The following is a 247,946-nucleotide window of genomic DNA, read 5'->3' as shown; positions in this document are numbered from 1 at the left end:
TGCATTATGTTCATTTCTGTGATTAAACCATAAATGTGTATCAAAAGTCTTTGATAAAGTAAATATCCCATTGTGTTTCAAAATCAGTGAAAATCATGTTATCCTTCTTTTTGTTTTTCCTATTCTACTTTCTGGATGTGCTAAAAGCAATCAAATGCTAGGAAGATAGTTAAACTTAAAGAGGGAAGATTCATCAAGCACCTGTTGTGTTGTGGCCATAGTTCTCTAACCATAGTGCCTCTTGGTCACAAACATTGCCTCCTTCCTGACACTGGAGGCCAATAGAGTTATTTTTCCTTCTAGCCCTGATGATGGGATGAATTGACAATCACCTTCTTACATCTTTCCACTGCCCACTCCACCATGACTACTCCAAAGGGATACAACAGTTTCTTCTCAAGAGGTACATAGAAGAAGCTCCATTCACCCAGGAATGGATAGACAGAAAAACAACCATGGGCAACTAAATGATTTCTCTAAAGAGAGCAGTTCAGTTCAGTTCAGTCGCTCGTCATGTCCAACTCTTTGCAACCCCATGGACTGCAGCATGCCAGGCCTCCCTGCCCATCACCAACTCCGGGAGTTTACTCAAACTCATGTCCATTGAGTCGGTGATGCCATCCAACCATCTCATCCTCTGTTGTCCCCTTCTCCTTCTGCCTTCAATCTTTCCCAGCATCAGGGTCTTTTCCAATGAGTCAGTTCTTTGCATCAGGTGGCCAAAGTATTGGAGTTTCAGCTTCAACATCAGTCCTTCCAATGAATATTCAGGACTGATTTCCTTTAGAATGGACTGGTTGGATCTCCTAGCTGAGATCGAACCAGCCAACTAAAGAGGCTCTTTAGTTCTTCTTTGCTTTCTGCCATAAGGGTGGTGTCATCTGCATATCTGAGGTTATTGATATTTCTCCCAGTAATCTTGATTCCAGCTTGTGCTTCATCCAGTCCAGAGTTTCTCGTGATGTTCTCTGCATATAAGTTAAATAAGCAGGGTGACAATATACAGCCTTGACGTACTCCTTCCCTGATGTGGAAGCAGTCTGTTGTTCCATGTCCAATTCTAACTGTTGCTTCTTGACCTGCATACAGATTTCTCAAGAGGCAGATCAGATGGTCTGGTATTCCTATCTCTTGAAGAATTTTCCAGTTTGTTGTGGTCCACACAGTCAAAGGCTTTGGCATAGTCAATAAAGCAGAAATAGATGTTTTTCTGGAACTCTCTTGCTTTTTCGATAATCCAACAGATGTTGGCAATTTGATCTCTGGTTCCTCTGCCTTTTCTAAATCCAGCTTGGACATCTGAAGTTCACGATTCACGGTTTCATGAACTGAAAGAGACATCAGAGCTCGGAGTAAAAAAAGGGTCACGTGGTGGGGCCTGTTCTATCAGAAGGGAAAGACTACATTCATGGCCATGGAGGAAACTTTCTTTGAGATGAAATTAGGCTGCTCACTTTAAGAAAAAAATTAATCTTCATCTGTTTTCCTTAGCTGCAACTCCCTTAGGTGGAAAGCTGGTCTAGGATTGGAGTGCCCCATTGCATTGATATTTTGGACTCATCGCTGTTTTCCTTCAGAGCTTGCAAAACCCAAGAAGAGGAAGCACCAACAAAGACTGTTGAGATGCCAAGGCATTGACTCAAGCTGCAAGTCAGAGGAAGGTGTTGAAATCCTACTCCTCTTTCAGAGGAGAGGTATAGATTTCTCGGGGAAGAGGATAGGCTGCTTGTGTGTAGTGGCGGGGAGGTGGGGGAGGGTTGTGGGGGGGTGATGTCAGGGTTGGAGGAGGTGTTAGGACCAAAGAGCAGAGAGGAGTGAGGGACTCTACCTCGAGAAAAAAGAGTCATGAGGGTCTTTGTTTAGGTGGTTCTTCTCATTTGTGCCACAAGAGGACAGCTAAGTGAGTTGACACTGTTGGTTATGTCTCCTTCACCAAAGCATCTCTACCTCCCAGTTATTACCACCCCAACCTATTTTTGGATGGAGACAGTGAAACATATACCAGCATCCTAGAGGCCCCTGGGATAAAATGTCCAGAAAGTAGAGACATGATGATGCAACTTCTTTATTGTTTCTGCAGATTAGTGAAGATTCTTGTAACAGTGACTTATGTGACCAAAAATGTATTCACCTTAACCAGCAAATAACATGGCAACCCAAGATGTTATGAAATTCTTCTTCTTAAATTTCTTTGAAATAAAAATCTTATAAAACCATCCAAACTGAAAGGTGTGAAGGCATGTGGAAAACTTGAATCAAGAGCTCACAGTAGAGGACTTCCCTGGTAGTCCAGTAGTTAAGAATCTGCCTGCCAAAGCAGGACATATGGGTTCAATCCCTGGTCTGGGAAGATCCCTGATATTGAGGGGCAACTGCCTGTGCACCCCAACTACTGAGCCCACATACTGCACTACTAAAGCCCTCAAGCTGTAGAGCCCAGGCTCTGCAATAAGAGAAGCCACTGCAATGAGAAGCCCATACACTGCAACTAGAGAAAGCCTGCATGCAGCAGTGAAGACCCAGAACAGCCAAGACTAAATAAATAATGTTTTTTTAAAAAGAGCTCACAGCAGAGAAAATTCAAAGATGTAAGAGTGTGATGAGAACACACAAGCCCAGCACGGTAAGGAGGCCAGGATGCTCAATCCTTTTATACTAGAATCATCATAAAGGTGTAAACAATGATGATGAGAATTCACTGAGTGCTTACAAAGTACCAGGCACTATCCTAAGTCCTTTCCATGTAATAACTCATTTAATGAGCAAATGTTTGCCAATCAAGTCCAAACAGAAGAAGAAAATTCCTAATGTTTCCCTCAAAAAACATACTAAAGTTTAAATGATCTTCTTCCTTGATACAGTTCATTATTCACTAAGTATTGATAGCATCCTTAGATGACAAGCAAGCAGACACCAATATGACAAGACCAACTTTACTAGATTTTCCTAATGATGAGTTTCCCACCAGAGGTACCTGGTATTTCAGACTGTTACAGAAGTGGGTACCAGTCTTTTTGTTGTCAAGATTCTGGTTAAAATAAGACCCAGTCTTCTGAGCAACATAAATTGAAGCAGCATTAGCTAAGTAAGTAAACTGTCTTTTAATCAAAACTAATTTAACTACCATTTTCTGTTTATAATTCATTAATTTTTAAAATGTGTTATTATACAAAACATACAAGTCATTAATTAAAATCCCTATAATCAAATTAGACCCTGTGAGTCTGGAAACTTTAACATAACATATAGGGGTTGGCATGGTAATGCAGGAAGTTGTAATTTTGTACCTTCCAGGGCAAAGACCTAGAAAGGAGAAGACAAACAATTTGTGGGAGATACTAGCACCAAAAATCAAGTTAATCTGTGACTTAAACCCTCTGTAATTGTGTTTGCCAGCAATTCACCATGTGGGGGGAAAATGGATAGTAAGAAGGCATAAAAGATCATATTTCAAAGCTCCCTATAATTGCCAATTTCACTCTATTCCCTTCTCTAAAATTGCCATTTCCTATTCTGGGCAGAGTAGGAAGGGGGAAGAGAACGCAGGGAGATAATGGTGTCATAAAATGATGAGCTTGAAGGAGAAAGTGGAATCACTGCTTCTGAAAGGCAGGAAGCAGGTGCTTCCCTCAGGGGAAGGATTCTATCTAATCCGGGCATTAGAACCCACCCTCCACTCAGTGTTAAGGGCCAATTACCAATCTAGAACAACACAGAAGTCACAGGCACCAAACCCACAATCTGCATGTATACCTCCCTTCCCGATCATGGAGGACTGGAATTTATCAGGCACTAAGTTCTTAAAATCCTCCAGGGTAGCTGATCATATATTGTAGGTCATAGGGCTGACCATCGACTCTCATCCCCCTGCCTTTTGTGAAGCAGGGCATAATCAATGAAAACTTTGTAGTCTTTTTGTATAATTCTTCACTTTCTCTCTTGCCTTATTCAAACTCCACTGAAACAGCTTCTCTGAGACAGTATCTCCCCAGCCCCACCACCACATCAGTCCCAATTTCTCTATTTAAAATGAAAACTGATGGATTTAAAAATCTAGTTACTGGGCAAATAACTTGCCTGATGTGGACAGGAAATGTAAACAATAACCACAATAACCTCGAGGACATTACCAATGGCAGGGTATGTAAAGTACTTTGCTTTTAAAACTCCAAAAGGTTAGCAACAGTGGAATCAATTGCATGACTGTAGTCAATAGTGCTGGTCCTGTGTTATGTTATTTGCAGTAGAGGCAACTCTTCCCCTCTCTGGGGACACTGGGGAAGGGGCTGTTTCCCGAAGTCAGTGACTTTAGAACTGGGACAAGAGTAGGGGCCAAAGAAGCATTCTCTTCTTAGATGATGCTAAGTGTGATGTGTGTGTTTAGAACGCAGTTACACATAATATATTGGTGAATAAAGTAAGTGGTTTCTTAGTTACCAAGACACTTCCAGTTTTCATTGGAGTTACACTGGAGACAATTTCACTTATTAGGAGCTGAATCACAAGAAGAATTCATTCACATCTTAACTTTGTACTGGGACATTGTTTATGAAACAACTAATGGGGCCTGGGGAGGGACCTCACTGCTAAGTTAGCCAGCCTCACTTGAGTCCAGGGGTTTGGGACAGTCTGCTTATCAACACAAACCAGCCGCCATGTGCTAATGAACCACAGTGGCAAAAGCTGTGCTGTTGTATAAATGGCATTTGTCAGCTGCTATAATGTTGCATGAAGAGGACACCCAGGCTTCTTTGCTTGTAAGGGACGCCTTTGCATCCTGGTTTCCACAGAGCTACCTCTAGTCCCTTCTCGACTGCATTTACCAGAGGAAAACACTTGACTGAAATTAGCCTGATAATGTGTGATGGCTACACAACTTTGTGAATGTGCTTAATGCCACTAAATTTCACACTTAAAAATGGCTTTATGTAGTAGTAAAGAGCTAGCCTGCCAATGCAGGAGACATAAGAGACTCGGGTTCCATCCCTGGGTTGGAAAGATCCTCTGGAGGAGGGCATGGTAACCCGCTCCAGTACTCCTGTCTGGAGAATCCTATGGACAGAGGAGCCTGGTGGGCTACAGTCCATAGGGTTGCAAAGAGTCGGACACAACTGAAGTGACTTAGCACACACACATATATATATATGTGTGTGTGTATGTGTGTGTGTATATATATATATATGCGTGTGTGTGTGTGTGTGTATATATACTGCATATGTGAACCGTGAACTTCCTGATGTTCAAGCTGGTTTTAGAAAAGGCAGAGGAACCAGAGATCAAATTGCCAACATCTGCTGGATCATGGAAAAAGCAAGACAGTTCCAGAAAAACATCTATTTCTGCTTTATTGACTATGCCAAAGCCTTTGACTATGTGGATCACAATAAACTGTGGAAAATTCTGAAAGAGATGGGAATACCAGACCACCTGATCTGCCTCTTGAGAAATTTGTATACAGGTCAGGAAGCAACAGTTAGAACTGGACATGGAACAACAGACTGGTTCCAAATAGGAAAAGGAGTACGTCAAGGCTGTATATTGTCAGCCTGTTTATTTAACTTATATGCAGAGTACATCATGAGAAACGCTGGACTGGAAGAAACACAAGCTGGAATCAAGATTGCCGGGAGAAATATCAATAACCTCAGATATGCAGATGACACCACCCTTATGGCAGAAAGTGAAGAGGAACTCAAAAGCCTCTTGATGAAAGTGAAAGTGGAGAGTGAAAAAGTTGGCTTAAAGCTCAACATTTGGAAAACGAAGATCATGGCATCTGGTCCCATCACTTCATGGGAAATAGATGGGGTAACAGTGGAAACAGTGTCAGACTTTATTTTTTTGGGCTCCAAAATCACTACAGATGGTGACTGCAGCCATGAAATTAAAAGACACTTACTCCTTGGAAGGAAAGTTATGACCAACCTAGATAGCCTATTCAAAAGCAGAGACATTACTTTGCCAACAAAGGTTCGTCTAGTCAAGGCTATGGTTTTTCCTGTGGTCATGTATGGATGTGAGAGCTGGACTGTGAAGAAGGCTGAGCACTGAAGAATTGATGCTTTTGAACTGTGGTGTTGGAGAAGACTCTTGAGAGTCCCCTGGACTGCAAGGAGATCCAGCCAGTCCATTCTGAAGGAGATCAGCCCTGGGATTTCTTTGGAAGGAATGATGCTAAAGCTGAAACTCCAGTACTTTGGCCACCTCATGGGAAGAGTTGACTCATTGGAAAAGACTCTGATGCTGGGAGGGATTGGGGGCAGGAGGAGAAGGGGACGACAGAGGATGAGATGGCTGGATGGCATCGCTAACTCGATGGACATGAGTGTCAGTGAACTCCGGGAGTTGGTGATGGAGAGGGAGGCCTGGCGTGCTGCGATTCATGGGGTGGCAAAGAGTCGGACACGACTGAGCGACTGATCTGATCTGATCTGATGTGTGTATATGAGAGAGAGAATGAGTTATGTAATATGGTGGAAGAATTTCCTAAGCAGACATGAATGTGGGTAGCATTTGCGATGTTTGGCTTCAGCATCTGAAATCTCCTCTGCTCTGGAGGGATCTCAAGATGGAAGATGAAGGCTAGCAAGGGTTCTCCCCACCTGCTCTCTAGTGGTCAAGGAATAGGACAAGTGGAAACTATCCAGTAGAATGTTCACACCCAGAACTTTAAGTCTTGAGGGAGGGACCTAATGATGGTCCCTACATATATATATGTAAATATTTATGTGTATGCTAAGTTGCTTCAGTTATGTCTGACTCTTTGCAACCCTACAGACCACCGCCTGCCAGGTTCCTCTGTCCATAGGATTCTCCAGATCTGGTTCTGCCAGATCTGCCATGGAGTTGAGTGGAGGGCTGGTGAGTGACAGGGTGGCACTGCCACTGCTGCGTCCTAAACCAACTGAGAACTGCTCGATTGTGTCTTGTCTCCTTTAGTTCCTGCCCCCTTTCCTGGTTTCTCCAGCCCTCCTGTTAATTCTGCACTAAAATCCTTCTAGTAAATTCCTTTTCTGCTTTAGTTACCCTGTGTTAATTTCTGTAGTTTGCCATTTTTAGTGATAAGATAAAAAGAAAAAATTCCACTTCTTTCATATTCTAAAGTAATAGTTGAAGTTAAAGTCAAATGAGAATTCAATTTTTTTAACTGAGAATCTTTTTTAAATTTAATTTTATTTCAGCGATTGAAGTATAATTGATATAAAAATTGTGAGATATTTAAAGTGTATATCCATCAGAGTCATTTGATACACATATTCTATTGTTGAAAGGATTCCCTTCATAAGGTTAATTAACACATCCATACTTCAAATATTTATCTTTGTATTTTTATATTTTTTGGTGAGAAAGTTCTTATCTCTTAACAAGTTTCAGTGGCACAATAGTATTATCAACTATATTTTACATTAGATCCTCAGACCTTATTCATCTTATAGCTGAAAGTCTGTACCCTTGTACCTCTCCCTATTCCCCCAATCCCAGCCTCTGACAACCACCTCTTGTACTCTGTTTTTATAAATTGGACTTTTATTTTTCAGATTGCACACATAAGCAATACCATGTAGTATGTGTCCTTCTCTTATTTCACTTAGCACCATGCTATGAAAGTTCATAGATGTTGTCACAAGTGGCAGGATTCATTTTTGTCGGGGCTGAGTAATATTCAATTATATATATGTGTGTTGGGGGGGTGTTAGGGATTTGTTGTTGTTCAGTCCCTAAGTTGTATCCTTGTGTCTGACTCTTTGTGATCTGATGGACTGCAGCACACCAGGCTTCCCAGTCCTTCACTATCTCCCAGAGTTTGCTCAAATTCATGTCCATTAAGTCCCTGATACTATCTAACCATCTCATCATCTGGCACCTCCTTCTCCTCCTTCCCTCAATCTTTCTCAGCATCAGGGTCTTTTCTAATGAGTCATCTCTTTGCATCAGGTGGCCAAAGTATTGGAACTTCAGCTTCAGCATCAATCCTTCCAATGAATATTCAGAGTTGATTTCCTTTAGGATTGATTGGTTTAATCTCCTTGCAGTCCAGTGGACTCTCTAGAGTCTTCTCCAGCACCATAATTCAAAAATGTCAATTCTTTGGTGCTCAGCCTTCATCATCCAGCTCTTACATCTGTACATGACTACTAGAAAAACCACAGCTTTGACTATATATGGACCTTTCTTAGCAAAGTGATGTCTCTGCTTTTAATATGCTGTCTAGGCTTGTCATAGCTTTTCTTCCAAGGAGCAAGTGTCTTTTGAGTTCATGGCTGCAGTCACTGTCCACAGTGATTCTGGATCCCAAGAAAATAAAATCTGTCACTGCTTCCACTTTTTCCCCTTCTATTTGCCATGAAGTGATGGGACTGGAAGCCATGATCTTTGTTTTTCGAATGTTGAGTTTCAAGAAGCTTTTTCACTCTCCTCTTTTACCCTCATCAAGAGACTCTCTAGTTCCTTTTCACTTTCTGCTATTAGAGTGGTATCATGTGCACATCTGAGGTTGTTGATATTTCTCCTAGAAATCTTGATTCCAGCTTGTGATTCATCCAGCCCAGCATTTTGCATGACATATTCTACATAGAAGTTAAGCAGGGTGACAATGATGAGCCTTGTTGTAGTCTTTTCGCAATTTTGAACCAGTCAGTTGCATGTCTGGTTCTAATTGTTGCTTCTTGACTTGCACACAGGTTTCTCAGGAGATAGGTAAGGTGGTCTGGTATTCCCATCTCTGGAAGAATTTTTTACAGTTTGTTGTGATCCATACAACCAAAGACTTTAGTGTAGTCAATGAAGCAGAAGTAGATGTTTTTCTGGAATTTTCTTGCTTTCTCTATGATCCAATGAATATCAGCAATTAGATCTGTGGCTCCTCTATTTTTTCTAAACCCAGTTTGTACATCTGGAAGTTATTGGTTCACTTAGTGCTGAAGGCTAGTTTGAAGGATTTTGAGCATAACCTTACTAGAATGTGAAATGAGCATAAATGTACAGTAGTTTGAGCATTCTTTGGCATTGTTCTTCTTTGGGATTAGAATGAAAACTGACCTTTTCCAGTGTGGATAGATAGATATAGGTATACCTACACATAAATATGGGCTTCCCAGGTGGCACTAGTACTAAAGAACCAGTCTGCCAATGCAGGAGACATAAGAGATGCGTGTTCAATCACTGGGTAGGGAAGATCATCTAGAGGAGGGCATGGCAACCCATTCCAGTATTTTTGCCTGGAGAATCCCATGGACAGAAGAGTCTGGGGGGCTATAGTTCACAGGGTCACAAAGAGTCAGACACAACTAAAGCAACTTAGCATGCATGTACGCATACATAAATATAATGCATATATATATACAGAGAGAGAGACATAGATATATCACATCTTTATCCATCTATCTGTTGATAGACACTTCTGTTACTTCCATGTCTTAACTACTGTGAATAATGCTGCAGTGAATATGGAAATGCAGACATCTCTTCTAGATCCTGACTTCAGTTGTTTCAGATATATGCCAAGAAATGAAATTGCTGGGTTTTAAATTTTAAATTTAAATTGTGTTTTAAATTTTTAAGGAATTTTCATACTGTTTTCCACAGTGGCTACATCTTTTTACATTCTCAACAATAGTGCATAAGGATTTCCTTTTCTCCACATTCTCATTAACACTTGGTATTTATTGTCTTTTTGATAACAGCCATTTTTAACAGGTGTAAGGTAATAGCTCATTGTGGTTTTGATTTGCATTTCTCTATGATTAATGATGTTGAGCATCTTCTTATGTGTTTATTGGCTATCTGTAAGTCTTCTTGGGAAAAAGTCTATTCAGGTCCTCAGCCCATTTTCAAATTAGATTGTTTGGGTTTTGACTTTGGAGTTGTATGCATTCTCTCTATATTTTGGATATTAACTCCTTATCAAATATATGATTTTCAAATACATTTTCCGATTCTGTACGTTGCCTTTTCATTTTGTTGATGGTTTCAGGTGAGAATTTTAGCTAAATCTATGGCCACAAGTCTTCTTCTGTTGTCACAAAACCATTCCACCCTGCCAATTTTCAGTCAAGCAGGGGTTCAGATGATTAAGAAACAGTTTTTCTATTCTGTCACAAAGCACAAATTTCCTGGAAGACTGGTAGATTGATTTCATGTGCTCGGGGTTTTGTTAGCTGCCTCCAAGGTTGCAGTTGTGCACATGTGTTCAGTTGTGTCCAGGTCTTTGTGATCCTATGGGCTGCAGCCTGCCAGGCTCCTCTGTCCATGGGATTTCCTAGGCAAGAATACTGGAGTGGGTTGCCACTTCCTTCTCCAGAGGATCTTCCTGACCCAGGGATCAAACCCAGGTCTCCTGCATTGCAGATGATCTCCTGCATTACAGGGGGATTCTTAACTAACTGAGCCACCAGGGAATAGAAAAGAGAAAACAAATGGAAATTAGGAATGTGAAGGACTTAGAGGTGAGCCTGTTACTCTCTGAGAAGTTTAAAAACAGGTACCAAGGTAGAAATAATCATGTTTGTGTATAACAGGGGTGGTGGTTTTACTTCCTTTTGGAAAGATTCTGAGCATCAGGGTGTTATAACTGGTTTCCTTGATTTATTTTCTCTCTACATGATTATTCTACTGAAGAAATTATGTGGGCTATCAGAGAGAAAGAGGAAAAATGTAATACCACTGTGGAATAGGTTGTTGATGAGCCAAAGGAAAGGACTAGCATTTAGGAAGATACAGTGATGCCTGACCAAAGTAAAACAAATTTTACTGACAAGCCAGTTAGATTCTGGTTAGAGTTGAAACTGTCTTTTGTCACAATATCACATCTTAGTTTTCAATGACAATTTTATGGGCTTTTCAGAAATTAAAATAACAGTAAAAATATCAATAATTATATGAATGTTGGGGTTGTTTGATATTCTTGTAATAGTTTAAGTCCTTTGGGTAATCAGATTAAATCACATGAAAAGTAACTCCAGAGCTAAAAGCTAGTGTCATTCCAGGAAAGAGACCAGCATAAGCACACAAATTAATTCCTGGGTAAACCAGAGAGAAAGGAGTTAAGGCTTTGATCCAAGACGTAGGATTTTCAAATCATCTCCCGGTTCAATTAAAGAGCCATCTCCTGAAGGGAATCACTGGAAACCGGGGTAGACCTTGTGCTCCTTTTGTTACCACTAAGTGTCCCAGAGAAGAAAACATGCTCTTGAAGTTGCTGACCTGCCAAGTGAGAAAAAGTGCCCTGTGTGGAGGGTGCGGATGAACTGACACTCACTGTGAAGGAGTTTGCTGTTTTCTCCCCTTTGTGACCTTGGCAAATGACTTCAGCACCTTTGAGCAGGGCGCTGCCTTTCCGGACGCTGTGAAAATGGCTGTTATGTCTATGGATCATGCAGAGGTGCCACGAGGCTTAATTTATTAGTTAATGTTTGTGTTACACTCTGCAGCTCTTAGATGAAAGGTGTTATAGAAATGCAAAGCAGCAATATATTATCTAAACATCTGCCTCCTCAAATAGCTCTCTAGAAAGTCTTCATTGCTTCAGGAAAAATGATTCCTCCCAAAATGGATAATTCTGTCCAGGGCTTTCTTGGTCTATGAATTGTTTCCTCCTCCTTTCAGTACACAGCATCTCTGTGCAGGATACACTCTGGTGGCTGCGTTTTCCATCCTGTCCTTGGAATGTTCACTGCTGATGCTGTTTCCTTGTGTGTGTGCCCTGCAGTTTCTCACAGGTCCAGCTTTTCCTCACCATGGCTGCCCTCTTCATTCTTTATTCCAAAGAGCCATTATAATTAGGCTTTTCTTTTGATGCTTAATTTTACACATGGGCATGTGACCTCTAACCCAAGGGCTGGTGTTTGAAAATTTGTCAGTAAAATCAAGAAAAACTACTTAAAAGCTCTTGAAAATAAAAGAAAATACAAAAAAAGATTGGTGCAAGTTTGAACATGTTTTGGTGAGATTAACTGTTGAATTGTGAAAGATTACATTGGAGATTATTTCTGCTAAAATTAATTCTGTCCACAATTTTAAAACTCTGCCAAGTATCCTACAGCAAATGGATATTTATTTTCATAGAATTCCATAGTTCTTATACATATATATATATATACTTAGATTTTGTTGTTGTTGTTTAGTCACTAAGTCATGTCTGACTCTTTTGCAACCCCATAGACTGTAGCCCACCAGGCTCCTCTGCCCATGGGATTTCTGAGGCAAAAATACTGGAATGGGTTGCCATTCCCAGGGGATCTTACCAGACCCAGGGATTGAACCCACGTCTCCTGCTTGGAAGTCAGATTCTTTACCACTGAGCCACCTGGGAAGCCCATACTTAGATTTAGGTAACTTCTTTTCAAATGCAACTAGAGAGATAAAATGAGTAATAAAGTATATCAACCTACTGTATTCAAAGGTTTTCCTCTTCCCACATTTTTACTTCGATTTTGAGAGTATTTTTTCCTTCTTCACATGCTATTCCTCAGTCCTATTGTTTGTGGTTATGGGAATGTCCTAAAATGTCCCTGGGATTTACTTTAATCAGGTATAAAAAGATGACAGACACAGAGACAACTGACTTGAAAGAAGAGTTTATTACAGTTCCCAAGAGGAAAGGGAATGCTGTGACCACCAGGGGAAGCACCCAAGTCATTCGGGAAGCAGGAGTAATGGAAAAGCACAGCCCGGGCCTCTATTGTGGTCTCTGCAGCAAGGGATGGCAGAGGCAGGATTGGCAAGGTTGAGCGAGCTTAGGATTGGATGGGCTCTGGGCTATGAGGATGCTCTTTAGGTGTCCATTCCCAGGCCCCAGGGTGATATGAGGCAGGGAAAATATTGGCTTGCTGTGTGAGCATTTGATAAAGGAGGTGGTTGGGGATGTGCACTTTGGATTGGTTGATTTGTATATGAAAGTTGTGCTCACAGACAAGGTGTTTTTTATCTCAAAGAATTAGCTAGCTCTGGAAGGGTGGTCTCTCTCCAGGTTCTCAAGGCCCCCAAGATGTCACAACGTCATAAAATATAGACAATGAAAAACATGGCAACACAGGGGGATCTTCTCTGAAATCCTCCAAGAAAATCTTCAAAATAAATAAGTCTGGCCACACAGATCTCTCACTTTTTACTTAGTGATAAAATACATGCATTATAAAGAAGAAAATTTGTGAAAATAATCATGAAAATAGCTATCACTGATGAAAGCTTACTATGTCTAGCAATTAGTGAAATACTACATACACTGTCGTTTGAAGTATTCAACTAAGAATGCTAAAATGAGGAAGAAAAGGTTAAGTTACCTTCCTGCTCTTATTTATTTGTTGTAGTGAAGTATCTCAGTGCCAGGTTTGTGAGCGGCTGCTCCAGAGGGCGCTTAGAAAGAGGTAAATCAGCATTTTCTTCCTTCTTAACACAGATGAGTCAGCCTCTCAACACTCATCTGTGGTGTTGTAAAGCTTCTCACTTAAGTGCCTAACCTGCCATGCTGGTCATTTGAATTAATTCTAGCATTGTTTGGGAGCTCAGTTCTGACACATGGCTCTAATTGAAAATCTCTCCATCTATAATGTCCTCGGTTTGTGGATAAGTGTTCTTAGAGTGGCATCATAGAGGCAGTTATCACCTGGCGTATGGGCCACTATTCTCTAGACCATACCCACGAGTGGTATTGTTTTGTCTGCTGCTGCTGCTAAGTCGCGTCAGTCGTGTCCGACTCTGTGAGACCCCATAGACCCCAGCCCACCAGGCTCCCCCGTCCCTGGGATTCTCCAGGCAAGAACACTGAAGTGGGTTGCCATTTCCTTCTCCAAAGCATGCAAGTGAAAAGTGAAAGTGAAGTTGCTCAGTCGTGTCCAGGCTCCTCCATCCATGTGATTTTCCAGGCAAGAGTACTGGAGTGGGTCGCCAGTGCCTTCTCCGTGTTTTGTCTGAGCAAGGATACAGACTTGGAATCTCTCAAGATAGCATTCTAGGAATTCATAACCTATTTTCCTAGGTTACATTAGATATAAGGCATATCTAATCTATTTGCCATCTCTATATGAAAGAATGAAGATTTTGTCTCTACAGTTACAATTAAATCTTAGAATTGTTGATTGAAAGATAATCAATAAATTATTGTTTATGGATTTAAAAGTTAAAGATGTAATTTGATCTTTATGTATTTATAATGGACCTTTATTTTAGGAAATGTGCAATGTTAACTTAGCCCATTTCCCAGGTGGCTTTAGGTGGGCATCTATTACTTGGCTTTGATATCAGGACAACTCTCTTCCACAGGGAATCGATTCCCTGGGTGTGGTAAGGTTTGGCTGGCACTGTAGCGGCCAGTTTTACCCTCTGTTGTTCTTCAACCTCAACCTCCCTATGCTTCTCCCATAGCTTTTTAGGGGAAGGCACTTGATTCTGGCTGGATACCACCATCCCAGCATCTATAGTGACTGGTCGTAGGCTGAACCAATCACAGTCCTTCCTGAGACTGATGCTTTAGCATCAGGGGAGACTGTCTGCTGGAGTTGATAGGCCAGGAGGGTATAAGTAAGGGGCTGGTGGTGGTCAACTTTCTGTCATGTGGAAGACACCTTGTAAGCTCAGCCTAGAGGTGGAGAGAGACAGAAACCTTGAATCTAGCTGTTTCTGAGGTTGCTGTTGGGATGCCAGGTATACTGTTTAAACTTCCAAAGTAAGAGCCAATAAACTAATTTTTTTGTCCCCTTAGGCTAGTTTAAGTTGAACTTGCAACCAACAGAACTCTAATTAATACAAAAAATGTCTTTAAAATGTCAAAAAGATATTTTTACTTGATAGTGCTATTTTCTAGTGTTCCAACTGTTGAACAATTGCTTAATAGTGAAGAGATATATGATTTGTATAACTTTTACTGAGCTTACTATGTGTGAGATGTGCACTTTCCACGTAGTGAATCATTTAATTCTCTTAAAATCATTTGAGGTGGGTATTGCTAGCATTATTACATAGAGACAGAAACTGGGGCACTGAATAGTCCAGAAACTTGTTGAAAATTACTGAGCCTAGAAGTGGAAGAGCTGGGATTTGAACCAGGCAGACTGGCTCTAGTCTGTGTTTTTTAGCCACCGTACTGATACTTAGAGCCTGGATCTGTCCCCTCACTGGGAAAGCTTTTTCGTAACAGAAGAGAACAAGGCACAGTTCTTACCTCCTTTGTATGCCTCATATGCTTCCCTGGTCCCTGAGTGCTGTTCTAACCTTCAAAGGTGAACAAGAAACCGTAGTTACTCTTTATATGAGAATCTGAGAATCACTGCCCTTTAGACTTGAAAAGAACATTTCAGAAGAAATGCTACTCATGAGCTTCAGTCTAAATTGACACAATACTTCTCCTTAAAAAATGCCCATCTTATCATAAGTATATAAATCTATTGAAAGATGGTATTAAACCAATGATGGATTAAACTCAATATACACAGGTGAACCACAGTATACAATATAGGATAAATATAAGAAAGCCAAATATTATGAGATGAGAAAAGATAATCCTACTGCTCAGGGATTGGAATCAAAAGCAGGAAAGTCTGCTGTGCTTCAGTGGGTAAAGTCACGAAGTTTTCATTTTCGTTGATAAGTAGGGAAGATTCTCCTTGAAGCTCAAATTCTTGCTGCCCTCTGTCCCAGTCCCCGGTAGAATTGTCAAATCCCTCTTTTGGCTCTTAGTTAGTTGATTACCTGCTGAAATCCTGCAATTGCCACAGCTGTTGCTATTTTAGCTCCTTGAATTTATGAGCACCCGTGCGTCTCCCTTTCATCTGCTTTGGCTGTTGCTTTTGAAATGAGCAGCAGCATGGAGGGTGGTGGGGGATGCAGCCCGAACAGCTCTGTGGGGCTCAAGGCAGCTAAGAAAAGGAGCAAATCTTTACTTGATGATTGGAACAGTAGCAACATTAAATGTGTCTATCTTTTTCTGTGGAATGCCAAGTATTTAATATTTTAAAAAAGAGAGTCCTGACTCATCACCCAAAAGCACAAGGACACACACTAAAAATAGTGGCATGACTCTGCAGAGGGGTGACAGTAGAATTTGCTTTTCAAATGGAGGGGTAATCTTAGAGAGAGGACAATTACCTTCTCTCTAAAGGACCCTGTCAGCTCAGGAAGCTCTTCCTTTCAGGTGATTGCTGGGTGAATAGAGGAGCTGGAGGGCAGGGAGGGAGGGGGATATGGATTTGGAGGGAGGTGGTACCATTTCTGTAAGCATTTCTCCTCACTTTTCTTAATGGAAATCAGCATCCACTCTGGTGTCCTTAAGGTCTAGATCCAATTGACTTTAGTCAAGGAGCAAGCCCATCGACATCTTTACAAGTCCTCAATTCAATCTGGGCTTTGACTTGGGGAAAGCTAGCCTCCATGGACAGAGGAGCCTGGCGGGCTATAACCTGGCGGGCCATGGATCACAAAGAGTCAGACGTTACTGAGCAACTGAGCACCCCCCACACATTCTCCGTGTCTGCTTGGTTTTGTCTAACCTTGTGCTGCCACAGGCTTAGAGGAGGCCAATTGCTGAAAAGGTTCACTAAGTACAATAAGATGGCTTCTGCAGAGACAGATGTTTGGATCTTGGCATGGCCCACAGCTGGGCTCACTGGCCCTTTATTCCAAAGAAACCAGCTGAAGCACCTACAGTGAAACTGCATCTCCCCTGCTCTGAGCATCAGAGACAGACCATCTCTCTGTTTCTATGCATAATGGCTCCTTCAGAAGACAGGGAGAGGATGGTTCTCTCCGCCAAATGAATTCTGGTCAACTTCAAGTGAGACGACACACTCCATTAAAATAAAGCTGATTTAACAAATCATTGCTGAATGGCATATTTAAAGTAGAATCATTTAAAGTTATGTGCTAACATTTTTGGAAGAAATGGTAAAAGGAGAAAAAAATGGTTTACTTGGGTTGTGTTGGTCAAATCTTGGGGAGCACTAACTTTCTGAGCAGAGAACTTTCAGAGCCCTGAAACAGAAACTGGATACACAAAAGCTACATGGTTGACCTCGGCTCCTGCCCTGCAGTTAACTTCACATCCAGGTGTGGAACTTCCCCTGTGTAAGCTGCTGTGCTCTAACTGAGGATGACTAGAAATGCCACATAAAATATAATTGATTTAAAATTTGTCTTAAAATACCTACTAGGGCTGCTGATGCCCATGCATCACAACTAGACGGGTCTGTATTTTGGTGGGGCTTCCCTTGGAAAAGGGAATGGCAACCCACTCCAGTATTCTTGCCTGGAGAATCCCATGGACGGAGGAGCCTGGCAGGCTACAGTCCATAGAGTCGCAAATAGTCAGACACAACTGAGCAACTAACTCTCTCTCTCTCTCTCCCTGGTGGCTCAGTGTTATGAGAATCCACCTGCCAATGCAGGAGATCAGAGCCCTGGGTTGGGAAGATCCCCTAGAGAAGGGAATGCCTACCCACTCCGGTATTCCTGCCTGGAAAATCCCATGGACAGAGGCTCCTGGCAGGCTACGGTTCATGGAGAACAAAACAGTCAGACATGACCTAGCAACTAAGCAACAATAACACTTTGAGGAGGGTAGAATCACAGATAGGAGAGCTGTTGATTGGCAGCTTCCGTTAATCTGGGACCTCTCAGATTTTGGATATAGAGTAAAAGCCTGAGAATCTGATCTTTGGACAGAGAACTGCTACTGGAGGTGAAGAAAACAGCTGAGCTCTTAACAGTCTTGCAGGGTCAGAAAGAATGTTAACAGAGGGTAGGAAGTAGCTGCGAGCATAAGCATGCTATGGGCACCTTTCACTGTGTTTCATAGAAGGAATGGAGAATAGTGGTCAATCCTGTAAGAAGGTTAGATAAGACCTTTTAAGAAAGAGTTGTTCAGGATAAGGAACAGCTTTTAGCTAAAGGGGGAGTATTCCAGAGAATTAAAATAAGTGATACTTCAACAATTAGACAAGTTAAACTTGTGAAAATGTGGCTGATCATTAGTCAAATCCATTTCACCTGACTTCCCTAATCAAGGTTTTAAGACTAGGATGTCTTCTAAGCTGCTTGTAGCCTACACAATAAGATAGTTGCACGAGTTTTCCAGGAACTTGGACTCAGCTGTATCTAGTTTGGATTCAGCTGGTTAAGACTGGATAGGACCACAAACCCTCCCACTGGACACGCGTGAGCGTCCACTTGATGACCTTTTGACTTCAGAGGGCCGAAAAACTCCACCCCCAGATCACGCCAAGTGCCTCCACGTTTGAAGCTACATAGGCGTGTAGTTAGTTACGCCTGCGCAGAAGCACAATTACAAACCTTCCAACCACCTTTCCCCACACCACTCACGCCCCCGACAGCCCCTCTCACAACTCATGCTCACAGGGCTCAGAACATTCTGTTGCTCTTTCCCCCAAATTCTCAGAACCCTGGCCTTCAGGAAGGTGGGCCGGAAGCTTGTTCTGTCTTCATGCTTGGTTGCCTTGCACATTAAAACCTTCTTTTTGCTGCAAACCTCAGCTTCTCAGCATTTTGACTTCAGGCATCGGGCAGAACGAATCCGGTCCAGTCACACTACCCTCAGGTATTGATTAAACTTTTTTCCCAAAGAATGAAAATGAAATATATATAGGTATCACCAGTACATGTACTATAATATATACATGTAATATATCCATAGTAACATAGGATAGTTATATAGGATGCATGTAATATATTCATAGTCATAATTTCTTTTAATTAATATGTTTAACATAAATGATGTTTCTGTTGTGCTCAAAACAGGCTTTCTGAAGTTTAAAGTTTTCCTCTACTGTCCTCATTCATGAGTTTAGGAAGAAAAGAAACGGCTTGATAGGAAAAAATCTGATCCTGATTGGATTATTGGAAGCTCCAAATTAATGCATTGCAAGTTGTACTGTACTATGTGGCACGTTAGACCACTTTCAGACTCAGGTTTATGAAGAATGGAGTTAATGTGCGTATGATATGCACAGAATGCCATCAATATTCGCATGAATATGGGAGTGGAATTCTTTTAAATTCAGACCTGTGACAAGAATGCAGCTCAGGCCTATCCACTTGGTGTCTGCCTACACTTGGATATTGTGCAAGGCTGTTTCGTTGTTAAGTCGTGGCTGACTCTGTGACCTCATGGACTGTAGCCCACCAGGTTCTTCTGTTCATGGGATTTTCCAGGCAAGAATACTGAAGTGGGTTGCCATTTCCTTCTCCAGGTGATCTTCCCAACTCACATTCCTGCATTGGTAGGAGGATTCTTTACCACTGAGCCACCTGGGAAGCCCCATCATGCAAGGTACCATACTATAAATGTTTTTGTATTACTCTAAAAGGTGATTTTTGTCTGACATGAATATTTATAAGAATAGATATTGTTGTTAGTGATTTAACTTTGAAAAGATTTTGTATTTCTGTTTCAAGCTCCTGCTTGGTATTGACTAGTATTAAGATTGAAGGTGTGTTGTGACTCTTTTTTTCCCCACCCCAACACAGAGTAACTGATAAGGCTGATATAAGATTATAACTATTTTTGATAATCCTAGATTTCATATTTTTTCTTATTTGAGTAATTTTGCCAATTTAAGCTAACAAAATGTATACCTAAAATATTGCTTTTTTCTGGAGACTCTTCAGCAAGTAGTGTTGGGAGAAGTTGGACAGCCTCGTGTAACTCAGTGAAGTTAGAACACACTCTCACTCCTTGCACACACTCACCCTGAAAATGACTTAAAGTCTTAAATATAAGACAGGACACTGTAAAACTTCTAGAAGAGAACATAGGCAAAGCATAAATCTCCAACATAAATCATGCCAATGTTTTCTTAGGTCAGTCTCCCAAGGGAATAGAAATAAAAGCAAAAATAAGCAAATGGGATCTCATCAAGCTTACAAGTGTTTGCACAGCAAAGGAAGCCATACAGAAAATGAAAAGACAGCGTACAGGCTGGGAGGAAGGATCTGCAAATGATGCGACTGACAAAGGCTTAATTTCCAAAATATGCAAACAACTCATACAACTCAATAACACCATGAACAAAAAATGTAGTGAAAAAATGGGCAGAAGACCTAAATAGACATGTCTCCAAAGAAGACACACAGATGGCCAACAGGCATATTAAAAACGCTCAACATCTGTAATTATTGTTATTTAGTTGATGAGTCATGATTGACTTTTTTGCAACCTCATGGACATGCCCACCAGGCTTCTCTCTCCATGGGATTTCCCAGGCAAGAATACTGGAGTGAGTTGCCATTTCCTTCTCCAGGTGATCTTCCCAACTCACATTCCTGCATTGCCAGGTGGATTCTTTAATTAGAGAAATGCAAATCAATGAGCTATCACCCCACACTGGTCAGAATGGCCAACATTAAAAAGTCTCCGATACCAAATGCTGAAAAGGGTGTGGAGAAAAAGGAACCCTCCTGCATGGTTGGTGGGAATATAAATTGGTGCAGCCACTATGGAAAACATTATGGAGGTTTCCTAAACTAAAAGAGTTATCATATGATCCCCCAATCCCATTCCTGGGCATATATTTGAAAAAAGAAACTCCATTTTGAAAAGATACATGCACCCTGATGTTCATAGCAGCAGTATGTACAATAGCCAAGGCACAGAAGTAAACTAAATGCCCATCGACAGATGAATGGATAAAAATGATGTGGTATATATACACAATGAAGTATTACTTAGTCATAAAAATTTGGTAGGGTAAATAGTAGAATTTCCTTCTGTTTCAAATTTCAGAATTTCCTTCTATTTTAAGGCTGAATAATATTTCATTGTACGTATATACCACATTTTCTTTATGCAATCATCTGTCAACAGACATTTGGGTTGTTTCCTCACTTGGCTATTGTGAATAGTGCTGCAATGAAGATGGAAGGGCTAATATCTCTTCAAGATCCTGATTTCAATTCTTTGGATATATATTGAGAAGTGGGATTGCTGAATAATAAAGAAGTTCTATTTTTAACTTTTTTTGAGCAACTTTCCTGCTGCTTCCCATGGAGCCTATACCATTTTGCATCCCCACTAACAGTGTGCAGGAATCCTACTTCTACACATCCGTGCCAACACTTGTCTTTATGTTTTTTTTTTTTTTTTAAAGCCATTCTAACAAGTATGAGGTGATACCTCATTGTGGCTTTTATTTGAATTTCCCCGATGATGAGTGATGAAGAGCATTTTTTTCATATACTTGTTGGTCATTTGTGTACCTTCTTTGAAGATGTATCTATTTAAGGCTTCCTTCCCTTTTAAAAGATTGGGTTATTAGGTTTGTTTGTTGAGTTGTATGAGTTATTTATATACTTTGGAGATTAACACCTCATCAGATATATCGTTTACAAATATTTTCTCTCATTCCACACGTTGCGTTTTCCCGCTGTTAATAGTTTCTTTTGCTATGCAGAAGCTTTTTAGTTTGATGTAGTCTCACTTGTTTGTTTTGTTTTTGTTCCATGGGCTTTTGGTGTCTGTCATATCCATGAAATCATTACCAATACCAATGGCATAAAGGTTTTCCCCTTGTGTTCTTCTAGGACTATTACATTTTCAGATTTCTTATCTTTAACTCCTTTAGAGTTGATTTTTATAGATGGTGTAAAATACAGATCCAATTTCATTCTGTAATATGTGGATATCCCCTTTTCCCAATACCAAATAGTTGGAGAGACTCTTCTTTCCCTATTGTGTATTCTTGGCACTCTTGTTGAAATTGGTTGATCATACAAGCACAGATTTATTTGTGGGCTCTCTATTCTATTCTATTTGGTTTGTATGTCTGTTATGCCAGTACCACACTTTTTAAAAATCGCAGTATTGTTGATTGTGCCGTATTGTTTTGATTACTGTATCTTTATAAAATGTCTTGAAATCAAAGTGTGATACCTTCTAGTTTTGTTCTTTTTAGAATTGATTTGGATATTTGTGATTCTTTGTGGTTTCCAATGAATTGTAGAATTGTTAAAAAAATCTTTAGAATTTTGATAGAGATTGTGTTGAATCTGTCTATTGCTTTGGATGGAATGAATATTTTAACAATATTAAGTCTTCCAATTGATGAAAATGGGAAGTTTTTCCATTTGTTTATTTCTAAATTTCTGTCATCGGTATTTTAATTTTCAGTATATAAATATTTCACCTCAGTTTATCCCTAAGTATTTTCTTTGTTTTAGTGCTACTGTGAATGGCATCGTTTTCCCAATTTCCTTTTCAGATAATTCACTGTTAGTGTACAGAAATGCAACTGATTTTTGTATGTTGACTTTTGTATCCTGCAAATTTACTGATTTCATTGATTATAATTATTTTCAATGGAATCTTGGTGTTTTCTATATACAAGACCACATTGTCTATAAACAGGGATGATTTTACTTCTTTGTTTCCAATTTGGATGCTTTTTCTTTCTTGTCTAATTACTCTGGGTGGAACTTCCAGTACCACGTTAAATAGAAATGGTGAGTGGACACCCTTGACTTGTTCTGACTGTTAGAGGAAACTTGCAGTTACACACCATGGAATGTTAGCTGTGTGCTTTTCATTTACAGCCTTTATAATGTTGAGATATTTACCTTTCGTTCCTGATTTATTGAGAGTTTTTATTGTGAATGAATGTTAAATTTGATCACATCAGGTTTTTTTGCATCTATTGAGACGATCATGCCATTTAAAATTTTTTAATTGAAGTATAATTTACAATGTTGTCTTTCAAATAAGGTTATAGCAAAGTGATTCTGTTATATATGACATATATACATATATATATATATATATATACTTTTCCAGATTCTTTTCCATTTTAAGTTATTACAAGATATTGAATTCCCTCTGCTATACAGTAGGCCCTTCTGGTTTACCTGCTTTATTATAGTAGAATATGTATGTTAATCTTAAACTCCTAATTTATCTACCCCTCATCCACTTGGGTAGCCATAAGCTTGTTTTCTATGTTTATGAGTCCATTTCTATTTTGTAAGTTGATTTGTACTATTTTTTAGATTTCACAATAAGTGATATCATATATTTGTCTTTCTCTCTTACTTAATATGGTAATCTGTAGGTTTATTCATGTTGCTGTAAATAGCATTATTTCATACTTTTTTTATGGTTGGTTGTATTGTGTGTGTGTATATATATATATATCACATCTTTATTCACTCATCTGTCAATGGACATTTAGGTTGCTTCTAGTCGGACACGACTGAGCGACTTAACTTTCACTTTTCACTTTCATGCATTGGAGAAGGAAATGGCAACCCACTCCAGTGTTCTTGCCTGGAGAATCCCAGGGACAGGGAAGCATGGTGGGCTACCGTCTATGGGGTCGCACAGAGTCAGACACGACTGAAGTGACTTAGCAGTAGCAGTATGTCTTTATTATTGCAAATAGTCCTGCTATGAACATTGGGCTGCATGTATCTTTTTAAACTATAGTTTTGTATATATGCCCAAGAGTGGGATTGTTGCACTATATGAAAAACTCTTTTAGTTTTTTAAGGTGCCTCCATACTGTTTACCATAGTGGCTGCATCACTTTACATTCCTACCAACAGTATAGGAGGTTTCCTTTTTCTTCACACCCTGTCCAGCATTTGTTGTTTGTAGACTTTTAAATGATTGCTGTTCGGAGGTGAAACCTCATTGTAGTATTGATTTCATTTCTCTAGTCATGTTTGTTTGTTTTGATATTAAAGCTGTGTGAGTAGTTTGTATATTTTGAACATTAATCACTTGGTGTGTTTTGTTTGCAATTGTTTGCATTGTTTGCAATTATTTTCACCCACTCTGTGCATTGTCTTTTCATTTTATTTATGATTTCTTTTGCTGTGCCAAAGCTTTTGAGCTTAGTGAAGCCCCATTTGTTTATTTTTTTAATATCCATTATTCTAGGAACAGATCCCAAAGAAGTACTGCTACAATTTATGTCAAAAGGTTTTCTGCCTGTTTTCTTCTAGGAGTTTTATAGTATCCCATCTTATTTTTAGGTCTTTAATCCATTTTGAGGTTGTTTGTGTGTATGTGTGTGGTGTTAGAGAATGTTTTTATTTCCTTCTTTACATTTAGCTGTTCAGTTTTCTCCACACCACTTATTAAAGAAACTGTCTTTTCTCCACTGTATATTCTTAACTCCTTGTCATAGATTAATTGACCATGAGTGGGTGAGTTTATTTCTGGGTTTTCCATCCTATTCCATTGATCTATTTGTGTGCTTTGGTGCCAGTACCATACTGTTTTGATTACTCTATTTGTAACGTGATCCAAAGTCAGGGAGCATGATTGCTGCAGCTTCAATCATCTTTCTCAAGATTGTTTTACTTGTTCATGGTTTTTTTGTGTGTTTCAATGCAGATATTAAAAATGTTGTGCTACTTCTGTGAAAAATGCCATTGGTAATCTGATAGGGATTGCACTGAATCTGTAGATTGTTTTGGGTAGTGTGGTCATTTTAACAATATTGATTCTTCCACTCCAAGTATGTGGTACATCATTCCATCTATTTGTGTCATCTTCCATTTCTTTCACCAGTGTCTTGCAATTTTTGGAGTATAGGTCTTTTGCCATCTTGGGTATATTCATTGCTAGGTATTTTATTCCTTTTGATGATGGTAAATGGGATTGTTCCTTAAATTTATCTTTCTGATCTTTCATTGTTAGTGTATAGAAATACAACAGATTTCTGTATTCTCATTTTATATCCAACAACTTGGCCAAATTAATCAATGAGCTCTAGTAGTTTTCTGGTAACATCTTTAGGATTTTCTATGTAGAGAATCATGTCATCAACAATGATGGTTTTACTTCTTTCCAATTTGAATTTCTTCTTTTTCTTCTCTGATTGCCATGACTAGGACTGCCAAAACTATGTTGAATAGAAGTGGCCAAAGTAGACATCCCTGTCCTCTTCCTGATCTTAGAGGAAATGCTTTCAGCTTTCCACTGTTGAGTGTGATGTTAGCTTTTATTTACTGTATATCATCTTTATTATGTTGAGGTATGTTCCTTCTATGTTCACTCTCTGAAGAATTTTTAGCAAAAATGGATGTTGAATTTTATCAAAAGATTTTTCTATATCTTCTGTGATGATCATAAGGCTTTTTTGCTCTTCAGTTTGTTGATGTGATACATCACACTGACTGACTTGAAAATATTGAAAAATTCTTGCATCTCTGGGATAAATTCCACTTGATCATAGTCAGTGATCCTTTTAATTTATTGTTGGAGTAGATTTACTACTGTTTTGTTCTGAATTTTTGCATCTATATTCATGAATGATATTGGACTGTAATTTTCTTTGTGTGTGTGTGTGTGTGATATCTTTGGTTTTGTATCAGGGTGATGCTGGCCTCAGAGAATGAGTTCAGAAGTGTTTTTTCCTCTGCAATTTTTGGAATAGTTTTAGTAGGATAGGTATTAGCTCTTAATTGTTTGGTAGAATTCACCAGTGAAGACATCTGTTCCTGGATTTTTGCTTGTTGGAAGTTTTTAAATTACTGGCTCGTTTTCTGCACTGGAAATTGGTCTGTTCATTTTCTCTATTTCTTCCTTGTTCAGTCTTGGGAGAGTGTACATTTCTAAGAATATGTCCATTTCTTCTAAGTTGTCCATTTTGTTGGCATATAGCTACTTGTAGTCTCTTATGATCCTTTTTATTTCTGTGGTGTCAGTTGTAGCTTCTCTTTTTTCATTTCTAATTGTATTGACTTGGGCCCTCTTCCTTTTTTATTTTTGATGAGTCCGGCTAAAGGTGTATCAATTTTGTTTATCTTTTCAAAGGACCAGTTTTTAGTTTTATTGATATTTTCTATTATTTTCTTTGTCTCTATTTATTTTATTTCTGCTCTGATCTTTATAATTGTAGTGGTTTTGTCGCTAAGTCATGTCTGGCACTTGTGACCCCATGGACTGTAGCCTGATGTGGGGCTTAGAACGTTCACTTCTGTTGTATAAATATTTTCAGTTTGTGATTTGCCCATCTGGCAGGTATGGGATTTGATTTTATTGCTATTGCAACCCTCCTACCATATCATTGTGGCTTCTTTGTCTTTGTCTTTGCATGGTAGGATATCTTTTTTGGTAGGTTCTGAAATTGTTTACCTCAGATTGGGACTCAAACCCAGCCAAAATCCTGTTTGGGACTCAAACCCACATAACCAGGACTTGAACCTGGCCAAAACCCTACTTAGGACTTGAACCCACGTGGCTTGGACTCAAAACCCAGTTTGGAACTCAAACTCACATGGCCAGGACTCAAACCCAACCAAAACCCACTTTATGATTCTAAACCCACATGGTTGGGACTCAAACCCAGCCAAAACCCAGTTTGGGCCTCTAACCCACGTGGCTGGGACATGAACCAAGCTAAAACCTACAGTACCTGGTTTCAGGATGGAATTAAGCTCAGGCTCTTGATGTCTCATCGTAGAAAGAATTCAGTGAGAGACAAAGTGATAGGTAAGAAGTAGATGTATTCAGATTCAGAGAGAAACACACTCCATAGACAGAGTGTGTGCCATCCCGGTGGGTGAGTTCAGGGACCTTGAAAATGCAGTGTGGTTAGCTTTCCCTCGTGGCTCAGACGGTAAAGCATCTGTCTACAATGCGGGAGACCCAGGTTCAGTCCCTGGGTTGGGAAGATCCCCTGGAGAAGGAAATGGCAATCCACTCCAGTACTATTGCCTGGAAAATCCCATGGACAGAGGGGCCTGGTAGGCTACAGTCCATGGGGTTGCAAAGAGTTGGACACGACTGAGCGACTTCACTCTCACTCTAGCTTTTATGGGTTGGGTAATTCATAGGCTAATGAATGGGAAGATTATTTCAACTATTTTGGGGAAAGGGTAGAGATTTCCAGGAGTTGGGTCACCAAACACTTTTTGGTCTTTTGATGGTACCTAGAATCCCAGGGATGGGGGAGCCTGGTGGGCTGCCATCTGTGGGGTCGCACAGAGTCAGACACGACTGAAGTGACTTAGCAGCAGTAGCAGCAGGGACTGTCATGGCGCCTCTGGGTGTGTCTTTTAGCTTACTGACTGAGGATCAAGGTCTAGTCGAAGTTGACTTGTTTGCCATCTTGGACCCATTTGATTCGAAGCGGTTTATGTTGTATCCTTAGACTATGTCATTCTTTAAAGAGTTGTGCCCTTCCCCCTTCTCTCCTGTTTCAGTTCTAGTATTTTTTTGGGTCCATGGTTGTTCAGCAGTTAGTTGTGATTTTGTTGTTTTCATGAGAAGAGGTGGCTGTCCTTATACTCCTCCGTCTTGTCTCCACTCTCTCCATTTTGAATTTGTTTTTATAGATCTCTCTTTCCCTTTTCTTCCTTTATCCTCTTCTCTTGAGATTTGGTGACTCTCTTTAGTGTTATATCTGGATTCTTTTTTCTTTTTAGTTTATTATAGATCTTTGTTTTATGGTTACTCTGACACTTTTGTATAGGAGTCACCATTTATTTGTGCTTGGTTTCAGTTGCTTATCTCTCTCTTTTTCGGCTGTGCTGGGTCTTTGTTGCTTTGAGCAGGCTTTCTCTAGTTGTGGTGAGCAGGGGCTGCTCTACATTGCAGTGCACAGGCTCCTTATTGCGGTGGCTTCTCGTTGCAGAACACGGCTCTAGGGCACGTGGGCTTCAGTCATTGCAGCACACAGGCTTAGTGGTTGCAGCTCATGGGCCCTCGAGCATGAGAGTTTTAGCAGTTATAGCACATGGACTCTGTAGTTGCTGCTCACAGGCTCTAGAGCTTAGGCTCAGTAGTTATGGGCACACAAGCTTAGTTGCTCCGTAGCATGTGGAATCTTCCCAGATCAAAGATCAAACCAGTGTCTCCTGTACTGGAAGGAGGATTCTTATCCACTGTGCCACCAGGGAAGCCCTTCAGTTGCTTATCTCTTAATTTCAAATATATTTTAGATAACGCTGCATTTATATTTCCCCCCACCATTACTGTTTTTGATACTATGTTTTACATCTAATTGTTTTATATGTCTCTTAACTGCTTATTGTGACTACAAATGATTTTACTACTTTTTGTCTTTTAACTCCCTACTCACTGTGCCTGGATGATTTCCCACCTTTACTGTATGTTTGCCTTTACCGATGAGCTTTTCCATTTTGTTATTTTCTTGTTTCCAGTTGTGGTTTTTCCTTTTCCACCTAAAGAAGTTATCTTAGCCTTTGTTGTAAAGCTGGTTTGGTGGTCCTGAAATCTTTTAGCTTTTACTTGTCTGTAAAGCTTTTGATTTCTCCATAAAATCTAAATGAGCGCCTTCTGGGTAGAGTATTCTTGGTTGTAGGTTTTTCTCTTTCATCATTTTAAGTATATCATGCCATTCCCTTCTGATCTGCAGAGTTTCTGCTGAAAACTCAGCTGATGGACTTATGGGAATTCCTTTGTAGGGTATTTGTTGCCTTCCCCTTGTTGCATTTAATATTCTCTTTATTAAAAAAAATTTATTGGCGTATACTTGACTTACAATGTTGGCTTTCAGGTTTACAGCAAAGTGAATCAGATTATATGTATATGTAATATATGTAGCCTCTAATTCTTTTTCAGATTCTCTTCCCATATCAGTTCTTACAGAATATCGAGGAAAGTTCCCTATTCTGTAGTGTGTATATGTTAATCCCAAACTCCTAATTTATCACTTCACCTCATGTTTCTCCTTTGGGAACTGTAAGTTTGATTTTGAGATCTTTGAGTCAGTTTCTGGTTTGTAAATAAGTTCATCTGTATCATTTGTATTAGTTTCTACATACAAGTGATATCATATGATATTTGTCTTTCTCAGACTTACTTCATTTACTGTGATAAACTCCATGTCCATCCATGTTGCTGCAAATGGCTTTATTTTGTTCTTTTTAATGACTGAGTGGTATTCCATATCTTCTCTATTCATTCATCTGTTGATGGACATTTAGGTTGCTTCCACGTCTTGGCTATTGTAAATGGTGCTCCAATGAACACTGGATCTTGTGTGTCTTTTCTAATTAGAGTTTTCATCTTTTCTGGACATATGGCCAGGAGTGGGATTGTTGGATCACATGGTAACTCTATTTTTAGTTTTTTGAGTAACCTCCATACTGTTCTCCATAGTACAATAGTTGTATTAATTTATTATTCCCACCAGCAATGTAGGAGGGTTTCTTTTGCTCCACAACTTTTAACTTTTGTCATTTTGATTACAATGTGTTGTAGTGTATTCCTGTATAGGACTGTCTGTGCTTCCTGGACTTGGATGACTATTTTCCTTCCCCAGGTTAGGGAAGTTTTCAGCTATTATCTCTTCAGATATTTTCTCAGGCCCATTCTCTCTCTCTCTTCTCCTTTTGGGATCCCTCTAATGCAATACTCAATTGTATTAGCATACACAATGTCTCAGTAGTTTCTTAAATTCACCTCATTTATTTTCATTCTTTCATCCTGTTTTTTTTTTTTTTCCTGTTTGGCAGTGTGATGTCTACTGCTGTATCTTCCAGCTCATGATCCTTTCTTCTGCCTCATTTATTCCACTATTCTTTCTAGTGTATTTTTCTTTTCAGTTATTGTATTCTTTGTATGGTTTTTCTTTATATTTTCTATTTCTTTGATAAAAAGTTCTCATTTCTAACTCTGTCACCTATTTTCCTCCTTTATTCTTTGATCATCTTTACAATTATTACCCTAAATTCTTTCTTGGGTAGATTGCCTATCTCCACATCACTTAGTTGTTTCTCTGGGGTTTTATCTTGTTTCTTCATCTGAGACATAGTCCTCTGTCACCTCATTTTGTTTAAATTGCTATTTGTCTTTTTATGTATGTGGTAGATTGGTTATGTTTCTCAACTGAGGAGCAGTGGCCCTCAGTAGGAGCTATCCCATGCATCCCAGCAGTGTACTCCCCACTTGTGACCCGAGGGTTAGGGGCCAGCTGGTCCCAGGGTGGTGTCTGGCCTGTATTTGCAGACTTGATCTGTAGGCTGAGGCACTGCTCTTCTTTTTCAATTGTTCAGTCATGTACAACTCTTTGCAATGCATGGACAGCAGCACACAAGTATTCCCTGTCCTTCACTATCTCAGTGGACATGAGTTTGCTCAAACTCATGTCCACTGAATCAGTAATACCATCCAAACATCTCATTCTCTGTCTCCCCCTTCTCCTCTTGCCCTTAATCTTTCCCAGCATCAGGGTCTTTACCAATGAGTTGGCTCTTTGCATCAGGTGGCCAAAATATTGGAACTTCAGAATCAGTCCTTCCAGTGAATATTCAGGGTTGATTTCCTTTGGGACTGACTAGTTTGATCTTCTTGCAGTCCAGGGGATTTTCAAGAGTCTCTCCAGCAACACAGTTCAAAAGCATCAATTCTTCAGTCCTCAGCTTTCTTTATGGTCAGACTGTCAATAGGTACATGACTACTGCAAAAACTGTAGCTTTCACTATACGGACCTTTGTCAGCACAGTGATGTCTGCTTTTTAATATGTTGTCTAAGTTGGTCATAGCTTTTCTTGAAACCAGCAAGTGTCTGTTAATTTCATGGCTACGGTCACCATCTGCAGTGATTTTGGAGCCCCCCAAAATAAAGTCTGTCATTGTTTCCATTGTTCCCCCATCTATTTTCCATGAAGTCATGGGACTAGATGCCATGATCTTAGCTTTCGGAACGCTGAGTTTTAAGCCAAGCTTTTCACTATCCTCTTAGAAGCGAAAAGCAAAGGAGAAAAGGAAAGATATAAGCATCTGAATGCAGAGTTCCAAAGAATAGCAAGAAGAGATAAGAAAGCCTTCCTCAGCGACCAATGCAAAGAAATAGAGGAAAACAACAGAATGGGAAAGACTAGAGATGTCTTCAAGAAAATTAGAGATACCAAGGGAACATTTCATGCAAAGATGGGCTTGATAAAGGACAGAAATGGTATGACCTAACAGAAGCAGAAGATATTAAGAAGAGGTGGCAAGAATACACAGAACTGTACAAAAAAAGATCTTCATGACCCAGATAATCACGATGGTGTGATCACTCACCTAGAGCCAGGTATCCTGGAATGTGAAGTCAAGTGGGCCTTAGAAAGCATCACTAAGAACAAAGCTAGTGGAGGCGATGGAATTCCAGTTAAGCTATTTCAAATCCTGAAAGATGATGCTGTGAAAGTGCTACACTCAATATGCCAGCAAATTTGGAAAACTCAGCAGTGGCCAGAGGACTGGAAAAGGTCAGTTTTCATTCCAATCCCAAAGAAAGGCAATGCCAAAGAATGCTCAAACTACCGCACGATTGCACTCATCTCACACGCTAGTAAAGTAATGCTCAAAATTCTCCAAGCCAGGCTTCAGCAATACGTGAACCATAAACTTCCAGATGTTCAAGATGGTTTTAGAAAAGGCAGAGGAACAAGAGATCACATTGCCAACATCTGCTGGATCATGGAAAAAGCAAGAGAGTTCCAGAAAAACATCCATTTCTGCTTTATTGACTATGCCAAAGCCTTTGACTGTGTGCATCACAATAAACTGTGGAAAATTCTGAAAGAGATAGGAATACCAGAGCACCTGACCTGCCTCTAGAGAAACCTGTATGCAGGTCAGGAAGCAACAGTTAGAACTAGACATGGAACAACAGACTGGTTCCAAATAGGAAAAGGAGTATGTCAAGGCTGTATGTTGTCACCCTGCTTATTTAACTTATATGCAAAGTACATCATGAGAAAAGCTGGGCTGGAAGAAGCACAAGCTGGAATCAAGATTGCTGGGAGAAATATCAATAACCTCAGATATGCAGATGACACCACCCTTATGGCAGAAAGTGAAGAGGAGCTAAAAGCCTCTTGAGGAAAGTGAAAGAGGAGAGTGAAAAAGTTGGCTTAAAGGTCAACATTCAGAAAACGAAGATCATGGCATCTGGTCCCATCACTTCATGACAAATAGATGGGGTAACAGTGGAAACAGTGTCAGACTTTATTTTGGGGGGCTCCAAAATCACTGCAGATGGTGATTGCAGCCATGAAATTAAAAGACGCTTACTCCTTGGAAGGAAAGTTATGACCAACCTAGATAGCATATTCAAAAGCAGAGACATTACTTTGCCAACAAAGGTCTGTCTAGTCAAGGCTATGGTTTTTCCTGTGGTCATGTATGGATGTGAGAGTTGGACTGTGCTGAGCCCCGAAGAATTGATGCCTTTGAACTGTGGTGTTGGAGAAGACTCTTGAGAGTCCCTTGGACTGCAAGGAGATCCAACCAGTCCATTCTGAAGGAGATCAGCCCTGGGATTTCTTTGGAAGGAATGATGCTAAAGCTGAAACTCCAGTACTTTGGCCACCTCATGCGAAAAGTTGACTCATTGGAAAAGACTCTGATGCTGGGAGGGATTGGGGTAAGGAGGAGAAGGGGACGACAGAGGATGAGATGCTGGATGGCATCACTGACTCGATGGACGTGAGTCTGAGTGAACTCCGGGAGTTGGTGATGGACAGGGAGGCCTGGCGTGCTGCAACTCATGGGGTCGCAAAGAGTCAGACACGACTGAGTGACTGAACTGAACTTTCAACTTCACCAAGAGGCTCTTACTTTCTCTTTGCTTTCTGCAATTAGGATGGTGTCATCTGCATATCTGAGGTTATTGATATTTCTCCCAGTAATCTTGATTCCAGCTTGTGCTTCATCTAGCCTGGCATTTTGCATGATATACTCTGCATATAAGTTAAATAAGCAAGGTGACCATATACACCCTTGACGTACTCCTTTTCCTATTTGGAACCAGTCTGTTCTTCCATCTTCAGTTCTAACTGTTGCTTCTTGACCTGCATACAGGTTTTGTTGGAAGCAGGTCAGGTGGTCTGGTATTCCCATCTCTTGAAGAATTTTCCACAGTTTGTTGTGATCCACACAGTCAAAGGGTTTAGTATAGTCAATCAAAGTAGAAGTAGATGTTGTTCTGGAATTCTCTTGCTTTTTTGATGATCCAATGGATGTTGGCAATTCGATCTCTGGTTCCTCTGTCTTTTCTAAAACAAGCTTGTACATCTGGGAGTTCTCAGTTCACAAACTGTTTTAGCCTAGCTTGGAGGATTTTGAGCATGACTTTGCTAGCATGTGAAATGCGTGGAATTGTGCGGTAGTTTGAACATTCTTTGACATTTCCCTTCTTTGGCACTGAAATGAAAACTAACCTTTTCCAGTCCTGTGGCTACTGCTGAATTTTCCAAATTTGCTGGCATATTGAGTGTAGCACTTTAACAGCATCATCTTTTAGGATTTGAAATAGCTCAACTGGAATTCCATCATCATCTCCTAGCTTTGTTCATAGTGACGCTTCCTAAGGCCCACTTGACGTCACATTCCAGGATGTCTGGCTCTAGGTGAGTGATCATACCATTATGATTATCCACGTTATTAAGATCTTTTTTGTATAGTTCTTCTGTGTATTCTTGCCACTTCTTCTTAATATCTTCTGCTTCTGTTAGGTCCATACAGTTTCTGTCTTTATTGTGCCCATCTTTGCATGAAATGTTCCCTTGATAGCACTAATTTTCTTGAAGAGATCTCTAGTCTTTTCCATTCTATTGTTTTCCTCTATTTCTTTGCACTGATCACTGAGGAAGGCTTTCTTATCTCTCCTTGCAACTCTCTCCTTATCTCTCTTTGGAACTCTGCATTCAAATGGGTTTATCTTTCCTTTTGTCATTTGCCTTTTGCTTCTCTTCTTTTTTTTTTTTATTTTATTTTGTTTTTAAACGTTACATAATTGTATTAGTTTTGCCAAATATCAAAATGAATCCGCCACAGGTATACATGTGTTCTCAGCTTTTGTAAGCCCTCCTTGGACAACCATTTTGCCTTTTTGCATTTGACTGTCTGGTGATGTCCATGTGTAGAGTTGTCTCTTGTGTTGTTGGAAGAGGGTGTTTGCTATGACCAACTCATTGTCTTGGCAAAACTGTTAGCCTTTGCCCCGCTTCATTTTGTACTTCAGGGCTAAACTTGCCTGTCATTCCATGTATCTCTTGACTTCTACTTTTGCATTTCAGTTCCCTATGATGAAAAGGGTATCTTTTGGAGTGTTAGTTCTAGAGGTCTTGCAGGTCTTCACAGATATTCAACTTCAGCTTCTTCAGCATTAGTGGTTGGGGCATAGACTTGGATTACTGTCATGTTGAATGGTTTGCCTTGGAAATGAAGAGAGACCATTCTGTCGTTTTTGATATTGCACCTATGTACTCTATTTCGGACTCTTTTGTTGCCTATGAGGGCTACTTCATTTCTTCAAAGGGATTCTTGCCCACAGTAGTAAATATAATGGTCTTCTGAATTAAATTTGCCCATTTGGGTCCATTTTAGTTCACTGATTTCTAAAATGTCAATGTTCACTCTTGCCATCTCCTGTTTGACCACATCCAATTTAGCCTGGTTCATGGACCTAACATTCCAGGTTCCCATGTAATATTGTTCTTTACAGCACTGGATTTTAATTTCACCACCAGACATATCCACAACTGGGCATCGTTTCTGCTTTGGCTTAGCCTCTTCATTCTTTCTGGAGCTGTTTCTCCACTCTTCACCAATAGCATATTGGACCCTACTGACCTGGGGAGCTCATCTTTTGTGTCGAATTTTTTTGCCTTTTCATACTCTTTGTGGGGTTCTCAAGGCAATAATGCTGAAGTGGTTTGCCATTCCCTACTCCAGTAGACCACATTTTGTCAGAACTCTCCACTGTGACCTGTCCATCTTGGGTGGCACTGCGCAGCATGGCTCATAGTTTGAGTCACACAGGGCTGTGATCCATGTTATCATTTTGGTTAGTTTTCTGTAGTTGTCTTATTGTTGGTACCTGCCCCCTGTTGGGTGAGGCTGGTCTAGAGGTTTGTGCTGGCTTCTTGGTGGGAGGTGTCAGTGCCTGCCTGTTGGAGGTTAGAGCTGGCTGTTGGGCCTTTGGTTAGCAGGGCCATGTCTAGAGGTGGCTGTGGGCTCAGGAAATCATTAGACAACCTGTCTGATGATGGATGGGCCTCTGTCCATCCCTAGTTTGCTTTTTGGCCCAAGGCATCCCAGTAGTGCAGTCCAAAAGCCATTAGGTGCGGCAAGGTCTTAATGCCAAATTGTCACCACCATGAGAGCTCATATAGATGAATGCCTAATGATATATCTGCCACCAGTGTCTATATCCCCATTGTGACACCTGCTCCTCACCTCCCCAGGAGACCCTCCAAGACCAGCAGATATGTCTAACCCAGCTCCCTATCAAATTTTTGCTTTTGTTTTTCGTCAGGGTGCATGAGATTTTGTGTGCACCATTTAAGAGTGAAGCCTCTATTTCCCCCACTCCTGTGGCCTCTTTTAATGAAGCCCACTGGCTTTTGAAGCCAAATGCTCTGGGGTCTCCTTTTCCAGGTGCCAGGACTGTAGGCTAGGGAGCCTAACGTGGGGTTCAGTACTCTCACCACTGTGGGAGAATCTCTGTAATACAACTATCCTCTAGTTGGTGGTTTGCACACCCTGAGGGTATGGGATTTGATGATATCACAAGTCTGCCTCTCCTACCAGTCTTGTGGTTCTTTCTTAATTTGTTTAGTTGTAGATGATCTTTTCTGGTAGGTTTCAGTGTTTTTCAATGATTGTTGTTCTGCAGATTGTTATTTTGATGTGTTCATTAGAGGAGGTAAGCTTAGGGTTCTACTCTGCCATCTTGGCCATTTCCAACCATGCAATTTTTATTCTTTATTCTCATAATGTGATATATCACATTAATCTATTTTCATATTTTGAGTCATCCTTGCAACTCAGGGATAAATCCCACTTGGTTATGGCGTAAGATCCTCTATATTCATTAGAGTTATTGGCTTACAGTTTTTGTTTCTTGTAAAGTCTTCATCTAGCTTGTTATTAAAGTAATGCTGACTTCATAAAATGAATTTGAAAGGGTTCCTTCTCTCCTTTCCAACCTTGAGCAGAGTTTGAGATGATTGGCACTATTTTTTCTTCACATGTTTGGTAGAATTTACCAGGGAAGCTGTTTGATTCTGAGTTTTCTTTGGGAGATTTTCTATTACTGAGTAAATCTCCATAGTGGTTATGGGTCTGTTGGTTTCTGTTTCTTCATGATTTGGTTTTGCTAGGTCCCGTATTGCTGCTGCTGTTCAGTTGCTGAGTCGTGTCCGACTCTTTGCAACCCCATCGACTGCAGCACACTAGCTCCTCTGTCCTCCAGTATCTCCTGGAGTTTTTTTCAAATTCATGTTCATTGAGTTGGGAATGCTGTCTAACCATCTCATCCTCTGCCTCCCCTTCTTCTTTTGCCTTCAGTCTTTCCCAGCATCAGAGTTTTTCCCAATAAGTAGGTTCTCTGCATCAGGTGGCCAAAGTATTGGAGCTTCAGCTTAAGCATCAGTGCTTCCAATGAATATTCAGGGTTGGTTTCCTTTAGGATTGACTGGTTTAAGCTCCTTGCAGTCCAAGGCACTCTCAAGAGTCTTATCCAGCACTACATTCAAAAGCATCACTTCTTTGGTGCTCAGCCTTCTTTTGGTCCAGCTCTTATATCTGTACATAACTACTGGAAAAACCACAGCTTTGACTAAATGAACATTTGTGGGCAAAGTGATGTCTCTGCTTTTTAATATGCTGTCTAGGCTTGTCATAGCTTTCATCTTTTAATTTCATGGCTTCTATCATCATCTACAATGATTTTGGAACCCAAGAAAATAAAATCTGTCATTGTTTCCATTTTTCCTTTCTATTTACCATGAAGTGATTAATGGGACTGGATACCATGATCTTAGTTTTTTGAATGTTGAGTTTCAAGCCAGCTTTTTCACTCTCCTCTTTCACCTTCATCAAGAGGCTCTTGAGTTCTTCACTTCCTGCCATTAGAGCAGTATTATCTGCATATCTGAGGTTTGTTGATATTTCTCCTGGCAGTCTTGATTCCAGCTTGTGATTGATTCATCCAGACTGGCATTTCACATGATGTACTCTGCATATGTTAAATAAACAGGGCAACAATATACAGCCTTGTCATACCCCTTTCCCAATTTTGAACCAGTCAGTGGTTCCATGTCCAGTTCTAACCGTTGCTCCCTGACCCACATACAGGTTTCTCAGGAGACAGGTAAGGTCCTGTATACTATGAATTTATTCATTTCTTCTAATTTATCCAGTTTGTTAGTGGATAATTGTTCATAGTAGTCTCTTGTCCTTTTTATTTCTGTTATATCTCTTCTTTCATTTCTGATTTTATTTTTTACTTTAGTCCAGCATAAGAGTTTGTAAATTGATTTGTCTTTTCAAAAAGCTAACTGGTTTCATATTTAAAATTTTTTTAAATTTTATTTCTGCTCTTTACTTCCTAATTTTGAGCTCAATTTGTTCTCTGATTCTTTGAGGTATAACATTAGGTTGTTTATTTGAAATCTTTCTTTTAATGTATGCACTTACTGTTATGAATTTCATAATATGTAAATTTTGATATGTTGACATTTCATTTTCATTTGCCCCAAGGTATTGTCTAATTTCTTTTTTAATTTTCCCTTTGACTCACTGGTTGCTCAAATGTGTGCTATTGCATTCCCACTTTTTTTTTTTTGGTGAAGTTTACTGTTTCCCATATGTTGTTATTTCCTAGTTTTATTCCATTACAGTAGAAAAAGATACTTAGTTTAATTATCAGTCTCTTAAATTTGTTGAAACTTGTTTTGTGATCTGACATGTGATCGGTTTTTATTTTAATTTCATCATCTCTCATATGAAAAACAGGCAGACATTAAGTCACTTGCCTGAGATTACACAATTAATTAGAGGTCACACAATTACCAGGAAGTAATACCTAACTCAGTGCTCTTCCCACTGACCACATTGGCTTTTTTTTTTTCAGTTGTGTTGATTAGACTCAATCAATCACTGAAACCTTCATTTTCTAAAGCAAACTTCATCCTACAAATTTAGAAATATAAGCAGACTGTGAAATACATTTTAAGAATCTAACTGCTATCAGTTGGTTCAGAGAAATGAGTTCTCATTCAGTGGAAATGTTGGTGGGCTGGAGGGACTTGAAATTTTGCTAGTTTATTGGATTTAATAGTATAGTTAGTCGTGTTTTAAATGTTCTTACTCTACAAGAAACTAACAGGAGAACAAATCAAAGATCCTAATGCAACACAGAGTGGTGATCCATCTTGCTGTCCATTCAATCCATGAGGTACACTATTCCAAGTGAATAAACTAATTCTAATAAACAGACTGAGACTCTGAGACTATCAAATATAAAGGTATTTAAAGTTAGGAAACATCTACCAAAGAGTGCTACATAATTGTCAATAGTCACAAGTATATATATAGTAAATACACACAAGTAAATATATAGTCACAAGTATATTTGCTAAATAGTTCTTTTCATAAAGTAATATCATTGTGTGGTCACCAGCATAAAAACTATTAAAATATTTAAGTCAGAGCAGTGCATAAGCAACAATGTATTTATTTAAAGATTAGGGTTTAGAACCACATGAATAATAACGGCCAGTATTGGGCTCATGCTCACTTGTTTCATTTAAAATGTTATCTTGAGAATGTGTGATAATGGGTCCATAATGGCTAAAGCCTAACAATTAAAGCTTTCCTCAAGAATTTAAAATACATTATATGAGAAAAAAAAACGGAGGTCTGTTAAATATGGAATGTACTAGACTGTTTGTCAAGGTTATAAAGACTTCTTTGGAGAGCAATTTCTAAGACTTTTAAGTTCTAAAGATGACACACTGAGAAATATAAACAAATGAGGTTTAGCTGCTTACTGCTTGAAATCCAGTGCTTGAGAAACCAGTGTTGGTTGGAAAGGAAAGGTTGCTTTATGTAGGAGGTTGGCAGCTTGTGAAGAAAGTGGACTTGTGTCCAAAAACCAGTTCCAAAGATTCTGCTTGACCATGACAGTCTTCAGTTCAGTCGCTCAGTCGTGTCTGACTCTTTGAGACCCCATGAATCGCAGCACGCCAGGCCTCCCTGTCCATCACCAACTCCCGGAGTTCACTCAGACTCACATCCATCGAGTCAGTGATGCCATCCAGCCATCTCATCCTCTGTCATCCCCTTCTCCTCCTGCCCCCAATCCCTCTCAGCATCAGAGTCCTTTCCAATGGACTCTTCGCATGAGGTGGCCAAAGTACTGGAGTTTCAGCTTTAGCATCATTCCTTCCAAAGAAATCCCAGGGCTGATCTCCTTCAGAATGGACTGGTTGGATGTCCTTGCAGTCCAAGTTGATGACAGTCTTAGAAGAAAGGGAAAGTTAATTTTTGTTAACCATTTGGGGGAAGGCATCAGTCTTTATCACCTCCCACCGTGTGCAGATTTTCTTCTTAACCAACTGGTGGTGATATAACAGAGCAGTGTTCAAAGAATCTTGTGCTCAGCATGAAGTTATCAACCTCCACCTGGTTGCGGGGGGTGGGGTGGGGTGGGAAGCTTAGTTCCTACAGGAGAACTTGAAGATATTATTATGTATAGACCCTGATGCTGAGAAAGATTGAAGGCAGGAGGAGAAGGGGATGACAGAGGATGAGATGGTTGGATGGCATCACTGACTCAATGGACTTCGGGAGTTGGTGATGGACGGGGAGGCCTCGTGTACTGCAGTCCATGGAGTCTCAAAGAGTCGGACACGACTGAGTGAGTGAACTGAACTGAACTGTACAATACAGTAGTATCTTGTTGTTTTTCCATGTTCTTAGAAATGTTCTTAGAAACCGTAGAAATCTTAGAAATGTTCTTAGAAATGGAGAAGGCAATGGCACCCCACTCCAGTACTCTTGCCTGGAAAATCCCATGGATGGAGGAGCCTGGTAGGCTGCAGTCCATGAGATCGCTGAGAGTTGGACACGACTGAGCGACTTCACTTTCACTTTTCACTTTCATGCATTGGAGAAGGAAATGGCAACCCACTCCAGTATTCTTGCCTGGAGAATCCCAGGGACGGCGGAGCCTGGTGGGCTGCCGTCTGTGGGGTCGCACAGAGTCAGACACGACTGAAGCGACTTAGCAGTAGCAGCAGAAATGCAGTAGCTTGCATCTTCATTTGCTAATCGCAAATTCCCAGTCTTCCCACCCCCACCCCCTTGGCAACCACAAGTCTGTTTTCTATGTCTGTGAGTCAGTATCCGTTTCACAAATAAGTTCATTTGTATCATATTTTAGATTCAACATATAAGTGATATTTATGGATAATCTTCAGGTCCATCCCTGCATTACTGTTTCTTGATTTTTACTCCTTTGTTTCTGCATTCTCTTGCTTCCCTGATTAGCAACAGTGTGAACCTGCCCTTTGGAACCCAGGGAAAGTCAATGAAAGGAATGAAGGCTGTTTCCTACAAAAAATAAACTGGGGACATGAAAAGTATTCATATCTGGGAGGGTACCATAGGGTCCTGTCAGGTTTCACTCGCAGGGGAGCAATATATTGTAAACCACTATTGTTAATTGAGCAGTTAGTACCATGGGGCCTATACTATGTTACCTTTACATCTCCACGGAGTTGAGCAATTACGTACCATGGTGCCTATACTATGTTACCTTTACATCTCCACGGAGTTGAAGCCTATTACCACTTCTGTTTTATAGATAAGGAAATACCTGTCTGTTTAATGCAATGGATCTAAACAGCAGAACATTTACAGAATATATGCAGAAGTCAAACTCTGGGATTAAAAAAGGTTCCCTTCCAAGTTTTATTAGAAATATATTACTAAGTGATAGGAACCATAAATCTGTGAAATGTGCTGTGATGACATCCAGTTTACTGATCCAGGCAAGTTTCATCATGTTAAATAACAATTTTGAAAACTCAGCAAGTTCTCAAAATTATTTTTAACTCTTAACTCCCTCAAACTAATTTGAGAATTTTTGGAAATTGTTTTCCTTGTAACATAGAAATGGTTAAAGTATGTATTAAATCAGTCCTAAAGGAGAAGGAACAAAAGTTTAGAAAAGCAGCAGTGAAGTTGAGTAAGGTCCAGTCATGTGATAGAAAATGGAAGTTAGAATCACAGGGTAGGAAGAAAACTTGACTGGTCAGGCCATTCATTCCCATCTCTATGTGGGTCCATACACCTCAAGTTCCTAGGAAACCTTGTTGGGAGAACCAAAACCACAGAGTGGAATTAGTTATTTCGACCACAGAGGCATACAATCAACACAATCATTTAGCTGAAGAATTTCTCCAAGCATGGAACATGGATTACCTGCAGAGTATTCTTAGTCACCTAGGTTGTCAAATGTAAATTCCTGGAGAGACTGAGAACTAGAATATCAGCCTCTGTTGATGGGACTAAGGAATCTGCATTATAAGCAACATTTCTTGGCACTCTGATGTAAGCTTAAGTGTAAACATGGAATTAGGCAAAAAAGAAAGTCCATTATACCTTTTTAATAAGAATAGCCTCGATATTCAACTAGAACCTGTTTAAAAGAGAAAAGAAGTAAGCAATGCTTAAGAATAGTCTGTTTGGGCATTCCCGTGCAAGTCCCACAATTGGCAATGGGTGTTCAGGGGGCCACAACAGTTTGAACATAGCTTTCTCAGGCTTACAGCTTTGGCAGCCATAACCATTGTGGTCTTATTTTGCCAGTCTTGGGCACATTTTGTGTTTCTGGGAAGGAGAACTTTCTTCTGGAGCTGTTTACTGAGAAACCCACTACAGAACATATAAGTCATCATGTTTCCCTCTGTTCCCAAAACCACATTTCCTAATTTACATTAAAGAATTCTTGTTATCAAATAACTAAGAGTAAGACCAGATGTCTGCATTTCCATATTCACTGCAGCATTATTCACAGTAGTCAAGACATGGAAGTGGACCTCTGTTGGCTTTTATTTTGGTTATAAAAGTTTTTGCTTTCAAAGAAAGTCGATTTTGAGGTCTTAGAATAGCATTGTATTCATTCAGAAATAGTGTTTTATTTTTCCATCCTGATAGCAAAAATAGACAGTCTTTAAGAATATGATGCTGTCTTGTAATCTTTTAAGTAGGCTTATGTGTATATTCTTTTTAGCTAATGACCAGTGGAAGCAAGATAGAAAGAAATGATCTATGTTGTAAGACTTTGGAAAACATCTCAAGATAGGCAAAAATTTGAGGATCTTGAATATTTTTATCTCAATGACTAAGAAAGTATGTGGTACTATATTTTAATTTTATTGACGTATAGTTGACTTATAGTGTGTTAATTACTGCTGTACAGCAAAATGGTTGTTATACACACACACACACACACACACACACACACACACAGTAGGACCGTGTGTTTATCCATTCTATATATAATAGTGTGCATCTGCTAATCACAAACTCCCAATCCATCCCTCCCCCTTGGCAACCATGAGTCTGTTCTCTATGTCTGTGAGTCTGTTTTTGTTTCATAGATAAGTTCATCTGTGTCATAGTTTAGATTCCACATATGAGTAATATCATGATATTTGTCTTTCTGACTTACCTCACTTAGTATGATAATATCTAGGTCCATCCTTGTTGCTACAAATGGCATTATTTCTTTTTTTTTTTTTATGGCCAAATGGCATTCCATTGTGTGTATATATATGCATATATATAGCATATCTTCTTTATCCATTCATCTGTTGATGAACATTTAGTTTGCTTTCATGTCTTGGCTGTTGTGGTTATTGTGCTTCTAGGGACATAGGGGTGCATGTATCTTTTTGAATTAGAGTTTGGTCTGGATATATGTCCAGGAGTGGGATTATTGGATTATATGGCAACGCTATAGTTTTTTGAGAAACCTCTATAATGTTTTCCATAGTGGCTGCACCAATGTACACTCCTACCAGTAGTGCAGGAGGGTTCCCTTTCCTCCAAAGCCTCCCCAGCATTTATTTGTACATTTTAAAATTATGGTTATTTTGACTGATGTGAGGTGGTATCTCAATGACTTCCATTTCTCTAATAATTAGTAATTCTGAACATGTGCCTTTTGCACATCTGCATGTCTTTGGAGAATTGTCTATTTAGGTCTTCTGCCCATTTTTTGATTGGGTTTTTGTTGTTGAGTTGTAGAAGCTATTTGTATATTTTGGAAATCAACCCCTTGTCATTGCGTTCTTTGCAAATGTTTTCTCCCAGTCTGCAGGTTGTTTTTATTTTTTATTTATGGTTTCCTTTGCTATATGCTACTATAGTCAATTCTAGGAATCACATTTTTCTAACATCTCTGAATTCAGTATATATCTTTTAAAAATTAGTTTTGATATATAATTCACATATCATAAGTCACCCCTTAAAAGTATAAAACTCAGTTGCTTTTTGTATATTCAGAGTTGTGCAACTGTGGTCACTACTGTTAGCCCACACAAGTTCGTGTGCATGATGCACAGTGAGCCAGACAAACCAAACCATCAGAATCTGGAGCAGAGACAGTTCTGCTGCACGACCATGCAAGGAGGACAGGGTGGCTCATGATAAAAGAAAATAAAACTCCTGAGTTCTCTGGTGGCTTCTGGGGACAAGATTTTATAGGCATAATTTCAGGTGAGTGCTGCGGGGTGTGATTTGTTGGTAGTGAGGTAATAAGGTGGTGTTCCAGGAATCTTGGCTCAGCTGTAAGTTACCATCCTCCATCTGGGTGGGGGATAGAGGATAGATACCTTAGTCCCCAACTGAGTAGTGGGGGCCTTAGTTCCTGAGAAGAACTCAAAGATATGTTGTTGTGTCTATTCCTTGAGGAGGAACCAGGACCCTGCCATGTTACTGCACTACTGATTCTTGACTGCTCCTTTGTTTCTGCAGCCCCTCCCTTTTCTGATTAGCAACAGTCTGAATCCACCCTTTGGAACTCAGGGCAGGCTGAACAAAGCCTCTTTCCTACAAACTATAAACTGGGGACATGAAAAGAAAGATCTATACCCCGGAGAGCCCACAGGGTCCTGGCTTAGTTTCACAATTCTCTTTGGTACACACTAAGAATGAAAATAGGGCTTCCCTGATAGCTCAGTTGAGAAAGAACCCTCCTGCAATGCAGGAGACCCCAGTTTGATTTCTGGGTTGGGAAGATCCACTGGAGAAGGGACAGGCTACCCACTCCAGTATTCTTGGGCTTCCCTTGTGTTTCAGCTGGTAAAGAATCCACCTGCAATGCAGGAAACCTGGGTGTGATCCCTGGGTTGGGAAGATCCCCAGGAGAAGGGAAAGGCTACCCACTCCAGTATTCTGGCCTGGAGTATTCCATGGACAGTCCATGGAGTCACAAAGAGCTGGACACGACTGAGTCACTTTCACTTTTCAGGAGTGAAAATGCTGGGTCACAGGGTAACTATTTTACATTTTGAGGAGCTGTAAACTGTTAGCTCCAAAATGGCTGCTGTGTGAGTGCTTAAGTCGCTCAGTCATGTTCAGCTCTTTGCAAAACCATGGACGATAGCCTGCCAGACTCCTTTGTTCATGGGATTCTCTAGGCCAGAACACTGGAGTGGGTGGCCATTCCCTTCCCTAGGAGATCTTTCCAACCCAGGGATGGAACCCTAGTCTCCCGCATTGCAGGCAGATTCTTTACCATCTGAGCCACCAGGTACCATTTTTATAATTCTACCAACAGTGCATGAAAATTCCAATTTTTCAACACACTCTGAACACTTGTTACTGTCTTTCTGATTTTAGCTATTGTTACCAAATCCAAGCTTGGTCTCTTTGCCGCATGACAGGCAAATAATCAGGAGGTGAGGTATTGAGACAAGGAATAGAACAGAACAGTGACTTTATTTGAAAAGCCGGGCATCTGAGAAGATGGCAGACAAGTGTTTCTAGTCTTATCAGGGTCTGGATGCTAGTATCTTTTGTAGAACAGAGAGAGGGACAAGGTGAGGAAGTAAAAAATGCCATAAGCCTTGCAGAATATCTCCTGGATTAGCCAGCAGTGGGGAGGGGCCGGGATAACTTTTTTTTCCTGCAACCTTTCACAAGTGGGCAGGGTCAGAATGTCTCCCTGTGAGCTGAACAAAGGCACCTTAGTTAAACTTTGAGGCAGAGGGGCAGGTTTCCCATTTCAGGCAGAGAGGCAGGCCATTATGTATGCTTACAGCTTACAGACAGCATCCTTTCAGTGATTATAGTAACAAAACCAATGGAGAGCAAAGGCTAAAGTAAAACAAATCCAACAAGGAGTCAGATTCTGTTCTTCCCTTGCTACTCTCACAGTGGGTATGAAGTGGTATTTTTCTGGTTTTTCACTTGGATTTCTCTGATACCTAATATTCCTGGTTATCTATACATGCTTATTGGTCATTTGTGTATCTTTTTTGGAAAAATACCTATTCAAATCTTTTGACCATTTTTAAACTGGGCCATCTGTCCTTTTCTTGATGAGTTATGAGATCTCCAGGTGTTCTGGATACTATTTCCTTATTAGATATGATTTCCAAATATTTTCTCCCATTGTATGGGTTGTCTTTTTACTTTTGACAAAGTGTAAAGGACAGTGTCCTTTGAAACACAAAATATTTTAGTTTTGAAGTCCAATTTATTTTCTTTTGATGCTTGTGTTTTTGATGTTTAAGAACTCAATGACTAAGGTCACAAAGGTTTATTCTTCTACAGTTTTTGCTCTGTCCATTTTGAGTTAATTTTTGTATACTGTGTGAGGAAGGGGTCCAACTTCATTCTTTTGCATGTGAATATCTAGTTATCCCAGCTTCATCTGTTAAATACTCTTCTTTCCCCACTGAATTGTTCTCATAAATCTAGATTTAAATAGGTATTGTGCAGAATATAAAACAATGATCAGCTCAACTGTTTGGGATCAACCTGAAAGTTTGAAAAATGCAGAAGTCAAGTCTACTTTTATATCTACTTCCTACTGAATGGTCTGATAAAGACAATGACTCACAAAGATACAGAGATCCATTTAATAGTTTTTGAAGATTTTTTCCTGTAAAATGGCTTGTATTTCCACAGATACAATAGTGAAGAAATAAACTTTTGAATTTGACATGAAATATAAAAGAACAGTTTTACAAATATATCCATAAAATTTAACTGCTCATAACACTATACATGGTAAATATGACCACCCTCTTAGCTTCTAGACTATTTAATACAGAGAAACAATCTGTCATCTCAGCTAAAAAGAAACAACTTCCCTTTCATCGAGTTTTTGTTTGTTTAGAAATAGTTAAGTAGAACTGGAAAAATATTTGCTTTTCCCTATCTTCCTCTAGGGATTCTGCATAAGGGTGAAAACTTGAGAGGATATTAGTTTTACTAAAAAGAAATACTGAACCTTCTGTTTTACTGCTTCAATAATGCTTACATTCTTTTAAAAAGGTTCTGGAGTTGTCTTACTGGTCTTTGACTGGGTCATAAAGAAATGATAACAGAGCCATGCTCTCCTAGCACTCAAGGAGGAACTTCATACCCTCTGCCCATGAAGGCTAAACTGTGGGGATGTAAGAGCTACAGCCAAAAGAACAGAGCTGGATCCGGCTTAAAATCAAGATTCTGTCGTTTGTCTATCAGAAATTCCACTGTTAAAAAGCAGGATTGCATGAAGCTGACAAGTGTTTTTTAGCCAGCATTAACAACATTGTGATCATATATCCTTTCAATCCAAAGAACAGAATGGATTTAAAAAGGAACATTGATCAAAATCATAGAACCGCAGGTAACAACTCTATAACCTATGTTACACTTAAATTAAGGAGAAAACATGCTCCTTTTTAAACTCTCAAAAAGTGCCCAAATAACAATACTGAGCTCCCAAACAGCAGGGGTTGAAAAAAAATTTTTTTTAATGTAAGCAAAAATAAAGCACTGAAGCTTTATGAAGAAAAGAGTTCTCCTCAACTTTGATAATATAGTAGATGTAATAACTTAAAAATAATTTCCCTACTGATCCTGGAAATAAATTCTACTACAATCACATGTATGCCAGTTCTTGGCATATTTCTGCATCCAGATTCATTAGTCTCCTTAATGGAGCCCATCATTTTTCCAATGGCTTTCTCCTTTCTTTAAACCCTAACCCTGAAATTCTATAACCAGTTATGTCACGTGGCTTCCCTGAGGCACAAAGGTACCAAACTCTATAATTAACTATCAAGGAATGATAAATATGCTATTTATATTAAAAGACTTTAATTCTTTTGGGCTACAGTTAGGAAAAAAAAACCCCAGAAAGCATAATACTTACTCTGCCATGTGAACTGTAGCCCTTCTTGCAAAAAGTGAAACCAAATAAGGAAAATGTAGAGTTGCAGCATGCGTGACCTGGCAGCACCGATTAGTGATAATAAAAAAAAAATTCCAGGCTAGAAAAATATTCAGAGTTGTATCCCATTAACTCTGAACTTTGTTTTTTCTTTTTCTTCTTCTTTTTTGGTAATAAACTGGCATAAACAACTGGGGGGGGGCGTGGTGGGTGGAAAACTATGGGAATACATCACTGGGGTTTTTCTGGAAATGTAGTCACAAAAGGCATTTTGGTCAGGCTGAGATCAGGATAATTGGTCTGCAATTTCCTATGTGTACACCTGGGAAGTGGGATTTGTCCTTGAATGTGATGTCAAGCAAGACATAACAACAGGCATGACCTCTGAGAAGTTACCTTTTCTGAACTATATGACTCTATTCTGAGCTAGAGTTCTTTATTCTCACAAATGAAATTGCTCTCAAATATGGGGGGGTAGGGGGAGTCTCATTAATCAATGTTAGCAGATCGTACTGGAAGTGGCCAGGATGAGCCTGGCTTCATTCTACAGAGGTGTGACCTGGCTGTGGTTCCCCAGGCAGGGGAAAGGGAACCTCACTTGGAAGTCAGAAGAAAAGATGTGGGTGGCACTAGCAGAGGGTGGGTCACTGTTACCCCTTCCAAGAGCTTGGAATCTTTTACCCAAGTTTACTAAAAGTCAAAGCTTTCAAGTTGGAACATAACTATTTTGGGGCATCAGCATAGGCTGATGCAGAAGTACTACACTTTAACTACTATAGTCCTTGAAATATAAAATTATATCAGATGGTGACTTTTTGGAAAAAAAAAAAAGTTTTTGATAGTCTTGCATCTAGAAAGGCTAGATATTACCTATTTATCTTACAAGATGCTTTTTAAGGTATCAAGACTCCTCAAATCACTTTCTTCATATGGCAAGAAAAGGGACTGTGTGCTTCCTGCATCATTTTGTGGAGCCTAAAGCGGCACAGATTACATTAGTAAAAGCTAACCATGGGAGACTCTGGGTATGTCAAAAGGCATTCGATATTCTGGGCAATTTCATTTTTTTGTTTCATTCTCTATCTGCAGGTTGAGCAAGCTATACAGAATACAGTAAGCTATCAATAAGAGGACTGTTGTTGGATTTTCACAGCACTTAAAAATTACCAAAACAAAACTACCTCATCATAAACAATAATCTCCACTAAGAAGTAAAGCTATTTGAAAACTTAGAGGCTGAACTTTTTATATATTAAATCAACTTAAGCAGCAGCAATCAAGATGAATAGATCTTATCATGTTAAGGAAAAGGGCTTTCAAAATGGGTTAGAACAAGTGAAAATAGGCAAAATATTTGCTAGCAGGCAAACCATGGAAAAATCCAATTAGAACAGGAATACAGTATATTAGAATCATATAAATTATATATCTTTACAAAGGTTAAAAAAATGCGGCACGAATCTGCAATGGTCAATTTAAGAGGATGTTAATTTAAACACAGTTGCTCCATGTGGCAGGAAGCTTTCATCCCAGCCAGCTCTGGCAGGGGCATATCCTGAAGGATCTTTGCATCTTGGGAATGGTGATACACTGGTACCGAGCACAGAGAACGAACATCCAAGAATTATTATTCAAAAATGAAATGAAACTAACAGAGAGGGCTGGTGGAGCTCATATGAAATTCTGATTTAATTATCCCTCAATAAACACTCATTTGCTCTCTCGAAATCAGGAATTTCAAATGCTCTCTGCAGATGTACCACTTGGTGTTGTGTATCTAATGATTACATTTAAATTTAGTTTGATTTGCAAACATTTTCAAAACTTACAGGGCTCTGTAAGCTGCAGTGGAAGGCGACAGATGGCAGAAGGGGAGCAGACAAAACTGACTGCATCGTTGTAATATGTTGCTTTTAAGTTCACAGAATTTTGGCTTTCTTAAGAAAAACTTAGGAAACCCCAACAAGTGGTTTTAAAGAGTAAAACCTTATTTCTAATCACTCTTCAATTATTCGGTAAGCAAATGAACTTGATATTACATAACCTGGGCCATGTTTCCTGCTGCAATAATCACCCTCATTTAATGAATGTTTAATAAGAGTTGTTACATTTTAATCAACCAAATAGTTCTACCCATGCAAGATGAGTGTCAGGGACACAGACCATGGCAGATCAAAAATAACAAAAGGCAGACCAAAAAGTTATAGAAAATTCTTTGTTTGAAATGCCAAGGGGTTTGATGAATGTGTGTATAAAGTAATTAAATTCCACTGAAGTTAAAAAAAATAATAATAATGACAACATATTCCCTCCCCTCAAAAGAAAAATTTAAAAAGCCCCAGATTTCAAAACAACCACCTGTACTTAAGGTCTCCTGTCCCCAACATCATCTTACAGAGCCACTCTTTTGGCATCTAGTCAGATTCTAATCTGTTAAGTATTTCCAGACATGGCATGACTAAAACCTATACCACACAGCACCGAAGGCTGCAATTAAGAGCCAACAACTTTTTTGAATACATTTCTTCTGGAGTTTTAAAATAGGATTTCAACTCCTGTCCCAGTTTACCAAAGAAACCCCAAGGTTGAAATGAAAGCATGGCATTTTAAATCCAATTGTTACAAAGGTATTACGGTTTAATCAAGCACACTTCAATGATGATGCCGCTGTTTTGAGCATGCAACACACCACTTTTATGGTCAACGCCTGGCATGTTTCATCACTGTGCCCCTCTTTCTTCCTAGCTTCACGACCCCCCCTCCCCCGAATAAACGGCATTATAAAAAGGTAAAATCTAGAGTTAGTGGCAAAATCTTCACAGTAACTTGTTAATAAAGTCGTTGATGGCTCCTGAGGGCATCAATCAACTGGACCTTGGAAAATCAATTTGATGCAGTTCTGTTCCCCAAGCAGCTGTGTGGCACAGAAAGGGCAGGCGGCATGAAAGGCGTGAGTTCCGTGAGGCAGCGGGATCTGAGACCAATATTTCGCAGACTTCTCTGAGCACACGTGTCCACAAGGGGTGAAAGCATGAGTGGGCGGTCCCGCGTCTACGTAAAAGCCCGCCTCGCAGCCGAGCCAGAGCGGCACGTAGGGGCCCACAGTCCTGCACATGGGACACTCCCTCTCGTTGGCCTCCGTGTCGCTGCGATGGCCCCAGTTGTGGTAGCCGTGCACGTGGCCGCAGCTGAGGTACGCCCAGGGCTGCTTCTCCTCCACCACCTCTTTTCTGTTGATGCTGGGGAAGGCTAAGGTGTTGAGCCCCACGGGACACTGTGGCCGCGCCGCATTGATCTCCTGCCGCAGGGCTTCGATGTGCTTCTGGGTTGGGGTGTGAAAGAGGCCATCTGCCGTCCTCCAGAGCAGGGTGGCCCCGCACAGGTCGATAAGGGAGCCATCCTGCAGGACGTTGGTCTCAGTTTCCACCTACAAGTTTGACAGACATGTCTTTTTAAAGCAAAAATTGGCAAATCTCACTGTGTTCTTTCCTCTTAAAGATCAGCTATGAAATAAAAACGGGGCAGTTTATCTCACAGCCTCCTTGAAAACTAGGAGGGTAACTAGCCCCTCTGAACCTCCCTTTCCTCATCTGAACATTGGATATAAATCATATATGTGATACATAATAAAGGCACGAGCTTGAATACACTTACTTTTACATGTTCAATTAATGGAGTGGTTTACTTTTCTTTTAAAAAAATTATTTTAATTGGAGGGTAATTACTGTGGTTGTAATTGTAGTGGTTATTTTAACAAACTTCACAAGTCTTCTTTGATTTTTATTTTTCTTCAATAGCACAACACCTCCTTGGTCTCATAAGGCATAGGAGATGTCCAACTGGTTCATCTGGTGAAGACTTATGCTGATTTCGACCACAGTCAATTCAGAAGACCCTTGGTGGGCCTTGCAATAAACACGTCACTGCTGCCAGTGACTCCTGGTGACCTTTAGCTTCACACGATCTATCATTTATCCTGCATTGCTAAGGTTTGAAGCAGAAACATTTACTGTGAGCTTCAGAACATTATTTAAAAGACTGGCAGTGCTACACACCAAGTGCTCACAGGACTGAGTAACAGCTGACACCGCAGCAGTTAGACACGGTCCACAGAAGCCTCATCCCTGCCTCCGTGTGCCACCTGCGCTCTATGGATGCACTCAGGTGAACTGCCCTCTGGCACGTGCATGAGTCCCCTCTGCCTAGAATTCTCTGTCCGGGCTCACCCCATCCTAGTCTACCCCAGGGCCTGGCAAACTCCCACTCATCATTCAAGGCTTACTTGGATGGCACTTTGCCCAGAAGTTGTCCTTTAATAATGAAAGCAGTCCTTCCCTAATGAAGTATCAAATACTGTTAGAAAAAGGTAAAATCCCAACAAAATGATAGATCTTAATATTTTACAGGAAAAACACAGAGACAGGTTTTCAATAGCCTTTAAGTTGCTGAATCTCTCTCCTCACTCCACTGCCCCCCTGAACACCTCCTGATCTCCTCCCTTCTTGCTAGATGTCAGGAGTCTCCCTTGTCTCTTGACAACAGATAATTCTCAGGGGAGGTTTCATCTCTGCATGAAACTGGGTAAGAAGAACACTGCTGGGGTAATAAATTGGAGTTTGGGTCACATTTTTTTCACCCCTTATGATTACTTTTTATTCACTGCTTTTTGTTTATATCAGTGATACATACATATATATCTATTCTTTTAAAAATTATTTTTAATTAAAGGATAATTGATTTACAATTTGTATTGGTTTCCACCAAACATCAACATTAATCAGCCATAGGTATATTTATGTCCCCTCCCTCTTGAACATCCCTCCCAAAATTCTTTTCCCATTTAGGTTATTACAGAATATTGAGCAGAGTTCCCTGTGGTATACAGTAGGTCCTTGTTGGTTAATCTATTTTAAATATAGTAGTGTGTTTATGTCAATCCCAAATTCCCAATTTGTCCCTCCCCCTACCTTTCCCATTTGGTAACCACAGGTGTGTTTTCTACTTCTGTGAGTTTGTTCGTCTCGTAAGTAAGGGCATTTGTATCACTTTTTAAAAGATTCCTCATGTAATAGAATATCATGATATTTCTCTTTCTCTTCTTACTTACTTCAGTTAGTATGATAATCTCCAAGTCTAGACATCTTGCAATGAAATGAGGTTATTTCATTCTTTTTAAGAACTAAGTAATATTCCACTGTATATATGTACATCTCTCTTTTTTATAAAATGTTTAATTTATTGGTCTTTTGGGGAAATCTGATGCATCACCAGTGTATTACAGCTGAGCCATTAATCTTGTAGCTTCATCAACATTAACTGCTGTTTTCATGACATTGCTGACAAATCAGCTGTTTCTGCAGAGGTTCAAGGGAAAGGCCTTTGGAGAAGTTTGCAAGTTTCTTTATCTACAAAAGCTTTATTCACTCTGGTAACTTTTTCATCATTCGCAATGTTTATCTTCTTATGATTAGGGGCAACTGGTTTTGCTTTATTTTTAACCGTAAAGCTTTTTTGGCTGGCTATGTGGAATACATTCCTAGACTTCGGCCCTATTAGTTTGTTCTTGGCCATGGTCTCTCACCAGACCGCCAGTACCCTTGTGCAGTTGGCTCAAGTTCCAGGTGACACCATCTCAAACCACAGCTTCTTTATCCATTCATCTGTTGACATTTAGATTGTTTCCATGTCTTGGCTATTGTAAACAGTGCTGCAGTGAACACTGGGGTATATGTATCCTTCCAAATCATGAATTTCTCTAGATGTATGCTCAGAAGTAGAATTGTTGAATCACATAACTCTCTTAGATTTTTACCTGGAGAATCCCATGGATGGAGGAGCCTGGCGGGCTACAGTTCATCGTCGCAGAGAGTCAGACATGACTAAGGGACTAACACTTTGATTTTCACATCATCAACACTGTAGGAGAGTTCCTTCCCTTTCCTCTACATCCTCTCCAGCATGTACTGTTTGTGGATTTTTTGATGGCCATTCAGACTGGTCTCAGGTGATATGTCATTTTTGTTTTGATCTTCATTTCTCTAATAATTAGTGATGGTAAACATCTTTTCATGTACCTGTTTGCCATTGGTCTGTCTTCTTTGGAGAAATGTCTTCTGCTCAGTTTTTGATTTTTTTTTTTTTTAATATTGAGTTTCATGAGCTGTTTGTAAATTTTGGAGATTAATTCCTTGTGGGGTGCATTATTTACAAATATTTTCTTCCATTCTATGGATTGTGTCATTTTGTTTATGATTTTCTTGGCTGTGCAAAAGCTTTTGAGTTTAGTTAGGTACCATTTGTTTATTTTTGTTTTTATTTTTGTTATTCTAGGAGACAGTGCTGAAAAAAATATTGCTATGATTTTTGTCAGTGTTCTGCCTATGTTTTCCTGCAAGAGTTTTGTACTTTTAGGTCTTTAACCCATTTTGAGTTTATTTTGTGTATGGTATTAAAGAATGTTCTAATTTCATTATTTTACATGTAGCTGTTCAGTTCTCCCAAAACAATTTATAAAAGAGAATATTTTTCCTCCATCATCTAGTTTTGTCTCCTTTGATATAGATTAATTGACCATAGGTGCCTAAGATTATTTCTGGACCTTCTGTCTTGTTTCATTGATGTATATTTCTGTTTTTGCACCAGTACCATACTGTTCTTATGACTGTACTTTTGTAGTATAAAGATGGGGAAACTGATTCCTCTGGCTCTGTACTTCTTTCTCAAGATTGCTTTGACTATTTACAGTCTTTTGTGTTTCCATAAAGATTTCTAGTTCTATGAAAAATGCCATAGGTAATTTGATAGAGATTGCATTAAATCTGGAGATTGCCTTGGCTAGTATGGCCATTTTCATAATATTGATTCTTTTAATCCAAGAACATGATATACTTTTCCATCTGTCTGTATCATCTTTGTTTTCTTTCATCAGTGTCTTATGGTTTTTAGAATATAGGTTTTTGCTTCCTTAGGTAGATTTATTCTTTTGATGTGATGATAAATGGAATTGTTTCTTTAATTTCTGTTTCTAATCTTTTGTTGTTAGTGTATAGAAATGCAACAGATTTCTATGCATTAATTTTGTATCCTGCAACTTTACAAATTCACTGATGAGCTGTAGTAGTTTTCTAGTAGCCATCTTAGGATGCTAAGGATTTGCTATGTACAGAATCATGTCCTCTTCAAACAGTGACAGTTTTACTTTTTTTACAGTTTTGATTCCATTATTTATTTATTCTGATTGCTGTGGCTAGGACTTCCAAAATTATGCTGAATAGAAGTGGTGAGAGTGGACCTCCTTGTCTTATTCCTGATCTTAGAGGAAATACTTTCAGCTTTTCATTGTTGAGTGTGATGTTAGCTGTGGGTTTGTCATATATCACCTTTATTACGTTGAGATATGTTCCTTCTGTGGTCACTCTCTGAAGCGTTTTTATCCAAAATGGATGTTGACTATTATCAAAAGCTTTTTCTGCATCTTTTGAGATGATCATATGATTTATATTCTTCAGTTTGTTAATGTGGTATATCACACTGACCGATTTGCTGATATTGAAAAATTCTTGCATCCCTGATATAAATCCCACTTGATCATAGTGTATGATCCTTTTACTGTATTGTTGGAGTAGGTTTGCTAGTGTTTTGTTCAGGATTTTTGCCTCTGTATTGATTATATTTGCCTGTGGTTTTCTTTTTGCATGTATGATATCTATCTGGTTTTGGAATCAGGGTAATGGTGGCCTCAGAGGATGAATTCAGAAGTGTTCCTTCCTCTGCAATTTTTTGGAATGTTTCAAAAGGATAAGTATTAACTCATCTCTAAATGGTAGAATTCACCTGTGAAGCCATCTGGTCCTGGTCTTTTGCTTCTTGGAAGTTTTAAAATTACTGACTCAATTTCTGCACTGGTAATTGGTCTGTTCATTTTTTTTCTATTTTTCCCTGGTTTAGTTTTGGGAGAGTGTACCTTTTAAAGAATGTGTCCAATTCTTCTAGATTATCCATTTTGCTGGCATATAGTTGCATATAGTAGTCTCTTTTGATCCTTTGTATTTCTGTGGTGTGGTGGTAATTTCTCCGTTTTCATTTGTGATTTTAATAATTTAATAATCTCCCCCTTTTCTCCTTTTTTTAATTGTCTACAATTGCTCTACAATATTGTGTTAGTTTCTGTTGTACAAGGACGTGAATCATGTGATATATATATATCCCCTCCCTCTTGGACCTTCCTCCCACTCCCTTATCTCACCCATCTATGTCATTACAGAGCAACAAGCTGAGCTCCCTGTGATATACAGCAGGTTCCCACTAGCTATCTGTTCTACACATGGTAGTGTATATATGTCATTACTAATCTCCGAATTCATCAAACCCTCCCCTTCACCCCCCTGCATCCACATGTGTGTTCTCTATGTCTGTGCCTCCATTCCTGCCCTGCTCATAGGTTCACCTGGACCATTTTTCTAAATTCCACACATATGTATTACTATACAATATTTGTTTTTCTGACTTCACTCTGTATGACAGACTCTAGGTCCATCCACATCTCTACAAATGACCCAACTTCATTCCTTTTTATGGCTGAGTAATAATCCATTGCATATATGTACCATGTCTTCTTTATCCATTCATCTGTTGATGGACATTTAGGTTGCTTCTATGTCCTTTCTATTGTAAGCAGTGCTGCAATGAACGCTAGGGTACTTGATTCTTTTTGAATTATGGTTTTCTCAGGGTGAATGCCCAGTAGTGGGATTGCTGGATCATATGACAAACTAATTTTAGTTTTTTAAGGAACCTCCATATTGTTCTCCATAATGGCTGTTCAATTTACATTCCTACCAACACTGCAAGAACGTTCTCTTTTCTCCACACCCTCTCTAGCATTTATTGTTTGTAGATTTTTTTTTGATGATGGCTATTCTGACCAGTGTGAGGTGATACTTCATTGTAGTTTTGATTTGCATTTCTCTAATAATTAGTGATGTTGAGCATCTTTCCATGAGCCTCTTTCCCATTTGTATGTCATTTTTGAGGAAATGTCTATCTAGGTCTTCCTGTGTTTTGATTGGGTTGTTTTTTGTTTTGATATTAAGCTGCATGAGCTGCTTATTTTGGAGACTAATCCTCCAAAGCAACTGTCTTTGTCAGTTGCTTCATTTGCAAATATTTTCTCCCATTCTGAGGGTTATCTTTTCATCTTATTTATCATTTCCTTTGCTGTCCACAAGCTTTTAAGTTTAATTAGGTCCTATTTGTTTACTTTTGTTTTAATTTTTATTATAGGAGGTAGGTCAAAAAAGATCTTTCTGTGATTTATATCAAAGAGTGTTTTTCCTATATTTTCCTCTGTGTGTTTTATAGTGTCTAATCTAACATTTAGGTCTTTAATTCACTTTGAGTTTATTTTTGAATATGGTGTTAAAAGAATGTTCTCATTTCATTCTTTTACATGTAGCCGCCTGGTTTTCCCCAGGACTAGTTTATTGAAGAAATTATTCTCCATTGTATATTCTTACCTCCTTTGTCACAGATTGGGTAACACAAGTTTGTGAGTTTATCTTTGGGTTTCTATCTTGTACCATTGATCTATATTTCTGTTTTTGTGCCAGTATCATATTGTCTTGATTACTGTAGCTTTACAGTATAGTCTGAAGTCAGGGAGCTTGATTTTTCCAGTTCCACTTTTCTTTCTCAAGATTGCTTTGGCTATTCAGGGTCTTTTGAGTTTCTATACAAATTGTAAATTTTGGGGGTTCTAATTCTGTTAAAAATGCCATTGGTAACTTAATAGGGATTGCATTGAATCTGTAGATTGCTTTGGGTGGTATAGTCATTTTCACAATATTGATTCTTTTATCCAAGAACATGGTGTATCCCTCCATCTGTGTCATCTTTGGTTTCTTTCATCAGTGCTTTATTGTTTGAGTACAGTCTTTTGCCTTCTTAGGTAGGTTTATTTCTAGGTATTTTATTCTTTTTGTTGCAGTGGTTATGGCATTGTCTCCTTAAATTCTTGTTCTCTTTCATTGTTAATGTATAGGAATGCAATAAGTTTCTATGTATTAATTTTGTGCCCTGCAGCTGTACCAAATTCATTGATGAGCACAGTTTTCAGATGCATCATTAAGATTATCTGTGTACAGTTATCATGTCATTTGCAAACAGTGACAGTTTTACTTCTTTCCCAATTTGTATTCCTTTTATTTCTATTTCTTCTGATTACTGTGGCTAGGACTTCCAAAACTATGTGGAATAACAGTGGTGAGAGTGGACGCCTTGTCTTGTTCCAGAACTTAGAGGAAATGGTTTCATTTTTCACCATTGAGAATGATGTTTGCTGCGGGTTTGTTGCATATGGGGTTTATTATGTTGAGGTTTGTTGTTGTTCAGCCACTAAGTCATGTCCAACTCTTTATGACCCCATGGACTGTAGTATGCTCATGTCCATTGAATCAGTGATGCTATCTACATCTCATGCTCTGCTGCACTCTTTTTCTTTTGTCTTCAATCTTTCCCAGCATCAGTCTTTTCCAGTGAGCCGGCTTCTCATGTCAGGTGGCCAAAATATTGGCGTTTTAGCATCAGTCCTTGCAATGAATATTCAGGGTTGATTTCCTTTAGGACTGATTGGTTTGATCTCCTTGCTCTCCAAGAGACTCTCAAGAGTCTTCTCCGGAACCACAATTCAAAAGTATCAGTTCTTCAGTGCTCAGCCTTCCTTATGTTCTAACTCTCACATCTGTACATGACTACTGGAAAAACCATAGCTTTGACTATATGAACCTTTGCTGCCAAAGTGATGTCTCTGCTTTTTAATACACTGTCTAGGTTTTGTCATAGCTTTCCTTCTAAGAAGCAAGCATCTTTTAATTTCATGGCTGCAGTATGTTGAGATAGGTTCTCCTTATGCCCACTTTCTGGAGAGTTTTCTTTTTTTTTTTTTTATCATAAATGGGTGTTGAATTTTGTCAAAAGCTTTTTATACATTTATTGAGATAAGCGTATGGTTTTTATTCTTTAATTGTTAATATGGTGTATCACATTGGTTGATTTGCATATATTGAAGAATCCTTGCATCCTTGGGATAAATCCCACTTGATCATGATGTGATCCTTTTAATTTGTTGTTATATTTTGTTAGCTAGTATTTTGTTGCAAATTTCTGTGTCTATGTCAGTGATATTGGTCTGTAATTTTCTTTTTTGTGATATCTTTGGTTTTAGTATCAGGGTGATGGTCACCTTGTAGAATGAGTTTGGGATGTTGTTTCCTCGGCAGTTTATTGGAAGAGTTTGAGCAGGATGTGTTAGCTCTTTTTTAAATGCTTGATAGAATTTCCCTGTGAAGCCTTCTGGTCCTGGACTTTTGTTTGTTGGAAGATTTTAAATTACACTTTCAATTTCATTACTTGTGATTGGTCTGTTTATATTTTCTATTTCTTTCTAGTTCTGTCTTGGAAAGTTGTTTTGTACAGTTCTTCCAGGTTATCCAATATAGTCGCTTAAGATCTTTGCATTTCTGCAGCGTCAGTTGTAATTTCTTCTTTTTCATTTCTAATTTCACTGATTTGAATCCTCTCCTTTTTTCTTGATGATTCTGGCTAAAGGTTTATAAATTTTATCTCCTCAAAGAACCAAATTTTAGTTTTATTTATCTTTGATATTATTTTCTTTTTCTCTATTTCATTTATTTCTGCTCTGATCTTTATGATTTTTTTCCTTCTAGTAACTTTGGGGTTTGCTTTTGTTCTTCTTTCTTCAGTTGCTTTAGGTGTAAGGTTAGATTGTTTATTTGAGATTTTTCCTGTTTCTTGAGGTGAGATTAAATTGTTGTTAACTTCCTTCTTAGGACTGCTTTTTGCTGTTGGCCCAGATAGTAAAGAATCTTCCAGCAGTGCAGGAGACCTAGGTTTGATCCCTCAGTTAGGAAGATGCCCTGGAGAAGGGAATGGCTACCCACTCCAGTATTCTTTCTTGGATGATTCCATGGACAGAGATGCCTGGTGGGCTACAGTCCATGGGGTTGCAAACAGTTGAACATGACTGAGCAACTAACACAGTAATATACAGAGTTAGGATTGTTGTGCTTCCATTGTGATTTGTTTCTATGTATTTTTTAATTTCCTCTTTTATTTCTTCAGTGATTTCTTGGTTATTTAGTAGTGTTTAACCTCCATGTGTTTGTGTTTTTTACAGTTTTCTTTTTCTTGTGATTGATTTCTAATCTCATAGCATTGTGACTGGAAAAGATGCTTGATATGATTTCAATTTTCTTACATTTACTGAGGCTTGATTTGTGATTAAAGGTGGGATCTCTCTTGGAGAATGTTCCATGTTAATTCTATTGCTTGAGAAGAAAGTCTATTCTGCTTTTAGGTGGAATTTCCTATAAATATCAATCTAGTGTGGACTACTGTGTCATTTGAAGTTTTATTTCCTTATTTTCTGTCTAGATCTGTCCATTGTATAAATATGGTGTTGATGTCCCCTACTATTATTGGGTTACTGTTGATTTACCCTTTTATGGTTGTTAGCATTTGCTTTATGTATTGTGGTGCTTCTATATTGGGTATATAAATATTTATAATTGTTATATCTTCTTAGATCGATCTCTTGATCATTATGTAGTGATCTTCCTTGTCTCTTATAAAGTCATTATTTTAAAGTCTATTTTATCTGTTGAGTATTGCTCCAGCTTTCTTTTTCTATCTCTTCACTTTAAGTCTGTATGTGTCCTAGGTCTGAAGTGGGTTTCTTGTAGACAACATAACATATATACAGGTCTTGTTTTTGTACCCATTCAGCCAATCTGTTTTTTGGTTAGATACATTTAAATCCATTTATATTCAAGGTAATATTTTGTCTTTAATTTGATTACTATGTATCTTGGCATGTCTCTCTGGGTTTATTCTACCTGGGACTCCAGTGCTTCCTGGACTTAGGCGACTGTTTCCTTTCCCATGATAGGGAAGTTTTCAGCTACTATCTCTTCAAATATTTTCTCAAGTCCTTTCTCTTCTCCATCTGGGACCCCTATAATGTGAATGTTGGTGCATTTAATTTTGTCCTGGAGGTCTCTTAGATTGTCCTCATTTCTTTTTATTCTGTCCCACAGCACTGATTTCTACCATTCTTCCTGCTTATTGATTCATTTTTCTGACTCAGTTATTCTACTGATTCCTTCTATTGTACTGTTCATTTCAATTATTGTATTGTTCTTCTGTTTTAGGTCTTTGTCAAACATTTCTTTTATCTTCTTAGTGTGTGCTTCCATTCTTTTTCTGAGATCCCTGGGTCATCTTTACTATCATTACTCTGAATTGTTTTGGGTAGATCTCCACTTCGCTTAGTTGTTCTTCTGGGGTTTTATCTGTTCCTCTGGGGTATATTCCTCCCTCTGACAGCTCATTTTGTGTAGCTTTCTGTGATTGTAGTGTGTATTCTGAAAGATGCAAGGTTGTAGTTCTTGTTTCTGCTATCTACCCCCTGGTGAATAAGGCTGGTCTTAGAGGCTTGTGCAGGCTTCCTAGTGGGAGGGACTGCTTCCTGGCCACTGCTGGGTGGAGCTGGGTTTTATCCCTCTGGTGCACAGGGTCATGTCAAGGGATATGTTGAGCAGGCAGCTATGTGTTCAGGAGACTTTAAGCAGCCTGTCTCCGGCTGAGGAGGGCTGTGATCCCACCTTGTTGGTTGTTTGGCATCCCAGCAATGGAGCCTACAGGCTGTTGGGTGGGGCTAGGTTTTCATGAAAAAAATGGCGGCCTTCAGGAGGGCTCATGCCAATGAGTACTCCTCAGAATTACCACTGCCAGTGTCTCTGTCCCCACAGTGAGCCACAGCTGCTCCCTACACAGGAACTCTTTTGATACCAGCAGGTAGGTCTAGTCAGGCCCCTAAGTGGTCATTGTTTCCCATTCCCCCCTCCCCCAAATGCCTCCCGGGTCCTGACATGCACAAGACCTTGTGTATGCCCTCCAAGAATGGAGATTCTGTTTGCCCCAGTCCTGTGATCAAAGCCCACTGGCCTTCAAAGCCAGATGCTGTGGGGACTCCTCCTCATGTTGCCAGAACCCCAGGCTGGGGAGCCTACTGTGTGGCTCAGAAGTCTCACTCTTGTGGGAGAACCTGTGCAATATAGTTTGTGGGACAGCCACCCAGTGGGTATTGGATTTGATTTTATTACTCCTGTGCCCCTTCTACCACTCCACTGGGGCTTCCCTTTTCACTGGATGTAGGATATCTTTTGTGGTAGGTTCTGGGGGGTTGTTTTATTTTGTTGTTGTTGATGACTGTTTAACAGTTCATTGTGATTTTCACTTTTCATACAAAGAGGTGAGCTCATATTCTTCTACTCTATCATCTTGTCTCTGCCCCCTTAGCCAGGTGAAACAATCTTTTTTCTTCCTGCAAGGAAGTTCTTGGTAAATAACGTAACTTTTGAGTCTATGGTCTCTTATTTTCCACATATTTTTGACTCCTATGTCTAGGATAGTTGTCCCTCTGAGAGACTCCTGTGCCTTCCAGTACTTTCTTATGACTGTGCTGATCACAAATATGCTAATGATTTGTGGCCTCACCTTGAGGGCAGAGCCCTGGCATCCTGGTCATTATCAGATTCCCAGCCCTTAGCTCCTGCTTAGTCATGGCAACCAATTAGGGACTGGGTATAGCACTGCTACATTCTTACTCAGTTCTCACAGTAATTCTAAAGGGTATGTACTAGTATTATTCCAGTTACATGGATATGAGGCCAAGTATAGAGAGGTCAAGTCACCACTTCACAACTGTAGAGCTAAGTGGTAGATCAGGACCTGGAACTATGGCTTGACTTCAGAACTATTAATATGTAGTAACTGCTCAAACAGCAGCATGTTTTCCCTCTTAGTTGTTATTTTTACATGTTCTTTCTATCTTTGAACAAAATACATGAATGAGAGTTGGCAAGAAACTTATCCTGTTATGTGCCAACCAAGTGTGATTCCCTATAAGATGGTACTGAGTAGAAGCCAGGAGTTCAAATTTAAACTCAGGTCTTCCTGATTTAAAATCCCATTTGCTGCCACCTTCTAACTCTGTGACTGGGCAATATTCAACCTCTCTATGCTATACCTTCCTCATCCATAAAATGGGGATAATTCCACTTCCCTGATAAGGCTGGTGTGCAGATTAACATTTCTAAGACATTAGCTCATTTAATGCAGTGTCTGCACCCAGCCAACATACACTGATTGCTTACTGTTGCTGTTAATAATGATCAATAACTCATTTGACCATCCTAACCCAGTTTTGTGTAGAATTATCCTATGATCAAAACTTTTTTTGAAAAACAGATTTTACATCGTCTTTCCTATTTACAATCTCTTGAAGCATATTTCAGCAAAGTTTATTGAATTTGTTTGGCTTTCATAGAAAGTGCTTTTCATTTTTAGTCATAATGCTCCAAGATTGGGATTTTATCACAAAAGGCAGAAGCTATACCTGCAGCTGAATAATGGTGTAAGCAAGTAATAAAAATAATTATCCCCTAAAAACAAACATCCAGTAGAGAATAGCAAACCAGCTTTGTAAAATCCCCCATCTTCTTTTTTCTATCTTAGAAATATCATCTTTCTCTGTGAACTAGATCACATCCTCTATTATTTATATTATTATTTCCCTGGTAGTTTGAAAGAAAACACTTGTTCTCTCTTGTTCTAGTTTCTACCCAACAATTAATTAAAAGTACTGGAGTGGAAAATTTACTGAGAACCTTTTAGTGCTGTGCCACACAGCCATGGCAGTATGAGAAACCCAAAACTTATTATTTAAGATGTTAAAATGATTCTCCATAGAAGAAAGGGTTAAAAACCCAACAGCTTTAGGGCATTTTGGATAAGCAGTAATATTTATAGGAAAAATATTAACATGCCAAGTCAATGTAGTATATGAACTATTTCAAGTAAAACTGTAACTCTGAATTATATAGGGAACTATAATTTCTTATTATGAACAAGAAAAAAAAAGCTAACTTAATTATCTTTTTTGTCCCCAGAAAGTCTAGTAAATAATTCTGTAATTCATAATTTTCACTAATTAGTTTTAGACTGCTCAGGATTTTTCCAAATTAGTAAAGTTTTACACTAAAATAAGTTCATTTTTCTTAAAGTGAATTTAAACAGAATTTTATGGTGAAGTATAGCGATAGAATTATGCTTTTAATGTAGTTAGGAACAAAAGGTAATTTTCTTCCACTATTGGAAAAGCTTAATCATGACAGTGAATAAGGCCATTTCCTTCTTATTTTCGGAGAAAATTCCTATTCTCCTGGGTCAGTGGAACACAACCCTAAGACCTAGACAAAGGTTTTGAATTTCAGGGGAGAAAAATGACAGTGTTCAAGTTACGTGTTTGTAGTTTCAAGCATTTTTTGTATGTGAAGTCCACTTACCAGCTTTCCCCTTTGCTGCGCAGACCTGGTCTCTCTCAAGGTATACACATCTCCACAGACGGAGATCTCACGCCAGACCCCAGGCTGGGACTCCTCAGTGAAGCCGCCTCTCGGATGCATCACCAGGACGCCATTGGTCGTGAGCCCATCCATGTGGCCGTCGGGGTTTTTCCACTTCGCTGCCTTTTCCTGGAAAGCATACCACAGAAAAGATGATGTTCAACACAAAAAGGTTCTAGAATCTCTCCAAAATACTGGGTAAGGGCAGAGGGGAGGAAAGTGAGCAATTTTCATTCTCTATTTAAAGCTAATAATCAGAAGGATAAAATATGCAATTAGTCTGAGAAAATGAAGGAAGTGTAAGAATAGATGAATGATTTATAACTGGAGACAGATTATATTTATTTTGGGCTTTTACAAAAGAAAACCTGATGTCTGGGCCTCTACCTCAGAGATTCTTTTTCAAACCACATTCCCCCCACCCCCACAACCCCAGGTGATTTCAGGAATCCAGTACGTATTCTTCAATTCTATTTGTGCGGTGCTTTCATCCTATTATCTAAAAATGTTTTGTATGAACTCATTATCAGGTAAGTACTAGAAGGAAGTGAAAATTTTTCAAACAAAATTTCAAAATACATTAGGCCAACAGGTTGTGGCCACTGTGTTTTGTTTCCATACGGATCAGTGTTTAAATCATCAAAGGTGGAAGGCACAAGCGACTGGATATAACGGCAGACTGGACACCTGGCCATTCTTTCTTGGGGACAGAGCCAGATACTGTTCATAGGACTTGGGTAAATCTGATTAAGGTAAGCCACTTATGACTGGTTTAGGGGTGGGCATGTGACAGTTCTGACCAGTGAGACCTAAGTGAGTCTTCTGGGAAGCTTCCTGTAAAGATTTCGTTGCTCTTTAAAAAGAGACCAGGAAGAAATACGGCCCTTGCTGCCCTTCTTCAGCAAGTTGTCAAGCTGCGGGGAGTGGGGAGGGTGTGGAAGTACAGGAGCCATCTCACCCACACCAGGACCTCGTCTGAGGAAACTGGTGTGCCCAGAGGGCAAGATGGAATAAATCTGGCTCCCCTGACATTACAGAATCACTGGATCAACCAATCTTACAGCTGGCCTTCCTGGGCATTTCTTGTAATATGGGATGACCCTTTTTTATTACCATTCAAGCCATCTTAAGAGAGCTTTTTTTCCCCTGCAAAAATACCTTGATTCAAAAAGGGACTATATTACAACAGGATATTCACTACAACTGTGGGTTTTTTATTTACATGGACAGTCTATGAAGAGAGATATTTTTAGTCTTTGTTTTAGTTTTGTTCTTTGTGATATCATGTCTGTAACTGCCAATATGGAACAAAGTAAACACTAACAAATTTTTGAATGAATAAATAAACAACATTTTCTTTTGAACCCCAATTACCTAGATCTGATCATTTGTTTTTCCTTCTGAAATAAATCCCCTTAAATCTACCATAAATATATTATATGTGGTAATATACATACTTTTAAGAAGTCACTCTACATTTTATAGTTAATGGTCATTACTTGTTGTATTTGCCATATTATTTTCAGATTTTCAATAAGTTTTACATGAAAACGAAAATTTCAAAAATCTAAAACCAGAAGCATTTTGCAAAGCAAATAGTCTGGCCACAATTAAGGATTACATATATGATGATAATGGGTGTTTTTCTAGAAACAGTGTACTGATTAATAGTACTTACTCCAAGAAATATGTTTTTGGAAGAGTCGAATCCGGCTGCGAATATTCGTGCTGTGTAAGGTTCGTTCCTGTCACAGACTATCCTGCAGGCAAACCTGGATATGGTGCTCTGTGTAATCTGCGCTTCATCACTGTTCTGACTGCCGGAAATCGTGTCTGTAACGACGAAGTCGATAGGGCTTTCTGTTGATCTGCCCACCTAAATAAATCAAATTATACTCATGATCCACTCTATATCACCATATTCATCACATGAAATAAGTGTTCAGGATCCTTTACTATTCATTATCTCTACTAGGAAGGTTAGAATAAAAAATCTTAAGTCTGCTCCTTCTCTTGTTTAAGGGAGATGTTATGGTAACCAACCATCCGATTTTAAATGTTAAGAAAAAAGCTCCATTTTCTATTCTGGAAGAAAATACATCTCACCCCAAACAGAAAATTTATTACTGTCATAGAAAATCATTCCTTTTTCCCCTCTTGTATTTCCAAGTGAAAAAAAAAAAATTAAAAAAAAAAAAAGATTCTAAAGGCAGCCAGCAAACTAAAGCGCTATTTCCCCTACTCTTGCCAGGCTCCAGACTCCAGGGCCTGGTGTTTTACACTAAGTGAATCCACCTGTGACTCATGCACAGCACACAGCCCTACCCCAGACTTGAGAGACCCACTGCGTATTTCCCTTCCTCAATGTAAGTGAGAACGGTGTAAAATGCTATACAAGTCAGCCCAAAGCTTGAAATACAGTCATATGAAAGGTTTAAAAATTTTTGAATTTTTAAAGAATTATCCTGGCAAAGTGTAAAAAGCTGACAATAATATTTTATTGGCTTACTTCCTTGGTAAGTTTAAATGCTGCCAGAAAGAATATACTTCATTAGCATGATCTTAAGAGTTCCAACAAAGCTTTTTCATATTCACTAAATCCAAATAAGACAGGTACTGCTGTGTCCTGGGAAATATTTTTTACAGGTAAGGAAGTCCTCATGACAAAATGCTAAATTGTCTATGTAATGATGTTCTATGACTCTCTAACTAGGAAACAGTAATAAATGTTATATATGCCAAAGATATGTCTTAAAATAATTTATATGTAAACAATATCTTGTTAAACATGATATTAATGTTCTCTCCTAACAGCAGTGACTGATTCTGAAGCTGTCAGTGGAAGGAACACACAGAGCTCCAAGGTGCATATATATATATAAGGCCCCCAAATTCAATTTCCTAGGTATCTTTATCCTGATCTCAAAATTCTACCTAAAGCATAAGCATTGTGAAGAACAGACAACAGACATCTATTTTCTCTTTTTTTTTAACAATGCTTAATTTCTTAACCTATTAAAATGTTCTTGGAATAAACTAAAACACCAGGTTCACTGAAACTTAAACAGATGCATTTATCCTAAACATATGGATTTCAGGTTTAGAAAACATATACCTTTTTACAAAGGGCAACATAAAATTTAGATTATATCTTTCTAAAGCTGCAGAATCTTCCCTCTGCTAGGTTCACTGAAAAGCTGGATGTGTAACTCAGAAACTACTGATTCAGACTGCTCTGATTTTTTCAGGCTTTTTTTTTTTTAAAACTACCCTCCTTAGCTACTTTCAAGTATATAATACAGTATTATTAACTATGATTACCATGCTGTATTATTACATACCCAGAACTTACTCATCTCACAGCTGGAAACCTGCAGTGTCTGACCAGCATCTCCCAATCCTGCACCCCCTGTAACTACCATTCTAATTTCTGCTTTTATGATTCTGAATTATTTTCATATTTTACATATAAGTGATATTATACAACATTTGTCTTGCTGTTTGATTTCACTTTAGTTTTTTTAATTAGAAAAGTAACAGATACACGGCAAAATATTTTACAAATATAGGAAAGTACACAGGAGACTATGCCAAACTCAGGAACAAATCTGTCCTGAACCTCTATTCCATTGACGCTCAGGAGTAAAATGTGAAAAGTTCTAAAATTGGCAGGTCATCACACAAACCCCCGAGCTCTCACAAAGACACAGGCCATGACCTAATTTCTGTCACCTCCGTGGAAGAGGGCAAAGATTTCTCACGCTCTGTTAAAAGCTCAAAGCTAAAACCACACTCCAGCAGAATGTCACACAACTGTTCCTTGTCTACAGAGATTACTCTCTTCAAGAAAGGCCATCCCCCAAGTATTAAATTAATGTCTTGATGAAGGCCATCCCCCAAGTATTAAATTAATGTCTTGATGAATTAACTGAAATTGCCTGTAAAACATGACATTTTATTCCAACTGGAACATACTGCTAGGATCAATTATTTCAAGTTGGGATACTTACCCAAGTGGTCATTTAATATTTGTTTATCAGTTCCCTTCCACTTAAATCTAACTTGTAGAGTGTTAGTATATTTCTATACTTTAGGACACAAACCTCATGTTGCCAGAGGCGGGGGGACGAGGCCACTTTCCTAATGAAAACTCACCCAATGAGGAAGACTTGAAGCCTGTCCTTTCTCTGACTGTTGGATCAATTCTACATTAAGGTTAGTCATGTGGACCAGCCATGATGTATTTGAATTCCATCTGATATTCATATAGTAGGCACAGGGAGAATTTTTCTCCCTGCTGCTGACTGATAGAGACACACAGCATCATATGGCACTTCAATTGTGTACGCATATGAGAAAAGTTTGGGTTTGCCTGGTTGTCAATCAAAGTCAGTACAGGTAAAATGGTATAGAAACACCTGAAAGGGCCTCCTTCATCTTCTCTAGACAAATCAATCCTACCTGTGCCCCTGCATCTGTAACCTTATTTTCTCACTTCCCTCCTATTACTAGGATGAGCTATTGCTCCTATCCAGTCAGCATCAAACATTCTGGAGCTTCTCAAATTATGGGACTGAGAGGCAAAGGACTAGCTTTTTAGTTTGCTTTTAAAATTTCAACCTGTTACTTAATATCTTTTCAAAATATAACAAAAATCAGTATTAGAAAAATGATCATCTGCTTCGATGTTTCAGGAATGTCAAACCGCTATTACAAGTTTCCAAATGCATTCCTTCTCAACTTCCTCACTCACCTCATCCTGGACGTTTTGCTGCTTGGCTAAGCAGCCTGAACAGCACTGTTCTAGACTAGTCTCTCATCTTTAAAAATGCTTTCCTTTGTTGGAAAGCAGTTCTCAAACTAGAGCTCCATTTCTCTGATTCATTCTACTGGTAATACTTCCTGAAAAACTTGTCACTAGTTACTACCTCCGTTTCCTTCCTCATCCTGTAATCCACTCCTGAGCCTCTCCATCATCGTGCTCTCAGCAGGCCTGGCTCCACTGAAACCCTGCTTGCTGATGTTTCCAGGACTTACACTCAGCATGTCCTGGTACATCTGTACCTAGTATTAGGTTGATGAAACCCTTCCAGGCTAGCTGGTAAACAGCCCCTTTCTCTTTCTGTTCTCTCCCCAAGTTATCTCATCAAATCCCATTTATTAGCCCCAAAGTCCTGGTATCTCTCTTTGCTTCAGACTAGCACATACAATCTCCATGTGGATGTCTAATAAGCATCTCAAATATGACATGTTTCCAGCAGAACCTGGGTCCTCTTCAAGCCCTAGGTTCCCCATGTCAGTGACTGGCACCCAGTTTGCTCAAGGTAAAAATCAATACCCAAGAGTCACCCTTGATTCTTCAATTTCTCCACACTCATGTTTAACCTCGTGTAAATTCTATCAGCTCTTCCTCCAAACACAGCATTAGTCCTTCCACATTTCCCCACCCTAGCTCTAGTTGCCATCAGCTCGTTCTTGGTTTGCATCACCTCAGCCTCCAATCTTTCTCCCTGTTTTAACACTTGCCTCCTACATTCTTCTCTGGACAGTCCTTGGAGATATCTTAATCAAATAGAAGTAGAATTTTATCTCTTCCTTGTTAAAAAATCCTCCAACAGTTTCCCCAAAACTCCTAGAATAAAACCCAAACTCTTGACTTGGCCTAAAAGCCCCTGACCCTCTTGGCCTCCGCCTACCTCTCTGAGTTCATCTCACACCACTTTCTTCGTCCTCCACTCTGCCGTGGGGCCTTGGCACTGCTGTAGTGCTTGCTCCTCGGTGCCTCTCTGTCTACTCCACAATGTAGGTTCCATGAGAGGGGAGCCTTAGCTGTCTACCTCCAGTGACTAGATGAGGATCTGACACAGTAGGTGCTCAAGAAACAAAAGTCATCAATGGAAGGTTATGACCGTGAACCTGGTGAGCCACATACACAAACATGCACACACATGTCCAATGTTTTAGGAGATAATTTTAAAACAGTCCAACATTTTTTTCAACTACACAGATGCTAATGAAATGTTACCATCTAGAACTACTATAAACCAACTAAAAAACCCCCTCAAAACACAAGGCGTTGCAGCACTTTGGTGTGAAGCATATAAGACTTAGGAACCAGAGCGGGAAATGACCACTAACACTGGTTTCAGGACCTGGCCAGTTTCCTTATCCCCACGATCAGAACGAATATGGAATCACTGCTTTCCCTTTTAGGGGCTCTGTAAGACACTTCATCACTGCCTTTGATTCCTTTTCTAAATTGTATTCTTCTTTATATTCTACTTTCTCAATACCTATGCTCATTTCTTGTTCCCTTTATTTACCCTTATTCTAGAAAATAATGACTAAGATCTTATTCTGACTATATTAACATATTTTATCAGTCTTAACTAATTTCTTAAATTTAGAGCAAGGTTTGACTTTTTCAGACAATAATATTTCTGACTTCTGAGCCTATTATCTGATTCCACTATTGGAAATGCAGCAAAAAGCCCTTTCTTGATTCATTCTGATGTTCTGCTTTTAAATGCTTAGTTAACCTACAAATCATTTCAATGGGTAGTGGCTAAAATCAACAGCCCCCAGCAACAAGGTCCATACTTGAGAAATATGAAGGCAATGGCACCCGACTCCAGCACTCTTGCCTGGAAAATCTCATGGGTGGAGGAGCCTGGTAGGCTGCAGTCCATGGGGTCGCTAAGAGTCGGACACAACTGAGCGACTTCACTTTCACTTTTCACTTTCATGCATTGGAGAAGGCAATGGCAACCCACTCCAGTGTTCTTGCCTGGAAAATCCCAGGGATGGGGGAGCCTGGTGGGCTGCCGTCTATGGGGTTGCACAGAGTCGGACACGACTGAAGTGACTTAGCAGCAGCAGTGTTTTTGCTCAGTGATTCTTTCAATGGTAGAATTTAGACACATAAACTTGTTAAGAGGAGGAAAACATTAAAACAAGCTTGATTTTTTTAGGGCCTTCTAAGAGCTGCTTAATTCTACTCAGATTAATCTCCAGTATGTCCAGTTAGTCTGCAAAAGGAATGAAATTATTTCAGTAAAAATAAATGAGTTATGTTTTCTTAATAAATCTATAAATTTTTGCTGAATTACCATGCCTTATTTACAGTAGTTGAGTAGGTATTGCATAGAGATTGGAGAACTGAGGAGACTTAAATCTGGGTTCTGCCACCAAGGCTGTTTTTGCCCAATTAAGGTTATGTTCTTTCTTTTCAAAGACACAAATTTCTCAGTTATAAAATTAAGAGGTTACCATAGTAAAATTTGGTATTTCTCAGTTGGTCCATGAACCTCTGAGGGTCTTCAAGACCTTTTCAATGGGCCCAGGTCCTTGAAGCCAAAACTGGTTTTATAATAATATGAAGATGCTGACATTTGCTCTTTTGGTGACAAAGCAATGATGTGCTTTAGTAGGAATCAACAAACAATCCACTCAAAAAGCAGGCAGAGGACCTAAATAGACATGTCTCCAAAGAAGTCATACAGATGGCCAAGAGGCACATGAAAAGATGTTCAACATTGCTAATTATTAGGTAAATGTAAATCATTTATCTACAACTGAGCTATCTCACGCCAGTCAAAATAGCTATCATCAAAAAATCCATAAATGCTGGCGAAGGCATGGAGAAAAGCAAAACCTCCAATATTGTTGGTGGGAATACAAATTGTACAGCCACTATGGAGAAGAGTATGGGGGTTCCTTAAAAAACTAAAAATAGAGCTACTATATGACCCTGCAGTCCCACTCCTGGGTATATATCCAGAGGAAAACATGGTCTGAAAGGATACATGCACCCCAGTGTTCACTGCAGCACTGGTTACAACAGATATGGAAGGAGCTTAAATGTCTAGCAGCAAAGAAATGGATAAAGAAGATGTAGTACATATATACAATGGAATATTGCTCAGCCATTAAGAAGAATGAAATAATGCCATTTGAGCAACATAGATGGACCTAGAGATTGTCATACTGAGTGAAGTAAGTCAGGCAGAGACATAAAAATATAGTATGATATCAGTTATATGTGGAATCTAAAAAAATGATACAAATGAACTTGTTTACAAATAAGACTTAAAGAACAAACTTATGGTTACTAAGAGGGAAGGACAGGAGGGGAATGGATAGTTAACAGAGTTTGGGATCAACATGTACACACTGCTATATTTAAAATGGATAACCAACAAGGACCCACTGTATAGCACAGGGAACTGTCTTCAATGTTATGAGGCAGCCTGGATGGGAGGGGAATTTGGGGGAGAAAAGATGTATATATATACACGAATGGGCTTAGTTGCTCAACTGTGTCTGACTCTTTGCAACCCCGTGGACTGTAGCCCGCCAGGCTCCTCTGTCCATGGGGATTCTCCAGGCACAAATACTGGTGTGGGTTGCCATGCCCTCCTCCAGGGGATCTTTCCAACCCAGGAATCAAACCTAAGTTTCCTGCATTGCAGGTGGATTCTTTACCATCTGAGCCACCAGGGAGCCCATGTATATGTATATGTACGAACGAGTCCCTTTGCTGTCCACATGAAACTATCACAACATTGTTAATTGGCTATAATTCAATACAGCTGGTTCTAAAAGTCTCTGTTCTTGTTTTTAGAGTCTCTCTTTATTGCACTGAGATCTGAGAATGTAGTCTTTACAATTTCTTTTTGCAATTTTAGAACTGTTTTCTTGGTCTTTTGAAAACCAACAAGGAATAATTTTAATATTATCTTCACCTTTTCCCCTTGGACATCACCAAACACTACTGTGCCAGGAGTTCTGACTATGTTTCAAAATAAAGAATCGAAGGAAAAATGTGGTAAAGATTTCCATGTAAAAAGAAAGATGTTACCTGAAACATATCCGTATCTTTATCATGTGTGTACTCAACCACCACAGTCTGATTCCTTGACAGAGTGTACGATATACTGTGTTGACCTTTGCAGCTGATAGCCTGATAGCGAAAGAAAAATATATAAAAATTCATTAACATTTCAACAACTTATCACAACTCTGCTTAGAGTTAAGAGACATCACTCTATCAGCAAAACCCAGCACAAGCTAGTGGTTTCCTAAAGACCAGAGTCTGATCCTGCTATGCCCTGAATTACAGAAGAGTCCACATTGACAAGACTGGATTTACCAAATATTCATCCCTAATAGGAACAATATTTTACTTAAGTCAAATCAAAGTTAATTTACTACTTTCCAAGCCCTGATTTAATCATAGCCCTAAAAAATATATACTTTCTCCATGTTACCTTAACTCAGTAATAGAATTTTTCAGACTAACATGATTTAAATTTTCTTAATTTCACAATAAAACAGGTAACTCAATAACATTTTGTAATGGTATTTTTCCTACATGATAGGGATTATAATGAGAGTAAAACAATCATTGGAAAAAAGTAAATATTCTATTAAAACTTCCATATAATAATGTACTATTTTAGCCAATGATAATTATACTCTGATCTACATCTTATTTAAATCTTGTATAAACAGTTGCTTAATCCAGATAGTTTTTGAGTTAATAAAAAATGTAGCTAAGTTAGTTTCATCTAAGTTTCATCACCTCTTTTTAGACTAGACTAAACATAATACAGTCTTTGGTTCACTGAATCTAGAAACCAATAATACAATATTGTTCTTTTTTCCTCCATAATGATACATTTTACTATATCCTAAGTTGTGGTCACATAGTTTTAAATTTCCAAATTAACAAAAGAAGTTTATTTAAATTCTACTCCAGATTATTTCAATTATACTGTCCATTCCACTTTACCCTAATTTATCTTCATTTCTAATGTTTTACATTAAATAAATAAAACTTTAATAAGCCTATCTATTAAACATTTATTGAATGACACACGGTATGAAGGCCAAGAAAGACTAAACATTTGGAAGTAGCTAGACATATATATAGCACATTAATGAAAATATACTCTGAACATTTACATTTAACTAATACAATTGCTTATAGTAATAAATAGTATAAGATTACAAATCAGCTTTGAAGTCAGCCTGGTTAACCTCATGGTTATTTAATCAGCTGCCCTCAAGAACGTCATCATTGAATTGATGTTTTGTTGTACATGCATCATGAAGATAATGCAAGTATTAGAAATAATAATTTATACATTTAATATTAGGCATCTAAAAAAATACTATTTAGATTACTCAACTCCAGTAATAAGTCACATGAAATCAGTAGTTATTGATATGTGACATTTTTTCAAAGTCAAATTAATAAAGAACTATTTCCAATTAAGATAAATGGATGTTTATAGTTAATTGAAAAAACCCACTTAAAATATTTTACTATGCTCAGTTACAAAATTGATAACCAGGGAGTAATTATTTATACACCAACTTATTTTAGGATTCCTTAAAAAGTATCTATTGCATTTAAGTTTTCCATTTATAAGTACACCAACTCAACTTTTTTGGCACATATGCTAGACAAAATAACTGTAGTTTGCAAATTATCTGCAAAAGAAGGAGTTTACAAATGCCGGAACAGAACGCCTTTTAAAAAGTTGGACATTTTTGTACGAGTAGCCTGGAAGTGAAGCTTCGCATGCTTGAAACATCTTACCTTGAAATCGGTCTGAAGTTTGTATTCTATTCCTTAACATGCTGTAGATTTAACATTTAAACATTTCTTACAAGTTTGCTGGGAAATCAATGCCCAGGAAGACCTGCTGTGCTCACCCCATGACCTAGTGCAGCTTCTGGGCCACTCTGGGAAGTCCTGGAAATAGGCATTTTACAGGCCCTAAGTTGCTTCTGGGCCCAGTTCTTCTAGAGTGTTTTATTCTAAAACTACTCCTGTGACCCAGACTATCACAAGAGAGAATAACGCTATTTATAGGGAGCGTGAGCCCAGTGCCACTCCTGGAAACAGACCAAAACCAGGGGAATCAAAGATCTAGACCAGCCCCTGCCCGAGGGGACCCCAAGGCATTAAATGCTGATTCAGGACACCTTGAATGATGAGTCCATTTAAAGACAAACTACAATTTCAGACTTCCTCCAGTTTCCCAAATGTGGCTATCAATGTGGATCACCAGTCTTAGGAAAAGTGAATGCTTTGAGCATAGGAAAACACATTTTCTGAGACTATTTAATTAAGAAAGTTTTAAACAAGAGCTCCGTTTTGTAAGTCTCTGGATTTAGGGAAGATGGAGAAATGGAAAAAGTGATCCTCCGAGGAGGAACAAGTCCCAGAAGGTGATGAACTCTCCACTGTGGTGGAGATGGCTGAGGAACTTCAGATCCCTGTGACCTACCTAAATCACTTCCTGTCTGGCAGGGGTCTCCTTCTGTGAGTGTTAAGTGGGGAGGGAAGGCATTCCTGCAAAGAGCCCCACCCAATAGGCTGTACCTATAGTGGGGAGAAGCATGGAGATAAGTTGGCCAGGACTTAAGTCCTGGAGAAATAAGTTGGAGATTTAAGCCAGGACTGAGGTTTGGAGCAAAAGGGGGCAAAAACCAGGCCACCTCTGGCCACCAGTGGGCCCCCCAGAAATAATGGAGAGCGTCCACTTGCCTTTGATGCCATGAATCAGGGCTCACTTGATTTTGTCTGTGCATTCGATTCTAGAGTTGGGCCAGACTTGGGGGTTTAAGAGAAGGTAAGAGAGGAGTTTAATAAACCTGGCATTAGTTTTTGCTTTCTCTCTGCATATGAAGCTTTAAACTTTTCTGGGGTTAGAAAAGTACCATTTTCTCAGCAGTAATTTTAATATTTAAGATATGGCTCTCAGAAAGACCGTTTCTAGAAAGTTACAGATTCACTGACTTGAATCAATCATTTCAGGTAATTTGGAAATAAACATTTTCCCCAAGACACCGAGTTGCTTTGAGATCTATTTTAGAAATATCAGAAACAGTAGGTAAGGCTGGCCTTCTCTTGGCACTCAACAGAATTCAGTACAAACACAGTTACTGTAATATAAAGTGATTTCACTACACTCATTCAAACACAGAGACCAAGATCTTTAACATGGTAAGGGGAACCAGCCTAACCAACCTGCCTGGCAGACAATACTGATCTGCCATATTCACTTTTCTATTGTGACGGGGAAGCAAGGTGGCTGACACCGTGTCAGCTTACTATCAGTGCCTCAAAGACAGGTCTGGTCTTCTGTGGTCTCCACCCCCAGCACCGAGAGCATGGCAGGCATTCAGGGAAGGTCGGATGAGTGAATGAACTGCTACAGATTCAAGATGACACTTGGCAGTGTCTTTCCTTGTGTCTTCTCCACCTCTCCTTTACCTTTCACTAGCAAAGGTACTAACACTGACACTCTCAGCTCAAATTTATTACGTGAGAATTTTTTTCAGGTCAAAAAATATCACAATTTGACAATTAAATATTAGACAATTACAGATCCAGAGAATAAAGGATTCCAACTTTATCCAGCTTAGGAAGTTAAGCAGTGCTCAGATGCCCAAACCATGGCCCTTTCCGAGTCAGAACTCTTTCTTCCCAGCTGAAGACCTTTACTTCTTGGCTTTACTCTACTTGTGTCACAGGCTTGGCTCAGCTGAGTTATCCGCTGACATCCAGGCAACAGCTACAGTTGGTTTTCCTGGTTCAACTCCAACTAAATGACAGAGTCCTCCAAGCCTCCAGACTTTACAAAAAAGTTTTTTTTTTTAAAAAAAAAAAAACAACAACAAGGTTCACAATGTCTACAGAATTGTCTTCCTCTTATAAGCCCCTATATACATATATGGTGGTTTAGTCACTAAGTCATGTCCGACTCTTGCGACCCCATGGACTGTAGCCTGCCAGGCTCCTCTGTCCATGGGGTTCTCAGGGCAAGAATACTGGAGTAGGTTGCCATTTCCTTCTCCAGGGGATCTTCCTGACCGATGGATTGAACCCAGGTCTCCTGCACTGCAGGCAGTTTCTTTACTGACTGAGCTACCAGAGAAGCCCTATATACAAGCCTTTAGAAGTCACTTATAAAGATATGTGATGTTGAAGACGACTCTTGAGAGTCCCTTGGACTACAAGGAGATCCAACCAGTCCATCCTAAAGGAGATCGGTCCTGAGTGTTCACTGGAAGGACTGATGTTGAAACTGAAACTCCAATACTTTGGCTACCTGATGCGAAGAGCTGACTCATTGGAAAAGACTCTGATGCTGGGAAAGATTGAGAGCAGGAGGAGAAGGGGATGACAGAGGATGAGATGCTTGCATGGTATCATGGACTCAATGGAGATGAATTTGAGTAGACTCCGCGAGTTGGTGATGGACAGGGAGGCCTGGAGTGCTGCAGTCCATGGGGTCGCGAAGAATTGGACACGACTGAGTGACTGAACTAAACTGAATAAAGATATGTAATATGTAATGATATCAGAAAGAATTCTGCAAGATGCCTAACAAGATGGATTCATGTATTCATGAAAGCTAAAAAGCTTTCAATCAATTTTTTAAAGTATAAGGGAAATAATCTAAGAAGCAGTGGGATTGGTGTTCAATCACAAAGTAAAAGGGAGAAAGCCCAAAGAGAAACTAACTGGTTTCTAGAAAATACTAATTTATTAGAGTTACAATTTAGCCCATTTAATTCAAGCTTTATAAGGCTTCTAAGTGAGACTTGATCAACTGTGTAGGGAGAGAAAAGGATATTCATCACGGAGGCAAACATTGTTGGTTACCTACCTAATGCCTTTCACCCTGCTAGCTGAGCTGGCTGCTTACATAAAAGCCTGAAAATGAAAAGACTACCTCCTCCAGTCTCCTCTAAAGCTAGCACATGGAAAGGTGACCCAATGCTGACCAATGGGACTTGTGAGAAATCTGCTGTGGAGTTCCTGGGTTGGGAGATGTCAAGAGAGAATTCTTTCCTTTTTCTGATAATATAAGAAATGAACAATGATTAAGGGATGGCTGGAGCTGAGATGGCCATCACTTAACATGAAAGGAAGTCCAAAAGACTCAGAGAAGCAAGCTGAGCCCTGACATCTTTGAGCTGAGCCAAATCTGAAACGTATCTGCACCAGACTAGCTGTGAGAAAAATGAAGGGCTTTAGGGTGCTTTCGGTTGGGTATTTTGTTACTTGCAGTGTAAAGCATCATTATATTGTTTAGCCCAAACTTTGTCTCCTCCTGGGTTTCCTAATTCAGTCAAGAGAGTAACCATATTCCAACCAATCATACTTAAAACCTTCATGTTGGGCCTTCCCTAGTGGTTCAGTGGTTAAGAATCTGCCTTGCAATGCAGGGAATGCAGTTTCGATCTCTGGCTGGGGAACTAAGATCCCCTGTGCTGTGGAACAACTAAGCCCATGTGCCACAAGAGTCCCTGTACCGCAATGAAAGATCCTGGGTGTTGCACCTAAGACTCAACGCAACCAAATGTTAAAAAAAAAAAAAGTTTTTTATGTCATCTCTCAGCCCTCTCTTGCCTCTGTTGTCCATATACAATTAATTATTAGTGTCGCTGGAGGAGGAAATGGCAACCCACTCCAGTGCTCTTGCCTGGGAAATCCCATGGACAGAGGAGCCTGGCAGGCTACAGTCCACAGGGTCACAAAGAGTCGGACACGACTTAGTGACTAAACAATAACAAATTACCCTCATACTTAAAATTTAACCGTGAGTCAAAGGCAAGCTCACTGATTTTACTGCATGAAGGTACAGAAAAAATACAAAACAGAACAAACAATGCGCGACATTTCACTTTTTCTCCTCAAATACAAAGTAGCTGTTGGGCAACCAGTAATTGCAAAACTGATTTATTCCCCAAAGGAGTTTTACAACCAGCTCCTTTATAGCCCATAACTTTCTGCTTTGGAGATTGGTGGTATAATCTAATCCATTTTCCCTTGAAGCTGGGCTGCCTGTAGTCACTTACTTGACCAATGTAATGCAGCAGAAATGACACATGACACTTGGAGGCTTGTAGCTTCCCCCTGTTGCCCTCAAACACTTGCTCTTGGCATTCTAAGCCACCACAGAAGACACCTAACTCCCTGGAGGCCACCACACTAGAGGAAGTGTAAGCTACGAGGAGAGTCCTGGAGACTGAAATGCCATATGATGGGAGAGAGGCCATGGAGAAGCAAGACCCAGACATGTGAGTGAAGCAACCACCATGGAAATGGACCCTCTAGTACCAGTTGTCCCAGCACTTGCCTCAGTCAGACACTGCTCACATGAGCCCTTCCTAAATTCCTGACCCACAAAATTATGAACAAAATCAAATGGTTTTCACTAAGCCACCAAGTGTTGCAGTAGTTAGCTATACAACTAATGGCAGCTGAGCCAATCTGTTTTCATGGCCTGCTGGGGCAAGAGCATCTTCTCTGTCTCATGTGACTGATCACATAAGGCATCAAGGTGATGTGTGTGTCCCAGGGCATGGGACAGGTATAGATAAGCACAGTGCATTTACAGAGAACAGGGGTTGTGTTTCTGATGGCACCGTCAAAGGCTCCTGAGTGCATATTAAGAGGTTGGTTGTGGCTATAACAAATATGTATTTTTACTGTGATAATCGTCAGTTATCAGGTTAAAAGAAAGTGAGAGTCACACTGCACACAACACCATCACCCAGACGTCTGCGGGTGTCACTGGGGAAGCTACGATGTCCAACTCTGGCAAATCACACGTATTATGTACACAATTGGGCATGCCTTACTCAACTAGAGTCAGCCTTATTGAAGGGGATGTGATGTGATGTGTGTGTGTGTGAATCTGGGTTTCCAGTGAAAAGAAATTCTCTTTCTTCAAATCCACAGCATACTTCTATTGCTGTATCTCAGAACCAAACGACCCAAGGGTTCGACAATCCCCCTTGTTGAGACGTCCAGGATGCCGATTACTACAGAACTGATTACTGCTCTTTTGCCACACAGCATCAGACTAAATCCAGTGAGTGTGTTTTCGAAAGCAGCAGCAGCCTCTATAGTTTCTCTTCTTGTGAATAGATAGATAATAATGTTTTTGCCTGCCAAAGCAGAGGGCCAGACACCAGGTGTGGCTTAGGCATTGCTGCTGCTGCTGCTAAGTCACTTCAGTCGTGTCTGATTCTGTGTGACCCCATAGACAGCAGCCCACCAAGGCTCCCCCGTCGCTGGGATTCTCCAGGCAAGAACACTGGAGTGGGTTGCCGTTTCCTTCTCCAATGCTTGAAAGCGAAAAGTGAAAGTGAGGTCGCTCAGTCGTGTCCGACCCTCAGCGGCCCCATGGACTGCAGCCTTCCAGGCTCCTCTGTCCATGGGATTTTTCAGGCAAGAGTACTGGAGTGGGATGCCATTGCCTTCTCCGGGCTTAGGCATTAAAGGAGCCTTTTCCAGATAAATCTCAAGTTTTCATCGAGCTGCTCTGAAGAGCTCTGCACCATGTGTCCGAACTTGGTGCCATTCTGTGATGCTGTTCACCACACCCCATCTTTCAGTTTCTAAGGAAACATCTTGCAAAGAAGTTAGAGATGCTCTAACAACCCATCAGATGGGGACGAGCCTAAACATATCCTGAACAGTCTACTCATGGTGCCAGAGACCCGTTCGTCTTTTGGGTCCCACCAAGAAACGTAACATGAGCTTGTGTTCTCTATAGCCTTCTAGACGATGTCCACAACTCGGCACTCTTTAATAAGGCACAGTAGATTAAGTACAGGCTCCCCAGCCATGTTTTAGGCAAGTTTATTTTAAGCTACTTTAACTGTTCATTCTAATTTGTAAGTTAATATTTCAGCCCATTGTACAATTCAAATACATAACTATGCAAAACTATTATTGCCGAAAGGAACTGATAAAATGGAAAAAAACTACATTGACCTTTCCCAGCCATTCTGGTTATAAATACAAACCTTCTGTGATAGGGTGGACTGCTATAGAAACAACATTTTAATTGACATGGAAAAACTTAATAATGGAATCTGTTATGGGGTAGGACTGAACTGGGCCAATGAATGTAACCTTCTTTGTTCAAAAACACCTTCTGATATTTAGAGCAGAAAAGTGCACATTTATGAGCAGATGAATGAGTCTGCTGTGAACTCTGTAGCATATTGGAAATAACTGATGAATGGCTTTACTACCCAGAGCACCGTGTCCACTGTGCCATGCTGGGGCCGTATAGGCGGGGGGTGGGTACTAGAGGGTACCAGCGCATATGGGCACAGTGTAGCTGCCCTATAGGTCTCTGGCATTGCTTTGCCTCATTGCAACATCCACTGATAATCCAGCACATGCCTGAACATGGGGCAAAAGGGAATATTTACGCCAGATGGCTGTCTCAATATGACTACTTGCTTTATCCTGCTGAGCTTCCAAGTTTACATGTACTTTGAAAAGTGAAAGCGTTAATCGCTCAGTCATGTCCGACTCTTTGCAACCCAACCCCATGGACTGTAGCCCATCAGGCTCCTCTGTCCATGGGATTTTCTAGGTGAGAACAGTGGAGCGGGTGGCCATTCCTTTCTCTAGGGAATCTTGAGGAAAAGAGAATAAGACCATATGTGGACACCGCAGAGATCAGTGGCCAGTGGATTCTGATGTTGAGGAAAAAGCCGCACTCTGGGCCCCAGACCTAGATCCTCGTTTTGTCGCTCACCCACTGTAACCATTTCACAGAAGTCGTTTCTTATTACCTTTATAATTTATCAACAGAATGGGTCAATGTCAGTAGCATTCACAACACTGTATTCAAAGCAGAGGGAATGGTGTACAACATGACACTGTCTCTCCTCAAATACAAACCTGTGCTTGGAGCCAGCACTTTCCTGTAGTCCATAACACAAGCTTTAGAGATTACTGTTCCGTTTAGCTTTCAATATATGTTGGACATTGATTGTATTAATTAGAGATAATCCTGGTTTGAAAAACATGTTTTTCCAGAACTAATGACTTTTATGTCAAGCTGACAAGTATAATTAGGCAATAAATCGTCAATCAGTCTGGTTCAGATTGCTACAGGGAAGATGAGATCTCTGCCATCCTTGTCAATTTATGTATAAAATATGCATGAGTGCTATTTCTAAAGAGAGGAGGTGGCTAAAGGGAATTCATAATTTATTTTTGCATTAATATACTCCTTAAAATATTCTATCTTTTCAAGGAGCCATATTTCAAATGAGTGCCCAAACCACGGCTACAATTAGAAAGTCACAAAATGCCTACTTGGATTTCATCAGAATCAACAGTGTTTCATAAAATAAATAAATCAAAATGATAAGCCTAAATCAAAATGATAAGCCTATTTGTTAGAGGCAATGGCGTTGAACTTGGCAGTGGGCCACACCCACGCCCGTCTGGGATTGGCTCACTGAGCTATTCCACAAACCTTGGCAGAGAACCCAGTGCGTGCACAGGGCTGGAGCAGACGCGGTCAATCAATCCAGCAAACACAGATGCCAGAGAGGATGTCTGAGCAGAAGCGTGTTTCTAACTTGGAGTCACTCCTAATTACACTGAAGCTGGATTTGGTCACGGCACCAATCACAGGAGATGACTTGATACAGTTCAGAAAGTATGGCACACTGAGGGCTGTGGGTGGAGAGCTGCGCAGGAACACGCTGATGTGCCTTGTAGCGATCTCTTCCCAGGAACTCATACACCACTTACACTGATGGAAAGAAAACCTCCTTGAGGCAGGAACTCCTGTCTTTTTGAATCAGTCTTCGATTCAGGCAGAATACTGCATGGCTAAAAGTACAGATCAGGCGGGTTTACTACTTGACTGATGACCAGCTGTGGGACTCTACGCAGGTTACTTAAATGCTCCGTGCCTCAGTTTTGTCATCTTACAAGTGCTGGTCCTGGGTCCAGGAAGGTTAGAGCTATCTCAGGGCAAAGATGCTTTAGCGACTTTTATATCCTCCCAGTTCACCACCAAGTGCTGAACGAGGGACAGGTTCAGATCCAAGTCTGTATAAACCTATTAGGCTATCCTAATGTGCAATCCCCGGTTTCCATTACTTTTGTCTCCTGTCTTTTGGAAAATAAGGATGATGTGCAATTTTCCCACAGAGGACACACATCTAGACACATGAACAGGTTACATTACCAACCACATGTGTGCGCTAGTCACCATTAGTGACAGTATATTTCTAATGGTGACTTTGAAAAGGCAGACTTTTCAAAGACATCACCCCACACTGGCTGCATGGCAGCGCCCATGAAGCAGGAGAGGACAAGGGAGGGGTACAGTCCTGATAGCGCAAGGCAGAACTCTGGAGCTTCCCCCCTCTCAAGGCCCACACAGCAGATGTCAGAGCCGCTGACTACCTACATAGTAACGACCACTGTGGTCCCTGGAGAAGGATGGAGGGGGTGGGGGTCACACTTATCTGGTAGGAGACAGAGAAACGGACTTCTAACAAATACATTCAGAACAGCCGTTTGTTTTCTCTGGAACGTTAGATGTGAGAAAGAAGGGATATAGGAAGAAAAGATGAAGATGCAATGTATTTTAAATGCCATGTATTTCAGTGAAAATGAAAACAATGATGAGATACCTCTTTGTTGTACACCTTAAGACTAGAAGAGAGAAACCTAACCGTGGTCTCTCATAACAGGAGGTGGTAAACTTTATGGAGACATATTTAGTCAGTCAATGGACAATGCGTTAAAAGATGGGTGTGAATTTGTCTATTGCAACATCTAATTTACTTATCTGAACATTAAAGTATCTGCATACATAAGAGCTACTTGTCACAGGAGACAAAGCTAATTGAAAGAATGAACCCTAATAAATATGAATTATAAATAACAGTATCTTGCAAAATGACTAGGCTGAATAAGTGAAATTCATTGTTCAATAATTCCATTTACATACTTTTCATAAATAATGCATTTACTGGGTAAAACAAAGTACATCTTGTTTCCAAAGATACACAGGTATCTACCATAAACTATGTGTTACAGGGAGTCACCAGTAAATGCAAGGTCTAATTTGTTGCCATAAGCAGGCAAACTTCCCAGTGCAATAAATTGAATATGACATAAATTGATTTTATACTAAGATATTCAAAGACCCACCATAAAAAAAAAAAAAATTATGTAGGCCAGTTTATCAGTTGTCAAAACAATCCTTTGAGTACTGAAGAATAAAAAGACTAAAATTTACCCTTGCCTCAAAATAAAATATAAAACTCTATTGATTACCTATAGTGAAAAAAGCAAAAGCTCTCATTTAAAAGACATTAAAAAAAAAAATGAAAAGTTGCAGGGGGGGGAGTTCAATTTTTTCCTTCATTTTACTTGGGATTTTATTTTTAAGGCTTGGCCTTGAAAATTTGGCCTTAAAATTTGTCCATCTGCTGAAGAATCTCATTTTCTTCACAGAATAAAACCAGTTGAATAAGGCCACATCACAGTTATGTAGAAATATGAAAATATTTACTCTCAAAAGACAACATTTATCTTGGCAGCTGGTATTTTCAAGATGTTCAGCCTGCTGGAATGATGCAGGTTGCAATCCTATTACACAAAACTTTGAGTAAGACAATGACTGAAGTACATGGAAACATACATGTACCTAACATGTATACCTGCCCCCACGCAAGCCATTCATACATGCTTTGGATGTTCCTCCTCAAGCCTCAATCAACTGAACTTCTTAGAAGGGCCTCTGGTATCTATGTGTCCTTGGGCCATATTCTGAATCTGTTTCTTAACCTGTAAAGTACAATACCTGCATTGAAGAGTTGTTGGAAAACCTTGAATGATGTTTTTAAAGGGCACAGAATCTAGTTCCCAATAAATAATAATTATTATTCTAGTCAGCTATTTTTATGAATAAAACACTCATAATCTCTATCAGATCATTTAATACTTAATTATATAGGGTGCTCCAGATTCTTGATTGTTTTGGAAGGCAAAGAATATTGTTACATGTTGTTGCCTAGTGTGTGTGTGAGTTAAGTTGCTTCAGTCATGTTCGACTCTTTGTGACCCCATGGACTGTAGCCTACCAGGCTTCTCTGTCCATGGGATTCTCCAGGCAAGCATACTGGAGTGAGTTGCCATGCTCTCCTCTAGGGGATCTTCCCAACCCAGAGATCAAACCCACATCTCTTACGGCTCCTGCATTGGCAGGTGGGTTCTTTACCACTAGCGCTACCTGGGAAGTCCCAAAGCTAATATGCATGCAGAGTACCAAATGTTACCAGTGAACAATACGCTCCTTCCGATGCAGCCCTCCAGAGAGAGCACCTCTAGTACTAGTTCCATGTGTATCCTTTTAGGGAAAATCTATGTCTAAGCTAACGCAGCATAGATATCATAAATGAGAGCACACTGTCCACAGCGCTCTGTACCCTGCTTCTCTCACTTGGCAATACACCCTGTACAGTGATCTGTATCACCTGGCTAGTAGTGCTACATCGTTCTTTTTGATGTCCAGATGTAGCTCGATTTATCAATTTTTAAAGTTCATTTAAACATGGCACCCCACTCCAGTACTCTTGCCTGGAAAATCCCATGGATGGAGTAGCCTGGAAGGCTGCAGTCCATGGGGTCGCTGAGGGTCGGACATGACTGAGCGGCTTCACTTTTATTTTTCACTTTCATGCATTGGAGAAGGAAGTGGCAACCCACTCCAGTGTTCTTGCCTGCAGAATCCCAGGGATGGGGGAGCCTGGTGGGCTGCCGTCTATGGGGTCACACAGAGTTGGACATGACTGAAGTGACTTAGCATAGCCTAAACATTTTTCTATTTTACAAGCAATGTTGCAATGAATATCCATGCATTCAATTTGCATACAGGGAAATATATCTAAAAGAGAAATTCCTAGAGAAAATTGCTGGATCAAATGTGCTCTTTTAATATTGATAGTTACTGTCAAACTACTTTGCCTAGAAGTTATACCAATTTAAATTCTCATCCGATGTATTTGAGAGTGTATTTTCCCCACCCTCACCAACACAGAGTTCAAGTGTCATGGTCTGTATTGTAGGATATGTGAAAAGTGGCCTTTAAGCATTTCTATTATCATTACTGAAGCTGAACATGTTTTAAAGTGCTTAAAAGTCATCTCTTTTTCTTTACTATCAACTGTTTATATCTTCTGTCCATTATTCTTTTGGGTTACTGGTCTTTTTCTTTTTGATTTATAGGTACTCTTTACATTATTACCCCCATTGTCTGTGAAAAGAGTTGCCAGTTACCCCACTCAATTGGATTCTGACTTTAATGAACTTCCCTGGGGGCTCAGACTATAAAGAATCTGCTTGCAATGCAGGAGACCCGGGTTCAATCTCTGGGTTGGGAAGATCTCTGGAGAAGGAAATGGCAACCTATTTCAGTATTCTTGCCTGGATAATTCCATGGACAGAGGAGCCTAGCAGGTCACACCCCATGGGGTCACAAAGAGTCAGACACATCTAAGTGACTAACCGAAAAACATGCTTTTTAGAAGTTTATCAAGTGATACATCAATATTTTTTTAATGGTTTCCAAATTTTTACCTCATAATTAGTAAGGCTTTCCTCAATCCCAAATAAAGTGAACAATTTTCCATTTTTTAGTACATTTATGATTTTACTTATGATTAAAAATATTACTTGAACACTTATTTGAACAGTAGTAAGTGGTTGTAAAGATAAGTTTTCTATTTTTAGCATATAAAAGTCATAAAAAGTGCATACCATGCAAAATGTTTTTTTCCTTGTATTTTCTGCACATTTTGTTTAAAGAAAGTGATTCTGTTATTTTCTACATAATGATCACAACTCTTAGGCCTTCATTGGGTTACATCCCTTTTCATTATACAGAAACTGTCTTTGAGTTAATACATTTTTTTTACTCTAAATTCAATCCTTTTTAATATTAAGATGATAACTTCAATTCTTTTTGTTTGCATTTCTTTGATATGCTCCATAATCCTAACACTAATCTAAATAATTTTGTTTTAGATGTGTTTTATATACAGCCTATAACTGGATCACATTTTTCTATGTGATCCAATTCTGTGAATATGTAAGTTTAGAATATTTACATTTATCGATAGATACAAGACATATCTATACTCTGCTTGTATTACTGTTGTTGCCTTTTATTACAGAAACAGCTTTACTAAGGTCTAATTAAGACAGTAAATCGCATCTATTTAAAATGTACAGGGACTTCCCTGGTGGTCCAGTGGTGGAGAATCTGCCTTCCAATGCAGGGGATACAAGTCTGATCCCTGGTCAGGAAACTAAGATTCCCTATGCTGTGGGGCAACTAAGCCCATTTGCCACAGCTAGAGAGCCTGTGTGCCACAACCAGAGAACTTGGCACACTGCAACGACTGAGCCCACTCATTCTAGAGCCTGTGCTCCACAACTAGAGAAGCCCATGTGCTGCAACTAGAGAAAGCCCATGTACCTCAGTGAGGAGCCCAGGTGCCACAACGGAGATCCAGTTCAGCCGTAATAAATAAATGCACAAATCGCTAAGTTTTGACACATTTTGTTGTTCAGTTGCTCAATCGTGTCCAACTCTTGGCGACTCCATGGACTGCAGCACACCCTTCTTCCCTGTCCTTCACCATCTCCCAGAGCTTGCTCCAACTTACATCCATTGAGTCAGTGATGCCATCCAACCACCTTGTCATCTGTTGTCCCCCTTATCCTACTGCCTTCAGTCTTTCCCAGCCTCAGGGTCTTTTCCAATGAGTCATTTCTCCACATCATAAAACCATCATCATCATCAAAATCATGCACCTATCAGTAACCTACCAAAACTTCCTTAACATGCACCTCTGCAATTCTCTTTCCCTTCCAACCACTTCCTCATGCCCAGACAGCCAAGGATTTGTTTTCTATCACTACAGACATTAGATTGCATTTTCTATCATTCTATAGAACTGAAATCTTACATTATGTACTATTTTTAAAATCTGGCTTCTTTTATTTAGCATCATTCTTTTTAGATTGATCCGTGTTGTTGCATGTATCAATAGTTCATTACTTCTTTGCTGAGCAGTATTCTCTTACAGGAATATACTATAATTTTGTTCATCCATTCATCCATTGATGGATACCAGGTTACTAGTTTCTGGCTACTGCAAATAAAGCTATTATGAATATTTATGTCCAAGTGTTTGTATAAACATATCCTTTCATTTCTCTTGGTCAAATATCTAGAAGTGGAATAGCTGGACATATGGTAGGTGTTGTTAAACTTTTAAATAAACTGCCAAATTGGTTGTACATTTTGTATTCCCATTAGCAAGGAATTGTTCCACATTCTGCCAACCCTTGGTATTGTCATCTTTTCATTTCAGTCATCCCTATGAGTGCAAAGTGGTACCTCATTATGGTTTTAATTTGCATTTCTCTAATGAGTAATGACACTGAGAATCTTTTCATGTGCTAATTTGCCATCTATATTTTATCTTTTTTTTGGTAAAATGTTCAATCTTTTGCCTATTAAAACATTAGGTTATTTTCTTAATATTGAATTCGGTAACTCTATATATTCTGAATACAAATCCTTTATCATAAGTATGATTTGCAAATTTTTCTGTCTGGTGTATCCTTTTCATTTTATGAACAATTTCTTTCAAAGAGCAGAAGTTTTCAATCTTGATCAGTTTGTTCTTTTACAAATCTAGTTTGGTCTAAGAAATCTTTGCCTAATCCAAAATTACAAACAGCTTTTTCTCTATGTGTCCTTTTCAGTTCAGTTGCTCAGTCGTGTCTAACTCTCTGCGAGCCCATGAACCACAGCGCGCCAGGCCTCCCTGTCCATCACCAACTCCCTGAGTTCACTCAAACTCATGTCCATCGAGTCAGTGATGCCATCCAACCATCGCATCCTCTGTCATCCCCTTCTCCTCCTGCCCTCAATCTTTCCCAGCATCAGGGTCTTTTCAAATGAGTCAGCTCTTTGCATCAGGTGGACTAAGTTACTGGAGTTTCAGCTTCAACATTAGTCCTTCCAGTGAACACCCAGGACTAATCTCCTTTAGGATGGACTGGTTGGATCTCCTTGCAGTCCAAGGGACTCTCAGTCTTCTCCAACACCACAGTTCAAAAGCACCAATTCTTCGGTGCTCAGCTTTCTTTATAGTCCAACTCTCACATCCATACATGACTATTGGAAAAACCATAGCTTTGACTAGATGGACCTTTGCTGACAAAGTAATGTGTCTGCTTTTTAATATGCTGTCTAGGTTGGCCATAACTTTTCTTCCAAGGAGTGTCTTTTAATTTCATGGCTGCAATCACCATCTACAGTGATTTTTGAGCCCCATAAAATAAAGTCAGCCACTGTTTCCACTGTTTCCCCATCTATTTCCCATAAGTGATGGGACCGGATGCCATGATCTTAGTTTTCTGAATGTTGAGTTTTAAGCCAGTTTTTTCACTCTCCTCTTTCACTTTCATCAAGAGGCTCTTTAGTTCTTCTTCACTTTCTGCCATAAGGGTGGTATCATCTGCATATCTGAGGTTACTGATATTTCTCCCGGCAATCTTGATTCCAGCTTGTGCTTCTTCCAGCCCAGCATTTCTCATGATGTACTCTGCATATAAGTTAAATAAGCAGGGTGACAATATACAGCCTTGACATACTCCTTTCCCAATTTGGAACCAGTCTGTTGTTCCATGTTCAGTTCTAACTGTTGCTTCCTGACCTGCATAGAGGTTTCTCAAGAGGCAGGTCAGGTGGTCTGGTATTCCCATCTCTTTCGGAATTTTCCACAGTTTATTGTGATCCACACAGTCAAAGGCTTTGGCATAACAAAAAAGCAGAAATAGATGTTTTTCTGAACTCTCTTGCTTTTTCGATGATCCAGCGGATGTTGGCAATTTGATCTCTGGTTCCTCTGCCTTTTCTAAAACCAGCTTAAACATCTGGAAGTTCACGGTTCACCTTTTAGAAGTTTTATATTTAGGTCTATGATTCATCCTAAGCTAATTTTTTTACATGATAAAAGGAATGGATAGAAGTTTGTATTTCTGCATATGGTCCAGAATCACCTGTATAAAAGGGTATCTTTTTCAATTAAGTTGCCTTTGCACCTGTACTGAGAATCAGTTGTCCATATACGTGCAGGCCTATTTTTGGACCCTATTCTGTTGATCTATTTATATATCTTTATATTAATACCACATTATCTTAATTATTATAGCTTAAAAAAAGTCTTGAAAGGGACTCCCCTGCAGTCCAGTGGTTAACAGTGGATATGATCCCTGGTTGGGGAACTAAGATCCCACATGCCGTGTGGCATGGCCAAAAAGTCTTGAAGTCACTTAGTGTGAGTATTCCAATTCTGTTCTTCTTATTCAAAACTTTTGGTGTTTTCAGGTTTTTGCATTTTCAAGTAAATATTAGTTTCTTTTTTAAAAAAGTCTGTTGGAATTTTGATAAGGAGTGTGTTGAATTTACAAATCAAGTTGGGAAGAACTGAAATCAACACTGAATTTTCTGATCTATGAACACAGACTTTCCCTTCATATATTTGGAGATGTGGTTCATGGCAATGTTTTGTAGTCTTTAGTGTGCACATCTTGCACATCTTTTGTTAGCTTCATCCTTAAGTACAGTTCATTCCTGTTATTCACCAGAGTTATATTCTATAAAGTTGTGACAAACACGGAATTTGTGAATACCTAGGAGAAATGCAGGATAAGGCTGCTGTGAGTCTTGGGTCACAACATTTTTGTCCGTTGATCAACATATAACCTTGTTTTATATGGGTTTCTGTTTAAAGATGCCTGGTTTAATATATACTTCTCACAAATAGTTCATTGTCCAACACGCAGAGTGTCACCTTGTTCAACCTCAAGTGGCAACTCAAATTTTTCATCATATGCTGCACATGCCTACAAATGGCTGTGAATGTGCCATAAGTATTGGTTTGGGATTACCAATAAATTCTAGTAAGTGAATGTGCAAATATGGCACCTGCAAATAATGAAGGTCAACTGTATTTTCCATTTTTGATGCTATTGTAAGTGGTATTTTTTAAAAAAATTCAACTTCTGAGCTTCTGTAGTGTCTTAAAAAAATCTTGCACATTATGGCCTGTGCTTTCTTTGCCTTATGTTCTGTATTTTATATGATTGCTTAGAAGGGTTATATTTCTTTCCTTGTGTTACTTTTATGTATATAACTATGTAAATATGGTTGCACTCATTAACTCTCTAATAAGGGCAATGATAAATGAGAGTATTTTCATTTCCTCTCTACCATCCTCCCACACACACTTTTAGTTGATTTTACAATGTTTACTGCTGTTTGCTTTTGAAAAAACCATTGAATATACTTATATCTTTCTGTTTTAAATGATAGTTTTTATCTCCCAGCTATAAAATCTGAGGATATTAGCATGCATACACTTTCCACCTTTTCTCCTCTGCCTCTCTCATCTTTTATTATTTGTTATTTCTACATTGTAGAATTTATAACATTTACATTCTGTTCTGTGACAAGTCACTTTTACTTTATTCTAGATGGACATGAGTTTGAGTGAACTCTGCGAGGAGGTGATGGAGAGGGAGGCCTGGCATGTTGCAATTCATGGGGTCACAAAGAGTCGGACACAACTGAGCGACTGAACTGAACTGAGTCCTACAGAGAGTGTTTAATTCAACATTTAGGTGTTAGTCTCTTTGCCAACAATTCTCCACTCACCTCCTATTTGGCTGAAATTTGTCTTCTAGTAATTTCTTCAGTGAGGGGTTATAAAAATTCTACATCTTGAGTTCAAGCAGGTTTAACAATATTTGTATAAAATAAATTTGGAGGAAGTAAAGAAATCTTGGGTCACTAGATGATGAAGCCCTTGGGCAAAAGAATCTAAGCATCTAGCATAGTGCAATAACCTTTCAGACAACCCCCAGATGAAATGTGTCACGGATAAAAATGGATGAAAGATCTTGTACACAAAAATGTTTTCCTCTGTGCGTATTCTATCTTAAGACTTTTACAATCTGGCTATATTTGGTAAGAATATCATCCAAAGAAATCAGGGATATTATATAATAGAAGAATCAAATGGGGATGACAGCACTGGGGCATAATGTGACAGTGGAAAGAATGTCAGGTCAGGAACAAGTCAGTTTGACGGTCAGCCCCAACACCAACTAATGGAGTCCTTCTGCATATTACAAAAACCTTACAAATCTGGTAAAACAGGAAAGCAGCAGCACAGCATGCCGCTTTCCATTCTAAGGACACATTCCATGTAGTCATGTACAGACATGAGAGTTGGACCATAAAGAAGGCTGAGTGCTGAAAAATTGATGCTTTTGAATTGTAGTTCTGGAGAAGACTCTTCAGAGTCCCTTGGACAGCAAGGAGATCAAACCAGTCAGTCCTAAAGGAAATCAACCCTGAATATTCATCGGAAGGACTGATGCTGAACCTCCAATACTTTGGCCATCCGATGCAAAGAGCTGACGTACTGGAAAAGACCCTGATGCTGGGAAAGATTTGAGGGCAAGAGGAGAAGAGGACAATAGAGGATGAGATAGTTGGATGGCATCATCGAGTCAATGAATATGAATTTCAGCAAACTCCAGGAGATAGTGGAGGGGGAGCCTGGTGTGCTGGCAAAGAGTCAGATGACTCAGTGACTGAAAAACAATAATAACAGGGAGAAATATCATTACCATCCTCTACCCAACCTCAGCTATTATTAAAATTGTTTACATTCCTTCAGAAATTAAGGGCTAAAGGACAAGGATAGGGGGTAAGGGACATCACGGAGGAAACAGTTTGATGTGAAAAATCTGTAGATACTCCATTTATACATAAGAAATCAATGGGAAAGTAAAATGGCTTGATATTGAATGCATTGGGGAATCAGATCTGATTTGATTATTAAGTCAATAAGATTACTACCACTGATGAAAAGATCTATCCATGCAGTAGATAACACAATGTGTATTCCTTGGGTGATGCTGTGGAAGGAAACTCTGAGAACTGCAGCTAAAAATGAGCAGGGTCAATGCTGTGTTATTACACTTGCTGTCCAGCTAAAGGAAGACAGATGAAGGGACAGATCTGCCTAAGGAAATTTGCCTGCAGACCGCTGCTTAAAATAAACCAGCTTTTATTCAATGATCTGTGGTGACATAAATGGGAAAGAAATCTAAAAAAGAGCAGATATATGTGTATGTATAACTGATTCACCTTGCTGTACAGCAGAAATTAACACAACATTGAAAACAACTACACTCTAATTAAAAAAAAACAAAACACAGCTCTGTCTCTAATACTTCTGGGGAAGAGAGAGAATATAAATATATTCAACAAACAAATGCATTGCTATCTAGTGGATGAAGCCTTTGCTGAGGGGGAAACCCTACAGACTGTCGTTTAGTCACTAAGCTGTACCTGGCTCTTTGTGACTCCATGGACTGAAGCCTGCCAGACTCTGTCCATGGGATTTCCCAGACAAGAATATGGGAGTGGGTTGCCATTTCCTTCTCCAGAGGATCCTCCCTACAGAGGTCAAACCCAAGTCTCCTGCTAGGCAGACAGATTCTGAGCCAAGAGAGTCTACCACTGAGCCACCTGGGAAACCCAACCCTACAGATGCTAACTATCAAAAGCAACTTTTCAAGAATAACCTATGTGACCAGAGCAAGTCTCATTTATGGTACTAGGAAAGTCAACACCCTTCAGCCATATATTTATATGTTAAATTCAATTAGGTTAGCAATCAACATGCATAAAATTCTCTGCTTGAGTACAACTCTAAAAAAAGAAATTCAAAATAGATTTGTAAAATAAGAAACATCTGCACCTTAGTAACCAACATAGTAATGATTTCTGCATATACACTGCTTTTTCAAGGTAGAGCATTCTCATACATATTATTTTACTTGATCATCTGGCACACACAACCACTACAATGTAAACATAACTGTCCCCATTTTGTGAAATAGGAAAACTGACTTGGGGAGAGTAAGTTATTTCCTTAGTGAATGAGTGAGCCTACACTGTATTGCAAACTCCCTTCATTATACTTCATTGCTTTATAGAAAAACAATTTCCAACTTTGGGGGAGGGCATTTATATCAACTTTCATAATCATATATGATTTATGAGATCATAGTCTGGCAAATCACTTCAAAAGCAATGCAGTTCAGTGACCTATCAAATCTTTCCATTATTAGGAACAAAGAACCATAAGTGACAATGAGATGAGAACCAGAAAAGTATGGCATCATGCAAATAAAATGTTAAGAATGAGTTACAAAAACAAGAGATGATCAAAACTGGGGCAGAGAGATTAAGAAGCAGAAATCAGGGAGGACAATGCATATAAATCATTTGTGCAATCACAGTGTTATAGGTTAAAATTATTAACACAAGTTTAAAGAAAGGCATATTGTTCAGAAGTTTCTAGAATCTCCTTGACAGCATACCACTCTTATCAATACCATCTAGTCCAAATAAGTGTTGAACTTGAATAGCCTGGAATGCTTTGTGGTGTCTAGAAATCTATTTCCCTGTAGTCAGAACATTCAGGTAAAAAACAAACAAAAATCTCCAATCCCCATAGAAGAGACCCTCAAATATGTAGAGACAGGCAGTTTGTACCTCACCTTCAGTATTCCTTCACTTGGTGAAACATCTTTCATTACTTCTGTTTTCCCTTCAAAACACATGACTTCAAATCCCTTTCCTCTCCTGGCTATCCTAATTTGAACACAGACCTGTCTCTTTACATTCATTTTGAAATATCCGTAACAGAACATAACAATCTACATATGGGCTGATGAGAGCAAGCAGGCAACCCTGCTTGTACAGCTTCAGCATAAGACTGTTGGCTTCTTGAGGTACTCATCATACTATTTACTCACACTAGGAGTATCATCAAGCCCTCAAATTGTGTTTATGAAAATCTGTTTCACATACTTTTAAAAATCAGCTGAGTATAATTTACATTTTAAAAAGTTTACCAATTTTAAGTGCACAATTTGATGTGTTTTGACAAATAAATACAGTCATGTAACCATCTCTTCAATCAAGATACAGAACAGTTCTAGCAAGCCAAATAGTTCCCTCATTCGTCTTTGTAGCCAATTCTCTTTTCCCCTGCCCCAAGAAGCGCTGATCTGCTTTCTGTCATGATAGTTACGTCTTTTCTAAAGTATAATATAAATGAAAACAATGTGTTTTCACTTAATCTGTAGTCCTTTGTATCTGGCTTAATTCCAGTGAATTATTTCCATAATTTAATTAATTAAATCTTAATTTCCATAGAAACCACGTCCCTTGCACCTCCTGTACTGGCAGGCCGGCTCCTTGCCACTAGTGGTACCTGGGAAGCCCAAACCTCTGGGCTCAGCTGGGATCTGAACCCGGAACCTGTCGCACCCAAAGTGAGAATCACACCCCTAGACCAACAACCTACTTCTTTAAATTACCAAAGGCTTTTTGATATCTATCTACATTGTGTGTACAAGTAGCCTGTTCGTTTTTATTAGTGATATTCCACAGTATGGGTAGACAGTGATTTGCTTATCCATTCGTCAATTAGTGGGTAGTCACATTATTTACAGGTTTTGGCTATCACAAACAAAGCTGTGGATATTGTTTTCATTTCTCCTGGGTAAATACCTAGGAAAGGACTGCTGGATCAGAAGACGAGCAGGGGAAAAAAACTCCTTTCTGCTATTTTTCTAATTCATTCTCACAACATGCCCGATACCAAAAGTGTGAATTTTCTACACCATGCAATTTTGACACTAACTGTCTGGAGTTAGCATGGACCCCAGAGGTTAAGGGCTCAGTTCCATAAGAGTGCTCCCCACTTTAGATATTACAAATAGTAAGCCTCCAGGCTCCTCACACGTTCTGTCCAATTTGGCTATAAATTGAGGTTTGCATGACCTCTATCTTGGATTTGATACTTTGCTGGAGTGGCTCATGGAACCCAAGAATTTACTCACTACTGCTGATTTATTACAAAGGGTGTTTTAAAGGATACAAATGAACAGCCAGATGAAAACACACAGGGAGAGGTCTGGACGGGTTACACACACAGGAGGGCTATCCCATGGAGCCAGGGTGTGCCATCCTCCCAATACATAGATGTGTTCACCAACCCAGAAACTCTCCAAACCTCACACTTTTTATGACGGCTTCATCGTGTAGACGTGACTGATTATTAACCCAGTTTCCAGCTCCTCTCACTTCTCTGGAGAATGGGGATTTGGGGTTGAAAGTTCCAAATTTCTCATCATGGCTTGGTCACTCTGGTAACCACCCTCCATCCAGGAGCCCACCAAGAGTTGCCTTTGCTTTGCCAGAACAAATGATACTCTTATCACACAGGACATTCCAAGGGATTTACAATACAAACTCTGTAGCAAACACTATTGCTCAGGAGCACTATATCAGAAAATGAGGTCAAGATAAAAAGCAGGAACTGGGGGGCAGAGAATGACATGTATTTCTTATTTTACATATGGTAAGTTTGTATTTTAATTTTTTTCCACAAAAAAAGCAATCTGAAATTTTGACTGAAATTGTGTTGAATCTTTAGATGAATTTTTTGGGGAAAACTGACATGTCAATAATACCTTCCAATTCATGAATATGGCAGGAGACATAAAGAAATACATTAATTTTTGAATAACAAACCAACCCTGAAATCCTGGGATAAACAATTCAGAAATCTTACAATTCCTCCCTCCTGCCCTTGATGTCACTGTCAAATATCTGACTTCTCCATATATTATAAGCCCTGTTATTGTTGTTTTTCAGTTACTAAGTTGTGTCTGACTCTTTTGCAACCTCATGGACTGTAGTACGCCAGGCTCCTCTGTTCATGGGACTTCCCAGGCAAGAATAAAAGTGTTTGGGGAGGAAAGGGAAAGTTGCGCAGTCGTGTCTGACTCTTTGCAACCCCATGGACTATACAGTCCATGGAACTCTCCAAGTCAGAATACTGGAGTGCATAACCTTTCCCTTCTCCAGGGGATCTTCCCAACCCAGGGATCGAACCCAGGTCTCCCACATTGCTGGTGGATTCTTTACCAGCTGAGCCAGAAGGAGTAGACTGCCATTTCCTTCTCCAGGGGATCTTCCTGACCCAGGGAATAAACCCATATCTTCTGCACTGGCAGATGAATTCTTTATCACTGAGCCAGCAGAGAAGCCTTATAAACCCTGTGTATTATTATTAATTCTGCTTTAACCTGTTAATTATTTTCTGAAGAGATTATAAAAATGTCTTTTATATTTACCCTTATTTTTACTGTGTTCAGAGTACTCGGTGTAAATCCAAATTTCCCTCTGGTAACTTTTTTGTGGCCTAAAAATCTAACATTTATTGTTGTGCTATTGATAACTATTTTAGTTCTGTTTGTTTGAAATAGGACTTTCTTTTCATTTTTGAAAGATATTTGTGCTAGGTATAGAATTCTAGGTTGAGAGTCTCCTCTTTTCTTTCCCTCCTCCTTCTTCCTTTCCAGTACTTTGAAGATGTCAACCCACTGTCTTTTGGTTTTGCAACATTTTTGGTAAATTTTTTTGTTTTGTTTTTCCATTCTTATTTTTGTTCCCCTGAACATATTGCCTCTTCTTTCTCTGGGTGCCTTCAAGATTTTATTATATCAGTCTTCAGCAATTTGACTGTGATAAGTCTTACTGTAGTATTCCTTGTGTTTCTTCTCTTTGGGATTCACTGAACATTTTGGATCTTGAGTTTTTCATTTTCATTAAATTTGGGGGGAAAATGACCATTTAAAAACCTATTGCAGTATAGTTGATTTACAATATTATGTTAGTTTCAAATATACAGCACAGTGAATATATATACATATATCCACTCTTTTTCACATTCTTTTCCCATATATGCTATTACAGAGTATGGAGTAGAGTTCCCTATGCTATACAGTAAGCTCCTTAATCTATTTTTATGTATAGTAGTGCGTCTGATCATTCTTTTTTTTTTTCTCTCCTCTTATATTTCTAAAATACCAATTAAGCATATTTAAGTCCACTTGATATTTTTCTGTGGCTCTCTTCATTGTTTTTTCAGCTGTTTTCCTTATATTGAATATTTTATATTGCTATGTTTTCCAGCTCAGTGACCTTTTCTTCAGTTTCTAAAATGCTGTTAACCTCAACCAGTGTGTATTTCACTTTAAACACTTCATTTTTCACTTTATAAGTTTCAGTGGGTCCTTTTTTGTACTTCCATTCCTCTACACTCTTGATCACAGGGAACAGAACTATTGCAGTTGTTTTACCATTCTTATCTGTTAATTGTCTATAATTTCTGGATTTGTTTCTATTGGTTGATTCTCACCACTCTTGTCTCAGTAAAGGTCATAATTTTGCTACTTTTATGCCTTTCTGATCATTTTGGATTGGATGCCAGACACTGTTATTTTCATGTTCTGGGGTACTGAATTTTGTTAAAAGGTGCTGAACTTGTTCTGGCAAGCAGTTATGCTAACTTTGGATCAGTTTTCTCTCTCAGGGCTTGCTTGTAAGCTTTGTTAGGGCAAGTTCAGGGCAGACTTTGACCTAAGGATCATTTAGCCTCATTGTCTCCTACTCTGTTATAGACTCTATCCTATTTCCCCTGTATTATGAAATCTTTCTACTCTGCAAGTGGGAACATGAACCAATCTCCAGACCTTTGTGAGCTACAGAAGTGGTTTAACCCACTGATTTCCATGGCTCTTTTCCCACCCTGTGGACTTTTACCCCACAGGTGAGCAAAGCAGTGCTTCCCCGGGGGCTCATGGGCTTCATCCTCTGCAGCTATCAGGAGCTCTTCCTCCCTATGAAGCCCCCATCTCTGGATTCTCCTTCCCCAAATCTAGCTGCCTCACCTGTAATACCTGGTTCTTCAACTCAGTGAGCTCACAGAGCTGTGCGGTTCTTCATCTCTGTGATTGGGCCTGGAAACTGCCTTCAGGCCATCAGGATGGGAGTGGGGGTTATCTCATTCATTTCCCTTCTTATAGAGATCACAGCGCTGAGCTCCTATGGTCCAGTGTTTGCAAACAGTTATTTAATATATTCTGCCCAATGTTTCATTGTCTACAACAAGGGGAGAGAGAAAGTTTCTATAGAAGATAATTCTTGACGGGTTGAAACAAAACTCTTTTTTGTATACAGCTAGAAATCTGGGGGCCAGGGGTAGAATCTGGTACACTTGATGTGATAACAATTTTAAACTTAAGCAATTCATTTTCTTGAATTATAATACTCCTAGTAACATTAAATATGAATTGTACTCCAATTCAGTTCCTGAAAACCTTATTTATTCTTCTTGAACACTCAATAGTTGACATTTATTTTATTTGTATACTGTCTTCCTCCTAGCTCATATCACAAAGTAATTTCTAAAAGGTAAGAACTTTTTCTATGTTGTTCATTGATTTATCTCTGGTACCTAGAGTACACAAATAACTTATAAGTACACATCATCTTATAAAGTAGCTGTGAATTGTGTGTATTTCTGGGACACAAAGAACACAGCTACTTTATAAGACAATGTACGCATCTATTCATTAATATGGTAGGTATCTCTCCTATAAAGAAGAAAACACGCACATTTATTATATAGTTGATTTTGGTTAAATCATATCCTATTTGCCCTTGATGTTCACCAGATAATATTAAAATAGGGCTCTATGTATATCCCAGAGAAGGCACTGGAACTCCACTCTAGTACTCTTGCCTGGAAAATCCCATGGACAGAGGAGCCTGTAGGCTACAGTCCATGGGGTTGCTAGGAGTCAGACACGACTGAGCGACATCACTTTCATGCATTGGAGAAGGAAATGGCAACCCACTCCGGTGTTCTTGCCTGGAGAATCCCAGGGATTGGGGAGCCTGGTGGGCTGCTGTCTCTGGGGTCACACAGAGTCGGACATGACTGAAGCGACTTAGCAGCAGCAGCAGCTATGTATATCCAAGCAATTATTTAAAAAAGAAATGCTCAAATTCATATTCTGAAAGAAAAAACAACACTATATATTCTAATGCTTGCCAAAGTAAACAGTATTTAAGAACACAGAGCATCCTATAGCAATATTCAGGCACCTGGCACCTTTTAGCAGTATGCACTATTATGAACATAAGGATGAAAGCTACATACACTTGAAACCTGTACTGTAAAAGGTATGACCTATTTTAATCAGAGCATATGAGATTAAGGAGGTGAGACCTATCTAAAATAAAATCTTTTTGTTATTTGAGAATTTACAGACTAGGTTAAAAAGTGATTTCATTTAGTCTATATATTAGTTACTGCCCAAGAAGTTTTAAAGTTTTTGCTTTCTAACTACACTTTGTGTTAAATTAAAACAAAAAAAGGAGTCAGCCTCAAAATAAAGTCTTTGCTAAAAGATACAGGGACAACTTGAAGTTTACATGTATTTTCAATTGGATCTCAATCAATGTTTTCTGGATACCCCCTTTCTCCAGAATCAACCTGCTTTTGAATTTCTGATTAGTTTTATTCTGAAGTGAATGATACATTTTGTCTTGTGTAACCCCAGGTGACTTCATCATGACCACCAATACACATAATATGTTACAAGCTAGATGAATAACATGAATAACATTACTATCCTGTTTTCTAAGACCTCTTTCAAAGCCTGTTGACTTGGCAAACGAAGGGACTGCATTATAGAAATTTAGGTCCAACAGATGTTCCAGTAAAGACTTGGCTGTATTAATGAACATGGTGTAGGAACATTTTTGCTCTGGGAAATCTTACTTTAAAACAGTGGTATGTAACTCATTCACTATGAAACTAATTTTAAAGGCCAAACCATCATTTTTTCAAGTCTGGCTACTTGACTCCCCCTGTGCTAGGGTGATGATTGACTTGTCTATAAAGTGTCAGCTCCTTACTGTTTAGTTACATGATGTCTGGCACAGACAGTGCTCGGTCTTTGCCAAATGAGTCAATTCTTGAACCAGAATACCCAATCCTCTCAAGCATTCTAGACGCCTGAGACATTATTTCCCTGTGTTATTCTTAAATTTAATTAAAAAATCTGGAAGTTCTACCTCCTCACCCATGTATGCCTCACTATGAACAAACCCAAGAGAATTACGGTACACAATGTGTGGAAGCTCAGGCCATCAGGTCCAAGTAGGCAGGAGCACAAGATGAATATAAATCAAACAGCTGAAGTCATGTCTGCAGGTCCTCTAGCTGTGGCAACTCCAGAGCTTTGTCAGCCTATCCTGATACTCCATGCTAGCTTTAAACAATTAACACTTAGAACGTCACATCCAATAGTTCCATCATTTATGCTTAGAGACCTCTTTTCAGGAACTGTAGGTATCAAAAACTTAGGTCTTGGACTTGGTTTTGCTTAAATAGCAGAGGCTGCAGGGTATGATGAGACTGAAGCAGGGTGTGCAGTCAAAACAGGTGGTCTACACAGGAGAGATCACAACAAAATGTGGAAAATTCTGAAAGAGATGGGACTACCAGACCACCTGCCTGCCTCCTGAGAAATCTGTATGCAGGTCAAGAAGCAACAGTTAGAACTGGACATGGAAAAACAGACTGGTTCTAACTTGGGAAAGGAGTACATCAAGACTGTATATTGTCACCCTGCTTATTTAACTTATATGCAGAGAACATCATGAGAAACGCTGGGCTAGAGGAAGCACAAACTGGAATCAAGGTTGCCAGGAGAAATATCAATAACCTCAGATATGCAGATGACACCACCGTTATGGCAGAAAGCGAAGAAGAACTAAAGAGCCTCTTGATGAAAGTGAAAGAGGAGAGTGAAAAAGTTGGCTTAAAACTCAGCATTCAGAAAACTAAGATCATAGCATCTGTTTGCATCACTTCATGGCAAATAGATGGAGAAACAATGGAAACAGTGATAGACTTTATTTTGGGGGGCTCCAAAATCACTGCAGATGGTGACTGCAGCCATGAAATTAAAAGACTCTTGCTCCTTGGAAGAAAAGCTATGACCAACCCAGACAGCATATTAAAAAGCAGAGACATTGTTTTGCCTACAAAGGTCTGTCTAGTCAAAGCTATGGTTTTTCCAATAGTCATGTATGGATGTGAGAGTTGGACTATAAAGAAAGCCGAATGCCGAAGAACTGATGCTTTTGAATTGTGGTGTTGGAGAAGACTCTTAAGAGTTCCTTGGACAGCAAGGTGATCCAACCAGACCATCCTGAAGGAAATCAGTCCTAACTATTCACTGGAAGGACTGATGTTGAAGCTGAAACTCCAATACGGTGGCCACCTGATACGAAGAACTGACTTGTTGGAAAAGACCCTGATGCTGGGAAAGATTGAAGGCAGAAGAAGGGGACAACAGAGATGAGATGGTTGGATGGCATCACCGACTCAATGGACATGAGTTTGAGTGAACTCTGGGAATTGGTGATGGACAGGGAGGCCTGATGAGCGACTGAACTCAACTCACTCACACAGGACAGTCCACTGCACAGCAGCCAAGAATACGTCACACAACCTCCCTGTGTCGCAACTCCTGGGGACAACAACAGCCACTTTAGAGAATTCCTGCAAAGCTGAAACAGTACCCTGTGAAAATACTGCTACTCGCCCTTAGAAAGTGAAGTCGCTCAGTCGTGTCCGACTCTTTGTGACCCCATGGACAGTAGCCTGCACCAGGCTCCTCTGTCCATGGGATTTTCTAGGCAAGAGTACTGGAGTGGGTTGCCATTTCTTTCTCCAGGGAATCTTCCCGATCCAGGGATGGAACACAGGTCTCCCGTTTCGTAGACAGATGCTTTACCATCTGAGCCAGGACTTGACCTTAAGTCACTACCAAATTACACTGCTCTCAACTGTAAAGCATCAATAATATCCTACTTACCAGGATAACGCAAAGTAAGAAAATAAACTTGATTTTTTAATTTCAAAGTTCTGTACAAAGATTATGCCACTATCTTGCTAGGAGGGTAATTCCAAGTGTGATGCAAAGAGGCACAGAAAGGTTAAGAAGTACACACGTCAACTTCTGCCTATGAAGCGGGCCTGTCAGTGACTTCACAGGGCCAGCACACTACCTCCCTCTCTGCCCCGTGGGGACTGTGGACAGCTGAGTGTGGGCCACTGATGGTCCCAACTGAACCCTTTTCTGGGGAAGGTCCCCTTTTGACCACCTAGTTCAGAAATGCCTGGAGGAGGATGCTCTTTCGCCAAGAGTAGCCTGCAGCCCATGACTAACAGAAAAGTTGGTGACTGTGGACCCATCCTTCAGGGCTCTGCAGGGACCAGGCTGAGGCTAGACCTTGGATAACAGCACCTTTTCTCAGGTTCTTCTCTGGCTCTCCTGCTCCCCTGGCTTCCTTATCTTTTCTTCTGACAGCAATTTCTCGAAAAACCATTATCCAGGCTTTGCATTTAAAGAACCTAATCTAGAGACCACTCATAACTTCCAGGATTGACTTGTCTGGCAGTGGGTTAGCAATGCTTCCAGGATGGCCCAGGCTTTCCTTAAGGCCCACAGCACAACAGACAGCACTCCCCAAGTCCAGCCAAGGCTGGTGGCTACTGGAAACAAGTCAGAAGCCGAGGTCTGGGCAGAGCACGTAGTACTACAGCTGGGGTGGGATAAACTCTACTTAGAGCATCCTCGGAAAGGAAGACAGGCTGCTCCAAGTCCTGCAAGTGAAGGGGCCTTCTGTCCCCTGGAGAACATGAGACCTACACTACTCCCCTGTGTAAAACATCCCTCTAATCTAGTCTGTTCACAGGAGTCAAACAAATCTCCCAGAAATGCTTCACCCACTCCAAAAGCATGACATCAAGGTTCACATATCTGCATGGCCCAGAACAGCTGGTGACCACAGCGGGCACTCAGCAACCTGTGACTGAATGAGTCACTGCACACACGCTAATGGACAGAGCAGTGGGGACGCGCTCTCCACCCTCTTTCCAGTCTCAACCCTCTGAATTCCCACAGAACTGAACACAGGCCATGCACATGCCACAAATCCCCCTGTGTGGTTTTGGGCATGTGTCTACATATTGCCTCCTCAAGGGAACAGGGGCCCCTTACTTCCTTGCAAGACAAACCTGGAGCCCTGATTATATGTCTAGCACCAAAATTAGTGCCGAGGTTATAAAAACTGAGTTAGACACAGTTCTTGTTCCCGTGTTAATCACATAGGACCATGCACCTAATAGATTGCTCCGAAAGAACGTGTTGAATTAAATTCACTGTGGGCTGGAAAGAGCTGGATGAGGATTCTGGGAGGAAGTGGTCCCTGAGTGGGATGCTGACACGGCAGGATGTAGACAGAACGAGGGAAAAAGGTATGTTGGGGGAGGGGAAGGCGCACATAGAGACAAGACTTGCAAACAAGAAAAACCAAGCACTGCCATAGACAAATGTGTAATAACCTAAGTAAATGATATCAACAAATGGAGACAATGAACTTGCCAGGGTTGTGAACTTTTCTTTCTTCCCACACCCCCGGGGGCCTGGGACAGAGTAAATGCTCCCTATTGTTTGGATTCTAGTAGATGTTGATTTCTTTTTTTTTTTAAGATGTTGATTTCTTAAGCTTAGAGTTCTCATATAGGAATTTCTGGAAAGTCAAAGATGCCCTTATCAATCTTCTGAAACCAGGAAACACTTTTGAGCATCAAATAATCCATCTCTCATGGCCACGTCACAGAATAACCAGAGGGATGAACTGATAAAAGTACTCAAGCCTTCCCATGAATGGCCCCATAAAGCACGGACACTGAACTCAAGGAAACAGCTGGGAGAGAAAAATGAGCATTTCATTTCTGAATTGGCAATCAGCCACGCTTAGGAGGTATTTGCTTAGAGGAAGACTCTCTTACAAAGTGGTCCTGTGATCACAGACCACTAGCAGTGACCAGCTCTCCTGTGGGCACCTAACCAACTGTTGTGAGTTTCAAACAACTAAGCCTCAGAATAATAGGTAGCAGCAACAGCTCTCTCGGATCTCCACTCTGTTCCTAGTCCTCTCATCCTTTCAGCCAGCTTCCACTGTGATGGACACAGGTCCCAATTCCTGAGCCAGGCATTCAGGATGGTCCAGGGTTTGACCTTGCATCACCCTTTCGGGCCAACCTCCTGGTATGTGCCAGTCACCGGCCTTCCCTCTATTTTCCAGACCCTCCTGGGGTCTGGGCTTCTTCCACACCTCCTCACCTTGGCTGCTCGGCCTGGACACCCCTTTGCACAAATCACCCCTTAACAGAATAAGCCCTGGTTAAAAGCCATCTCTTGTGTGAAGCTTTCCAAGTCTCTCTTGATGATCAGAATGAACTGCTCCTTCTGCTGGGCAGTTATTTTATTTCTCTGTGCTTCACTTCCTTCGACTAGAGAAAATGGGAAGAATGATCTGTATTCTGTCACTTCAGAGCTTTTGAAAGGTTCAAATGAGGTTCTGTATGTGGTTCTAACCTCTCAAGTCTTAAAGAGCTGAAGGATGAATAAAAATGTGCACAGCACTTCATGTTCTCATTGTTTACTATGTTCAATGCAGCCTCATTTTTAGTTGGCTCATATGCCATGTTTGCTGCATACTAATAGCATAGAAGAGACTCAAAATTATTTTTGTACTCTATTTCACATTCATGCAACTGCTTTTAATGGTCTAAATCAACCCAATATTCTGAAAATACATCTTAACCGATTATATTAAATTTAATTTTGCAAAGTTTCCAAATGGAGCATCAACACTGATGTCAGTTCTGTGGCAGCTAGCCTAAGTGAATCAAAATAGCATTCATACTTGCTGTGTGTGTGCAATGAAACTGTGGGCATTTTTAGATGTTTTTCAGACATTTCCCCAATTATAGACATCTGTTGTTTATATTTCAAGTTTCCCCAAATAGAGAGTAAAGTAGCATCCTTCCAGACTGGGTAGCAAAGACAACTCACTAAATGACTACTTTCTTAACAAGATTTCATAAAGATAAGGTCTGTAATGACATTTTTATGCATACAGTGGAGAAATAAGTTAGAAAATATAACTGGGTGAGTGACTATGCTTAGAAGATCAGTTTCAACCTAATAGAAGCCCTCTGGTGGCAACTATAGAATTCTGTCCTAATCTCTGCTGAATTCAATCTTTTTTTTTTTAATCCAAAATTTTCAAGATGTAATGGAGAGGTGGTTGACCACAAAAACGAAAATGAAGCAAAACAAAAGTCAGCGAAGCCACTGAAAGCGTCAAAATCTATCCAATAACAAGACATTATAAAAACAGGTCAAATCTAACAAGATAAAATATTCTGAAAAAGACAAATGTAAATTTCTATGTGTAGGCTCAGACAATCAAGTCTCATGAATAAGGATATGTATACCACTGCCCTCCACACTGTTATTTGTAATAGCAAGAAGACAACATATTCATCAACAAGGGAATGGTTAAACATATTAACTGAATATAGTATACTGTGCAGCTCTAAGATGGAGAAGGCAATGGCACCCCACTCCAGTACTCTTGCCTGGAAAATCCCATGGACGGAGGAGCCTGGTAGGCGGCAGTCCATGGGGTCGCACAGAGTCGGACACGATTGAGCGACTTCACTTTCACTTTTCACTTTCATGCGTTGGAGAAGGAAATGGCACCCCACTCCAGTGTTCTTGCCTGGAGAATCCCAGGGACCGGGAAGCCTGGTGGGCTGCTGTCTATGGGGTCGCACAGAGTCAGACATGACTGAGGTGACTTAGCAGCAGCAGCTCTAAGAAGAAAAAAAACTACTAGGAAGCCTAAATATGATGATATGGAAGAATGTCTGGATAAATCTGGGTGTGAAAAAAACAGGTTAAGGATATTATACACAGATTGTTGGTGCATATTTCTTTTTTTATAGTTGAGTATTTCCTTGCATATTCACACACACACACACACCATACTTTCTTTACCCATTCTATCAGTGGACGCCGAGGCTGTTTCCATGTTCTGGTTACTGGAAATTATGCTGAGTGAACATGGGGGTGTAGATTTCTCTTCAGAAAAGTGATTTCTTTACCTTTCGATACATACCCAGAAGCTAGGATTGTTAAGTCATATGTTACTTAAACGTTTAATTTTTGAGCATCTTCAATACTGTTTCCCATAGGGGCTGCACCAGTTCACATCTCCACCAACAGTACCAAGGGGTCCTTTCTCTTCAACCTTGCCCACACTGGTTACCTCTTGTTTTTTTGACGACAGTCATTCAAACAGGTGTGAAGTGATAACTCATTGTGGTTTTGACTTGCATTTCCCTGATGATTAGTGATGTTGAGCATCTTTTCATCTACCCATTGGCCAAGTGTCCGTCTTTGGAAAAATGTCTATTCAGGTCCTCTGCCTATCTATTCATTGGGGTATTAGTCTCCTGCTTTTGAATTGTATGAATTCCTTATATATTGTGGAGATTAACCCCTTCTCTGATACATGGTTTGCAAATATTCTCCCCCATTTTGTAGACTGCCTCTTCATTCTGTTGACTGTTTCTCTTGCCTTGCACAAACTTTTTAGTTTGATATAGTCCCATGCGTTTGCTCTTGTTGCTTGTGCTTTTGGTATCATTTTCAAAAATTGTTGCCAAGACAAGGTAAGGAGGTTTTCCCTTATGTCTTCTCCTAGGAGTTTTATGGTTTCAGGTCTTATGTTTAAGTCTTTAATCTATTTGAGATAAGTTTTATGGGTTATGATTGAGTCTAGTTTTTCTCTTTTATTCCTGCATGTGGCTATCCATTTTTTTTAATCTTCTCTCAGTTAAGTACTCTTGCTTTCTTGTCAAACATTAGTTGACTGTACATACATTATATATGTTTATTTTCATATATAAGAATTTGCTTGTATTTGTGTCTCTGTCTACATAAGAGCAACTAACACTTGAGCTCTTACTGTATTCCAGACACTATTCTATATGTCCTTTATATATATTGTCTTGTTCAATCCTTATACTGGAACAGGTACATAGTCATATTTAGGTACTAAAGTTAAGCAGTAGATCAACAATGTAAAAAGGCAATCACATTTCACACTACCAGCAGAATTCCTGGGGTGGGGAAAGATTCAAACATTTATATATAGCTTAAATGTTTTCAGAAAGGAAGTAGTACTTCTTTAATTCACAAAGCGGCATATGGCTGAGGCAGTAAGTATAAGAGAGGCTGTTAATGTAAGTTAATGGTGCAATGAAATAATAAAAAGAAACAGGACATGCATCTCTGCTACTTCCTGGGGGAGTTACCTTGAGTAACTTACTTAACATCTGGTCTGTTTCTTATCAGTCTGCTGTTGATAATCAAGCCTACTTGCAAAGTTCTATGGGTTAAATAACAGGACCATGCCAAGCCCACATTTCCTGGCATGCAGTTGACCTCCCTCAGTAAACACTGCTTCTTACATAACACAGAAACTATTCTAAACAATGCAGGTGGACCACAACTGTCCTGAAGAACATTCAGATGCAAAGACACAGAAGGTAATGGGAAGCAGACAGAAAGAATTCCAAGGACTGGAGCAACCAGCCCTAGAAGTGATGTCTTAGTGGAAGAGTAGTCAGTCAGTTCAGTTCAGTCGCTCAGTCGTGTCCGACTCTTTGCAACCCCATGAATCACAGCACACCAGGCCTCCTTGTCCATCACCAACTCCCAGAGTTCACTCAGACTCACGTCCATCAAGTCAGTGATGCCATCCAGCCATCTCATCCTCTGTCGTCCCCTTCTCCTCCTACCCCCAATCCCTCCCAGCATCAGAGTCTTTTCCAATGAGTCAACTCTTCGCAAAGTACTGGAGTTTCAGCTTTAGCATCATTCCTTCCAAAGAAACCCCAGGGCAAACTCAGATGACCATTATATCTACTACTGCGGGCAGGAATCCCTCAGAAGAAATGGAATAGTCATCGTGGTCAACAAAAGAGTCTGAAATGCAGTACTTGGATGCAATCTCAAAAATGACAGAATGATCTCTGTTCGTTTCCAAGGCAAACCATTCAATATCATGATGATCCAAGTCTATGCCCCAACCAGTAATGCTGAAGAAGCTGAAGTTGAACTGTTCTATGAAGACCTACAAAACCTTTTAGAACTAACACCCCAAAAAGATGTCCTTTTCATTATAGAGGACTGGAATGCAAAAGTAGGAAGTCAAGAAACACCGGGAGTAACAGGCAAATTTGGCCTTGGAATACGGAATGAAGCAGGGCAAAGACTAACAGAGTTTTGCCAAGAAAATGCACTGGTCATAGCAAACACCCTCTTCCAACAACACAAGAGAAGATTCTACACATGGACATCACCAGATGGTCAACACCAAAATCAGAATTATATTCTTTGCAGCCAAAGATGGAGAAGCTCTATACAGTCATCAAAAATAAGACCAGGAGCTGACTGTGGCTCAGACCATGAACTCCTTATTACCAAATTCAGACTTAAATTGAAGAAAGTAGGGAAAACCACTAGACCATTCAGGTATGACCTAAATCAAATCCTTTATGATTATACAGTGGAAGTGAGAAATAGATTTAAGGGACTAGATCTGATAGATAGAGTGCCTGATGAACTATGGAATGAGGTTCATGACATTGTACAGGAGACAGGGATCAAGACCATCCTCAAGAAAAAGAAATGCCAAAAAGCAAAATGGCTGTCTGGGGAGGCCTTACAAATAGCTGTGAAAAGAAGAGACGCGAAAAGCAAAGGAGAAAAGGAAAGGTATAAGCATCTGAATGCAGAGTTCCAAAGAATAGCAAGAAGAGATAAGAAAGTCTTCTTCAGGGATCAATGCAAAGAAATAGAGGAAAACAACAGGATGGGAAAGACTAGAGATCTCTTCAAGAAAATCAGAGATACCAAAGGAACATTTCATGCAAAGATGGGCTTGATAGAGGACAGAAACGGTATGGACCTAACAGAAGCAGAAGATGTTAAGAAGAGGTGGCAAGAATACACAGAAGAACTGTACAAAAAAGATCTTCACGACCCAGATAATCACGATGGTGTGATCACTCATCTAGAGCCAGACATCCTGGAATGTGAAGTCAAGTGGGCCTTAGAAAGCATCACTATGAACAAAGCTAGTGGAGGCGATGGAATTCCAGCTGAGCTATTCCAAATCCTGAAAGATGATGCTGTGAAAGTGCTGCACTCAATATGCCAGCAAATTTGGAAAACTCAGCAGTGGCCACAGGACTGGAAAAGGTCAGTTTTCATTCCAATCCCAAAGAAAGGCAATGCCAAAGAATGCTCAAACTACCGCACAATTGCACTCATCTCACACGCTAGTAAACTAATGCTCAAAATTCTCCAAGCCAGGCTTCAGCAATATGTGAACTGTGAACTTCCTGATGTTCAGGCTGGTTTTAGAAAAGGCAGAGGAACCAGAGATCAAATTGCCAACATCCGCTGGATCATGGAAAAAGCAAGAGAGTTCCAGAAAAACATCTATTTCTGCTTTATTGACTATGCCAAAGCCTTTGACTGTGTGGATCACAATAAACTATGGAAAATTCTGAAAGAGATGGGAATACCAGGCCACCTGACCTGCCTTTTGAGAAATCTGTATGCAGGTCAGGAAGCAACAGATAGAACTGGACATGGAACAACAGACTGGTTCCAAATAGGAAAAGGAGTACATCAAGGCTGTATATTGGAAGAGTAGTAGTTGACTTTAAATAATTAATGGGCTACACATATCAACAATCTCAGATATGCAGATGACACCACCCTAATGGCAGAAAGTGAAGAGGAACTAAAGAGCCTATTCGTGAGCGTGAAAGAGGAGAGTGAAAAAAGCTGGCTTAAAACTCAACATTCAAAAAACTAAATCATGGCACCCAGTCCTATCACTTCATGGCAAATAGAAGGGGAAAAAGTGGAAACAGTGACCGATTTTATTTTCTTGGGCTCCAAAACCATTGCAGATGGTGACTGCAGCTATGAAATTAAAAGATGCTTGCTCTTTGAAAGGAAAAGATCTATATAGTCAAAGCTATGGTTTTTCTAGTATTCATGTACAGATATGAAAGTTAGACCATAAAGTAGGCTGACCACCGAAGAATTGATGCTTCTCAAATTGAGAGTCTCTTGGACCCTAAGGAGATCAAACCATTCAATCCTAAAGGAAATCAACCCTGAATATTCACTGGAAGGACTGATGATGAAGCTCCAATACTTTGGCCACCTGAGTGAAGAGTCAACTCACTGGAAAAGACCTTGATGCTGGGAAAGACTGAGCTGGAAAGACTGAGCAGAGAAGGGGACAGCAGAGGATGAGAGGTTAGATAACATCACTGACTCAAAGGACATGAATTTGAGCAAATTCCGAGAGATAATGGAGGACATGGAAGGACTCCAGGGAAGACTGGAGTACTGCAGTCCAAGACGGTCACAAAGAGTCGGACATGACTTAGTGACTGAACCACAAGTTTTCCTGGCTTTTTTGATGAAAATCAGCGTATGCTAGTAAAGAGTCAAATTCCTGCTGATCAAATTGTCAAGGCCATCATCCAGTTTCTAAAATCGTCAGTATCTTATTTCTGTCATTGATCAGGAAGAGAGAGACTAAATTAGAAAAGAAAAAATACTTGTATGATATGCCACCTCATCCAAATGAAGTCATAGAAATGGTGTTTGCTCACAATAGGATTATGAACAAAGACTTTATTTCATATCTTATCTCATAAAAGATAAGCTAGCAACAGCTAGCAAAATTCAACATAAAAAAGCTGAGATATTGCTGAATGTTTCTTTGTAGAGCCCAGTAGGAAAGACACATTCAATGACAAAGCTTTCATCACTCTTTTGGTGGAAAAGGGAAATGAGGGCCAGCATCCACATAGCCACATCTTCCCAGCTGCTTACTCAGCTGGTGCTCTGCCATTAGGAATGTTAAGGGACCCCCTGACTGACATCAGAGCTCACAAAATAAGCATCTAAAAAACTCTCTGAAAACTCCTGAACCCTTCTCCCTGATATATGTTATCAGATATATGCTAAAGACTGACTTGTACCCTGCATATCAGTGATTTCAACAAGCTATAAAGTAAAATATTCACCCCCACACACAAGATGACTTTCCCGTACTAGTGACGTTATGTGACAGGCAACAGCAGCAATTGATATAGTGATTTCGCCAAAAGCTTGTCCCTCTTTCTCGAGTCTACTTGCCATCAGCTTCGAGGCTGATGTTGCAGACTCCTCGGCAAATCTGCCTTGGCTATGTCGAATGGAATTCTGAACCATGCCTCCGAGGTATTCTATTCCGGGCCCTTAGCGACAACATTCATCAATTTCACCCTGAAAACAGTATTGTATACTTGATCTGGGAAGACACAACTGGCTTACTAGGGAAGGCCACTGTACTTTGCCTGAAAATGACTCAAAAGTGTTGAGCGTTTCATGTCACTATTTGACAAAGTTTCATAACAGAGAAAGCACTGGAGACTGTGGACAAAAAAATGATCTGCCAAGTAAAATTCAATTTTCAGACAGTCATTGTGCTCCTTTCTGCTCACAATTTTTCTTTTTCTGTCACTTGAGTACAACTATCAACCTGGCAGATTCACTGGTCTCTGGCCATCAAGACTCACATTCTATAATTACACTGGGTTTCTGGTCGCTACTGATGTTTATGATGTTATTCTGAGCTGTGGTATTTCATTCCTATTTCTGTCACTCCTTTCATTTTTCAATGAATTGCTTCTAAATTACTGATCCATTTTTGTGAACTGAATAAAGAAGACAACAGTGTAATAGCAGAAAATAAAAAAGTTAACTAAATAAAAAACTATTAATATAAAATAACGTACAACTGTATGCTATGTGCCATACACTAGTTAAAAGATTTTACCTTTCTTAAAGGTAAATTAATATAATTTACCTTTAAGAATATTATAATATTATTATAAATAATATTATATTATTCTTATATATTATATATATAATGTACATTATTCTTATAAAATATATAATATTTATAAATATTATAATATTTAATATATTAACTGATTCACTCTTCACAGTCACTTTAGGAAGGAGGCAGTATTATTATCACTGTTTTATAGATGGGGAAACTTAGGCATGTCTTCACTTGCCCAAGGCCACAAAGAACCAGGATGTGGGCCAAGGAAGTCCAACTCCAGAGCCTGTATTTTCCCCATAATATGTTACTTCTCAAATAGGAGAAAAGAAACTTGCAGAGATCAGGGCTTGTCAGAATAAGATGCATGCACTGATGCAGTCCTTGTAACCCAAGAGTATTCCTTAGAAAGGGTATGTTAAACAAGCCTGCCCTAAGAAGCTTGCATAGCTCCTTGAGGAATCTCACTACGATAAAGCCGCCCCACCTACCCGAGAGACAAAATCCGGTCATAGAAGTCATCAGCAAAGGGTTGAAAGATTGCTTTCCATCCTGTCTCAAGTCACACCAGGGTGGAAATTCCACAGACTTTCTTGGCAAGTTGGTTCAGTGTGACATGACCTACCGAGGTACTCTCTCTCGGTTTTCAGTTACATGTTAGTTTTGACTTCCTATTTTGCAAGATGAGCCTTTAACTTTCTCAGCCAGATTTCCCTCATTCATCTTGCTAATATAAAGTAATTTTTTATTAAATATTCACTGTTGTCGTGGTTATGACTATCTACATAATATCCCCAGCTGGGTCTATAGTATATGAGTATAAATATTTATAGACTTCATATATATATATATACACACACACACACACACACACACACACAATGAGTATATTTCTTTTCTTCCATATTTCTGTCATAGAGCAGTTGCTCAACTGGAACGAAAGAACAAGGTTTGCCTGTGCCTCCTGGGCCCGTTTAATCTGGAGGCACATGCATTTTCCTGAATCATTTCTTTGTAGTTTTCTCCCCACTACTGTTTTCTGGAACTCACGTTAGTTAGGGGTTGGACTCATGAGATGACTGATTCCCAAGTGTTTTTTTCTTTTCCTCCTCACTGTTCTACCTTCAACTTGATCTTCCGATCACTGAAAGCTGCTTTAGCCTCTGGTTACCAAATACTTAGTTATTAGTTCTTTCTTTCTTATAGGCCCAGCTCTGAGTAATCAAGAGTCTCATCTGTTTTGCTGAAGGGGACAGAATTCTGAAACTTGGCAGCTGGTGGGTCTTTTTCTCTAGGTCTGGTGGGTTTCCTCAGAGAAGAATCCTCAGATTTCCTGGCTGATGTTACTGGTCTCACTTCCACTGTTTTAGGAACCAAGAGAAGGAAGACAACAGAAGATCTTACTATTCAGCATGTGAGCATTCACTTGATCCCCAATTTTCAATAAGGTACCATTTTCCTGCTCTTAGCAAACACTTCCAAAAAGACCAGGGGCCTTTCCTCTAGCTGGATACATTCCTCCCTGTAATGATTAGGGGCCATGATCACTACCCAAGTGGACCCTGACGACGGGCCGTGGTCACCATCACATCCTGACATACTTCTGTGACTTTGAGTGTCAGGGGGCAAAGGATGGACTTAGTCCCTCTTCTCCGAAGAGGCCTCTAGACTCTCTACAAGCAATCCTTCTCCAGCAACTCTTAAACTCCAAATACCAGTATTTCCTCCCTAAAAAAAAGGTTGACTACTCAGCTTCACCAGACACTCTGAGATGCCCCTGACTGTACACATCCCACAGCCCAAATCTTGTGCCCAGAAATGGCTCCTGTGCTGTGGGATGGAAGACTTCTTGCCACCCTGTCCTTGTGCCTGCTCTGTCCTGGAATAAAGAGATTTTTCCTGCTGCTACAGAATAGGCACATGTTTTACATTACTTTTTTTAAAAAATTTAAACTATAAATACATGGTTTTAAGAAAAATAACTACAGGGACTTCAGTAGTCTTCCTGCAGTCCACTGGTTAGGACTCCACACTTTCACTGTCAGGGACTCAGGTTTGATCCCTGGTTGGGGAACTAAGATCCCACAAGCTGCAGGGCATGACCAAAAAATAAAGAGAGCTTAAAATAGAGAAAGGAACTACAAAACCATCTAGCAAGTAGGGTATGTTATAATCTAGAGAAGAATTTCATAGGACAGATGCATAGTATAAATGATGCTACTATACATGTTCAGAGAGATCATCCATAGGAAGCCCAAAGAGGGCACAGTTCCCAACCACAAAGGTCAATAATGAAAATTTGCCCGGCATGCCCCAATCTGTAGCTTCTCCCTTTCTCCTTGGCTGCCTTCTTAAGTTGGCATTCAAACACATGCTTAGGACTTGTCTGTCTTAAAAACTTTATCTTGACCCTCATCTCCATCTGCTTATCACTCTATACTAAGATCTTGAAGGCCAACCATAAAGAGTAATCTTGCATTCTAAGACTTCATTAACCCCTCACTCATCAGTTCTCTAAAATGTGGCACCCACTCCCATAATGCCAATGAAACTCTTCTTGCTAATACCAGTAACAACCTTGTCCACACTTTCAGCACCATCCTTGTCTCCAATCTCCCCCTTACCCTAACATACCTGGACAATTACTGAGCTGGTCAATTTCACCTCCTTTACATCTCTGTGACCCATCCACTTCTCTCCATTATTTCACCACTGGATTACTCTAACAGACCTCCCCAGTTCAAGTCTTGGCCTCTGCACAGCACCTAGAATGACATTCCTAAAATGCAAATCTGACGTCACATCCCTGCTTAAACTACTTTTGTGGCATCTCACTGCCCTTGCAATAATTTTCCAAATCATTATCATAGCTTATATAAAGCCTTCACGATCTGGCCCAAAGGTAAGAATGAGAAATTGGTCATTCAGAGGGGTCAGGAGACTTGCGGCCACTGCCAGTTCCTCAGCCCTAGGACTAGAGTCTGAATCTAGGTCTTAATCTCTAAACCCCACCTTGTTCTGCTCCTGGTGGATTAGTTCTTGCATTGTCTATTCCACACGATCCATCCTCCTTGTCATTTCTATTAAGCAATGGGACCAAGAGTTGATGACAGATAAAGAAATGTGAAGTTGGGGACTTGCTCAATGTCATCCATTTCCTCAGGGGCCCAGCGTGACTCACCCTGAGCTCTGTGCTCCATTTGCTCTTCTATAGGGCTTCCCAAATCACAGGTGCAAACCAGGGTAGTTTCTCTCCACAGGTACATATAGAGTTGGGCAGTACATACCAAGTTGGGGGAGGGGGACAGTGGGGGTGTGGTGGCCCCATCTACGGAGCACTGAACTCAGAAGACCTGGACTCCAGTCTACAAACTCTGTACAACTATTCAAGTCTTTCACTTGGCTGAATCTTGGTTTCTTCATTTGTTAAAAGGAGCTGCAATACGGTCACGTATGCACGTGTGTGTATGTACACACAGGGTAAATGTAATGCTTATTCTGCCTCTCAGAGCTCTTGTGGAAATCAAGTGAGAAGAGAAACAGGAAAGGACTCTACAAATATGCTATTAGTATAACAAAGGCAGGTTTAAAAGTAAAAGTCTAGAGCATGCTTAACCAAAGAGGGCATTACCACATTCCTGTTTTCTCTTTAAAAAGTCAGTTCTCACCTGTCACATAGGAGTAAGACCTAAGTCAGGCTTTCTCCTGTAAGGTGATCAAGAATTCTAAAATGGCAGCTACTCTAAGATACTCTCTTCTTGAAGACTATTTCCCTATTCTCAATTCCAAAGAAAGAACATATGAATATTGCTTCTTTTCTAGATTATCTAAAACTGATTAAGGCAACTCTTGTGCAGTTCTGAAACTCTACAGACCACAGTGAGCAGTAACTATCACTTGTGGTTTAATAACGTTTCCAAGTATTCATTATTTTAGCCCTTTTATTAAGAGGATTTTCTACTTTAAGATAAAATCCCCAGGTCACTAACACATGATAGCATAAAAAGTCCTCTTCAAAAAATAGGTGATAGGATTTAGAGTTAATTCATGCTTCCAACCAAAATCAACGAGAAAACATTTTTCACCGTTAACAATGAAGCACGCTTAATTTATTGCTTGAGTTGCTTTAATCACTTGGAAGGAAGCTTTCAGCTACCTTCCTAAATAGTTACTTTTCTAATCTCTCATCTCTAGGCAAGGATTTTCTCTTCCTAGTTCACGGAACAAATCCTTTCCTAGCAAAGGTATTTCCTTAAAATAACTTTAACCCACAAATCCTCCTGGTTAACATCTTTGTCAAACATGTTCCCACACACTGAAACTGCCATGGTTGGCTTTCAGACACATGCTGCATGTTCCTATGTATAATTAGTTTCATGAATCATCTTAATAACTGATTAATTAGACCCCAAATTGATTGTCTGAAATTTAGAACGTATCTTGTCAGACATTTAACCACGGTCAATCTACACAAAACTAACAAGCCTCACAGTCAAAAGTCAGGAAATCACAACAGAAAAGAGATGGATCAAGGTTTTATTTTGAGAAGAGCAAAATAACTGTAGAGATGGATTAAAAACTGGAACATCTTTAACAGCTACCACCCCTGCTGGCACAGTGTTCTAAAAATATTTATGACGAGAACCTAAATTATAAGTAATAGATTTTTTGTTATATTATGTAATAGAAGGCCAAAATCAGCAGGAAATCTAATTAATGCAGTCACTATAAAATAGTAATTGACATCAAACATTGGATAAAATGAAATTTTAAGAACTTTAATCTCTTCCTTTAAATTAAGGATAGTAAATGAAACTCCTCTGTAAAATACCTTTTAAGAGTCACTGTAACTGCAAGAGGCATATTAATTCAATAGATTTAGTTATTAATTATAAGTGAATAACTTCTACAGACAGAATTGACTGGCAACATATCAAGTCAATATGTGCTAGGGATTTAAACCAACAACTGAGGAATTTTTGTTTCCTAGATTATTTTCCATTCAAGGAAATTATTCTTAAGATAAATAAAATAATATCAGGGTTTATTTAATATGCCCATTCCAAAAGGAATTACCTTTTTAAAGTGTACATTATCCAATCTTCCAGGATAAATAAGATCTGGCTGAAAACAGTTTGCATGAAAAACATCAGGGTGAGGAGCAGGAGGAAGCGAGAGTGGGGAGGGAAGAACTGATCATTAGCTCAGTGAATCGGAATAAATATGGTGATAGAGCCACTACAGAAAGCCACAGAGAGTGGCTAGGGAGTCCACACATGATCAGGCCATCCTGAGAATATCTGATACAGTTCTGAATATGCAATGCCTGAGGAGCTGACAAACTAGATACCAAGTAGAGATATCAACAATCCTGATGTTTGGGGATGCAGATCTCAGATCATGCCACATGAAAAAGGGAGATTTACCTTGTCTTGCTTCAAGGAGCAGAATATTAAGCAACGGGAGAATTAAAGAGAGCTAGAATTTAGTTTCGTGGAAGAAAAAAGGATCTAAACATCAGACTTATCTAAACGGAATGGGATTCTAAACAAGCGGTGAGCAATGAATGTTAAAGTGGGGTCTGGATGCCTGTCGGACAAGATTCTATAAAACGGATGTCAGGTCCTGCAGTGGCAAATACACCGGTGAAACTGAGAAAGGTTCAAAGCAGTATTAAGAAACAACTGAGAACTTTATCCATTTCCAGCAGTTTGTCCAAGTCATTGCTCTGAGTGATTTTCACACTGAAACCCAAAAATACTGGGGAAAGCATTAAAAAATAGCTAGATATGACCTGATTGGTTAGTAAGGCATATTGGAAGCCAAAGATTAAGTGAAAGCAGGAGACTCAAGCGTCGCCAGTTCGATCCCTGAGTCAGAAAGATCTCCTGGAATAGGAAATGACACTCCACTCCAGTATTCTTGCCTGGAAAATTCCACGGGCTGCAAAGATTTGGACTCGACTAAGCGTCTGAGCACACACACACACACACACACACACACACACACACACACACGGAAGAGACTAGAAGTGGTTTCTATCTTGGGCGCAATTGCTGGTCTGGGTGGACTTCCGCTTTTGCTTTCACAGTCTCACAGTGGTGCTAGAGGCAGGGAAAAACAAAACAAAAATCTCCCAAAAGGAACATCTTTTGGGACAAACCAGAGGACCACACCCTCAGTGTTTGCTAGAAGTAAACTGATACTTCGGAACTACAAAGACAATTGCCTGCCTCAAATCTTGGTGCTAAGTGAAGAGAGGAGATTCCTGTACCTCCAAGAATTCAGAACCACAAATCAGGCTTTATACAAATTTGTGGCAGAAATAACTTGAGCTCCAAAACACCTCAAGCTGAGAGCTGAGTTTCCAGGAATTCTGAGGGTTGGAGAGGACTCCATTCATCTTGGAGAAACAAAGGCAATTCCTCTCTTGGGAAATCCACCCTCAACTCTGATGGCAGAAAACTCCCACAGATACAATCTAAGGATTATGAACTCACGGTGAAAACTCAAAAAACCAAACCAAACAAAAAAACTCCAACAACACAGAAACGTAAGACACCATGAGTTAAGAGCTAGCAAAGACAACAGAGAACCAGAATTACAAAAGCTTTAGCTACTGCTTTTGTCAAAAACAGAATTGAGGCAGAAGACGTGTATAAACATGTACCATACCCACGATACTCTAAGCTGGCCAGGATTCTGCATAGGCTGAGTCTCATTCATTCTTCAAAAGCATTTTACTATTAGAACTGCTGTAGAAGTTAATACTTACAGCATAATCAAAACCTGAGCATCAAAGTTTCTTCCTGGTAATCATTAGACTAGCTTATTTCTGTACAAAGAGTTGTAGCTAGAACAAGGCTGTGTAAGTTCTTGTCTATACACGCCTGTATACACGTGTTTTACGTTTTTTAAGTGGACCAGTTTTAGTCTTTATTGAATTTGTTACAATATTGCTTCTGTTTTATGGTTTGGTTTTTTTCAGCCACAAGGCATGTAGGCTCTTAGCTCCCTGACCAAGGATGGAACCCACACCCCCTGCATTGGAAGGCAAGGTCTCAGTCACTGGACCACCAGTGAAGTCCGGAACGTGTATTTTAAATCAACAAGTATGCTTATTTTGAAACATCCCAGCAGAGGTAGAAGTGGTCAAACTTACAAACTGATTCTATAAAAACTGACAAAAGAGTTAAGAAAAAATTACAACAAATACAAAACATGTTAGAGTGATACCTGAATTCTGCAGCAGCTGTTGCCACTTGGAAATTCTCATCCTCACTCTAAACTCATTTGCCACTTTTCTGTCAAAGGCAATCGAGGAAAAAGTGGGAGATGGTCACTGGTATGGGTTCCAAGTCAGAGTCTTCAGCTAATGGAATGTGGAACTAAACAAAACCAAACATTGGGAAATTTCACTATAAAACAGAGAGGTTAACTCAAGTTTAAAGTGGACTCTCCATTACCCAATGCTCTTTCCTTAGCTCTCGACTTTAATGCTAATGTGCATCTATAGAACGTGTGTCAGGTAAAGTCATCCAAGGACAGCAGCATTCTCGTTCCACTGGTTTCAATGACCCCATAAAAAGATACCTGGTGCTGCTGGAAGTTCAGGACCCTGGCGGTGCCTCATATGGTTCCTTCTTTGGGAAGGTTTGCCACAGTCCAAACACTACTAACCCTCAAAAGTGGATGGTGATGAGTCAGAGGGATGAATAGAAGTAGGTTTATTAGACTGATGCAATACACCTGGGAACAGATGCTAAACTGGAGCTTTGAACCTGTCAAATGTTCAGTCAAGTTAAAACAAGGTTATGCAGCTAGACGCTCCTAATGCAACCTCTTCCAATATCCCACCAAATATCTAGGAAAATGCAGACAAAGAGGCATGAGGGAGTAGAGTCCCACTAGCACCAAAACAAATGCAAAAGCAAATTCCAAAAGTTAAACTACTTCCAGAATTTGATTCCTGTAGTCATAAAACTAGTCCAAGTGAATTAAAAGCAGCGCGCACACACACATGCGCACACAGAGCCCTAACCCCAGCGTCCAGAAACAGGACATGCCTTTCACCTGAAAGTATGCATAAATGCCTCTCCCTTCAGCGTCTCCTCTGTGGTTTAAAAGCAGGATGGGATGAACCAACTAGAAAACTGTGCAGATAGCTCTGTTCTGCAGGGGAGATGTTCATGCATTAGAAATGAAAATATTCATCCTCCACCCTTTCATAAAACTGCAAGATTTAGATCTGCCATGACTTTCCATGAACAGGTCCTGCTTATCTCACTGCATCCCGAGTGGGGAGGCTCAGGCTGCATGATTCTGACACGGCCAGGCCCGTACACGAGGGACCACGACAGGGCCAGCAGTCTGAGTCTGGGGCAGTCAGTTCACAGGTTGCCCAGTGGCTCTAGGCCTGGCTCTGAAAAGGCATCGAAGTGACACGCAGACATGCCGCCCCTCAGCACAGAGAGAAGATGAGAACTGGCAAGGTGAAGCGGGGTTTCAGAAGACAACAGGGACCACCTCCAGGCTGAAGGCGCAAGAGTAGAGAACCTACATAGCAGAGAGATGGAGGGAGAAAGGAGACCAGAGTAGATTCACAAAGACAATAAGCAAGAACAAGAGAGGCCCAGCTGCCTTAAATTCCCCCAAGAACTCACCAAGAACACAGTGATGACTTTATAGTTCCTTGTCCCCAGTCAACCCCACCTGACCTAGCTCTAGGATGTTTCTTGCGACCTCAGTCGCTTCAGTCATGTCCGACTCTTTGTGACCCTGTAGACTGCAGCCTGCCAGGCTCCTCTGTCCATGGGATTCTCCAGGAAAGAAAACTGTAGTGGGTTGCCCTGCCCTTCTCCAGGGGATCTTCCTGACCCGGAGATCAAATCCACATCACTGAGCCACCTAGGAAGCCCTAGGATGTTTCTTCTGGCATCAGAAAAGTCCCATCCACAACACAGCAACCATCCCTGCAATCTTTTTTTTTTTTTTTTCCTAGATATTTAATAAACATTTGCTTTTTATTTTGAACCAAAACAGCTGGGCACAAATTATAAGTGCATATCTTGACCTGTTTTTGGCCACCACAAAGGCCAAGATCATCATCAACGGATGTACTGATGCTGTTCAGAGGTTTCTGTACAAGAAAAGATAGAGAAAGGTCAGAACAAACATTTAAGAACTCTCTAGTGTTTCATCAGTGAACACAGGAAACAATCCACGGCTGGGAAACAAAAGCAAACATCCATGTTATCTCTCAGCTCATACAGGATGGTTTATTTTGGGAAAAGTCCCCTTAGAACAGGCGATGACTGTGTAACAAATCCTAAAGCGGTAAGGTCCTATCAAAGTTACCACAGCACTGCCGAGGAGAGCAGACCACATACACTGAGCGATCACAGTAAGATTTCTGTCTCCCTCTAAGAAAAACGTGTGTTTTTAAAGATTTTGGTCAAAAGTGTCCGAATGTGGAGAGAGATGTTCTGACACTATATTTGTCATGGTTACTATTTTTTCTTAACGTTGTGGTCTTATTAACTACTTCTGGAGCCGTTAACAACTCATTTGCTACAGCATCAACTTTCTGTCAAGAGGTGATACGAAAAGAGTAACTCCTGAGTCCCTCTGACATGTCTTCACCATGTTTTGAGCCCTTCCTTACTTTTTCACACAACATAGCATTGGGGCTCACCTTGTACCTGCCCTCCTCAGGCCCTGGACTTGGACCATTTCCCCAAGGAGTCCTGGTTCCCTTCAGAGAAGAATGGGATTTAGCGACTAAGATCTCTAGTCTAGGAGTGCTCAGTGCCACTGGAGTGCTGCTTCCCTCGGGCTGTCGGTGAACATCCCTGGCGACTGCACTAAGAAGAGAGGCCTGTCCCCTGCGTTTCTCTATGTCCAAGTTTATAGAAATCCATCCAGTTTCAACCTGGCACCACAGCATTTATTCTAGTTTTCTCCCTTCCCATAATTGTAATTCCCTTCTCAGAAGTAAGAAATCTGGCTTCCATTTTCGCTGATGTACTTAACATATTTGGTCCAACTTCTTACATGTATTTCATCTCACTGCTGACACTGACCCTCATTTATTTGGGCATCAAACAGGTTAATACTGCCATACGCCACACCACCCTGGTCCCACCTCACCCCTAGGATCCAACACCGCACACCAGACTGCCCTCCTTACCCCTCCCCCGATGTGGCTGCCTGCCTCAGGCTCCGACAGCAGTGCTGGGCTGCCCCCGGATGACACGCTCTCTACCCCAGCTGTGTCACCATGGTCCACACCCATCTCTTTCCCACACAAACAGCTACCTTGCCTGGTCCCATCTAGTGGCTTCTGGGCTGAACTGCTGAGGAAGTAGGAGGAGAAGGATTTGCTAATAATTTTAATATAGAAGAAGAAAGGTATAAGAAAAATGCCAGATTGGTACATCTCTGAAATCTCTGCAAGACAAATTAAAAAAAATAAAATATAACTAAGGACAAGGGGTACATTTTCATTATCTAACAGTCACAGACCTGAAAATTTCCACAGATATTTAAGTTTTTATACAGAAAATTCATTTTAGAGTCCTGGGGGCCTTCTACTTAAAATAACACTATGGCAAGTTATTTCATAATAACTAATAGCAAAAAGTCATTTTGTAGTGTGAATAATCCCTCCTAAAGTGTCTGTTCTGCAAAAGTTGATTTTCACAAAACATGGTCATTTAAGTGCTGGTTAAAGATATAAAGTTCACTAAATACTAGTCAATGTACCCTAGAATTTTACAACTTATGCCTAAGCAAATAAAACAGAACACCATTCCTTTGTAACATAGAAGCCCCAAAGCATGATTTTTTTCTCCAATAAAATGAATGAAAAGGTCCATTCAGGAAGTTTTAATAGCTCACAAATAACTGTCACCTTAACCCAAGTGTAAATACATCTATGTCTGGAAGGGGGAGTAAGCCAGGAATTCAAGTAATTTGGGTACAAGCATGTGAAATCAACAGAATTGTAGGGATATTTAATTCTCTGTATATTTATTAAGAAATTTGGTCTGAAATCCATCCAGTGTTAGTCACTTCAGTTATGTCTGCCTCTTTGCGACCCCATGGACTGTAGCCCACCAGGCTCCTCTGTCCATGAATTCTCCAGGCAAGAATACTGAAGTGGGTTGCCGTTCCCTTCTTCAGGGGATCTTCCCGACCCAGGGATTGAACTTGGGTCTCCAGCACTGCAGGCAGATGCTTTACCATCTGAGCCACCAGGAAGGCCTCGAAATCCATCCAAGTGGCTCAGGAAAAAAAGGACAATGAGGAATTAACAGGGCACCTCTTTACCCCTGATAACTAGAATCCAAAGAGTCTTGTGGACAGAGGGGACCCATCACATAGATGGAGAGCAGCAATCCTGGGCTGCATTTCCACATGATAGATGGATCCTAAACACCGGAATGGGGATCAGTAGAGTAAGGAGTCCCCCTCTCCTCACCCTGGGTTAGTCGGCAACCATGGAAGGGCAGTTGTGGGGAAGCAGTTTTGGAGGCTGCCCCAAGTCAGAAGGCTTCTCTGGCCAGGTTTCCCTCCATGCTCCTCTAGGACAAGAAAAATAGAATGGAGAAGACCCACAGCAGACTAGGGCTCTCCTGCAGAGGGAATACTGCTGGCCAGGCCCATGGCCCGTCTTCCTTCACTGCAGCTCCCCCGCATGTCCACAGGAGCACAGCGCAGGACACGATGCCTTATATACCAGCACAGGCCCCCACCTGAAAGCACGTCCAGTCCAGGCCAATGGACTCCATGGAATTCCAGGAAGGGCTCAGCACACAGAGGCCTCCTGTGGGGGTTCTTTCTAATCTCCACTTGTTCCTCTAGCTCTTAAGAGCCTTGGGGTCACTGTCACTTTTCCTTCTTTTTTTTCTTTTACCTTCCTTTCTCGCTCAGTGCTCAGTTGGAATTCTCAGATACCCAGATTTCTGGAGAAACCAGCCCCTCTGCCTTGCTTCAAAACTGTTCTCCTAACACTGGCCCGATGCCCAACTCGGCCTGGCTCTCCAGAGCTCAATTTCATATAGCTGCTCGGAACCCTTTCCCCGTTTCCCAGGTCAGACTCTGTTCTCTTTGGTCGTCTTTACCAAGGGCTGATCACACACATGTGGGTCCATGTGCTTACCCACTTTCTGCGTACAAAGCACCCTGCATTACGGTAGGCTCTGGGGACACATACACCGAAGACACACAGGTATCTCACAGCCTGAGACCTCCAAATTATGCAGAGCACCAAGGGAGAAACAATCAATGGATGGGCAGCATGACTCCTCTGGGACAGGACTGTGTACAGAACATGAGGGGACCCAGAGGAGCAGACAGAGGAAAAGACACGCAACCAGGTCTTTACATTTTGATCCAACTATAGCTTTACATGTTGATGTTTTCCAAGTCTCCCAAGTCCAATGAAGAAAAGCTTACCTTCTCAAAATAGAAGATGAGAAACCCTGCACAAAGGTTAGCAAAACCTTCTCTGTTACACATAAAATATACCACGAAGGTTTTGACTTGTGTTCACGGGTTAACAATGAAAACAAAATTCTGACAAACTAGAGTGAGTGGACGGAGAAGGCAATGGCACCCCACTCCAGTACTCCTGCCTGGAAAATCCCATGGATGGAGGAGCCTGGTAGGCTGTAGTCCATGGGGTCACTGAGGGTCGGACACGACTGAGCTACTTCACTTTCACTTTTCACTTTCATGCATTGGAGAAGGAAATGGCAACCCACTCCAGTGTTCTTGCCTGGAGAATTCCAGGGACGGGGCAGCCTGGTGGGCTGCCGTCTATGGGGTCGCACAGAGTCGGACACAACTGAAGTGACTTAGCAGCAGCAGAGTGAGTGGAACTCATCCATGAGCTCAGTTTCTAAAAGGAAAGATAGAAGACATATCATATTCCGTTGTAGGAATTCTGTCCTCAATGAACTTTGAACAGATAACCCTTTTCTCAACAGCCACAATTTTATCAGCTAAGTTTCAGAGTGAACTATTAAGGTGCTTTTAAAAAGCCACTAGAGGGCAAGATAGCAGTGGACTTACCTAGTAAGGAAACCCGAACTTAACAAATACTGCAGAGCACACCAGCCACGGTCACCCCTTGCTGGGATATGAGATTTGGGATAGATTAAGTAAATGGGTGCCCAAGCAAACACCGTGTTTTTCCCTGAGTCTAACTCACAAGTCTCTGAGAGCAATATTAAATCACTTTACCAAAGCCAAGTACTATTCCTACAACCAAACAAGGAGCCCTCTGCGTGAAACCAGCCCATTCAAATGGATATCCAAACCATCCAGGTATTATTTCGGATACTTCTGAACCTGGCATGCATTCTAAACCAGAACCTCCTCGGACTTCTTCTCTCCTTTTAAAAGCCATGTTCATCCGTATTTCCACATAAGACCAATTTGTATTGCCCCATTACTTTTCAGACCACGAAGTCATTTATTTTCCCTCAGAAATGCGCTGTGAAGTATGTTGATCTCAGCATCCTTACACATCTCCATTTGCCAAAACGGGGGTTGGGAGGAGGAAAACAGGTATTATGTGATACACACACAAATTAATCTTCTAGAACTGCAGCAATCAGGCTGGTGAAATTTGAGTTTATTTCTGATAGTGAAAAATGAAAAAAGAAAAAAAAACTCCTGTGATTTCTGGCACCCTTCTGCAATTTTAGAAAGTTACTACATGTGGTATTAAAATCTGCATCTGGCTCTCAATGAAGCTAAGAATAAATGATCGCGTATTTTCTAGTATGAAAAGAAATAATCAAGATGTGTATCCTTTTACACATCGGCTCTTTTACAACTAGATTTTCCTTTCTCCACATCCAACCCGTATTTGCTTCCGTAGTTTGCTTTCCTATTATTAGGACTGCATCCAACCCACAGCTGTGGCCTTTCTCCGAACATCTGCAATCCACAGGGGGAAGACAGTAATATGTGTGGGTCTTGCAGGGATAGACCCGGCTGTTCTTCAAAGGCCAAGGACAGCTCTCACGACCTCTGAGCTGAGGAAAATTCAGTAGCAGGGAATCAGTTTGTTCAAGAGAACCCACCTATGACCAAGGGGGAGAATGTCAAAAAACCACCACATTTCATCCCAGCCCTCCAATGTCTCTTATTTCTGTGCTCCCTGAAAGCCTTGGGAGTTGAGGAATAAGCTCTGCCCCCTCAGGCTAAACTCTGTGTTTAAACGCTGCCGTTTAAAAAAATGACCAGGGAAGGAAGTTAAGCTAAAGAAAGAAAAACTGTTCTGGAGGCAGGAGGTGGTTAAGAGCAGCCTAACTTTCCTGGGGTTTGCAGAGTTCCCCTGGTGGGTTCTGCCCATAGCCTCTGGAGATGAATGAGGTCATGGCATCAAGGGTCACTTCAGGGACAAAATTGCCTTACATGCCCTGAGCAGAAGTAGGCGCAGCCATTCTTCCCTGCTCCCATTCTCAAAGTCCTTAGACCCGGAACCAGCAAACAATGTATCATTTGCCTATTTTGTCCTGGATTCACTCCCTGCCCCTTCTCCAGGGACATCTTTGCAGCCTCATCCCCGCGTGCCATCCACTCCTTCCCCCGCCCACCGTCCACTCTCTATACACACACCCGTCCCCCAGAGCTGCCCTGTAGAGTAAAGCCAAGCTGTGTCTCACACACAAGGGGTTCAAAGTCAGCCTGGTTGAAAGTCAGCTTGGTTCTCTGGCCACACACCCTGGTGATGGACTGTGAGAAAAGGAGGCCTTTTCCTACTTTGCACCAAAGCACCCTCCTGTAACCACGCCTGGCAGCCCAGGGGCAGCATCTGCCCAGAGAGCACCCCACTTTCTCCTCCACAGGACTAAGGCTAGCTCTGTTCCCTGCCCCTTTATGTCAGCATTATGAACTAAAAAGAGTGGTCTTCCCTCAAAACAAAATCTTTTTACATTCTTCGATAAAAATATTTTTCATTTTAAGGCATAGTATGACATTAGCACATCTTTTCTTGTGGACAGAGTTCATCTTTAAGTCAAATAGAGCTGTTTTAATTGAAATAAACAAATAAATAATGAGTTTTGAACAGTGCCTGGCACGTGGTAACCACCTACTAAATATATGAGATGTTGTTACTCTTACCTTCTAAAGTGCCATTCAATGCTGGCGTTACCTAGCATTTCCAATACTTTCAATAATGACATGAGAGAGATCTACCTTAGAGGAATTAAGAGAACTAAATCTTTGCTGTCTCCGATCTTTATCAGGCAAAACGACTGCGGGAACTGGAAAAATGTACCGCAGCTACAAAATGTATTTAATTTTAAGCCATACATATGAAAACCAATGAAGGGGGATACCTTTACATGAAAATTAAATGATTTGACACAGAGAAAAGCTCCTAGCATAACACAGCAGGAGCTCAGTTAACTTTTTAAAAAACTTAAGGAGGCAGAAAAATTCAAAAGCAGTCCTAAACTAAAAAAGGACAGTGGCCTATGGCCATTATGCCTAGAGGGAATATACCCCAACACAAAGACCGTTACTGCAGTCAGCCCCAAGGGCTCTGTGTCCTCTTTGTGGGAGGAATGAGACCGAGTTAAACTTCACCGTGTTCTTCCTCTGGCAGCCACGCACTACTGGGATGTGTACGCTGAGCTTGTCACAATTCTATTCGCTGGGCACGGTCACCCCTCTTTCATAAAAGGGAAGTAAGCACAACAAATATGAACAATGTGTTGAGGGAGAACATAATAACCCAAAAGAAGATTAAATAAAATGGGAATCTTACACCGCCACCTACTTATAAAACTCATCTGTACAGAATCACTCATCACTCATGTTTGAACAGCTGAAGGTGTCCTTGCGTGACATTTTCCTTTGCTCATCTACAGAAAAGAAAAAGGCAGGAGACTTCTCAATGCCAGTGTCTCCAGCACCCCTGGGTTTGCACTTCAGTGTCACTGAAGGTGTAAGACCCTGCTATCCTGGTAGCTACAGACACTTTTAGATCCCAGGTTAGGCAAACAGGAGGCTTCTATAGTTTGTTTTATAAAATGAAATGATTATTCCTGAGCATCGTGGGTAGGTGGAGGCTGGGACACTGGAGAAAAGTGTGCTTATTTCTGATTTTCACTTCAACAGTTACCAGGCAAACCTTTAGCATCTGCTGCCAACACCTCAGGGTTGGGGCCAGGAACCCACCTCTCCATATTCTTCATGTGACCCTCTCTGGTCACCTCACCTCCACCTGCTCGTCACTCCTTCAACTAGTCACCTGAGCCATTCCTTTCAGAATCTGAGAGAGGCTGAGCTCCTTAAAAAGCTTTCCTCCTCAGCTGCCTAAATGAAGTCTCCCACGTGGTGTGGGTTTGCTTTAGGGGCAGTCAGTCTCAGGTGTGGTCTGCCAAACAGCTCAGCTCCCTGAGTGAGGGTGGCTGTGTCTGTCTGCCCTGATGGTGCACGGGGCTTAGCTGTTTGTCCATCTCATCAACCAGGTGATGTGTCTCTCATCACCTTCACAGCACTTACGAATTTCTGCAAACTGTGAGTAAGTGTAATATCTGTGTTAAGTTCAACTGCACAGCTGTTTGTCCTTATAGGGTTCTGGGTTTCAGTCACTACTTGGGGATGTCTTCTCCTTCCTAGTTCCCATTTCATGCCCCTCCGTTAGCTCCTCCTGAGCTTGGTGGTGGCCCTCCAATTATTCATGCAGAGAGCTGGATTTTCAAGTGATGCTCCCACCAAGCTGTGACTGCCCCCTTCAGTCACAGGGCAGGTTTCACTCTCCTCCACCCCTACTTTACACTGAGATACTCTTAACATTTTCAAATCAAAAAAAGCAAACATACTAATTGTTTCATCTCGTGGTTTTGGCAAAATTAACCAACCATACTGGAATCATTTTATACAACAGTGTCCTTCTATACAAACTGTTACATAAATGCTAAAACACAGGGAGGGCACTGCTTGGTTTCTGGGTGCTTTTTCCATGGTGAAAATTTTGATTTTCAGAAGAAAATGATAGATACATACTGGGTCTTGTAACTATGTTGCCTTCAAAACTATCATTTTGTTTTCAGCTATTTTCCCCCCACTTGCTAGCTTCCAGCCAGACTGTCATCTGTGTGTCAAACAGTAGAACACTTTCCTGCCTGTGTGCCTGTGCACAAATGAAATTAATCTGCCTTCCGAGCTGCAGAGAATGAAACCATCATTGCAGGCGTGCGGCCCACCGCTGTTGCCCCAGCACTGGTGACGCTGCTCCATCACAGACGGCCAGCATCAGGAACACATCTGCAGGTACCCCTCATCTGCTGCCTTGTGAAGAGATCAGATGCAAGGAACAGGTTGCCGCTGAGTGTCTACAGCCTGCAGGTCAGAAACACGTTTGGTGAAATAGACAAGTTCTCCGTGTCTGCCTTGGTTCACCGTGTACCTGGACTGCTTACAATTGGATTCCCAATTGATAGAGCAATGAAAAGTATTAGCAGAACCCTTAAGTAATCTTCTATGCAGCAGGTTTTTCAACCCAAGCTTTTTTAAAGAGCCTCTGTCCCTTAAAGACACAACAAGGGGCACTTTCTGTGAGGATGTCAGTGGTCTCACACCTGAAGAGGAAGAGGGCAGGGTACTAGGACACAGAAATAGACAAATGAATGCAGCTGGATTAAACGAAGGTGAGTCGGGTCACTCTTTAGTTTGCCAATCGCAATATAATTTCCCCCATCTATTGGAATAATCAGTCAGCTCAGAAGAGTCTAAAAACAACAAATGAGCCCTGCAAGTAGGGCTAAGGATCCCCTTATAGCATCTGGCAGCTCCCAGACCCCTGAGTGGCTTCCTTGCCGATCCTGACTGCTGCAGGCTGCTTCCAGCTGATGGAGAGGTGGCTGCAGAAGGCGAGAGACAGCTGTGAGAGCTGAGCACTAAGGGGCAAAACAGATCATCTAGTAGCTACTGGGGGAGGAAAAGGATGATAAAAGGGGCCTGGACACTGGAAACAGCTAGAATGTTGAACTCTAGTTGAAAACATTTTTAACTTTGGGCAAAGTTAACATTAATGAAAAAAATCTATGAAGAATTAAGAGACAAGGATACACCAAATGGCTTGTGTCTGAAGATACTTTCACTTCTTAGGAATCTGCTTACTATTAGTAAAGAAGGTAAAGAGAAAAGAGGATCATCAACCTGGTCATGCTCAAGAAAGTGTTAAGGACCAGGCATCCTATAAAGTCCAGGCAAAAGCAGCACAAGAATGTTGTCAGCTGCTTTATACGCTCACAGCATGACATAACCACCGTCTTCATATATGTCATCCTTGAGAACTAAACTCTCATCACATTTAATTGTGACCACATTTTCTGTGTGTGAATCATACTGTACACTACAGATACGGCTTCAGACCAACAGCTTTTGGTAGCTGAGTCTATAATCTTCTTGGCAAATCAAATCCTGTCCACCTCCCTCTCCCCCTAACTCTTCTTCCTCTTTCTCTTCTTCTTCTTCCTCCTCCTCTTTCTTTTCTCTCCCTGCCCTCTCTCCCCTCTCTCTCTCTCTCTCTCACACATACACAAACCAACAAACACACACATCTGATTTTCTGAATGTATTACCCACAAAGCAGAATAACATTTCCATCTCTGGGGAAAAAATAAAGGAAAACTTCTAGGAGGTACAAGAGTAGGCAGCAGTAAATTAGCCTTAAAATTTGTCACAAAACACAAACTTCTATACAACAGAAGGTTTCTATGCAGTCCTCAAATATGTCTAAATGGGCAACAATGAAGAAAGCAGCAATGTGGGTTCCAACAACCAATCATTTTTGTTACACAAGACCCACCTAAGCAAACTTCTCTGCTCTGCAACCATAAAGGTATAAATAAGAAGAAAATGCAATTCTTGGCTTATGTTTTAAACACTAGACTAATTTTGACAATCAGAATAGGAGAAAATCTTTAAGTGCAAAATCAGGTAGCTATTAAGCCAGCAACAACAAAAAACTCAAATGCAAAATCAGCTAGCTATTAAAACAAACAGCCCAGATTACCTTCTGTGAAAGGAGATGTCCCACAAAATAATAAGAGCACACAGCTGCTGAACCGGCCACAGGCAGGGACACCGTCAGTCTGTGTTATCAGACCACCGGCTCTGGTGGCAGACAGAACAGGTGAATCCCAGCTTTGTCACTTACTAGCTGTGTGATACTGAGCAGGTTTCTTCACAACACTTTTTTTGGAGGAGGGTGGGAATACAAAATGGGGATGCATTAGAACACCAAGTGATGTGGTGGCTAGAAGGAATTACATGAGATGCCCTCTGAGACCTGCTCAGCCAAGTACTTGCCGGGCAAATGACCCTTAATAAGCAGGAGCCCTTTATTAGCTAGCTGAGCAAGGGCTTGAGAACACCAATAGTGTTCCCTGAAAGACATGCAAGACGGGGATGTAAAGGGCATGCCGAAGGGAGAGAGGGAAGCCTACTAAGAGGAAATGCCTCCACATTAGACCAGAACAGCAACAATAAAAGAGAACAGAGAGATGGCTGCCAGAATGTTCAAGCCTCAAAGGTTAGGCGATGATAAAATGTATAAATTGCCTTTTTTCTATTACATGCTTTTCATTTTGTTTTTCCCGTATTGAAATATATGTCTAGCTTTCAGCGTGGAGCAGAATCAGAGAGTATCAAGTGTTTCCTTGAATACAAATGTCAGAAATGGCACGTGTGAAAGGCTTTCCTGAGGAGCAGGGCTGGGGGGTGGGGCAAGGAGGAATGATCCGGGCCTCAGCTGTCACTCAGAGTGGCAGCAGCGAGTGGAGCCCTGGCCAGGCTAGACACATTCTCTCCAAAGCCAGGAATATCCTCCTCTTCCCATAACGACACAGCACCAATCGAATCTGGTCAGTTTACTGGCATGGAAGGACTTGCTGGGTCGCAGGCTGACCTACAGGACATACATGCTCTGTGGATCTGGTGAAACCCATCACCCTCTCCAGGCCTCATTTGCCTCATCTGCAAAAAGGGAAGAAGATACACTGCTTACGTTTCGTTATCGCCATCAAGTGAAGTATATGCGAAACTATAAAGCAGCAAAAGAATGGAAAGAATTCTATTACTAGAAATAACCACCTATTTGGAACACTTTTCTTAATGAATTAACACGCTATTACACCTACAGCAGATGCTTAAAAAAAAAAAAAAACAACTTCTAGAGCTGAAATGAGATGCTGACAAAGGACTGAATAACTTAGGACATGTTTGGAAATGATTAAACCTTTAAATTATTATATAGGTAAGCAAAATGATTCTTCGGGACATTGTAACACTGCATGCTAATCAGCCTCAGGAGAAGCAATAACTGTCAACAGCTCATGGCAGGGAGCCAACTGTCTGCTGGGTAAGTCGATGCCTAAAGAAACTGAATTAGCTTTTCAGAGGAGCCACAACACTGAGCCCCGATGTCATGAATTCTGAGTGCAGTGGAGTCTGAACATGGCCCCTCCCTGCAGAGTTTTATTCCTTTCTTCCCTCTGAATGAGATGAAAATGAATGCAATTTACAATTGGTTTATAACTGCCTAACAGTATTCATTGAAAAACTAGCATCAAATGTATGCAGACTCAGGCACTGCAGCTAAGAAAGAGAATTAAACATTTGACAAAAATTTTACAAATTACATGAAATATCCACATTTAGAAGCAACTATACTTTGCGGCATGAAACAGCCTATGCCTTGTTGAGTATGATTATGTGTATTTTACAAATAACAGTCCTGCCTGAATATTCAACTATGCGAGTTCATCCTCTGCTGAACAAGTAGTTTAATATACTGTTATAATAAACTTGGGCATGAATCAAGAGAAGAAGATTGAGCACAGGGTAACTCCATAACTGCCTTATAAAGCAGGAAACAAAACAGAAAAGAACCTTAACAAATAACACCACAACAAACAAAAGCAATCCAGTGTGACTCCAAGACTTTGAACAGCCCCTGCTGTACCACCAGGGCTTCCCTGGTAGCTCAGCTGGTAAGAATCCGCTGGCAATGCAGGAGACCCCAGTTTGATTCCTGGGTCGGGAAAATTCCCTGGAGAAGGGATAGGCTACCCATTCCAGTGTTCAGGGGCTTCCCTGGTGGCTCAGATGGTAAAGAATCCGCCTGCAATGCAGGAGACCTGGGTTCGATCTCTGGGTTGGGAAGATGCCTTGGAGGAGGGCATGGCAACCCACTCCAGTATTCTTGGCTTGAGAATCTCCATGTACAGAGGAGCCTGGCGGGCTACAGTCCATGAGGTCACAAAGAGTTGAACATGACTGAGCGACTAAGCTCAGCAAACAGCACCCCACCACCGTCAAGAACCGACCCCTCCACACCCACACACATAGTCTGAACCAAATAAAAGATGAATGATTTCATGGCTACATAAAACACAAATGCACTAGCCACGGTGTACAAGGTTTCTGTTTGGTTGGTTTTAATTTTTCTACAATGCTGTTAAACAGGAAGTGTAAAATTCAATGCTACTTTGGAAGTTGAGAGGTGACACCTCTGCAAAACATAAGCCAGACGAAGCAAGTTCCTGAGTAGCGTTGACACATATTTCCCATGTAAAAATAAAATTATCAGAAAACAACACAATATTGTAAAGCAACTGTCCTTCAATTAAGAATAAATTTAAAAAAGAAAATTATAACATTAGGACAAATGTGACATGTATTCCACAGCATCATAACAACGTGGAATGTGACTACAAAACAAAGCCGCATGATTTCTATAAGCCACTGCAATGCTATTACCGTGCAGTCACACTATGCAGGCTTAAGTTACTTACTGAAGCTCAGTAACATTGGATACCTAAATTCCACACCACGAGTGACAGTGACCAGACCCGACAGGGATAATTAAAGAGCCATGAATTCAATTACAAACTGTATTTGTAAAACTGGGCTACATTTCAAGACTGATTCTTTAAGATCCAGTTGATTTTGAAAATAAAGTGCTCCTTAATTCATGTGTTCTACTACCAAAATGTAGACTTCATTTCAAATAATAGTACAGTTTAACACCTAATGTGAACTTTCAACAATTGATCTATTTTCTTTCTGATCAAATCCTTTAGTCTTGATTCATGAACTAATAATGTGTTTTTTTTTAAAATTATCTATCCATCCATCCACCCATCATCCATCTTTGGCTACGCTGGGTCTTCATTGCTGCCCACAGGCTTTCTCTGGTTCTGGTGAGCAGGGGCCGCTCTTCTTGTGGTGCTTGGGCCTCTCCTGCTGTGGAGCAGGGGCTCCGGGCACACCGGCATCAGTAGTTGCCTTGCGTGGGCTTAGCTGCTCTGTAGCATGTGGGATCTTCCCAGACCAAGGATTAAACCTGTGTCCCCTGTACCGGCAGGTGGATCGTTAACCACTGTACCATCAGGGAAGCCCACTAATGATGCTTTTAAAAAGCTTTAAGCTTTTTTTTTGAAGCAATCTTCCTTCTGCCCAGCTGTTTGAACCCAAAGCTGTGTGAAAAGAGCACCATAGTAAATTCACTCACGAGCCAATCAGCAACATTTCCCTTCATTTGGCTACTCTGTGTGTTGCTTTGCTTCAGCATCAGTATGGGAGCGTATCTACCCCTAAATGCCCTCTCGCAAAGCCCTTGGTGCTCCATGAAAAGGGTTTAGCCTGCAAGACACATTATTAATAGTCTACAGAATTATTTCCTATTCAGCAACTTCTAAGGATGAGAAAGAGAACAATTTCAAGCGCTGAGTTTTCATAAATCAAACTGATACAGTGCTGTCTGGACATCACATTAGTACCACGTGAGACTATTCCATAGATGCTCACAAGCGTGGGATGCAGGAATGAGACATGTCAGCGTCTTAAAGTTAAGCAAAAGGCAGATATTAATTACTGATGGCTCTTTTTCTCAGGTTACTAATCAACTGTGTGTGTGACCATTACTTCAAAATTTTCAAGATTCCACTTCAAGTGAAAGAAGTTAATAAAACCTCCAGCATTTCTAAGAAAAAAAAAAAAAAATAGGTAGACTACTGACCCCATGCAGTCAACTCCATCCATGAGCTCCTCTATCAAAGTGAGGAGATAAACTCAGAGCTTCACTGTTTATCTCCTTGGCCATTTCTCCCCAGGCTGGGAAATCCCTGAGGGTAAGACCTGTCTTAGCCCATCCATCCCCAGCATAGAGCAGAGCTACCTGATACTCCACAGGTGGGAGCCAGTGTCTGAAAGGACACCCTCTGTGTGACATACAACACATTCTCAAGGTCTCCTTTCAAAGTCTTCCCCTCCAAATAACCTTCTCTCCTGCTGACCAAGCATAGTACCTCAAAATGCTGTTTTGGGGTTCTTCAATATCTAAATATCTTATAGATGCAAAATATATATTAAATGTTCCACTTTTTAAAAAAGGTGAATATCCATCCTCCAAACTCCAGAGGTGGCCCCCTCCAAGGCTGCCCTTGATGCAGCTGGACTCTAAGTTCAGTTCCCTCTGGGACATATAGATCTGAATCCTCTACCTACCAAGAGAACAAACCAAGAAGCAATTGTTTGACAAAATTCACCTCAGTGGACACACTCAGGAGGAAGACTGGGAAGAGGAAGAAAGACTATGAATGAGGATATTCTACAAGAGCAATGACCATGGGCATGTTATTATCTATGGACATTCCAAATACTTCCCAAGCCCAACCAGTCCAACTAGTGAGTGTCATTAACATTCAAAAATGAATTCAAGGAAAAACTAGCATCATTTTCTAACCCAAACTCACCTGGCACCTTGGCAAAGTTACAGCACAGGGCTCACAACCTCCTAGCCACTCTCCTCCCAACCCCTGCCCCCCTCCCACCCAAGTTCCAAGCCTCACAGCAGAAGACTCCCAGTTCAGCTGGCTTCCCTGGTTCCCTGGTCCCAGAGCCTGGATGAGAGTGCAAGACAGATTTTCTGGTTCTGCATCCCAATTAATTTAAGACTACAGACATCCCTGTGGATCTCAGTTTGGAATCTATGAGTTTTAATCATAATGACATTAGAGCAGGCCTTATAAATGAGTCCTTAAAAATCTACCACTGCATGAGGCCTCTATTTGTTGTTCAGAAGACTGATATAACCCTCAGGAGAAAACCACCAAAATAAATAAAGCTAAGCTTTTTGCTAGCATCTTCCTACCCATTATCAATAATGTTCACCCCGAGCCTCATTCATGCTACGTTGATACCCTGCAAAACTGGCTTATTAACCTCACTAACAAATTCATTTTTTGCCCCCTCTGTCCAAAAACCGCCACCAGTGCCACCACCAGTCTTTCCTTCATCATCAAACCACCAAACTCTCAGGGACAAGAGTCCACCCAAGGCTTTGATCCCAGATCATCTTCCACTATGCCTCTCGCACTTTGGAAACTGCACTCAGCTGCACAGTGGGTCTGCCCCTGCCCTCCCCTGCTAACTCTGACCATGCCTTCTATGCCCTTGAAGTACACTGCCCCCTGGACTTCTAAAGGGTTAATTCTCTTCTGGATCTCCTTCTGCCTCTGCAGTACAAAACTTCTGCTTGAGCCCAAAAGGCAGGATGCAAAGCAGATAAAAAGCAAACTCATAATGACACAAACTGTAACTTCATCCCCACATGTTGGAGGAGAATAGATAACATTATCCAGGCGGTGTCTCTAATTCCTGAGGAAGTGATAATGATGTCTCCCAAGGCCAGAGTCTGTGTTCTTTCTCATCTGATAGTCTGCCTGTGCAGTCACTTGGTAATTTTAGAGGCCATAAGATTTGTGAAGAGCAATGACTGGCAGGCTGCAGGTCTAGAAAGAGACCCTGGCCACTCCCTTCAGAGCCAGGGCTCCCAAAGGGGCACAAGTGGCCTGTGCAGCCAAGCCCCCTCCTCCAGACCCCTGTCTTTCACACCTAGCACCTCTGGTGCCTCTGACCACCGGCCTCAGTTTGATTTCTTAGCCATGGCTTACGCTTCCCCTTCTCCTGGAGGGTACATGCCCAGGCTGACCCCTGGAATGTGTGTGTCCCTGTCTTGATCTGGGCTCCAGGAACTTGCAAGACAGGAGGTGCTGAGGAAAGACAGAGTGATGGTAAGACTTACTGCTCTCCGTAACAGCCTCAGACATTGACCACACGAGCCTGGCCTTGGAGCTCCCACCCGCATAACTGTGATAGAACCCCAAGTCACAATCTTCTTCCTCCAAAAGCATCTGTAAGGCAGCAGAGAGGAACTTCAGATGTCCTCAGGAAGTCCAGCTTGGCACCCCTTCCTTCCTTACACCATATATCGTGTCTTCCAATTCCCTGGCAGGAGCTCAGCTAACCTGTGGGGGTCAGGGTCCCAGGACAGAGCCTCACCCAGGGAGCCAGGACCAGTCTGCCAGGGACAAGCAGTGGTCCAGAGCAGGGATTCTTCAAGAGCAGGGACTCAACGTCTGTGACCTACAGAAAGTCAGTCCTGGCAGGAGTTCAGAGGGAAAGAGTGAAAGTTTTTCAGTGAAGAAAATAAAATACAGCACAGTAATATCTCTGAAAGGCAGAGCTATGTAGAATTTGAAAAAAGCAGTTCTGCCCAGGCCCTGACAAAGTGAAAGAATGGACTGTTTCAGGGACCTCAGATATGGGCCCCTAGTTGGTTCTGGACACATAATGTCCAAGGAAACTGTCTCCATCCTCCGGCTGGTTTTAGTGCCTTGCTCTTTTTTGGTGACATCTACAACTAGTTCTCGGAGTGTTAGTTTTTGCTTTTCTTTTTTTTGCCTCAAACAATGACCACCATAGCTATTCTGAGCGTAACAGGCTCTTCTGAATACACTGCTCCCTGACTGATTGAAGGTTCTAGTCAGCTATTTGATTTTGGGTTTTTTATTTCAGTGTTCCACAGAATTATACCTGTACCACCAAGGGAAAGCCAAGATGGATGCATTTATATGGATTTTGAGTTTTGAAACCAGGGATCTTTTTTCCCTTTAAAAAAAAAGGAAAAGAAGTGACCTAGCTATATGTACGAAAAAAAAAAAAGTAAACCCAGAGTCTTTAACTAGTATCCCCCACACCACCTCTGACTTGGAATTCAACTGTCTGGCAAACTTACCAGCTGGGAATAACAAATATAATATTTAATACTTCTATAGGAAAATTTCTCTAAAACATTGATGTAAGTTAAATGCCTATCTTATTTATATTCACCCATCCATCTAACCAAAAATGTGCATTTTTCACTAGATGCTGAGTACTCTAATTAGAGCAGATGATATAGATATCAATAAAATGTGTTCTCTACTCTAACGAGGCTGAAAAACAATACAGACACTTATAGAGCTGCTCTATAAGACGCGCACATGAATACGCAGCTTCAGCGTCTTTTCCAGTGAGCCGGCTCTTCCGACCCCAATGCTAGGAAAGATTGAGGGCAGGAGAAGGGACCGACAGAGGATGAGATGGTTGGATGGCATCATTGACACAATGGACATGAGTTTGAGCAAACTCCAAGAGACAGTGAAGGACAGGGAAGCCTGGTGTGCTGCAGTCCACGAGGTTGCAAAGAGTCGGACACGACTGAGCGACCGAACAACAAAGGCACGCATACTATTGCAGCATTTAGCCCTGTGGATTCCAGGGCAGGGGGGGTGGAGGCTGGTGGACAGACTTCACAAGAGGTGACCACAGCAAAACTGTGACATCTCAACTCAGAAGCTCACCTACCAACCAAAAAAAAAAAAAAATCACCTTAGGACTCTGTGATGACCTTTCTGGTGGCCAGAGTGAGTCAGCCAGCAACTGTGGAATCGGCAGCACTCACAGAGACCAGCAGGATTTCCTTCAGGGCTGGGAGCCACCTCCACCATCGCTGGGAAGGAGAAGAGAAGGTGAGGGAGCAAATGCCCAAAGACCTGAGAGCTTTATTTTCCCTTATGATGGCTGCTCAGTTGTGCTGCAGGATAAAGAACTATAGGCAGGCTTATGTCGCATTTTTCTAGCAGCTTAGAAATCCTGCACACACGATATGCTCAGATTGTATGAGCCGCACCAAACATTCTTAGTGGTTATTTAAGACCAAGGAAATGAGCAATAGGTACCACCAAAAGTAACAATAGTCTATTCAAATTATTTTTAATTATTTAGAGAGAAACATTCATTTTTATTTTATGTGAAGGAAAACTCAAGACATCCAGCTGCAAGTCAGACAGAAATAGCTGAGTCCCAGCATCTCTACTTACTGACCATGAGGCTCCAGACTGAAGACTGTGACCCCAGGCACTATTTGTCTGGCACCTCAAATCCTGTCATTACTGTGGGCGATTTCTTAATCTTTAACCTTAATCTTTCAATTCTCTGACCTCATTAATTGTGAAGATTTCACTCCATTCACCACTCCAAAGGCCATTCTCTGGGTCTTATCATTTCTTTATGCCTGGAAATCCTAAATTTGAACTAATTTTACCACAAACTCCTGCTTTTGTTTAAGAAACACACTTATACACAGTCTAAAATAAAACCAAAAACCTCAAGTCCTTCTGTAAGGTTTAAAATGAAACAGAATCCTCAGCCCTGTCGTTCCTTCAATACTGACTTTCCATCCTGGAGAAAACCAATCACCTCTTGTGAATTTCACAATGCCGTGCCTTGACGTTCCTTCAATACTGACTTTCCATCCTGGAGAAAACCAATCACCTCTTGTGAATTTCACAATGCCGTGCCTTGATGTGGCTTTCTCCTGCCATCACCGTGTTGTGCATGGGAGATTCGTTAGTTGTGGGTTACTTTATCCCATTTTATTCCATTTTTCCTTTGATAACTTTTTCTTCCAGTTTGCTTTCTAAGATCTACAATTACTCGATATTAGACTTCCTAGATTGAGCCTTTTTTTCCTCCCTCACTTTATTTTTAGTTTCCATCATTTTTATCTTTCTGTTTTACATTGTACGAGATATTTTTATTTTCCAAGTCTCTGATAGATTTATTTTTATCCTGGCTATTATATTTTTCATCAACATTTTATTTTGAAAAAACTTCAAAAAAGTAAAGGTTTAAAACAAGGTTTTAAAAAATAGTACAGTGAATATCTCTATATGTATACCCTCCTTTACCTAAATTTACCAATGATTGGGTAAACTCCGGGAGTTGGTGATGGACAGGGAGGCCTGGTATGCTGCGATTCATGGGGTCGCAACGAGTCAGACACGACTGAGCGACTGAACTGAACTGAACAATACATCACATGTGCCCTCTCATTTTACATATACATATTTCTCTTCTGCTAAACCATCTGAAATGTGACATTTCACCCCTATCTACTTCAGAATCCTTTTAGGAAGAGGGACATTTGCTCTACGTAACTGCAATACTATTATCACACTCTTATGATACAATACCAAAACTGGACAACTCATCCTTTCTTAAAGATGTGTTGCAATGAGGAATCTGAAGTCACATCATTGAGCCTTTCTTACTGTGGCACATTAAAATCTTCTGGCCTATTTGAGGGGAAAAAAAGTCTTTCCAACCAATGGTTTGAACAACTGGCTATCTATATGCAAAGAGTGCAGCTGAACCCTTATGTTACACCACACACAAAAAAATCAGTCAAAATGGATTAACGACCTAAATGTAAGAGTAAAAACTACAAAATTCTTAGAAGAAAACAGAGGGGAGAAGTTTCATGACACTGGATTTGGCAATACTTTTTTGGACATGACGATAAAAACACAGGAAACAAAAGAAAAAAACAGATAAGTCAGATCATATCGAAATTTAAAACTTCTGTGCATCCAAGTACACAATCAACAGAGTAAAAAGGCAGCCTTGTAATGGGAGAAAATACTAGCATATCATATATCTGTAAGGGGTTAAAGTCCAGAATAATTAAAAATTCCTATTATGCAACAATAAAAATCAGACAACCTGGTAAAAAAAAATGAGCAAAAAACTTGAATAGACATTTCTTTAAGAAAGAGATACAAATGACCAATAAGCATATGAAAAGATGCTCAACATAATAAATCATTAGAGAAATGCAAACCGAAAAGACAGTGAGATACTACCTCACAACCAGTAGGATGTTTATTATCAAAAAAAGAAAATATATTTTGTCAAGGATGTAAAGAAATTGGAACATCTACGCACTGTTGGTGGGGATATAAAATGGTACAACCACCATGGTTGGCATTGTATATGTGTATGTATTGATTCCTCAAAAAATTAAAAATAGAATTACCATATAAAAATTCATCAATTTAACTATACTTTGAATGGATCTTTTAACTATGTACATACATAAGCATGTGTGCTAAGTGGCTTCAGTCGTGTCCGACTCTTTGCAACCCTATGGACTGTAGCCCGCCAGGCTCCTCTGTCCATGGGATTCTCCAGGCAAGGATACTGGAGTGGGTTGCCATGCCCTCCTTTAGGGGGTTCTTCCCAATCCAGGGACTGAACCTACATCTCTTATGTCTCCTGCACTGGCAGGTGGGTTCTTGATCACCACTGCCACCTGAGAAGACTGAGTTATGTAGCTCTTCCAAATGTGTTCTTCCACATCTCATTGTTATGTATCAAAATTTGTATTTATTAATATCACCCCAAGCATCAGAGAAGTCTTAAGTATTAGGAACTATTAAGACTTGATAGCAGATACAAGTTTTCTCGAATCCTAATTTTTACTTGAAAGCTTGAATTTTAACATAGGCAACAAAAGCTCTCTATGGCTTTTGTTTAGGATATAGGAGGCAAATACTCAAATCTGAGTAACCACGTGTATACGTTATTCTTTTAAGTGCAAATGCTGTTCCCTTAGAGTGGCGAGGCCAGGATGCAAACCCACACTGCACCAGTGCTCTTTCTCAAGATGACTCTCATCCTGCGGTAGGTGAGGCAGGTTCTTCATCTGCACTTCCCATTTCCTCACGCGTAAGACAAAGTCGATACTGAAGGGTCAAGATTTAATCAAAATCACGTTCACTGCTTCAACTAGTGAACGCACATTTAAAACGAAACAAAACAAAACTGCAGGTGCTTTTATGGCTGTGACTAAAATGACTGTTTTGGAGCCAGTCCCTTGATTCAGGCGAAGGTGCCAGTGGTGTTATCCATCACTGCTTTTTTCTTGGACTATTTTTAGTCCTTTTATTGAACTTGTTACAATATTGACTGTTTTCTGTTTTGGTTTTTTGGCCAACAGGCATGTGGGATCTTTGCTCTCAGACCAGGGATGGTTCCCACATCCTCTGCATTGGAAGGTGAGGTCTTAACCACGGGACCACCAGGGAAGTCCCAACCCACATGGCTTCTGTCCTATAAGTGCACATGTCAACATAGAGAGAAAGACAAACACAAAGACACATACAACAGTTTTCTAACAGTCTCCTCTCTCTCCCCTCCTTCTAGGCAAATGGAAATGCTTCTGATTCTTGGAGCAGGCTGTGCTGTGCCTACCTCAGCTGTCATGTCCCTGTCTCCGCCCTGGTTTATTTTTCAGGTCTGGAGCCATGTCGCTTAGAACAGGTCAGGTTACCCTGCTTGGCACTCCCACGATGCCTGTCTGCTATGGTCAGGGAGTTTGGGAAGGTGCTCCTGAGAACCCCCTCCCCACTGGCGCCCTCCTTCATCCTGGCAGACACTCAAGAGTAATTTTTCCTTTGCTCATCAGGCTGACTCTTACCCCCAAATTAAAGCTCTCTCTATAAAGCTGGCTGACGCAACCTGATAACACGGACAGCACTTTGCATGTAGGCACCAAGGCCAGGCCTGACACGCACGAGGTGTCTGGTTTCTACCGCCTCCAAGCCTTAAAAAGATGAGAGATTCAGGTCTGCCCGGTTAGCCTCATTCCTGAATTCCTGAAGATCCAATGTGCCTGTCATCTAGGTAAGGATCCAGGCTCTTCCTGGAGAACAAGCATGATGGCCATCTCCCCAGGACAGCAAAGGCAACGGGGGCCACGCCAGGGCAGGATACTGCTCTGTGCCAGAGGACTCTGCCACTGCAGGTGCCCTCCAACCTCTGACCAGGTGAGACAGGCCTCAATTGTCCTGGCAGCTGTGCCCCTTTCAGCCATCAGCTGCTGTGAAAGCCCACGGAAGCGATGCCATGCGAGCCTTTGTCAGCCGTCTTTGGCTACCGGTCCCCCTATCCCTTTCCTCCCACTGGGTCAAAGTGACAATAAAGCCTCATTGTGCTTTATCCACACCGTGCGATACTATGTTTCTACGGAAATACAGTCTGGTGGAGGAAAATGAACCTGCTAGAGGAATCAGTCCTTGTGCCTAATGCAACTCAGCCATATCCTGCTCTAGTGGGTCTTCTGATTTTCTTGCACAGACCTCCTAACTAAACTATAAATTCCTAGAGGTCATGGAGCATAATATCCCCAGGCAGATTCATTACCATCTGAGCCACCAGGGAAGCCCTATAATACCCCCAGGACTTACCACAGTACCTGGAATATAGCAGATGCTCAAAATGTATCTGCTGAGGCAATTACACGAGATAATGTGTGGAAAGTTCTTAACGCAGTGACGGGACACAGTCAGGAACTAACAGGGCAAAGCTGTTCTGACTGTGACATGTTGACAGTGACAACAATATTAGGGTTAATACATACCACTCAGCAATTTTTTGCTCTACTGGCCTCACTGGCAATGTGCAAAGAATATTATTTATTAGGATCTCATCATCTTAGCATGTGTCTAAATGCCATGAGAAACGAAGCAGTTCTGGAATCTTAAAACCCCATGTTCGCTCTGCTCTTGAGTGGTAGGTAATTCCTGTTATTAATTTCCGCCGTCTTCCCAGGATTTCACTGCAGACTCACAATCCAATAGTCATGCAATCACTGAAAACCAGGGGCCCTTATTTGATAACTGGTCCAATGCATCTTGATTTGACACAGGCAGCCCGCTTTCGGGCACGGCCAGCCATTCTCACAGAGCACGTGGTGAACCCCGCTGAGGAGAGCACCGACAACTTCAATAAAAGGAGCAGCAGTGATCTCGGAATTCAGAAAACACTTGACAGAGTTCCGCATCAAAGGTTAACAGCCAGTGTCTGAGAGCCATACACCGAGAGGGAAATTGCTATTAGACTGATAAACCTCCGAACAGCAGGAAACAAAGAAAACGCTCAAGGAGGAATGGGAAAAGTCACAGAATCTGACATGGGCTGGTGGTGAAATCCATGATTTTTATGTTATTTTAAAACATCTGAAGGGAAACCACTCTGTGTATTCTAGGAATGTAGAGCCGTCAGAAAAACAAGTGACCTTTAATGGAATTCTGGAAATAGAAGTATCACAGCCAGGCTTGCACATGAAGAAAGGCATTTACTGAACTCTGAGATGACAACTTACTGGCGGACCTGCTGCGAGCAGAGCAGTGACGTCAGCTGCGAGGAAGCTCTTAAAAGGTTTACCAAGTATAATCCACTTTGTGAAGGAGACTGTTGTAAAATGAGGACAAAGCAGAAGAGATTTTTTTCAACGAAGAATAACTTAAAAAAATTTTTTCCTTAGAAAGGAAATGGAAGGGTGATATGCAAACCCACATTTAATATAAACACTGTTTTTTTCCCTGATTAACTCTAGTCACAAGTCACAACAAATCCCTTTCAAATCAAGTAAAGAGAAGTAATGTGAGGCACTGAGCCTGTAACCAGAAGACTAGAAAGTTCCTGACATTTCCATTTGTTCTAATTAGGCCACCTTCCTAGTGCAAACACCCCGGTAAATGAGGTGCGCCACGTCAGTCCTCAGCCTTTGCCAGAGAGAGTGAGCCCTCTGAATGCCTGTCAAGCTCCCTGCTGGGGAACTCTTGCGTACAAGCTAACTGTGCCTTGCTGGGTTATCGGTGGTCTTCTCTCGCATCAAAATAATGGTTACTCACTACTTCACAAGAAAAAGTCTGAATCTTTAATTACCTCCTTAAACACCTGCAATACTTAGAATAGCTTTTAAAAGAAAAAATTGAAGCATGGTTGATTTACAATGTCATGTTAGTTTTAGATATGCAACACAGTGCATATCTACATACATACATACATATCTGTGCATGAGTGTGTATACACACATATATATTCTTTTTCAGATTCTCTCCCTTATAGGTTATTACAAGATATTAAGTAGAGTTCCCCACGCTGTACAGTAGGCCCTTGTTGCTTATCTATTTTATACACAGTAGTATGTATATATGAATCTGGATCTCCTAATTTATCCCTCTCCCCTCCCTTTCCCCTTTGGTAACAATTATTTTGTTATGTCTGTGGGTCTATTTCTGTTTTATAAAAAAGTTCATATGTATCTTTTTAATTCCACATATAAGCAATATTATATAATATTTGTCTTTCTCTGTCTGACTTCACTTAACCTCTAGGTCCATCCATGTTGCTGCAAACAGCATTATTTCATTCCTTTTTATGGTTGAGTAATGTTCTATTACATATCTATCTCACATTTTCTTTATCCACTCCTCTGTCAATGGACATTTAAGCTGCTTCCTAATGCTCAACATTGCTAACTATGAGAGAAATGCAAATAAAAACCATAATGAGGTATTACTTCACTCTGGTCAAAATAGTCATCATCAAAGTCTACAAATAATAAATGCTGGAGGGGGTGTGGAGAAAAAGGAACCCTGCTACATTATTGGTGGAAATGTAAATTGGCACAACCACAAACAATGGCAAACAGTATGGAGGTTCCTTGAAAAACCGAAAATGGAACTACCATGTGATCCAGCAATCCCATATAACCGGAGAAAACTATAATTTGAAGAGACATATGCAACCCCACTGTTCACTGCAGCACTGTTTACAATACCCAGGACATGGAAGCAGCCTGGAATAGCCTTTTATTTCAACTGCATTTAATTAACCACTCCCTTTCCTTCCCCAGCTCCTTCCTAACCCCAAGATCCAGCACCCGGCACAAGGCGGGTGGTGTCCCAGGGCACATGTCCCCCAGCAGCCATCAGAGGTCCTTGCTGTACTTGACAGGGGCATCTGCTGTATCTTTGGCCCCACAGGAATACTATTTGAAGGTACAAAACGGTGTTTACTTTCCAAACCAATGAATGGCTTTACTTTTTAAATATTCATTTTAATCTTCCATTCAGTCATTATCTTGATCTACGCTCCCACGCTTTCCTTCTTCCTCCAGCTCCCTCCAGGGGCACATGTTCTCTCTAAAGCCATCTTTCTAACTCCCTCACATATCCCAGTCTCACTTCTGAGCCCCCGACCCATTCATCTTAGAGCCTTTAGAAAACCAGCACTTCTAAGTCACACAAAGTTCTCAAATTCAGCACATCCAAAACAGAAATCATGTCTTCCTACCCCCTCAGCCCTTCTCCAGGATTCACACCATCCCTCCACGTCCTCAAGCCAGAAGCTCAGATGTCATTCTAGTCTTCTTGCTCTGTCTTCACCTGCCACATTCAATGAATCTAAGGACAGAGTCAAGCATCCAGTTCATCTACTCTGTGCATCACTCTAATGTGCCTACTTCTGTCTATTCCCAATGCCACCGACTCAGTCTACGACATCACAACCTCCTACCTGGGCTGCTGCAACAGCTCCTAACTGACCTCCAGGTATTCACCAACCTCTGAAATCCCTGCCCATGTCTACAACGCTAAGGAGATCACCACTGTGGCTGTTGTAGAACGGGACTTTCACGCCTTGGTTCCCTGCTGAAAGCCCTCATCAGTTCAGTTCAGTTGCTCAGTTGTGTCCGACTCTTTGCGACCCCATGAATCGCAGCACGCCAGGCCTCCCTGTCCATCACCAACTCCCGGAGTTCACCCAAACTCTTGTCCATCGAGTTGGTGATGCCTGCCTGATACTGGGGCTGACAAGCCTTTGGGGAGCTGGGCCCTGGTTACAACTCGGGTCTCTGTACCTACCCCACCCTCCTGCCCCCAACCACCCCCGAAGCAAAAGCAGGAAGCCTCATCATCTTTTCCAGCCACAAGGCCTTTGTTCTGGCTTTTCCTTCATCCTATACTTTCTCTCCATCCTTCTATCCAGTTCCCCATTTACCATAGTTAACTCTTCATCTTTCTTCAGAAAACTCAGCAGAAAGTTGCTTTCTGTAGAAGCTGATTTCTCTTTACCCTTCAGGGTAGGCGGGAGCTCCTGTTGTATATATATGAGATAGGGGTTATAAAGAAAGTGACCCTATAACCATCGTGTTTCAACTGATTCACTGAATTCTGAATCACTTTTTGTCCTTCATTGTCCAACTCTGACAAGTAAATACTAATGTTTTCAAGTAAATAAAATAATCCCCAGAAGTTTACAGATATAGAGAATGTCAACATATATACATCTCACACGCACACTATACAAATACATATAAGTATACAGATAGGTATTTATACACATACACATCAAAGTATTAATGATCAGCAATCCAACACCCTCTCAGCATGCCCATTTTCTCTCAATTAGAAAAAAAAATGCACTCATCTTTTCCTTGATCTTCAGTTTGATGCCAGAACTCCCTTTAGTATCCATTTCATTATCTAGAAAATCAGATTATTTATTCACTGGAATGACCCAAAACTCAGGAAAGCCAGAACTACTGAAATGTACATCAAAAATGGATACCAGAGGTTTCAATTTAACAAGACTCCATCAGTTACAAATGGATATAAAAAATGAAATTTAACCAACAATTTTAGCTTAATGATAAGTTTCACAACAAATTTGGACGAAGTCCAATACTCACGAAATCATCATTAATCAACAATGTCACTCATTATTTTATGGTAAAAAGTTGCAAAAATCAAATAACACATTTGAAATCAACACACCCCATTCATTTACTTTTGGCTCAGATGGTAAATAATCTGCCTGCAATGCAGGAGACCTAGGTTCAATCCCTGGCAAAGGGAATGGCAACCCATTCCAGTTTTCTTGCCTGGAAAATTCCACAGACAGAGGAGCCTGGAGGGCTACAGTCCATGGGGTCGCAAAGAGTCGAACATGACTGAGTGACTAGCACTTTCACACACAAGCATCTTTTGGGTACCAGCCTCTGCTATTAGGATTCACCATTAAAGGAAGAGCCAAACATACAATGTTCCCATCTTTAAGTTCTGTTATGTCCAGATATCAGGTTTTCTGCTAAATACTATATTCCAAGAACACTGTTGATTATAAGACACATCACAATTCAATGTGCCACTAAAATACAAGTAAAAAAGAAATGCTAATTAAACTACAACACAGTACTAGGTGTGAAATTTCGTAAAATCATATTCTGATTTCAGTTATTAAAATGTGAAAATATATTTCTTAGAATCAGTATCTCATCTTTTAACTCTTCTACATTTTAGTGTATTTGTTGCCAAAGCGAGCACTAACTTAACTTTTCTACATTTTAAAGAGTAAGTTGTGCTTTGACTTCCTTCATAAATGTGTTTTACCACAAGTTAGAAACAGTTTTAATCTCAGAATCGATCTTGAGGGGAAGAGCCATATGACTCACCATAACAAAAATGCTAGGTCAAGTCTCCACCCCAACTTCATTCTGACATACCCTAATCTACAGAAAACTTTAGATAGTCTTCATCTGGATTCAAAATTGTTAACATTTTTGCCACATTTGTTCATGTGCACCCATTCTCTCAACCAACAGGTAGGTAGGCAGGTGGTGTGGTATCTATAGAGAAAGTGAGCTACAGGTACAGTGTGTATGTTTTATGTGGCGAGAAACACAAATAAATAAACTTTTAAAAAACAAACTTTTTTTTCTGGCTGAACTACTTCAGAGTAAGTTGCAACATCATACCTCACTCCTAGATATTTCAGCAATTTCCTACATATTCATCACACCATTACCACACCCAAGGAACTAACCTTCATACAATGATTATCTATTTCATCTCATATTCAAAGTCCCCCAAGTAGTTAAAAATTGCACTTTAATAGCATTTTTTACAAGTCCAGGATCGGAAGAACGATCACACACTGTGTGTGGCTTCCTGCCTATGTAATCTCCTCTAATAAGGAACAGCTCCACTGTCTGTTTTTAAAAAGTTTTTGGTCTTCCACAACAGATGTTTTTGAAGAGTCCAGGTATCTTGTAAAATGCCCCCTGATCTGGATTTGTCTGGCTGTTTCTCAAGGATCAGATGCAGGTCAAAGATGTCAAGAGTATGTCCCAGGTCCCTGCGTTCTTGCTGCATCACATCTGGAGACGCAACCCCCAGAAGATATGGCCCTGCCCCAACTCCATCTTCTGCCGTGCAGTCCACTCCCACAGGAGCCTGCCCCCTCTCCACACCCAGGCCCCAGCCTCACATGAGAACAGACAATTGGGTACCATTAGATTTCAGGGACACCTTCAGAGACAGCAAGCAGGCTGCTGGCAGGGAGTAAGGCAGCCTGGAGAGCAACAAGTTCTGAGTGAAGTCAATGAGTGGAGGGTCCAGGAGGAATGTCTCCACTAAGAAAGCCAGCTGACAGGTAACAAATGAGACAGATGCTCTAAGGGGAGACTGACACTTCTATGGGAGAGAGGCAGTAGGAAGCTATTCTAGAAAAACCAAAAACGAAGCAACAACAACGACAAAAAGCAATTCCTAACTGCAGGACTGATTTTACATTTCAGGCAAACTTTCTTTTTTTTTTTTGGTATTTAGTAATGCTTTTTTTTTTTTTTTAAACTTTACATAACTGTATTAGATTTGCCAAATATCAAAATGAATCCGCCACAGGTATACATGTGTTCCCCATCCTGAACCCTCCTCCAGGCAAACTTTCTTAAAATAATTTTTTTGCTAAAGGGATGATCTTCTATCTACTTTACAGAGGAGCCTGGTGGGCTACAGTCCATGGGATCGCAAAGAGTTGAATACGACTCAGTGAGTGAGCACGCACACACACACACACACACACACACGTCATTTTTTCTGTCATCCTCCTTGTTATTCAGTGACAACAAGAGAGCATTTCTTTATAAAAATACCTTACACGGTTGCAGCTGGGCAATTTTCAGATGGTTAAGAGTGTGGGCTTGGGCGACCTGCCACTGTCCCCTACCAGCTGTGTGCACTGGCAAGATACCCCACGTGTGTCTGTCTCCATGCTTCACTTCCCTCATCTGTGAAATGGGGTAACAGAACTTACTTCACTGGGTTGTGAAAATAAGAGGAGTTAATGCATCAAGAACACAGAATAACTTGGTACATAATGAATGTTCAACACACTTTTCCAATCATAGTGAATATTACATTGTAACGTCAAGAAGCCTGTTTTCACTTTAAAATGACTCAGCAAGAAGAATTCAGCTTTTATAGAAAAAGAATATGTACTGATTGATCATGAGTTCATGAGATTACTGTCAGTAATTAGCTAGTCAAATTCTTGGTAAACATTTCTAACTGCATCTTGGTAAACCACAATGCAACTGAACCACCCACTAAAGAGAGCAAAAAAGATGTTCAGCAGCTCAAAAGCATCACTTCACTTCATATTACTCTGCAGTTTACATGGATGAGAGCCTATGAGAACAGAATGGTTTCAGGTGGAGTCTGACAATACAATTCAACTGAAGTATACAGGGAGAAATACAGTTTTCTTGAAAAATAACATCTACATGGTAGGCCCTTAGTAAATGCTGACTGAATACATATAAAATTCAGTGTGCACAGGAACATGAACTTAGACGCAGAGTACCCCATTACACTTTTTAAATTCCTTAAACCATTCCTGGATAACTGTCACCACTGGATACATTATTGTCTAAAACCCCAGGATGAAAGGCTATCTTATACCAAGTAGAAGGCACCTTGCAAGCCTACTTAAAAAAAAAAGGAGAAAACTCTGTTGTAGGTTCCAGCTTATCTTTCTCTATATTTTCTACATTTCTCCTAAACATCCTTATGGAAAAACAGCCAGCCAATCCAGAATCATACTTTGATGGAATAATGAATATGAAGACGTGCAGGAAACAGGACTTATTTACAGTGTCACTTTACAGCTTCCTCACTGAGGCTCAGAGAGTAAATCATTTCTTTGGAGTTCCTAGCAGACAGAAAGATCCTGAGCTCCAAATGCACAGGCCAGTGCTCTGCCTTGAGTATGCATTTAAAGACCAAAGCCTGATATTCTTTTATGTAGTGTTTTATGTCCAGATCACATGTATTTTAACATTAAAGATGACTCTGTGTGCCCTTCTGATGTAAAAATGGTGGCCTGTGAATCCAAACATACTTGTGAGATCCTTCGACAGTTTCCTTAATAACGATCGCTAATGGCCTCTATGGGCTTCTCAGGTGGCTCAGTGGTAAAGAATCTGACTGTCAGTGCAGGAGATGCAAGAGATGGGAGTTTGATCCCTGGGTTGGGAAGATCCCCTGGAGTAGGATATGGCAACCCACTCCAGTATTCCTGCCTGGGAAATCCCACGGATAGAGGAGCCTCGTAGGCTACAGCCCACAGTGTCGCAAAGAGCTGGACACAACTGAGCAACTGAGCACACGTTGGCCTCTAGACAGGGCAAAATCTGTGAGTCAAACAGTCGGAATGTTTGAAATGTCAATGTAAGATAATAAAAATGCCAACAGTTCTTTGGCTGTAGCCTGTTTCAATATTCAAAAGTAGTCTAACAGGACTGGAGGATGCTCACTTACATCAACTTTCCAAAAACCTAATATCCAAGCTCTCAACACACAGGATTGTATTTTTGGTTAAATGGTAGTTACATTGGTTCTTTTTGCCATCTTTTAATAAGATTTCTTTCCTTCTTAGGCATCACTTCAAGTTCCAGACTGTACCCTATACTGTAAGAAAACATAATGTGGTCGTTAGTGAAAGCAGGCTTGGGCATCAGGCAGACCTGCTGCTCTAAGGGTAAGCTGTAGTGGGGAGGTTACTTAATTACTCGGTGCCTCAGATTCCTCATTCTAAAAATGGAGATGATAAAGTCTGACCTCATAAGACCACTGAGAGGGAAAAAAGGGAAATATATGAAAAGTTCTCAGCACAGTATCTGGCATACAACAAGGAGTCTTGAGTTCTCACTGTGATTATGGTGTGATTTTGGCAGAAGTGAAGCAAAGTAGCTAGAAGTACGTTCTGTTTTCCTCCAGTAACAAATATAATAACAACAAATATTTGAAAAATGAATAATAAACTAGACTGCAAAGAGTATAAACATTTATTTTAAGGCCTTGAATTCTGCCTTTAAATCATTGCTCCCTGTTTTATATAAATTCTTCATTAAACACTTAAAGCTGCTGACTGCTAAGACATCCAGACTTGATACAGACCTGCTATCTACCAGGTGAATACACCGAGTGTTGCCATACCTGTAAGGTGGATTCTACAGGGAAGGTAAACTGCAGGTACAATCCATCAACATAACCTTTATGGAGCACCACCTGTATACATGGCATGACCATATACAAGACCTGCAGTGGAGCAGAATGTAATCCTGGGTCCCAGGAAACTGAGTGCAAATTATACATAAATATAGTTTGGACAAAAAGCTGAGAGATTGGTTTATCATGTATATTCACATATTTTATCAAAATAACTTTTTCTGTCTATATAACTAGTAGGGTTTGAAGTTAATCAGAATAAATACAATGAAAATGTTATAAACGATTAAACCTAACTGGTTAGAACAGGGCTTTTTCACTCATACCTGACAGTTATAAACCTAGGGTCATTGCTAACCACACTCTGAGAAATCAATAGAACCGTGAAGCATTGGGTAGATTAATTAGAGTATTATTTAAAACAGAATTTTCCATTCTATTATCAAGAAGATTAATTCTTGATAATAAAGAAATGGTTTTAAGTTAAATTTGGGAATCTGCCATCTTAGATGATCAGCTGGACCTGTCATTCTCAAAGTTCTTATTTCTTTAACTAGATTCCCAGCAGCGATATATGAGGAGAAATGACCCAGACCAAACACAGAAGAAACACACAAATGGAGCAGAAGGAAATGGCTCCTGAGCCCACAAAGAACTGAGACATTCAGTTTCCAAACATGGACATGCGGGGACATCCAGAACAGTGACTAAAGATGATTCAGAAATGTCATGTGATCATTCTCATGAGACAGGCCTTGAGCAGTAAGCCAGAAACTTCTGGCTCATACATGACAGTAAAGAAAGTGTTTTTGTTTAAAGAATTACACTGTAAGAAGGGAAAAATATGAGCTAAAACTAGTGAAATTTAAGAAAAAAGCAGCAGAAAAATAAGTGAAGGAAAAATATGGCTCTTTGAAAAATGTAAGTAAAAAATACTTCAGCAAAAAAAAGAGGAAAAAAGAAATAAAAATCTAAAACATTAGTAAGAGAAAAGGGTATTATTACAGATGTGAATGATTAAAAGAAATATAAAGTGTACATTATGGATAACTTTGTCCGTAAATCCAGAGCAAAGGAGTAATATTTAAAGAAAATATAAAATTGATAAAAAAAAAAAAATAGGCAGAAAACAGGACCCAAAAAACTATATGCATGGATATATAAAAAATCAATAGCACTCCATTTTACAAATGAACATAATTTTAAAAATAGATTTATTTATGATAGCAATTATAACTAAAAGTTATATAGGACCAAATTTTTAAAAAGAAAAAATCCCTGTGGAAATGAACTTCATTAAAAGTTATAAAAAAGTAACCTACATAAAGAGAAATCATATTAATGGATAGGAATGTTCAATACTGTAAAGCTTTTACCCCAAATTGATCTATAAATTACATGTTGTGAGCTATGCTTAGTGGCTCATGCCTGACTCTTTGCTGCCCCATGGACTGTAGCCCACTAGGCTCCTCTGTCCAAGGAGATTCTCCAGGCAAGAATACTGGAGTGGGTTGCCATGCCTTTCTTCAGGGGATCTTCCCAACTCAAGGATCAAACCCAGGTCTCCTACATTGCAGGCAGATTCTTTACAGTCTGAGCCAGTAGAGAAGCCCCTGAATACTGGAATGGGTAGCCTAGCCTTTCTCCAGGGAATCCTCCTGACCCAGGAATCGAACTGGGGTCTTCTGCATTGCAGGCGATTCTTTACCAGCTGAGCTACCAGCTGCTGCTGCTGCTAAGTCACTTCAGTCATGTCCGACTCTGTGCAACCCCATAGACAGCAGCCCACCAGGCTCCCCCATCCCTGGGATTCTCCAGGCAAGAATACTAGAGTGGGTTGCCATTTCCTTCTCCAATGCATGAAAGTGAAAAGTGAAAAGTGAAAGTGAAGTTGCTCAGTTGTGTCCGACTCTACTGGAGTGGGGTGCCATTGCCTTCTCTGCTGAGCTACCAGGGAAGCCCATAAATTACAGGCATATCCTATCAAAATTCTAACAAAATTTCTTTTGGTAGGACCTGGCAATTTGATCCTAGAACTCATTTGGAAGAGGAAAAAGCCAAGAATAGCTAATACATTCCTAAAGAACAAGGTGTGTGGGACTTATCAACATTTGGATTTATCATAAACGTCCAGTAATTAAAATATGATGTTGGTACATATCTGTTTTATTTCGTTTTGCAGATAACTGCATTTTTTGTTCATTTTTTACAAATTGAAAGTTTGTGGCAGCCTTGCATTAAACAAGTCAATTGGTGTCATTTTCCCAACAACATTTGCTCACTTCATGTCTCTGTGTTACATTTTGGTAATTTCTGCAATATTTCAAACTTTTTCAAGTTATTGTATCTGTTATGGCGACTGTGATGAATGATCTTTGATGTTACTACTGCAAAGATTACAATTCCCTGAAGGCTTAGATGATGACAAGCATTTCTTTTTTTAGCAATAAAGTATTTTTAAATTAAAGTATTGGGGTTTTTTTCTTTTTTTTTTAAGACATAATGCTACTTCAGACTTAACGACTACAGTATAATGTAAGTGTAACTTTTACATGTACTAGAAAACCAATGAATCTGTATGGCTTGCCTTATTTCAATACTTGCTTTACATTTGTGGTTTGGAACCAAATCCACAATATCTCTGGGGTATGCTTGTACAGTGATAAACAGACCAATGGAAGAGAATAGAGAGTTATATATGTGGGTCCACATGAAAGTGCAGAGAAAACTAGTTGTCAACATGGAAAAACAAAATTCAATCCTTACTTAGCTCACAACTTACACAAAAATAAATTCCAGATGGCTTAAAGTCCTAACTATGGAAAGGAAAACCTTAAAACATATTAAAAGACAGTATCACAAACTGCCTACGGTATCAGCACTGGGAAAGATGACTTAAATAAGAGACACAAAAGCAAAAGCCACAAAAAGTGGAGAAGAAACAGATTCATCCAACTACATTAAAATATAAAACCTTCTGACTTCCAGCATGATGGAGTGAGATGGTCAGCAAAATCCGCTCCCCAAAATGCAAGTCTGATAATATCACATATTTGTAGAAATGTGGAGAAACAGAAACTTGCATATTGCTGGTAGGAGTGTAAAATGCTACAAACATCTTGTAGACAAATTAGCTATAGCTCAGCGGTAAAGAATTTGCCTGCAATGCAGGAGACTCAGGTTCGATCCCTGGGTTGGGATGATCCCATGGAGAAGGGAATGGCAACCCACTCCAGTATTCTTGCCTGGGAAACCCCATGGACAGAGAAGCCTGGCATGCTATAGTCCATGGGGTGGCAGAGTCAGACACCACTGAGCAACTGAACACACAATGGCAAAAGATGAACTTACCTCTTACCAAGCAACTCCATTCCAGGTGGTGGGTCTGGAAAACTATTTCACATGTGCCTGAAGGAAACCACTCTGCCCCAGAGTAAAAGAGTGTGTGCCCACAGAGCACGAGGCAGAGAGATCCAGGAGCAGAATGGGGACAGGCCAAGAGGGCTCCATGCATTATATGGAAAGTTAATATATGGCAACTTCTACTGCTAAGTCACTTCAGTCGTGTCCGACTCTGTACGACCCCATAGACGGCAGCCACCAGGCTCCCCCATCCCTGGGATTCTCCAGGCAAGAACACTGGAATGGGTTGCCATTTCCTTCTCCAATGGCAACAGTAGCAAGTAAAGTCAGTGAAGAAAGGATGGACTGTTCAATAAAGGAGTGGGACACAACTGCTTCTCCTGAAAATAATACAATTGGACCTCTTACCTCACACTATATACATAAAACCTCTCACCACAGTTGCTAGATGTTTCTAATTACCCATGAGTACCCTTCTCATCACACTGAAATTCCATCCATCACTTTAATCTCTCCTGTAAGAACTTTTCTCTCTGTCCTGCCTGTCAGACTCTAACCCAATTTTCTTCTTTTTCCATAGCCACAGCCAAGCAGCAAAATATTTACACTGGAAAAACACAGATAGATTAGTGTCACTCTAAATCAGTCTTAACCCCTCAAATAGGCTCCCAACACTACCCAGCAATTCTGTTTCTTGAATTAACTTTCTTCCCCAATCTACCTCTTCATCTCTTTCTTCAAGCTTCCTTCCTACTATCCCATTCCCTTTGAAAACCCATGGGAGTCCCTCATCCCGACCCCTCTCCCACCCTCCACATGCACATCTGCCTGCAGCCAGGTTCTTCCCTCCCCTTCTGTCTCCAGACTCCTGTTCACAGGCAGTTAGTTACATGTGCTCTGAGACGCATCTTTCCTTTACCCAAGAATTGTTCCTTCAGTTACACACCCTCTTCTCTCCTCATCATCAAACTTCCACTTTACTGAATCATCTCCATCAGCAAGTGAACACGCTCTCCAATCACCCATCAATAAAAAGTAAAAAAGAGGTACCCTTCTTGACCCCTCCAGACCCTCAATTACTGGTCTCTTGGGTTTGCTGTTTCTCATCACCGCACTTCTCCAAAGAGCTGCCACAGTTGTGCTCATCACTCCTCATCTCCCGTTCACTCCACAGACCACTCCATCCTCCACTTTGCTCCCACTGCTCCATCAACTGTGTTTTAGCCAGTGTAACCACCAATCCGCAAGCTGTCAAATCTTAACAGTTGTTTTTCTTTGGTCTTCATCTTCTATACCACTCAGTAACATAAGATGTTGTCAGAGCCTCCCTTCTGCTCGAGAGACACTCTGCTCTCATCTTCCAGCATAAGAAGCCCTCTTGGTTTCTCCTTCTTGTCTTTTTCTAAAGGCTGGGTTCTCCAGTGCTCAGTCCTAAATCTTCTGCCCTCTCTACACTGCTGACTTTCAGCATCACATCACCAACTCGTACCCTCAGCGTTTCCACTCATACCTTACTGGCACCTCAAACTAAGCAGGTCCCAAACAAAACTCTTACATTTTTCCCTACACTGGCTTCTCTCTACTGCCTTCACTTCAATGACTGGCATCACTGTCTGTTCAATTACAATTTATTATTTTTAGTGAGTCCTGCTGTTTCTTCCTCCAAAGTATGTTCACTTCTCTGTATTTTCACTGTGACTACCTCTGTTGTATTAGTTAGAATTGTCCAGAAAAACAGAATCTCTCTGGAGGTGTGTGTGTCTGTGTGTGTACAGAGTGTTTTTGTTTATTCGAAAGAATTGACTCATATGATTATAGAGTCTGCCAAGTCCAAAGTCTGCAGGGTAGGCTGATGCTACCGTTTAAGTCTGAAGGCTCCTGCAGAATTCCCTCTTGCTTGGGGAGGTCAGTCTTTGCTCTATTAAGGCTTTCAATCTATTAAATGAGGTCCACTAGCATTATGAAGGACAATCTGTTCTTCACACTCCACTGATCAGATTTTAATCTCATCCAAAAACACCCTCAAATAAACATCAAGAATAATGTTTGCCCACATATCTAGGCCCAGTAGCTCAGTCAACTTAACACGTAAAATTAACCATCACTTGAGTCTAAGCCACTGCAGCTCTGGTCTAAATTATTACAGTAGCCTCATAAGTTCTCTTTGATTCCATCTTCACCCTCCTTATTAAAGCCCAAAACCCCTCTTCCTTCATGGATCTCTCTCTTTAAACCCACCAAGAGCTTCCTACTACACCTAGATTAAAACCAAGGCCCCTTCAGTTCAGTTCAGTTGCTCAGTCGTGTCAGAGTCTTTGTGACCCCATGAATCGCAGCACACCAGGCCTCCCTGTCCATAACCAACTCCCGGAGTTCACCCAGACTCATGTCCATCGAGTCAGTGATACCATCCAGCCATCTCATTCTCTGTCGTCCCCTTCTTCTCCTGCCCCCAATCCCTCCCAGCATCAGAGTCTTTTCCAATGAGTCAACTCTTCGCATGAGGTGGCCAAAGTACTGGAGTTTCAGCTTTAGCATCATTCCTTCCAAAGAACACCCAGTACTGATCTCCATCAGAATGGGCTGGTTGGATCTCCTTGCAGTCCAAGGGACTCTCAAGAGTCTCCTCCAACACCACAGTTCAAAAGCATCAGTTCTTCGGCGCTCAGCCTTCTTCACAGTCCAACTCTCACATCCATACATGGCCACTGGAAAAACCATAGCCTTGACTAGATGGACCTTTGTTGGCAAAGTAATGTCTCTGCTTTTGAATATGCTATCTAGGTTGGTCATAACTTTCCTTCCAAGGAGTAAGCGTCTTTTAATTTCATGGCTGCAGTCACCATCTGCAGTGATTTTGGAGCCCCCCAAAAAAGTCTGACACTGTTTCCCCATCTATTTCCCCATGAAGTGATGGGACCAGATGCCATGATCTTCGTCTTCTGAATGTTGAGTTTTAAGCCAACTTTTTCACTCTCCACTTGCACTTTCATCAAGAGGCTTTTGAGTTCCTCTTCACTTTCCACCACGCCATAAGGGTGGTGTCATCTGCATATCTGAGGTTATTGATATTTCTCCCAGCAATCTTGATTCCAGCTTGTGTTTCTTCCAGTCCAGCGTTTCTCATGATGTACTCTGCATATAAGTTAAATAAACAGGGTGACAATATACAGCCTTGACGTACTCCTTTTCCTATTTGGAACCAGTCTGTGGTTCCATGTCCAGTTCTAACTGTTGCTTCCTGACCTGCATACAGATTTCTCAAGAGGCAGGTCAGATAGTCTAGTATTACCATCTCTTTCAGAATTTTCCACCAAGACCCAAAGGATCCATCACCTCTGGACCTTCATCTCATCCCCAGCTTCAACTCTCCACTAACCAACCCTCACATCTGCCTCAAGGTCTTGGAATCTGCTGCTGGTTAGAGTCCACCTCCCTCTCTTTATGCAAAGCTAATGTCTATGGATTCCTCCATAGACATGCTGTATTCCTCAGCATCGCTTAGGTTGTGCCCTGGACCACACAGTATTCTCTATCACTGTTTTCTTTATGGCACCAAGCAGGATGAAAATTGCGTATCTGCTGATTACTTTATTTACTGCCTGTCTCTGCCACTTCAGCCTCCACTAGTAGAGGGACCATGTTTGTTTAACTCTCACTGCAGAGCCCCAGGCTTGGCACAGAGGAGATGCTCAATCAATAATTAATTGGCAATAATTAATTGAATTAATAATAAATATTAATATCAAGAATTAGTTTTAAAATAGCAAAAATTTCAAACAGAAGAAAAACCTAAATATAAAAAACAAAATCAAAATAGTAATTGGGGAAAAAAGACATGTAAGCTTTGAGACAGACTATTTCCTAAGCAAAACAAGAAACTTACAAATTGTAACTGGTAAAAAAAAAAATCCACATATGATTACACCAAGTTTAAAAATCTCAAATATGTGATTAGATGCCATGTACAAAGTTAAAAGACAACTGAAGTATATGCAATATGTATATATATGTAACAAACAGGTCTTACACATTTAAAAAAGTCAAACGATACAATTCAAAAACAGGGAAGGAATTTGAACATTAGATATGTAATAAATGCCAGGAATTTAGCAGAAATTCCAGTCTTAGCCCATCAGATTGGCAAAAATTAACTGACATTTAAAAAATAAAAATACAAAACATTGTTAAAGACGGAAGATAATGATTTAAAAAATGGTTCTCTTGGTCACTTTTCAAGTGGGCAGCTGCGTACAGTCTCAGTGCAGTGAGCCAGACAGCCTGAGAGAGAGAAAGGAATGTGGGAAAGGAGGGGCTGAAGATTTCTTCCTTACAGCTACATCTGCGATGAATCCACACAGACTTTGTTTGAAGTAGAGGATTACTCATTTTGCAAAACAAAGATCACCAACCATGAGACAGGGGCATAATTACAGTCTCCTCACCAGATAGCAAAACATCAAGGACTAGATTTTTTTCTGTGGCTAGAATTCCTCAGTAAACACAGACTCAGAAGAACCTTCCTCAAAAACGAATGCCAAACACATTAGTTTCAAAATTCACAACATGCATCCCCTCACCAAAAAAAAAAAAAGCTTTAGAAACAGATACAGTTATTTTTAAGGAGGGAAATTACTTCTCAGGAATCTCTTGCGTCTCTCTAGCTTGCAGATTCACTTGGTATCAGCTCTGTTCATATAATACAACTCCCACAATCTGGGAAATTGCATTTAAAAATTATAGCTGCTATTTTAAGCATTTCTGTACTCTATTTTACTCATCTCTTAAGATGAGTAAATGCATAATTCTATCAGAATCTCCCCGTATCCCTGCCGTGGTATTCCTAATTAACATCTTGTAACTGAATGCTGTCGGAGCACCGTTCACATTCTGCCTGACAACCACACATGCAAACAGCAGCTTGCGACAGCCCTCAGCCTCTAGGAATGCTGTCCAAAACTGCCAGCTGAACCCATTAAGCTTTTTGACAACCAATCCACATTTTTCCCAGCTTTATTGAGAGATGACTGACACTGTGTAAGTTAAAGGTGTGCAACGTGTTGATTTGTTGATATGTGTATATTTGAAACACATATATTATAAAATGCTTATTACCGCAGTGTTCACTAACTCCTCCATCATGATCAAATCACTGTTTTGTGTGTGTGTGTGTGTGGTGAAAATATTTAAGATTTACTCTCTTAGCAACTTTCAAGTATATAATACAGTATTATTTCCTATAATCACACTGGATCCCCAGAACTTATAACTGAAAATCTGTACCTCTGACCAACATCTCCCGATTTCCTCCACCCTCCAGCCCTTGGTGACTACCATTCTAGCACATTCTAGCACCTGTGAAACTACAGGTTCATTCCAGACCTCCACAATGAAGAGAGTATCACAACAGAGTAAGTCACCCAAATTTGTTTGTTTCCTAGTGCGTATACCATACTGTAGTCTATCAAGTGTAATAGTATGATATATTAAATAAACAATATACATAGCTTGGGCTTCCCTTGTGTCTCAGCTGGTAAAGAATCCACCTGCAATGCGGAAGACCTGGGTTTGATCCCTGGGTTGGGAAGATCCTCTGGAGAAGGGAAAGGCTACCCACTCCAATATTCTGGCCTGGAGAATTCTACGGACTGTTACAGTCCATGGGGTCGCAAAGAGTCGGATACAACTGAGCAACTTTCACACACACTTTAGTTAAAAACTACTTTATTGCTAAAAAAAAAATGCTAACCACTATCTAAGCCTTCAGGGAGTCACAGTAGTAACATCAAAGACCACTGATTACAGATCACCATAACAAACGTAACAATGAAAATTCTTTAAATGTTGCAAGAATGATAAAAGTGTGACAGAGACATGAAGCACGCAGGTGCTGTTGGGAAAATGACACCAACACAACTTCTGGCTACTGGGTTGCCGTAAACCTTCAGTTCGTTAATAAAGCACAGTATCTGCAAAGCACAATAAAGCAAGGTGCAATAAAACAAGATATGCCTATATTCTTTTCTATGAGTTCAGCTTTTTTTTAGATTCCACATTTAAGTGATATGCAGTATTTGTCTTTCTGTATCTGACTTATTTCAATCAGAATAATGCTTTCGAGATCCATCCATGTTGTTGCAAATGGCAGGATATCCTTCTTCCTTCTGGCTGAATAATATTCACACACACACACACACACTCCTCCCCCCACCCCACCCCCTCTTCTTTACTGACTCATCCACTGACAAACACTTCCATTGTTTCCACATGGGTCTGACCCCTGGTCAAGGAGCTAAGATCCCATATGCTGTGCAGCCAAAAAAAGAAACAAACATTTGAATAACCAGAAGATCTCCATGGCACCACTCCAAAATCTAAAAAATTGTTTAATAATAAAACCTACAACAGCAAAGGTGGGTAAGTTGCTTCTGATGGGTGATCTGCATGACTTTCACACAGAACGTGGTGGCATTTAGAGGAAAGGTATCCCCAACATGTTTCATTAGTGCCAATTTTCATAAGTGAAAACATCGCCACTGCCTCTAAAGCCTTTAGCTAAATTGCTGAAAGGTCTCTCACACAGTAATTCTGTTTTATGGCCATTAAAATGCCCAACCAGCTTCAGAACTGCCTTAGTGAACAGATGCTGTTGAAAATGGCTTCAGCCTCAAACCAGCTGCGAGGTGAGAATGGATGATGCCACTGGAGCACCATCTAACAAAAGAGCAAGAGGGGGTCTGTGTGTGGGAGGGTGTAGCCCAGCTCTGTTGTCCTGGGAATGGGCAGGGTCTCTCTCTCTGCACCCTACTAAGAAAACCAGGCAATGGTGAAATGGTAAGAAGCAGATATAAAGACACAACATTATAAACAAACAGTGTGAATGCTGAGCCACAAGAGATATTTAGAAATAAAGCGCTTTTTTATGGGGAGGTTGGGGAGCGGTGGTTTTACAGGGCTGATTATAAGGAATGCCAAACAGGAATTACATTCATTCTAGACTATTTACCTCTGACTTGCATGTATTCTTCCATGTGCATAAAAGCCTGAAAATGCTTTTATGCAAAGCTGTAGAAACATGTGTCAAGAAAAAACAGTAAATTAATCAACACCCAGTTTAGAGCTTTATATTTAATTCTCATCAGTTGGACATGAACGCTCCAGGGTTCATTAAAGCCATCACCATACACAGGGAGCGCAGAACACCTGAATTACGCATGGCTGGCCCTTAACTCTAACAAACAGGACCACACTCAGTTCTTATTTTCACATAGGTAAAGGAGATCAGTCCTGGGTGTTCTTTGTTTGTTTTTTTTTTTTTATTTTTAAACTTTACAAAATTGTATTAGTTTTGCCAAATATCAAAATGAATCCGCTAAAGCTGAAACTCCAGTACTTTGGCGACCTCATGCGAAGAGTTGACTCATTGGAAAAGACTCTGATGCTGGGAGGGATTGGGGGCAGGAGGAGAAGGGGACGACAGAGGATGAGATGGCTGGATAGCATCACTGATTCGATGGACGTGAGTTTCAGTGAACTCCGGGAGATGGTGATGGACAGGGAGGCCTGGCGTGCTGCGATTCATGGGGTCACAAAGAGTAGGACACGACTGAGCGATAACTGAACTGAACTGAACTGAAAGAACAAGATCTTAAAAGTACTAACCCCTTACGATCTCTAACTGAATTATGGAAGAGAGTAAAGGAGATCAAAAGGGCATGGGAGCCATTCTCTGAAAGACCTCCAGTGCCATTCTCTGCATGGGGGAACTTATCTTGTGTGTGACAGAGGATTCAATGTTTCAACTGGGTGAAGAGATGTCCCTCAGCAGACCCAGAGGTATGAAGTGGACAGAGAGCTTCACATGACCTGAAAAGCATTTTAGCACCTCAGTCGCACCTAATATGCTGAAGCAACTACAGCCTGGGAAGAAAGGAAAACTATCAGGACTTCATCCATCTTTCTGTTCAAGAAACACTGCAAATGGCAAAGCAGGGGTGGCCAGTGAAGATGGGGAGAGGGGAGTTCAGGGTCAGTGTAGACATCAGTTCTTCAGGATCTGGAGGCTCACTGGTAGGGGGTGGTACTGGGGTTACTAAGGGAAAGGAAAGGTTAAGCATGAGACCATGTGAACACTTAAACTATGCGGTAGGTGGTGATGGGACTAGAACCAAAACCAGGACGTTCAGATGAGTCAGAAGGAGAGAAGTGGGTTTCGGAGCAGATGCCAGGACAGGAACAGAGGTGCCCCTTGCAGAACTGTGGGAAGAGATGCTGGGAGCTCATGGTCTGTGCTCCACATCCTGCAATAAGAGATGTCTGACACCCAGCTGTGTCTTCCGAAGTGCTTTTCACTACATAAGACTCTATGGAGTTCAGCAACAATGACGACTTTAATAAAAAAGAACAAAGTGGTAAAAAGACTTTTATCAACTTCTCAAAAACCAAATCTAACAACAAAACACCTAATCGAATTTAGCCTTTAGTTCAACTCGTGAAGCAATCCCAGAAAGGTCCTGTAACTCTAGGTTTCAGTTTTCATCCTGGGAAAAGCGACCAGAAGGAACCAGAATCTTCCCAGTGCAAATACTACAGAAAAATGGTATCATAACCAGGGACAAATTTTATATTCATTTATTTTGTCAAAAAAGGAAGCTGACTTACCTTTTAAAATCTCATGTTTACTTAAATATTTTTCCAAACTGAAAATTTCTATTCTTTATCAAAAGTATGTTTGAAGAGTCAGAAACCCAATAAAACATTAAATATATTTGTCAGGAACATATTTGGGGTTAACTCATATGGATTTTTTTAACCTATAAAATGTGTGCAATTCAATTACACGAATCATCAGAGGAGACACTGTTCTGACAAATGATTTCAAGGCTCTTTTCATATGCATGACTACACACTTGTCTTAATTCCTCCTCTTCGTTTCCATTCTCAGATTTTAGAGAACTTTATTCCCTTTACAAAAATCTCTGCTGCCCCTTCTCCATGTCCCCTATTCAAGCTCCTGACACACCCCACCCCTTCCCCAATACTGCTTGTTTTAGTCTATGAAATCAGCAACCACAGCCACAATCAAAGCTCTGGCAAAATGTATTTGTGTTTGTCAGATAATGGATGAAATTTAAGAAAGAAGGAGCTTCGACTGACCGGGGTAAAAGAGGAAAATAGTGTTCCTTCCAGCCCATACTCCCATTTGGAATCCCTTCTCAATCCAGGCCAAAGCCAGAGGCAAAGTCAATTTGTAAAACATCCCCTCTCTATCTCCACAAAGCCTGATTTCGAGCAATGGTTTCTGCTACACAGCCCACAAATCGCTGAAGAAGAGTCTGATATCAATTCACTTTGCCACACCGCCTGCCAAACGCTAGGTGATGCAGCTTTTAAAAATGAAGATTAATGTGCGGAAAAACTTTCTCAATTATGCTTTCCCTTTAGGTCTCCATTCTGTGACACGGTGCAAAAATAAGCAGCAATGGAAGGAAGGAAAGAAGTATTATGATACCCAATATTCTTATAAGCAGAAATAATAATCATGGTTAACATTTATCTAGCATTTATAATGTCCCAGATGCCACTCTAAAAGCTAACAACTTTACATGTATTGACTCACATATTTCAACCTAGGGGCTGAGAAGTATTAGTATTTTCTGTCACTTGAGAGATGAGTAAACTGAGGTTCAGTGTGCTTATCACTTGGCCAAAGAACAGTTGGGGCTTAAACATGGGGAATGTGACTCCAAAGTGTACACTTTGAATCACATTCCATACTGACCAGAGTCTAATCAGTGGTCCTCAACTAGGGTCATTCTGCCCCCAGAGGGGACATTCAGCAATGTCTGGAGATAGTATGAGTTATCACAACAGGGGGCAACTCCTGGCACTGAGTAGCTAGAGGCCAGGGATGCTTCTAAACATCCAACAATGTACAGCACCGCCTCAAACTGATCCAGACAAACCGTCAATAGTGCCAAGGCTCAGAAACTCTGGTCTAAATACTCCTAAACTTCTTAATCATCCTTCCCTCTTCTACCATGTCCAATATGACTCAGTGCAGGGAATAAGAAACAAGAAACACACAACACTAGAAACACATTAGTGATTTAAAACACTAAGTGGAAGAAATGTTAGTAAATTGGTGCTAAAAGCTTTATTCAATTAAAAAACAAATCCCCCCAAAAGCTTCCTATTAAAAAAAACTCAAAGTGTTTTATTCTGAAGAACAAAACAAAGGTAGCAATCAGAGTCCAAACTTCTTGGACAAACTGATTTTGTATCACAGCTCAAGTGAAAAAAAAAGTTCTCAAAATTACAGTTTCAGTCGCCAAATTTTAAAGATTATAGTGGAGCAGTGACTCCACTAGAGAAACTCATGTTGTTTCTGTCTAATCTCTCAGGCCCAGAAGGGGGACAAAGCAGACAGGGGCTCCTCCTGGGTACCAGCGACACCCTGCAGGTAAGGGTCCTCCACCAGGGACTGCATCCACCTATCTGGACGGTAGCGTCTCAGGACATCTGCTGCTTTCATCACTGTACGCCCACCCCAGTCAACACTTCTACTGGAGTTTGGCCTTTGTTGCTGGAAGATCCTCCCACATGACTCATCGCTACCAATCAGCCATACTTCAATTTCCCCCCTTGAGGATTCCATTTGGGTGTCAGGTAAAGATTAATTCTCACCAATAAGAAAACGTTTCAACCAGTTCAACTATCTGTAAAGCTAAAAACATGTATTGTCTGAAAAAAGCTTTCATCTGTCTCTGGGCAAAAGTTACCAAACTTCTTGGCACTTTCATGAAACCACATACATTAACTGAGAAGCAATGGATTCTAAAAATCATGGATGCCTCCTGTGCATTTCATCAGCAACTGCGCATTCTCCTCGGGGGCCCTGTCTGTAAAGGTAGGGCCTGATCCCTGGAGCTTACAGTCTGCGGGGAGCAGAGACTTGCTGGGGCAGGTCTAATGCAAGGTGGGGTTTGCACTGTCAAGGTTTCACAGGGAGGGAGCATCTGGGGATGGTCAAACTTTCAACTTTCTTTAACATAAAGTTTTATCTTACATTACCATATGTAAAATAGAGAGCTAACTGGGAATTTGCTGTATGGCTCAGGAAACTCAAACAGGGGCTCTGTATTAACCTAGATGGGTGGGGGGAGGGAGATGCAAAAGGGAGAGGATTTATGTACACCTATGGTTGATTCACGTTGAGGTTTGACAGAAAACAACAAAGTTCTATAAAGCAATTATCCTTCAATTAAAAATTAATTAATTAAAAAAATAAAGTTTTAAAGATGCCATTTTTGGTGTCAAGTGAATAATTAAGTTTGAAGGATGTGTTTACATTCATAAACTTGAACTCTAACTACACAATGAGAATGAGCGGCTATGGCATTTGAGGAGGGAGTCACTCTAAAGTCTTTTCAAGTCAGATTATGTTAAGACAATTGGCCCAGCTCAGGCTGAACAAAAACCACCACACTGGAGGGGTTGTTTCGTTGTTGTTGTTTAGCTGCTAAGTTGTGTCATGTCTGACTCTTTCGTAACCCCATGGACTATAGGCCACTAGGCTCCTCTGTCCATGGGATTTTCCAGATAAGAATAATGGAGTAGGTTGTCATTTCCTTCTCCAGGGAATCTTCCTACCCCAGGGACCGAACCTGCATCTCCTGCATTGGCAGGCAGATTCTTCATCACTGAGCCACCTGGGAAGCACTATACTGGAGGCACACAGAGTGGCTTTCAAAGGACCATATGATTCCATCACGTGTTTACAACTTCCGTGCTAGGTTACTAAAAGAACAGCTACTAATTCCCAAGAGCCTACCCTAGCCAGGAGGTGTGTGCACTGCCATTCTGTAAGTGGAGAAAACTAATTCAGGAAGTCAAAACTCCAAAGCACACACTTTTCATTCAATGCTCTTCTTCATATTTTACAAAACTTAATAGCAACTTTAAAAGCAGCTATTACACCCGGAGAAGCTCTGTGGCTTGCCCTGGCTGCATGGCTTGCAAAGAGAAGAGCCAAGACTCAGTTAGGTTCATTTTGCATCGAAGTCTGTGTTCTTTCTGCCTCCTACGTCAGGGTGGATCCCTATTTGACAAATGGGAAAAGTGAGAAAAACTTGGTATGCCAGCCCTGAGCTGTCACACAGGTAGTTCTTCAGGAGAGGAAAACAAGACACAGGTTCTGTATAAACTTAAGAGTTCTTCCCCCAGATATTCAATTCTGCAAAATCATAGCTATTTTAGCAAAATCACCAGTTTTCTAAGCGAGGAAACATTTTCACTTGTTCAACAAGTAGCAAGGTTTTAAACTGCTGCAAGCTATACATGTGAATGCCGTTGGCTATGACCGACTTCTGTTTATTTTGATCAGAAATAAAAATGGACTTGTTCACAGAGAACAGACTTGCAGACAAAGTGGGGGAAGGAGAGGTTGGGACAAATTGAGAGAGAAGTAGCATGGAAACATAAATTACCATATGTAAAATAGATAGCCAGTGGGAAAATACATAAAATAGATAGCTGTGTGGCACAGGGAGCTTAATCTAGTGCTTTGTGACAACCTAGAGGGGTGGGATGGGGTGGGAGATGGGAGGCAGATTCAAGAGGGAGGTGACATAGGCATATATGTAGCTGATTCATGTTGATGTATGGTAGAAACCAGTACAATACTGTAAAGCAACTAACCTCCAATAATTTTTTTTTAATGTGCTTGAAAAATGAAGTGAAACTGTTAGCTGCCCAATTGTGTCTGACTCTTTACGACCCCATGGATTGTAGCCCACCAGGCTCCTCTGTCCATGGGATTTTTCAGGCAAGAATACTGTAACGGGTAGCCATTCCCTTCTCCAGGGGATCTTCCTGACCCAGGGATTAAACCCAGGTCTCCTGCATTGCAGGCAGATTCTCTACTGTATGATGCCAAAGCCACCAGAGAGGCCCTAAAAATGTGCTTACTAGACCCAATGTATATAAAGTACAAAAACAGGACAACTAGTCTATGGTGGTAGGTCATGACAATGGTTACCTGGTCCCTTCTTAGGCTTAGGGGGTAATGACTGGAAGGAAGAGCCCGGGAGTCTTCTAGGGCACTGGCAGTGTGGTTTCTTGCCCCGGATACTTCTTAAATGGTGTGTTCACTTTATGAAAATCCACTAAACTCTACATCTATGATGTGTATACTTTAAAGAATATCTTAAAATTTTTAAAATGCTAGGTGAGATCTCTTGACCCAATTTCCCATTTTTAAGCATTTTTTTTAACCTTGCTTGAACCCTAGTTTATTTTTAACTTTTTATTTTGTACTGGAGTGTAGCTGATTGACAATGTTGAGATAGTTTAAGGTGGCGAGCAAAGGGACACAGCCATATATAAGGACTAAATTTCATAACATTCATTCTATCTTGCTCATAAAATGTCTATCAATGGGATTTAGAGATTTAAAAAATTATATTCTTGGATCTATGATACTAAGTTGCAGAATAAAATAATAAACATGACTTCCTAAAATGCAGGCTGGGGGTGGTGGAAATCACTAACAGTCATGTTTATTTCAACTAGGCACTATGGAAAAACAAACTGCTATTACTTAACTATTTATGTGAAACAAAGGTTTAATTCTACACTGAAAAAATACAGAACTGCTTCTTTGTTCAAAAGGCAAGGAATGAAGCTAATGTTAGCTTCTGTGGAATACCTGAAGAACCAAATGACTTAGGCCAGAAGCATTTTCACCTAAGAATATCTTTCTAAAATGTTATAATTGGTAAGTACCTTTTCCAATGAGGCAATACTCTGAATTTCTAAATTAGTGGGTTCAATAATTCAGAAACTATTCATTATTAAACCTTAATTGCTGTGATCTAAAGAAAATGATAAATTTACATTCTAACATCTAGAGGAAACATATATTCAAACCATGAGGCTGCAGTTTTAATTTTAAATCTATCAGAACCATGAGGCTACAGTTTTAATTTTAAATCTATCAGAACCATGAGGCTGCAGTTTTAATTTTAAATCTATCAGTGAATTTTAAATACAACTTTTTAACCCAATACAACCAAACTGCCAATAATTCATTATGGATACTAGGTTTCTTTGTATCCTGAGCCCATTTATAACTTCTTATAACATATAATGCTTTGCAGAGAAACCAATCACTAATAATATTAGCTTCCATTAATCAATCACTATCACGTACTAGGCACATGATATGTTCCAAGTGTTTTCCTTCATAAGTCACTACCTGGAGGCAGACTACACTAATATTTGCAAATATCTGATGTTTTCCCACAAAAGGATATGTGTCCCTAACTTTTGAACTCAGTTAGCCAGGACATTGGAGAAGGCGATGGCACCCCACTCCAGTACTCTTGCCTGGCAAATCCCATGGATGGAGGAGCCTGGTAGGCTGCAGTCCATGGGGTCGCTAAGAGTCGGACACGACTGAGCGACTTCACTTTCACTTTTCACTTTCATGCATTGAAGAAGGAAATGGCAACCCACTCCAGTGTTCTTGCCTGGAGAATCCCAGGGACGGGGGAGCCTGGTGGGCTGCCCTCTATGGGGTCGCACAGAGTCTGACACGACTGAAGTGACTTAGCAGTAGCGGCAGCAGCCAGGACATTTGCTTTAGCCAGTGAAATTCAAGTACGTCACTTCCAGGCAGAACCTCTTACCTCCCTCTTTGTCTCTCTCACCTCCCTCCATGATCTTTAAATTTGTTAAGTCAAGGTGCACCTTCCAACTGGGATTCTGAATGTCCGTGATGAATACAGTCTCCATGCTAATCCATGACAAAGTGTGAGTAATCAACATGCTGTCTTGCTATAAAACCCCTGAGATTTCGGAGTTGCTTGTTACTTCAGGTTAAACAGGCCAGTACTGCCTGAGACAAATCTCTGTTGTATGAAAGTGGAATGTGAGCCCCTGAAAAGTATTCTACCCAAGAGTCTACATCAAGTAAACAGAGGAAACTAAGAATTCAGAAGTCAAAACTCCAATGCCCACACTCATCATTCAATTCTTGTCTTCATATTTTACAAAATGAATATAACTTCTTAAAACTCTCAATAACAAATATGTGATTCTCTGAGATCAAAAGGAAAAAAGATGAGAGATGGACACAAGATTTTGTACAAGCTGCTTATCTTTATTATAAACTATTATTTTTTATTAATATAAGTAAATAATAAAGAAAACTTGGGGCCTTCCTGGTGGCTCAGTGGTACAGAATCTGCTTGCCAGTGCAGGAGACATGGGTTCGAACCCTGATCCAGGAAGATTCCACATGTCATGGAGCAACTCAACCCACGCACCACAACTATTGAGCCTGTGCTCCAGAGCTCAAGAGCTGCTACTGCAAAGTCTATGCACTACAACTACTGAAGCCAGAGGGCCTTAGAGCCTGTGCTCTGCAATAAAAGAAGTCACCGCAAAAAGAAACCCATGTACCGCAACTTAGAGACAAGTCCCTGCTCACTGAAATTACAGAAAAGCTTGTGCAGCAACAAAGACCCAGAACAGCCAAAAATTTTAAAATAACTATAAAAAAAAAAAAAAAAAGAAGGACGAAACTGGGAAACAATAGGAAAAGGATTATTTCAATTTTAACTTACCAAATATGCCTGAAATATCAACTGACCTGTGCATGTGCCTATGGGTCTGCAGAATCCCAAGGCATCAGTCACTGACCCATGAGAACAACCAGCTGTCCCAGCACATGCCCAAGGCAGGTCATGCTACATCTGGTTACTAACCCCACAAACTGTGCTGGGCAGTGGGAACACAGACAGAAAAGACTGCTCCTGCCTTCAAGGAGCTTGCCGCCCCACACGATGAGACAGCAAACCAATAACTCTAACACAGCATCAGGGCACTGAGAGAGATTTACACATGTATTCTGAACTTCAGGAGTCCACAGAAGGACTTCTCTAAGGCAGGGAATGTGGAGTGTCAGAGTTCCTGGGGGGATGTGACATCTAGACTGGGTTTTAAAGGATGGGAGAGCACAGGTTAGTGCACAGGGCTGGAAGACATCCTAAAAAATGAGAACGTGGAAGGGGTGGAGGGGAGGGAAAACATGGCCACCTCGGGAATTTAACTTGAACCTCAGGCTGAAACACAAAGGTGAGTGGGCTGATCCTGCAGGGCTCACCTGGGGGCAGAATAAGGGATGAGCAGGAGCTATCATGCCCCTGAGAGCTCCTGTGCCCAGGCCCCTCCAAGCTCCCGTTAACTCTCCTCTGGTAGCACAAAGCCAGCGGTTCCCGAAGCCACTCTTTCACACTCACCCGTGACAAGAGTGTGATCAACAAAGAGCTTGTAAGCAGGTATCCCTGTGAAACTGTCAGCAGCACAGGACTTCAAACAGGCTGAGGCACTTTCTCACAAAAGATAAGGTCAACCATGTACTACAATGAGAAAGGCAGAGGTGCAACAGAACAGGCCCCAGCAAGTTCAAGTCAGTCAACGAATGACCCCTCAGAGGTGGTGACTTCTGTTCAGCCGCACAAAATCCACTTTGAGGTACCGTGAACTAGACATGGAACAACGGACTGGTTCAAAACTGGGAAGGGAGTACGTCAAGGCTGTATAGTGTCACTCTGCTTATTTAACTTATATACAGAGTACATCATGAGAACTGCCAGGCTGGATGAAGCACAAGCTGGAATCAAGATTGCCAGGAGAAATATCAATAACCTCAGATATGCAGATGACACTACCCTTATGGCAGAAAGCAAAGAGGAACTAAAGAGCCTCTTGATGAAAGTGAAAGAGGAAAGTGAAAAAGCTGGCTTAAAACTCAACATTCAAAAAATGAAGATCATGGCATCCGGTCCCATCACTTCATGGCAAACAGATGGAGAAACAGTGGAAACAGTGACAGACTTCATTTTCTTAGGCTCCAGTATCACTGCAGATGGTGACTGCAGCCATGAAATTAAAAGACGCTTGCTCCTTGGTAGAAAAACTATGACCAACCTAGACAGCATGTTAAGCAGCAGAGACATCAATTTACTGACAAAGGTCCGCATAGTCAAAGCTACGGTTTTTCCAGTATTCATGTATGGATGTGAGAGTTGGACCATAAAGAAAGCAGAGCACTGATGAATTGATGCGTTTGAACTGTGGTGTTAGAGAAGACTCTTAAAGAGTCTGCAAGGGGATCAAACCAGTCACTTCTAAAGGAAATCAGTCCTGAATATTCATTGGAAGGATTGATGCTAAAGTTCCAATACTTTGGTCACCTGATGCAAAGAACTGACTCATTAGAAAAGACCCTGATGCTGGGAAAGATTGTGGGCAGGAGAAGGGGATGACAGAGGACGAGATGGTTGGATGGCATCAATTACTTGACGGACATGAGTCTGAGCAAGCTCCAGGAGGTGGTGAAGGACAGGGAAGCCTGGTGTGCTGCAGACCATGGGGTCACAAAGAGCTGGACATGCTGAGCAACTGAACTGAACTGTACCTGTTACCACTTGTTGCTGTGACTACCATCGTAAACAACCCAGCTGCTTCAGTCGAAGTCTCCATCATTGTTCCTTTTGTAGCAAAGGCTCTCTCTGCCAAGCACCTGATTTCCAACTGGACAACTTATCCCAATAATGCTAGTGATCCTTAAGTTCACAAAGTAACTTCCATTTCTATTAACAAATACCACATTCATCTCTTTCATCATCACAGCAGTCCCAGTTTGGAAACAAATGGATTTTCCAAGTCACACTTCTGGGAGGTAAGAATCTACGAGCAGAATCCAGCTTGGTTCCTGTCCTTCACGGCACTTTCCACCTGCTTCTTACACCTAAAGACTGATACTCCTAGGTCCTGGGCAACACACTTGGCCCAGTGACCTGAGACTGCTTACTGGGCTTCTTTGCACTTAAGGTCCCTCATGTGTAAAATGAAAAGTCAATCTGAATACAGTTCCTTTCAACTTTCATGTTCCATGTTTTTATTAAAGAAAGTTATAGCAATAGATTCTCTTCCTCCATGCAAAGACAGGATGGGTTCAAGTGACTGAATCAGTCATAATTCAAATAGGTTTGGGCAAATGCTTAATTATAAATATAAATACAAATATTAACCCACACTGACATGTTAAAAGCAACTTTTTAATAAAATGGTGCTTTCAGGACAACACAAATTAAATATGATTTTTCCAACTAATACATGAATCAAGTAAATCATATAATTATTATATAATCAGTAATGCAGATAATTACACTGATGATTTACTACATGCTAGAGTCAAGCTCTCCAGCTCCAATACTCTGGATCCGAGAGAAAAGAACCAAAAACCACCTTCCCTGCCTGCCAATTCTTTGATGGCTTCCCTATCCTTTTCAAACATAAGAACTGCTCAGAATTCAAGGTACTTTGTACTTCATGTCCCATGAAATACTATTTGTAAGTTTTCTCTTGCTGCTATAAAAAGTTACCACCAAGCTTAGCAGCTACAAACATCACACCTCTATTATCGCACAGGTCTAGTGTTGGTAGGCTTGACTGGTTTCTCTGCCCAAGTCTCACATGGCAGAAATCCAGGGTCAGGAGGGCTGTGGGTCTTTATGAGGCTCTAGGAGGAATCAGTTTCCAGGGACACGGAGGTTGTTGGCAGAACTGAGTTCCCTGTGCCGGCAGGGCTGAGGTCCCTATTATCTTGCTGCTGTCTGCCACAGCCGTTCTCAGCTCCCAGAGGCTGCCCACATTTCTAGGCCCATAGCCCCCTTCCTCCATCTTCAAATCCAGGAGCAGAAAGTTGAGTCCTGCTCACGCTTCAAACCTTCCTGCTGCTCCTTCCCTCACATCTGAGTCTTCCACATCCCTCTTCCACTTGTAAGGACCTCTGCAATTACATTGGGCCACCCCAACAATCCAAGGTAAAATCCCTATTTTAAGCTCCATGACCTTCATCGGCAAAGCCCTCTCTGCCATGCGAGATACTCACAAGGTTCCACGGACCAGGAATGAGCATCTTGATTGGGGGGGTGGGGGGAGGGGGCAGGTGGGCACTAGTCTGCCAACCACATGTTAAAGACACAAATGTCTCTTTTTCTAGGAACCAATGAATAATTTTGTTCACACCACACAGCAAAGCATAAGTTCAGATTAAATATCAATGAACAGAAAGGAAGGCAGCAATTATTCTACATATACACACACACACACAACCCCTCACAATTAGACGTTAGTGCCTGAAACGATGAAACCATGTATGCTGGAAGAAGGGCTAGAGGAGACAAAAATGTTAGTGCCAAACTGTATTCATTGCAGAGACTAATAAAAATGGAATAGTCCTCAACTTTGTGGAATTCTTCTCAGTAAGCAGTGAATCACATTTCAAACTTTAATCTTAAAAGTACTATACAACATCTTAAAACCTACCATAAAGGCTCTCACACAAATCTGAATGGGGAAATGGTGCTCATTATGCTGTCCCAGTACAAGTCAAATACAAGTACCAATACAAGTCAAGCTGCCTCACTTGAACACAGCAGTAAAAATTCTCAACACTTTACTTTGGTGATTTGAAAGAAAATGTACTTAAACAAGAAAGCCTACTGTTGCTTCCTTTGTGAACAGAAGTCAAAGCTAAACCATAAACAGTAGGAGGGGAAGAGAACTTGCAAATTGCTACATGTAACACTATTTGTAGTAACTATCAAAAACTTCAGAAAAACATCAATAAATGTACTGAGTTAGAATTCACTGAAATGTACTAGTTAATAATAACCAATTATTGACCTTAAAACTCACGCTATATAAAACAAAAAATGAGACAACCACCTAATCTCAGATATATTAAAATTATTCATGTCAGGAGTGACAATATTTAACAATTATAATGAAAATTATAGTGACAATATTTAACAATTATAATTTAAGAATTATAATGAAAATGAAAAAGCATATAAATCAAAAAAATTTTAGCCTTCCGTTTATTCTCTAAGTATGAACTACACAGTTTAAAACTGCAAGTTAGAACACCAAACATTCATCAAATCATGTTAATAATTTCCAAGTCATCTGTTAATTGTTAAAAATACTGGTGTGATCCTTTATTTGATGTGCGTCTGTCACAAGCAATGTCTGAGACATGATTCAGTACAACAAACCAAGCTCTTTCAGTAACACCCCCTAGTTACTGCAAGACAACAGGTGAATTAAGTCTTGATAATACAGGTTCTCTCTATAACATAGTACTGTCCTTGGTAAATACTATACTATCTTATGGTGAACTAATGTCAACTAAATTCAACTTTTTTTCTAACCTTAATATTATTCACTATTTCTATCACCACTATGAAAATCACTTACTGAACTGTCACATTCAATTATCTAGCTTATTTTTACAAAATACTGTTCACCTTCAATCTATGGTGCTTTGATAAAAATCAACTAGCTAAATTCTAAGAACCAATATACTAAAAAGAACCAATATATTAAATATATATAACTTCTTTAAACAATTCCTCAGATTTGTCATCAAATAAGTGTATTTTCATGTAACTTGTTGGATAATTTAATAATTTTTCTCTTGGAATACTTCATTTGAAATGTTTCTCTGTTTCTCTATCAATTTCTTGTATTTTGTTTTATATGTTCTATTACCTATTATTTGTCAAAGAAATTTACCCATTTTAATAGCAATTTTCTTTCTTCTAAAATTAAGAAATAAGAATAGTTAGAACAGCATATAACAAAGTTAAATCTTTAAAAAAAATAAAACTAATTATTCAAATGCTGTCTACTAAAGTAAGCAGTCGTCCTTATATGATTTCCAAACAGAGTCCATCCAAAGGCAACTACAACTGACCCTTGAAGTTGGTGACTTATGGGGGCTTTGGGCAAACACCCTCCATGCAGTCAAAAATCTTAGTATAACTTATAGCCAGCCCTCCATATACACGGTTCCTCTGCATCTAGGGATTCAATCAACTGCAGATCATGCAGTACTGCAGCATTTACTATTGAAAAAAGAAAATCCATGTATAAGTGGACCCATACAGTTCAAGCCTGTGTTGTTCAAAGGTCAACTGTACTTATTTCAATTCCAAGTTCTTACGTATACCAAATACCAGAAAGTTAAATAACACAAGATCAAATAAATCATAAGTTTATTTGACTTCTATCTTTTTATGCCATGATCCAGAAATAAGTAAACAACATCAAATAAAAATATCCAGAAGTTTTCCTATAATTCCAGACTTTTTTCTCCCTAGCATTATACTTGCACCATCTGAACAAAATTCATAAAGTTTTCATGTAAATATTTCTCATTAAGACCATTTTTCTTGAGTATGACAATAAAGTTTAATATATTTCAGATGCTGTTCCTTTTAGCTCTGTGAGATCAATAAAAACCATCACCTATCTTCAAAATCCTGAATATTGCATTTTAAGTAAATTATTAAACCACTCCTATGTGAAATGGTTGTAGATTTGTCTATAACTAAAATTTTACTGCCTAATTCTTGTTTTCCAAAAAGTTGTTCCCTTATCTCAATAGATGTGTTTTACAACAATCAGGACTATAACTCTGCCATGATACACTCATATAAGAACTATTTTTTTAAGTGTTGATAAATACTTCAAGTCAGAAAGTGACTTTATATTGTATATTGTGTCAGTATTTCATAAATACTTTTTCCTTTGCTTTAGCAATACCCTTTGATAAAATATTTTGGGAAGTTATTTTCTCATTTTTTTGAAAACTGACTTCAGTTTATTTTTTCCAGCTATAATGAGATATGCTGTCAAAGTACACAATATATACCTTGTTGTCAAGGTATGTTGTCAGATATGTTGTCAAGATTGATTTGATATTTTCATGAAATATTTCATGACACATCATATCACAAAATTACTATTTCTTTCGTATGGTGGGAACATTCGAGATTTACTCTTAGCAGTTCTCAAATATATAAAACAGTATAATTAACTATAACCAACATGCTGTACATTAGATCCCCAGAACTTATTCAAATTGTAACTGGGGGTCTATACACTGACTAACATCTCCACATTTCCCCCACCCCTTGGTAACCAACATTCTAGTCTGTTTCTAGCAAGTTCAGCTCTTTAGATTCCACGTATATGTGATACACAGTATCTGTCTTTCCCTGACTTATTTCACTTATACAATGCCCCTAAGGTCCATCCATGCTGTTACAAATGGCAAGATGTCCTTCTTTCTCACGGCTAAACGATATTCCATTGTATATAATATATGTCACACCTTTATGCACTCACCTGTTGATGAACACAGGTTGTTCCCATATCTTGGCTAATGCAAATAATATAGCAATGAACATGGGATATTCATTCAAGCAGATACTTCTTCAAGATTTTCTTTTTCATTTCCTTTCCACGTGTAGGAGTTACATTGCTGGATCACATGGTCATTGTCGTTTCAGTTATTTGGAAAAATCTCGAAACTGTTTTTCACAGTGGCTACACCAACTTACAATCCCACCAACAGTATACAAGGGTTCCCTCCAACGCTTGTTATTTCTTGTCTTTATGATTACACCTATTCTAATAGGCATGAGGTGATATCACTCTGGTTCTAATTTGCATTTCACTGATGATTAGTAACGTTGAGCACTTTTTCATGTATCTGTTGGTCATCTGGATGCCTTCTTTGGAAAAAATGTCTTTTAAGATCTTTTGCCCATTTTAAAATCATATCATTACGGTTCCTTTGCTTTGCTATTGAGTTGTATGAGTTATTTATATCTTTAGGATATTAACCCCTATGGGGGGGTGGTTAATATCCTAAAGATATAAATAACTCATACAACTCAATAGCAAAGCAAAGGAAATGGCAACCCACTCCAGTGTTCTTGCCTGGAGAATCCCAGGGACGGCGGAGCCTGGCGGGCTGCCATCTGTGGGGTCACACAGAGTCGGACACAACTGAAGCGACTTAGCAGCAGCAGCAACCCCTATCAGACACAGATTTACAAATGTTTTCTCCCATTCAGTAGGTTGCCTCTTCATTTTGTGGACAGTTTCCTTTGCTGTGCCGAAGTCTTTCAGTTTAGTATAGACACACTTGTTTATTTTTGCTTTTTTTGCCTTTACTTTTGGTGTCAAATCCAAGAAATCACCACCAAGACCAATGTCAAAAAGCTATGTTTTCTTCTAGGACTTGTATGGTTTCAAGCCTTACATTCAAATCCTTAATCCATTTTGAGTTGATTTTTGTGTAAGTGGTCCAGTTTCATTCTTTTGCATATGGATGTCCGATTTTTCCAACAGCATTTATCTTTTCCCCATTGAGTATTCTTGGCTCCATCATAAATTGACCATATATGTGTGGGTTTATTTCTGGGTTCTCTATTCTGTTACATTGTTCTATATATCTATTTTTGTGCCAATACCATATTGCTCTGATTATGAGGCAATTACTTTGAAATATAGAATGAAGGCAGGAATATGATATCTCCAGCTTTGTTCTTCATCCTTATGGGTTGCTTGGGCTATTTAGAGTCTTGTGTGGTTCCATGAGAATTTCAGGATGATCTGTTCTATTTCTGTGAAAAATGGTACTGGAATTTTGATAGAGATTACATTGAATCTGTAGATTGCTTTGAGTACTATGGACATTTTAACAGTATTAATTCTTCTAATCCATGAACAGAGGATAGCCTTCCATTTATTTGTGTCTTTTTCAATTTCTTTCATCAATGACTTTTGTTTTTAGTGTACAGATCTTTCACCTCCTTGATTAAATTTATTCTGAGCGATTTTATTCTTTTTGATACAACTGTAAGTGGGATTATTTTCTTCATTGCTCTTATAATTCATTACTGAATTCTGTAATCTACAGCATTAATGAATTTGTTTATTAGTTCTAAAAGTTTTCTGGTGGAATCTCTAGGGTTTTTGATATGCAATTTCAAGTTATCAGCAAACAGACAATCCTACTTCTTCCCTGACAATTTGGATACTTTTTCATTCTTTCCTTGCCTTATTGCTTTGGCTAGGGCTTCAGTACTATGTTGAATACAAGTGGCCATAATGGGCATCCTTGTCTTATTCCTGATCTTAAAGAGAAAGCTTTTGGTTTTTCACTGCTGAGTATGATGTTAGCTGTGGGCTATCGTATATGGTCTTCATTATGTTGACGTACATTCCCTCTGTGCTCAGTGTGCTGAGGTCTTTTTTAATCATAAATGGATTTTTTTGTCAACTGCTTTTTTGCACTTAGTGAGATGAACACATGGTTTTTATCCTTCATATTGTTATGTGCATATCACACTGACTGATCTGCAGTTGTTGAATCACTCTTGCTTCTCTGGAATAAATCCCTCTTGATCAAAGTGTATGATGTACACTTTTAATGTACTATTAAATTTGGTTTGTTAAAATTTTACTGAGGATTTTTGCTTCTATGTTCATCAGGAATACTGGCATGTATTTTTTCTTTTCTTGTAGTGTCCTTGTCTGGTTTTGGTAATAGGGTAATGCTGGCCTTATAAAAATTAGTTTAAAACTGTTCCCTCATCTTCAACTTTTTGGAAGAATTTGAAAAGGATTAGTATTGGTATTAATTCTTCATTAAACATTCGGTAGAATTCACCAAAGTCTGGGCCTGGACTTTTGTCTGTAGTGAGGTTTTTGATTATTGATCCAATCTCCTTACTAGTAATCAATCTGTTCAGATATTCCATTTCTCCATGATTCAGTCTTGGTAGAGTTTATGTTTTTAGGAATTTATTTCTTCTATGTTAACCAATTTATTGGTAAATAGTTGTTCATATCAGTCTCCCATGATCTTTTGACTTCTATAGTATAGTTGTAACATTTCTTTCATTTCGAATTTTGAGTCCTCTTTTATTCTTGCTGAATCCAGCTGAAGACTTGTCTCTTTTGTTTATATTCAAAAAAACCCAGCTCTTAGTTTCACTAATCTTTTCTATAATCTCCTTGGGCTCATTCATTTATTTCTGCTCTTACCTTTATTATTATTATTTCCTTCCTTCTACTAATTTTGGGCTTAAGTTTGCTCTTTTGCTAGTCCCTTGAGGTATAAAGATAGGTTGTTCGTTTGCTGTACAGCAGTGATTAACACAACACTGTAATTCAACTATACATCAAAAAATAAATTTAAAAAAAGATAGGCTGTTCATGTTTATGTTTTTTGTTAAAATAATCAAACTGTGTTTCACCCTAGACATACAAATTATTTGTTTTAGGTTTGTATTCCTGTGGAGTATCAAGAGATATTCTGGATTTCAGCTTACTACTAATATTTCTTTTTTATCGCCTCTGACAGATTCAGAATATTCATGGTTATGATGTCTAAGACAATAAAATTTTGCTGCCTCTTCATTTATAATAATATAATAAAATTAGTTCTTGTACTTATAAATATCAAAACAACAGATACTACTAACTCAAGAATTATAGTGCAGTAACAATGAAAGGAACCAAAATAAAAACTATTTAAAACTCAACTATTTAAAAAGCTGTAGCAATTTTAAAAATCTGAGGATAATGATAAACAGATGATTCTTTGAAAGCACAGAAGGCTCCAGCTTCACAAGGAATGTGCAGTGGAGATATGCCACTAAGACCCAGGCTGGACAGACCATGAGTGCTGCAGAAACAGACCCCACTAAAGCCCAGAAAAATAGCTGAACTAATGAGTTCACACTGAAATGTGTATTATTAGCTTTTCCCACTTCTCACATTTACTATTACATCACTCACTGACTGATAAGGAAGAGTTTAAATATCTTATCAACCAGTAGAGCCATCCCAATGTAAAGAGCTTAAAAGCAGTCCTGGTTGTGACAGTCACAGTAAATGGCCCTAATTTTTCTCTAAACTGTCACTCTTAGGACCACTGATACTTTCCATTCTGAAATAATGCCAACTGGAACACAGTGCTATTCAATTTCTTTTTAAAAGCAAAAATTTCCAAAAAAGGAGATTTCAATAAAACACAATCTAAGAAGGGGAAACCATGATGAAGAGTTTTCCACAGTAATGCTGCTAAATTTAAACCACATTGCCAGCAAAATATTTACCCATCAGGCATCATCACCAACCCCACCACAACCGTCTACTATTTACAGGTTAAGTAAAAGTAAAATCATTGCCCACCCCCATCACTGAAAAGTAAATGAACAAGCATAAATTGACCTCAATTCTAAGTCATATTATGCCATGCTCTTTGTTGAACACCCTTCAATGTTTCTCCTTGGGGAAAAAAAAATTTTTTTCTTCCAACCAGAACCCTAAGAGTTCCAGACCTCTCTGCTCGCCTGACTAACTCCTCTTTACTCTTCAGCTCGAAGCTCACAGGACACTTCCTTAGAGATCCTTCCCCATCCACCCAGACGAAACTCTGCATCTCCTCTTCTCACAGCCCCTTATTCTTTTTCTGCATCATGCTCTTCAAAATGTGCAGTTAAAAATGTATCCACATGATAACTTACTGTTTGCCTACTCACAAGACAAATAGCTCCATGCAGACATGTTTTGGTCCCTATAGTACATCCAATACCTAGAATGATGCCTGGCCACAGAAAAGGGCTAAATATCCATTGAACACAAATGGAAATAAATTGCTAAATGCCCAATATCTATGTAATAGACCTGCTAAAAGTAAAACAGGCCTTCAGGTTTGTTTCGTCTTTTTAAAACACGTTACATAACAGGAGAAATATCTTTGAGTATTACTATTTCAAGAGCAAACATGTACACAAATGAAGATTATAAAAATAGTGATCACACAAATAGCAGTTGCACAACAGTGGCACACACTTGCCACCCTCACCTGACTTAGCTTGGATGCTGGGATGCATGGAAGATTAAGAGGGCCCGTTTTCCAGCTGCCACCACCATCAGCAAAGGGGTCTCCCTGGTCTCTCCCCAGACTGTGGGGCAGAAGGAATGATTGTGGCAGAGGGAAGAAACAACCTAGTCAAGAGGCCAAGCCCTCATGTTCTAAGAACAGTAACCACCCCCACCCTAATAGATCTCACTTGTACAATTCCACTCAAAGATGATCCTTTCATTACCAATATTGCAGCATTAGAAATTCCACAGCAAAGCATGTGCTGGTTTAGGTCAAACAGCTTTCACCAAGACGACCACATACCCAGGCCTTCTGATGGGAAACAGGGTGAGTGGGAAGGAAGATTAGAAACACACTAACAATCATGGCAAGTAAGGACAGGCTAAAGGACTGTAAGCCCTGATGAAATCAGATAAGCAAAGTATATGCATACACGAGTAGAATGAACTCGAAGTTATGGTAACAGTAGAGGTTAAGTGACGGTGGGCTCTCAAGTCCATCATATTAGTAGGGAAAGTGGAACAGAAGTGACAGTTTCTGAAACTGAAAAGTTACAATTTTTCAATTATACCATGGATGTGTTTAAAAAAAAAAAAAAAAAAAGGTTACACCATGGATGCTCCTATATGGCTAAATGGGGCCTGGAGAGGCAGGGAGACTGAGCTTGGGCCTGGGTCATGGAAACATGCAGAAGAGTGGGCTATAGATCAGTGAGGTCCGAAGGAGGAGGGGAGGAAGGAACTTAGATGAAAAACATAGGGTTACAAAAGAAGAGACTGAAATGGAAGCAAAATGAAATCATTTCTAGAGTCATGAACTAAACAGATGGAAAAAGAGCATCCTGGGGAAAAACCAGGACTCACTTACGGTGAGGTAGAGGAGCAGCATTTGAGGAAAAGGTTTAACACATGAGACTTTGTCTAGGGCCAACAGAGCAGGTGGCAAGAGGAGCAGCCGGGCAATGCTGACTGGGGGTGGGAGTTCAAAAGGGAACAGAAAAACAGGGATTTGTGACTAAGGTACCAGTTCAGGTAGGATGTAGTCCTGTGCATGAGGCCCTGGACATGCAAGTCCCCAGATGAATAAGGGAAAGGCAGTAGGGGCAGGTGATCAGCTCACGATAAAAATGTTGGGTCCACTCATCTCCCTTGGTCATGCTTGACGGACCCTGTGCACACCTATCGGATTCTCTTTCCTGAAAATTAAAAAAGTGGAGCCACTTTATAACACCCTGGAAAGAATATCTACGTTAACTCCTGTGGACACTCTGGTTCACTTCTCTCACAAAACTTGGTTACTCAAAATCTCCCCCAATTCAGAGAGCTAGCTGCATCCTAACCTTTAATAATGTCTCCACATTTTCTTTTTTTGGCATGATATAGTCAGAATCATTTCTGCTGCTTGTAACCAAAATACCTTCCCTGAATCCACATGGCTCCTGACCATCACAAACTCATTTTATAAATGAGAAACTGAGGCCCTGAGAATGCATGTTTTCCCAGGTGGTAACACCAAAACACAATTTCCCCTACTATTAGTATTCTCAATGATACTTTTAAACAGATTTAGACAGCTTCCAAAAGATTTATAATCTAAATATCATCAGATAAAATCCAGATACAAAGGTAAAATAGAAAAAGCTAAAACTGGAGCAGATGGAGGTGGGTAATGAGTAAGGAAGACCCATGATATTCTAAGAGTGCTATTGGAAGGTGTATTTCATATCCTACCATAACATGAAGCCTAAGTAACCAAAGATTTCTATAATTTTTTTAAATATCTGAAGCCATTGTATCAATATAAAATCTGTGATTGAAAAAAGGAGACATAAAAAGGTACAGAACCAAAAGGAGAAAAGATAAATATCGACACACAGACAAAATTATAAAGACCATGTCTATAATATCAGAGTATTTTTGGCACTCATCACATGCTTAACAACATTTGTCTTGGTATCCTTCCCCTCCAAATATTTTTGGACTATAAAATATTTCTCATAATTCTTTGACTTTCCAAGATTCTGTTGCCATTTCACTTCCTCCTTTTCTCAGAATCAGTAAGGCTGATTTCCTCTGTTTACCCTAGCGAGTGTCCTTCCCTGCCTAAAACTTGCACCTTATTTCCCTTTCTCTAGCCAAAAATATGGCCACTATGTATTATTCTTTCCTGTTTCCTTGGTATTTGATAGATTCTGATCTAACCATTCCCTCCCTAATACAAAAGATTCTTAATTGGCACAATCTTGCAAACTTCTTCCATGGCACTGCTTCAGAAACAACAAGAACTTTTAAATAAAAAGGTTAACAGAGGTGACCTGTTTCTGAGTATAAACACCACATATGCTTCCATGAAGTTGTTCATTTCTCTTTGAACCGCTGGTTTTCAGCAAAAAAAAAAAAAAAAAAAAAGAAAGAAAGTCTCTTATTTATTCCAGATGGTTCAAACCCATTACGATAAATATATACAGCCAGTGCCCCATATAAAATAACTTCATGTAGATATAATTATTTTCTAAAAAGTAAACTATACACATTAAATAACATGTTTAATTAAAAGAAAAATTGTTATAAAATCTAATAGGTAGACTATATAAACCAGAATGGAAATTCAGGTTTCCTCTACACTTACAGATCAGAAAACAAATGAAATATTCATAAAAAATGAACATTTTATATACTTCTCACTTACAAGAAGTATGTATCATAGACTTCTTATTGCACTTAGCTCTATTTACTTCCAATCTAATAATTACACAAATTTAATTCCATGTACATGCAAATTGTGTGAAAACACCCACTACTCAAGTAACAGAGGAAAACAGCAAATCTTAATGAGGTTTATACCAAAATTTAATACAGAACACTCTTCAGGAAAAGGAACATCGTTTCTCTCTCAACCACAACTATCCTCAATTGATATATGCTGACGCCACTACACCCTAAAGCAGTGGTTCATTATGGGATGGGGGTAGGGGACAGAGGGGGAGGTGTGCCCACCCTCCAGCCCCCAGAGGACACGTGGCAAGTTTGGGAGACAGTTTTGGTTGTCCCAAAAGCCGCTGGGGACATGCGGGTTGATGTGCTACTGGCCTCTAGTGGGTAGAGGTCAGGGATGCTGTGAAACACACAATGGGCTGTGTACACGACCGCCTTTCACAACCAAGATTATCCAGCTTAAATGGCCGAGACACTGGCCCACAGAGAAATGAAGCTGAAAGGAAAGAGTAGCTGACAAGGACACCCATGATTCACTGTCGGCCCTCCCCATTCCAAGGAGTCCCCTACCTTGGACGCCTGTGGAGTGGATATCACATGGACTGTGCTGGGTTTGACTCCATTAGCCTTTGGCCGCTTGTAGAGAGCAAATCTGCTTTTCCTCCGGCCTCTGTCTCCATTAGGTAAAGCACCATTGTACCTATAAACAGAGGTGAAAGAGTTTGTTTATTTGTAGATTTTTAAAGGCATTCAGAATAAAAGTCTGACAGAATTAAGGGAAAAGACAGGAATGCTCATAAAGACTTGTCCACTAACCACCCCACAAAAGGGATACAAAACAGGCTTAGAGACTTCGGCTGTAATGAAATTCAAATCACTTCCAGAAACTTAATTTAAGAGTGATATACCAAGTAATTATAGGTTCCTTATTCTATAAAGTCAGACTCTTCAAATCTTTTCAGAAGAGACCAAGTATAAATAAGCAAATGAGAATTCTGCAGAGGCTCTATTAGCGCCAGCTCAATTCAACAAATGTCATCCTAATGGACCCTGGAGAAACACTAGAGAAATATTTTTAAATGAATTGGTTAGAAAAGAGCATACTAATTAAACCTCATCTCTCACTCTCAAATCATCTTAATGTCTGCAGGATCTTTATTTGTAAGAAGATCAAATTTAGTTGCTTGCATTCTTAAAAGTTCCGAATTCTCTACCTCCATTCCAATTGCTATTTGAACCCTATACTGTCAAGTTAGCGAAAGCTAGCCTTCAAAAATTAAACAAAGTATGCCTCTATAAGGTTGCCCATTAAAAAGCCCAAAGGTATAAAAGCAGAGTTTTAGTCCACAAACTATCAACTATCTTAAAAAGTCACCTGGGAAATAGTACTTGTCCTTAAGCAGATTTCCCTAAATTAATACCGTAAGCCAGTGGTCCCCAACCTTTCTGGCACCAGGGATAGATTTTGTAGAAAACAATTTCTCCACAGACCAGGGGGTAGGTTGGGGGGATGGTTTGGGGGTGACTATCATAAGGAGCACACAACCCAGACCCCTGGCACGAGCAGCTCGCAGGAGGGCTCACTCTCTTATGAGAATCTAAGAAAGTGAAGTCGCTCAGTTGTGTCTGACTCTTTGCGACCCCATGAACTGTAGCCTACCAGGTTCCTCTGTCCATGGGATTTTCCAGGCAAGAATACTGGAGTGGGGTGCCATTTCCTTCTCCAGGAGCTCTTCCTGACCCAGGGACTGAACCCGGGTCTCCCGCATTGTAGGCAGACGCTCTACCATCCGAGCCATGAGGGAAGAATCTAATGCCATCTCAAATCTGACAGGAGGTGGAGCTCAGGCTGTAATGTGAGCAATGGAGAGCAGCTGTAAATACACATGAAGCTTCACCTGCTCACCTCCTGCTGTGCAGTCCCCCTTTTTTTGGGGGGGGGGAGTGGGGACCCCTGCCTGAAAGCCAATACCAGTGTTTAAAAAGAATGCAGGTGTGCAAGAGCATTTCCATTTCACCTGTATTTTCTAATCTAGATTACAGGTGCCTGTACATTCTGACTTCTGTCTCATACCCTGTTTATTCTCCAGCTCCCTCTTGGCAGAAGTTCTTTTGAACAGAACCAAAAGAGGAATTGTTGCAAATTTGTGTGGATAAACATGACAACTCTGAGGCTCCCTCCAATCACCAAAGTCAGAGGTGACGTGGGTGGCGGCTCCACGCTCTCCTGGAAGTCCTGCCTTTGCCACTCGCCCATCTCACCCAGAGAGCACGGTGGGGAGTGTGGCAAAGGGGACACGAGGCCCAAGGGGAACAGCAAAAGTCGGAACAATGGTTTGCGGTGTTTGTTTTACTATTCTGTAGCTGCAGTATGATAATGGATTTAAATTACCAGAAGTTATTCCTGCTGTGTTTTTAATCTGTTTCCATCTCCATCATAAAGGAACGTCAGCTACAGAAAATGTCTCCAGAGTACAGAAATCATTTGTTTCAAGTCTTACTCCTCTCCTTTTTTAGAGCCAAGATCAGAATAATGGACATGATTTTCTTAAACATACCTGTGATCGCTACTCTAACAAACATATCCCTGATTAAACAACCATTATAAATCAACTGTGTCTTAATATATTTGCACATCACTTACACTAGGATGAGCGCCCTGTATCAAGAGAAACATATGTGAATCAAAGGCAGGGCCTAAACAATTTAAAGGGACATTTTCATCACTGTGGCCTAGAACAACTGGTACAAGATCTGGCAAGGTGTCCTGTGCCCCTTACATTTGCCCAGCTCTCCGCTGCACCTTTCTCTCAACTACACACTGCTGAAACTGGTCAAAGAATGTGGCAGATGCTTTTTAAGAGATCTGCTCACTATGACATCCCTTCTAGGAAATCCAGCCCTGAACACCCTAAGGTAAGCCCAGTACTACATCTGAATGAAATGGCCAGGCCAGCACCCTCCCCACTGAGTGGCTGGTGACAGACGTTTGGTCCCAATTGGCCAATGACAGTCTCATGTCAGAAAACACAAAGCCGGGACCCAGAGACAACCCACCAGTCTGTGTGGATGGCCAGAGCTGTAAACTGTAGGCATCGGAGCTGTGGGGATGTCAGAGTCTGTTCCGTGATGAAGCAGCAGTGAAGTGAGGAGCAAAGCAGATGAACAGGGACAAGAAATGAAGAGAGACGCAAAGAGGATCCTTAAGGGTGTCTCTTGGCCCAGATGTACTCTGACCCCTGTTCATGAAATCCTTTCTGGTTTTAGCTAACTCAGATTGGTTTCTTCTACCTGCAACCCAAAAGCCATATCTAATATAAAGATGAAAACACAAAAACCAGGAATGTCAACTTAACATATACAGAAACATTTTAATTTCAATCAGCGGAGCAGAGATGCACAAATATGGCAAGAAATACCTTTTATATCTTCAAATAAATAAGTAAACCCTTCTTAGTCACAGGCCAAAGAACCAGGACCAAGAGAAAGTTGTATCGCCAAAGATAGGAGGAGAGAGACTTTCAATGGCATGTCATCAGTTAAGAGACCACAGTGATTTGGAAAAGAATGGGTCTTTGATGACCTCACCCATCTTCAGAGCAAACCAGCCAAGTAAACACAAGCAAGCCTCTCCACGGAGCCTCACTCAGCGCCTCCTCTCTCTTTCTAATCTTCTCCTCATAGCCGAGAACCTTGAAACAGGACTCCACCCGCACCACCCCAATTCCAACCTTGAGCATACACCATCTGCCTCCAAATCTAAAAGTACATTTGATGATGTCATCTACCCATCATCCAACTTGCCGCCTTACGTCTCTCAATGGCTCTCCTATCAAGGTACACAACATGGTCAATTAAAAACAGCCAGAAGTTCCCATTACTTCTCCCAGGGACCATGAGTCTAACTCCATCTCCCCACACCTGGGCTGGCCTTAATGGCTTATCTGCCAACAGGATGGGAAGGAAGTGACATGCTGAGACTTGCAAAGCCAGGTCTTGTAAAAGCCTTAGAACTTCTGTCTCTTGGAGCTCAGAGCTGCCTTGTAAAGAAGCTGGGACCTCCCATGCCAAGGAGGCTACATGGAGGTGGCTCCAGTCAGCAGTCCCAGCTGAGCCCAGCCTTCCAACAGCCTGCTCAATTAGCACACGTGTGACTGAAGCTGCCGTGGACCCTCCAGACGAGCCCATCCATCAGCTGACTACACCAGGTGACCTAGGTTGATCCCACACAGGACAGAAGAATTGCCTGGTTGAGTACTGCCCAGATTCCTGGCTCACAGAAATGTTGCAGGAAGGGGGACCCCTTCCAGGGTCCGCGAGTGGGCTCCTGTCTAACACTCGGAAATGAATTGTCCGAGGAGACACGCGTGCTGACAAAGTAAGAGATTTTTATGGGGAAGGGGCACCCAGGAGAAGAGCAGCAGGGTAAGGGAAGCTTACCTCTCCAGAAGAGGAGAACTGCTCTGCCACCTGGCTTGCAGTCTCAGGTTTTATGGTGAAGGGATTAGTTTCCCGGTTGTCTCTGACCATTCATTCTGACTCAGAGTCCTTCTTGGTGGTGCATGCATTGCTTAGCCAAGATGGATACCAGCGAGAAGGGTTCCGGGAGGTGGTCAGACACATGGTGTCTCCTTTTGACCTTTCCCGAATTCTTCTGGTTGGTGGTAGCTTATTAGTTCTGTGTTCCTTACCAGGACCTCTTGTCATAAAACAACTCATGCAAATGGTTACTATGGTGCCTGGCCAGGGTGGGCGGTTTCAGTCAGTGTGCTTCGCCTAAGAGAATCATGTGTTAAGTACCATGGTGGATGTGTTCATGCCCTAGGTCTGGCATAGACGATGACGTGTAACAGACGCCTGCGACAAGCCCCACCCTTCAGCATGGTCTCCCTCTCCTGGTTTCACAGCCTCCCCTTTGACCTCTGATCTAATGCAAGGCAAGCACTGTCACCAAATCTTCCCCATGCCCTTCTCACCTCCCTGCCTGGTCCCTTCCCCACAACACCCTTCCACCCCCGGAATGTGAATCCATCTCTAGCACCTGCCTTAGTGCCTGAGCACGCAACAGGCACTGACACCTGCCAAGCCAACTACATGACAGACGGTGTGTCTTTTGTACAGCAGAGCAGAACCCAGACAGACAGATGAGATCCTGCTCATAAAGGCAAAAAGTTACTATTCTATGAAAGAAAGTTAGAATGCTCTCTGGCCTGGCAAGGTTTTCAGCCAGCGACTTTGTAAAAACAAGATTTCCAAGCGCTGCAGGCATATCTGTTTCGGCTGTTGCTGCTGCTGCTAAACAGGGCTATTCTTATTCAAACCCACAAGTTGCCTTTCAAGCTTCACATTAAAAAAAAAATCTGGAGACTTAAAAAAAATTCCACTTATTGAATAAACGTGTGATGAAAATGTAGCTCATCATATATGCAGGGCAAATAATTGGTAAAGGTATTTAGAAGCTGCAGAGGACAATGAAGAACACTTGAAAGAAACCTCACAAAGTAATATATGGTTTCTTTTGGTTTAAAATCCAGAGTTCACACATTAATTCTTTTTAATGGCATTTGCTGTGCACTTATTATGTGCCAAGAAACGTTGTGAGAGAGGCTCCTAGAGGGCAGTAAGAGGCTCAAATGACTGAACCACACATAAATCACATGGCTGGAAACGGGCAGTACATGAATATGTGCTCAGTCATGTCTGACTCTGTGACCCCGTGAACTGTAGCCCTCCAAGCTCCTCTGTCCATGGAATTTTCCAGGTAAGAATACTGGAATGGGTTGCCATTTTCTACTCCAGGGGATCTTTCTGACCCAGGGATCGAATCCATATCTCTTGAGTCTCCTGCATTGGCAGGCAGCTTCTTTACCACTGCATCACCTGAGAAGCCGAGAGGCGGCAGGCAGCACGCAAAGCTATACCCAGTTTTGTCTGACTCCAAACTGTGCACTGTTTCCAGTAGCCAATACTGACAACTTTTAAATTCAAGGCATCTCCTGGCAAATAACACAAAGATACATTCTTGAGAAGACACCTGCCACCTAAAAAATGCATTTGTCAAAAAGAAATTATAGGAAATAACAGCAAGAGAGGGCATGCCAAGGGCTTCCAGAACACTGCAGAGGCATCACATTGGATCTTAACCAGCCTGAACTCACAGAGCAGCACCTGTGTGGACGGGAGTGAGAACGTGAGCTACAGGAGAGGAGGCGCCATCAGCATCAAATGGCCACGTTCCAGAGGCAGCCTCGCTTCCTGTTACAGACTGAAGGCGCTGCCCTCCCTCGAAAGCAACATCTCTGTCAGCAGCACAGATAAACCACAAGCAACTACTGTTACTGAGACGCTGTGGATGAACAGGCCAGGAACACCAGAGGGAACAGATGTGAAAACGAAGCGTGGCGTCTGATAAACCCCATACCTTGATCCCCACGTCCAGGCGTGCATGTCAATTCACCACAATAGTGAACACACTAACACACTGCTCCAACTGTGCATAAGAAGGTACATATAAACCAGTAAGTAAGTGCCTGACACTGGCTTTACATCATTCAGTTCAGTTCAGTCCATCGCTCAGGCGTGTCTGACTCTTTGCAACCCCATGAAACGCGGTATGCCAGGTCTCCCTGTCCATCACCAACTCCTGGAGCTTACCCAAACTCATGTCCATTGAGCCGGTGATGCCATCCAACCATGTCATCCTCTGTCGTCACCTTCTCCTCCTGCCTTCAATCTTTCCTAGCATCAGGGTCTTCTCAAATGAGTCAGCTTTTCGCATCAGATGGCCAAAGTATTGGAGTTTCAGCTTCAACATCAGTTCTTCCAGTGAACACCCAGCACTGATCTCCTTTAGGATGGACTGGTTGGATCTCTTTGCAGACCAAGGGACTCACAAGAGTCTCCTCCAACACCACAGTTCAAAAGCATCAATTCTTTGGTGCTCAGCTTTCTTTATAGTCCAAATTCTCACGTCCATATATGACCACTGGGAAAACCACAGTCTTGCCTAGATGGACCTTTCTTGGCAGAGTAATGTCTCTGTTTTTTAATATGCTGTCTAGGTTGGTCATAATTTTCCTTCCAAGAAGTAAGTGTCTTTTAATTTCACAGCTGCAGTCACCATCTGCAGTGATTTTGGAGCCCAGAAAAATAAAAGTCAGCCACTGTTTCCCCATCTATTTGCCATGAAGTGATGGGACCAGATGCCGTGATCTTAGTTTTCTGAATGTTGAGCTTTAAGGCAATTTTTTTCACTCTCCTCTTTCACTTGCATCAAGAAGCTCTTTAGTTCTTCTTCACCTTCTGCCATAAAGGTGGTGTCAACTTCATATCTGAGGTTATTGATATTACTCCCGGCAATCTTGATTCCAGCTTGTGCTTCTTCCAGCCCAGCGTTTCTCATGATGTACTCTGCATATTAGTTAAATAAGCAGGGTGACAATATACAGCCTTGATGCACTCCCTTCCCAATTTGGAACCAGTGTGTTGTTGCATGTCCAGTTCTAACTGTTGCTTCCTGACCTGTTTACAGGTTTCTCAAGAGGAAGGTCAGGTAGTCTGGTATTCTCATCTCTTTCAGAATTTTCCACAGTTTATTGTGATCCACACAGTCAAAGGCTTTGGCATAGTCAATAAAGCATCATTGCAGCCTCATTATTTGCGCTATCATATGTATCTGTTGGCTTCCTAGGTGGCACTAGTGGTAAAGAATCTGCCAGCAATGCCGGGAGACATAAGAGACCCAGGTTTGATCCCTGGCTTGGGAAGATCCCCTGGAGGAAGGCATGGCAACCCATTCCAGTATTCTTGCCTGGAGAATCCCATGGACAGAGGAGCCTGGAGGGCTACAGTCCACAGGGTCACAAAGAGTCAGACACGACTACAGAGACTATGCACACACACATTTGGATTGGATGCTCTTTGAGGAGTTCCTGTGTCTTTGTGTACCTCCCCTTCACCTCTACATGGTACCTTAAAACCAAGCAAAGTCTCAATGAAACAGTCACCATGTTGGTATGGAAATAATGATAATTGTTTAAGGGATCAAGAGAGGATTTCTAGCTCCAATTCTTTTCTGAGCTCATGCTGTGAACTTACCTAAGATGAGACTGTTTTCTCAGCTACAAAGATAGCAGCACAGAGTTACAATTTCAATATTAAAAAGAGATTCCCAAACCTCTTTCAAACATTTCAATTCGATATGGACAAGGCATTTCCTCCAACTCAAATACCAGGATCCTGTCTCAGAAGGGTGAGCTGTGGCTGTCCAAAGACCCCTCAAGTCTTTATGGCAGCTGAGGTGTAGCTGTTGATACACTCGCACGTTGCTTTTTGTCTTGAGGTTTTCCAGCTTCCCTGTACCGCAGTATTTCCCAAGGCGAAACATTAAAACATTGTGTTATCAGGAACACAGAACTGCTCCCACACACAGTAGATTTTCAGCCCTTCTTCCGGGATATATACACCCACACACCCTCACTCAGCCTCTCTGCAGCAAAAAGTACAGCAGGAAGGCAATGGAGGCCCCACTCTGGCCCTGCATGGAGTCCCACATTCACACAAGTCCCTGAACATCTCAGAACCTCACCTTCCCCTCCCATCAAGTAGGAAGAAGGCCTAACATCCTACAGCTTGGATTCGGGAGCTGTTTAGGGGTGGGAGATGAGGGTAAAGCTGTCCAGAGAGGCCCTAACTCCAGCCTCATCAGCAGCACACCCCTCACTGACCCCTGTTCTCTCTGTTCTCTCCACACTCATTCAACTCCTGGGACTAAAGAAGGCTGCACGCCCCAACCTGCTTCTTCTTTCAACCAGGTCACAGGAAAGAAAAGAGCATGCAAAGCAAATCCAGTCCACAGAACTATTCACAAAAAGAAAAATATTTATTATCTAATACTTAGCCATGTGCATATTATCTGAAGTCTTTCTTCTCCCTTTTTCATTTTAAACCGGTACTGCCACTAAAAAAAAAACACCAAATAAAGGTTTTGTTTTTGTTTTTATACTGTACTGAATCTTTGATTTTTTAGCATCACTGGAGGGCCAACAACAGAGTTTTTTTCACTGAATATCGGAAGGTACACAAAGCATGAGGCATAGAAAAGGCTATTTACATTATTTTTAAAACACTGAGGACTACCTCTTTTATTCTGCCATTGGCTTCAACAGTCCAAAATAGTTCTGATTAAAGACATTAATATTGGTCCTTTATATCAAAGAACATATTTTTTTTTTACCCTAGGGGTGAAAATTATTGTTTAAGTACTACCCTGCAGTAATTTTTTATTCCTAGAAGAGAAAATAAGCCACGTGGATCCGTGGTAAAGAAACCACCTGCAATTCAGGAGATGCAGAGGTCTGATCCCTGGGCTGGGAAGATCCCCTAGAGAAGGAAATGGCAACCCACTTCAGTATGCTTGCCTGGGAAATCCCATGGACAGTGGAACCTGCTGGGCTACAGTACACGAGGTTGCCAGAGCTGGACATGATTTAGTGACTAAAGCAACAAAAAAACAGAAAATATCACACCAAGGGAAAAAACTAAAGTATAACAAGAAATGAGTTTAATACAGTAAAAGATTTGTACAATTCAAGACCAGGTAAAGACTTACTACTTTATCTTATTCTTGAATTAGCACCGTCTTTTTTGGGAGAGAGGGCAGTCTGAGTCACAGCTCTGCCATTAGTAATCATGTGTTCTTTTTAACCATTTTTAACACTTGAAGTAGAGTTGATTTACAATGCTGTGTTAGTTTCAAGTGTACAGCAAAGTGATTCAGTTATACATATAAATATACATATAGATATTCTTTTAAGTGATATCATATCATACTTATCTGTCTGACTTACTTCATTTAATATGGAAATCGCTAGAATTGTTACCATCTTACACTCCACACTGGTCACCAATAATCTTGAAAACCAAATTAAATCCCACACATTCATTTTTTATCACTCCAATATTTCTTTATTTTAATCTCATCACCTCAATTAAGACAGGTGCATAAACTGTATGTGGTAGACTGAAATATTGGTCCCAGTTCTTCACTCCTCCCTGAAAACATGCCCTTTGACATGACTTTATATTTCCAGTTAACCTCCTGGCCCTGGATTTTGGGTTGGACCAAGTGAGTTGCTTTAGCCAACTGGATGTTAACGTATGATGCAAGCAGGGGTCTGAGTTGTGCTTGGCAGTTAGGATTATCCTCTGTCACCTCCGTCATGGCCATAGGAAGAGTATGTCCCAGCCAGCCTGCCAAGGAGGACAAGTGACACTTGGAGGAGATCCAAATCCCATAAACACAGCACAAGTAGAGCCACTCCATCACACCTTAGAGCAGAGCCATCTCAACCAACCCACACTCAGGAGAACGAATGACTGTTTCTTTCAAGTCACTGAGTTTGGGTATGATTTGTTACACAGCATTATACAGCAGAAAGTAGATAAATTTCAAAAACAATTAACATAGTTTCTTCAGTATCTAAAAACTTTGGGCTAAAAAGGCAAAAATATAAAATATATACCAAATGAAAGTTTTATATAAAGAATTCTCTTTCACTATGAAGGAAAAAGTCTAAAATTAGAGATAATTGGAAATAATTCCAAATGTGTAACTTTCTAAGACTGGTTATATTACATGGGATTTTTAAAAAATGCACACTTAATACAGACACTGAAAATGCATTTGATCGACATCTTCATCTGTTTCAGATTAATGTCTTTAAGAGCTGAGAATAAAACAATATTTTCATCTCATAATTATTTAAAAGTAAAAGAATAAACTAAAAAGCATTTATATTAAAAATCAGGAACAAAACAAGGATGCTTACCATTACCATTTTTATTAAACACCACTCTAAAATAAATCCTAGTCTAACCAAGAACACTGAGTTAGAAATAAGAGGTATTAACTGAAGGAAAAGAAGATATAAAACTAGTATTACTGCTGTAGGAAGACTTCCCTGGTGGCTCAGACGGTAAAGCGTCTGCCTACAATACAGGAGATCCGGGTTCAATCCCTGGGTAGGGAAGATCTCCTGGAGAAGGGAATGGCAACCCACTCCAGTATTCTTGCCCCCTCAAAAAAAGGGGCTCAAAGAAATATTTTTGGAGAAGGAAATGGCAACCCACTCCAGTACTCTTGCCTGGAAAATCCCATGGACAGAGGAGCCTGGTAGGCTACAGTCCATAGGGTCACAAAGAGTTGGACAAGACTGAGCGACTTGTCAATGTCAATTACTTGAGAACAAAAACCACACGCCAAAGGAGAAGAAACACCCCAGAAACAGACCCTTGACTACATATAGTAATGTAAGATGATGTGAGGGCCACTAGCCAATGCAAAAGAAATTGGATTATTCAATCGTGTACAGAAACCAACCATCTACTTTGAAAGAAAAAAATTTCTTAGAGCTGCACACAAAAATTCCAAAGTTGACTATGTATCATATAAGTGCTCAGTCATGTCCAACTCTTTGTGGCCCCATGGACTGTAGCCCATAGGCTCCTTTGCCCATGGAATTCTCCAGGCAAGAATACTGGAGTGGGGCACCATTTCCTACTCCAGGGGATCTTCCTGACCCAGGGATCAAACCAGCATCTCTTGCGTCTCCTGCACTGGTAGGTGGATTCTTTACCCCTAGTGTCACCTGGAAAGCCCTACTTAAGTCAATAATAATGTTCTAAACATAAACATCGTTAAAAAAAAAAAAAACCTACAATCATAAATATTGGTACATTTAAATATGTAAAAATGTGAAACTTTTGCATATCAAGAACTCTAAAATTATATGTCCAACAAAACTAGAAAAACCACTGGTAATAATATGAAAAAGCTTAATAACATTGATAGGTAAATGCTGCTACAAGTAAAAGGAAAAACAGACATCCTCACAGATATACTACAGAAAAATAAGCAAAGAACATGAATAGAAAATTCACAGAGAAGACACAATGGCTAATGGACATTTCTTTTTAATGTTCAATCTCATCAGTAATCAGAAAATGAAATTAAAGCAAGATTGTTATTTGCCAATAAAATTATCAAACTGTTGAAATGACACAGAATTCAAGTATATCACTGGTAAGACTCTGAATTGGCACAACCTCACTGTAAAATAATTAGTAATATGTATCAACAGCCTTAATAAATGTACTTATGTTCTTTGAGCTAGTAATTCTAATTTGAAGGAATCTATCCTCACAATATAGTTTTGAAATACAAGTAGAGTTTTATGCACAAAAATGTTAACTACGTCATTATTTATAATGGCAAAAGACTGTAAATAACCTAAATGTTCAATAATAATGGATTAACTTGATAATTATAGTTCTATATGATGAAATTATATTTACTGCTAATTCTTAATAGCAATGAAAAAGGATTTTGAAAACCAGAGAATAAAAAATATGTATATGGTATCATCTCTAACATGTTCAAACTACTTAATAGGGAAGACTGAAATAAACACACTAAAATATTAAGCAATTATTGTTAGAAACTATCATATGATTTAGTGCTTATATTTTCAGTATCTTTTAAAAAATCTATGTTGAGTGTATTTTTCAAATAAATTAAATGTTTTAAAAGTATATATTTCATGAAATAAAGGTGGACTTCTAAGAATACAGTATTAATCAATTTAGATCTGAAACAAGACCTAGAAATAAAATCAACCCTGAGGACCAGAAGAAGATTTAAATTTATACTCAAAAGAAGGCCACAATGTGTCTAAGTTGTTAAATGGCCACATTGAAAAGACCATTCATGCATAGATTTTCTCAGGCACACAAGAACTTGGTTTTTCACAGCTGTGAAAGCTGTTACTCTACAAAAACCTCTTTGCACCTATCATTCTTGAATTTTTAAAACTTGTAAAGATTCCCAAGTTTTCCATTTCTACTATAGATATTCTTGACACAGATATATTTATTTTATGTATAATCCTAATCAAACTTCTAACCCCTGTAATTTATCATTAGAGTAGGAAAATGATTTCTCGGGTCTAAAGACAGAGACTGTTGAAATTTTAAGTCTGAAATTCCTGTTACCTAAAAGAAGAGATTAATTCCTAAAAGAAGAAAATTCTCTGCACCACTAATCAGGCAATGTCAAACTTCCATGTCTTTCTGGTGGTTTCCCTCCAGATGAAAATGGTATTAGGCTTTATGTTCACACCTTGACTCGAATGCAGTTAAGATCAGGAACTGCAGGCAACTCATACAATTAGCAGCCTGATCTGCATTAAACTTGGGAGGCAGACTGGGATTTTTCATACTGTCCAAGCCAGTATATATAGAATCCTGTTCACCAGAAATAGTTCTAGCATCACTACTCAAATCAATAAACCAAAAAATTCATTTTGAAGTCAGTCTGTCAAGTGAATTAAAGAAAATTAGGCAGGTTTATGAATCACCAAGCGGAAGACATGGCAGACAGTATTTCCCACTGACTTGGTCTAACATCCCACTCTCATGACACGTGCAGAGCCAACAATTTCCTGGACCAAGCAGTCAAGTTTGGGAACTGCGAAGGGAAGTATGCACTTACACCATGCAGCCCACTGTTACTACAAACGCAGGGGGATAATGTCTTGGGGAAAAAAAGCAGAAGTTAGAAACAGCTGTATTGCATATTGCAATTCCATTTCCCATTTATACACATTTTCTGATTAACACTAACTGGAAACGGACTTCACTTTACAGTCATCTTTTTACTACTATAACTACTATAATGAAGAATGAATGTTATAAACTAATAGTTGTAAATAGAATGTTTCCTTTAATTTACTTCCTTGGTATATTAATGACAAGCCACAGTGAAGGAAGAGCTAGAAATGAGAAACTAAGAGGTCAAAGCCGTAAACACAGCTCATAAACCTTTCTCGTACTGACCCAAGGGAGGCCTAAACAAGACCTGTGCAAGACAGGAGTGTAAAAGTTCCTGGGACCTGCAGTGATTATAACAAAGTTGCAGCCACCCAGAAACCTCAGCTAATGAGGCAGGCTGGGAGCCCAGTCTCTGGTTGTCCTCTCATGGCAGAGACTGTTAACTGTTCCCCAATAATCATATTCCTTTCTGCTAAGTCACTTCAGTCGTGTCCGACTCTGTGCGACCCCATAGACAGCAGCCCACCAGGCTCCCCCATCCCTGGGATTCTCAAGGCAAGAACACTGGAGCGGGTTGCCATTTCCTTCTCCAATGCAGGAAAAGTGAAAAGTGAAAGTGAAGTCGCTCAGTCGTGTCTGACTCTTAGCGACCCCATGGACTGTAGTCCACCAGGCTCCTCCGTCCATGGGATTTTCCAGGCAAGAGTACTGGAGTGGGGTGCCAGTGCCTTCTCCGCATATTCCTTTCTATCTTTTGGTAAAATAATCATAGTCACTGATACATACATAATGCTTCCTTTGTGCCAGGCACTGTCCTGAATGATTCCTATGTATTAATGAACTTAATGGAATCCTCACGGTAACTCCATGCTTTGAGTTAATTGAAGCACGGTAGGTGCTTCACTTTGGAGAAGGCAATAGCAATCCACTCCAGTATGTTTGCCTGATGAATTCTGTGAACAGAGGAGCTTGGCAGGGTACAGTCCATGGGGTCGCAAAGAGTCGGACACGACTGAGTGCCTAGATTTCACTTGTCAGGTGCTTCACTTACCTCCACTTTAGAAACAAGAAAATAGGCACAGAGAGGTGAAGCAACTTCCCCCAAGTCTCACAGCCATTCAGTGGCAGAGCTGGCACTCTAACCAGTCCAATTGGGGGAAACCCTCTGTTTCTCCTGCAGGTAAGTGTGGTCATGTGACTGTTGGGGACACAGGACTAGGACCATAAATGATATAGGCAACTTCTGGCTCCTCTCCTTCAGGCTAAGAGCACTTCTCCTGACTTTTCTCTTCCCTGAGGTCTGGAATACGGATGGGAGGCAGGACCCTTGTACTCTGTGAGACCAGCTCCCTGAGAGTAATAACATGAATGGAGATGGGTTTTCGAAGGACCCTGTGGACTGTAGCAATGATGGACTGCTCCATGCTGGGCTTTTTCATGAGACTGGGAACATCTACTACAATTCAGCTCTATTATTTTGGTGTATTTTGGGAGTATCTTTATTAAGAGAAACTTAGCTGCATTTTTGTTTTAGCTCAGAACATGCTTTGCTTTCTTTAAAAAAAAAAGAAAAACTTAGTAATGCATTTCTTAATAACCTGGTTCTCAGTTTTGGTCCAGATAATAACTAAAACTTATTAAATGCTTACTTGACACTATTCTAAACACACATATTAACTCCTTTATTTTTTTAACAAACCTATATGGCAGTGGGTGGAGGGGGATGCTATTAATATCCTTAGCCAATAGATGATAAATTGAGGCACCATGAAGCAATCAGTTGACAATTACAGAGCTGGAGTGAAAACCCAAACACTCTGATTAAGTCCCAGCAGAACAGGTACGTTCCAACGGTTGAGGCATTATCAAGTTCATGGTTAGCAAGTTCAGTCCCCAGAGAAACATATACCACTACAACACAGTTGTTCTCAAGTGGATCTGGTTGACGTCCAAAGGGAGCACCAAGAATGGAGCACCTGGGCCAGTCAGTGAAGTGAGTGAAAGTCACCCAGTCGTGTCTGACTCTTTTCGACCCCATGACCTGTAGCCTGCCAGGCCCCTCTGTCCAGGGAATTCTCCAGGCCAGAACACTGCAGGGTTAGGGGTTAGGGTTAAGGCAGTGGGTAGCCATTCCCCTCTCCAGGGGATCTTCCCGATCCAGGGATTGAACCCACGTTTCCCGCACTGCGGGTGGATTCTTTACCATCTGAGCCACCAGGGAGGTCCAAGAATACTGGAATGGGTAGCCTATCACTTTCTGATCCAGGAATTGAACCGGGGTCTCCAGCATTGCAGGCAGATTCTTGACCAGCTGAGCTACCAGGAAAGCCTGGGTCAGTCAAGTATGGGCTAAAGAGACACAGGGGTCGAGAGAGAGGTCACAGGGGAGAAACATAATATACTGTAATATTATACATACTATGCATACTTATAGCTGATTAATCGGATGAATTTTTACTTCCCATCTGTGCATCACTCCACAGATTTCTTCTCTAACAACAATGTAAAGCAGCTATACGCCAATAAAAATTAATTTTAAAAAATTTAATTCAGAAAAATTAGTAAAAACAATAAGAATGATTAAAAAAATTCGCCAGATGGATGGGAGAAGGGGGCAGGGGACAGGGAGAAGCAGAAGGGACTCTATATGCAACAGCTATGTGGCATTAAACCCCTAAAATTGCTCCTAGAGTGAACAACGACGCTTCAGAGTAACACAGGGTACCATGGGTGGATGCGGGCAGATGTCACTGCCAGACACTGGTCAGCAACACACACTCAATTTATCCTCAATCTTATTTTCATTTTTTATTTTTTTCTAAGCTTTGGCTGTAAATATGACAAAGGTGCGTGAAGGTCTTGTTTCCTTAAGTTCTTAACCTCCAAAAGGCAAAATCATTTAATCTCCCTAAGACTTCAGTCTTATCTGTAAAGTTCTATCAGATTTCTCAGGATCTAGGGTTGAAGAATTGATGTTTTTGAACTGTGGTGTTGGAAAAGACTCTTGAGAGTCCCTTGGACTGCAAGGAGATCAAACCAGTCCACCCGAAAGGAAATCAGTTGTGAATATTCATTAGAAGGACTGATGCTGAAGCTGAAACTGCGATACGTTGGTCATCTGATGTGAAGAACTGATTCATTGGAAAAGACCCTGATGCTGGTAAAGATTGAAGGTGGGAAGAGAAGGGGATGACAGAAGATGAGATGGTTGGATGGCATCACCGACTAGATGGACATGAGTTTGAGTAAGTTCAGGAGTTGGTGATGGACAGGGAAGCCTGGCGTGCTGCAGTCCAAGGGGTCACAAAACTGAGGGTTGAAGAAACCTTGGTCTAGCCTTCCCACTGCCACCAACAGCCAACTCTTCTGTGTCTGAGACAGACTGCCACCCAGCCGCCCACTACTGGCACACAGCCATGGGGCAGCCAGCTTGTGCTGGGGCCCATACAAGTCTTCTCTACGTTACATTACGTTTGGTTTCTTTATCGAGTTCTCCATGTCAGGTCTTAAGCAACACAACTAAACCTGTCCCTCTTCTACCAGCTAGGCTTTCAAATATTTACAATTGTAGAAATAAAAGATTCTAAGGTATTTTTCAAGTATTATAAACAGTTCAAAATACATGTAAACAGATATTTAAACACTTACTTATGTAAAGTATCTACTCCCAAAATTCATTAATAAATACTGTGCCACTAAGTACTACGTCAGATCTACAGGCTAACCTGAAAATTTTGTGACTACTCAAAAGTATTTACCAAAATGGTAAAAGAAAAAAAAAAAAAAACTAAACATAAGAGAAATAGATAATGGAATCAATGACAAGGTTATATTGGATCAATCAACACTCATGGCATTTATTAAAATACATCTTGATTCTTAAACTCTGTTCAAATGAGTTTCTTTACTTTGGCTACCTGTGGAGAAACGGTTTCCCTCAAGTTGGCATTCTGGCAGTCAACGCTGAATCTTAATGTTAACCATCAGACACACTTGACAGTTACACAGTGCTTTTTTTGGCCAGGGACATAATCCCCATTATAATTCCTTCTCAAACTGTTTTGCTTTTGAGGAGATCAAAGCACTTTACCTGATTTATTCTTACACCTGCCTTGAGAAGGGAAGTACCAAGCATAACTATAGAGGTCTAAGTTATTAAAATTTCTTCTCAACAAAATCAGTAATGTCTATGCCATGGATTTCTAGAAAAAGCCATCAATCTTGTCCACAATGTCGCTGGGGCCAGCACAGAAAGTTATAGGAAGCAGGAGCTGTTAAGTCTCTCCCCAACCCATCACCAAAAAAAGAAAAAGGCAGGAAAAAAAAAGTATGCTCTGAACATAAAGGACATTGCTGCTGCTGCTGCTAAGTCACTTCAGTCGTGTCCGACTCTGTGCGACCCCATGGACTGCAGCCTACCAGGCTTCTCCATCCATGGGATTCTCCAGGCAAGAACACTGGAGTGGGTTGCCATTTCCTTCTCCAATAAAGGACATTAAATCTCCCTTAAAAATTATAAAAGTAAAACACAAAATATCTGCATTATCCTCTGAAAGATGTGTGTGTGTGTTCAGTTGCCTCCAACTCTGTGCGACCCCATGGAGTGTAGCCCACCAGGTTCCTCTGTCCATGCGATTCTCCAGGCAAGAATACTGGAGTGGGTTGCCATCCCCTCCTCCAGGGGATCTTCCCGACCCAGGGATTGAACCCGTGTCTCTTGCGCCTCCTGCACTGGCAGGCGCATTCTTTACCACTAGTGCCACTTGGGAAGCACCCCCCCACCCCCACCCCACCAAAAGATACCTGCTCTTAAACCAAGAACAAAAATAATAAAGCATCTAATATTTCAAATAGAGATCTGAACACCTTACCCACACATGCTGCAAAGGCATGAGAAGTGATAAAATATGGAAATGAATTAAGAATACAACTCCTGGAGATCAGGTAAAAATTAATTTAGTAGAATGACTTAAAAAGATCCTTCACAACTGTAATATAGTTTTTTAAAAACGTAGAAGGTGGGCTCCCACCTCCAAGGAAACTGGAACCATTGAAACCAAATACTTGGTGATGGGATAGATTCTCTTTCCATTTCCTTCCTTACAGCACTGTCCTCAGAGACGGCTCAAGCTCCTGCAGGCAGGCGCTATTTTATAAAGTGGAATTCTACGTGGCATTACACTGGGCAAGTTGTAGAAATAAAAAGGGATAAAGAATGAACTGCTGCATCCAGAATATATACCCAAAATAAAGCACAACTGTGCATAAAGAGAAAGTTAAACAGGAAAAGGCACATTGTATACAAAGCCCTCACTTTTCAATACTTGGGGATATATATGGTTTAAAGCCTATCTAATAAGTTCACACATCTTGGCATCTAACTTCCCAACTCTTGTTTCAGTGCTATGAATTATTACAATTCTGGCTTATATGTTTTGTTTATTTTCACAGAAGGATCCGGATATACTAAGGCTAGAAAAGAAGGCTTAAGCCCTAGTATAAAGGATCTGGGTAAAACAGAAGTTTCCATTTTCTGAGCATGAGGGTGTTCATTACTGAAACAGTATGAAGAGGAGGCACTTCTCATGAAGTCCTTTCAACAGTGGGTGGGTTTGGATCTAAAGCTGCATGAAGATGCAGTGACCGAGCAGTTGCTGCTCCCACCACCTTTAGCCCAGACCCCTTGGCTTTCTCACTGCACATCCTTACTGAGGGCACACTTGGTACCACGCACTGCACTAGATGCCAAGGTCACAAATGTATAAGAAAAGCATTTCCACCAGGAGGTACACAGCCCAGAGAGGGACAGAGCAGCACGGGGTGACAGTACTCTGGGACAAGATCAAATAAACAGAGGGGTCTGTGAAAAGCCCTGCAAGGCAAGAGAACCAGAGGGCAGAGTATGGCATCTGGGAAGGTTTCAGGCAGCCTGGGCACCTACGCTAACTCGCAGAAGGCTGAAGTTATGTGTTAAGAATGGACACGGGTGGGGAAGGACAGGGTCTCCCAGACACCAGAGCAGGACCCACAGAGGCTGGAAGCCCCAGAGAGGGGCAGGAGGCTGTGAGCGGTGCACTCGGACTGGAGGTAGCCTAGGAGGGCAGGCTGCCTGTGTCAAGGTCTCTACCCCACGCAGAGTTTACACTTTATCCTGTAGTCTATCACACACATACACACGTTTTTACACAAATCCTAACAGGGTCACACAAATTGCTTTCCATTGATAACAGACCTCTCCAGTAGACCAGTGAAGGGTGAACTAGAATCGGGGAGAAGATGAAAAAGAATCAGGAGGCAACAGACATGGCAGGGATGGGAAAGAGGAGGCAGGTGGGATGTAAGGAAGAAAATGTTTTATAATACCATGATGTGAGACGTGAAAGAAGGATCTAGGCTGACTTCCAGGTACGGTCTGCATAGCCCGCAGTGTCAATTACACAGGGACTTCAGGAAAGGAGGCAGACTGAAGAGACAGCGATCTGGATGCTGCACTTCATATCATGACCGAAAGGTATGACATCATCTGTACTTCCCACCTGATGCTCTTAACACTTTAAACCTCAACCAGTCTATTCCTGGACTAGTTACAAACAGAATAATCAGTCTTGTACCAAATCTGACTCAGAGACAATGCCAGAGTAATGACGCTGTGGTCAACAAACCGCATGGGTAATGACATTAAGGATACTCCAGCATTCCTTCTCAACACACACCCAAACCACACACTTAAAAATACTTGCTCATCCTCCTACAACATTCCTGGCTTTTCCCTTACTTCCTAAAAGCTGGGCCAGAGTAGTTTATTAAAGGATAAGACAGCTATGAGGAGACTGGAGATTACTGTTGGGGTATTTTTGCGGATTCTAGTGTCTGACAAATAGTTCACATAAAACCAGAGTTCATAAAGAGAAAAAGTAATTAACATCAAACAGAAAGTGGACACGGCATGGAAAGAGTGGGAGGGACGAATTGGGAGAGTAGCACTGAGATATATACAATACCACGTGCAAAACAAATACCAGTGGGAGGCTGCTGTATAGCATGGGGCACTCAGCTCGGTGCTCTGTGATGACCTAGGAGGGTGGGGTGGGGGAGGGAGGGAGGCCTAAGAGGGAGACACCATATGCATACACGTAGCTGATTCCCTTTGCTGTACAGCAGAAACATATACAACACTGTAAAGCAATTATACTCCAATAAAAGAGAAAAAGAAAGCAACGCCGTCAGCATGCCATCCTGTGCAATTTGGTGGTGTAGGAATCCAGGACATCAAATGGGAGTCAAAGAAGGAACCCAACCCACAACAGAGACTTTGATCTCTTCTCCTTCCCTCTGCCCAAGATACAATATGACATGTTGCCAATAAGACTGTACACTCAGTGAGATGGTACAGTCTTTAGAAAAGTTTGGCAGTTTCTTAAAAAGTTAAACAGACACTTACATGAGACCCAGTAATTCTATAACCCCCAAAAAACTAAAACATGTCCATACAAAGACTTGCCATCAGCAAATGACTACAACAGCATTATTCTCAATGGCCAAAAGCTGGCAACAGTCCAAGGGGTCTGTCCATCAAATGGTATGAAAAACACGATGTGGTACATCCACATAATGGATATCATGTGGTCATCAAAAGAAATGATGTCCTGATACATGCTACAACGTGGATGAAGCTCAAAAACATGTTGAATGAAGCCAGACACAAAAGACGACATGTGGTATGATCCAATGATATCACTAGAAAAGGCAAAATTATAGGAACAGAAAGCAGATCAGTGGTTGTTTAGCGCCAAGGGAGAGAACAGGAACTCACTACAGACTGGCATGAGGGAACATTATGGGCTAATGAAAGTGTTCTAAAACTACACTGGGGTGATGAATGCATAAATGAATATCTATATTACTGAACCATGAAATACATGCTGAAACAGGTAAATGGAATGGTATATAAATTATATATCAATAAAGCTGTAAAAAAGAAAAACAGACTGCTCATCAACAGAAAAAAAAATACAAAGACTCTAAGATGAATGTTATAACACAAGCAAAATTTATCTCTCAGCATGTAAACACCAGAATTTCACAATGAGACTATGTTAGAATGCTACCATCAACTTCAAAAGTTCTCCTTTGTAGTATGTATACTCCAACAACACTACTGAACTCCCCGTGTTACAAGGCCCCACGACCTTCTACATGCTGTTAGTTCTCCAACTCCTCCTCCTCATCCTTCAAGCTTCCCCTGCAAACACTACCATTTTCGCCTACCATCCCGATGCACCTTACATGTAACTCCAGCACAGCACTGGGTTCATGTGGGAACTCTGTTTGCACATCTCTCTCTATCCTGAACAAATGTTTCTCCAGGAGGGATTCGTGGACGTACTCTTGGTGCTCTGTAATGTATCAAGAAGCATATTTTCTGTCTTTTTCAGTGGCCCAGTTTGTTCTGCATTTAGAATCAAGATGATGCAAACTATTCCCCTTTTCATCGTCTAGCTCTAACAAGAAACCAATGGAGGCAGACCTACTATGCCGATGAAGCATCGGGGTCAAGAGAAGGCCCAGTGAAATTACACTGCACCGAACAAGAACAAAGACTTCAGTCCCCAAAGGGAACTGATAGTGAGAAATAGAAGCATTAAAACTTCAACCCACAGGGATGGTATGGGGAGGGGGGCGGGAGGGGGGTTCAGGATGGGGAACACGTGTACACCTGTGGCGGATTCATGTTGATGTATGGCAAAACCAATACAATATTGTAAAGCAATTAGCCTCCAAGTAAAATAAATAAATTTATATTAAAAAAAAAACTTCAACCCTTATGAGTCAATGCAAAATTCTGTATCAAAAATGTTTAATACAAACATTTTTGCTTTTGATTTAGCAAAACAACTTCATCTGTCACATTAATTTCAGTTAATTTGGATTTACATGACTTGCAAATTGGCTTTGGTTTCTAGTGGTAAAAGAGATATAAGCATAATGTGTTCATTCCTAGTAACGTGGTTGTACATACCTAAGTAACATCATTACAAAAGTAACGTAAGTCAACACTGAGGATGCAAGATACGTTTTTCCCTTTGAAATAGAACTATATATTACTGAAGTTAGAAACAGTGCGCTAAAATATATATACGTTAATAGCCGAGTCCGCATCTCTTCCTCTCTGTAGCCCAAATGCACAGCATAGGAGAAATACTCATAAAATATGGTTCAATAAATGACAGTCTACATTATGCTACTACTAAACCGCAAAAATGTGAATTGCTACTGTCTGGTAATGCCCTCAACTAATCTATTCTGAAGCTTTAAACCACGGAAGTGATTCTTTTCTCAAAGACAGAAAACTGACCGTGGTGGGAGTGGGGGTAGGAGTGGGAGGAGCACAGGGAGGGGCAGGATAGACTTCCGCCTGTTAGTGAACTGTTCCACTATTAACCCTATGTAGAGAACACCTGTAAAACATTTCCCTGGAAACCAGGATTAACCTAACACCCATCTTTTAGTCTCTTTTTAATCCCCTTCCAAACTGCATCCTCTGTTTCACTACTCTCTCTTGAACACCGGGAAAGGAGAAAGTTGGCAGAAAAGAAATATTAGGATATGGGTGGTCTTACTCATTTTGCTCATTCAACACGCAGTCACTGTGCAGGGCTCCAGACCCAGTCTTGGGGATACAGGGCAAAAATTAATAGGGGTTCAGTGAAGAAGACAAACAATAAACAAGATTACAAACAGCAGGGGTAACTGGAGATTATGACATTTGTCATTCTATATTCACCATTGTGTCTATAAATTTTACACAGAAAACGGAGTGCTTAAAAACCAAGCTGCACTGCTCTATCTGCTTCTCAGAGAGTTATGGGTTAGCAATTCTGTCACCATTTCATTCACATGCAAGGTGGGACGGTCAGTATCATAAGCCAATGTGGTTAGACTACAGTTTCCACCTATTCAATAAAATACTAACCTAGGGGTTGCTGTGAAGGTGTCTTGTAAATGTAATTAAAGCCCATAACCAGGTGATTATGGTTATCCCGGATAATCTGCATGGGACTGATTTGATGAGTTGAAAGGCCTTAACAGCAATGCTAAGGCTTCCTTAAAATCCTACTTGTGACATAAAGAACAGACTTTTGGACTCAGTGGGAGAAGGAGAGGGTGGGATGATCTGAGAAAATAGCATTGAAACATATACATTATCATATGTAAAATAGATGACCAGTGCAAGTTCAATGCATGAGTCAGGGCATGCAAGCTGGTACTCTGTGACAACATAGAGGGATAGGGTGGGGAGGGAGTTGGAAGCGGGGTTCAGGATGGGAGGGACACATGGATACCTATGGCCGATTCATGTTGATGTATGGGAAAAACCATCACAATATTGCAAAGTAATTACCTTCCAATTAAAAATTAATTAAAAAAAAATCCCACCTGTGGACACAGCTTCAGTTCACACCCAAGAGTCCCATTCTGCCCTTTCTGATCGTCTGCTCTGATTTCAGCCTTGCCGAGCCAGCCCACACAATCACGTAAGACAATTCCTTGCAATAAATCTTTTAATATATCTTCTAATAGTTCTGTTTCTCTAGCTGAAACCTCAATGATACAATAGGATTGAACTAAAAACTAAATACACTATAGATCATGAGAATCAGGTTTCTCCTTGCTTAAGAAATAAGTTAGAGGTAAGAGAGAAGGCTAGAATGAAATGTGTGATGTTGGACTGGAATGAGAGGGATCAGTATAGACCAATGTTGGGCTCTTAATAAATATATTTTTACAGATACAAAGATACAGAAAGAATATAGATGTACATGGAAGCACAGGTTAGTGTGTATACACAGACACATATATATGCAGGCTTCCCAAGTAGTGCTATTAGTAAAGAAACCGTCTACTGATGCAGGAGACCCAAGTTCGATCCCTAGGTCAGAAGATCCCCTGGAGGGGGCATGGCAACCCACTCCAGTATTCTTGCCTGGAGAATCCCATGGACAGAGGAGCCTGGTGGGCTACAGTCCACAGCGTCGCACGGAGTCAGACATGTGACATAGCATATACATAAATGTGTATGTGTGTGTGTGTTGTGTGTGTGTGTTTTCCTAGCTCTGTCCACTGAGAGAGCAAAGAACCAATAATACCCTGGTACCAATGAGCTCACTTAACACTAAGACCTTGGTTTTGAAATATCATTCTCCAATAAAAGGAACCAAGGCTCCTTAGAAAATGGTTGATTCCAGGGCTGGGGCAGGAAAAATACAAGATAAGCCCGAAACATCTTGTGGTGCCAGAAAACAAAGAAGCATTGACAAAGGTTGGGGTATATGACAAAAGGACAAGGAGGACAACCCGAAGGAGCTCCCAGTGGAGATGGACAACTGGAGCAATAAAATGAGCAGTAATACTTTTAGAGATAACCCCTAAAATACAATATCCATAACTTTATCTTGATATGAATAATACATACATAAAAGAAGAAGGGACAACTCTTCTTCACAGAAGAATTCCGAATAATAAATGTAAGCAGAATGAAGAAAACACAAAACCACCACCAGGCAGACATCACAGTGCCAATCGCTACAAGCAAGACGGATGCGGGATGTTTACAGAAAACACGAAAATCAGTTTCAAAGTGTCTCACCTCCAAGATACTGATCCAAAGGAAAAACAGTATCAGTACAGAGGAAAAATTATGCAGCTATCACCTTAGCCAAATGCTCAAGGTAAGACATTTCACCTTCACATACTCCTGACAGGCTATCCTGAGTACAGCATGTTATTTCTTGACAAAACTGCTTAGCCTCCATCTACTCATGAGGACACATTAGACCAACCCACACTGAGAGACAATCTACAAACAGCTGACCAGTACTCATCAGAAGAGTGATGGTCATGAAACACTGATGAACTGTCACAGATTGGAGGGGACTAAGGAGATAGGACAGTGAATGGAATGTGAGATCCTGGACTGGGTCCCAGAATGGGAAAGTCAGCAGGGGACCATCTAGTGAAATGCATGTCCATAACGCTGGTAGTTTAGGTTCTAGTACTGTACCCGTGTCGATTTCCTGATCTTAATTGTTGCTCCATGGTTATAAAAGTTTATAAACATTAGAGGAAGTGGGGCAAAGAGTATTCATGAACTCTGTGCTATTTTTGTGATTTTTATGTAAGATTAAAATTATTCAAAAGAAAAAAAGAAGTACAGGTTAAAAAAAGAGATCTAAATCCAGCCTAAATTTTTTTTTAAGTTTTAAATATAGTACAGTAGTCTGGATCTTTTTAATTTAAAATAGAAAGACTATATACTCATTTTTTACTAAAAATACTAATCTTTAGTGCCTTTAAAAAAAAAAGTACGCCATTGTAATCTCATGTTCTTCACTTAAAATGAAAAGAAACTACTAATATGGGGGGGGGTGCAAACAGAATTTTGTAAAGGACAAATGTGTACATATAATTGTGTATATTCATTCATTCACTCATTGCATCATAAATCACAATATTCCAGGCACTTGCCAGCCCTAGGGATACTACGGTGACATGGCCCTTGTGCTTCGCAGAGCTCACGACAGACCAAACCCAAACAAACAAATATAAAATACAAAAGAGGAAGTGGTCCATAAAGATGGTCTATAAAGGACACAAATGCTGTGACAGAGACTGAGGGGGGAGGAAAGGAGAACACAGGAGCATGAGCCAGATCGCCAGGGCCTTGGGAGCCACTGAGAAGCGTAGGCAGACCCAGAACAGGATCCGATTCTAGCTGGTTCTGCATGTGCTGAGTGAGTGTGCCGGGCAGAGGAGCAGGTGGGACCTGCGGGTGGCCAGGGGACATGGCAGCAGCTGTCTCCTCCCGTGCTGGGACCTGTGCGCACTTGATGTCCCCCTTCATATGTTTCTGTATTTTCCATATCTTCAATGACAAACATGTGACAGCTTCCTTAAGAAAAGGCAATTATTTGTTAAAAAGAAAAAGAAATGAGACGCTATGTCAATTTGCCACTGTGGGGACTGCAGATTTCTAGTAACCTTGAGATTTCCTCTAGTAACCCTTTCTTCCAAGAATAGCGTTCACGGAAATGACAGGACAGGAAATGATTTCCTTTTCGCCTTTCTTCCATTTTGGGAAGAAATGGCTCTAAATGAAACAGACTCCAAGAGTTAGTGGGAAAGCTCTCACTTCTAAGCACAAAGTCCCTAATTCTGACACTCGGCTGTGAGCACTGGAGGACAGTCATTGGTCAGCGGAGCAGATTCCAAGTGTGAGCCCCACAGGGTCTCAGCTCAGTGGGGACACAAAGACCCATCAGAGGTTATCACATTCAAGATGTGGCATGTCCCAATTTTATACCACAGATTTTTAAATGGATAATATATTTATTGTTGATTTACTTCAAGAAAACTTGAGTTTAAGAGGATGCGCAACAATGTAAAAGGCTGAACACTGTCAGTATGTGAAATTCTGCTCATGGGCTCACAGCTACATTTTATTTCAAAGGTCACTAAAGAGGGATGGGCGGGTCAAGTCGCAGTAAATTAGAGATCACTGTTCATGAAAGAACTCTCTAGAACTGGAAAAGATCAGAACATGCTGATACTGCACTGAATGGCTGCAAACAATACATTGCTCATTTGTTTAAGCCCGTGCCTTTGTACAATGCTACAAGGCACTTTCCTTGTAATAAAATACCTCAAATCCATAAATATGGCCCATGAAACAAATCACCTCCTAAGAGCTGGGAGACAAATTCCACCTCAGAAAAATCTTGGCAGACAAAAGAGGAGTAGGTGTGTATTTGCCACCCCATCCTCCACAGAAGCTCCCAATGCAAGGGTCCTAAAGATTCATGCAAGATTCTGGTCTAACAACATCTATGCTGCATTTAATTTTCCAGATCTAGACACACAGGAGACATAACAACACCTGAAGAATCTTAAACATTTTAGTTTTTTAATCATATCACTGTGTCTTAAATTGACTAAAACAAGTTACACTTTTATGCAAACAATGGATGGTAACTAAACTCTTGGAAGGAAAGTTATGACCAACCTAGATAGCATATTCAAAAGCAGAGACATTACTTTGCTAACAAAGGTCCGTCTAGTCAAGGCTATGGTTTTTCCAGTGGTCATGTATAGATGTGAGAGTTGGACTGTGAAGAAAGCTGAGCGCCGAAGAATTGATGCTTTTGAACTGTGGTGTTGGAGAAGACTCTTGAGAGTCCCTTGGACTGCAAGGAGATCCAACCAGTCCATTCTGAAGGAGATCAGCCCTGGGATTTCTTTGGAAGGAATGATGCTAAAGCTGAAACTCCAGGTCTTTGGCCACCTCATGCGAAGAGTTGACTCATTGGAAAAGACTCTGATGCTGGGAGGGATTGGGGACAGGAGGAGAAGGGGACGACAGAGGATGAGATGGCTGGATGGCGTCACTGATTCGATGGACGTGAGTCTGAGTGAACTCCGGAAGTTGGTGATGGACAGGGAGACCTGGCGTGCTGCAATTCATGGGGTCACAAAGAGTCAGACATGACTGAGCGACTGAACTGAACTGAAACTCACTGTAGTAATCATTTTCCAAGTAATACAAGTCAAGGGACTATGCTATACACCTTAAACATACCCAGTGCTGTACACCAACTCTATCTCAAAACTAAAAGAAAAGAAAATAAGCAAAAAACAAATTATACTTTTATCTCATCCATGGGAACCCCAGGTTTACAAGGAAGCAATTCAGAACTAGGCACCAGCCATCACAGCCTAACGGTCCAAGCTTTGCCGCCAGCCTCTTGGGTTCCAACCGACCAGACAAGACTACTGTTCTTTTATTACTGAATGAACACTCTCTTTGGGTGACAGGACACCTAGACAAACTACAAGAGTAATGAGGATAGAAATAAACACTCAGCTGCTGTGTCAACTTCCACAAGCTCTGGCCAGCAATCTTCCAAGCTCCCTGCATCTGCGCATTCTTCTGGCCTTCCTCTTTCACCCACGGAAAAACCAGCCTCTCCTGAAAAGTCAGCCCCTAACTCGTCCACTTGGAGAAGGAAATGGCAACCCACTCCAGTGTTCTTGCCTGGAGAATCCCAGGGATGGCGGAGCCTGGCAGGCTGCCGTCTATGGGGTTGCACAGAGTCAGACACGACTGAAGCAACTTAGCAGCAGCAACTCGTCCACAGACCCTATCGGCTTTAGCGCGTGCGTATCATCAATTTTTCCCTGTCTTACGGTTGAACCAAAATTTCAAACTGAAAACACTGAGTCCTCGGCATAACATTAAAAACTAAAAATAATTTCAAGCCTTCAACATTCTCTTTCCCTGCTCATTCCATGGGGAGGGCTTGACAAAGACCCTCCTAAAGAGGGTTGGCTTCTCCTTTGTCCTTGGCATCCTGGAGTGTAAAGTGGGCCTTAAGAAGCATCACTACTAACAAAGCTAGTAAAGGTGATGGAATTCCAGATGAGCTATTTCAAATCCTAAAAGATGATGCTGTTAAAGTGCTGCACTCAATATGCCAGTAAATATGGAAAACTCAGCAGTGGCCACAGGACTGGAAAAGGTCAGTTTTCATTTCAGTATCAAAGAAGGGCAAAGCCAAAGAATGTTCAAACTACCACACAGTTGTGTGCTCATTTCACATGCCAGCAAGGTAATGCTCAAAACCCTTCAAGCTAGGCTTTTTGAAGTATGTGAACTGAGAACTTCAGACGTACAAGCTAGATTTAGAAAAGGCAAAGGAACCAGAGATCAAATTCCCAACATTCGTTGGAACAGAAAAAGCAATAGAGTTTCAGGAAAAAAACATTTACTTCTGCTTCACTGACTAAGCTAAAAGTCTTTTACTGTGTGGATCACAACAAATTGTGGAAAATTCTTAAAGAGAGGGAAATACCAGATCACCTGGCCTGCCTCCTGAGAAATCTGTGTGCAGGTCAAGAAGCTACAGTCAGAACTGGACTTAGAACAACAGACTGGTTCCAAATGGGTAAGGAGTACATCAAGGCTGTATATTGTCACCCTACTTATTTAAATTATATGCAGAGTACATCATGCGAAATGCTGGGCTGAATGAATTCCAAGCTGGAATCAAGATTGCTGGGAGAAATATCAACAACCTCAGATATGCAGATGACACCACCCTTATGGCAGAAAGCAAAGAGGAACTAAAGAGCCTCTTGATCAAAGTGAAAGAGGAGCGTGAAAGAGCTGGCTTAAAACTGAACATTCAAAAAACTAAGATCAGGGCATCCAGTCCCATCACTTCATGGCAAATAGATGGGGAAAACAATGAAAACAATGACAGACTTTATTTTCTTGGAATCCAAAAATCACTGCAGACAGTGACTGCAGCCATGAAATTAAAAGACATTTTCTTCTTGGGAAAAAAGTTATGACCAACCTAGACAGCATATTAAAAAGCAGAGACATCACTTTGCTGACAAAGGTCTGTATAGCCAAAGCTATACTGGTTTTTCCAGTAGTCACGTACAGATGTGAGAGTTGGACTATGAAGGCTGAGCACTGAAGAATTGATGCTTTTGAACTGTTGTGTTGGAGAAGACGCTGAGAGTCCCGTGGACTGCAAGGAGATCCAACCAGTCAATCCTAAAGGAAATCAACCCTGAATATTCATTGGAAGGACTAATGCTGAAGCTCCAATACTTTGGCCACCTGATGCAAAGAGCAGACTCATTGGAAAAGACCCTGATGCTGGGAAAGATTGCAGACAGGAGGAGAAGGGGGAGACAGAGGATGAGATGGTTGGATGACATCACTGACTCAATGGAGACTCCGGAAGATGGTGAAGGACAGGGAAGCCTGGTGTCCTGCAGTTCAAGGGGTCACAGAGAGTCAGACACAATTTAGCGACTGGACAACCACAAAGAAGGTTGGGATCTCGCTGAGGGCTGTGTGGCCTCTGCACACAACTCTTTAAAGCAGCTGCCTTTACCCAGAAACTTTCAAAAGTAGCTTCTTCCCAAACAAAGTCATTTTTAAAGATTTGCTTAAAATTAATGTCCTTTTCTTTTTAGCCTTCACCGTAAAAGTAAAATACAAATTAAGGATCCAGTACTGTTGTATTGACTCTGGCTTTTGCTACTTTTAAAAAGTTCGATTAGTTTGCACCTAACAAGAATATATTCAAATGATTCATTTTAAGCAACCACTAGTACCACGGGGTCGCAAAGAGTCGGACACGACTGAGCGACTTCACTTTCACTTTTCACTTTCCTGCATTGGAGGAGGAAATGGCAACCCACTCCAGTGTTCTTGCCTGGAGAATCCCAGGGATGGCGGAGCCTTGGTGGGCTGCCGTCTATGGGGTCACACAGAGTCAGACATGACTGAAGTGACTTAGCAGCAGCAGCAGTACCATTTTAAATCATTTAAAATAGGTACCCAGGATTGGAAAGAGTTTGTTTGTTTGTTTTTATTTGGGGGGAAGAGGTTGTTATTACCTATTCTTTACAAATCCTAAAGATATTAATGGGAAAGATGCATCAGTTCTGTAAAATTACGAACTTTTCAAACGTAAGTACAATCAACTTAGATCTGTAGGTGGAAGAGACACCTGCTCTGAACGACATGCTTGACGCATGACTCAGTCATAACCAACTGGGCTGCATCTTTGTTTCACAGATGTGCACTAAGATTTCAACAAGGAAGAAATGAGAGAAGGGGTGAGGAAGAAAAGATTCTTTTTCAGGCAATTACTCATTTCTGATGAAAGCAAATTTAAGCAGCAGTGACATGCCTCACCAATAACAAGCTTCAAATACTAAAATCCCACCTCTCCTTTTTAATAGGGAAGCTGGTGGGCACCACCCTCTCCAAAGACAGGAGCTTGATTTACCAACTAGAAAGCTGACTGACCAAATGGGAGGAGTGTGTGATGTGATTATCGTCAGGGCTTCTCCTGGCCCCAGCTTTTCTGTTTTTCATCTGTGCTAGGGGAGTCTCCCTGGTTACCAGAACTATATTTTTAGAAACTTAACTTTAAAAAAAAAAAACTTGCAACATGGAAGAACCACGACAACAAGGCAAGCAGAAACCCAAAAACAGGCTTAAGTGAAAAAGGCCCTTGGGCACTTGACTCAGAAGTCAATCTAAGATTTAAAACACAGACCAAAATACAAAGGAACCCAAAGGAAAGTAAAGGAAACAATGGGAAGAGGAGGAACAGAGCAGGAAAAAGGAATTGGTTCAACAAACGATAATACAGCAATAAACCAAAAACTACAGTTTACTCTGCGTAAACTCTGCTTAGTAAATAAGCAACTGCATACACAAAACACAGACTACTAGTTTTCATTACAGTTTCATAACCAGTCTAAGACAATTAAATCTTGAAACCACCAAATACAGAGAAAACCCAGTATTTTTCAATCCCACTCTGTTCTACCTCACCAGCCCTGCCTCGCTCTCTGCCCCTCCCCCAGCCAGCACCACACCAAGGCCAAGGATTGGGTAGGTTATGCCCTATGATGCAGGGTATCTGAGAAGCCAGGCCTACAGTTAGGTAATTAAGGATTCTGTGGCTTATCCAATGAGTCCACCTCCACCCAGCTGTCCCTGCAATTGTATTGCCTACATCCTGAAAATCCCTTCAGCTCCCTTCGGCCGGACCAGCTTGAATCCCTTGTAACCCCCATCCTTTCCCACAGCCTCCCTACATGTTTATCAATTTTGTCAGCAGGAAAGAAGAGAAAGCCAGGCTGGGAAAAGGCACCTGAGAAAACAAACACACCAACAACACAGGAGAAATAATTATTTCAACATGAACTGAGTATTTCCATAATCATGCTATTGAGACTTCAAACAAGTTGTGTGCATGTACAATAGACATTACTAGATTGACAAGATATTGAAAACAATTTGCTCACCGTATCTTTTCGTTATGCCACAAATCAAGTACAGTTGGGAATAAAATGAATACTGTTTTAACTTGATGGATCACATCTTTACAACTTTAATACTTCGTCATTGTTCACACATCTCTGACAATAAAACTCCAATTTTTCTTAAATGTGCCAAATAGATCATTTTATGAAGTTTCCAAAGTCAGAACTTTACAAATTCAAATTTGTAAATACCCTATTACACAGTATTTCTGTAAAATAGTTGCCGTTTCCGTCTTTTTCTGTAGACAAATAATAATTCATGAATATTTTTCAATCTTTGAAAGGTAAAAAAAAAAAAAAACCCTCAGAACCACCTGTACTTTGATTTGATTTAAAAGTTCTAGGGAATTTCAAAGAGAAGATAAGTTCAAATTCTGAAAGATGCTTTGCTAATTCCACGGTAGAACTAAAACTCTGAACAGAAGATGCTTTGTGTAAAATACACAGTTTGGGGTTTCAGCACTTTCCGCTAACTACATGTACAATTTTCAAAGAACGCTCCCGAACTTACTTCTACCTACTCATGAAAATGACTACTCTAAACAAAAACAGCCAGTTCATGGAGAAAGCAGTTTTCTGAGCATTGTGATGCTCTGATGAGCACAACACACACACAGGCTGCTGGCTGACAGGGGCAGGCGGTATCCATTGGAAGCCTTGAGAGCATAGAGCAGAGCTCAGGGAGCACCCTCCCCCAGCGGACACTGCCCAAGGGAAGCAAACATCCTGGGGGCCCCCAGAATCCAGAGAGGTAAGGAAGTGATGGTCAGAGAGGAACTGCAGCCCAGAGCAGATCAGCTGGCCCTCACTTCAAATTGAAATGTCTGCAATCGAGTAACATTGCTACAAGAATAATCCAATCATCCCTCTAACAGGTTTCTGAACTCTTCTACAAAGATCAATCTGTTTACTTCCCTAAATAAAGCATCTTGGCAACTTAAACTTGGAACAGTTTAAGATCTTAAACCCAAACCACCAGCCTCAAATCTGATCACACGGATAACCGCCATTTTTAACTTTTTTAAACAACTGATGGTAAAGTTCAAGATCACACAGGAAGGTTAGTAGCGGTTTTTCACACACAAACAATCCTGCTAAATACCCCGAGAAGGTAAACAAGCACAAAACCATCTTTTCTACACGTGTACATCATCTTCAGCGGAAGAATCAATCCTAACACGCTCAAATCACAATATTCTGGAGGTGACAAGGAGACGGGGCCTGGGGAAAAGTGTGCTATTTTGGCCACAGAACAGGATCCAATGGTTCCCTAAGCTTCAGGCAGCTTAGGTTTTCATTCTTTTCCTCCACATTAATCCAGATACAAAGCAATTGCTTGTTTACACAGCTCACACTGCTCTTTTTTCTCTTATTATTCAATCCAATGACTAAAAAGAAATTTCTCAAATTTCACCTGAGAAAACCATCTTATTAGGCACAATCAACAGCCTCTCCCAAGGAAAGAAAAGTTACAGTGGGATTCTTAGGCTAATGAAAGCCATAAATCACCTTCTGGAAGAGGTTACAGACCCCATCTTAGGCTCCTGGCTGTAAACTTGATGCCCACATCTCCCCTGCAGTAAGTAGTAGATGAAAATTAGTTTTCACTGGGTGGGGGAAATTCACTTTGTTATCACCCAACCAAACCTTCCCAGCAGATGTAGGACCAGCCCCACAAAACCATCATCATCTTTATTCACAGGGTAGGGAAGCGCAAGACGGCTTTTCAAGGGGGAGCTGGAACACAGACTGACTACACTGGCGGGCTCTTCACAGGAGAGTCCTAGAGGAAGCTGCCAAAGGCCAACTGCCAAGGTCTCCCTGGAAAGGAATGCTCTCAGAGCGCACACCTATGAAAAGAGGGGGAGGAGGGGAGGAAAGGGAAGAGAAAAAGAAAGAGTAGAAGACAGACATTCAACTTCAGACTGAGACCACTGGCAGGCATCCCATACAAATTCCATGCTTTATCCATCAATTAAAAACACTTGGCACTCAATAAATTACATCAGAGGATGTCACAATCACCAAGGTCAGTGAGCTGGAGTATTCAATTATTATTTTTATTCTTGTTTCAACAAAAGGCATCCCTCTAACTGAACAGCCCTGGAGAATGATCTATCACATATGATAGCTCGAGCTTTCCTTGCTGGTCCCAGTCCTCCTCAGTTGAAACCCAGATTTAATCTCATCTTCAACAACCCAACAGATTAAGTGAAACCACCAGTGTAAACGGTTAAAAATATAATCCGGCAGTTAGCAGTGATGCTTCTAAATTATATGCTCTACAGAAGCAAATGTGTTTCTTTTGTTGCCACACGATCTAAATCCAGAACCTAAGGGCTCTGATCAAAGAAGCTGAGGACCTCAACACTCCACCCCACCTCCTGGGAGATGCTGGAAAACCCAAATATGCAGAACGTAAGGGCACCAATGAAGCCCTTGGCCAACAGAAATGCCGTCCCTACAGTCGGTCTTATAGAGAGCTCAGTTACCTTTAACATTATTTTTATTTTAAAAATCTAACTTACAAAATGTTTGAGAAGCACTGCAGAGGATTCCCTTGAGTTCCAGTTTTCTGCCTTTTAAATTTACAGTGTATTCAATGATTGCTAATGTTAAGAAGGATCAACAAGGCAAGCCTAACTCATCAAAGACAGACTCAAGCAGACTCATATTAGATTTGGAATAGCATCATCATGAACTGGAGTATTTTTTTTCATCTTCTACAAATCTTAAATGTCCTCATCACAAGAAAAAAAATGTTAACTATGTATAGTGATGAACGTATAGATTTACCATGGTGATCATTTCACAATATATACAAATATTAAATCATCCTGTTGTACAACAGAAACGACTATGTTATACATGTCAGTTTGATATCACTTTTTAAAAATTTCCTCTACAGGGACTTTTGCTTAATCATCAGTTAATGCAAAACTTCAATGGTCCTTAAGTATGCCACTCCTGAAGCATTCTATTTCACTAGCTCTGTACTGTATAAGACTGAGGTTACACGGTTAAAATTACTTAATAAGCAGAAAATGAAGCATATTGTTAGTCGTTTTTTAACCCAGTTACTTCTGGTACAGACGTGACAAGAGTTCCAGCTTTTGAAATATATCCTACCAGAAAAATAAAGGCTGTTTTCAACTTAATAATAGTGACTATGTATAGCTAATATATTTATAACACAAAGCCAAAAATGTCAACTCTTGGAGAAACTGCACTTGAAACAGATCTTCAGTAATAAACTGACTCATCAACCAGCATTTCACCAAAAACCACTGAGCTACCGTCTCTAAACATCATTTCTCATTCTGAGAAAACATGTGCAATTTTTAGATCATTGTTTTATTAAGAGCAGGTGCCAAATAATACACCAGAAAGAAAATCAACAAGGCAAAAATAATCAGCCAAATACCATAATGCAGTCTCTTGTTCTAACCCAATCAAAACTAAATGAACAAATTCATTAAGCCACTTTATAGAACCACAAGTCACAAATCATACGGACTGCAGCTTACTGCCAAAGAGCTGTGCACACGCTGAGAAGCAGACCATTTCCTTTCTCCTTGCTGGTAAGTCATGAGTCAGCACACTGCTCACAGAGCCTGGCTTGTGTACGTTTGATACTTAGAATATAGCTTAGGGGTTGCAGAGGTACCACAAAGGAGGTTCTTAATACAGATAATAATAATAATGTATACCGCCAAGCTGCTCTCCAATGGGTAGGTAATTTTTTAAAAATATCACATTTCCCTTTTTATTTGTTATAAATCTCATGAATAACCTGAATTTTAGACATTTCATTATCTATTATGGTCCTGCTAAGAACTGGAGTTGGAATGGAGAAAGGAGACAAATATTCATTGGAGAATTCTAACTTCTAAACAGCAGGCAGGGTGGGAAACTGGAGTGGGACGGGGGCAGAATAAAAGAAAACCAGGGAAGAAAGATGGCTTGTACCCCCTGCTATACATAACTCTCCCCAGCAAAAGAAACAGAGTTTAATGACAAGATTGCCAGTTCCTCGTGATAATGATTTTTTTTTTTAAATAAACAAAGAAAAGGAATGAAAAAATAAACTCAAGTTGATTTCCAGAGCACCCCAGCTGTCTTGCTTCAAATATATAACGAGCTGTACTCAACGTGGCAGAATGGAGGAAAAGTCAACAAACAGCAAGGATGTTTGTAGGGACATGAAAAAAAGAACACATTGGGAAATTGGCTGAACAGCAAACACTATACATATGTTATAAGTATAAAGCTCTCTAAAAATCACAAGAAAGGAGTTGGAACGGAGCAGATAAAGAGTGAGAAAATACACAAACCCAACCAGCATGCAAACACAAAAACCAGCTGTGATAAATATCAGTAAAGAAATAATGGAAAGAATACTTATCTGTGACTTCAGAGTGGAAAGATAAGAAACCAGAGCAACTAATTTTAAGTAAAAAAAAGATGTATCACCATGGAAATGTGTTTGGATCTGTTGACTTTTTTTCAGGAGATTTTTAATACTACATTTAAAGCTGAAAGCTGAAAATCCTGTCAGCTTCAGACCACATCTCTGTCCTCAGTCACTTTAACCCCTTATCTTTAAGTATAAAAGGAAAATTTTAAATCCACCATCATTTCAGGGCTAAACAATTGCTAACGAGTGTTCACCAGGTTCATGTATTGAAGAACTCTTCAATTTACCTTGGAAGATGCAAACAGGAGAACACTTTAAGGAAGCTAATTAAAGAAACAGAAATGCATGAAATACCTACTGAAAAGTAAATAATCATTCTTAAAAGCCGGATCAGGGAGCGAAGAAATGGGGGAAGAGACCATGCACATTAAAAGCTCACATTTCCAGAGCCACACCTTCTCACCCATACCCTTGACTGATCCACCAAGTGCCAGGTTGTAGCACAACGCTGGGACGGAGTGCAGAAAAGGGAGCCCCCAGCCCTACCCTGTCCAGGATCCATAAGGAAGGACGTCTACAAGGCACAGAGAGCTCTTGAGAAATAACTGCTCTAGCCTGCAGGAAAAGGGAGGAGGAGTCAGGAAGGGCCTCTTGCTGGAGATAACAGCTGAGTTCAATCTTAGCAGGTGAGCAGGATGCAGCAAGGAGAGAGAACCATGTGTGTGAAAGCAATTGAGAAAAGAGGAGAAAGAAAGTTCTATGAACATATAGTTAGTTAGAAGTTAGTGTTAGTCACTCAGTTGTGCCTGACTTTGCAATCCGATGGACTGTAGCCCGCCAGGCTCCTCTGTTCATGAAATTCTCCAGGCAAGAACACTGGAGTGGGCTGCCATTTCCTTCTCCATGAACACATAACGGGGGGGTGGGGGGGGGGTGGGCAAAATGGGGCTCAGAGAGTAGGCCCCAAGGCAAAGAAGTACGTTATCTTGGGCTTGACTGGATGTTTCTTGTGTAGAATTCAGTATTCTTCAAAGGGTCCTTTTCTCTAAGTACCTAAAATATGTATTTTCAGAAATCATGCCTTTAGCATACACACTAACCTTTCAGAGATCTTTTAAAGTCTTCAAACAGTGGCTAGAATAACCCTGAATAATTCTCCTCCCACATATCCTGTTAGAACAGAGACCTTAGAAATCACATGGCAATTCTGATTCTGCAAACCCCCCTCAAAAAAACAAAAAGCAGAATTTGTGTTAGATAATCTGTTAATCAATATCTACTGTTTTTAAAAATGTATATACATTTGGCTTACGTTAAATGTCTTTCTAACATTAATTAAATTCTCTTAAAATCAGGGTCAGTTAACTAACACTTCAAAAAACAGCCCATAAAGCATGTATAAAATGAAGTACATAAAATATTTTTGTGCAGAGACAATATTACAAGTGAATGTGCAAAAACTGAAAATAACATTAGCATCATGGATGATTTGTCTTCCTTCTTCCAAAACTGTCATTAATATTCTCTATACATCTTTTCAACATACAGCTTTTTAAAACTAATTCCATATTACCTGAATATAAATGGTCTGCCTCAAAAAAAAATCCATTTATGAATTTATCAGTGGAGAAAAGCTAAATGATTAGTATTAATGATTAGTGTTAACCTCTAAAAGTTACAAGAATCGGACACAAACTTAAAACTGGTTTAACCCTGGGAGAAATTGGGGTGAAATAAGTACACAAGCAAAATCGAAAAGTACGTGATTTATGGTAAACTAACATGGTGAGTAGTCAAGCGGATTTTTAAAAAACCCAATTAGATCAGAGAAAGATGCATTTCAGCTGAGAGTAAAGGGCCACAGGAGAACCTACCTCCTGAGGGAGGGCAAGCTCTATTGTCTGAATCTAATCTGAACAGAGGCAACAGGAAAAACAGGGGCAGGCATCCTCTGACCCTTTCAGGGCCCTGAAGGAGAGGAACACAAGGGGAAGTGTAAGAGGACAAGCCGTCACACTGTGAGGAGGGGCCGGCTCCCCGCGAGCTGTCGCCCATACCATTGTGTACCCCAGCCTGGCTGGTCCAGACGGGAATTGCCCGCCTTTCTACTGTGATAATCACAACTTCAGAATCTAATGCCAAACATGAAGCATTCCACCCTTCAGATCGTAAACAAAAGGTATTACCAATAAAGACATAAGATGTACAGGCTTTGAGAAGCCCAATATGGGCAATCTGAGACCCGGATTCAAATTGTTGAGCTTCCAATCCTTTACTGTTAATAACTGTGCAGGATCCTAGGTGAAGCTCAATCTCCAGGCATTTCTGCTTCCCCATTTCTCCAATGGAGGTGGTGACATCACCTCCTCTGAGGGCCCAGGAAACTCAGCACCTGGCTGGCGGCAGGGATTGGGGCTCCCTAACAGGCATCATGGGGTCGCAAAGAGTCGGACGCGACTGAACTGAAACTGAACTGAACAGGCATCTCACACTGTGCAAGAGACCTGGAGTGCTACCTCCTGCAGTCAGTAGATGGTACAGCAGTTGAGAGAAGGCAGGAAAGGGAAAGCCCTGCTGGGACCCCCATGCTCCCTATAGAAAGAAAAGCCACTCCACCCAGCCACCCCTGAAGATAGGGTGAAGGGGAGAACTCCTCCTCCTCCTCCAGAGGATCCCCTCAGAGTTCAAGAAGCCAGCAGTTTCCCAGCATACTCAGAGGAGCTGTGCTATTTCTTATCCAACATGGAAGCTGTATGCTTAATCATCAGGGACGCGATTTCTCAACTAGTAAACCCAAAACAGGAGCTTTGACAGTCATGGGAGGTGAAGGTGGTGGGTAGAAGGAGGGCACACACAAATTATTAAGGTGATAAAGATTTGTGTCTTTTCTCTCCCCTCTGGGGAAAACATGAGTTGTGCTATTGTTTAATATTTAAAACAGTAGTACCTGGGCAGACAACTATTATAAGACAATAATTCAATCAAAGGGCATTCTAGTGTGTAAACCACTCAAGTTTCGCCCTTGTGTAGTTTATTACATTATCAGAACCTCCTGATTTAATTACTTCCCTGCAGAGCGTCCAAGTCTCTGCTTTTCACCCATACAACATCTAACATTGCTTATCAAGAGGCTATATTTGTCCTTCAGTATTTTACCATCTGATATCTTAGGATGTCTATTTGTTAAGGATATTTTTTTTTAGAAATCCTGGGTCATGTGCACCTCGCATCTGTAACAGAAAAAGCTTAACTGCCCTCACAGGAAGGTTGAAACTGAACAGCATAAAGCCACACCAGCTTCCAGAAGGGTCTAAGTCAATAGTTTCATCAAAGTCTTAATTGGCATCTGGTCTAAGTTAACACACTTAGAATAAGCAATTAAAAGGCACCGCACCTTTCCTGGCCTCCTCTTGGCCCTGTGCTTTTCAGATTAGCTCAACCAGCGCTGCTGCTGTACCAAGTTGTACTGAGGACCACCAGGGAAGCAATGGAGGGAGTGGGGACGGTCTTCCCCTTAATCAACACTAACAGGAAGATCAAGAGACAGAAAAGGAAAAAAATCAATACACAGGGACGTGAGAATCCAGGCAAATGCAGAGAGGAGAAGGGCTTGAAGCCCCCTTTCCAAGCTGTAAACAAAATACACACGTGAGCCTAAGTCATCACAGACAATGGCAAAAGAAGAGAGATTTCACCTGCCCAGGCTTCATTTGCTTAAAGTCCCTCTTCCCTGATGGACGATAAGCTCCAAGAAGGCAGGGACCACTCTGTTATCACCCGCTGTATGCCCAGCGTGAGAAGATGCCAAACAATGGATGATGCTCCAACTCTGTTTCCTTCCCCAAGGACTTCAATCCCCAGCCAAATCCTTCAAGGCTCCTAAACCCCACACCGTTACTATCACTGCTTTATAAAAATCCAGGCCAACTTTCAAAACTCTGCTCAAAGGCTGCCTTTTCCAGGATTTTTCCCCCAGTTTCCCAGCAATTCACATGCCTTTAACCTTCACCCTGTGGAGAGAATCAGGCTTCACAGTAATACAAACCTACCTTCCAGTCATGCCCTGCCACGGATAAGGTGAGTTACCTGAACAGAAGCCTCACTTTCCAAATAACACAATCTAACTCCTGGGACTGATTAAGAAACACAAAAGAATCTGGCACATAGCACATCTGAAATAACAGCTCCCTCCATCCATCTCTCCTCGACATCAAGTATAGTTTGTTGCTTAGTTATCTGTCTTGCCCTTAGATTGCAGGCCCCTGGAGGGCATTTCCTTATGTGGGTTCCTAAACATTAGATCATCGGCATCGCCAAAACAGCAACCATAACAGCATCACCTCACACAAACTGAGTGGGTAATGTTTACTGCATACGCTTAGATACTGCCCAATTTCTAGTATGTACAGTGAATTCCACATTTAATTCAATACATCCATGCTGCTGCTAAGTCGTGTCAGTCGTGTCCGACTCTGTGCAACCCCATAGACGGCAGCCCACCAGGCTCCCCCGTCCCTGGGATTCTGCAGGCAAGAACACTGGAGTGGGTTGCCATTTCCTTCTCCAATGCATGAAAGTAAAAAGTGAAAGTGAAGTTGCTCAGTCGTGTGCAACTCTTAGCGACCTCATGGACTGTAGCCTACTGGGCTCCTCCATCCATGGGATTTCCCAGGCAAGAGTACGGAGTGGGGTGCCATTGCCTTCTCCCAATATATCCATACATGTGCAATAAAATATATCCATACATGTGCAATAAAATATACCTACCTATACATTTGTATAGGTTTTAGTGTAGTTTTAGTATAGTTTGTTTTTCTTTTTTTAGTATTTATTTGGCCGCGTCAGGTCTGAGCTGTGGCATTAGGGGTCTTCCTTGCTTCGTGCAGACTCTTTCGTTGCAGTCCACAGATTCTCTAGTTGTGGTGCTTAGGCTTAGCTGCTCGGCCATATGTGGGATCTTCGTTCCCCTACCAGGGATTGAACCCATGGCCCCTACATGGGGCAGATCCTTAACCACTGGACCATTAGGCAAGTCCCTTTAGTGTAGTTTTAAGCTTTACAATCTACAAAATTATAAAAGCTACATAATATACCATTTGAGCATTTGTTTAAACTTCTTTTACACTTAGTTGATAAATTTTAAATGCAAAAGTTTTCATTTTATATGCATCAGTACTTCTGATTACAAATGACAAATGTTTAAACTTTTTAAACAGAATTTGAGGGAATTTTAAGATATTCCATTCACTTCAGCTACTACAGGAATCCTTTTTCCTCTTTTTATGTCAAGCTGCTTGCTCACTTGGAAGGCAGTCACTTGCAGAGTCTGTAGTTCTTTCTCTCCATCCTGAGGACTGTGTTCATGGCTAGCAGTTCGGCTGTCATACTGTCTGCTTCTGAAGGGAGAACACTAGCCCAGCCCACACTGCACCACGCCAGGCCACCTTCTGACATTGCTTGCCCCCAAGCCAGCACACAACCCATGGGGAAAAGGAGACCCAGGAACTATACTTCCTTCATACCACTGACAGTCACAGGTACAACTCATACAAATGAGCTCTTCATTGCCTTGTACCTGTAGGATGCTAGTACAGATGACCTTCCCACCTCCTCAAATCTCTGTTAGCTCTGTTATTTGATTTGGGTGGCCTTTAAAAGCTGGAAAGTCCATCATCCACTAGCTGTCCTGGGGTTAAAGCTGCTTATGCTCCAATCTTCCAGAAGCATGGTTTTCAGCTCTGCTGGGTCATTCTTCAACTGCCTGCTCTCAAAGAATTTCAGGAGATAATATTGATTACGGAGATTAATGAACGCAGAGAGACTCACAGATGACTTACACATAATAAACTTATTCCACAAATGCTTTTGTTAGCTAAGCTTTTCAGGCCATACAGTACTTAATGTTTGGAATAACTCATCTAAAAGGCTGAAATTGTGCTTATTAAAATAATCAATAACCTGAAAGAAACAAAAACTCAGTGAATAAATTCCCATTAGTCTGTCAGATGTGACAACTGAATCACACACCAGTGTAACACTGCGGTGTTTCAGTTGTCTACTGCTATGTAACAAACCACCCCCAAACACAACAGCTTCTAAGGACAACCAGCACTTGGAACTCATTGATTTGGCAGAATGAGAAGGAAATTGCTCATCTTTGCTCCATGTGGTGTGGCCCGGGCAGCTTGATGGGCCCAAGGAGCCAAGATGGCTTTACTCAAGGTCAGTTGCCTCAGCAGAGTGGTTGGAGTGGCTGGGGGCTGGCCAGGCCTCTCTCCTTTTGTAATCCTGCCAGGGCCACCCTCTCCAGCAGGGCAGTCAAGACTTCTTTACATGGCAACTGCCGTCTAAGAAGGTGCTGTAGACTGAATGTATATGTTGAAGTCCTCAGCCTCAGTACACTTCAGAATGTGAATGTATTGGGAGACAAGGTCTTTAAAGAGGTGTGTGCATGCATGCTAAGTTGCTTCACTCATGTCCAACTTTTTGTGACCCCGGACTGAAGTCCACCAGGCTCTGCTGTCCATGGGATTCTCTGGGCAAGAATACTGGAATGGGTTGCCATTCCCTTCTCCAGGGGATCGTCCCAACCCAGGGATCGAACCCATGTCTCCTGCATTGCAAGCAGATTTTTTACCACTGAGGCACTGGGGAAGCCCCTTTAAAGATATTAAAATCAAGGTTAAGTTAGGTCACATAGTGGGCCCTAATCCAACATGACTGGTGTCCTTATATGAGGGGCAGGGCCACCAAGGATGGGCACCTACACAAGAAAAAGTCACATGAGGACACAGCAAGAGACAGTCTTCTGCAAGCCAAGGAGGGAGGCCTCGGGAGAAACCCAACCTGCTGACACATTATCTTGGACTTCCAGCTTGCAAAACTGTGAGCAAGCTTCTGCTGTTTAAGCCACCCAGCCTGTGATGTTTTATTATATAGCAGCCTGGCAAATTAGTATAGAGAACAAAAACGGAAGCTAGAACACCCCTTAAGCCAGCATCCAAAAGTCACAGACCTCCATCACAAAGATGGTTCAGAGCAAATCACAAAACCAGCCCAGATGCAGAGGGAGGGGAGTCGCCACTTCAGAGAGGTCCAGCACGCAGGCCTGATTTGAAGATACTTGGGGGAAAACATGGGTCTAAGTTAAAACCCCAAGTTCTCTTATCTGATCTCCAACTGGTTGCAAATCCTACTGGGAAAGTCTGGTAATGTCCACCTCAACACACGGCCTTTAACTACAGTTCTTTCACTGAATGGTTTACAGAGTCAAACAACTGAATGCTTATTATGTGGAAATAGTTCAAGAATGCAAAAACCCTGTTGAGAAGCATACACAGTACAGTCCTCTGTTCTCTCCAGTAGCTCTCCTGCATACCTTAGACAAACAGCTATGGAGCAAAACGACAGACTCCATTCTGCATTCTATCCGAGAGCACGTTATAATAAAAGCCCCCAAACTCTAATGCAGTCGCACGTACCACAGCAAGGACCCAGTCTGTAAGTTTCTGGGGATCTGGCAAGAAGCACAATTCTTTGTGTTTGTGGTCCTTGCGCAAAAAGGGCCGGATTTCCTCAAGGTAATCAGTTCATCAATCAAGCGCTCCAGAAACCCCTCCTTGCTCACCCATCACAAGTTCTGAAGATAGATAGAGGCCCCACAACCCTGCAGCAGGAGGCACAAGAAGGCCAGGTACAGACTGAAGGAGGTGGGGGGAGGCGGGCTTTAAAGGCGCCTGGAAGGTGCTTGGAAATAGTAAACAGCTGTTCCATACCAACAGCCTGGAAGCCAAACACACAACTGCCCGATTGGGTAGGATTCTGCTAAACCAGTACTAATTAGAATGGGAGCACAAGGCTAGAGATTCTTATCCTAAACACAGAGCAAAAAAGCCGGGTATGAATGGAGTTAAGTGTTTGCAAGTGAAAAGCATTATGCAGATGGCTGGACATAAAACCTCAATCCAGAATGACTTGCAGTAGTCTTAAATCTGCTGCTGAAAATACCCCCAATGCATACTTATTAGGTCTGTCATCCAGGAGGAGCCTTGCACCCCAGCCATCGTTAGCCAGCAATAATGACCGCAGCCTTTCGGCACCACCCCTGTGCGCCGCAGTGCAGCTCCGGCAGCTGGTGGAACGGGAACAGATGGCCTGCTTCCCTTCAAGGCAGAACGTTCTGCAGGTGGCAAAATGACTGTTAGGTGACTGACAAAAAGAAAAACAAACAAAAGTTGAAACAGGAGTATCTGATGTCAGTAAAGTACATGTTTAGTATCGCAGGAAGCCTTTAACTTGGACCTTTCAGGTGGGGAAGGCTGTTTACAAAACTGCAGCTGTGTTCGGGAATCCGCGTTCCTTCCCAAGCGAGGTAAACAGTCCCTGAGCCCCAGAGATGAGGCTGAGTTGAGCAGGGTGCTGCAGTGTGCCGGAGAAATCCCACCTCCTGTGCACCTGAAAAGGTGTACCCCATACCCTAAGGGAGGAAGCCTGTCCTCTAGGAGAGAAGAACAAATCGTCTCAAGGAGCCCTGCTGCTGCTGCTGCTGCTGCTAAGTTGCTTCAGTCGTATCCGACTCTGTGCGACCCCATAGACGGCAGCCCACTAGGCTCCCCCGTCCCTGGGATTCTCTAGGCAAGAACACTGGAGTGGGTTGCCATTTCCTTCTCCAATGCATGAAAGTGAAAAGTGAAAGTGAAGTCGCTCAGTCATGCCCAACTCTTTACGACCCCATGGACTGCAGCCTACCAGGCTCCTCTGCCTGTGAGATTTTCCAGGCAAGAGTACTGGAGTGGGGTGCCATTGCCTTCTCCGTCAAGGAGCCCTAGAGAATGCAATTACCACCCTGAGCATGTGACACTGATAGACTACTCAGAATCCTATGGCCCATAAGAGTGGAACCCACCCAGCGCGACTTAGACAGGATTGAAAGTAAAGAAAAAACTGGAAAACGTTGGGAGCTCTCAGAGGATACAGAGTTCCTGTCTGAGAAATGCTTCCCCTGATTTTTGTATCTTCCAGGGCCCCACTACCCTATCCCTTGCACTTGACCCAACTAGTCCCCCCTGCCCTGCCACCCAAGCACTCTCTTGCCCCGTGTCCTGTGTCAGATTTCCCGGGGCCCTCTCTGAATTAAAGCTGTATCTACCAAGGTGCTGCTTGTCTGCACCGCCCACCTCTTGCACTTAAAGGTGAGCTCCCTGCAGGGCTGTCTACCTCACTCCTACTGTATGCAGCCCAGTGCCCAGGGCAGTGCTGCTCCTCGGTCAGTATTTCTGAGTCAGTGAACGAGTGGCAGCCCACTCACAACCCGGGACAGTGGTGTGACTGGACGTCTTGAGGGACAGGAATCAGATCCTGGCTGCCACATGCCTCGGCCTGAGCTTCTCCTTCCACCCGCCACTGCTGCAGCCCACTCTGCGGAAGTGCTTTCTCTGCTACCAGTTTCTGAGCTGACAGTTCAGCTACAGTCTCCCAGGCCCGTAGGATAAAGTCCCAAATCCTGCCGGGCTTGCCCTCCCACCCTCCTGGCCCACATGATTCATTTCAACCACTTTCTTCCAACCATTTGGGACTTTTCTCCATTCCTCAAAGGAGCATGTGCGCTCATCTTTGGATCTTAGAATACTGTGGGCCGTCCTCCTAGAGCAAGTGTTCCCTCTAACCTCCGCCTGGCTAGCCTCTTCTTGTCCCAGCACAGGGTTAGGTGACCCATTGTGCTCCCCCATCACAGCCTATGCTCTACACTGCTTTCTATGTAGGCTCCACGGCAGCAGAGATGATACCTGTCTTGTTCACTGCATCCCTTAGTGCCAAGGACAGCATCCAACATGTAGCAGATGCTCAAATATTGGTGGAATAAATAAATGAACTGAATATTTGTAATAGCTGTTCCCTAAAGGGTTGTGACAAGAATAAGACAGTAACTCACGTGTCTGCCTTGCCTAGCTATATCCCCCGTGCCTGGAAGAGTACAATCCCATTAAATATTTGTTGAATGAATAAATTCCTGGCTTGCCTGATGTAACCCCACCTCTTTCTCTCCCACTTGGGAGAACACAGCAGAATGCAAGTGGGTAAAGTCACATTATTACCGAGACATCTTGGAATCATTTGAAAGATCCACACTTTATTACATGTCATAAATTACTGGCCACATACCTCAAAACTGATCATCACATGTAAGGTGGCTGAGACAGTGGTTGAGAACAGCTGATTTAGACAAAGAGAAGAACTATGAAGCACTTTTTGCTCTCCTTATTTTTATTCTCCAGAAGATGAAGGTAACAGTAAGCTCAATAAGAACCATTAACAGAATCATTCTTACCTTCCATTTTCTTCTTATAAAATAGATTCTGCTCATTCTAGGAGAATCCCTTAGTTATATCAGATGATGTTAGAAATTCCCATTCAGTTATTTTACTCCTACCAACGAGCTCCATCAAGGGCTATTGTCTCCATTCCAAAGCCAATCCATGTCTCCATGTTGCTGATCCCTGCATGCTGCTGCTAAGTTGCTGGTAAGTAGCTTCAGTCGTATCCGATTCTGTGCGACCCCACAGACGGCAGCCCACCAGGCTCCCCCATCCCTGGGATTCTCCAGGCAAGAACACTGGAGTGGGTTGCCATTTCCTTCTCCAATGCATGAAAGTGAAAAAATAAAGTGAAGTCGCTCAGTCGTGTCTGACTCTTAGCGACCCCATGGACTGCAGCAACTGAGCGACTACCAGGCTCCTCTGTCCACTGGATTTTCCAGGCAAGAGTACTGGAGTGGGTTGCCATTGCCTTCTCCGATTCCTGCATAGCAGACACAAAGCCACTACCTCAACATGACAAGGGTGGTCTCCTTCAAATATGGCAACTAGCATGTTTTCGGTTTTTTGGTCTTTTCTGTATACATGTTTCATCCTTTTGCCAATTTTACTGATATGTTTTGGTAAAGCTGCTGGAGGGCTTCCCAGGTGACGCTAGTGGTAAAGAATCCAACTGCCAATGCAGGAGACTTAAGAGACGTGGGTTTGATCCCTAGGTCGGAAAGATTCCCTGGAAAGGGGCACGGCAACTCACTTCAGTATTCTTGCCTGGAGAATCGCATAGACAGAGGAGTCTGGCAGGATGCAGTCCATAGGGTCACACAGAATCAGACAGGACTGAAGCGACTTAGCATGCACACATGCAAAGTTACTAAAACCTGAAGCAAGCTGGTTTTGCTTTTGTTTTGTTTACCTAAAGCATCCCCAAATATGGATCACCTGATGAAATACAACTGAAAATGAAAAGTCCTAATGAAGGTTTCAGGCTTGGTGTGTTACAGAGAGAAACAAATAAATCTGAGAGACCCAGACAAGAAACCACACAGACAGCCACATACTCCAAACAAGGCTAAAGTTAGTAAGGGAAAATATAGCAACCCAAAGCCAGTCGCATCACAACCCTTTATAGCCTACAGAAGTAGACACTCCATCCACACAAACAGATCTGTGCTCATCAGATCACTCCAAACACTGAGAGATAGCAACGAGTTTGTTTTGTTTTGCTTTGTTTTTAAGTTCAAAGACCTTTCCGTCTATAAAGGATACTAGTGTTTGATGTTTGGGCCCAAATTAGAGAGGAAGACAAGAAAAGGAAAAGTGTTAGGATGTATTTTAAGGTTTCTTATTACTACCAAGGGGAGGGGCCAAGGCACAGTGCCAAGGTTAAGACAAAACTGGCATCTAGAAATTGGAGCTGCTTGTTTCAAAAAATAAAGACCATAAACTCGCCCAGCAACAGCCCTCTTTGTCTTACCTGATAAAATGCTGCACAATCCAAAGGGAAAACCACACGTACCCCCTGACCTTCAGCCTTTTGTAGATCTCGAGCAGTTTCAACTACAACATGTTATTTTTGAGTCATATCTGCAGAAATTCTTAACCTTTTTTTTGTGCAAAGGATCCTTCTGGCAGTCTTTAAAGTATACTGAGCCCTTTGCAGAAAAATAATTTTACACATATAAAATACAATACAAAGGCTTAAAAATGAAGTCAATCATACTTGGTTATCAAAGATAAGTTGTGATACAATAATGTATGCATTTCTGGATTAATGCATTAAATAGCAAATCCAGCAGCAGGTCTATTTGTTACCTATACACATAATGGAGTAAAATATTAAATCTCAGTTTGAATCCAGTAAAAGCAAAGATATATTTTCCCGCCATCCCAGTTCAAGGGCTCCCTGGATTCCATCTGTGAACTCTAGGTTAAAAACCTTTGGTTGAGAGATCCAATAAAAATACATTTTGTGAAGCATCAAATGAACAGAAAGCTTTGCAAAAGACATTATCCATTCAGCAGTGAGGTGAGGGGAACTACGAGTAAAGCAATATGTTTCCAAAAATCATGATGGGCCATTAGTCAGCGAGAGAGCTGCATGCTTCAAATTGAATCCAGAAAGAGATTCAGCTTCCCTCATGTAACTTACAAAAAGCCTGCAGCTTTGGGGAACTGATAGCACTGCTGGAATCTGCCCTGAAGTGGGGAACCTGTGACCTGGCAGTGCAGGGATCCAGCTCAACTATGAACTTGAACAAACCTCCTTCCTTCTGGGAGTCTCGCGTTCCTCATCGGTAAAATTAAAGTGCGAAGTATGTACCATGGCCTTTTAGGGCCCTTTCAGTTCTAAAATTTCATCATCAGATTATCTCTTCCTTGTGCTGGTTATTTTAGCCTACTGAGCTTAATTTTGAAACATCACTGCCCTCCTAAAACCTGGAACAGAAAGTTTTATCAGATTTTGAACACCCTCATGTACAATCTAACACCAATGTGTCAGATATATGTATACCATTACAACTTTTAAAAATGGCTATTTTGCACATACCAACTTCCAAAAAAGTAATCACAGCATCAATCTTTTCCACTATTAAACCACAGTTCCCATTCAAATTCTAGCACCACCAGTTCAGTCGCTCAGTCGTGTCTGACTCTTTGCGACCCCATGAATCGCGGCATGCCAGGCCTCCCTGTCCATCACCAACTCCCGGAGTTCACTCAGACTCACGTCCATCGAATCAGTGATGCCATCTAGCCATCTCACCCTCTGTCGTCCCCTTCTCCTCCTGCCCCCAATCCCTCCCAGCATCAGAGTCTTTTCCAATGAGTCAACTCTTCGCATGAGGTGGCCAAAGTATTGGAGTTTCAGCTTTAGCATCAGTCCTTCCAATGAACACCCAGGACTGATCTCCTTTAGAATGGACTGGTTGGATCTCCTTGCAGTCCAAGGGACTCTCAAGAGTCTTCTCCAACACCACAGTTCAAAAGCATCAATTCTTCGGCGCTCAGCTTTCTTCACAGTCCAACTCTCGCATCCATACATGACCACTGGAAAAACCATAGCCTTGACTAGATGGACCTTTGTTGGCAAAGTAATGTCTCTGCTTTTCAACATGCTGTCTAGGTTGGTCATAACTTTCCTTCCAAGGAGTAAGCGTCTTTTAATTTCATGGCTGCAATCACAATCTGCCGTGATTTTGGAGCCCCCAAAAATGAAGTCTGATGCTGTTTCCACTGTTTCCCCCTCTATTTCCCATGAAGTGATGGGACCAGATGCCATGCTCTTAGTTTTCTGAATGTTGAGCTTTAAGCCAACTTTTTCACTCTCCTCTTTCACTTTCCTCAAGAGGCTTTTTAGTTCCTCTTCACTTTCTGCCATAAGGGTGGTGTCATCTGCATATCTGAGGTTATTGATATTTCTCCCCCAAAGGAATACACAAAATCAATGCATGCTGAATTACTGAGATTATGTTAACTATGTTTTCCACATTTGAGCCACTGACCAACATTACAGGGTACAAACCAGAAAGGTTCTTGACAACTACCCAATCCAACCATATTTCATTATTGCTAAAGAAACAGGAAGAAAGTGAGGGTTGGGTGCATGTACTCGGTCATGTCCGATTCTTTGTGACCCCATGGACTGTAGCCCACCAGGCTCCTCTGTCCGTGGAACTTTCCAAGTAAGAATACTGGAGCAGGTTTCCTACTCCAGGGGATCTTCCTGACGCAAACAGCCTCTGCAGCATCTCCTGCATTGGCAGGAGGATTCTTTACCACTGGGCCAACTGGAAAGCCAGAGAGTGAAGGACTAAGCCACTACCACAAAGCCAGTGGGCAAGAAAGGAGAAATTCAGTCCAGGTCTCCTGAATGCTGGTTCATACTCTTACCAACAAACTACATCGAACTACCTCTCAAATCCTGACACACTTCCCCAAGTTTTACATTTTAGCCAGGTTTAAAATGAACAGCAAAAAAGACCTGACAGGTAGATAACTATTTCTCTACCTTTCATTACGTAATGGACACAGCAAAAAGTTGTGGCTCTGATGCATTCACTGGCTGGAATCATGAAAAAATTTAAATCTACCAAGCTGCTAAGAAAATGATGACCCTACAAAAATCCTAACTGGGATTCTCTTAACATTGTGTAACACATGAAAAGACGCAAAAGTATTTGCATATGAATATAGACATATACGTATATAGCTCCTCAATCTGCACTCCAGGATTTCTTAGCAACATTTTACTACAAAATTTAGAAGAGAAAAAAAAGAGCAATCACACAACAGTTTTTTTTTAATGAAAAATGCACTGTATTTTATAAGCAAAAAGCTTTTTATGAATACTAATATGGGGCATTTTTAGATTTCAAGATTAATTTCATCAATAAAAAAATCTACTAGAAATTCTGACATTACGTTATAGATGATCAGATATGCAACACTGATAATAATTTTTATTTGATCATCACTGGTGATTTAAGAGGGAGGGCACTACCTCAAGTCCTAAGGGTAGGATAAAGATTAATATGGGCTGCCTTAGAGTCTACCTACCTTTTCACTATTTCCCCACATTCTTCAGTGTATTCAATATTGTTAGAGAGTCAGAGAACTACTCAAAAATAGAAAATGGCCCCAATTCTTCTCAAGTATTGAAAAACCAAACTTAGCATCTTCTCAGAGCCTGGTCTCAACTCACCTTTCACCTCCTCAAAGAAACCTTCCCTGCCTTCCCAGCTAAAGAAGGCAAGACCTACCTATTGCAGATGTCTCCTAAGCTAACCCATTTCTGTTGAGAACTTGGCAGCACCCGAAACTGCCATTTATTATTCATTTGTTTACATGTTTTCTTCTGTTTATATCTGCCACTCCACACTACAGTGAAATAGCTCCCTGTGCACTTCTGGATCCTCCATGCCTGAACAGTGCTGGCACACAGTAGGTGCACACAAACTGCTGAGTGGCCTAAAATATTAATGTAAGTGCTAATTCCGTCATGGACTTCCCTTGTAGCTCAGTTTGTAAAGAATCTGCCTGCACTGCAGGAGACCCGGGTTTGATCCCTGGGTTGGGAAGATCCCCTGGAGAAGGAAATGGCAACCCACTCCAGTATTCTTGCCTGGAAAATCTCATGGACACAGGAGCCTGGTGGGCTGCAGTCCATGGGGTTGCAAACAGTCGGGCAGGACTGAGCAACTAACACTTAATTCCATAATACTAAGTGTCTCCTGGAAAAACATTTGTAAATAACAGAGCACATGCAACTGGCAACGTATTTACATAGCCTGCTTTAGTATAAACCTGATAGGAGGACAATTCAGGGTAAAAATCCTTTTCGGGGCTTTGGAATGTCCTGTACTTCCAGCTATGAACACAAACCCTCTCCAGACCCACTCACACCCTGCTTTCATGAAACATCTCAAGGACTCTTTCCTCAAAAGGAAATAATGAAATAAAGTCCTGGCCTAAGTTAATCTTTCGTGTCAGGTTCACAATGTTAAACATACTTTGAAGCCAGCCACACAAACAAAACCAAACTACACAAAATTAGGCTGGGCTGAGGTTACATAAGACAAAGCTAAACTCCAGCTTTTTGCCTGCCAGTCCTCTCTCCTTCCACTGAATCTTGATGTTTGTCTTTTAATGCAATTAGATGCAGGTGAGAAAAATGCTTATCTGAAACAGCTTCCAAATAGGTAAATGAGCTTTCCAATGATACTCCACCTAACAATGTAGCTACAAAGTACGCCAAACTGGACAACTTTGAGCTGGGCTGCGTCTGGAAGCTTCTCTTAAAAATTCGTGGCTTTAAAATTATCTTTAAGTCGGCACTTACTTCAAGGTATTCAGTTATCAAAACACATTTTTCAGAGTGCCCTGAGTTCTTCCATACCCATGACTCTTCACATGTGTGCTAAGCCTACCTTTCAGCACCCATAATGTTCAGAACACAAGTCTTTCAAGAGAGGAGGACAAAAGCGCGGGTTTCCGAGAGTGACAGATCGAAAGGAAAAAATAATCCTTTCCCTTTTCTCCTCCAAAGCTAAACCCAAGTTGCTCCTTCTCCCGAATTTACCGCACTTCCCCCACCCCATTCCGCTTCCCTTTCACTGCCCACTTTATCCTGCTTTAATCCCAGCGAAGCCTCTCTCTAGGCTTATTAAGTGTAAACAATAGAAATGTCACAAGGAAACTCAGGAAGTAGATGAAGTCTCTAATTGCTGCCGTTTAAAGATTGTAGATAATTACTATCTTCAGAATGTGGTTTTCACAAGCCGAGAGGCAGCAGAGGCAGGCGAGGCTGGCGAGCTCCCCGCCGCTGGGAGGACATCTGCGAGGCCGAATCCCAGGACCGAGGGACAGAGAGGATGCAGCCCTGCGCGCCCCGGAGTCCGGGCGGGCGCAGCGGCTTTCCTGCCCGCTCCACGACACTCCCGGCGGAGAGAGCCGAGGGCCGGCCCGGCCGCCCGGGTCGCAGACAGTTCATTGCCCTCCGGCTGCGGCTGCCGCGGCGGTCACCGTAACAATATGCAAGGCGCTGCCCGCGGACGCCCCTCGCTCGGATCCCACTGCCCGCAGCGCCGAGCCGCCGGTGCCGCGCCTGGAGTTCCGGGCCCGGGGCTCACAGTAAGCGGGAACAGAGGGACCCTGGGGGCCTCTCAGTTTCGCCAAGGTGGCGGGGTAGTCCTCGGACACCGCGAGGTGCCCACGACGGCTGTGCTTCAACCCTGGTCCCTATCCCCGACACCCGGCCCGGGGCACGCGGGGAAGTCGAGCCTCTGCCCCCGCAGTAATGCCAAGGACTTAGTCCCCGAACGCTACACCCCGCGGGGCTCCGAGGTCGCCCCAGTCCCCGCCACTGCCTTCGCCCCGGGCTGATCGCGCTCCGCCACTTCCCTTGCCACCGTCCTCGGCGCGGATAGCGCATCCCTGTGCCCGCCGCAGCGACTCGCGCGCGCGAATGGGGGCATCCCACCCACACTCCCGCCGTCCCAGACCTCCGAGACGCTCCTACCGGCCCAAGCGCCCTACCGATGGCCAGAGAACCCCCAAACCACCCCGATGGCCCTGCTCCGGGATGTGGGTGCGCGGCGGCCACCCAGCCCGGAGCGCTTGCTGCCCGCCCCCAAGCTCCCCTGATCGGGGATCCCCGGACTCACCCCAGTACCACCAGCTCCCCGTATTTCACGGGCTCCTTATTGGGGGCGCAGTGCTCCTCCTGGCCGGGGGAAAACATGGAGCCCTGCTCGGCCGCCGCCGCCGCCGCCGCCTCCGCCGCGATCCCCGCTGAGTCCGCGCCGCCGCTACAATCCCATCCCGAGAAAGGAGTGAGCGCGCCGGGGAAGGGCACGGCGGCGAAGGGGGCGCGGGGCGGCCAGTCCCGCGGCTGCTCCGTCGTGGCTGCGTGGCTGCCCTGCCGGGCTCTCTAGAGCTCCGCGCGCCGCGGCTGCCCCGAGCTGGACTCGGCAACAAATGGGACCGGGCAGCAGGGAGACCCACCGCGCGAAGCGCCGCCGCCGCCGCAGCCCCGCGGGAGGGAGGAAAGGAGAGAGCGAGCTAGCCGGGGAGGGGCGGGGGCAGCGGGAGGGGGAGGGGCGGGGGCCGGACCGCAGAGCCGCCCCTCCCGCGCGCGGGCAGGTGGGAGCCACCCCGCCCTCCGCGAGACGCCCGCAGCCCTCCGCCCACCCGGCGCCCCCTCCCCCGGCGCGTGGGGCCGCCCAGGTCCCCTCCCCGCCCCCTCGGGCCCAGCGGCGGCTCGCCCCCGTGTTATGTAAACATAGAGTAAAAGGGAAAGGAAGTTCTTAAAGGAGCAGCTCTATTTTTTTTTTTTTCCTCTCTCGCTTCCTTCCCCAAACTTAACAGCGCGGGCACCTCAGCCCTGGTCGCCGAGTTCTCCAGCGGTCGAAGTCTGCGCAGGATCCCCGGAAGCACGGCGGTTTAGGTTCCCAAGCCTAACTTAGTTTCCTCGGGTTAGCTAGCTGTAAATAAAGAACCTGCTGTTCGGATATGGGAGCATTTACTTTCCCGGTGTCACCGTGTTGCGGCACACATTCGGAGGTGTTCCACACGCGCACCTGGAGCCTCCTCTTCCAAAACCCAGTCCTTTAAAGCTTGAAGAAGTCTAGAAATTTGGAGGGCTTTGCCAATTGGCACTGGATTAGAGGGAGTTTTGAAGGCGCTTGGATCACCCCTCCAATTGTGCAGGATGTAGCAACCCGGTCTGTCGTCAGCAGACTTCCACGTGGTTCAAAAAAAAGTTGTGAGTGTGTGGGTTTTTTTTTAATCCATACTCTCTCCCCTTTCCCATACCTTCTCTTAATCCCCTAAGCAATTTAAAAGAAAATTATTTGAGTAAACTTTTTAGTGAATATAAAGTTTCCTTTATTATCATAATTTAGCCAACACATTATGTTTGCTTTTTTATGCGTTTCTAAATAGTTACTAGGCTTTGAAATATTTTAGAGTATAATAGATTTACTGACTACTGTTTCTCATCATGCAGTATTTTGTTTTACCACTTATTAAGCACTCATACTGGACACTGCATATTATTGTCAGTCACTGCCTCTCAAGATTGTTAAATATTTAAATACATATTGCAAACCCTATGTATAAACACTGACTGGTTGGTTATGACCCTAAGTAAAGGACTAGGGAAAAAAAATTTCATCACGGTTACGATAACCTTCCATTGCGCTGTTCAGTACCCTTTGTCTAACATTCTCTGATAGGTTATTGCAACAGTGACATGATCTGCAGGAAATTTTACTTCAGTTAGTGACTAATTTTTTTTTAATTGGGGCTTTAGAATTAAATTGTTTCAAAGTAACTAAAGCCACACCATTGGTAAGTAAAACACACAAAAAAATTTTAAACAACTTACTTCACCTAAGCATAAAAATTCTTCAACTGCACACAGCTATCCTGCATATTTTACATATCCTCTGTAACACGTGTGTGTGTATTACTAGTTTTAACCAACAATCCTTCACTAAAGGGTTGAATGCTTTCTCATCACTAGTGTCTTGGTGTGAATTTCTGTCTGAATTTATCTGCCTAATTAATGTAGTCTTCATCTATCTACTCTATGCTCCTACTTACCATATAGATGTGTGACTAGCAAAGATCTATCAGAATCATGCTGCGGTTATGAAGTCCCCGGTCATTATAGTACCTGGCTTTGTCATTCTAACTTCTCTAGGCTTGTTCTGTTGCTGCTACTGCTCTCTAGGCTACAATTACCCCCTCTCTCCTTCTCTCTTGGCATGCTGTGCTTTTGTGCGTTGCATTACACTGTTCTGGCTCCATTTCCTCCTTGCTGTGCTCTGCATCTGCTCTTAGGAAGATGGAAACAAACATTTATTAACCTCCTACTAAGCTTCAAACACTAGGCGGAGAGTTTCCCATAGGGTGCCCAGTCTTTGCAGGACCTCCATTCTACCTGTCTGCGAGAATGGAGAGTTTCCCATAGAGCATCTCTGACTTCCAGAAGGCCATCTCTCTCTTTTTGCTCTCCTTGCATTTCTTTGAGCTTGTTTAAGAGTTCTTCATCAGGTCTATCTTTATCAGAGTTACTTAAAGGAAATGTTGCTTTGAATCTAGTTTTTGTAGCAGTGGAAGCTTTTTATCCTAGGCAACTCAGGGCTGGCAAACCAGTTCGGGGAATCATACACTGGAAAACCTCAGGAATGCATACAGGGACCAGGAAAGGAAATCCAAATGAGCAAAAGGGCCGAGTGAGGACTGTGGCAAATTGGTGCCATCTCAGAGGGGCATCGGTCATTCTTCTCCAGTTACTTGTTGCCATGTGACAATAACAGCTTACTTATTAAAGTCACTAAATTTGACTTTCTTTTAAAAGTGCAAATCCTGTGTTTTACGCCAAATCTCCTAACTTTTAACTTTTGTAGGCAACTCATACAAGTTCTGTTGTTAGGTTTTAAATACAGCATAGACCCACCAAAACCATGTCTGTTTTCTAGATTGGGCCCAAGTATCCCAAATTTGCTTTTGTCTGGTTTAAAGAAAATATATAAGTGAAAGTTAAAAAAAAAAAAAAAAACAGAAAAACAAACAAAAAAAAAACACCTCTCAAGGGGAATCAGATGGCAAGGCTGCGAGGGGAACAGAGTGGTAGGGCATAAACTTGATTTTTTTCAGTGTCCGTGGCTTGTGTCTCCATAAAAACCAGTTTGCACCTTTCTCTGTCTATTCCTCATTACAGTTTTCTGTTCACAACTTAAACCAATTAGAGCGTTACCCTCACCATTCTCTGCTAACATTAGGAATCTGATTGTAGCATGAATTTTTCTCTTCCTGAATGTAATTGTTTTAGTTAGTAGCTCTAGGCTGGTGGGACAATCTGGCTGTGCCATCTGCCAATCCACTGAAAGCCAGGGTGGGCTTGACTGACCTGGCTGCCAGGGCAGACCCCCACCCCTCCCCTCCCTGCTTGCCATTCCATTTGTGTCTCTCCTAAACCACTCTCCTGAAGAGAATGACCCACCCACAGTGTCCCACAGGGGGCTGATTCTGCTTCTTGGGCTACCTAAGGCCATATGTTAACCTCAAAATAAAAAATGTTACGCTTCCTCTTACATTACCCCTGCCTCAGTTATACCTATCTCTTTTAAGTTAGAATGAAAGGTTTACTGAAGAAGTTTATGTTTGCCTTAACCATACCTTAAATAAAATCAATCCAATAACTTCCAGTATTTCTACAATAGTCTAATTTTTAGTCACTCTCCATTCTACCTTAGATGTTTATGTTTCCAAAGACTAAAGAGTAAGAAGATACATTCAAAAATATATTTTATGATAAACATCATTTTTTTTATGAAAACTTAGATCACATTTTTGTTTTTAAATTTTATTATTATTTTTTTTAATTTTATTTTATTTTTAAACTTTACATAACTGTATTAGTTTTGCCAAATATATACATTTTTTTTTTCCTGATTGGGAAAGTAACTTGAGCTCCTTGTCAGAAATTTAGAAAGCATTAAAAAGGGGATATGTTTATATCTTATTTTATTTAAACTATCCATAAGCTAATTACCCAGAAACAACCCTGGGTAACATTTTTATGTATTTCCTTCACCTTTTTTAAGTTTTTATGTGATGTGATAATACTGTGTCTCATCACCTCTCACACAGTTTACCCCTTTTTTTCTACTTATTACATTGTGAGCAGTTTTTTCTTGTCACTAAAACTTCATTTTTGTTGTTTTGTCCTGTGTATCAACATCTATTACCCTTCCCTCCTCTTATGAAACATTGGGAATATTTCTAACTTTTGGTCTTCTAAATAATAAACATATTTATATTAGTTATTACTGCAAGAGAACAGTTTCCTACAAGTAAAATTATTACATCAAAGAGCATGAACATTTTTAAGACCCTTTGATGCATATTTCCAAACCGTTTTTCAAAATGATTATGCCTGCCAAGTTATACTGCAGCCAGCAGTAAATGAGAGAGCCTGCCTCAGGGAACTCTCACTAGCATTTTAAACCCTCACTAATATGACAGGTGATCATTTTTATTTGCATGTCTTTGATTGCTAGTGTGAGGTACACTCACTTTTTTAAAAAATTGGGATCTACCGATTTTTTTATTTTATTTTTAAACTTTACAATATTGTATTAGTTTTGCCAAATATTGAAATGAATCCACCACAGGTATACATGTGTTCCCCATCCTGAACCCTCCTCCCTCCTCCCTCCCCATACCATCCCTCTGGGTCGTCCCAGTGCACCAGCCCCAAGCATCCAGTATCATGGGATCTACCAATTTTTTAATGAGATCCACCCTCAACAAAACTTTTAGAGTCCACAGGAGGCAGTGATCAAGACCATCCCCAAGAAAAAGAAATGCAAACAGGCAAAATGGCTGTCTGAGGAGGCCTTACAAATAGCTATGAAAAGAAAAGCGAAAGGTAAAGGAGAAAAGGAAAGATATACCCATTTGAATGCAGAGTTCCAAAGAATAGCAAGGAGAGATAGGAAAGCCTTCCTCAGTAATCAGTGCAAAGAAATAGAGGAAAACAATAGAATGGAAAAGACTAGAGATCTCCTTGAGAAAATTAGAGGTACCAAGGAAATTTTTGTGCAAAGATGGATACAATAAAGGACAGAAATGGTGTGGACCTAACAGAAGCAGAAGTTATTAAAAAGAGGTGGCAAGAATACACAGAAGAACTATACAAAAAAGATCTTCACAGCCCAGATAATCACCATGGTGTGATCACTCACCTAGAGCCAGACATCCTGGAATGTGAAGTCAAGTGGGCCTTAGGAAGCATCACTATGAACAAAGCTAATGGAGGTGATAGAATTCTAGCTGAGCTATTTTCAAATCCTAAAAGATGATGCTGTGAAAGTGCTGCACTCAATATGCCAGCAAATTTGGAAAACTCACCAGTGGCCACAGGACTAGAAAAGGTCCGTTTTCATTCCAATCCCAAAGAAAGGCAATGCCAAAGAATGCTCAAACTACCACACAATTGCACTCATCTCACACGCTAGTAAACTAATGCTCAAAATTCTTCAAGTCAGGCTTCAGTTGTACGTGAACCATGAACTTCCAGATGTTCAAGCTGGATTTAGAAAAGGCAGAGGAAACAGAGATCAAACAGAGATCCAAACATCCGTTGGATCATCAAAAAAGCACGAGAGTTCCAGAAAAACATCTATTTCTGCTTTATTGACTATGCCAAAGCCCTTGACTATGTGGATCACAACAAACTGTGGAAAATTCTGAAAGAGATGGGAATACCAGACCACCTGACCTGCCTCCTGAGAAATCTGTATGCAGGTCAAGAAGCAACAGTTAGAACTGGACATGGAACCACAGACTGGTTCCAAATTGGAAAAGGAGTATGTCAAGGCTGTATATTGTCATCTGGCTTATTTAACTTATATGCCAAATACATCACTAGAAATGCTAGACTGGATGAAGCATAAGCTGGAATAAAAATTGCTGGGAGAAATATCAATAAGCTCAGGTATGCAGATGATACCACACTTATGGCAGAAAGTGAAGAAGAACTAAAGAGCTTCTTAATGAAAGTGAAAGAGGAGAGTAAGAAAGTTGGCTTAAAACTCAAGATTCAGAAAACTAAGATCATGGCATCTAGTCCCATCACTTCATGGCAAATAGATGGGGAAACAATGGAAACAGTGACAGACTTTATTTTGGGGGGCTTCAAAATCACTGCAGACAGTGACTGCAGCCATGAAATTAAGACATTTGCTCCTTGGGAAAAAGTTATGACCAACCTAGACAGCATATTAAAAAGCAGAGACATAACTTTACCAATAAAGGTCTGTCTAGTCAAAGCTATGGATTTTCCAGTAGTCATGTATGGAAGTTAAGAGTTGGACTATAAAGAAAGCTGAGCACCAAATAATTGATGCTTTTGAATGGTGGTGTTGGAGAAGACTCTTGAGAGTCCCTTGGACAGCAAGGAGATCCAATCAGTCCATCCTAAAGGAAATCAGTCCTGAATATTCATTGGAAGGACTGATGCTGAAGTTGAAACTCCAATACTTTGGCCACCTGATGCAAAGAGCTGACTCCTTAGAAAAGATCCTGATGCTGGGAAAGATTGAAGGTGGGAGAAGAAGGGGACAACAGAAGATGAGATGGTTGGATGGCATCACTGACTCAATGGACATGAGTTTGAGTAAACTCCGAGAGTTGGTGATGGACAGGGAGGCCTTGTGTGCTGCAGTCCATGGGGTCACCAACTGTTAGACACAACTGAGGGATTAAACTGAACTGAACTGATAGTACTGTTAAGTATAAGCACAATACTGTACAATAGATATCTAGAGCTTTTTTACCTGGCCTGACTGAAACTTCATACCCATTGAACAGCAACTCCCATTTCTCCCTCCCTGCCTCTCCTAGAAATTGCACTTTTTACTTGCATAAGTTTAACAACTTTAGATATATGTTTAATCATTCAGTATTTATCCTTCTGTGACTGGCTTATTTTTTAGCAAATTGTCCTCAGGTTTCATATGTGACATATGACAGTATTCCTTTTTTATGGCTGAATAATATTCCATTGTATGTATATATAACTTTTTTTTTTAATCAAGTCATTCATTAGTGGATATTTAGGTTCTTTAACCTCTTGCTTATTGTGAATAAGGCTGCAATGAACATGAGAATGCAACTGTCTTTGAGATCCTGATTCTAACTATTTGAATAAATATCCAGAAGTAGGATTGCTGGACTGTATGGTAGTTCTATTTTTAATTTTTTGAGGACGTGCCATTCTGCTTTACTAACACCATTTCACATCAACAGGACACAAGGGTTCCAGTGTCTCTACATCCTTGTCAGCATTTGCTATTTTCTGGTTTTTTGATAATGAACATCTTAACAAGTGTGAAGTGATATCACATTGTAATTTTGATTTACATTTCCCTGATGAAAATGATGATCAATATCTTTTCAGATATCTGTTGTATTTGCTTATCTTCTTTGGAAGCAAGGAGGCTGGTGTGCTCCCCGTGCTGGGAGGACATCTGCAAGGCCAAGGAGGACATCTGCATTGTCTGTTCATTACCTCTGCCCATTTTGAAACTGGGTTATTTAGTGTTTTTGCTATTGAGTTATAAGAGTCTTCTATATGTTTTGAATATTAACCCTTTATCAGATATATGGTTTGCAAATATTTTCTCCCTTTCTGTAGCCTGCCTGTTTCCTTTGCTGTGCTGTGCCTACTTTTACTTAATGTAGTTCCACTTGTCTACTTTTGCTTTTGTTGCTGATGCTTTTTGGCATCATATCCAAGAAATCATTTCCAAAATTGATATCACAAAGATTTCCTTCTTAGCTTTCTTCCAAGAGTTTACAGTTTCATGTTTTCTGCTTAAGTCTTTAATCCATTGTGAGTTGATGTTTGTGTATGGTGTAGGGTAAGGGTCCAATTTCGTTCTTTTGCATGTGGCTATCCAGTTTTCCCCACACCATGTACTGAAGAAACCCTCCTTTCCCATTGTGTATTCTTAGAAATGTTTCAGTTTTTCATTGAGTATG

General features: G+C 40.9%; 1 protein-coding gene, 3 long non-coding RNA genes and 1 pseudogene across 15 annotated transcripts; 2 read left to right on the top strand and 3 right to left on the bottom strand.

Moving 5' to 3' along the window:
- Positions 1 to 14,455: 14,455 nt before the first annotated feature.
- LOC129621573 (uncharacterized) lies at positions 14,456 to 15,978 on the bottom strand. Its single transcript, XR_008699454.1, has 3 exons — positions 15,502 to 15,978; positions 15,158 to 15,207; positions 14,456 to 14,575 (listed from the first exon to the last, which is right to left on the bottom strand). It is a non-coding gene; the product is annotated as an uncharacterized LOC129621573 (long non-coding RNA).
- A 133-nt stretch (positions 15,979 to 16,111) lies between these two features.
- LOC129621571 (uncharacterized) lies at positions 16,112 to 51,094 on the top strand. The gene is made up of 4 exons (XR_008699451.1): positions 16,112 to 16,126; positions 16,497 to 18,544; positions 19,197 to 19,276; positions 50,948 to 51,094. It is a non-coding gene; the product is annotated as an uncharacterized LOC129621571 (long non-coding RNA).
- Positions 45,836 to 240,430, bottom strand: PELI2 (pellino E3 ubiquitin protein ligase family member 2). Of its 11 annotated transcripts, none has more exons than XM_055538143.1 (7): positions 230,058 to 230,293; positions 187,297 to 187,485; positions 186,207 to 186,336; positions 72,495 to 72,596; positions 65,313 to 65,510; positions 63,575 to 63,763; positions 45,836 to 50,577 (listed from the first exon to the last, which is right to left on the bottom strand). In XM_055538143.1, the coding sequence occupies exons 2-7, from the start codon at positions 187,311 to 187,313 to the stop codon at positions 50,011 to 50,013; spliced, it is 1,203 nt and encodes a 400-aa protein (XP_055394118.1). In that variant the 5' UTR covers positions 187,314 to 187,485; positions 230,058 to 230,293; the 3' UTR covers positions 45,836 to 50,010. The 11 variants fall into 11 exon arrangements, with proteins under 11 accessions (XP_055394118.1, XP_055394114.1, XP_055394115.1 ...); XM_055538139.1 differs by lacking the exons at positions 187,297 to 187,485; positions 230,058 to 230,293 and adding exons at positions 195,042 to 195,131; positions 223,123 to 223,148; XM_055538140.1 differs by lacking the exons at positions 187,297 to 187,485; positions 230,058 to 230,293 and adding an exon at positions 240,053 to 240,430.
- On the bottom strand, positions 50,929 to 63,701 carry LOC129621569 (ribosomal biogenesis factor-like; annotated as a pseudogene).
- On the top strand, positions 63,721 to 66,817 carry LOC129621572 (uncharacterized). 2 transcript variants are annotated; one of them, XR_008699452.1, is made up of 4 exons: positions 63,721 to 63,832; positions 64,263 to 64,386; positions 65,886 to 66,000; positions 66,449 to 66,817. It is a non-coding gene; the product is annotated as an uncharacterized LOC129621572 (long non-coding RNA). The 2 variants fall into 2 exon arrangements; XR_008699453.1 differs by having other exon boundaries at positions 63,722 to 63,832; positions 64,219 to 64,386.
- Positions 240,431 to 247,946: the final 7,516 nt, after the last annotated feature.

This window comes from Bubalus kerabau, chromosome 10, assembly GCF_029407905.1.
Source record: "Bubalus kerabau isolate K-KA32 ecotype Philippines breed swamp buffalo chromosome 10, PCC_UOA_SB_1v2, whole genome shotgun sequence".
NCBI lineage: Eukaryota > Metazoa > Chordata > Mammalia > Artiodactyla > Bovidae > Bubalus > Bubalus kerabau.
Note: the sequence above shows the minus strand (reverse complement) of the source record. Positions and strands in the feature narration are given on the sequence as shown.

Bases quoted from the DNA above. Each gene is read 5' to 3' on its own strand.
- PELI2 (XM_055538137.1), bottom strand. From the start codon at position 230,349: ATGGAACAGCTGTTTACTATTTCCAAGCACCTTCCAGGCGCCTTTAAA. The intron at 72,597-186,206 runs GTAGGGGACTCC...TTTCGCTATCAG, and splicing joins CCACTCCACAGGCGTCCAAG to GCTATCAGCTGCAAAGGTCA. The intron at 50,578-63,574 runs GTAAGTGGACTT...TCAAACTTGTAG, and splicing joins CGCAGCAAAGGGGAAAGCTG to GTGGAAACTGAGACCAACGT.